General features: G+C 37.2%; 5 protein-coding genes, 1 long non-coding RNA gene and 1 other non-coding gene across 14 annotated transcripts; 3 read left to right on the top strand and 4 right to left on the bottom strand.

Moving 5' to 3' along the window:
• Positions 1-6,720: 6,720 nt before the first annotated feature.
• On the bottom strand, positions 6,721-51,565 carry L2HGDH (L-2-hydroxyglutarate dehydrogenase). 2 transcript variants are annotated; one of them, XM_045567540.1, is made up of 10 exons: positions 51,056-51,565; positions 45,257-45,372; positions 44,400-44,551; positions 38,889-39,020; positions 27,957-28,119; positions 26,290-26,324; positions 17,712-17,879; positions 16,592-16,749; positions 14,849-14,980; positions 6,721-7,156 (listed from the first exon to the last, which is right to left on the bottom strand). In XM_045567540.1, exons 1-10 carry the CDS (start codon positions 51,181-51,183, stop codon positions 6,961-6,963), a joined length of 1,380 nt encoding a protein of 459 aa, XP_045423496.1. In that variant the 5' UTR covers positions 51,184-51,565; the 3' UTR covers positions 6,721-6,960. The 2 variants fall into 2 exon arrangements, with proteins under 2 accessions (XP_045423496.1, XP_045423505.1); XM_045567549.1 differs by lacking the exons at positions 26,290-26,324; positions 27,957-28,119.
• LOC123631252 lies at positions 16,016-16,077 on the top strand. The gene has a single exon (XR_006733096.1). It is a non-coding gene; the product is annotated as a U7 small nuclear RNA (small nuclear RNA).
• LOC123649440 (developmental pluripotency-associated protein 4-like) lies at positions 21,069-22,104 on the bottom strand. Its single transcript, XM_045567578.1, is given in 2 exon segments — positions 21,069-21,839; positions 21,919-22,104. Coding segments are annotated over 2 exon segments (957 nt in total).
• On the top strand, positions 51,319-64,213 carry DMAC2L (distal membrane arm assembly component 2 like). Of its 4 annotated transcripts, XM_045567589.1 has the most exons (6): positions 51,319-51,412; positions 53,080-53,115; positions 59,389-59,500; positions 60,766-60,974; positions 61,917-62,088; positions 63,276-64,213. In XM_045567589.1, the coding sequence occupies exons 3-6, from the start codon at positions 59,397-59,399 to the stop codon at positions 63,388-63,390; spliced, it is 600 nt and encodes a 199-aa protein (XP_045423545.1). In that variant the 5' UTR covers positions 51,319-51,412; positions 53,080-53,115; positions 59,389-59,396; the 3' UTR covers positions 63,391-64,213. The 4 variants fall into 4 exon arrangements, with proteins under 4 accessions (XP_045423545.1, XP_045423564.1, XP_045423556.1 ...); XM_045567608.1 differs by lacking the exon at positions 61,917-62,088 and having other exon boundaries at positions 63,276-63,392; XM_045567600.1 differs by lacking the exon at positions 53,080-53,115 and having other exon boundaries at positions 51,320-51,412.
• Positions 64,214-67,224: 3,011 nt separating this feature from the next.
• Positions 67,225-125,144, bottom strand: CDKL1 (cyclin dependent kinase like 1). Of its 2 annotated transcripts, none has more exons than XM_045567571.1 (9): positions 124,723-125,144; positions 93,762-93,883; positions 80,798-80,870; positions 78,244-78,334; positions 76,993-77,193; positions 73,921-74,003; positions 71,107-71,163; positions 69,258-69,449; positions 67,225-67,611 (listed from the first exon to the last, which is right to left on the bottom strand). In XM_045567571.1, exons 1-9 carry the CDS (start codon positions 124,888-124,890, stop codon positions 67,504-67,506), a joined length of 1,095 nt encoding a protein of 364 aa, XP_045423527.1. In that variant the 5' UTR covers positions 124,891-125,144; the 3' UTR covers positions 67,225-67,503. The 2 variants fall into 2 exon arrangements, with proteins under 2 accessions (XP_045423527.1, XP_045423518.1); XM_045567562.1 differs by having other exon boundaries at positions 69,294-69,449.
• Positions 125,145-125,711: 567 nt separating this feature from the next.
• On the top strand, positions 125,712-147,022 carry LOC123649464. Of its 2 annotated transcripts, XR_006739013.1 has the most exons (5): positions 125,712-126,289; positions 126,620-126,751; positions 129,590-129,713; positions 130,631-130,745; positions 146,843-147,022. It is a non-coding gene; the product is annotated as an uncharacterized LOC123649464 (long non-coding RNA). The 2 variants fall into 2 exon arrangements; XR_006739012.1 differs by having other exon boundaries at positions 125,712-126,751.
• MAP4K5 (mitogen-activated protein kinase kinase kinase kinase 5) lies at positions 144,367-238,978 on the bottom strand. 2 transcript variants are annotated; one of them, XM_045567527.1, is made up of 33 exons: positions 238,808-238,978; positions 238,355-238,570; positions 218,375-218,432; positions 202,206-202,296; positions 201,692-201,756; positions 200,341-200,396; positions 196,668-196,715; positions 196,537-196,579; positions 195,680-195,752; positions 191,886-192,017; positions 189,932-189,994; positions 188,005-188,086; positions 186,948-187,064; positions 181,209-181,287; positions 172,931-172,989; positions 171,408-171,475; positions 169,963-170,005; positions 169,186-169,339; positions 168,182-168,279; positions 167,968-168,009; positions 167,024-167,108; positions 164,094-164,173; positions 163,386-163,446; positions 161,334-161,336; positions 161,138-161,252; positions 160,709-160,767; positions 158,693-158,796; positions 158,128-158,305; positions 154,647-154,715; positions 152,687-152,779; positions 150,611-150,681; positions 147,956-148,011; positions 144,367-145,967 (listed from the first exon to the last, which is right to left on the bottom strand). In XM_045567527.1, exons 2-33 carry the CDS (start codon positions 238,460-238,462, stop codon positions 145,880-145,882), a joined length of 2,541 nt encoding a protein of 846 aa, XP_045423483.1. In that variant the 5' UTR covers positions 238,463-238,570; positions 238,808-238,978; the 3' UTR covers positions 144,367-145,879. The 2 variants fall into 2 exon arrangements, 1 of the variants encoding a protein (XP_045423483.1); XR_006739006.1 differs by lacking the exons at positions 144,367-145,967; positions 147,956-148,011; positions 150,611-150,681 and having other exon boundaries at positions 152,747-152,779; positions 154,647-154,711; positions 238,808-238,909.
• Between the last annotated feature and the right edge of the window lie 4,634 nt (positions 238,979-243,612).

Below are 243,612 nucleotides of genomic sequence, written 5' to 3'. Positions count from 1 at the left end.
TATTGATGGTAGTATAAATTGTTTCAACTTTTGTCAGGGCAACTAGATGATATCTATACCAGTTTCAAAGGTACATACCCTTTGACCTAGAAAATTCTAGGAATATTTCCTGTAGGTATACTTGCTCATATGTAGAATTACTTAAAGACAAGGTTATTCTTTGCAGTGTTGTTTGTTATAGCAAAAACAAAACAAAAAACCCTCTAGAAGTAAACAATTTAAATAATCATCAGTTGGAATTGGGGACTGGTTCAATAAAAAATAGTAAATCCATACAGTGGAACCTATAAAGTTATTTAAGAATAACCAGGCCTTTCTGAATGTCCTCTAATATATAATGCAAATTGAAAAGAGCAGGATATATAATATAGTATGTAGAATGTGGTACTGCTTGCATATAAAAAAGGCAATATTTTATTATATAAGTATATAGTATTTTGTTACATAAGTATTTTATTAAATAAATACAATTTCTCTGCAAGGCTACAGAGATTTTTGTTGCCACAAAGATCAAAAACTAGGTGGCTGGGTAAGAGAGGGAGACTTTTCACCATGTGCCTTTCTGTGACTTTTGAATTTTCAGTCATATGAATATGGTACTTATTAAAAACATCAATTAATTAAGAAGGGCACCATTGTTTGTTGTTTGCTTGTTTGTTCTGAGACAGGATCTCACTCTGTCACCCAGGCTAAAGTGGTGCAGTGGCACAATCATAGCTTACTGCAACCTCAAACTCCTGGGCTGAAGGGATCCTCCTGGCTCAGCCTCCCCAGTAGCTAGGATTACAGGTGCACACCACCATACCTGGCTCATTTTATTTTTTGTAGAGATGGGGTCTTGCTATATTGCCCAGGTTGGTCTTGAACTCCTGGCCTCCAATGATCCTCCCATCTCGGCCTCCCAAAGTGCTAGGATTACAGGCATAAGCCTAAAAGATATTTTTTTAAAGGAAAAATTTCCAGCCTGATTATAAACATTTGCTTCAAATGTTAAAAAATGAAAATGTTAAACACACTGATACTATAAGAAGGAGGGCCTATGTACACATAACAAAAAGCTCAATCATAAACTTGAACTGAAATTAACATGCTAATTATCATAATAATTTGATAGTAATTTTGCTTGTTGCTTTTGAATTTAGAAAGGCTTTTGGGAGATAATTTTAATAACCCAAGCACATTTTAAGTTTTAAAAGGCAGTTAAAATTTTACCACTAATATTCTCCCACTGAAAAACATTTTGAAGAAGGACTTACTCAACATTTCTCCCATTTACTCTCTCATACTTCCTCAATTTATTTAAAGCTACAAGTGCTGCCAATCAGTAACAAACCAAAGCAATGCCACAGCTAGCTCTGGTCCTCTTACAGTCCACCTGCTTGAAAGAAGTTGGAGCAGGCACTCAAACAGACATCCTTTTATGAGTGGCTCATGACCAGAAGCCCAACCCTCTGCAAGAGACAGCATACCAAAAATGTCATCCCAAGATAAACTATAATTTTGTATGAAATTCCAAAAGATTGATTTATTGTGCCCCCACAAAAAAAGCAGCTCTGTGTGTTTATATGCTACATAAAATCTGCTATTGAACAAACATAATATTTCCTGGTGCTCTAGGGTATGACGATGACACTGAGGTCATCCAGATACTGCCACCACTACCCAATGGAAAATCATTTTTTGTGAGGAAGTAGCTATTCCAGACACCAACTCTTATAATAAAGGTGAAAGGAAAAGGCATCATTCAAGTTCTTGTTATTTATGGGATAGCAATAAAATCCTTCCATGTTCTGACAGTCATAAAGTTGACCTGTCAACAATGAATGTATTCATAATCTGTTCAGTACAGCTCCCAGCTAGGGGTGTGTTTGTCGGCAATCATCTGTGTGTATTGATCCTGATCACAGAATAGGGAACTTGGTAAGGAGAAAAGAAATAAGACAGAAATCGACCTGTTTGCCCCAAAGTGTTAACAATTATAGTAATTTGCCTAAGGTGTTTACTATTTGTGCCTAATTACTAGGTGTGATGGATATAGTATATGGCCAGCAACATATATTCTACTCTCCTACTAACCCAGAGATTGGAAAGCTAAAACCCATATTTCCTAGATTCCCTTGCAGCCAGGGTTCTGAATATGATTTAGGTTGGGCCTATCAGATGCACAGGATTGAGATCTAGAAGGTAGACGTGAGTTAGAAGCTGCAATTCTGATATTTCTACTGGCAAGCATCATTCAGTCATTAGTTTTGTACAACAGCAGCAATTGCTAGACTCACTGTGTGGCAGTTCCCTGTTTGTGGAATAGTTGTTTTGAAACTGCTCTCTTGGTGGCTTGGTTCTGTGGTGTGGCTTTGGAACTTGTTCCTGAAAGCTCAACCTAGAGGCTACTACATCAGCCTTCCAATGATTTTGTACGCTTTAGGATAAATTTGTTCTTTTTTAACTAGCTAGAAGGGATTCTATTCTCTGCAACTGAACCCAAAATACTATACCAAACAGTACAAACCTCCTCCCTCAGGAGTAGGAAATGTGGCATATGCTAGTTTATACCACTAAACCACAACAAAATGTTTTTATGATTACAATACTATATTCACTGATAATCAAACTTTAATTTGTTGATGAAATTCACATTTACTTTCTACTTAGGAAAAAATAGTGTGATCCTTTGGTGTGATCCATTGATGTGATCCTCTTATAAACTCCTGTTGCTACTCCTGTAAGCTATTTAAATAGCCTAGAATGACTTTCCAGATTCCCTTCAACCCTGTGGTTCTCACCTAGCATATCCATTCTTAGAATAAATGCCATCACTGTATGCTCTTTCTATAGGAAAGTACTATCCTCTCAATTGGAAATGCTGGTAGAACCTTGAAATCCTTAAATCATGTCAACCTTTCTAAAATAACATTAAATACTAGGCTTTTTCTTTCTTTAACTCCAGAAAACTTACCAAGTAATTTTTGAGAGAAGTCTAAACTAAAATTGTGTTCAGGCTGGGCGCAGTGGCTCACACCTGTAATTCTAGCACTCTGGGAAGCCGAAGCAGGTAGATTGCTTGAGCTCAGGAGTTCAAGACCACGCTGAGCAAGAGCAAGACCCCGTCTCTACTGAAAATAGAAAAATTAGCTGGGTGTCATGGCATGTGCCTATAGTCCCAGCTACTCAGGAAGCTGACGCAGGAGGATCACTTGAGCCCAAGAGGTTGCAGTGAGCTACAATGACTCCACTGTACTCTACCTGTGGCCACAGAGCAAGAATCTGACTAAAAAAAAAAATAAAACTACGTTAAAAAATTCATTAAAAGTACTGTAATGTAAAAATTCATTATAGGAGTGGGAGTTCACTCCTATAATCTCAGCACTTTGGGAGGTCAAGGCAGGAGGATTGCTGGAGACCAGGGATTCAAGATCAGCCTGGGCAACATAGTGAGAACTTGTGCCTACCAAAAAAAAAAAAAAAAAATTCACTACCAACCACAAAATTTTAACAAAGTAAAAGCAAAAAGCATCTTTATATCCCCCAATTCCAAAGCACAAAGTTGGACAACTTTTCCTTTTGGCCTATAATCAACATGCTTGGTTCTGAATGTTAGAAGAATCCACGCAATCAGAACTTTGTACATGTCCCAGCTGGAATGATTTATCAAGAATCTAAGAAAAAAGCAATCAAAGGCATCCTGGGAAAAAGCAATTGATATGTGGCCAGTGTGGTTTGGGAAGCCTGCCCCAATCCTACTCAGATATCCAAAAACTGCCCTAGTTCATAAACTGATATCCCTATAAGATACCTCTTATATTCCCAGTGGACAAATTTAAGTAAATTAAATCTGAAAGGCATAAAAGAAACCACCACTACTGTAGCCCTTTCATTCTACTCCTCACTCTTTCAGAACAACAAAGTTAAAAGAGTTTATTCTTATGATACAGTTTTAAGCAGAACTTAGCTGAAAGTCAAGGTTCTCTAGTGGGAGAAGTCCCTCTGTTAACACTGTCCCTCAGGTCTTTCCCTAAATTAAAAGTTGGGCTCCCTGGGCAATCCAAGGCATACCATCACACACCTCTCTTGCCACATCTAAAAGGTAAAATTCCTCATTTTATCCAAAGAACAAAAGAAATAAGGTAACTCTGATGTGAAACCCTTTTCTTAGCAGAAAATAATAGCACTTAACAAAAAGAACACAATCATTTCTAGGATTTGAGGCCAGAAAAGTACAGTTGGTTGGTGTCAACATTGTTCTTCCTTTCAGGGCTTCAAGGTTTTATTTTCATTCTTAAACTCTTTAATGGGTATAAACTATTTGAAAACATCTCTAAGCATCTTTTGCTCTATCACCCACCTCACCCTGTCCTTGCACCCACCCTTCCACCTTAAATACTGATGAAGAATTTCAAAAACTCTCTATGTGTATTAGAAAAACTTAGTGACTGACTTCACAATTGCTCCTCAAAATGTTTACAAGATCTTTAGATAATAAATAGTGTATGCTCAGAAAGATGAGGAAACATGGACCAAGAAGTCTAGACACAGGTCAAGGGCCCCAGAGGACAGAGCCAGCCCTTAAGCAGTATAGACACCATGTCTCCCATGTTCACAAGGATAGCTCACAGGCACAGCCATCAGGGTTGGGCAGCCTCCAAAAGCAGGCCGGACAAACTCCCATATGTCAGGGCCTGGCAGTATACACCACTCTCACCAGCATTCTTTGAAGAAAGTTCTAAGAGTTAAAGTTATTCCACAGGCTAGTAGGCAGATTTCCAAGTGGCCTCAAGGGAAATGGAACTCTGCCAACAGTAAAGACAACTCCCCAAACAGTGCAAACTCTGAAAGGATCAAGGGAAGGACTTTGATATATGTATGTATGGGTGGATAAAAGTGTTAAGTGATGAAACACCAAAAATGTAAATGCTCCACTTTTTACTTAAAATATAAACTACTCTACCTCATTGTTATATATGCACAAATACAGAAATGTTTTCATTTTTTTAAAGATTGGTTGTGATCTAAAGAAAACAGTTTATGTTTTACACACAGAAAATTTATTTGAGTAAAAGTTTTTACAGAACTAAAAAATACGTTCTCCACAACATCAAAGCTCATTAAAATATTTTAATATTAATATACATTTTCTTCTCTCAAAAATACACAAAGCCTTTAAATATTATATCAGTATTAAACAATAAAATCCTATGGAAATAAATATAAAATGTTTTACAACCTACATATTCAGAACACTTTCAACAAATTTTTCACTTGTATTTTTGGGGGGTACAGCACAGACTTGAATGGAATGAAGATTGCTTCAGTTAGGACAGTTATTTTTGAAATTTCAGTTTTTCACAGCTTAGTATGCATGTAATCTTACTGTTGATGAAATAAAGAATTATAAAACTTTCCATCTCTTAGTAGTCTTGTAATGGAACAGAAAAATATCCTGTGTGTTGCATTTCTTCCAGGAATCAGCTGTTATGAAAAACCATTAGGCTTGTTTCTTCTGTGAATGATTTCTGAATCCTTTCAATACAATCATCCCAAGTGTTAAATAACTGCCTACTCTATTTACCTAGGATGTGTACTTCTTGGACATGAGCTGATGATACGTAGACCTTCAAATTAATGGATGAGGTAGCTCAATCAATGTAATCACCAAAACTTGAAGTGAAAGGAAAAGGAAGAAAACAAAATTTTTCCCATCAAGAAAATCCCACATCTTTGTGTGATCACTAATCACACAGCTTTGGAGAGATAATAGGAAAGAAAAAAATGAAGAGTAGAAGATGAATACTGAAAGGTGAAAATGCCTCATCTAAATGTGGTTCTGTAACCAAAGCTCCCCAGTCAGGTCACCACAATTTCATTCACATTGCTATTTTTCAACTTTCTAAATTATAAGAATCAATTCAACAGATATCACACACATACAGTATGGCACTGGGAACCAACTTAAAATTTTTATGAATTACACATAAATATAAGGCACTTTCGCGGTTTATAAAAGTGAATGCCTCAAAGTTAGATATTTACCAAAAATGGAGAAATATCCATATAAAAACTTACAGGAACCCTGAAAAACCAAGTAGGTATGAATCATTAGTGATCTTAGCCAACATTTTGAGAATCTTAGTGTGACTACAGAATGGAGATACAACAGATAAATAACTTTTTAAAATTACAGACTTCTATATATCCATGTCAGGATTCTAAAACTGCTCTCATAAAAACCTATCAGTTCTAAGTTCTTTTAGTTTCTCAACTACTGAAGACCAACGAGTAGGCAACAACCACTTATAGTATATTGCTGTCTAGATTTAATGATTCACCATACCACATCAGTTATAAAGAGACTGAGAATAATAGAGGCTTCGAGTTTGTTTTACAAAGTTATTTCTTACAAATGTTATAGCTATGACAGAATCTTACTCAAACCACTTAAAAATGTGAAATTTCATGTGTTTTCTTGAAATCAAGAATTTTTAATTTCCAAAGACAAATATTATTGCTCTAAATAATGCAAGCTTTTCTATGAATCTTCAAAATTAAAAGAACAAAACTTACACTACATTTTCTTGTCTAGGAGAGACAAAGAGTTTAGATTTTATAAATCCAAAAGCTGATTTAAGGGAATAACGAATATTTTATGCCATCTTTCCCCAAATTCTAAAAAAGTCAAATGTTCTCTAGATCATGGTTGGTAAGGACAGGTCATTAACAAAGTGAGGGAGTCAGGACAGATACAACTGTATCTTGCCTCTTTATTCACACACACAAAAAAAGAGTATGGACTTTTATTTTTAAAAAATTATTACCTCTATGTTATATCATTTTAACAACTCAGTGATTATCTTTGACCTAAAAATGAGATTTTTAAAAATTATTTTCTTAAAAGTAAAGAACACAATTAGTACATTCTTGTTGCTGACATGAAGATTACAATGCATACCTAGCTCCTTTCATTATTTACAATTCAAATCTTTGTTGTACTTCATCCACAATCATTTCAGAAATTGCAATGGAAGAAGTGGCAGCAGGGGAAGGTGCATTTCTCACATGAAGAATGCGATTTCTGATATCCCCAACTCCTCCATCAAATACAAAATCTTCTACCAGATTTCCATCTCTGTCCAGAGCTTGGGCTCTTACTCCTGCTGGACCTCTGCAAAAGCAAGAGTGACAGTCAACTGACCCAAAGACATAGGACACTTTACAAGTCAGTGGTTTTCAAAGTGTTCTTAAAGCAAGGAAGTCTTTATTCTTCTAAATGTACAAGTATGTGGAAACACAATAGGTTTGTGTTTAGCCAGACTTTCAGTTGTAGCCTGTCAAACCTATACCATTAGCCTAGAACATAATGCTTATTATATAACACTATAACAAATGCTTATCAAATAAATACACAAATACGTAAGTTATTTATAAAAGTCTGTTCTTTCCAAAAGTAAATAAATCCACACTTAATTAGAACAGATGCATTTTTTAAAATTTATATTAATAGAATGAATTTATTATAAAAATCAGTCAATGACAACAGAAGCTTCTTCTGATTAATACAAAGCAATGAAGGCAGGGGTTGTACATTTCAGTTGCATTCCTATATCTATTTATTTTTATATTTTGCTTTGATTATACACTATTAAAATCTATGGAGAAAATATTTGCAAATGGTAACAAGCTCTTGTTTTGTAGTTTGTTTTTATTTTTAAATAGTTTACACTTTAATATCAGGATCATCTTCAACTAATTAAAGAGAGATGATAGGAAAAGTATAAAAATGATAAATTTTGCGGCATGTTACTATAATAAACCTTTATTATTTAAAGTTCTATTTTATAACATTTGAGTTCACATATTAGATTTTGGGGGTTTCTTTTTAATAGTTAAAATTTACAGATGAAAGTTGAATCAAATGCTTTTGGAATCCAAAGCATCTCTTTGAAACTGTTCAAGGAAGCCTAGAGTAAAAAAGTCTATCTTATATATACCACCAAGACTCAAGAAATCAGGCAACAATATTAAACATTTTTTATTGATTCTGGTAAGTACTTGCAGAAGATACAAAGAACGATGTAAGGGTACTGCCCTCTAAGACCTTAGCCAGGCTAAAGAGAGATGATAATAATAATAATAGCTCTTATTTACCAAGTGCTTACTCTGTGTTAAGAATTATCTCACTTAATCCTCAGGACAACTCTAAGAGGCTGATGCAGTTAATATTTAACAGCAAAAAAAAAAAAGAAAAAGAGAGAGAGAGATTAAGTAACTTGCCTGAAGAATCATACAGCCATATTGTTCATTTATAGAGAGGTAAGTAAGAATTATAAAAACAACTGTGAAAGGTTGTATGATAAAGGTTAGTAATCTTCCCTATAGAATCCTTCAGGGAATTTGCACAGGAGATTTTTGAGCTGTAAGAATTTCCAAATAAGAATCAGATATATCACTTAGAATACAAAAAGACAGAACAAAGGGAACTGAAGTCTAAAATTTCTTAGGGTAAGGATATATCAGTTTATCAGCCCGTGTGTGGTCCATTTTGTGCATTCTTTATTTATAGCTTATCTCAACTCATCAAAGCAGCATTTCTCCCCTCTTTTGTTAGAAAATGCTGATGTTGCTATTAAGAGTGTCTCCATGTTTGAGCTTTGCTGTCCCTCTCTTTGTATCTGGCAGAAAACCAACATGTTGGGGATACACAGTGGCATGACCAGCCACTGATGTTCAGTGTTCAATGTAAAACTTGCCACTGTACTGAGGTTCTGTCAGCACATTCCCCTGGCTCCTTCTAAGCATACAGAAATTAATACTGATTAACCATAATTAAAAATGTCTACACTTATTTCCTTTTTTTTTTTTTGAGACAGAGTCTTACTCTGTTGCCCTGGCTAGAGTGCCGTGGAGTCGGCTACACTTATTTCTCTTACAAACACAAATTATGTTCTCAATGCCCCCTAAACTTTTGTCCAAGTGTTCAAAACCCTATAATCCAAACTAAAAAATACTCATAAAATGTTTTTTTTAGGATCTCACTTTAGTTTAAACCAAAATGGTTAGTAACATAAAATGTTTAAATTATCAAATTTTTCATATTTCCTTTTCACTACTTAAGGGAACTTCAGGGTTTTTCTTCTCAGGACTAGATATAGGTTTTCCCCTCAGAACAGCTCAAGGTAAGAATTCTCATTTGAAATCTCATGCATGCCTGTAGTCCCAGCTACTCAGGAGGCTGCGGCAGGAGGATCCCTTGAGCCCAGCAGTTTAAAGTTATAGGGAGCTATGAGCATGCCACTGTACTCCAGCCTGTATGACTGAGCAAGACTCCATCTCTTAAAAAGAAAAAAAAAAAAAAAAAGTCGAAATCTTAGGTAAGACAAACCATTAACTATCTTGAGGGCAAAGACAGTATCGACACCACTACCTCCACCCCCATGTCTAGATTTGTGTCTTCAACTCAGTACGTATTCAGTAAGGCTAGAAACTTTTAGCTTTAACTTTTAAATTTTTTAACTTCTAAATTTTTCTTTTAATAGACAGGGTCTCACTCTGTTACCCAGGCTGGCCTTGGACTTCTTAGCTTAAGTGATCTTCCACCTCATCCTCCTGAGGAGCTGGGACTATAGGTGCTTGCCATCACACCTGGCTAACTTCTAATTCTTTTAACTTTTTTTTTTTTTTTTTGAGACAGAGTCTCACTCTGTTGCCCGGGCTAGAGTGCCGTGGCGTCAGCCTAGCTCACAGCAACCTCAAACTCCTGGGCTCAAGCAATCCTCCTGCCTCAGCCTCCCGGGTAGCTGGGACTACAGGCGCTTGCCACCATCCCTGGTGAATTTTTTCTATATATTTTTAGTTGTCCAGCTAATTTCTTTCTATTTTTAGTAGAGACGGGGTCTCACTCTTGCTCAGGCTGGTCTCAAACTCCCGAGCTCAAATGATCCACCCGCCTCGGCCTCCCAGAGTGCTAGGATTACAGGCATGAGCCACTGCGCCTGGCCATCTTTTAACTTTTAATTCTATTTTAACAATGGAAAGAACAACTGACTCAGCAAATTAATATCTGCAAATTCAGCTACATTTAATTTAGTCTAATATATAGAGATCTGTAGCCATATATTTTGCTACATTTGTAGCTAAATTTAATGGGAATTTACATCCTAGATGCTTACGTATATGCAGAAACAACAGGTGAATGTGTAACTAATTACATTGATGCATATCGGAGAAGTCCTGTATTGCATTATTGTCATATGGCAGGCATATGGCAGGCGTACACCATAGGCTAGGGAAACAGCTATGAAAAGTTACAACTAACACCTTTGGTCAGTCCCAAATAGGACAATCTAGTATTCATAAAACTCTACTGCTAATCTAAAAATACAAGTCCACATGAGCACATTTAAATTGGAAGTGGTGGTAGAGAGAAAGTAAATAATTCCAACTTAATTTCCAAATACCAAAAAGGGGTATTCTTCTTAAATTTTTTATTATTATGGATACACAACAGTATCCCTCTCCCAAGAGAGGGATATTTTTGTTACTAATCTTCAACTTAACTGGATTATGAAAAGAGAATGTGGTTTTGATATAGCCAATTTTTGAATTTTATTGAGAACCTGGTTTAGAGTTTAGGACAATTTGAGGTTTTGTAAATATTCTGTGAGGGCTTAAATAATACCAGTATTCTATAATAGGGGTGGAGGGATTTGATCTACAGTGTTTTCATTGTGTTATTCTAACATTTTATCTGGTTAATCCATCTTTTATTGACAGACATATCTTAAAATCATCCACCACAACTGACGATTTGTTTATTTCTGCTTGCAATTATATCCTATGGGAGGGGCTGGGTTGAAGGTGTCTCCCTCCACAGAGGTTTTATATTTGCTTCTATTACCACCCTGAGAGTACTTTCATTTACTTGTTCAATGGAAAATTTTAAACATGTATAAAAGTAAAAAGAACAGTATAGTGAACTCTCATGTATATATTACCCAGTTTCAACAACTATCCATACACAGCCAATCTTACTTCATCTATATATCCCCACCCAACATCCACCTCTCTCCATTAGATTATTTTATTTTTTAAGAGAGTCTCACTATGTTGCCAAGGCTGGACTCAAACTCCGGGGCTCAACTGATCTTCCCACCTCAGCATCTGAAGTAGCTGGGACTACAGGCATGCACCACTGTGCCCCACTGGATTATTTTACAGCAGACTCCAGATGGCATACCATTTCACTTCAGTGTCTATTTATTTTAAAAGGATTCTTAAATAATAATAGTAAACTAATGATTGCTTAGTATCAACAATATTCAGTCCATGGTCAAATTGCCCTGATTTTCACTCTGTCTCTATTAGAAGAATTTACTTAAAGTAAGAAAAGGAGGAAAAGGAAAGGGGTGAGGTGGGGGAGCGGAGAGAGAGAGAAACAGTTGGTTTGAAGCAAGATTTGAACAAGTCTGGGTCCACTTTTTAAGTTAATTTCTCAGTTTATGGTTCCTAAACCAAACTGGTAGTATAAATTCAAACTCTAAGCACTTGTGAAAGAGTCTAGATTTTTAGGAAAATTCCTTCCATTCCTCACCCTCAAGACCAAGTCAGACAAAATTCCTTGACACTTTCTGGTGCCACAGGGACTTTTTTCTAGACTTCCTTTTCACAGAGGGTATAGCCTTTTAAGAGTCCCTGGCTGTATGCTGGGGTCTTGGTTCCAACTTTTTACCTTGTATAGACCCAAGGCCTCTTTTCCAGCACTTGAGTGGCAATTAAAAACAAGTCCCTAATATTCTATATCTTGTTTTGTGTGATGGAGATGAGTTTATACAATTGTCAAAATTTATTGAGCACTTAAGGTCTGCATATTTTATTTTAGGTGAATCACACATCAATTACAAATATAACTTGGGCCTCTCAATTATTAAAATCTGCTAGCAGATCATCTCTACCTCCAGGCCAGCATCAGCACCGCCTCCTCTTAGTACGTGAGTTTTCAATTTGCTCTTTGTTTTTTGCTCCTGAGATGCCCCTTACATTCCTGCAGTCTCAGCTATATGTATTTCAAGGATGTTTATTGTATTTCTCCAGACTCTTAGTATTTTGTAGTGCGAGAGTTACCAAATTCTCTATGGTGGTTCTCACACAAGAGAGATTTTGCCCCCTAGAGGACATTTGACAATGTCTGGAGACATTTTGGGTTGGCACAACTAGGAGAATGGGTAGCGGCCAGGGATAATGTTAAACATCCTCCAATGAACTGGACAGTCCCCCACAACAAAGAACTATTTGGCCCAAAATGTCAATAGCACCAAGGCTGAGAAACTCTAATATAGATCCTCCTAAGCCATTACAACTTTGTTGGAGAAATGTTTTGCTTTTGCCTTTGCATTTCACATTGATATAGCCTAGTTATCACTAGTTATGAAAACATCTTGCCTGAAAGTTTACTCTAGAATTCCCCAAAGAAGATATTTTCCAAAATGAAGTTTGCGAAAAAGGGAGGATTGTGACCTCCATGTCTTCATCTTTTACATCCTTACATGCTAACAGATACAAACTGCAGTTAGATTAACACATCAAAATTAATCACAGAATACATTAAAGGAGTATAGAGCTAAAATTAAAAGCCTTAGAGACCATAATTTAACAGTAAGAAGTTTGTATACTAATGCATATATTTGATAGATTTTAACTTTACATTACAATCTAATGTTCACCAGCAAATTATTGCCTAAAATGCTTTGGCTAAGCTACGAGAAGTCAGGCTAGATGTCCTATAGTGGTTAATGAAACTTAAGGACACCATCCTGAGCAACACATCCCACTGAAAGGATTGCTTCAATTATCTTTTACTATCTAGAACTGCTTAATATGTTTCTGCTGCAATACTGATAAAACGGTTTTAATACACTGGTTGCAAGGCAAATGAGACAAGACAGGACTTGGGCGTCAAGCTGTGGAAAAGTCTATTAATTTTATTATTATTGAATATTAACATTTCAGGCATATAATAAATTATAGAGAATAACATACTGACCACTCATTTTCTTACCAACCAGCTTAAGAAATAAAGCATTACCCATCAGACAGAAGCCCCTGTGGAACTCTCGGGATCCTGTTCCCTTCCCTCCTCAGAGGTAACCACTCTCCTGAATTAGGTGTTTATCACTCCCATGCTTGTTTTTATTTTCACATTAGATGTACAATCCATAAACAATATTTGGTATTATTATGGCTATTTTTAAACTTATATAAATGGTATCAAACATATATTCTGCATCTTCCTTTCTGTTATCAGTAATTTCCTGCATTTAATAGCCACAGGAATCAAGAGAAGGAACAAATGGAATTGCTGAATGTATTCAGGTTCTCTGTCTCTAAAGAAAAAATCATCTGTGATTAGGTTGAATTTGTCCCCAAATGCACCTGCCTACTGTGCTGTACCATTTTCTGCTATATGCCAGTGAAACTGGTAACTGAAATTCATACCCTTATACCCAGAGAGAGTGGTCACTAATACCCACAAGCCCGAAGTCCAGTTCTACCATATGAAATCCAGTGGTCTAAAAGTTTTCCTTAGGCTTCTGTGAAAGGGTGCTAATGGAATACAGGCAGTGAATTCATTGCAACTGTTTCTACACAGATTCACTATGCCCACCTAGTGTGTCTTCCAAGAAATATTAATAGCAGTAATAGAGACCAGATTTGACCAATCTATTTTTAGATATACAACATCACAAGTCTGTTAAAGTAGACCACTGAAAACATAAAAGCCTTTATAAGAAAGGAAATAATGTCTAGATATTTTTATCCCTTTCATTTTGGAAGGTGAGTAGAGGGGTAAAGGAGATAACAGTAAAAGCATTAGCTGGCTTTTCATAGTTCTTCTAAGGATTCAAAGAGGCTGCTCTTACTATGATACATTAGAGTAAGATTTAAACCAGGACACTCCCCTAAGGGAGACAGCTGACGTTATTGCTCTCTTCCCAAATACACAGTCAAGCCTGCTGACATTTTATACCAGGCTAGTTCAGCAGCTGTTACAGAGAAGGCAGATATTTAGTGCTCTGGGGATTCATGGGAGGATGGATTGTAAATGCCTCAAAGTATACTACTGACTAGTCCTAACAAATGGCTTGTTCATGGAAAAAGGTGAACACTAAAAAAGAGAGAAAAAATAGGCTTGGGTAGTATTTAGGATAATCTACAGATCAAGTCCAGGAAATCTTTTATCTCTAAGAAAAAAAGATGTAAGTTTACCCTTACATAGCCCTGTACCCTGTAGCAAGGACTTAGATCGATTGTTACCACTGTTTCCTACCTCTGTCCTGCAAGTAGAGTCCCTGAGGGGAGGAGGGCCTGAGAAAGAACAAAAGAAGTAGAGAGAAAGCAAGGAAACATGCCACATCTAGGAGTGTATTTCGAAAAGGTTTTAAGAATCAATCAAAATATAATGTTTTAATGTGTTTATTCCCTAATTAGTTAACACAGTGATCAATGATCTTATAAAGAATTAAAGCCAAAATCACAAAAATGGTGAGGGATATTTTTAAAACTTCAGGCAAAATGTTTTTATCATGAGTGACAGCTAGATACAAAGGTTACGGTGGCATCACAATCAAGCTGCAATGGTTATTTCAGTTTAGAGCCGCAAGGTGGTCTAGATAATTACAAATGGGCCAGCACTAAAGGCCATGGTACAGCAACGGCCTTCTTTTGGGAAAGAGGGAGCAAACCAAGATTCAGGACACACTGATTGACTATGAAACTGTGTTTACTAATCACCAAGTCAGACTCACCACTCAAGTTCACCTAGGTCAGGACTGTATTTACAATCCTTATCATTATTCCTTACCTAAGTATATCACCGATAGTGATTTCAGGGATGAATTTTTGAAGGTACTTCACTGTTGCACCAAGAAAACAGGCTTTATATATTTCATTAACTCCATAGGAGAAATTCTGGGATGCCAGTTTAATTAAGCCACTGAAAATAGAGACAAAAATCTTTATCAGAGAAAGGAATTCTTTATTACTATAAAACACCTTTACAACTGTTGGATTTTTTTTTTTTTGGTGGCATCAGAGAAATATAGGCAAAGTCAGAAAAAGTACAGATTAAAAGCAAATCAACTTTTGACCAATATCAAAAGCAAATGTCATCAACTCAAGAGGTAAACATCTTCCAAACTCAAATTCCCAAGGAATGCTTGTTTCAAACTGGGATTCTATAAAGCCTGCCAACATCAAGGTTTTCTAATGCAAACATTACATGCTTTCAACACACATAAAAGGCATTAACAGACCTTTTCTTTTTGCGGGGGACAGGGTCTCACACTGTCTCCCAGGCTAAAGTGCAGTGGGTATAATCACAGCTCACAGTGGCCTCAACTTCCTGGGCTCAAGGGATCCTCCTGCCTTAGCCTCCTGAGTTGCTGGGGGCATTAATAGATATTTCAATCAGGGCATGAAACAAGTCTACCATACTTTTCCTTAGTCAACCAGAGGTAAGATATTTTAGTTGTGATTCTAAGTGAGACTCTGCAGAGCCTATGAATGTATGTAATTTTACGTGTACACACATGCTGGGAAGCCCCATCCCAAACTTTCTGTTTCAGAATCTGTGGAAGATGAAACCCAAGTATAGCTTAAAAAGCATTCTGATGATTTTGACACGAAACCCTCTGGAGATGAACATTGCCAAAACTACCAAATAAAATACATCATTATTTTTTTTTTTACAATAGTAAAGAATGTGCATCCTAGGTCAACAAAATCGTACTGTTAGTTTACAAAAAAAAAAAACCACAAAAAACTTTGGTCATCAGTCATTTCTCCAGTGACTTACAAGATGTTTGTGTTCAAACTGTTAGGTTAACAATATAAGATTTGGATTGCAAGATGTGTGAATGGCTCTTGGCCTTACTTTATTTTTAACCAAGACATCACCCTGGCTCATCGGAATTTTCTTAAAGTAGTTAAAACATTATGCTTATTCCACAAAGCTCTTAATTTGAATTAATAGTGTTTCAGCTCTTTTAGAATTTGTCTAGTGGGTTTTCTGGTTTTCACTGGAAGACCCAAAAATAACAAATAAAAATAAATAAATTTGGATTAATAAAAACTCAATATAACAATCATAAATATGAGGATTCACTCAGTAAGTAGAATACCAAGAAAGACAAAATTTCCCACATTAAAATTATAAGCAAGGCCAGGTGTGGTGGCTCACGCCTATAGTCCTAGCACTTTGGTAGGCCAAAACAGGAGGTTTGCTTGAAGCCAGGAGTTCAAGACCAGCCTGAGCAAGAGCAAGACCCGTCTCTACAAAAAACAGAAAAAATTAGCCATGCATGGTGGCACACACCTGTAGTTTCAGCTACTCAGGAGGCTGAGGCAGGGGGGGAACACTTGAGCCCAGGAGTTTGAGGTTGCAGTGAGCTATGATGACACCATTGCACTCTAGCCTCAGCGACAGAGTAAGACTCTGTCTCAAAAAGAAAAAGCACATCCTGTAGGAGCTGGATTTTGTGGGGCAAATAAATAAATAAAAATGTAAGCACATAAAATCATTTTTTAAAGTAAATAAAGTTGTTACCTATTTATAATTATATCCATAACATCTCTGGCATTGAAGTCAAAGGGTCTGTAACCTTCCCGCTTAAAGGCAAGAACTGCATTAGGCCCTAGCCAAATATTGCCATCCATCCTTGGTGTGAAGTGAACTCCTAGGAAAGGAAACCGGCTATCTGGGACCTATGGATGTAACACAGCAAAGAACTATTAGCCCCATTTCTCATTTCATTTTATTATAGATGCAAACATTTAATTGGTAATACAAAACACTTTCTTCTCATGCATATAATTTACACTGTGAGTTATACACAGATATACTTTTCTATTAACAAGTTTGTACTTAGAAATGCCACACAAGAAACACTGATGCTGTGGATGCTTGGACACTAATATATACTGTCCCAACTATCCATCTTTCTGGGTAAAGAAAAAAAAGGACAAACTGTCCTATTTCAGGTTATTCTCTCTCTCTCTCCTACAACAAGGGATGTCTGTGACTGGCAAGTAACATGAGAACTGCCACAAAAAAACACCCATTCATAGCACAGGCTTTTGCAAAATGGGCAAGTATGAGGTTCAAACACATGAAATTCATGTTTTAGCAAGGTAAAAAGATCGAACAGCTGAATATTGACTATTTCACTGGTTTAACCTCATATATTTTAAGAGATTTCATTCATTCCAGGGTAGTTCCAGACAGAAGAATGAACTCTTCATTTAGACACTTCTGCCTTGTACTCCCTGAAACTACAGAATGGCCACATCCCTTTTCTGCACCCATAGACAGTGAACTGAGAAAGAGGGTTGGGTATCTGGGAATTTCATCTGGGAAAGTTTTCTTATGAGTGCTCCCTCCCACGGAGAGGAGGAAGAATCTGGTTAAGAAACCTTAATATACTTCCCACGGTGCGCTCATGCTTTCTGGAGACATGTACATGTGGGCAATTAATTATAATTTAATAACTATGATATCAAGATAAAGATTTAGGGATTTAAACATACGAGAAACAGATGAAATGCTTACACAAACAGCCCTTCAAAATGTCTCTTACTTTTGACCCAGGTAAAAGTTTTTGTTTTCATTCCCTTTATGCCCATAACCAGCTTGAGAAGAGTGAGAAGGCAGAAGTCTCACTACCTACCGGATAAATATTTCCTTTTACAAGATAGCATTTTTCTGGCTTCAAGAGCAGGTAATCTCCCCGGAATGGTACAATCTGAGGATCAGGACTGCAGCCACTCAACTCTGAAATTCGGTCTGAGTAAAGTCCCGCACATGTCACAACATACTGACATCGAATTTCCTCTCCCTAGCGCAAAATAAAAGAACAGTGATTTGTACAAAGGAATAGAATAGGTCAAGAGCGGGAAAAACAGATGATAGAAAAGAGAAAAAAAGTACAGAAATGGACTTTTTTTTTTTTAAGAGACAGGTTCTCACTCTGTTGCCCAGTGACAAGATCATGGCTCACTGTAACTTTGAACTCCTGGGCTCAAGTGATCTGCCTGCCTCACTCAGCCTCCCAAGTAGCTGGGACTACAGGTGTACGCCACCACACCTGGCTAAGTTTTTTTTTTTTCCTCTTTTTGAAACAGGGTCTCATTATGTTGCCCAGTCTGGTCTCAAACTCCTGGGCTCAGGCAATCCTTCCACCTCAGCCTCCCAAAGTGCTGGGATTACAGGTGTGAGTCATCTCACCTGGCCAGAAATGGACTTTGTTCTAAAAGAGGAAATCCAATGCAGGTATTAACAAAATAAATTCTTCAGCATTTAGGTGGCAGCTAGAGACTTAGGGTAGTGGCATGCAGGAAGATGTCACCTTAAATTTTTATACTTTAAATTAGAGATAATAATTAGACCTAGCAAGGATATTTAATAAGCTATGCACACATACAGACCAACCTATTTTATTAGGACCTAGCAGGGAGCTTCTTAACTATTTGTTGTAGGAAGAAGCAAATTTCGTTTAGATGGCCTCCACCAATTTGGCCGCCTCTGTATTGCAGACAGCTTCTCCTGTTTTATCTGAGTAGTTACCCTATTATTCTTTTGTTGCTTTATACGCAATAGCCCTGCTCAATCCAACTCTAACCTACCTACCAACCAATTTCTCCTTCTCCTGATCAACATCTACTTTGCAACTAAGGCTACTTTAAAAATCTCACTCATTCAATTCACGTTTACTGAGAGCACACACTGCAGTGAAGGCTTGCTCTGGTGACTGGGAGACTGCTAATGTTAGGCTGTTGTGATTTGCCACAAATATTTTGTGATTATCATCTGCATGTTTTTTAGCTTCACCCTGCCAAGTTTAGCAAATTTGCCACCCTATTCCTAAACCATCTAACCCCACTGACCACCGTACTCTACTTACCATCTCCTTATTCTTACAGAGTAAACAACTAGCAACTCCTTGTTCTTATTTAGATTTTCTTCCCAGCCTCGGAGTTCTCATCTGTCTTAACATTTTCTTTCTTTCTACTTCTCACTGATTCAGCCTTACTCTATTGAACTATATTTTCATCTCTATATGCGTCCTATTTTTGCCCTTACTGGACAGTTAAGCCTCTTTTCAAGAATTATACATGTCACATTTTTGACAAAAATGAGATCAAACTTCTCCATAGTGAAGTCAAATTAGTTAGACTAAACCATGATAGTTTCAAGACCTTTGAAATCAAAAGGGCTATATCAGCAACAACAGAAAATGCCTTCGTCTAAACAGTTAATATCATTCCTTGTTTATCTAGAGTTATATACCAGAAGTATAAGAAAGATTTTTATGTGATATAAATTTACTAGTTCCTACTTAAAAGGTCAGTAGTTCTTTTGTTCTTGGAACATAAAATGCAATTAGGCTTTATGATAAATGTAAAGATAACAACGGAATTTGTAGAATGGTACCAGCATGCAATAAGCTAATAGTTCTCTTTAAAAAAACTCAAGCAACAGTTCCAAAGAAAGAAATTACTAAAAACTATCACAGGTCTCTGAAATCCTTTTATGCTATACATGAAAAACTAATTAAATTCAGTAACACATTAATTTTACTTCCAAACTGAAATTTAAGTAAACAATTGAATGATAGATTTGTTCAAACATAAACTTCTTTTAAAACAAAAACAAAAGCCATGTATCTCTATTGCTCTTTCATAAGTGAAACATTTTCTCCCCCATAGCCAATGTATAAATCTTTATTGAGCAAATCCTCTCCCCAAAAGTTTGTTTTAAAAATCCCTTTTCTGACAGGCATGGTGGCTGATGCCTATAATCCTAGCACTCTGGAAGGCCAAGGCAGGAGGATTGCTTGAGCCCAATAGTTCAAGAACAGCATGGGCAATATAGCAAGACCCCATCTCCACAAAAAACTAAAACAATTAGCCAGGTGTGGTGACATGCCCTGTAGTCCTAGCTGGATGGGAGGATAACTTGAGCCCAGGTGTTCAATGCTACAGTGAGCTATGATTGCACCACTGTACTCCAGCCTGGGAAACAGAGCAAGACTGTTTCTTAGGGAAAAAAAATTCCTTTTCTTTTATTAATATACCTCTCATAAAACCATTTCAATATAAGCAGACCTAAAAATTTTAATTTGTACCCCAAAACTATACTAAATGAAAATGTTGAACTAAAAAGCAACAGTTATAGTAACTATGGGGAAAATATATATCCATTAGTATGCGATGGGCCACTGCATATCTTCCATCACATGACACCACACTCTAGTTCCTTAGATAAGGGTGAGCACAGAAACAGATTTTTCTCCTTCTTTGCATGGAAACCCTGGTTGCTCTGCCACTTGGACCACATACTCAGCAGATCTGATGGTAACTGAAGTATCTGGCAGACAGTGACGTTTTATAGAAACTTTGGCAGGCCCCTAAGGGAAATCATAGCACAAAACTTTAGGATTTTGGAGGAAAGTTATACTACCCCCTGCAGATCACTATCCTCCTTTTGAGAAAGTGCTTCTAGCTTTGAGTGAACACCACAGGTCACTAAGTTACCATATGAACTACCCATTATTTTGTGTGTGTGTGTGTGTGTGTGTGTTTAGCCTTTATTCGAAGAAGTCCCAGGTTATTAAGAAAACTTTGAAAAATGTTTTGTAAATGAAGGACAGAAGTAACAGTCTGTCTTTGCTTTCAAATACTTACTACTACTTCTTCGCTCACCTCCTTCACAATGCTCGGTTGAATAAGTTAAGAGCTACTGAAGTCACTTCTATTTTAGAAGACCAAACATCTTGTAACGTGAATGACTTCTCTTCTGGCTAACTGGAATTAAAAGCAGTTTGTGAAGTGTCTCTGTAGTCCAACTCACGGAGCAGCAGGCATCACTAGGGGTCTGAGGATAACATCTCACCCCGCCAGTCCGCATGGCCTGTGAGCAGGTGTGCAGAGGACCAAAGTTCAGCTGTGGGTGGCACCGTGGAATCCACTGTCAAGCTTTTCTGCCATTAATTTACAATCATAGATGTGTCCTTTTTTCTGGTATTCTACTCCCATTGTGGACTTTTTATTAAGACCTTGTTCCTGTGAACACATGTGGAACACAACATGTTGTCTTCAAGATGTGGGGGTGGAAAATTGCAGGCAGGAAGCAAGAAGAGTGCACTCACTCTCCCTCCCTGCTTTTTGGGCACCCAAGCTTGTCCGGTATGGACTTGTAGGTGAACCCAACCATCTGTGTCTGCAGGGAGACTTCTCCCATGGACCACACACCACCTGACATCACAGTTCTCCTGTGGAGATTCCACTGCCTCTGAGGATGACCTGGCCCTTGCTGTAGTTCTGGCCCAGGAGGCCGACAAAGCCTCCGGGGCAGAAGTCGTCACCACAACTGCATTAACTCCCTCCAGAAGAGAGGCAGACTCTAGCGCAGGCAACCCCTCCTCAAGGGGAGGACCTACTGCAGGAAGGTCAGTCCCTTCACGACACACCCTTTGCTCTGAACTTTTCTGGGATGCTTCCTTCTTGTGCACATGTGATTTTCTTTGTGACGATACCCGGATCTTGGCCTCCTTCACTGTGCAAGGAATACCCTTTTGATTTGGATATGCATGCTCACACAATCGCCTATACGCGTCCAATTTCTGGCCTTTACTGCTTAGCTTTAATTGTTGGCACCAGGTCCGTACAATGTCCCGGTGCAGCAGATTAACTGGTGGCAGCTGAGAAGGTAAGGGAGGAATTGGTATCTTCTTTCGGGGTTTGGAATCGTCATTGTGTTCTGCTGCCTTCTTTCGGCAGGACTCTCCACTGTGTTTCTGTTCTTCCTGCTGCCTACACCTCTCACACACATTATCTCCATTCACTGAAGCCTTCCAGAACACACCTTCCTTATACTTGCCAGACATTTTTTTTTCGTTTGGTCCCCTTCTTCGTTGAGGTTCCCGGTAACACTGTGCTTTGTTGATTGGCAGCCTGCTGATCCTCTCTAGTTTCTGCTGGCTCTTGTTCAGAGTTAGAATGTCCACATTCCTCCCTGGACTTCTCTGTGGAGTTCTACTCTTTGCCTCTTGGATTTTCCATACTCAGAGAGACGTGGAGGTTGAATTAATTCATATGAACTACCCATTATTAACTGGATGTTGTCTGACTCATCAAGCCACAAAATTGGGTGTATACAGCAGCACTCCGTTATCAAGAGGAAGTACAATATATAAGATCAGGGTTGTACAGGTCCTGCAGGCACACATTAGTTGCAGAGGAAAGTGGCTCAAATTCCCACAACCCCTAGTCTTGCTAAACTGTCTCCTTCCTCTCAAACTGCCCCTAATGGCCCCCACAGGGAGTTCTCTATGATCAGCTGACCAAGGAAGAAAAAAATACAGGCCTTGTTTACAAATCTTCCACACAACAGTCTGGCACCACTCAAAAGTGAACAGCCAGAGACCCACTCAGAAGTGGTCCTAAAGGACTGTGGTGAAGGGAAATCCTTCCAGTGGGCAGATCTTTAAACATCACATCTGATGGTTTATCTTACCTAGAAGGAGAAATGGCCAGAGGTATGGCTCTACACTGCTTCATGTTCAATAACTAACGGTTTGGGCTGGGCGCGGTGGCTCACGCCTGTAATCCTAGCATTCTGGGAGGCCGAGGCAGGTGGATTGTTTGAGCTCAGGAGTTCGAGACCAGCCTGAGCAAGAGTGAGACCCCCATTTCTACTAAAAAAATAGAAAGAAATTATATGGACAGCTAAAAATATATATAGAAAAATTAGCCGGGCATGGTGGTACATGCCTGTAGTCCCAGCTACTCGGGAGGCTGAGGCAGGAGGATTGCTTGAGCCCAGGAGTTTGAGGTTGCTATGAGCTAGGCTGACGCTATGGCACTCTAGCCCGGGAAACAGAGTGAGACTCTGTCTCAAAATAAATAAATAAATAAATAAATAATAAAATAAAAATAACTAATGGTTTGGCTGGATGGTTGGGAAAAGGAGCTCTGGGAAAAAGGTATGTGAATGGACCATTCCAAACAGGCTCACAGTGTAAAAATATTTGAGTTCCATATAAATGCTCACAGAAGAGTAATCTTGGCCAAGGAAGATTTTAATAATCAGTAGAAAAAGATGACTTGCTCTGTGGATGTTAGTTAGCCTCTTTTCCTAGCACCCTGTTTTTACCTGATACTATCATGAACTAAACAGTTAGGGGAAAGGATAATCTCTTCAATAAATGGCACTGGGAAAACTGGATATGCAAATTAAATGTGCATAACTTTGCTTGTCAATTATACCTGAATAAAGCTGAAAAAAAATACGGTGGCAAGGATGGAGGTGATGCATGGCCTCAGCAACAAGGTCTTACTCACCAAAGCTGATCTGTCTACAGCCACAGCTGAGGGCTCAATCTGCCAACAGTAGAGACCAACATAGCAACTTATATGGTCCCTGGACTCCTTCCATCATAGAAAAGGCAGCACTTAGTTCTTATTGGAATGGACACTTGCTCTGGATATAAATTTGTCTTCCCTGCCCACAATGCTTCTGCCGAAACCACCGTCTACGAACTTTTATGATGCCATATTCACCCTCGTAGTATTTTATACAGAAGGATTACTTCTGATCAGTGAACTTATTTTGCAGCAAATGAAATGTAGCAATTGGCTCATGCTCATGTAATTCACGGATTTTACCATTTTCCCCATTATCCTGAAGCCACTGGGTGAAAGAAACTGGAATGGACCTTAGGAGATTCAGTAACAGCACTAGCCAGCAGGCAACACTTTGCAGGGCCGAGGCACTGTCCCCTAGGATACTCTATGTGCTCTAAATCAATGACTAATATTGTAATTTTTTTCTCCTAGAGCCAGGATTCACAGGTGTAGAAATCAAGAGGCAGAAATGGGAGTAGCCCCTTACTATTACCCTATTGATCCACTAAGTGAAATTTTTGTTTTCTATCCCTATAATTTTGGTCTCTGATGATCTAGAGGTCTCAGTTCCCAAGACAGAAATACTTCCATTAGAGAATAAGCAACTTGAAGTTGATATTGCCATGCCTGGCCACTTTGGGTTCCCCATGCCAATGAATCAGTGGGCAAAGAGGGGACTACAGTACTGAATGGGGAACTGATGCTGACTCTCAATGAAATAGAGTTGCTCCCACACAGGACTTGGGGATGACAAAGAGAATGTCTGGAATACACATTCCCTGGGGCACCTCTTAATATTACCATGTATTGTTATAAAATTTATTGGAAACTACCACAACCCAAAATAGACAGGGCTGCTAATGACACAGATACTTCAGGAACAAAGTTTGGGCTACCCCACCAAACTAGGAACCATGACCAGCTGACATACTTGCCAAAGGCAAAAGAATATGGAATGGATAGTAGAGGAACACAATTATAAATATCAGCTATGACCACATATGACTACTTACAGGAATGAGGGATGTTACAGTTATAAGTATTTCTTCCTTACTTTGAAATAAATATATTTATCTATGTATTATCCAATTCTTTCTTTATCCCCATTGTTAAAGACTGAATTGTATCCCCCTAAAATTCTTATGTTGAGGCCCTAACCCACAATGTGACTGTTTTTAGATACAGGGCCTTTAGGGAGGTGATTAGGGTTAAATGAGGTCATGTGGGTGGGGCCTAAATCAATAGGACTGGTGTCCTTATAAGAGGAAGAGACACTGAATTCACTCTCTTTCTGGGCACACACACTGAAGGGGCCATGTGAGGACACAGTGAGAAGGTGGCCACTTAGAAGCCAGACCGAGATCTCACCAGAAACCAACCCTACCAGCACCTTGATCTTGGACTTCTAGCCTCCAGAACTGTGAGAAAATAAATTTCTAATGTTTAGGTTGCCCACTTTGTGGTATTTTGTTACAGCAGCCTGAGAAGACTAATACACTTATCTCTACCATTCCCCCATTATCTAACACAGAGTTTCTGAACCTCAGTACTATTGACATTTGGAGCTGGACACTCTTTGTTTTGGGGGCCTGTTCCCCACATTAAAGAATATTTAGCAGCATCCCTGGCCTCTACCCACTAAATGCCAGTAGCACCGCCCCTCCCCTTCTCCCAGCTGTGACAAACAAAAATGTCTCCAGACATTGCTGAATGTCCCCTGCAAACAAAATCACTTCCAGCTGAGAACAATTAATCTAATATAAGACGCTTAAAGAGTGATTAACCTTATCTCAGTATTTGAGTTACACGATCTCAAAGGGAGAGTGTGACTAGCTAGAAAGCATGAATATCACTCAAAGATGGATAATGTAGACTCTGCATCTTTTTTGAACAGAGTTAGCATGTCTTCGGTTTTATGAGGGATAGTTATATCTTATTAAGTGGAAGCACAATTTTACTACTGTCTTTATTTGTAAGCTAAATATGGTTATAAGGGGTGTGTGTGGATGTCAAGTTGACAAGGGGGTTCTACAGGGGATTGTACTGTGTCAATTTGGTTAAGCTGGGAACTGTGCTTGACAGGATCCTTCTCTGCGTGGTTTCAACTTAAAGTTGACCAGAACAGGAACTGCATATGACTTGCAGGCAGAAGTAAAACGGCAGCCACTATTCTCTGAAGGGCATCCCAGTTCAGTGTTGTGACAGACAGACACCCACTGCCTGGTGAATTCCAGCTCCATATCCAGCTGTTTCCTAACTACTGATCCACCAACTCCCTTCTGAACCTCTGCTTCCTCAGATCCTTTCACAGTTGTGTAAAGCCTAATTCCTAAAATAAATCCTGTAGCATTCATTAATGACCCTGCTCCCCTGCATAAACCCTGATGATGCAGTAGATATATGGGGAATCCAATGCTTCCGTGCCATTCAATGTTTCTTGCTTTTGGACTACGTGAAGATGAAGGAGAGCAGTCCATCTCCCCCTGCACAACCTTCATACCCCCTCACCACAAAGTCTTCTAATTAGTAGAGTCAATAAGTCAATGGAAATCAGTAGGCAGAGGGATAAAATATCTATCAGTTTTACTTTAAAATTAAACACTCCAAGTACTTATAATCCTATTCTTTGCCAGCACAGTCACTTTATATAGACATTCCCAACTTGAAACCCTTCTTAGAATGAAAGCTGTTAAATTGCTCTAAAAGGATTTCTCTCAGAATTACTTTTACATTAGATATATTTCATTCAATGACTTAAAATACAGCACTGTGAGTTAACTCAACTGTTTAGGAAGGGGGAGGGGATGAAAGTAAACAACAGTTTTGCTTAAGAATCTTTACCTTTGTATTCTTTATAACAATCGGATATTTCATTCCTGAAAAAAAAAGAATTAGTAAAAGATTTATTGTTAGCAAAAGAAGGCCAACATTATCTGAACTATTATACTAGTAACAAACTTAAATTACCTTCTCTGCCATAACCATCATTGCACCCTACTTTTCATTCTGAAGCTTTTTACCGAGTAAAAAGATTAAACTACTTCATACTTGACAATATATAAAACTCTAGCATGTTTCTAGCTTGTTTTATTTTAACTCATCTAATCTATGCTTATAAACCATTTCCCACCTCAGCTCCAACATAGACAGTCCCAGTTTTTCTCTGAACTATAATCCTAAAAATCATGCTGAACAATGGATTATCATAAATCAGCATATATTTTCCCATAGGACTAAAGCTATGACATGAGAAACTTATGTCCAAGTGTTGGTTACCTGATTCCTTATAGGTTCTAGGTTGTTTAGAGAAGTAAGAGTTATCACAACACAAAAACTTATAATAAACTGACCATTTATAAAATTAGTTCCCACTCAGATACGTGGGATTTCAAAGTCTTATAGAGCAATATGTATAGCAAATGAAGAATATAATCTACCTGTAACGTACATTTGATTTATTATGCTACCTACCTATAACAAACTTGATTATTTAAAAATTTTGCTTATTATCTTAAAATTCAGAAGGACACTGGGAATGATTCAGATGGCCTAGATGTCCTTAAAAACTTATCAAGGAAGAAAGAACAGAGCACTACTTCTTTTCTCCTTCAAATTTCCCAATAGCAAATAGAAGGCTTACAAATCTTTCATTCAGTTAAAAAAAAATTGATGTCTTCAGAGCAAAACAAAACAAACTCTAAGTGTAGTCTTAAATGTGGAGGGGAAGGTAGTTCAGAATGGCTGAGCCATTTTATGACCTTGGGCTATCATTCTGAAATTCAGTGTATATAAGAATCATTAAAGACTTATTTCAAGACAATTTGATTCAGTAAATCTGGGTGATGCTACAATCTGCATTTTTAACAAGCATTGCCAAGGGATTCTGATTCTAACCTACAGGGTAGGAAAGTGTTTGGGGGCTAATTTTCCATAAACAGCCTTGCTAGATTTTAGTACCAGTCAGAAGTGTCTGATCAGTGCCTAGTTCTACTGCACAAGACCTTCTAGAGTCCCGGTTCTCCCACGTTCAGTCTCACCCTTGTCCCTTCTGTACCTACCTCTGGTTCTGTACCCTACTCTAGCCTCTCTCCCAGTGGCCCTCCCACCAACACTACCCCAGACAAAAACAATCCCAAGTTTTTTTTAACAAGTCAATACAAGTACAGTCATCCCTCAGTATCCATGGAGGATTGGTTCTAAGAACTCCAAGGATACCCAAATCCACAGATGCTCAAGTCCCTTATATAAAATGGCATAGTGTTTGCATATAATCTATGCACATTCTCCATATACTTTAAATCATCTCTAGATTACTTATAATGTAAATGCTATGTAAACAGCTGTTATACTGTATTTCTTAAATTTGTATTATTTATTGTTGTACTATTATTTTTATTGTGATTTTTTCTGAATATTTTCAATGCTGGGATGGTTGCATCCACAGATGTGGAACCAATAGATACAGAGAGGGCTGACTGTATTCAATAGAGAAAACAACGATGGCTTACCATCTTTACTGCTAGAAGGGCTTTCTTTAGCCATTTCAATATCTTTTACTTCAAAACTGGTCAAGACAGAGCCACCTGCTTCTTGGAAATCCTGGGCAAATGACAAAGCCACCTGCCGATAGTCCACAATGCCAGTGTATGGACAATCAATAGCCATTAGACCCTGGGACAGAATTATGAAAAAATATACAACATACATATATAATGTGTCTAACAGATAAAAAACATTAAAAAACAGATAAATAAGAAAATCTCTATAATCAGGAAACAATTTTCTCCCTTAGAGGAGTTAGTTTGCCAGGTTCTCCTAGCTGCTACTCCATTTATTTATCCCTCAACATATCTCATTCATATCTGACTCTGAGTCAGATTCTATATCAAACAAGTATGTTTTAAATATGCTCTACTGAGATTTTCCCAGTAGTATATCACATGTCACGCACATTCAGTGAGAACTCAGAGTTGTTCTAGCTATTCACAATGTTTGCAGAGCATTGTTTTGATTTGCTGCAGACCTTATACCTTATATTCAAGACTACAAATATGGAATGGAGATTTCAATGTGGTTAACTCAAACTTTTTCTTCAGATAATACAAGAAATTAACAGCCTAGTTTGTTTTTGTTTGTTTATTTGTTTGTTTCTATTTTTGTCCTTCAAGACAAGTCCAAACTCTGTAGATGAATGAACCATAACCTAAGCTTATTTTATTTTTTGGAATGAATGTTGAAAATGCCATTGGCCTTTTCTAATTCTGAAGAAAAGGATAAGAGTAGAATTTCACACACTAAATATGGACTACATTTTGGTGATCCTTGTCAATAGCACCACTTTCTGTTTCCTTATTGTATATATGAGTATATCAGTTCTCCCAATCAACTTCCCCTAAGAGGGTAGCCTGGTTTCTAGGATAACTAATATCCAGAAGCTGAATGCAACTAGTAAATCCTGCCGTCCTATTGTTTGGCCAGCACAGCAGTGTTGTTGTAGTTTTAAAATATTATCTGATATAATATCATTTTAAATATCTCACTCTTGTATTCACCATCCCACCCTCACCCCAACACATTTACCTCCTTGGCCCTTAAAAGCTTTTGACTTTGCCATCCAACCCTGGCCAATGCTTTCAAAGGGCCAGATCATGTTAAGGGTAAAGACTCACAAAATATCCAACGATCTCTTTTCACAAACTGAAAGCAACATTTGGAACCCTTCAATGTTTTCCTGTCAGTCTTGTTTCCAGAATATGAGAGTATTTACCAAGTATAGGAAATTATTCCATTTTGATACAATTGATGCACATAAGACTTTACATTAGACCTAGTCACTGCCCAACAATCCCTAAATTTACAGGTTAATAACTATAACTCAGCTTCAACCTATAAATAGTATTCTGGGCACAATAACTTTGACAGCTAATTTAGGATAATACCAAGAGTTTAGTCCACAAAATTTTCCTTACCTAGCATAAAACTATGTGACAAGTATGATAGATAACAAGAGGGTAAAAATGTGCTGTAAAAGTGCTTCGTTCTGGATCAATAGTTTTTTGGTATACCAAATATCTTCCTTATTCATATTTTACTATTACGCAGCACAATGCATGACACATACAAGGCACTCAAATATTTAAGCAAAGGAATGAAATTTTCAGGGCTGCCTTTAAACATACACTATTTCTCCCACTCCGGACCTTCTCTAAAGGGTTTCCGTTTTCTTTCTCTTTCTAGTCTTGGCTTTGCCCCTCCCCATGAGATGCTGGTGTGGCCCACATGTATGTGTGTACTGGGGAAAGGTGGAGAGAGTCACCACTGCCCAGCAATCCAATGCCCTGGCCCAGGACTAGCTGCAGCGCCAGGGCAGAGGCGGCCCAGTCAGGATGGCACTGGTAGACAGACTGGCTGTGTCTGTTAACCAGGAGGCTGGTTATACACTGTCCAGGCCAGCAGGTCAGAGAGCTTGAAATCTGAAGCCATGGCAGGTCAGGTGGCTAGAAAAGAACCAGGCAAGCAGGACAGGAAAAGCTGGGAGTAGAACTCAGTCAGGAGACAGAGGAACAGATGAACATGTGGTTGGCCAATTGTGTTAAAGGCAAGGCAGAAAGATCAGCAGCTGGAGAGGGAGCTACCAGAGTTACTCTCCAAAGTCAAAGTTTACAGAGGCAGTTTAAAATTTTCCAAGAGCCTCTGCCTGGTGATGCTTAGTTTTCTTCTTAAAGGGACCTGCTCCAAAAAGCCCTTTAGAGTTGCCCTGATAAACAACTTATTTCCAGAGGGCCTGGCAGAAACAGAAGAGATCTCGTACCATGGAAATTTTCCCCACTATTTCTGGCAGTGGTGGTGAAGTTGGGGGATAAGGGAGGAATTTACTCAAGCAACTTTTATTAAATAATCAGACTATATTTTCCACTACATATTGTCACCCCTAAATACATGTAAACACTAATGATTACATTTTGGCATTACATAAAGCATATCATTTCTATGGAGGCCTCAAAGAGAAGTAGGATACGCACCTTTTTTTTTTTTTTTTTTGAGACAGAGTCTCACTTTTGTTGCCCGGGCTAGAGTGAGTGCCGTGGCGTCAGCCTAGCTCACAGCAACCTCAAACTCCTGGGCTTAAGCGATCCTCCCGCCTCGCCTCCCAGAGTGCTAGGATTACAGGCGTGAGCCACCGCGCCCGGCCGATACGCACCTTTTGTAAGTTATTCAACTCATTCATCTTTCAAGGTGGGAGGTCATCTCTGAGAAGGTTTTCTTAAACCCTTGGACTAAGCTAAAAGCATGCCCTTACACTGGTACAAGACAGAGAACCTACCAGCTCTATCAGAATACTTATCACTATATTAAAATGATATTTTCTTCTACACTATATATAACTCCTTTCAAGATGACAGCCATGTTTTTTTTTTTGTTTGTTTGTTTGTTTGTTTTGAGACAGAGTCTCACTCTGTTGCCCGGGCTAGAGTGCCGTGGCATCAGCCTAGCTCACAGCAACCTCAAACTCCTGAGCTCAAGCAATCCTCCTGCCTCAGCCTCCCGAGTAGCTGGGACTACAGGCACGCACCACCATGCCCAGCTAATTTTTTCTATATATTTTTAGTTGTCCGGTTAATTTCTTTATATTTTTAGTAGAGATGGGGGTCTCGCTCTTGCTCAGGCTGGTCTCGAACTCCTGACCTTGAGCGATCCTCCCTCCTCGGCCTCCCAGAGTGCTAGGATTACAGGCGTGAGCCACTGCGCCTGGCCGACAGCCATGTCTTATTCATCTTCACATCAGCAGTGCCTATCATAGTGTTTGGCACATGACAAACAAGAAAATTTTGGTTTAACCAAATAGAAAAAAATACCAGTTCCAAGTCAGATCTTGGGCTGGGGAACTCTTCAGGAGCTCTGTGACCCCAGAAAAGTAGCAACCAGTTTCTCTGTTTATAAGACACAAAAATACACATATATAATTTTATTACCTATGCACACATATCTACCTCATTCCAAGGTGCAGAGAACAGTATCCACACTCATCCTTAAACTTTGTAACATGTAAAAAATTTTGTTTTGCTTTTTCAATAAAGTGTGATATAAAGAATCATGGGTTCCTGTTGCTATTTTTTCTGTCTTTAAATCCTTCACAAGGATACACAACAGATAACAATCAGATGAAATCTCCCAAATTCCCCAAATTTCAGTACCACCGGGAAACCAGAATTCTGTTTTTCAAACTCTACAATCAAATCATTTTTACCTCATGACCAAATCTACAGAGGGGTCAGCAGCTCAGGTATAATTTTTTTTGTTTCTTCTTAATACCAATCTTAAAGTTTGAAAGAGCTTTTTATTAGCAAATAAAAATAGCAACATGTTAAAAGTTGGCATGCCGGCTGGGCGAGGTGGCTCATGCAGGTAATCCTAGCACTGTGGGAGGCTGAGGCGGGTGGTTCGTTTGAGCTCAGGAGTTCGAGACCAGCCTGAGCAAGAGCGAGACCCCGTCTCTACTAAAAATAGAAAGAAATTAGCCAAACAACTAAAATATATACAAAAAATTAGCCCGGCATGGTGGTGCATGCCTGTAGTCCCAGCTACTTGGGAGGCTGAGGCAGAAGGATCACCTGAACCCAGGAGTTTGAGGTTGCTGTGAGCTAGGCTGACACCATGGCACTCTAGCCCGGGCAACAGAGTGAGACTCTGTCTCAAGAAAAAAAAAAAAAAAAAAAAAAGGTGGCATGCCTTTTTGAAAGAAATTATCAAATATTTCATTCTCAAAGGTCATATTTGCTAAAAACATGTCAGTGAGATTCTTTTTATAAATTCAAATTTGAAAAAAATTTTCCTTTTTATTATTATTTTTTAAATCTTTAGAACGTATGAACCTTTTATTTTTAGTTGACATGTAATAACTGTATGTATTTATGGAATACAGAGTGATTTTTTAATGCATATATACAATGTGTAATGATCAAATCAGGGTAGGCCAGGCCCGGTGGCTCACGCCTGTAATCCTAGCATTCTGGGAGGCGAGGCGGGAGGATCGCTCAAGGTCAGGAGTTCAAGACCAGCGTGAGTAAGAGTGAAATCCCGTCTCCACTAAAAATAGAAAGAAATTATATGGACAACTAAAAAAAAAATATATATATATATATATATATAAAAAATTATCCGGGCATGGTGGCACATGCCTGTAGTCCCAGCTACTCGGGAGGCTGAGGCAGGAGGATTGCTTTAACCCAGGAGTTTGAGGTTGCTGTGAGCTAGGCTGACGCCACGGCACTCTAGCCCGGGCTACAGAGCCAGACTCTGTCTCAAAAAAAAAAAAAAAAAACTAAATCAGGGCAACTAGCATATCCATCACCTCAAACATTTATCATGTTTTGTGCCATGAAAATTCAAAATCCTGTCTTCTAATTTTGTAAAACTATATGTCAGTGAGATTCTGACATCTTAGTCTCACAGCCATATTCCATCAAAATCACATAAAGCTATGAAACAGCAATTGGTTTAGTATACTTTCAGGAAGCACATGTCAAATAAAGTTTATAGGAGGACACTGTTTTGGACTGAGCTCCTGCACTAGGCCCAACAGACCAAACCAAAATGGAGTCACTCAGGCTAAAAATTCCCTATCACCAGACCAAAACCAAGCTGCTTATCTGACATTCCAAGAAATCAGGAAAGAGAGATAGCCAAATCCCCAAATAGGTCAGTTTTAGCCAGCATGATAAGGAAGTCCTCTCTGTTTTAACCCTATAAGGAAATTAACTTTGAAACAACCAATCATCCTCTTTTTGTTCCCTGGTTCTGCTTTCTTCAGTTCTTTTCTGCAAAGCCAAACTCTTCTGCTCAGCTCACTCCCAATAGGGAGTGCCTTTTCTAAATCTTGGGATGAGATGCTCCCTTGGCTCATGAATCACTAATAAAAAGCCAATTAGATCTTTCATCTAAATTTGTTATAATTTTGTCTTTTAACACATTCAATAGTTTTGTAAAGCATTGTATAGATAAGGAATAGGAAGTGAGTTTAATCTCATTTTTAATAGACTATTTTTTAGAGCAGTTTTAAGTTCACAGCAAAATTGAGCACAAGGTATAGAGATTTCCTGTATACTCCCTGCCCCAACATACATATAATCCCCTAATCTCTTAATTTTAATATTAGTATTTTTTTTCCTTGAAGCATGACATCAGTCTAAATAGTAAACTCTTATATGAGTTATTCACAATCCTGGATTTACAATATGCTAGGATCTCTCTCCATTGTTAGACCAGGCAGTGTGGCTCATGCCTGTAATCCTAGCATTCTGGGAGGCTGAGGCAGAAGGATGGTTTGAGGTCAGGAGTTCAAGACCAGCCTGAGCAAGAGCAAGACCCCATCTCTACTAAAAACAGAAAAAATTAGCTGGGGTTGGTAGTATGTGCGCCTTAGTCCCAGCTGCTCAGAATGAGGCAGGAGGGTCACTTGAGCCCAGGAGTTTGAGGCTGCAGTGAGCTATGATGACACCACTGCACTCTAGCCTGCGTGACAAAGCAAAATCCTGCCTCAAAAAGAAAAGAAAAGAAAAGAAAAGAAAAGAAAAGAAAAGAAAAGAAAAGAAAAGAAAAGAAAAGAAAAGAAAAGAAAAGAAAAGAAAAGAAGTAAAGCATCAGGAAAGGGGCAAATATAAACCTGAGAGAAAGAACACACATAAGTAAATTTCTTTGATTATCTTAACAGATATCTTTGAAAAAGTCCAAATGTTTCAAACAAAACCAATTTAATTTACTAGAATTGTTTAAATAAACATATAATAACATCTACCATTTCTTGAGAGATTAACATATGCTGAATACCTTACACATATTATTTCATTAAATTCTCAGAACCTCCATTTTACAAAAGAGAAGTTAAAGGCTTAGAAAAATTATAACCCATCAAGTCTACAGCCATTAAAGCAGATGTGAGAGTTGAATTTATGTCTGCATGACTTCTCAGCAGCTGCATGATATTGCTCATCTTATGTTAGATCCAAGTTAATAAAAAAATAGAGAGGATATAGTAAGATAAAATAAAGGATAATATGGCAAAACTCCCTGAAGTCTGAGAATTACTGACCTATGATGTACAAGAGATATCAGTTAGAAATCAGATAATCCAAAAATAACTATAAATGGCTTTGGCTCTCCTCTCCCCTAGTCCAGTTCCATCCTATGAACCAGAACTTGATTAACTTTCCTAAATTAGGATATTTCATACATCACTGTTCTGCTCAAATCCTTCAGTGGTTTCCTACTATTTAGATCGGGTAGGTAAACTTTTCTATAAAGGCCAGACAATAAATATTTTTGACTATGTGGGCTTATGATCTCTGTTGCAACTACTTGACTAGGCTGTCTGGCACAAAAGCAGCCACAGATAATACATAAATGAACATATGTGGCTGCATTCCAATAAAACTTTATTTATGGACACTAAAATTTCAATTTCATAAAATTTTCATCTGCCACAAATTATTATTCTTCTTTTAATTTTTTTTAGCCATTTAACAATGTAAAAACCATTCTTATAGTTCACAGGCTATATAAAAACAGGTGGCAGGCTGGATTTGGTCCACAGTCTATAGTTTGCTCCTTGACTTAGACCATTTAGTATTTGCTCAGAGCTTGAAAGAAGTAGGCAGCCGACAGAAGAAAGCAGCCAAAATGAGAAAGTCAACGAAATGTGTCCTTTTTTAAAAAAAATTAGTCATTAATTCACCATCTCAGGGACATAAGAAATATGTGGGGAGAGGAAATGGGAGTAAGAGGAGCCAGTGTATCACACAAGCAAAACACTGATTATCCTGACTGAGTCTCAGGGAAGGAATAGGTGGTTTGCTGGAGCTAAAGATACTAAGTAAGACCTTCTTTGAATGAAAAACTTATTCAACCCTATTTAAATTCCTAAGTACTACCAGCCTCTTAGGAGCTTTACACAAATTAAGAAAATCTTACATATTTTGACCCAATTTGAACTTTACAACTAGAGATAACTTAAAGAAAAAAAATATATTGCTATCTTATCCTTTTGCAGAAAGGATTTGAAGTATTAACAGCTTATAAAAATAAACAAACAGGCTAGTTATCTCAATTGACTGTTCATAGTCATTTATAGATCAAACTCCTTGTTCTACTCTTTCCCCCCTTTTCACTACTACACTTGAGTAGTCTTAAAAACAAACAAAAACACATACAAAACCATATAAACTAACATCAAACATCGAGTCAGCCAAATATACGAATTAGAAAGGAAGAAATAAAATAATTATTATTTGCAGACAACATGACTATGCATATAGAAAATCCAAAAGAAATTTATTAATATAAACGAACTATCAGAATCAGTAAGTGAGTTTAACTAGAAAGCTGGACACAAGGTCAAAAGTCAATTATATTTCCATATACCTGCAACAAACAAATAGAAAATGAACTTTAGATAACAATACTATCTACGAGAGTATCAGAAAACATCAAATACCTAGAAATAAATCTAAGAGACATGCAAGACCTCTAAATTGAAAATTATCATACCTTATGTAATAAATTAAAGAAAATCCAGATAAAAGAAAGGATATATCATGTTTATAGATTGGAAGACTTAATATTATAAAGATATAAATTGTCTCCAAACAGACCTTCAGATCCAGTGCAATCTCAGTCAAAATCACAACAGGTTATCTTGTGAAGTTTAGCAAATTAATTCTAAAATTTATATGGAAATACAAAGATCCAAGAATAGCCAGGACAATGTTGAAGAACAAAACTGGAGGATTTACTCTACCAGATGTCTAGACCTACTAAAAAGCTACTGCAATTAAGACGTTATGGTAGTAGCATAAAAAGAGACAAAGAAACAGAACAGAGTCCACACTCTAGACACACCCATATATAGTCACCTGATATCACAAAGGTAATACTGCAGCCCAATGGGAAAATAATGGTTCTTTTGATAAGTGGTGCTGGGTCAGTTGGATATCCATATGGGAGAAAAAAATGTACCTTGACCCCTACCTCATACCATAAACAAAAATCAATTCCAAATGAATTGCAGAGCTAACTGTGAAAGGTAAAACAATAAAACTTTTAGGAAAACACATAGAATGTCTTCTAGACTTTGGGATAGGCAAAGACTTCTCAACACAGAAAGCACTAAGCACAATGCATAAACTGATAAATTGATTACATTAAGAACCTCCGTTCATCTAAAGATGATATTAAGAAAGTGAAATATTAGGAACATTAGAGTGATAGAAGATACTTATGATATATATATATAATGTATATATGTATGCATATATAAACACAAAAGACTCATATATAAAAGACACAGATTATAATAAACTTTTAAAATTAATAAGAATTGATAATTATAAGACAGTGAACCCAGTAGTAAAATGGGAAAAAGAAAATATATAAATGGCCAATAAACATATAAAATGAAAACAACAAATAATATCAAGTGTTGGTGAGGATATAGAGCAACTGGAACTCTCATACACCGCTAATGAGAGTATAAATTGCAACACTTTGGAAAACTCTTTGGCGATAACTGCCAAAGCTAAACATTTGTATAAATTGCAACCTAGCAACTTCCCTCCTAAGTATACACTCAGTAGAAATGTGTACATGTGTTCATCAAAATATATGTGCTAAAATGTTCATAGCAGCACTGTTTGGAATAGTCCCAAATTGGAAACTATCCAAATGCCCATCAACAGTAGAATAAATCATGCTATATTCATATAAGGGAATATCATACACAACAAAAAACAAACTACAACTATAGGCAACAATTTAAATCAATTTCATAAACAATACTGAACATAACAGTACTGTAGAAGCCCATATGCAAAAGAGTACATACCACCTGATTCCACTTATAGAAAATTCAATAACCCATAACGTAAGAAGTCAGGATAGTGGTTAACCTTCAGGAAAAGGTACTAATAGAGGGCATGAAGGAAGTACTGGGAGGCTAGTAATGTTCTGTTTGTTGACCTGGGTGCTGGTCACTTTGTAAAAATTTATTAGGTTATGTATCTATGATTTCTGCTGTACATTATGGTTCCAAGAAATCAGGAAAGATAGAAAATAAGTGTGGAAAGATAGATAAAGAAGGAAGTTAGTATACAAAAATAAAAATTTATGTTTAAGATATCTGGCAAGAGTGGGGTACAAATGTGTCCTTGAGTTTCCTTGCAGCCAAGGCAAACATTTAACGGCAATCTGTTAAATGATTCAGTGTCCATTAGATAAAAACAAGCTAATTGTGCTTAGGAAGAACAAAATTATTCTCAGAACTAAGATCTGAGAGAAATTTCTCCTGAGGGTTCTCAGAACAAGATGTTGTGTAACACAGTGACACAACATATGTTCTCAACCACATCCTTGCAAGTAGAGGCCACAGTGATTGATACAATGACCTTCTCCATAGGCTGATGTCATAAAACCAAAGCACAATTCAAAGAGAGTAATTGGAGTCAAGGAGTAGAATGGGGAAGACAAAACACTGTAGTGTAGTTGTGCCACTGTGAATATTTGGAGAGATGTAGAGGAACAACTGGTCTACATATCTTTCAGGCTATTTCCCATAGTGCTTCTCTAAACCAAGATTTTGATAGGCATTGCCTGGTAGTGAGTTCAAAGTCATACTCTCTAAGACAGTCTAGCTATTGTATATTGTCAATAAACCAGTGGAGGAGAGCAAACAGGAGATACAGCCATTCACTGGAACAGTCAGTGGAACTGGGGGGTTGGGCTGACAGTCTCTGAAAAGGCTATCAGTAAAAGTTATTTCATGTACCTACTTCTTCCTTTCTTCATGACTTTATTTTCGTCCTCCACCAAGAGGAATAATATGCAGAATAACTATTATATTACTATTCATGTCTCTTTCATGAATAAAGATCTGTTTTTTCCCTATAGCATGTTTTAAGCAAGATACTCTACAACCCACCCTTCATACTCATGCCAGGCTTATCTTCCTAAAATATAGATCAGACACTGCAGCTACCCTCCTCGACAATTTTCAGTGGCTCTCCATAGCCTATTGGCTAAACTTCAAAATTATTAGCATGAATGCCTAACCTTGCCTTTCCAGTCTCATCTCTCACTACACACCACATGTTCCCAACCACCCCTCACTGCTCAGTGTTTTCTAAACATGCCATATGGTCTCAGACCTTCTCTTGCCTTTATTTATGTTGGTCAGACCTGGTATTTTCTCACAGGGAAAGAAGAAATCAGGTGTTCAGAGTTTTCAGCAGTGCCCCCTGTGTCTGTCACTTCACTACTGTGGCAGGATCATCTAACCGATTATATATGATTCCTGCCTCCTATGAATCCACCCTCAGCCTCCACGCCATAGGACTGAGCCCTAAATGAAAACATCCCTTTGAACATGTGCATGAAACTGGTGAATCACTTACCCGACAATATGGCTCTTTCTTTTTTATATCTTCCTGCTGGATCAGCTTCAGGCCCTGGACACCATTCTGTAGGCCTCTCTCATATAAGGCCTGAAGTCTGGGAATTTCTTCTTGATCAACAGCTACTATAAGCTTCAGAAAATAAAAATGATAAAGCACATGGATAGTTACACATATCATCAGCTATGAAAGATAAGTCAATGGAAAAGCATAAATTATCGTATAACTCAAACAGGGTTGATTTAGAAACAGATTTTTTTCTTCATGTATCATCTACTTCTCCCTTTCTTCATAACTTTATTTTCTTCCTCCACCAAGAAAAGTCGTCTTTAGAAAATGGCATTAAAACAAATTTTCCCTGAAGGTGAAACATAGCCTCAATTGCTACTTGTTATTACAGTCTCTGCATGTACCTTGGCCAAATACAACTCTTATCACTAACACTCCTTCAATTCCAGAGGGAAGAGAAGCACAGGTTGCTCAGTCTTTACATTTCTTTTTTCCAAAAGAGAATGGCCTTATTTCTATGAGAAAATATGAAGTATCAGTACATCAAAATGACACCTGGTATTCAGTGTAATGGAATATTACTGACAAAACTATCCCTTTTATTTCCTGGAATAAATTTCAGACTATTTACTAATGCATTCTATTGCAGAGAGAAAGAAACCACTAAATTCATCAACTTCACTCATGATTCTTTTTCTGTTATTTCTGGGCAAAGTATCTGTTTGAAGCAGAGTTTCTTCCTTACTTAATAGTCACCAGCAAAGGAAAACAGGTGCATTAGAATTCACAAATCATTATTTTAGACCAAGGAGTCAACAGAATTTCATGAGGTAATACTTTTAATCAAGGTGCAAAGGCTATTTAAATTAATAAATAATTAATCTTAAAAACAAATGAAATCAAAGGACACATTCAAGAAAATAAAAAGACAACCCACAGAATGGGAAAAATATTTGTAAATCATACAGCTGGTAAAGGTCTAGTATCCAGAATATATCAATAACTCTTACAATTCAAAAATAAAATCTATAAATATAGTTTTATATTTTGCTTCTTCTACTTAACATTATGTCAGGACCATTTTACTATACTACCAAAAAATTTTTCTCATAGCATCTTCGATGGTGACCATGAGCTTTTATTCTTAAAAATAACATGAAGAAGGTTAGCCATGTGCAGTGACAGACATCTCTAGTCTTAGCTACTTAGGAGGCTGAGGCAGGAGGATTGCTTGAGCCCAGAAGTCTGAGGCTGCAGTAAGCTATAATAATGCCACTGCACTCCAGCCTTGGCAATAGAGAGAGACTCTGTCTCTAAAGAAAAAACTATATATATATATATGCAAAGAAGGACATCACTACCAACTTTATAGAAGTAAAAAGGCCTATAAAGAAATACTATGAACAACTATGTGCCAACAAATTAGAAAATCTGGATGAGATAGATAAATTCTTAGAAAGATACAAACTTCTGAAACTGATTCAAGAAGAAAGAGAAAATGTGAATAGATCTATGACATGTAAAGAGATTGAAAACTCCACAAAGAAAAGCTCAGGCCCAAGGGTTTTACTCATGAATGCTACCAAATGTTTTTTTAAAAAATTAATACCAATTCTTCATAAACTTTTCCAAAAAAACAAGACAAAGAAACACTTCCAAACTAATTCTGTGAGACCAATATTAGCTTGATACCAAAACCAGACATCACAAGAAATTACAGATCAATATCCCTTATAAATATTGATGCAAAAACCCTGAACAAAATACTAATAAACTGAATGCGGCAACATAAAAAAAGATTATGTACCATGACCAAGTGGGATTTATCCTAGGAATGCAAGATCAATTTAACATCGAAGTCAATTAATATAATAGACTATAGTAATAGAATAAAGGACAAAAACCACATGATACCTCAATAGAGGCAGAAAAAGTATCTGAGAAAATCCAACACTTTCATAATAAAAACACTCTACAAACTAGTAATAGAAAGGAACTTTCTCGGCCGGGCGCGGTGGCTCACGCCTGTAATCCTAGCTCTGGGAGGCCGAGGCGGGTGGATCGCTCAAGGTCAGGAGTTCGAGACCAGCCTGAGCAAGAGTGAGACCCCGTCTCTACTAAAAATAGAAAGAAATTATCTGGCCAACTAAAAATATATATACAAAAAAATTAGCCGGGCATGGTGGCTCATGCCTGTAGTCCCAGCTACTCGGGAGGCTGAGGCAGTAGGATCGCTTAAGCCCAGGAGTCTGAGGTTGCTGTGAGCTAGGCTGACGCCACGGCACTCACTCTAGCCCGGGCAACAAAGTGAGACTCTGTCTCAAAAAAAAAAAAAAAAAAAGGAACTTTCTCAACCTGATAAAGGGAATCTACAAAAAACCCACATCTAATATCATACTTAAGGGTAAAAGATTGAATGCTTTCTCCATTAGATCAAGAACAACATAAGAATGTCCACTTTTACTACTTCTATTCAACACTGTATTGGAAGTTCCACCTACAGAAATTAGGCAAGCAAAATGAATAAATAAAAGGCATCCAAATTGGAAAAGAAGTAAAACTAATTTATTTGCAGATGACATGATCCTGCATATAGAAAAGCCTAAGGAATTCACACACATAGAACTAATAGATGAGTTCAGCAAGGTTGCAGGATAAAAAAGTCAGTATACAAAAATCAATCATATTCTATACATTAGCAATGAATAATTAAAAACAAAATTAAGAAAACAATTCCTCTCATAAAAGCATCACAAAAAATAAAATACTGAGAAATAAATCTAACAAAAGAAGTACAAGACTAACCAGGCATGGTGGCTCATGCCTGTCATTCCAGCTACTAGGGAGGCTGAGATGGGAGCATCACTTGAGGCCAGGAGTTCGAGACTAGCCTGGGCTAAATAGAGAAGACCTCATCTCTAAAAACAAACAAAAAAAAAGTAACTGAAAGCTACAAAACATTGTTGAAAGAAATGAAAGAAAATCTAAATAAATGAAAATAAATCCTATCTTCCTGGACTGCAAAATTTAATATTGTTAAGATATCAACAGTCCCCAAATTGATCTATAGATTCAACATAATTGCTATTAAAAACTCCAGCTGCCTTTTTGGAGAAATTAGCGAGTTGCCCCCAAAATTCATTTGGAAATGGTAGGGTCCCAGAATAATCAAAAAAATCTTGAGAAAGAAGAACAAAGTTTAATCTGTCATGGGATTAGGGGGGAAAAAAAGCTAAGAGAAAAACAAAATTAGAGGACTCACACTTTCTGTATTGGCATAAGGATAGACATATACATCAATGGAACAGAATTGAGAATTCATAAATATTTATGCTTACCTGATTTTTTATAAGAGTTCCAAAACAATTAATGTAGAAAGAATAGTCTTTCCAACAAATGATGCTGAGACAACTAGATATCCACATGCAAAAGAATGAAGATGGACCCCTTCCTTACAATATACATCAAAATTAATTAAAAAGTGATCATAGATCTAAATGTATTATAAGAAGTAAGGCTATAAAACTTTTAGAAGAAAACATAGGAGAAAATTCTTGCAATCCAGTGTCAGGCAATGGTTTCTTAGATATGATACTAAAAGCACAAGCAACAAAAGACAAAAGATACATTGGATTTCATCAAAATTAAAAACTTTAGTGCTTCAAAGGACTCCATCAAGAAAGTAAAAAAGAAAACCTACAGAATGGCATAAAATATTTTAAATCACATACCTGTTATACGGTATCCAGAATATATAAAGAACACACACAACTTAACAATAAGACAAATAACCCAATATTAAAATCGGTAAAAGATTTGAATAGCCAGTTTCCCAAAGAAACTACATGAATGGCCAGCCAATAAACACATGAAAAGATGCTCAACATAGATCCAGCAATCCCACTACTGGGTATATATCCAAAGAAAATATAATCAGTATGTTAAGGAGATATGTGAATCCCATGTTTACTGCAGCATTATTTACAATAGCCAAGTGTCCACCAATGGATGAATGGATAAAGAAAATACGGCAAATATACACAATAGAATACTATTAAGCCTTTAAAAAGAAGAAAATCCTGTCATTTGCAACAACATGGATGAACCTGGAGTACATTATATTAAAGGAAATAAGCCAGGTACAGAAAGATAAATACCACACGATCTCATTTACGTGTGGAATCTAAAACAGTTGAACACATAGAAGTAGAATACAACAGTGGTTACCAGGAGCTGGGGGTAGGGGTAGCAGTGAGGAGACAGTCAAAGGATACAAAATTTCAGTTAAATAGGAAGGATAAGTTCAGGAATCTATTGCACAAAATGGTGACTATAGTTAATAACAATGTATTGTATTCTTGAAGATTGCTAAGAGAGTAAATTTTAAGTGTTCTTATCATTAAAATAAAGTTAAGTACATGAGGTAATGCATGCTGGTTAGCTAGATTTTTAATCACTAGGGAAATGTAAATCAAAACTGCAACGAGGTATCACTTCATATGGATACACTAAGACAGCTAAAATAAAAAAGACAATAATAGGTATTAGCAAGGCTATGCAGAAATCAGAATCCTCATAATTACTATTATTAAATAGTGCAGAACTCTGGAAAACAGTTTGGTAGTTCCTCAAAACATTAAACATGGAGTTACCGTACAACCCACACCCAGGTATACACCCAAGAGAGATGAAAACATATGTTCACACAAAAACTTGTATACAAATGTCCATAGCAGCATTATTAGTAATAGCCAAAAAGTGGAAACAATTCAAATGCCTATCAGCTGATGAACAGATAAACCAAATGTGGTATATCCATACAATGGAAAATTGTTCAGCCATAAAAAGAATGAAATACTGACTCATGCTACAACATAGATGAACTCTGAAAACATTGTGCTAAGTGAAAGAAACTAGTGACCATAAAATACATGATTCTATTTATATGAAAAGTCCAGAATAGGCAAATCCATAGAGGCAGAAAGTATATTAGTGGTTATTAGGGCCTGGGGGGAGGTGGGAATGGGGAGTGACTACTAATCGGTGTGAGGTTTTTTTTGTGGGGGGGAAGTGATCATAATAGTCTAAAATTAGACTTTGTAAATATACTAAAAACTGAATTGTGTACTTTAAAAGGGTGAACATGGCCAGGCACAGTGGTTCATGCCTATAATCCCAGCACTTTGGGAGGTGAGAGGACTACTTCAGGCTAGGAGTTTGACACCATCCTGGGCAACATACCAAGACCCTGTCCTTACAAAAAACTTTCAAAAAAGGGTGAATGGTATGGTATATAAATTATTTGTCAATAAAACTGTTATTTAGAAAATTACATGGAATAAGTCACAACATCATTTTTTTTAGTTATTCCCTAACATTAGATTTCACAGATTACATAGATAAAAAGGAAGATGACAGCAAGTATTTTTACAATTTCAATATTGAACATCACTAAGAAAATGCTAGTTATAAATAAGTTAAGAACCTAGTAAAAGGCCATACCTTCCCACATTGCTTGTAGGAAATTCCCTTTTGGTTACAGTACTCATAGATGAGGGCTGCACCTTGTACACATAATTTAGCTTTCAGAGATTCAGGTTTATAATAAATTCCACTATGTATGACACCACTGTTATGTCCAGTCTGGTGAATAGCTATAGAACAAGAGAAACAGGGTAAAAGAAAGTACATGACTCATACAAAACGTAAGAGGTGAGAGAATAAACTTATAATTGAAGCTATTAGAGACCACATCATTTAAAATTCTGCCCTAATTTGTTCAGATGACTGGTAACTTCCTCTAGCAGCCACCCGTGGTATCCATGTTTCATCTCTCCAGCCCATCTCTGATTTCAGCTACAACTTTGGCGTACAAACTCACCTCTCAGTACCAGCAAACCACTTTAGGGGCCCACTAGGGCTCTTTGCATTCTGCTCCAGGACCTTTGGTAACTTGTTTTATTTTGGGGGGGAGGGGCACAGGGGTGCTCAACATCACTAGTGGCAATACTCAACCAATAGAGACAGGAGCTGATGGATAAATGAGCACAATCCTGGAAGACATTGTTCCTCAGGGATCTCAGTGAAATCAAGCTCACAGCAACAACCTTGATAATGCACCCTCATGTGGCTTTTCCTCTTTCCCTGTCTTATTCTCCCTATCCCCTCACTCCTGCCTCCTCAGATAACCTCTCAAATAGATCACCTACATCCAAGTCCTTGTCCTATGCTTTGCTTTCAGGAGAACCCAAACTAAGATACTATTAACATCAACATTCAGCAAGCATGCAAGATTCCAAACTGACAAAATGAGCAGCTGCCCAAATAAGCCCAAAGGGCAACAATGATAACATACATACCTAAATCTTTCTCCTTTTCCAGAACACTGATCGAAAGTGCTGGATGTCGCAGGATAAGTGCTCTGGCAGAGGCAAGCCCCACAATTCCGCCACCAACAATGACTATGTCAAACGAGCTTCAAGAGAAAGACACCTTTAAAGTAATGCATGTTTACAGTAGACCTCACCAAATTCACACACATAATTTTCATCACCAATGGACAATTAAACTATTCATCTGTAATCACTAAAATCAAATATGTATTGGGTTTTGTGCTATTTGGCGTCACACTCATGAAAAAGCCAAAAGTTATATGTGTTGTTGGTCAATAGTATAAGCATCACATTCATGAAAAAACCTTTAAAAGTTACAAATATTGCTGGTCTGTAGTACAATCAGATACAACCTATTAGCAAGCAAGATGGCTTGTTGCCCAAGCTGCTCTATGTCTCCATAGTATCTGTCCTAGGCTGGTTACATTAAGTGATTACAGTCATGCATCACTTAACAATAGGAATACATTCTAAGAAATGCTTTCTTAGGCAATTTTGTTGTGCAAACATCATAGAGGGTACTTACACAAACCTAGATGGTACAGCCTACAACACACCTAGGCTATATGGCATGGCCTATTGCTCCTAGGTTGCAAACCTGTACAGCCTATTACTGTACGTGAATATTGTAGGCACTTATAACACAATGGTATTTGTGTATCTAAACATATCTAAACATAGAAAAGGTGCAGTAAAAATACGGCACTATAATCTTATGGGACCATCATTGTACATGCAGTCTGTGGTTGACCAAAATGTTGTTATGCAGTGCAAGACTGTACTTTGTGTTAAGTATCATACTTTTCTACCACTTGGCTTTTAGGAATTCCATAAGAATAACTATTATTAAGACAGGCTTCACATTTTCCAAAACCTCCATAATCTTCCACTAAGGTAGGTTTTAAAACATTTACAAATACTTATCTGTACATGTATGACTTAATCATATTTTACATACAGTCACCTCTCAGTATCCACAGATTGGTTATAGGAACCTCAGGGATACCAAAGTCCATGGATGCTCAAGTCCCTTATCTGAAATGGCACAGTATTTGCATATTGCCTATGCACATCCTCCTACATACTACATACTTTAAATCATCTCTGGATTACTAATACCTATAGCCATGTAAATGCTATGTAAATAGTTGTTACCCTGTATTATTTTTTATTTGTATTATTTTTATTGTTGTATTATTTTTTTCAAATATTTTTGATCTGCAGTTGGTTTTTTTCCTATATCAAGGTGATATCTATACCAACTGGTGACTATCAATATCCTACAAGAACAAATAAGTCCACAAAAGGAAAGCGTGTGTGAGGGTGTGTATGTAAGAGAGGGTGATATCTTTCTTACTGTTTTTCTTTCTTACTTTCAAGTTCAGCTATGATGCTATGCTTTGCCTTTAAGTCTCAATTTTCTGTAAAAAGTAGCATAACCCTGGCACTTTGCGGGGGTAGTCTTGATTTCTGTAACAGTGTTTTCCCATCTTTTTGATAAATATAACATAAAATTGCCTTTTAATAAATATAACATAAAACCTTTGGTGAAGTAGATCTTCCACTGAGAGTCACTACTTTGGTACAGATTCCCAGCCAAGAAATTTTACCAGGCTCTTGTTTTTGCAGATGATATTATAATAAAACTATCAATAAACTCTTTATTTTCAAACATAAAACTACCATACTGAATAGGCTTTTTTCCAACTACATGTGCCACTCTTCACTCCCTCTCCTCGAACCTGAAAAATCCCTATACGATGACATAAAATCATTCAAATATGCTTCACAAACTAAACCACAAACCTCCAGGCACCCACTATGGGGAAAGGTACCAAGAATAACAGTAATAGATGAACAATGAAGGATATCTGCAGGCCAAGCTAACCATGGAGGCCAAAGGGGACATCTTTCTCCACAACTCACTTTATCTCAAGTCAACACCAATGAGCAGTTTAACAGATAACTTTTTTAAAGCGTTTTACTATGAAACAGTTCAAACCTACACAAAGGTAGACAGAATAGTACCATGAAGCTCTACATACATATCACCCAGGTTCAATAATTATCAACTCATGATGTATCTAGCTTCTTCTATACCCAACCTATTTTATCCCCTCCTGTACTATATTATTTTGACGCAAACCCTAAACATAACATTATTTCATCTATAAATATTTCAATAAGACCTTTTTCTAGTCTCAAAGATCTCTTTCTAAAAGACCTTTTTATTTCTAAAAGAACTCTTTAAAAACACACATGCTACCGTTATTGTAACTAAAAAAATTAACAATCATGTTTTATATCATCATATATTCACTATAAAACTTTTAGGCCAGACGTGGTGGCTCATGCCGGTAATCCTAGCACTCTGGGAGGCTAAAGGTGGAGGATCACTTTGAGGTCAGGAGTTCCAGACCAGCCTGCACAAGAGCAAGGCCACCATCTCTACTAAAAACAGAAAAAATTAGCTGGGCATGTTCTACCTACTGGGGAGGCTGAAGCAGGAGAATCACTTGAGCCCAGGAGTTTGAGGTTGCTGTGAGCTAGGCTGATGCCACAACACTCTAGCCTGGGCCACAGAGTGAGACTCTGTCTCAGGTGAGAAAAAAAAAAAACCTTTTAGAAAAAAAATAGGACAAAATCTTTGGGACCTAGATTTGACACCAAAAGCATGATCTCTAAAAGAAAAAAAAAGTGGTAAGATGGACTTCATAAAAATTGAAAACTTTTGCTCTGCAAAAGACCTGTTAAGAGGATGAAAGATGGCCAGGCGCAGTGGCTCACGCCTGTAATCCTAACACTCTGGGAGGCAGAGGCGGGCAGACAGTTTGAGCTCGGCAGTTCCACACCAGCCTGAGCAAGAGTGAGACCCCATCTCTACTAAAAAATAGAAATTAACTGGACAACTAAAAATATACAGAAAAAGTTAGCCAGGCATGGTGGTGCATGCCTGTAGTCCCAGCTACTTGGGAGGCTGAGGCAGTAGGATTGCTTGAGCCCAGGAGTTTGAGGTTGCTGTGAGCTAGGCTGACACCACGGCACTCTAGCCCGGCAACAGAGTGACACTCTGTCTCAACAACAACAACACCAACAAAAAAGACCAGCCTGATCAAGAGTGAGACCCCATCTCTACTAAAAATAGAAATTAGCTGGACAACTAAAAATATATAGAAAAAATTAGCCCAGGCATTGTGAATGCCTGTAGTCCCAGCTACTCGGGAGGCTGAGTCAGAAGGATTGCTTGATCCCAGGAGTTTGAGGTTGCTGTGAGCTAGGCCGATGCCACAGCACTCTAGCCAAAAAAAAAAAAAAAAAAAAGATGAAAGACGATCAAAAGATTGGGAGAAAATACTTGCAACCATATTTAACAAAGGACTCATAGCTAGAATATATAAAGAACTCTCAAAACAAACAAGCCATTTGGAAAATGGGCAAAAGATATGAACAAACATTTCATCAAAGAGGACATATATACAAATGGCAAATAAGCACATGAAAAGATGTTCAACACCATTAGTCACTGCACTGTTGAAACACCATTGCATCAGAGAAATGTAAATTAAACCACAATGAACTATCACTACACTTCTATCAAAATAGCTAAAATTAAAAAAGTGATAACACCAAATGCTGGTGAGAATGCAGAGAAATTGGATCACTCACACATAGCTGGTGGGAATATAAAATAGTATAGCCACTCTGGAAAACAGTGTGGTAGTTTCTTAAAAAACTATACTGCATTTTCGGGCATTTATCCCAGACATAATTTATGTTCATACAGAAATCTGTATATGAATGTTGATAGCAGCTTTATTCATAACAGCCAAAAACTAGAAACAGCTCAGATGTTCTTCAACTGGTGGTAAATGTTTAAACAAACTGTGATGCACCCATACTATGGAATGCTACTCAACAATTTTTTTAAAACCCACTATCAATATAGGCAACACCTTGGATAGATAGATCTCAAGGACATTATGCTGTGTGAAAAAAGCCAATCTCAAAAGGTGACATACTATACGATTTCACTTATATAACATTCTCAAAATCACAAAATTATAATGATGGAGACCAGATTAGTGGTTGTAAAGGGTTAGGAAGGGTGGAGAGGTAGGGTGTGAACATAAAGGGTTAGATAACATAAGGGATATCTTTGTAGCTATGGGACATTTCTATATCTTAATTGAAGTAGTGTTCACATAAATTAACATAAATGATTAAATTGCATGGAATTACACACATACGCACACACAAATGAGTGCATGTAAAACTGATGAATTCAGAACAAGATTTGTGGATTGTGCCAATATCAACTTTCTGGTTTTGATGTTATACTATAGTTATGTAAGATACCATTTGGGTAAATGGGGAGAAGAGTACACGGGACCTCTCTGTACAATTTTTGCAACTTCCCATGTACAGATTTACAATTATTTAAAAATAAAAAGTATAAACAAAACTTTCACTAACCCCAATTTTCTTAAGAAAATGTTCCCAAAAGATTTTCAACATACCCCGCAACAAATCACAAATGCTATTACTAGTATCTCACTCTAATCCCCTCAATCCACTAACACACAGCAGCCAGAGTCAACTTTTTTGTTTGTTTGTTTGTTTGTTTGTTTGAGACAGAGTCTCACCCTGTTGCCCAGGCTAGAGTGCTGTGGCATCAGCCTAGCTGACAGCAACCTCAAACTCCAGGGCTCAAGCAATCCTACTGCCTCAGCCTCCCAAGTAGCTGGGACTACAGGCATATGCCACCATGCCCAGCTAATTTTTTCTATATATGTTTTTAGTTGTCCATATAATTCCTTTCTATTTTTTTTAGTAGAGACGGGGTCTCGCTCTTGCTCAGGCTGGTCTCGAACTCCTGAGCTCAAACGATCCTCCCGCCTCTGCCTCCCAGAGTGCCAGGATTACAGGCGTGAGCCACCGCGCCCGGCCCAGAGTCAACTTTTGAAATATCAACATTTAATCACACCTCCCTTCTTTAGAATCTTTTAAGTAGCTACCTATAACTCTTAGAAAAAAAAATTTAAGGTGTGGTTAAAATAACCTTGCCATGATGCAGCCCTTCTCTGGTGTCATTCCACACCATCTGCCTTCCACTAAGCTCCACTCACACTCACATTGCCCACCTTCTAGTCCTTGAAATAGCCATCAGCTTTTCAGCCTTAGAGCCTTCGCACAAACCATTCCTTCTACAGAGAGCAAAGACAGTGGTTTCCAATGTGACTTCCAAACTTCAAATCACAGGGCACTGAATTCTGCAGGCTTGATTAGCAACCGAGCTGCTTCTCACAGGGGAAACCCTCTGCAGTATGTGCCAGGTACTGATTGATTTAAGACCCATTTCAGACCTTCCAAGCAACACCAGGGATGCCAGCTACAACACATTTGATTGCTTACAGTGTACTAGATCCTTTTATCCTCAAAAACGACGACCTACAGGAGAGACAAAGATTCTATTCACAAGTGAGCCCTTAAGGAGGTTAGGTAACCCACCCACAATTGAATAGTAAAAGGGTTGTATTCAAAGCCAGAACTGCTCTTGACCTCTAATCAACACTGCCGTTCCTCCGGCCCATAAATGCAACAAATGAACCCTGCAGGTTGGTAGCTCCTGGGATCCAAGGCTGGAGCTTCACGGCATCCCAAGCTCCTCTCACGCCTGGGGCAGGGAAGCACGAGCAGGGGCATTGGTCCAACTCGAGGCACCTCTGACAGAAGCAGCAGAGCAGGCGGCGGGGGCCGGCCACTCACCTGGTGCTGGTGCTGCGGCCACCCCCACACTGCGACCAAGGCCTCCCCGACGCCGGCCTGGACGCCCCGGGGAACCCCCCGCGCGCCCGTCCGCAGGCACTACCCAGGTAACGCAGCGCCGCCACCATTGCCTGCGCCTCTTCCCAGCCCACAGAGGTAACCGCTTGAGCCCAACACTCTGCCGGGCACCCGGCGTTCTCTGGCCCCGCCCCCACTCAGGGGCCAATGAGGCGCGCGCCTTCGCCCCACGTGGGAGCGGCCGCGGTGGCCAATGGGCGCGCGCGGCGGAGGGCGAAGAGCAGGCCGACGCCGTAGACGCTGGGAACGCGGGCTCGCTCGCTCGCTCCCTCCGACGCTGTGAGTAGAGCAGCTAGGCCCCGAGCGGGGCGGGACTAAGGTGGTGGTTACGCTCTGCCCTCGCCCTTCTTCCAACGCTGGGCTGGCTGAAAACCTGGTCTTCCGGGTTGGGCGTCTTCCACCTTCACCGCCGAGCGGACTTGGGGCCGCGGGAGAAAGTCTGGGCATGTTTACGGGGAAAATAGCAGGGGCGGGCCCTGGGGCCTCCCTTCTCCCGGCCAGCCCCGCCCCCCGCGATCGCCCGCCCCGCCCCCAGCGGTCTCCAGCCCCGCCCCCAGCGAGCCGCGTGGCCGCAGAAGGGCGCTCCCTGTCTCGCCCTGGCCATCGCTCCTAGCGGAGGCTGTTTGTCACGACAAAGCCTGACAGCCTGCAGTCTTCTGGACTTTCTTTAAATGTCCAGCGCCTACTCTGTACGGGACCGGGCGCTGGGCACGGGATAAACCAAACAGTTCTGTTTCTGCCATCATTTAGCAACGTGTCCTTTTTTAAAATACTACACCGAGATACAGTTCCTTTTCTTTGCCTGTAAAAGGAGGGCGATGGGCTCTGTAATCTCTAAAAGACCTTCTAAACTCTGTAAAATTCTGTGATTCACTATCACTGTGCCAGTTTAACACCCCTTCTCAGTGCTTGATGGCAGTTTTAAATGTTCAGGGTTAGGACAGCTGAATAGAGCAAAAATAGAACGATATAACATTATTGCTGAAAGGACTTTATTTGCCTGTTTGAATCGGTTCCAGTCATTGGTCGGTGGCTCAGGGAAGTAATTTCACCTCTTTGACTCAGACCTTCCTCTGTGACAGGAATAGTATTAATAGCAGCGTCTCCCTCATAGGGCTGTTGAGTGGGTTACATGCGATGAGGCTCATCAGGTGTTGAGCACAGCTAACCATTCGGTAAATGACGGCTTATATTATGTTTAAATGGCTTTACCGCGAACAGTAGTACGTATTTTGCTTTATTTGTGAAAACAAAGTATTGTCTGCTTGTCCCATCACAAATGAAAAAAAAAATGAAATAGTTATTCAGCTTTTTATTTTGAGGTAATTGTAGATTCCCCAGCAGTTGTAGGAAATAATAGAGATCCTGTGTACCCAATACCCAGTCTCCCCATTGATAACATTTTGCAAAACTGTAGTACAATATTGCAACCACATAATTGACATTGACACAATTCATTGATCTCATTCAGGTTTTCCCAGTTTTATATTTCTCTGTATTTCTATATAATTATTGTCGCATGTGTAGACTCTTGTATCCACCACCACAGTCAAGGGACAGCACAGTTCCATCACCAGGAAGATCCCCCAATTTGCCCTTTTATAATCACAACTTCCCCTTGCAGTCCCACCCAATCTTTTCTCCCTTTCTAAAATTTTGTCATTTCAAGAATGTTATATAAATGTAATTATACAGCATGTAAGATTTTGGGATTGGCTTTTTTCACTCAGCACAATCCCTTGAGATCCATCAATACTGTTGTATGTATGAATTCCTTTGCATTACTGAGTAGCATTTTATAATATGGATATGCTACCTACAGTATGTTCAACCGTTCACCCATCAAAGGACATCTGAGTTGTTTACTGTTTTTAGCTTTTATGAATAAAGCTGTTAAGAACATTAGTGTACAGCTTTTTGTGTGAACCTGTTTTTTGTTTCTCTAGGATAAGTGCCCAGGAGTTCAATTGCTGGATCATATGGTAAGCACGTGTTTAATTTTATAAGAAAAGTGGCTGTACCATTTTACATTCCTACCAGAATTGTATGAGTGATCCAGTTTCTCCTCATTGTCACCAGCATTTGGTGTTGTCACTATTTTTTTATTTTAACCATTCTGATAGGTATGTGGTAGAGATGGTTATTTTTTAGTTTGAACAGGATATAGTTGATTTGTTACTAGCTTAAATATAGAATTATATGCTTTGAGGGGCTGTGATCAGACTTTTGTGGGCTCTGGGCCCATAGTCATGATTGCTGTACTACTACATGATTTTGAGCATGTGCTTCTTAGTTTAGCCAGGGTGAAAGAACTCAAAATACACGTTATTTTATTTTATTGAGACAGGGTCTCTGTCGCAGGGGCCTGAGTGCAGTGGCATGATCATAGCTTACTGCAACTTAAAACCTCTGGGCTCAAGCAATCCACCTGCCTAAATAGCTAGGACTATAGGCCGGTGCTACCACACCTGGCTAATTATTATTATTTTATTATTTTGTAGAGCTGAGGTCTCATTGTGTTGCTCAGGTTGGTCTCGACCTTTGGAGCTCAAACTGTCCTCCCACCTCAGCCTCCCAAAATGCTAGGATTACAGGCATGAGCCACTGCGCCCAGCCACACATGCTCATTTTATAAAATTTTCTCTGCTTACTTTCCCCCCAAGATTTGACTGTATAGTAGTTTGTTTCAATTAAGTAATTTCAAATTAAGGGCTTACCTTGCATTCATATACTCTATAATGTTTGTATTCCTGACACTAGGCTTCTCCGTTGAGAATTCATATTCTTCTTCCTCCATGTAGGTGAGAACCTATAAGAAGTTAGTTCAATGAGTGCTATGTGATGTTGGCCTAAGGATGGCTTTTGGGACCTATGCTTCTAATACCTAATGAATTTCCTTGTTGATTTGTTTCACTAGATTCTACACACCTCAGGAGTAAGAACTAGAATCAATAATGGGTGATTTACAGTGGATGGGATTGTAATTTGGGAGAAAAATACCCCATTCTGATGCCATCCCATCCCTCCCTGTCACCACTTTACCATCTTCAACAAGTAGTTCATTAATTCAGTATTTTTGACCACCAAGTTAGCCTTCACTTTGAATACCCCACTGAGTAATTGCATTTAATATATAACATCAGAACTTCCACTTTTAAAGAAACTGTTTTTATACAAACAGAGAAACTATCAAACTGTGAACTAAAATAAAATGTTTTTTTTTTTTTTTTTTTTGAGACAGAGTGTCACTTTGGTGCCCAGGCTAGAGTGAGTGCCGTGGCGTCAGCCTCACTCACAGCAACCTCGAACTCCTGGGCTTAAGCAATCCTACTGCCTCAGCCTCCCGAGTAGCTGGGACTACAGGCATGTGCCACCATGCCCGGCTAATTTTTTCTATATATATTTTTAGTTGTCCAGATAGTTTATTTCTATTTTTAGTAGAGACGGAGTCTCGCTCAGGCTGGTCTCGAACTCCTGACCTCGAGCGATCCACCCGCCTCGGCCTCCCAGAGGGCTAGGATTACAGGCGTGAGCCACCGCGCCCGGCCTAAAATAAAATGTTAAGGCTCAACCCACCGCTGCCTAAATGGACCCCCTCATGGCCAAAAGGAATATCCTAAATTAAATTGGCTGCCAGGAAGAAGGAGGTCAGACATGTCTTATCATGCCCCCTCCCTTCTTGGGAACATCCTTTGTAACCCATTAACAGGCCTAAGGGTATGGGACAAACTTGTAGGTCTTCAATTTGCACAACAAATATATATGTGGTGGCTTATCTCTGATAAACAGCAACTATGTTAAAACATTCCAAGCCTTTAGACAAAGCTTCATGTCTTTAGCCAATTACAAGCCAAAGAATCTTTAAGCCACCTATAACCTATCAGCCCCCCCCCTTCCAGATGGCCCACCTTTTTGGGCCAAACGAACGAACGTATGCCTCCCATGTATTGATTTATGACTTTACCTATAACCCCTGTCTCCCTGAAATATATAAAACCAAACTGTAACACAGCCACAGAGAGTCCACTTGCTCAAGGCCTCTTGGCTGTGGGCTCCGGGTCATGATCCTCAAATTTGGCTCAGAATAAATTTCTTAAAAATTATTTTACAGAGGCCAGGTGTAGTAGCTCACTCCTGTAATCCTAGCACTCTGGGAGGCCAAGGTGGACGGATCGTTTGAGCTCAGGAGTTCAAGAGCAGCCTGAGCAAGAGCAGGACCCCGTCTCTACTAAAAATAGAAAGAAATTAGCTGGACAACTAAAAATATATAAGGAAAAAAAATTAGCTGGGCATGGTGGCGCATGCCTGTGATCCCAGCTACCCGGGAGGCTGAGGCAGAAGGATCGCTTGAGCCCAGGAGTTTGAGGTTGCTGTGAGCTAGGCTGATGCCACGGCACTCTTGCCTGGGCAACAGAGTGAGACTCTGTCTCAAAAAAAAAAAAAAAAAAAGTAAAAAAAAATAAAAAATAAATTATTTTACAGAGTTTGGCTTTTTTTCCGTTGACAACGCCTACTCAGAAAACACTTTGTATATATCCTGTTTTGAGTAACACTTTATAGATCTGATTTCTAAGTTACAAACATAATTGCAACTTTTAGAAACATTGTTACAAACTTATAGTTCTAAGTCATGTTCTTTTTTTTTTTTGAGTCAGAGTCTCACTGTGTTCCCCGGGCTAGAGTGCTGTGGCATCAGCCTAGCTCACAGCAACCTCAAACTCCTGGGCTCAAGCGATCCTACTGCCTCAAGCCTCCCTAGTAGCTGGGAATACAGGCATGTGCCACCATGCCCGGCTAATTTTCTCTCTCTCTCTCTCTGTCTCTCTCTCTCTATATATATATATGTACATATATATATACTTTTTTTTTTAGCTGTCCAAATCATTTCTTTCAATTTTTTTAGTAGAGACGGGGTCTCGCTCTTGTTCAGGCTCGTCTCGAACTCCTGACCTCGAGCAATCCTCCCACCTCAGCCTCCCAGAGTGCTAGGATTACAGGTGTGAGCCACCTCACCTGACCTGTTTTTATTTTTATTTTTGTTTTTATAGTTTGAATTTCTGGATTATTTATGGCAGTGACAATTTAGTAGAGGCTATTTTCTAACTTTTAACTGGATTATTTTAATTTATTAGAGCTAAATTCACCAATTTACCACTAGAGGTCTCCTCTTTCCTTGTAGAAAGCATTCCCAAAGGTAGCTGCTTGCACTCAAGTAGGAATAATTCCCAAAACCAATTAGCAAAGTTGCAGTTGAGAAAGTAAAAACCTATCAATTTTTTAAACCTTTATTGCCAAATATGAATCTAATTTTCATGTTCAAGTTATTTTAAATATATCTAGTGTTTTTAGAGTTCACAGCTAAAGTAAATTTTTCCTTCCCCTTAAACTGAATTATAAGATGGGCCAAATGAATCAAGGAAAGTATTCAAAGACCACTGTAATTCACCTGCTTAATAACAGTTTATTTGGTTTTGTCTTTCTCCATGGAAATTTATGTCAACCATTGAAGACTATTAATTAACACCGTGTTGGATATTATTTGTTTACATGTCATCTGTCTTCTTCATTAGACTATACATTCTGTGAGGATGGGAACCATGTCTTTCTCTGTGCCTCTCTCTCTCCTTTGTTGTTTTGGGTTTTTGTCTTACCATTGTTTCTTTTGCACTAAATATAGCAGACATTCAATAGACATTTATTAAGTGAATGAATGAGCAGATGGACATGGCATTTAAATGAGGTCTGCAGGCTGGATGAGATTTCTGCAGATAGGATTGGTGGGGGGCGGGAGGGGGGTGGAATAGAGGGAACAGCCTGAGCAGAAGTTGGGAAGCTGAGACTTATAAATGAGGTTGGCAACCAGTGGAGTTATTAGAGGTGGTCACAGGTAGAAAGAACTTTAACAAAAAGCTGTAAAGGGTTGAGAAGGTGAGAAGAGGTAGCAGGGGGAGAGGTTTGCAGTAATGAAGACAGAGTGATGGTGGAAAAGGGATGAAGAGGGTATTAGGTGATTCCAGGCCACATCTCTCATTGTTCAACAGCTTCAACATCATCAGTCACTTCCTCAGCTCTAAGGTGGTTCCCACTCAGGCATCTATCTAGTCCTCTTCTTTCCCTTAAATTCTAGAAATTTGAATGATTAAGGAAAGGGACCTGGATTGGTAGGCGAGAGAACTGGGTTCAAGTTTCAGCACTGCCACCAATTAGCCATGAAACATTGAGTAAGTCCCCTTAAACACATGCATTTATTTTACTCCGCCTTGTTCCAGAAAGAATTTAGGGTGTCAGCAAGTTACTTAATATCAGGGCTTCAGTTTCCTCATCTCTAAATGAGAGGTTTGGTCTAGGTGATCTAAGTTCCTTCCAACTGTAGCATTTTGTGACTCTGATTCCAATAATTTATTTGTCATCTCCACTTAGAAGTCCTGCCAAAATTTCATATTTAGAATGTGAAAAACTGGAAGAAAAAAAGTGGAACTCACAACCCTGTCCTCCTGATGTTGATTTCTGTTAATGACATCACCATCCTACCAGTGACCCAGGACTAAAACTTGGTGTCATCTTCAATTTTAGCCTTTGCCCCCCTAAATTTCACTGAGTCATATGGAATCTAATGACTATGTAATGTCATTTCCATCTTTCCCGACTGGGCCCTTTCCTAAGGCTACATACAGTTGAAGCCCTTGTTGGCTGGCTGTCTCATTCTGTTGACTCTCAATCTTTATGCCCCTGTTTGAGTAAATCCCTGAGGCACAGCTGTTAACAATGCCAATGCTTTGTTCTAAAACCTCAGCAACTCCCAACTGCCTGCAGAATACAGTCCAAACTCCCTGGCTGAGCATGAGAGACCTTTCATGGCCTGATTATGCAAATTGCCTGCCTCTTCTCATGACTCCCATGTGCTAACGAAACTGAACTACAACATACCTTAAATGTTTCTGCCTCATCTAACAACCTAGTTAACTTTTCTTGACACCCTTGTTGAAATTCTCTTTATCCCTTTTTTTAAAAAAACTCTTTTGAGGCATTTATCAGCATCTGTCACTTATTTTAACTACTTGGTAACTTGTCTTAGTCCATTCCAGCCTGCATTAAATTGTCAGTTCCTCAAAGCAGAGACTATGTTTCATTTATCTTTTTCTCCTCACCTTCCCCACCCCACCACCATACATACCCGGCACATTACTAGAGAAACTTGAATTGAGATAAATCAGATTGAGACCTAGTCCAAAAATCACTTTCTCGACTCATGATTATAGATTTTTACAGCTGGAGGTCATCTAAGCAAAGCATCTCATTTTACAAATGAGAAAACCAAGGGGCAGGGAGGTGAAGTTACTTGCCCAGTCTTTCCCAGCTGCGTTTGCACAGTTGTTTGCACTGCTCTGGTGACACGACTTGCAGCTTTGTAATAGGTAGGTCTGTTTTCATGTTTTCTCTTCCATCCTGGATGTAATGCATCTTAACCTCAACACATTGTTTTTTGGGTGACTTTAGTGTGTCGGTTTGATATTGAAAATGTAGACTGGGAGGGGAGCTAGCTGGTTTGGGTACATTTGTAGTACACTGCCTGAACAGACACTAGGTGGCATCACTGCAGACAGACTGCAATTGAGGTTTGAAAATGGGTCTTAATATTAAAGCTAGAAGGAACATTAGACAACACCATTCAGTCCGACCCTTCCTTTTTGTTTTGTTTTGTTTTGTTTTGTTTTTTTGAGACAGAGTCTCACTCTGTTGCCTGGGCTAGAGTGCCGTGGTGTCAGCCTTGCTCACAGCAACCTCAAACTCCTGGGCTCAAGCAATCCTTCTGCCTCAGCCTCCCAAGTAGCTGGGACTACAGGCATGTGCCACCATGCCTGGCTAATTTTTCTACATATATTTTAGCTGTCCATATAATTTCTTTCTATTTTTAGTAGAGACGGGGTCTCACTCTTGCTCAGGCTGGTCTCAAACTCCTGAGCTCAAACAATCCGCCCGCCTCGGCCTCCCCATGTGCTAGGATTATAGGCGTGAGCCACCTCGCCCGGCGCCGACCCGTCCTTTTTGAAGCAAAAAAAAACAACAAAACAAAAAACCCAAGTACCAGAGACAGGAGTGACTTGCTCAATAATTGCCAATAACTGCTGAGTGGGAAGTGAGTCATCAGCTTTATTGACACAAGAGAACTGACTCTGAAGTTGTGAAGTTACTACATGTATGGGACTCTGATTGCCAGCTGATGATCTAATGTGAGCACTGTTTTGTGTGTCTAGATTAAAGGATGCTGTTTGGAAAAGTTTCCTGGCAGTTGTGTGGCCTAAAGAAACTCCCATGGTCATGTGATTCCAGATACTTCTGGGGCTGGTTGAATGCAGTGTTTAATAAGTAAGTTCCTCTAACTAAAGTGAAGAAAGGTGGGATTGTTATAGCTAGATGAGTTCCCAATAGCTCGTTTCATTATTTCTTGTATTTCAAGTGTTTTTTGAACATTTTGTGCAGTATGATCTAATTTTGTTTACAAACAAATAAGACATACACACAAACATGGAAAAAAGACGAGAAAAGTAGATTATGGAATATTAACTGTGGCTATCTGGGTTGCAGGAGTTCAGTGATTTTTCTTCTTTGTCCTTTTGATGCCTTTCAAGTTTTCTAAACTTTTTATACAGAAAAACTTAGTAAATGTAATTTTAAAATATTTTATGGCTTTTTAAGGGATGTAGTTAGCCTTTTGAGTACTATCAAGGGAACCCAAGTTTTTTAAAAATTAGTGGGTGGCATGCTTAGAAATATCATTTTGAAACTGATGAAACTAACCTCTTTGCTTAATGTGGCATTGTGATTACTAACTAGAGAAAAAGGCATATGTAGAAGTTAATAAATATCACTTAATGAGATTAACTTGAACATAGGTTCAAAATTATTTCTTCTTTAATATTTTATCAATAATGCTAATCAAGTGTAGTCATTCATTTAATACATAGATACTGAGTATCTATGGTGTCAAGCACTGTGCTACATATGAATCAATAAAGACTCATGTTTGCCTGCTAAACTCATATAAAAATAATATGCATTGACAGAGTTTATTTGGAAACAAAAACAGAAGCAAAAAATTTAGCAGGTAGAACTATAGCTTTTTTTTTTTTTTTTCTTTTTTTGAGACAGAGTCTCACTTTTGTTGCCCGGGCTAGAGTGAGTGCCGTGGCGTCAGCCTAGCTCACAGCAACCTCAAACTCCTGGGCTTAAGCGATCCTACTGCCTCAGCCTCCCGAGAAGCTGGGACTACAAGCATGCACCACCATGCCCGGCTAATTTTTTTTTCTATATATATTTTAGTTGGCCAGATAATTTCTTTCTATTTTTAGTAGAGACGGGGTCTCACTCTTGCTCAGGCTGGTCTCGAACTCCTGACCTCAAGCGATCCATCCACCTGCCTCGGCCTCCCAGAGTGCTAGGATTACAGGCGTGAGCCACCGCGCCCGGCCAGAACTATAGCATTTTTTAAAGTGGATCTCACTAATACATTTATCTCTCTCCTCAGTTATTCAAAATGAAAATTTTTGCTGTTCTGTATTTCTGTTAGTGAATATAGTTAAGAAGTTAGTGATTATTGTAAAATAGAGCTGTTTTTTATCTCTGGCCAACAGAGTGGATTATGAACGCATCAGGGATGTTGGCCCCAACAGGGCGGCGTCTGAGTGGCTGCTGCGATGTGGGGCCATGGTACGCTACCATGGCCAGGAGAGGTGGCAGAAGGACTACAACAACCTCCCAACAGGCCCTCTGGACAAATATAAGATTCAAGCCATCGACGCCACGGACTCTTGTATTATGAGCATTGGATTTGATCACATGGGTAACTACCCTATCATTTTGCTTATAGGAAATGCAGGTGATTTGCATTGATCATTTTGTTGCAGTTGTCTCACTATCATAGTCATAGGTGTGTTCTTTTTTGCCCATTTCAGTACAATCACGTTTGTTTCTTCCTGTGTTTGATATCTATTTTCAAATTAAACAGAAGTTACAAACACCTTCTTCTCCTTCCTCCTATCACTAAGCTTGTTTCTAATATTAATACATGCCTTTATTCTGTGGTTTATTGACTTAAAATTCAAGGCCTTTTTTGTCAAACTTCTAGCATTGAGAAACTCTCAATAATGTAGGAACAATCACATCTACACAGCTTCTGCTTGCATGGGCATTTCTTTCTTCTAGTGCATGGGCATTTGATGCAGAGTGGCCCTGTTCGTCAGCACGACCTGTATAGTGAATAACTTCTGTGGTTAATAGGGTAAGCAATTGTTCCAGTTTTCATGAGACTAAGGTATCCCAGACCATAGGGAACTTTCAGTCCTAAAACCAGGTCCTTCCTGGGCATACCAGGGGAGTTGGTCATCTTAATGATAAAGCAGATTTTTATTTAGTTATTTATTTATTTTTTTTTTGAGACAGAGTCTCACTCTGTTGCCCAGGCTAGAGTGCTGTGGCGTCATCCTAGCTCACAGCAACCTCAAACTCCTGGGCTCAAGTGATCCTCCTGCCTCAACCTCTTAAGTAGCTGGGACTACAGGCATGCGCCACCATGCCCAGCTAATTTTTTCTATATATTTTTAGTTGTCCATATAATTTCTCTCTATTTTTAGTAGAGACATGGTCTCACTCTTGCTCAGGCTGGTCTCGAACTCTGGAGCTCAAATAATCCTCCCGCCTCGGCCTCCCAGAGTGCTAGGATTACAGGCATGAGCCACTGTGCCCAGCCTAAAGCAGATTTTTAAACTGTACTTTTTTTCCCCAGAGGGCCTAGAGTATGTTGAAAAAATAAGACTATGCAAGTGTCATTACATCGAGGATGACGGTTTGAAGAAACTTAGTCAATTTGAAAAATTACAAAAAAGCATATTGGAAATGGAAATAATTTCCTGTGGGAATATCACAGACAAAGGCATCATTGCTTTGAGTAATTTAAGGTAGGTGGTCAAAACCAAAGTGGAAACGTGATAATGATGTTAAGGTGAATATTAATAAAAGACACAGTTGGGGGGTGGTGTCTTTTTTTAGTTTTAAAACATATAATTTAAGAAAATGACCTCATTTTCATCTATAATTCTTTTTAAAAGTTAAAATGATCAACCTGAATTAAGGTTTTATTGTATTTTTTAGGGGGCATGTTTAATTAAATCTACATAAAGTACCTAGCATGGTACCTGCAACAGTAAGCCCTCAATAAGCATTAGCTATTATGCTTTCCTTCTTTTAAAGAAATTTTCCCCAGGTTTTTGGTATTCTCATGACATTAGTTGTATACCTGTTAGCATTTCACTCTGTAATTAAGTTGCTTGAGGGGAAAAAACCTTGAAATATTCTCCTATCTCTGGAGCCTAGAACACTGCCTGCCACTATAATGAATTTCAAAAACATGCATCCATTGGTTAGGAAAGCTGTTCTGCCACCAACGAGACCCATGCCATGGCCTGGAGTAAGTCACCCAATCCCAAACAAAAACAGATACTACTAGCAAAAAATGTTTAATTCAGAAATTGTAGGATTCTGAGTCTTATCAGAGTGATGGAGAAAGAATATGTTTGTTTAATCAAATCTCTATTTAGAGATCCCATCATTCACATTCTGAATCTAATTAATGTAGTTCTGCTTTAACATGTAACAGATCTGCCTGTAACCTTAGTATCACGGGAAGTTTGAGGAATTTTAAACATTAAGACCCAAAGCACTAGATTTTTCATCTCCTACATTAGCTGAGGCTTCAAAACTTCATCTTCTAATACAAATCTGAGTACCTTTAAGAACTTTCCCAATTTTTTTCCTTTTGGGGGTTAAAATTCATATTTTATATTTCACATACAAAGGAGATCTATGTCATATATATATGAGATATTGATACATATATAGTATTTAGAAAGATTCAGCTAGATATATTGATGTAATTAAGAACAACTATAATTTCCAAAGTCTGGCTTAGTTCCTAGCATGAATTTCATTTAAAATAGTATTCAAAAACTACTGCTTTAAGACATTTTGAAGGTGTAGGTTGATATAAACACATTCTTTATGTAATTTTTTTAAATGTCGATAAACTGATTTACTTTTAATGCTAAAGGCCAAATTGAAGTGACTCTTTTCTGTCTCTTATTTGCAGAAACCTCAAGTATTTGTTGTTAAAGGATCTTCCCGGAGTTAGAGAAAAAGAAAATCTTGTCCAAGCCTTTAAGACAGCACTGCCTTCTCTGGAACTAAAATTACACTTGAAGTAAAATAATAAGTGTATTATTTGAGTATAAAAGATCATTTGAAATTGTTGATCCTAAACAGCAACAAATATGGAATCACCAATAGAATTATAAGGATGTCATATCATGACATCGTAGAAGTAGAGAGTCCATCATATGTAGAAAATAAATATTCAGATGTACTCACTAAAGTTCCTGAGAATTTATGTACATTAATTCATTTTAGGAAAAATGCAAACAAGGCAGCATTTTAAATCTAATATATTCCTCATTTAATATACAGATATATACAGATATCTCTGGTAGATACTGATTTAGTGTTCTTTAAAGTGATTTAACTGTGTAACACAGATATTCTTTATTGTATTATAACAGTAATTTGTATTACATTTTACTTTAAAGTTACTGAAGCATGTTACTATAAATGCCCAATTATGAAAAACTGGAAGCTAAATTGCAGATTCATTGATGGAGTCAATTATGTAAAGTAGTCAGTGGTTGCTGAGGCTTGCATTTCATACTGATTCCCAGGATTTGCATGCATTTCCTATGATCCTGCATTCCTGTGTTCTTGATAGCATACACCCTTTCTCAAAATGCATAGTTGCTGGTTAATTTGTCTATTTTGTAAGCTTAGGCTAGTGTTTTATTAAAACTGGACTTAGATACTTGGCTGAATTCAAATAGAATAAAGGAAACAATTATAAAGACCAGCAGGCTATGTTTAGGTTTTTCTTAAATTAAAAAATTGCCTAAAACAAAATTTTAATGTGTCAATCAGACACTAATTTTTCTTCTTTCATATATCTTGGATACAACGTCTTATAAGCTCAAGGGACATCAAAAAGAAGTGAAGTATAAACACAAAAGTCAATTTCTATCTAGAAAGCAGTAATAATGTCACAAGTGGATAAAACAGGTCTTTAATTTTACCTACTTGAAATAGCCTTGATTCTATTGTTATTAGTTATATGCCAGCTTGTTTGTGGATTTCTGTATGTTTGGTTTGAACATTCAGTTGTTGAATATCAACTTGATTAAAAATAATTTTTAAATAAACACTTTCTATGATGCAGCTTTCAGGTAGAAAATGAATTTTAGTAGTGTTTAGAAACTCGCTCGTGTAAATAGTACATAGCATAAATGAGACACTATTTATAAATATAATCAACACTGTCATTTAAAAAATCAGAAAATGGAAAATAAAAAAGACAAGGATGTAGAATAATCTCATGTGATACAATGGTGATTTCATGCTGAAGAAGAAGAATACAGATATGGTTAAACTGAACATAAGCATAGATTTACTAGAACTCATTAGAAAAAAATGAGTCCTTTTTCTCAAGTGTGTTTCATTATCGTGTGGTACAACAACTGATTTACCACAATTTAGTCAGAGCTACTTTTCTATTCTGAATGGTTTTCTGTAATAAAACTATTGGATGAATTAGGCAGTTATAGTTATCTGCCAGCATCAAGTGCATTTCCTTGGATTAAAGAAAAAAAAAATTTTAACTATTCACAGAAGTGTGCATCCTTCCTTGCCATTTGAACCAAAGCTGCCTAAGGGGAATTGAATAATATTGGGACTATTCTTTAACACACTGTCAGGTCTCTGTAGGAAGCTACATACTTTGGGAAGCCTTAGGATATCATTAAATTGCCTGGGGTATCCAAAATTATTGAACAGATGCCAGAATTCAATGGATTACTTAGTAGTAAGTGAATGGGGTCAAACACTGTAATGAAGAAAATTAACACAGGAAGAAAATGAGAGTGCTAGGCCGGGCGTGGTGGCTCACACCTGTAATCCTAGCCCTCTGGGAGGCCAAGGCGGGTGGATCGCTCGAGGTCAGGAGTTCGAGACCAGCCTGAGCCAGACCCCGTCTCTACTAAAAATAGAAATAAAAATTATCTGGGCAACTAAAAATATATATAGAAAAAATTAGCCAGGCATGGTGGCGCATGCCTGTAGTCCCAGCTACTCAGGAGGCTGAGGCAGGAGGATCGCTTAAGCCCAGGAGTTTGAGGCTGCTGTGAGCTAGGTTGATGCCACGGCACTCACTCTAGCCCGGGCAACAGAGTGAGACTCTGTCTCAAAAAAAAAAAAAGAAAATGAGAGTGCAGAAGATATGTTTTAAAGATACAGTAAAATATAACTTTGAAAACCATGGTTGAGAACTGCTAGGAAATAGTGGCAGCACATCAACCAGAAATGGTGCTGAGCTGTAAGAAACAGATATGAGGCTTCACACTGCCATTCTGTCTAGGGGACAAGGATGAAAAAGCTTTTTAATAAGGAGCAGTAGGCCAAATCAAAGCTAATTAATTAATTAATATTATTATATGTCATCATTTTAAGACTCTACAAAGCCAGGAATCCTTGATAACAATAATATCATTTTGGACTTTCTTTTTTTCTTTCCTCCCTTCCTTCCTCCCTCCCTCCCTCTCTTTCTTTCCCTTCCTTCCTTTCTTCCTTCCTTTTTCTTTCTTTCTCTCTCTCTCTTTCCTTCCTTCCTTCCTTCCTTTTTCTTCCTTCCTTCCTTTCTTTCTTCTCTTTCTTTCTTTTTCTTTTTTTAAGAGATGGGTCTTACTTTGTTGCCCAGGCTGGAATGCAGTAGCATGATCATAGTTTACTGCAGCCTCGAACTCCTGGGCTCCCATGTAGCTGGGACTACAGGCATGCACCGTCACACCCAGCTTGGACTACTTTCTAATTAGTTGTAAAGATAGTATATACACACACATACATGTGTGTAAGTATATATGCATGTGCACATGCACACATATATACCTATAGTGTAAATGTTTCTGGAAAACACCAGTTTACAACCTAAAGTCTTTCATGAGTCAAGTGAAAGCTCACAGTTTCTTCTAAAACCCAGATCACTATATACAGTTTCTACCCTATAGATCTGTCTCCAAGTCTGAGGCTGAGCTAGAGGGAATGAAGTACTAATTATTTTCAATCTAACAGGTTCAGTTCCTGCAAAGATTGTAGGTCTTGTTCTACCCCTTGACCACTTTGGTCAGCTGCCAAGCTTCAGGCCATTGTTTGCAAGGGGAATTGAGTGAACAAATGTTGACAGATTACAGTAAATACATCTTGCCTGCAAAAGTGACTAAGATACATCCTTTACTGAAGGTAAAGACATGTATATGTAAAACAATGTATAAACATATCATTAAATATATAAGCATATAAATTACAAAGTATGATAATTCATATGATTTTAAATATTCGAAAAAAATTGTTTTAAAATATAAAAAGAGATAGAGTAAGCAGGAAATGGAATTTTAAACATTTTGAGTACAAGAATTAAAACTGTTCTTAAATATGATGTTGAAATAATCAGAAAGGTGGGAGATAGGACTCAAGGTAACAGAGATCCAAGGAAATACATATGGGCATTTTGTAAGCCATTTTTCACATGTAGCATATGGTACAACTGAAACGTAAATCTTTTTTGGTTTTTTGGGTTTTTTTTTATTTTTTTTAGACAGAGTCTCCCTCTGTTGCCCGGGCTAGAGTGCCGTGGCATCAGCTTAGCTCACAGCAACCTCCAACTCCTGGGCTCAAGGAATCCTTCTGCCTCAGCCTCAGGAGTAGCTGGGACTACAGGCATGCACCACCATGCCCGGCTAATTTTTTTCTCTATATATTTTTAGCTGTCCGGATCATTTCTTTTCTATTTTTAGTAGAGACTGGGTCTTGCTCTTGCTCAGGCTGGTCTCAAACTCCTGACCTCGAGCGATCCTCCCACCTTGGCCTCCCAGAGTGCTAGGATTACAGGCGTGAGCCACCACGCCCGACCACGTAAATCTTTTTGAAATCATCTAATTTTGCCAGAGATATGAGGAGTAGATAGAGTTTATTTTCTGTCCCTAAGCTCAGCTGCTTATATAAACAAAAATACAAGTGAAACTCCAAACAGGTTTTTCCTTTCTTTTCTGGACACCATCATCAAGCATGGAAGACTGGATCTGGAATGTCCCTTCATATCATGCCAAGTGGCCTGACTTGCTTATGTTTTCTCCTGTTGTGTTTTCAACATTGTAATTGTTTTCAGTGAAGTGTATAAGTTTTATTTTCTTCAAATTATTGATCAATTCCTTTTTTTATCATCAATCTCCTTAAATGTTTGGAAAACGGTAGTTAAGTTTCTTGGTATTAGAGTAGTGCTTCTTATTATTCAACGCTGGAATGGTGCTGCTACTAGTTAGCTGAGGGAGGTACTGCAACTGAAAATACAAAACTCAGAATTAGGTTCAAAACCATGCCATGCATTTTTTTTTCATTATTTAGAATGCATCAAAAAAGAGGTAATTACATAACTTTTTCAGCACAGAAATACTTTTTTTGCACAGAATCCAGGAACTAAGAGAGGACAAAATGTTTCCATTTGGTCTCTGCTTTTCCTTATAAAGGTTTATTTTATATTGAAAAGCAAAAGCAGGCACATTAAAGAAGATTCATAAAATATGAAAAAGAAAAGAAAATCTACATGTTAACATTATTGGAAAAAAGCATAGGTTTACAAGGGTTGGGAGCTTGCTGGGACCTGAGGGATCATTTAAACCAATGCTTTGTCTTATAGCAGAGAAAACTAGGTCTGGAGCACCTAGGCAATTTGCCCACTTACTCCCTTAGTTAAAAAGGCAAGCCAGCCAGGCATGGTGGCACATGCCTATAGTCCCAGCTACTTGGGACACTGAGGCAGGAGGATCACTTGAGCCCAGGAGTTTGAGATCAGCCTGGGCAACATATCAAGATCCTACCTCTAAAAAAGGGCAAAACTACTTCCTTCAAGCTTCTGGACAGTGTTTGAATTTATTGTCAGTGTCAAATGAAAGTAAGGAGAACACACCTACAGTTTTTTTTATTTTACTATATGGCCTTAGGTATCTGAAAAGAGGATATTTTTTAGTACTTTTAATCAAACCGTTGAATCCTTCAGGACTTAAAAAGCAATACACCAAATAGTGGGGTTCCCCTATTCAAGTAGAAATATTTCCATCAAGACCCTTTGTTCTTAAATACAAAGTAACAGTAAGAAAACGAGTAACTATGGGGTGGGAGTGGGGAGTCTATTTCTGGTCTGTTTTGCTCCATGGATCATATATGATAGAGAATAAATAAAAACAGTTTTGTAACTGTGGTCTACCTTAGGGCCTGGAGTTCATGCTGTACCTGTTCTTAATGGACTCTTCACCCTTTTCCCTCCTCTGAAACTCACACACACCACCCAAGTACTGTTCAGGGTGCTAGGCAGTGGAGGCTGCAAAGGGAAAGGCTATGGCAAGATAATTTATAACAAAAAACTTAATGTAAGGCCATTTTACCACTTTACACCAATCAAGATTCTTCACAGGCTCCCAGTGTGCATTTCGGATGCTATTCTCTGGTTAAACATGCTCTTCTGCTGATATCACTGAAAGCACTCATCAACATATTTGCCCTAGCCAACTCTGACAATAAAGGATCAGGGAAGAAAACAGTTCCTTTTCTGGATAAACATGGAATGTTAATACTGAAGGTGAACATGATGACAGAGAACTGCCTGGGATAAATCTGATTCCATCTTCCAAAGCAGAGTATGTTCAGCCGAACCCACACTCATGCACATGGCTGAGACCTGAGCTCATGCATGCCAGAACCCCTGGCCCGTGCGGCAGCAGGAAACAGCAGGTCAAGGACACCTTTAGGATTCAGAGAGAAGGGGCCTCAGGTGACAGATCTCTCTGGGGCCCTGGTTGATATATCATGTGACCTGTCTCCAGGTACTGGAATGAGAGTACTGGAACTGCAAGCCACAATTACCACTCTCAAGTCTAGATTCTGACTCTCTGTACTAGGTGGCAGGTATGAGATCATTTGTAACTATAACCTTGGATGTTTCTGTAAGGCAGTACACCATTTTTACCCCAGGCAGGTGCTTTTGGCTCTGTTGTAGGGTCTTCCTTGCTGGTTTTTCATGTTCTTTTGCCAAATCCTCTGTTTCTCTGATGCTGTCAAAATATGGGTGCTGCAACAGCTGTTCACATGTCAGTCTCTCAACAGGGTCCATGTGGAGGCAGCCCTAAAAGAACATAAAATTCCCTCTGCTTACTTCTTTAAAATTGTATTAACTTATTAATGTCATTTTTTTTCTTCTTTGAAAGATTAAACTCTTCATTTGGGAAAAAAGTGGGAAAACCACCAGTTATGATTTTAGCTCTTTCTACAGTCATTCCTAAATGGGTACCCACATAATAAATAGTTTCTAGAAGTAGTAACAGATACCTTATTTTGTTTTTTAGACAGTTGGTGTTCTGTCTTGGGAGAGTAGGATACAATTTTGGAGTTTACCACGTTGGCCAAGTAGGATAATCCATTTAGCCAATTTGGTCTCTTGCATGTACTTTGTAAAAACTAGTGTGTTTATTTAAAAAATAATATTTACACATGATACAAATAAAATTAATACAGTATACAGCAAAATCTCCAGCATTCTAGGTCTTCTGTTCCTCCTTCTGAAGTCAGCTACTCTTTTTTTTGAGGGGATAATATATTCTACCAGAAATATTCTCTGTATTACAAACATATATGAGTATGTATGTAAGGAGAGGCATAATCTATATACCTTTATATTAATAATTTTTAACTATTTTATTTGGCATTAAGTAGGCCATGGGGCTCATACTTGGATAGATTAAATCTCACAACTGCATACCCCAAGGAACTGTCTCAATTTTTTTTTGTTACAAATGCATCAGTAAATGTATTAAACAATTTTTACACTATGTGGAACATTGACTATAACTTCCAAATATTTTCATTGGTACTATACCTCATTTTACTTAAGAGCTTAAGCGATCCTACTACCTCAGCCTCCCGAGTAGCTGGGACTACAGGCATGCGCCACCATGCCCGGCTAATTTTTTCTATACATATTTTAGTTGGCCAGATAATTTCTTTCTATTTTTTTTTTTTAGTAGAGACAGGGTCTTGCTCTTGCTCAGTCTGGTCTCGAACTCCTGACCTCGAGCGATCCACCCGCCTCAGCCTCCCAAGAGTGCTAGAATTACAGGTGTGAGCCACCGCACCCGGCCTAGATAAGTACTTTTTGATTCTTTTTTTTTTGAGACAGAGTCTCATTCTGTTGCCCAGAATAGAGTGCTGTGGCATCAGCCTAGCTCACAACAACCTCAAACTCCTGGGCTCAAGCAATCCTCCTGCCCCAGCCTCCCGAGTAGCTGGGACTACAGGCATGTGCCACCATGCCCAGCTAATTTTTTCTTTATATTTTTAGTTGTCCAGTTAATTTCTTTCTATTTTTTAGTAGAGATGGGGTCTCCCTCTTGCTCAGGCTAGTCTCGAACTCCTGACCTCGAGTGATCCTCCTGCTTCAGCCTCCTAGAGTGCTGGGATTACAGGCGTTAGCCACTCGTGCCTGGCCGCTAAGTACTTTTTGAAGAAAAGGATCTCTTTGTAAAACAAACACCACCCCCTGAAATTTCTATTTTGTGTAAATTTAGATTTTAAATATAATGTTAGGTTTATTTATAGTGAAATACTTATGTTTTCACTGTAATATAATGTGATCCATTTTAAAAACTGAAAATATTTACACTTTTTAAAGGAGAAGAATTCTAAAAGGAACAATTTTCATTTCATGGATTGACATAAGTAATTAAGATTCCACACTGATGACAATCCTTGTGTATTTCCCAGTAGGCTGGAAGCTAGAATTTTACCTTTAAGAGTCCCAGGGCAGGATAAGAGATGTTTGGGAATTTTAATTCAAGTGGCTCCTGTTGGAAAGAAAAGGGGCTTTTAATTTACAGCACGTATTCAAATTAAGGCTACCTCAAATTGGATTTCTTCTGAGCAGAAGCCTCTTCCTGGCACCTTCTCCTCCTCCACCCTCTGTCCACTGCACCTCCCACGTGCAACAACCTCCCTAGGCTTGTTTCATAAGCTCCTTCTCTCCCCACTTCTAAATTGCTTTTCCAAATGTACTTCCTAATCATTCCCTTCACTTCCCAAAGAACCGATGCAGATTGCAAATTATAAGTAAATACTAATGAAAGAAAAAAAATTCACGCTGAGCAAAAAAAAAATTGAAATAAGAACTGCTCAGTGTGAATTTTTTTTCTTTCACTAGTATTTACTTATAATTTGCAACCTGGCATTCACATTGGCATTGTAAAAAGGCAGTCCTAATTATTGCATTTATTGACATTTTATATAAAGGAAGCTTTGAGATCGATTTTTTTCCCTACCCAGGTGAACAGATGCTTCTTGGTTTTCTGGAATAAACACTGTTGTCTCCTCCCACAAGAGCCTGCAGTTTCCCTGATCAGTCTACTGTTCAAAGAATCTCCCTTTGGCCATATGAGGCTATTTTGCTCCAGTCATCTGCTGGAGACAATTGGGAATAACACTATAAATGGGAGGAATGCCGAAGGTCAGGCAGACTGGCCAGTTAAAGAGATAGACCACTGGCAATGGCTGAGGAGGGAAGCTGAGAAAATAAGAATAGGCTGCCAAGCTGAGCAAAATAAATGACCACAGTGCGCTGTGTGTATAAAGATGGCAGTGTGTGAGCCAGAGGCTGGAGTGACTGGCCAGGCTCACCTAATGAGATGCAGTCTGGTGCTGTGGTTAAGCTTCAGAGCACAGTGCTATTGCGGACAGGGAGCCAGCCCCCAACAGCCAATTCTGGATTGTACACATACTAATCACTGATAACAGAGAGAAAAGCCTCAGTTTTGGAATTCCCTACATTCAACAGGAGGAAAAAAACCCCTAAAGCAGATTTGCATCAGCCGTTGAAAGTAGCCTTCCCCTCAGCCTCCATAGCTTAAATATTTCTCTTGCTCGTTCTGTGTGATGAATCTGAGCACCGCTGGCGATGACTGTGACATTGCTGACATCAGGCTCTGCTGCCTCAGCAACAAAGCCAGCGTGAGGCCAGCTGGTCGGCTGTGTTATGCAAAGGTCCATCCTGCCTGCTGAGCCGGTTTCCCAGCCCCCAAAGCAAGCAGGTCTCCTCTGTCAGGGTTACCGAGCAGCAGAGGGACTGGAGCACAGATGTTCCACCAGCACAGCCACAGCACTGCTTCTTCCTGTGTTTCTGTCAACAGGAAATCTCCTGCAGGACAGCCTCTGGGAAACTATGCGAAGCTTTTTACATTCACAAAACCTGGGTTGTTCCTGAGGCTTCTCCGGTAAACAAGCGAACAGGAAATCACTAAGGGATATTTAGTGCGGAACTAGGAATGTCCAGGTCACAAGGGAGCCAGATGGGTCACCTCCCATATGCCAGGTGTCATTCCTGTCTCTGTCCCAGCATGACCCACTTTTCCGAATGCTGGTGCTGCAGGAGAGGGAGGCAGTGGGGAAGCGCCAGGCTTCGCTGTGGGACAAGCCAAGAGGTTGCGGGAAGAGGCAGAAGGCAAGTGGTAGGGACAGACAGAACTTCCGTCTGGAAACTGAACAACCCGAGGGTTAGCTTCAATTTGAAAGCACCTTCCTTAGACAGTGGAAACTCAGGATTTCACAAACCTTAATTAAGCTCTGAAATGTTTTTGATTATAATACAAGATCATTAGAAGATACTCAAAAATATAAAAAAATCATAAAGAAAAAAATTACCCCAAAATTCCACCACAAAGAGATACCCACTGTTAATGTTTGGGTATATATCCTTGGAGCCATTTATTTCACAAATGTAAAAAGTTTTGCATGACTTCCCAGAGTTTGTCATATTATTTTGTATTTATATATGTAAACATGTGTGTATATACATGTGTTGTATATTTATTAAAGTCTTACAATTATGTCAAATTATGTGTATTGCTTGATAACCATTTTTTTCATTTAACAATATGTTGTGGACTTTTTGTTCAGGGGGATACATAAAAATCTAATTATTTTTACTACATGGTATTTCTATTGTAAGGATGCAGCGTATTAATCCCCTACTGATGGAACACTAAAGGAAATTATTTCTATTAAATAATGCTACATCTTTATGCTCTTACCTAATGGTTCCATTGGGTTAAGGGTATGAACATTTTTAATTTTTCAGTTTTTTATAAAATGGGTGCTTTCCCCACATTGGCCATAGAGGGCAGGCACCAGAGTGAGGCTGGCCAAGTAAGTTAATTATTGTTTTCCCCCATGGGCTGGGGAGTGAGAGCACAGTGGAGCAGGGAGTTTGGACAATGCTGGGAGAAAAGTAGAATCCTTTTCCTGGATTGGTCAATGTCTAAAAGTTGATTGGCTCTACACTACCTCGGTTCAACTACCGAAAATGATAAAGGACAGGTGTGGCTCAGGCAGGCAGCTCTGCATTCCTGTCCAACAGGCTGGCTAGGCTCTTATCAACAGCCTCTAAATTAGCACCAAAGGCCATGGTCTTGCTAACCAATTTGTTCCAATTTTCTTTTTCACTCTTGGACTAACATTCAATTCAGGGAGAGCCATGGGGCTCAGGCAGGTGAGTAACCACCAAAATTTAGCTAGCCTGGCCTGCAGACTTCTCTCCAAAATGGGTCACTTACCATATCTTCAGGATCTGGAATTTTCACCCCACTGAAGTACTGATTCGTGCTAAATACTTGCTGGTGCCTAGGGATGAGATCCCCTTTGGACAAGAAGAAAGAAGGAGGCAAGTGAGAATGCTTGACAAACACTGATCTATGGTTTCCCTCTATCAGTGCTGTGTCCATCTGTGCCTACAACTATGAAGGACGCAGTTTCTTTTGCAATCAGAGGGAGAGGAGGCATTCCAGCAACCAACAGCAGCCTGTACTGATCGCTACAGTGGACAAAGCACTGTGTTAAGCATGTAGAGGGCAAGCAACAGAAACTGAAGGCTGCAGGTTTCTTGCCCGCAGGGCTTACATTGTATTAATATTTGAGGAATCCGGCTGGGCGCAGTGGCTCACGCCTGTAATCCTAGCACTTTGGGAGGCCGAGGTGGGCGGATTGTTTGAGCTCAGGAGTTCGAGACCAGCCTGAGCAAGAGCAAGACCCCGTTTCCACTAAACATAGAAAGAAATTATATAGACAGCTAAAAATATATATACAAAAATTAGCCAGGCATGGTGGCACATGCCTGTAGTCCCAGCTACTCGGGAGGCTGAGGCAGGAGGATTGCCTGAGCCCAGGAGTCTGAGGTTGCTGTGAGCAAGGCTGACGCCATGGCACTCTAGCCCGGGCAACAGAGTAAGACTCTGTCTCAAAAAAAAAAAAAAAAACTATTTGAGGAATCCAAACCAAACAACTCAGAAGCACATACACACACAAAATATGTCTTTAAAAAAAAAAATAGCAAAAGTGCAACAACCACAAATCAATATCGTATTAACTGAATCCTGATGGGACAGAATTGTATGGGTCTAGTATTTACAACAGTGCCTGACACATAGCAAGCACTCAATAAATGTTTGAGGGAGGCAGGGAGGGAACAGAGTGAAAGAGGAAGGGAACAAATCACGAAAGATATTCTAGCTAGAAGGAATAAGTTTCCAGTGTGGAACCACCTTTTCTTGTTTCACCAGTTAGTGATCACTTGGAAATGTCATTTCATCTACTGCTTAGAAGCACTTATGAAGTAAAGCAGAAAAACAAAAGAAGCATTTTTATATTCCAGGGGATTATATGAAGCTCATCCTGCCCATATTTCAGCCAAATCACCTAAAATCACTCTCATGTAAAATTCTAGAGATATTATGCTTGAGAAATTTTGTCTAGAGAATAGAAGGAAATATTCAGAAGGGTTCCCTTGGGGCACATCCAGGCCCACTTCTCAGGGCAGAGTGGAAAACAAAAATGTCCCAACCAGAGGTCTAGACATGTTGCAATTGGACTGGGCTAGAGTTCCTACCCCAAGGTATCAAATTGTCTAAATTTACTGCTTTGTTTTAGAAGTTTACCTCTCACTCAAATCCAAAAACTGCTACTTCACCCTATTTTGCACAAGCAACGAAAACATACCCCTTTGCCCCAGACTTCAGTGAGCTGCATCATGAGCACAATTCCCTTGTACCTTAAGACTGACTCTCCCATTGGTGCTAGAGGGGTGACGTGGGGAGGGTGCCCTGAAATCGCTGGAGAAAACACAGTGAAGGAAGGCTGAATGCCTCTGGAAGGGCTACAATTCACTTTATTATGTCACTTGACAAAGTCAAGCTATCAGCAAATAATGTGCAGATGCTGGTGGAGGATAAGAAGAAAGATAAGACATGATATCACTGTCATGTAGCTTACAGTGTTTTGGGGAAGATAAGAGTACAAGGCAAGATGTGGTGATGGTAGGTGCTTTAAGCGTTTAGAGGAGGAGGCTGGCATGGTGGCTCATGCCTGTAAATCCTAGCACTCTGGGAGGCCGAGGTGTGTGGATTGCTCGAGGTCGGGAGTTGGAGACCAGCCTGAGCAAGAGCGAGACCCCATCTCTACTACAAATAGAAAGAAATTATATGGACAACTAAAAATATATACAGAAAAAATTAGCCAGGCACGGTGGCGCATGCCTGTAGTCCCAGCTACTCGGGAGGCTGAGGCAGTAGGATCGCTTGAGCCCAGGAGTTTGAGGATGCTGTGAACTAGGCTGACGCCATGGCACTCACTCTAGCCCAGGCAACACAGTGAGACTCTGTCTCAAAAAAAAAAAAAAAAGTTTAGAGGAGGAGAAGTGTGCTTTAAACTGGAACACTCAGGAGAGCAGAGTCTGAACTCCCTGACTTTGGAAGAGGGCACTCACTCCTTGCAGATCTTTTCATCTGTCTCCCACCTTCCCCTCTCCCCTTCTCTCCTGCTCCTGGCCTCCTCTCCAAGGGTAGAGAGAAAGGAATAGGCATCAGGGTGGGAAAGCAAGACAAGAAGACTGGCGTGAGAAGAACCAGCCTTTCTTCCTGACACTTAGAAGGGTGAGAATCTTCCTTTACAGAGTCTGAATAATCCAAACTAGTCAGGCAGGCTGCAGTTAAGGACATCCAAATGAATTACTACACCATGATAAATGAAATAAACCACGAAAGCATTCTGTAAACTGCTAAACCCTTATAGAAACGTCAGTTTTTATTGTTGCTATGATCATTATTCAGGGTTTAACTTGATCCAAACTATGTTCAAGTTATTAGTACTCAATAACTGTCAATTATTTTTATTAAGCCAAACATGGACCTCTTTTTTTTCTGAGACAGAGTCTCACTCTGTTGCCCAGGCTAGAGTGCCGTGGCGTCAGCCTAGCTCACAGCAACCTCAAACTCCTGGGCTCAAGCGATCCTCCTGCCTCAGCCTCCCGAGTAGCTGGGACTACAGGCATGCGCCACCATGCCTGGCTAATTTTTTTTTAGTAGAGACAGGGTCTCACTCTTGCTCAGGCTGGTCTCAAACTTCTGAGCTCAAACGATCCACCCACCTCGGCCTTCCAGAGTGCTAGGATTACAGGTGTGAGCCACCACGCCTGGCCTGGACCTCTTTAACTGAGTCATTTAAATGAGGCTTTGACAGTTTCCCTCTTTCCTAACTAAAGGCCATTAGATGAGACCAGGAACTTGGCTCTGCCCTGGACCAACGTGGGTGAAACTATCCAGTTTCCCAAAAGGTAGGACAAAAACACCACTTACCCAAGGTTTTCCTAATCAGATAGATCTGATCCACATCTGATTTTCCTGGCCACAGAGGCACTCCTGATAGCAGCTCAGCGAAGACACAGCCAATTGCCCAAACATCTACTGGGGCGCCATACTGCGTGTCACCCACCAACAGCTCTGGAGAGCGGTACCACCTGGTAGCCACATAGTCTGTGTAGTAGTCACTCGGTCCAGCTGGCAGGGGTGGAACATGGAAAACAGAAAGAGCACTGAAACCCCAGAATCAAAACTGGCAGAGGAAGACCTCAGAAATCAAGCTCGTACCTAATCTTGTGGCTTTTCTAAATCATTGGTCTCAATGCTGATTGCATATTAAAATCACTTGGAGTATAATATTTTCAAAATTGCTGGTACTTGGGCCACACATGAGTCCAATTAAATCAGAATCCCAGGGGAGGGCCTGTAGCAATCAATATCATTTTTAAAGTTCCCCAGATGATTCTAATCTGCTGCCAAGGTTGAAAACCACTCTTCTAAAGAAGCACTTCTGACAAGTATTATTTTAACAAGAAATGGTGGAAACCAGGAGAGTAATATACTTTTTAATAACCACTTTACTGTAGTATAATTTATATATAGCTTACATATTTAAACCACTATATGTGCCTATACATTTTTAGTAATTACAAAATTATAATTTATAGCAAACGTATGCCCTAAATATTGTAAGGCTGGTGGCAGGCACCCCTCCCCTCCCTAATGAAAAAAAGAAGAAGCCCATGAGACCTGCCGAAAACAATGCCTGCAGGGCCCAGCTAAGTTAAAGAATAGCCACACCTGGATGGTTACCCCGATAAGGGTCTTGGTTCCTGGAATCTATACATACCACCAGCCCCTCCTAGTTCTCAATGCCCACCCTAAAACTGTAAGGGAAAATTCCTAACTTTTTGCGCCGGAAACCCCCATCCCCCAGCCCTAAAAACATATATAAGCCCACTCAAAACTTCTGGGCAGCGTGACTTCTCAGGCCCCTCTCCCAGGATCTGTGAACCTCACCCAGGCCCCTCTCTTGGGACCTGTTACCCTCCCCCGGGAGTGTTCAAATAAAGCCTCGTTGCTTACCCCTTTCTACTCAGCTCGTCTTTCTTTTTCTGGCACCGACCATCCAAAAACCTTACAAATATATAGGAACTAGTTTATATATTTCTAAAGCATTTAGATCCTTTATTGTATCAAGAACTTCTCCATCTTTTACACTTAACTAAAGAAAATGTCAATACTCACTCAAAAGCCGAGCAAATCCAAAGTCACAAAGCTTAATCACTGAATGTTTTGTGATGAGAATATTTTCTGGCTTCACATCTCTATGTATGCACTAATTACAAAAATCAAAACAAAAACAGATTCTTAAGGATCAACTCTATATATCTGGATAAATAAAACACATGAATATTTAACAAATATTGGAGGAATCATTTAAATATCTCATTGGCCTGTTGAATAACAGCAAAAGACCAGCCTAAAATAAATCTAGTTCTAGTATCATACCTATCGCAGCCTGAATCATCCCAAATTTCTAAAAGACCCAAAAGGATCAAGAACAGTGAAAGGAAAAATGAAAGTGGGGTAGCCAGTCTTAGCAAATGAAAATACAGGATACCAGTTTAAATTTGAATCGCAGATAAACAACAAATAATTTTTTAGTATAAGTATGTCTCATGCAGTATTTGGGATGTACTTATACTGAAAATTTATACTTATTTATCTGAAATTCAAATGTAACTGGGAGCCCTGCATTTAATCTAACAACTCTAGGTGAAAGGGAAAATGCTAAAATGCGTGGGTGAGGCCTGCATCATGTCTGCAGGAGCTGCAAGTTGGTGCATAAGCAGAACTCACGATTCAGTTGTTTAACTGAGAACAGAACACAGTTGGCCTGTAAACAGGACAAGCCTCCTGAGATAAGCTGGGGAAGAGAAGGGCGGTAACCACAAGCTTGCCAAGAGATCTCCCTTCCAGCTCTGACATTCGTCCTGACAAGATAAACAAGAGTAGGCAGCAGCCCTCACCCTCTGGGGACAGTCGCTAGATGTCAGCTGTGTCCCACACACATCAAGTGCTCTTAGAGCTGCTGCCACCCCTCAGGATGTGGCCCCCGCTCCATAATTTAGACTCAAATCACCTGTGGTTTCCAGACCACAGCCAACATTCTTTAACAGGGTGATATTAGAGGGAAAAATGTTTGAGAATCTTCACATGATTTTCTTATTAAATGACAATTTCCTTGGCAAAGAAAAAAATCAACAACCTAATTAACAATTACATAAAAAAAAAAAAACAAAAACAGTTGGGTCAAAATACAGCTCAGGGTTCCTAATAATCTTCCTTTCTCCCAAGTTGTTTCCTCTCAGAGGGGGAATGTTTACTCCTTCTGCACCCTGAGAGACCCTCCTCAGTCTGCAGCCTGACTTTCTATTAATAGAATCTAGAGAGAAGACAGGGCTTCTTCTTGGGCCTCACCAGTTCTCTCTCCAAGGGACCTTCTGGGTGAGAGATCAGTATCAGTGTCTCCCCATGGTTATTTATTATTCTGGAAAATTGGGGGGCAGGTAATTTTTTAATTAGTTTATTACAATCTATTTGGTTCTCAGCAATTAATAGATCTGATATCTCTATTCTTTTACCACTAGCTTCACATATTGCTATAAATGGGTACACTCATGAATATCACGATGACATGTGGTCAGAAGTACTTGGAAACAAGAATATACTCCCATTCGTTCTGGGAATTCTTTACAAGTTTCTGCACCCTCCCCCATCAGCACATGGAGCCAGAGCATCTCCAGGGAGCTGTGGCATGCAGTGCATTTGTCTTTAGCATCTCAGATCTTCCCCACAGGGACCTTCATACAGTCTCGCCTGCTCCATCATTCTAAAGCCTGCTCTTAGGAAAGTGCTCACTGTCACTCACAGTAACTAGCAATAGGGGTGCCCATTCTCCCTGTTGTACATTTTGACAAGAATGGTAGGCTTCAGCTAAGTAGAGGCTCAGTAGGGAGAAGTACTGGCTACTCTTATATTTTCTCCCTCTGGGAATGCAGATTCAGGAAAAATCATTTGGAACAGCAGAAGGAAGGAGATTTAGCCCTAGCACCTAAATGGACCTTGGCAATTGGAAGGATAACATATTGCCATCAAACTGCACTCGTGGCCAGAATAAAGCTCCAACATTGGAATCTGGTTTCTATGTGCAGGGAGTGGGTGAGTGGGCAGTGTTGTACTGAAGGGAGCAGTAGGCTTCCCAGCATCTGTGAAGTCACATCACCAGAGCAATAGTCCACTGGGCCTCCCGCCAGCCCAGCTGTGGCCAAGAGTGTCAGAGGCTTCCACCAGGCTGCTTGGGTCCAGACTCAGCTCTCACATCTCACCAAAGCAGACACCAGCACTTGTGCATTGGGCTTGGGACTCCCCCTACTGCAACTGGCATACTGCAGCTAAACAGGCACGAGTCACCTGGGGTTTCCCTTCCCAATTTCAAAGCATTTTGAGGGTACCAGAGCAATAAGACTCCAAGTGAGTTGGATTCTACCTTAAATCTCAGTATTTCTAATCAGTATAAATATGACTGGTTTCTTCAAATCATAAAATGCATGTTTTATATAACCTGAGCAAGAAGGAATAGTTAGGTTGGCATTTTTTGCCTCTGCTAACCCCAACCAGGTTTATGAAGATTTGGGTAAAAATTATACCCACAAAAGTATGATACAAACTTTGTACAAGGCTCCACCTCAGCTTAAGGGCAGCCTTCTGATTTCTCAAGGGAGATCATGAGACTTACATTGTGTTTGTGGCAAAAATTTACAGCTTGCAGTGTCTGCCAAGTTATGCTCTTCACAAGATGTTCTGGTACCCTAATAAAAATAAAGAAGCAGCACAAACACATTCTTTAGTGTAGCCATGGAATTCAGCTCAAGAAAAGAAAAAGTAAACCAAGACAGGCTTCAGTGGTGAAAAATCCTAGGTGACACATAGAATCATCTAACTCCTTCAGCAGTCATTCGATGAGTCCCACGTAGAAAGAACATGTGACCAGCACACCACTGAATCCAAGGAATAGCAGGTTAACAAAAAAATGCAGACTTTTATAGGGAGGAACATAAAAATCCACCTGGATCTCGATAGGTATTTATAACAACCGATCTCAAACATCTGTGACACCACTGGGAAACTGCCTGGTAACCTGAGCTCCATTTCTACTTTTTTTTTTTTTTGAGACAGAGTCTCACTCTGTTTCCCAGGCTAGAGTGCCGTGGCGTCAGCCCAGCTCACAGCAACCTCAAACTCCTGGGCTCAAGCAATCCTGTCTCAGCCTCCCGAGTAGCTGAGACTACAGGCATGTGCCACCATGCCCAGCTAATTTTTTCTATATATATTTTTAGCTGTCCAAATCATTTCTTTCTATTTTTTAGTAGAGACAGGGGTCTCGCTCTTGCTCAGGCTGGTCTCAAACTCCTGATCTCGAGCGATCCTCCCGCCTTGGCCTCCCAGAGTGCTAGGTTGAGCTCCATTTCTATAAAGAACTTTTTGTTGATGTAAAGTTAGTTAATAATATTCAGCACAAAGGATGCTGTTTATTTTTGCAAGTTGCTCCAAATTGATGGCCTGAAGAGGGACTCCTCTTCCATGTGTGGGCACACGGTTTCTCCAGACTCCTAGGCAGCATTGCTTTTTTGGGTTTCTTTCTTTCTTTCTTTCTTTCTTTTTTTTAGGTAATGAAGATTTTACTGATGATACGGAAGAGGTTTTCATTGCAAACTATGTAATAAAAGTTAATTATCAAAGCCAGAGGCATCCTGGTTCTCTCCCGGCACTGCTCCTCTCTGGCAGCAAGCTGCACCGGCTCACGGCTTTCTGCCCTCCCCTCCATCATGGCAACTAAACTCTGTGCCACTGTCCCCAGCACCTCTTCCCTGACTTGAAGCTTCTTATATAATCAGATAGCCAGGGCAACCAGTAGCACCGGCAGGTCCTTTGTGCAAATTAGAAAAAGGTACCTCATCTGGAAGCATTTTTTAAAAAATATAAGCCAATCAGTAAATTGAACTATAGAGACAGTGCATTTATTTTCTGGGTGCCCCCAACCCCAAGCCGGACTTACTGTTTTTATGAATCACACAATGTTGTTGTGGTCCTCAGACAAAACTAAGTAAACCAGGGAGAAAACTCTTGAGTAGTTGTCATTAGGTGACCACAAAAAGTCACTTCTAGCCTCTGAGAGAGGCTACAAGGCCACTGTTGTCACAGACCAGACCTTCAGGAAATCGGAAATCCTTTCAAGCAGATCAGAGGATGTTTGAACAGAGTCGGATAATGTGGGGGAAACAAAGAGGCCACTTCCAGGAAGAACAGCCGGGACACTGCTGGACCAGGACTATGTCGCTGGACTTGAAATAGCTTCTCTCCAAATTCTCTTCCTTGTTCTAGTGGCATATAAACACACATGCTGGAAAAACTCAGCTGCCGAGAAAGAAGGCCTAGGAAAATGCAGCTAAGATGGGGACACTTGGGGGAACTCGTTCCCCCAGCCTCCACTTTTTGTCCAGAAAAAGTGGAACATATTGATTATTTGATAAATTAAATATTAATATAGTTATGAGTGCCAGACAACTTTAGTCTCTCTAAAAACATTTCCCAAAAGAAATATACAAAAGGAGCATTTAAAAGTAAATTATATCATCATTGCTCCTCTAATGCCAAGCACATTATTACACAATTCTCAAATGTAAAACCTCTGTACAAACTACCTAGTGTCATCGGCAGTTGGCTACTCACTTCACTTCTTTATTGCTCAGTTTCTTCTCTGGAATGTGGGGGCCTCAGACTCTAAGATCCCTTTTAGCTGCAACATTCTGAGATGATAATAAGAGCCAGGTTTCCATGGTTGGAGAAGGGAGTTACAGATATAGAAAGGGAGAAAAATAGAATATATTCCGTGATGTTGAATTGAAACTGGGTATATGTGTGTATGTATATGTATACATGTGTATGTATGTATGTGTGTACATATATATATATATATACATATATATATATATAGAGAGAGAGAGAGAGAGAGAGAGAGAGGGAGAGAGAATAGAAAATGCTGTGCTGGAAGGCGTGCTATCTTATATAAGGTGGTCCAGAAAGCTTCTCTGGTTAAAGGAAAATCTGAAATAGTGGTTAATGTGGTGAGAAGTGGCCAGATTGGGGCTCTATTTTAAAACTCCAGGATGTTCTGAGAGATCAAATGTGAGAGCCTCCAGGATGTTCTGAGAGATCAAATGTGAGAGAAAGAGAAGAGTCAAGGAACAATGTCAAGGTTTTTAGCTTGAGTAACTGGTACATGGTGGGGTCTTTCACTGAGGAGAGCTCCGGAGGCGGAATTGGTTTGGGGCGGGGGAGGGTGGATAATTTGCAATCCTTCTTGGACACCCAAAGGAAGATTCTGAGTAGGCAGTTCTGAATTCAGAAGGAAGGTCAGCAATGTGTACTATCTGGGTGACGGCTACAATAAAATCCCTGACTTTACCACTATACAATTCACCCATGTATCAAAAAGCCACTTGTACTCCCTAAACCTATTAAACAACAACAAAAAAAAAAAAAAAATGAAGAAGAAGGAGGAGGAGGAGGAGGACGAGGAGGAGGACGAGGAGGAGGAGGAGGAGGGAGGTCAGGCTAGAAATATAAATTTGAGAAGCATAAGCATATTGATGGTATCTAGAGCCTAGGCCTGGATGAAGCCAAGTAGGCAGTGAATACAGATAAAAGAGAAGAGTTCGGGGTGAGTTCTGAGGCCCTTCGGCATGTAGAGGTCCCAAAGGGAGCGGCACCCAGCCAGGCGGCCTGGGCTGAGCAAGTGAGCAAAGGCAGCACTCAGGAGAATACAGTGTCTCAGAAGCCAACTGAAGAAAGTGTTTCAAAGGGCTTCTGAGTTAAGATGACGGATTTCTAAGTTTGTTCCCTCCCCAAACCTGACTAGAACTACACTGAAGACATTTTTTTTTTTTTTAAGACAAAACCCCACAAGGTCAGAGAGGGCAGGAGAAGAGAGAACAGCAACACATTTTGGAATCCGGAAAGCAGTTGAATGAATGATAATTGACTAAACAGATCCCAGAAAGCTGAAATCTAAGCCAGAAGAGGGAAAGTGGAAGACCAACCAATTTACCCCCAAAGAATCACCAAAGGGCTCTGTGGAACCAGAAGCTAAGGAGGAGTGTGGAAAATCTGTTTAGGAAACAATTAAAACCCTAGATCCCCTCCTCCATCCTATGCCACCAGGGAAAATTCTTTCTGCTAACTGGTGGAAGGCTGAAGTTTTATTTTTTGGAGACGATAAAACAGAGGACATTTGGCATAGTTGAGATTGTGGATACTGTTCTGAAAGCAGGGGATTAAGTGGCTGCATATATACCAAACGTTGAATGCTGGAATTTCCCAGTCCTCTTCCCTCACAAGGCTCTGAGAAAGCTGGCAGGCAGACTTCACTTTCTGGGTAAAATATTGAAAGACTTTTTGGGGAAAAGTGTGGGAGGAAAGATCTGAGGGTTCTAACATTGGAGTTTCCCCAGCAAATGGCCCAGCCAGAATACCCCACAGTGAAGCTTATAGCTTCCAATAGTTCCCTACTCTTAACCATAAGCATATAATCAGAGGTTATATAATGCCCCAAAAAAAGCCTTTAATAAGAAAGTTAGAGACCAGAAAAAAGCAACTTGAAAGAAACAGAAATTATGGAGGGTGAAGGTAACATTTTTACAAGCATTATTATCCTCAGAGAGAAAAGGAACAATGTTTGCATCCATGACATAAGAACAGGATACTAGGCCAGACATGGTGGCCCATGCCTATAGCTCCAGCACTTTGGGAAGCTGAGGCAGGAGGGTCATTTGAGGCCAGGAGTTCAAGACCAGCCTGAGCAAGAGTGAGATCCTGTCTCTACAAAAAATAAAAAAATCAGCCAGGTGTGGTGGTGCACACCTGTAGTCCCAGCTACTTGGGAGGCTAAGGTAGGAGGATCGCTTGAGCCCAGGATTTTGAAGTTGCAGTGAGCTATGATGATGCCACTGCACTCACCCTGTCTCAAAAAAAAAAAAACCAAAAAAACAAAAAACACGAGAGGACCAGTCCAAGAGTCCAACACCCAGATAATAGAAGGTCCAGAAAAAGAAAATGGAGAAAAAAATGGATAGGAAATCAATAACGAAACAATTCAAAAAATCTTTTCTCGTGTTGGTGGCATAGTGGTGAGCATAGCTGCCTTCCAAAACCCTTTTCTCAGACAGAAAGCACCCACCAAATGCCAGCTTAATGGCTAAAAATCAAGGCCCACTCCTGATTTTCATAATCCAAAATGCTGAGAACAAAGAGAAGATTCTACAAACTTCTGGAAATAAAAAAGGAATAGGACTTTAGAAAGGAAGAGAAAATAGAATGGCATCAGATTTCTTAGCACTAGAAGATAGAAGGCACTAAGACAATGCCTTCAAAATTTTGAAGGAATATTACTTTCAACCTAAACCAAATATATACTCAAACAAAATATTAATCAAATGTGAGGAGGGAATAAAGACTTTTTACGTGCAAGAGCAAGGTCTCAACCTCTTTTTTTCCCTTGTATCTCTCATACACTCTTTCTCAGGAAGCCCCTGGAGGATGCACTCCACCAAAACTGAGTAGTAAACTATAAAAGAAGATTATATGAGGTAGAGAAAATGGAATACCGAACACAAGAGGGAAGCACCAGGAATCTCTGGGAGGATGGTGAAGGGGGATGACAGGACAACTGCATTCCAGGCGTAAAAAGCAACCAGTCCAGACTGGAACAGTGTGATTCAAGAGCAGGCATGGCTGGGTTGTCATCACCATGCCCTTGGCCTTATACCATCTTAAATAAGTGTGAAAATATTCATCAAACCAACTTAAAAGCTTTGGAAGAGTCTGGATGACTAGCCGGAACCTTCAAGCTAGGACAGATGTTCACAAGGCTGCAGCCTACACTGGCAAGGCTAAGGATAACATTCCACTTTATTTTTCTTTTATTTTATTTATTTAATTTTTTTGGAGACAGGGTGTTACTGTGTGGCCCAGGCTAGAATGCAGTGGTGCAATCATAGCTCACGATAGCCTCAAACTCCTGGGCTCAAGAAATCCTCCTGCCTCGACCTCCCGAGTAGCTGGGACTACAGGTGTACGCCACCACACCCAGCTAATTTTTAAACTTTTTTTGTAAAGACAGGGTCTTGCTATGTTGCACAGGCTAGTCTTGAACTCTTGGCCTCAAGTGATCCTCCCACCTTAGCCTCCGAAAGTGCTGGGATTACAGGCATGAGCCACTGTATCCAGCCTCACTCCACTTTAAAGTGTTTGTTTCCATATTGGTAGTAAATGGTGGTCATGGCTGAGCTCTCGGGCAGAATAGGAAAGGAGTGGAACAGGTGTGAAGGGAAGGGGCCCAATTCTCTCTCATTCTTTACTGCCTTTAACAGCCCTCTAGGGCCAGGCACGGTGGCTCACACCTGTAATCCTATCACTCTGAGAGGCCTAGGCAGGAGGATTTCTTGAGTTCAGGAGTTCGAGATAAGCCTGAGCAAGAGCAAGACTCCGTTTCTACTAAAAATAGAAAAATTAGCTGGGAGTGGTAGCATGCACCTGTAGTCCCAGGTGTCTGCTACTCGGGAGGTTGAGACAGGAGGATCACTCAAGCCCAGGAGTTTGAGGTTGCAGTGAGCTATGATGACACCACTGCACTCTACTCGGGGTGACAGAACGTGACTCTGTCTCAAAAAAAAAAGAGCATTTCTACTTCAAAGGCAAACCCTCCCTTCAGAGGAATCACTAAGCTCAACCTTAACCTATGAGGGAGGAAGGGGTTTGAACTTTTCTCCTGGGCCTGGTTGTTCTTCCCTACCACAGGATTAGGCAACTGAACTTTAGACAAGCCATATCCCCAGTTCCTCTTCCTAGTAAACAATGCCCAGAAGGAGCTGGATGGGATTTGGCCTGGGCCTCTTGGACTCCCAGCCAGCTGGGCCTGGTCATGGGATTTGTACTCCTGAAGATGTCAGCTCCCCAGACCTAGAAATGGGGGTCTAGGAATGGGAGGAGAAAGTCAGGCAAGGATACTCCCTTTACTTTCGGTCTCAAACCAAGATGGAAGCGGCTCAAGGAGGCATGCCTTCATTCCATAGGTGTCAGGTGATCTCCCTTGAGGTCTTCAGTGCACTTGCCTTATTGAGAGCCACAGCGGTCCCTCTGGAGCCCCACTGAGCTGCTGCAGAGGCAATCCTTCTGGGCAAGGTGGAATGGAATCCATCTTCTGCTAGTCCTCTACCAGTGTGACCTCACGGTATTCTTCCTGCTTGCTTTGGGAATTGTGTTTCACCCCAGGAACATAAAGGGCTCTGAACTACTTGACTCTGAGAAGGGGTAAGGGTGGGGGGGTGTCATTTGAAATGACAATAATCTAGATTTGTGTGTTATTATATCATCTTTTGAACCAATTAGAGATGGATGTATTTGGCCAAAAGTAAGAACAACCCAGAAAGAGAAAGAAAGAAAATCCAGGAAGCAATGACTCCAACCATAGAGAAATGCAGAGGGAATTCCAAGGATGATAGCAAGGAAAGTCCCAGGAAGACGTCTGGGCCGCAGGCCTGGAGTGCAACAAGCCAGAGAGAGGAGAAGAAGGCCTAAAGTCAGGATGTTGCCAAGAAAAAAAATGGAACTAATGGATTACTTCATGTAATTATCCTGTGGAAAACTATATTGAATGGCTATTAGAAAGAGTGGGAAAAATTAGCAATAGGGTTAAAGAATATTAAGCAAATTTAAAAAGCAAAGCGAGTATTAATTTGAGGAAAAACTTCAAGGAAGCCATACTATGGTACAATGCTCAGCTGTAAGTAATATTTACATAGGCACAATAATGGGAATGGTGAATATTGAATTAATAAAGTTTTAATGTAACTATTTTGAGGGATTAGGTACCAGAAGCAGAGAGGATAATGATTTAAGAGAGCTAAATCCTCATCTATCATCATAGAAAGCCTATAGATGTTTAAAAATTGATATATCAAGAAATAGCAATACACCACTCTTTTTACATTACATTATATTGCTGGATTTGATTTGCTAATAATTTACTAAGGATTTTTCACCTAAGTTCATGAAGGATATTCACCTGTCATTTTCTTGAAATGTCTTTGTCTGGTTATAGTATCAGGGTATAGTGGCCTTCTAAAATGACTTGGGAAATGTACCTTCTTCCTATGTTTTTTGAAAGAGTTTGCATAAGATTGCTACTGTTTCTTCCTTATATGTTTGATAAAACTCATATACAAAATATTTTAATAATAAAATTCAAGGTAGCGTAACTATAAGGAAAAATATGTAACAATCCACATCATTGGTGGTAAGGTAAATCGGTTCAGTTCAGCAAAACTTAGGACCCAAGAGTCCCATTTTGAGAAATTCTAAAGGAAAAATAAAAACAAGAAAATCCATTTATATGAAATTTTTTTATAGCAGAATCATTTATCAGACCAAACACTGAAAATAACCTAAATAGTCAAGAATAGAGGAATGGTAAGATGTAAATGTAACTTAATGTAATATAGTCATTAATAGCAGATCTAAAGATTATATTGCAACATATATCAAAAATACATTCAAAAGAATTTTAAGTGAAGGATAGAAGTGAGGGGAAAAACAGTCATCTCATCACAGAACACACAGAATGCAGTGCTTCATTTGGAAAAGCAGCTAGCAGGTTGGCTGCTTTTACCATGGTCTTCAGGCTTGCAGACACAGATAATTTTGTCAGCACACCAGGACAGTATCCATTTTAAAGGGGCAGGTGAACATGAAACAAATTAACTAGCCTGACATAAAAAACCAGAATGCCTTCTCACTCATGTTCAAATTCTGAGTACCAGCTCATGCTTTTTCTGTAGGCAGTTCCACAAAGAAAGTCAAGTTAGAGTGGTGAGCAAAGAATTGGGATGAGTGAACATAGGCAGTTTGACTGGTTATTGTTATTAAGCTGAGATAGCTTAATTGTATCCATATCCACATGAGGAGGGATCTACCATTAGATAAAACATATGCAATCAGTCAAATCCATCAAGCCCTGCAGCCATTCTATCTCTTTCAGATTGCTTTGCTTATCTCTGCCCTGATGCATATGTGTTGGTTTCACAAAATAACTCTCGGAAAGCAATCTCTGTCTCTCCTTCCAAGTTTTGGGAGGCTATATTGTGCCCCTAATGTCCTAATAACAAAATTGAAATGAACAGAGAGAAACATAATGACTGCTATATGAAATTGAAGAAGTCTCCCTGATTTTTAAAAATTTCTTCAGAAATATGAGATGGGAGAGATGATGAAGAAATACCATGTATGTCTTTCTGGCATTCTCAATTACAAAAGCCATTCTTTCCACTGTGGCTTATCTAGCATTTGTGACATTGATCAGCAAACAATCAACATTCATTAAGACTTTATTTCTACAAAAGGCTACAACAAAGATGGGGAACAGGTAGGGGGCTGGAAAGCGTCTATAAAAATAGGAATTTATCCTAAAAGAAATATTTACAGCAATGGTTGTTCATTGTAGCATTGTTAATAAGAGAGAAAAACTAGAAATAATCTAAATATTTATTAATAGGCATTGAATAAAGAAATCATAGTATATCCATAAAATGGAATTCTTTACAGCCATTTAAAAATATAAAAGTAGATATGTATACATAGGGAGATAGCTCCAGAGTACATTTAAAAAATGTAGCTGGGTGCAGTGGCTTGCGCCTGTAGTTCCACCTACTTAGGACACTGAGGTAGGAGGATCGATTGAGACCAGGAGTTTGAGGCCAGCTTGGGCAACATAGTGAGACCCCATCTCTAAAATAAATAAAATTTAATTTAATTTAATTTAATTTAAAAAATGCAGAACAGTATGTAGAGCATAATCCATTTAAATATATATGCATAGAAAAACAATTTCTCAAGCTGTTGATTTTATTTCTATATGTTTCTGTGTTGCTTGAAAAATTTTTACAACAACCAACATATCACTTTTAATATAAAAGTTCTGGAATTTCATTGTCAGAAACTGAAAACTTGTATAATACTCTTAACCAAGAGATGTCCTTTGAACAAACTATATTAGAGTCAGAGAAGGAAATAGTGGTAATGCAGTCTGTGCAGGAATGAAGTATTATGTCTGGCTACACTTACAGGTAGGCAGAAGAATGAGGAGAGAACATCTAAACTAGTCATTTATGAAACTGTGAGGTGGTGGAGACCAATAGTTTATAGAATAACAGGTACAAAGCTTATTAAGTCCTACAGAAGACAAGGAATGGTAATACATTTGTTTGAGGGCAAATATTAACAACATGAACACAGCACTGGGAATTATAATTGATAACATATTCATGTCACTGCAGCAGAATACATATCTTGTGACACAAACTTGCTTGTTAGTAGAAACATGAAGTTAGTAGTAACATGAAATTGGATCTTGGGAAAGCTTTCCAAGGGAGTACCAGAAGTTACAAACATATAAATAAGGAGATGAATTAGTATCCATTCAGGTTCAAGGTAGAGATAAGTCTTTGAGTCTGATTTGGCAAGAATTATTTTTAATAATTAAGTAGGTGTCACCCTTGAGGATGTTATAATTTACTGGGCAAAGGGAGTATGTAGCATAAATAATCCCAGAAGATGTTAGAGGCACCAGAGGAAGGGACTCCTGACTCCCCTCAGTGTGCTGACAGGCATCATAAAGGGGATCATATCTAAGCTGTGTCTGAAGGACAGCAAGAGTTTTCTAGGCATAGTAGAGAAAGGAGGGCAACCCACGCTGAGAAATCAGCAAGTCCTGAACTCTAGAATACAAATAATTTGACAGGGCGGGTCATGTTTTAATGGGCCAAACTGGTGGGAAATGGAGCAGTAAAGTGAGTGAGATCTTACATTCTATGCTAGGGGTTTTCACCAAGCCAGTAAGCTTTGGGGAGCTTTTAAAGGATTTTAAGTAGGAGATGACATGATCAACATTGTATTTCAGAAATCTGTACTTGGAAATAAAGACGTGATTGCAGGATATTCTTAGGGCAAGTGCATTAACCTAAGGAGGGCCAAACCTGGCACCAAGCAGGGGAAACACCAGCATCAGCCCCTTATCCCTTGTTGATACTGTCTAACATATCAAATAGGAAACTAAAGGATAATTGAAGTCTTCTGATCCCTAGGGTACTAGATCATCAATTTATAGTATTATAGAGCTGAAAGTTCCCCTAAACTTTACTGAGTCCTAAGCGCTCATTTTTATAGCTGAGGACACCTGTAAACAACTTGCCCAAGGTCACACAGATGGTGCTGACTCACCTTTCCTGGGCATGGACTTACAACATTTTACAGTAGGAGATTTCTAAATTAAAAACAAAAAGCGTTCCTACAAATTTAAAAACCTTTGGTTGACACACTTTAACAATATATACTCCTTAATGATGACAAGCAAAAATTTGAAATTGGATTTAAAATAGATTAGAGAATTAACAAATATTTAGTATAATGGAAAGTGACTTTTTAAACAAGCAAAAAAAAAAAATCCTTAAGCTTCAAAATAAATGGATATGACCTGGTTAAGAATATATTAATATCTTATTTTTCACACTTGCTCTTTAATAGTGTCCCTTAAGTACATCTTATATTTGATAAACCATTTCATTTTGCCCTTTGGAAATGAGGTTGCTTGTAATTAACCACACTTATCTAATGGTCTTTCCCTTCTCTAACCCACCCCCATGAAGCATTTTATGTTTCCTGGAATATATATAACATATTTTAGCCAGTGGAGTTGAAACAATCTGCTTTCAAAACTCTAACCACTCCTTTTCTTCTGCTCAAACTATATGCCAAAAAAAGAACTGACTCCCGATTACTATTAACCCCCACAAATCAGTGTTCCCAAGCCACTCAAACCTAACATGATTAATCAAACTCCCAGCTCCATCTCTCTAGTCCCACATGGCCATGAGTAACTTATACTAGTAAGTTTAACTGAAGTGTCACTTGTAACTGTCAAAGATCAAATATCAACATATGAAATGTTTTCTCCTTTGACACATAATTTCTCTGTATCAATGACTTTCTGGAGGGAGGTGTCTGTCCTCTTGGCTCTCTCTGGTTGTGTAAATTAACATTCTGAAACATGAAAATCCTGTGCCATGGTCACTAACACAGCATGAGCCACTTTCATCCCATTTGCCTGGAGGTCATGGCAGAGCATATATAAACATCACCACATGGCAGAGCAAGCCTGTGGCAAAGATTGAAAAGGTTGTTGGAAAAGCCTCAGCCTCCAGCCACTGAAGTGCAAATGTGAGCCGGGATGGGATACCATTCCACGGCTCTGATTTACAATGCACTCTCTATATTGTCCCCAGCCAAAGTTGGTTCTCAGGAACAGAGCAAAGAAAGGAAAGGATAGGATATCTGTCTCCCCTGCTCAATTTTTCTAAATTCTCCTCCCCTTTCAACTCAAAGGCCACCTCTACCATGAAGCCTTCTTGGATTGACCCACTTTCAATAATATCTCCCAGGGCCTGTTAATCATTCTACCCTCTCCCTCTAGCCACAGTGATTGGTCCAGGTGATTGCATCACCTGAGGTGAGCCAATCAGAGTTCTACTAGATTTAATATGTAGATACTATTCTAGAAGTTCTTCTATAGTAGATCTTCCATTCTTCTAGAACATCTATGTTGTTTGATATGAGCCTGTGGCCATGCTTTCTATTTTGTGTTTTTCCCTTCCAAACTCCTTCCATCCCATGCCACACATATACCCTCCAAAATCTGCCATATAAGGGAAGCTTATTTGCAAGACAGAGAAAAACCAAAACTTAGAAGAATTGAGTAGGGAGGTGGGAAAGAGAGAAAGAGAACAAGAGAGAACAGCCATCAGCTATGGTGCTCTGCCTAAAAACACCCAGCTGAGGAGGGGATGGAAGCTGAAATCCAGTTGGCATCCTGTTCACCCTGGCAAGGGGCTCCCCTCAACTGGAGGAAGAGATCCTCCTCTCCTTTTTCTTTTTCAGACAAAGGCTCTGTCTGCTCACCAAGCCTTCTTCTAATATATACAAAGGTGCTGCATGTGGAGGGCAAGAGAGGGAGAGAGACAGAGATGTGATAAGATCAGCGGATGCCCTAGAGTCACTCTATCTTTCCCAGTTACAGCCACCAACACATTCCTCTTTCACCTACACTTGCTTTAGTTGGGTTTTTGTCACTTGTAACCAAAGAAGTCCTGACGAACACAGCAGATTAGAGCCCAGATTGCTTCAGGTGAAATTCCATGTTTGTTTTAGCCTTAAACATCCCATTAGCCATTGCCTTTGGACTCTTCCTTTCAATCTCCAAGCCTATATGCTTCCCTAGTCAGGCACAGAATAAGTACTATCCTTCCTTTTTTTTGAGTCTGAGATAGCTTCCACACAGAGATAACATACCAAAGAAATCAAGTTCAATCTAATAATGCCGTTGCTGGTTTCTTCATGAAAATGACTATTTATGATCTCTTTCATAACCCTTTTTGGTAATTTTTCTGCTGTCAACCCCAGCGGCAGAGTATGTTGTACAAACACTGGCTGTTCTTGCCTAGTCTTAAAAAGAGTCATCACTACCTTTTCCTCACAAATCCTGGTGTGGTTTTTTTGTTGTTGTTGTTGTTGTTTGTAAGGGTCGGATCACTCACCCTCTTTGGTATCTGTCCAACTCATGGAGAACTGTGTGGTCACAATATTCAAACACCAGGTGAAGCCTCCGCTTCCTCCTGAAGACTTCCAGGAGGTTGACAAGGTTGGGGTGCTTGAGTTGCTGAAAACACAAAAAGCAAGGTGCTTACATGAGAGCTGTGAAAGACAGCTTTCTCTAATTTGACCCAATAAAAAAAAGCTGCTTGTCCTTTAGGAGTTTCATTTCTTGGCTTGAAGGAGGCTGTAAACAATATTATCTTAGCTCTCTTCATGAGTTATTAATATTTGTCAGTAGCCTGTAAGTGAAAAATGGTTATAACCCAGGTGGTTGGTGAAGGCAAAGAGAGGTATGAGAAGGCTGGAAAAGAAAGGAGAATGAAAAGGGAGGGGAGATGCTAAGTTAATACAAACTCAGCTTTCAAGGCTCAGATCCATGTCCCTTCCTGAGGAGGTCTCCCTCCATCTCCCCAGACTGCTTCAGTGCCTTGTATGTCTAAAAGCCCCCCGAAGTACAACTTAGAATTACTAAGTAATTAATAAGTAATCTTTACTTAGTAACTATGGTTCAATTAATTGTCTAATGGTATCAATAGATACACATGGATAGCATAAATTAATTCAATAGAATATAAGAACCATGGCATCAGAGTCTCTGTTCTCCTGTTCGCTCAAAATTATGTCGTCGTACTTCCAGATGTTATCCATATCTTACGTATAACAGACATTCAATAATTATTTGTAAATGTATGAGTAAGCCATGTTTCCTAGGCCGATGAAACATTTTAAAACAGAAAAACAAAGAAGGCTTTCCAATCTGATGTGCCTGAAAATGTGTGTCTAGAAAACAAAGCACAGGAGTGAATGTCAGCTTTGCAGAGATAAATCTTGTACTTAGCTTCCTGGCCCCTCCTGGACATAATCCTATCAGAAACACTACGACTAGGCACTGATATCTTTTATTTGCTGAATAAAGCAACAGACTTACACTAAGGAAGACAAAAAATTCACAGGAAACACCTCGGTCAGGGATCCCCTTTCTGCAGTGCCCATCCTTGTCCCACTGATTTAACAGATCACCACTGGTGTCTGTCTTATTTATTGTTGTATGATTTTAACAGTTGGTACACTGCTCCTCTTTTTCCAAATATTCTTTGACAGTGTTATCAGATAAGTTTCCATAAGAGTTTTGCAATCAAATATTGCTTTACCATATTAACTCCCCCTGCCCAATATTTAAAATTGTGGTAAAATACACATAACATAAAATTTACCATCTTAATCATTTTTAAGTGTACAGTTCAGTGGTATTAAGTACATTCATATTGTTGTACAACCATCACCACCATCTATCTCCAGAACTCTTTTCACTTGCAAAACCGAAACTCTGTCCCCATTACATAATAACTCTCCATTTTCTCCTGCCCCCTAGTCCCTGGCAATGACCACCCTGCTCTCTTTCACTGTAATTTTGACTAGGTACCTCTTACAGGTGGAATGATAACAGTATTTGTCTTTCTATGACTGGCTTATTTCACTTAACATAATGTCCTCAAGTTTCATCCAGGTTGTAGGATATGTCAGAATTTCCTTACTTTTTAAGGCTAAATAATATTCCATTGCACGTATGTACCACATTTTGTTTATCCATTCATCTGTTGATCTGTGAATACTTGTGTTGCTTCTACCTTTCGGCTATTGTAAACAATGCTGCTATGAACATGGGTGTCCAAATATGCCTTTAAGACCCTGCTTTCAATTATTTTGGTTGTAGGAAGGGTCCAGGCATCTGTTTTGTTTTTTTCCCAAAATTCTCCAGGTGATTCAGTGTGTAGCCAGGAGTATTAATCACCAACAAGCAGGTACTCCATAAGTGATAAAAGGTAGACAAAAAATTGAATCTCTTGAACTGCATGCTGTAACACATTTTTATGAATAGTGAGAATAAAGGCAGCCCTCAAAGGAGATACTAAAGAAGACAGTTATTTTCTCATTTTCTTTGTAAAATCCCTCCGTATTTTCAACATACTAAATTCCTGCTCCAGATATTATGCTTGATGAACCAGGATAAAACATCTAAGATACTCTAAAACCCATGGCTTAGTCCATTTGTGCTGCTATAATGAAATACCTTAGACTGGATAATTTATAAAGAACAGAAATTTATTTCTTACAGCTCTGCAGCCTGGGAAGTCCAAGGTCAAGGAGGCAGCACTGGTGTCTGGTGAGAGCTGCTGTTTCCAAGATGGTGCCTTGTTGCTGTGTCCTCACACGCGGAAAGGCAGAAGGGCAAGAGAGTGCTCCCTTTAACTTCAAACCCTTTTATAAGGGTGTTAATCCCATTCATGAGGGTGGTGCTCTCATGACTTAATCACCTCCCAAAGGCCATATCTCTAAATACTCTTGCACTGGAGGTTAAGTTTCAACATGAATTTTGGAAAGGTCATCATCATTCAAACAATAGCAGCCCATTAGTCACCTGTAGTTCTTAGACCAGAGAGCATTCCAAGCTATAGAATGCCACATTTCTGTTACCATACCTGGAAACTCAGCCTGAACAAACATTTTCCAGACATAGTAGGATAGAACTGACAACTGTCTTAAACCTATGAATTGCATTGGCTCAGACCAGAAAGCAAACAACCAAATTAAAAGGGCATAAATAGTACCTTAATGACAGAATTAGCAGAAAGCAGAGGTTTTCTTTCAGACTCTGAAAAATGATTGCCCTTAGGCTCTACTTTCATTTTCAAACTATTTGGACTTTTGATAGGAAGTGATATTCAGGCCAAGACTTCAAATCTTAGAATCTTTCAATTTTCCATGTTCTATATCTAGTCTTCACATTTCCAGCCAACCTTTTTTTTTTTTTTTTTTTTTTTTTTTTTTTTTTTAGCAAAAGTGGAAATACATTAAGTCTATCCAAAAAAATCCCCTGACCTCTGGATGCTAAGACTGGTGCCTCCAACTTGCTATGTCCAAATCTGCAATGATCACTGTAGGGCACTGCTGCCCCAGGATAAGACCTGAAGAGCCTCTCCATTTGGCCTCTGCTTACCTCTCCAGCCTCATTGCTTATAACTTTCTCCCAGACACACTGAATTTCTCTCACTTCCTTGAAGTCTTTTTTCAGGCCTTGTTTGCTGTTTCCTGTCTCTGAACTCCTCACCTCCAGATGTCACTTTCTCTGTCCAGCCTTCTCTGCCCCATCCTGACACAGCTGATATGCACTAAAAGAGCTATGACCTTGGAACCTAGGCAAGGGTTAGCACAGTGGCAGGTGAAGGGCATTGTCACACAGTATCCATGGGTCTGAATGGGAACAGTAAATATTATATCCACCTTGCTATATTACTAGACACTTTTTTAACCTAGATTTTAAGAACTACACAATATTCTATTCAAATGACATGCAAGTCCTTTCTAGTTTTTGGCTATTATAAATAAGGTTTTGATGAACAATTTATTAGCTGGCTAACCTTAACTTTGAATAAGTTAGTTAACTTCTCTAGGCCTCAGTTTTCCATCTATAAGAACAGGAAGCTCAAAGCCTACAATGAGAATTACACATAAAGCACACACAATAGTTTCAGGTAAATATTAACCTGTCTATAAAGGTTAACTATTGATATTACTACCTTTGGGTTAAATCTATTTGTATTTAGGTTGGCTTTTCTCTATTCATTTTATTCAACAATTATTTCTATATCTTAAGGTATATAGGACACTGTCCTAACCCTAAGGATACAGAGACAAATAAAGCAAGTATTGCCACTACCCTCATGGTGCTTAGAATCTAGGAGGGTAGACAGACACAGGACAAATAATTGCAGATATGATAAATGTTAGAAAAATCAAGGTCAAGGGTACCTGGTTTGAGGGTTAGGGGTGGTCCAGGGAAATATCCTTGAGGAAGTGGCCATTAAATTATTGGTTCATTAACTGAGAATGAACTGAAGTTAACTGGGTACCATCTAGATACCCAGAAATATAGCCTTATGGCTCTCAATAGTTATGGTCAAATTGCTTTCCAAAAGGATTATGCATATATTTACCCCTCTGCCAGGAGTATGAGAGTACTTTTTACCATATCATGGCCAGCTTTGAGGAGCATATAGACAATTTAAGGCTAGTAATGTATATTGCTAAATTGCTTCCTTTGAAGCTTTACAATGCCTTCTGCAACACAGGAAGTTGTTACATGATTTTTAAAACCACTTGTCTCTCCTATCTTCCTCCATAAGATAACCGTCAAATAATTGCAAATAACTGATAAACTATCTCTCAACCTATTTTCAGAATAATTTTAATTTAGAAAGATCAACCACTAAGATTAAATCCTAGTTAGTGGTTAGAAATATTAAATTAAAAATATTTTAAAATAAATTATTAACTCTCTCTAGGTTGGCAGAATTCCAGGTGACCTGAAAATACCCCAGCACAGCAGACATCTGGCCTGGCACAGCACCCTTATGAAGCCAGGCCCTGCCTAGCTGCATTCTTTTTTTTTTTTTTTTTTTTGAGACAGAGTCTCGCTCTGTTGCCCGGCTAGAGTGAGTGCCATGGCATCAGCCTAGCTCACAGCAACCTCAAACTCCTGGGCTTAAGCGATCCTCCTGCCTCAGCCTCCCTTAGCTGCATTCTTATATTCAACAAACATCTATAGAGCACCTACTCTGCATCAGGCACTGTTCTGGGCACTAGAAACACACTGGTGAGTGACACGGAGGACTCAGGCATTAACCTAAAAAGTGCCATGGGTAAGCCCTCTGTATACAAGAGATAAGGCTGCCTCAGAGAAACTGGCCCTAAGGAAGTGACCTTGAGCTGAGTCATGGAGGGTGAGTAAGGTCTGACCAGACCAAGGGCAGGGATAATGGTGGAGGGACAGATGGCAGCTTTCCAAGCAGAGTGACTGGCCTTGAGCCAGGAGGGAACTTGGGCCACTTAAGGAACTGAAAGACAGTGTGGCTTTGAGTCAAGCTCATGGAACTACAGCCAGCCAGACAGCCTGAAGGCAGGTCTTACAGGGCCTTGTGGGCCATGCTAAGCAATTCACACTTTTTCTTAAGTGCAGTCTTAAGTGCAGTGGGAAGCCACTGGAAGGAATTTTAGTAATATGTGCTATCATACCATTTGAGTTTTAAAAGCTCACTGTGGTGGCAGGATATAGAATACCTTGGAGACAAAAAGTGGATGAGAGGGGACCAGTGGAGCACCCATTGATAGCTGAGAGATAACAGTGGCTGGGACCAGAGCAAAGGCAGGGGAGATGGTGAGAAAAGCCCTGTCTTGAGATATATTTTGTTATTAGAATGGTCAGGATGTGATAATGGATGGGGGTAAGGGATGAGGGAGAGGAGGTGTTGAGAATGACATAAAGGTCTACACAAGGGTGCAGATGGTGGTGCCGTCACTAAAAGGAGGGGCAAGTTTTGAGGGGAAGAAGTTACTGGTTTGGGCTTGTTGAATTGGTGGGGATCTGAGATACCAAAGTGCAGTTGTTATGTTGGCTGCATTTTGAGCTGAAGATAAAAGCCAGGGAGTCCGCCCATGTGTAAGTGGAGCCATAGAAAGATAGAAGAGATTGCCCAGGAAGAGCGAGAGTGAGATGGGAGGAGGTCCAAAGAGCCTGAACACCAAGATGTGTGGTGGAGGAGGAGGAAGCAGAGAAGAAGAAAGGGAGCCAAGATAAGAGAGAAGACAGCCGAGCATGATGCCATGGGCTATCATGGAAGAAGGAAGTGGTCAAATGCAGCCGATAGGTCAAGTGGAGAGAGAACTGAGAGCACCCAGCAGGCTTCCCCGGGCTGGGGTCATGTGAAGTGGAAGCAGTGTCAGTGCAGTGATAAGAGTAGGAGCAGCATCTCAAACCACCATACTCCTTTCTCTCTATTGACTGTCATACCAAAGGGACATCTCTGCTCCTGAAACCTGTTTGCAACCAGTAGCCTGGAGGTTTCAATCATAGCTCCATATTGTGAATGTTTGCATTCACAAGGGTTTGGATGTTTCTACTTCAGTACTGGATGGACTTCTTTAGGGACATACATACAAAGGAATTAGATGAGAAGAACCAAGCAACATGATGGATGAACTATTTACAGGCTCACCCTACATGTTTATGACACATACGAGTAATTTTAATAGACAGAACAGACTAAATTACTATATACACTACAAAGATGCCATTCAGAGCTCATGTAATTACAATTCCTTCTTATTTATGAGTATGTGAAGGCAAAGCCTCAGGCCTGACTTTATTTCTCAGCATGTTGTTTTGCACTGGCCCAGTTTTGAAGGTCTCAGTGGTCCTCACCAGGCCATTACGCTGTCCTTCAGTTATATTCTATCTAGAAGCATGGGCCCGGGCAGACTCAGATTTAGTTTCTCATGTACAAAGTTTCCACCTTTGCTGCTGCTATTTTATTTTGATCTCCCTTTTATGTTCTCTCTGTGTTCTGAATATGGATGTTTCACATTATACTGCTAAGTATTTTCTCTGACATTAAAAAAGAACTCCACTTTTTTTTTTTTTGGTTGAATTTAACCTGAGCTGTACTTGGTTTCCCCTGCAGAGCTGAGAATGCCACATACTCATTTGTGCAGCTTCCTCTATATGTCATTGGCTCTATGTCTTCACTGGGCACCAATTCATTGTGAGAAGCTCGGGCTCTACATCCTCTAAGGTCAATTGCTTGGCCTGTTTAGCCCAACTTGTTGCCAATTCTTTTTTTTTTTTTTTTGAGACAGAGTCTTGCTCTGTTGCCCAGGCTAGAGTGCCATGGTGTCACCTAGCTCACAGCAACCTCAAACTCCTGGACTCAAGCAATCCTCCTGCCTCAGCCTCCCGAGTAGCTGGGACTATAAGCACATGCCACCACGCCCAGCTAATTTTTTCTATTTTTAGTAGAGATGGGGTCTCGCTGTTGCTCAGGCTGGTCTCAGACTCCTGAGTGCAAGCCATCCTACCATCTTGGCCTCCCAGAGTGCTAGGATTACAGGAGTGAGCCACCGCACCCGGCCTTGCCAACTCTTAATGATCAGGAAATGTTACTTTCAAATCCTGGTTCCAGGACTCACTTGAGCATGCTGGAGATCTAGCAACTCTAGTCTCTGTGGCATTAATAAGCTAGGGCTGAGAGCAGCTCTTCACTTTAGACAAGGCCTATGTGCTTTAGTTCACCACCGTCCCCGCCACTTCCCATTGCTGCCTGGTACTGAAACCAAATAACAATTGCCCTTTTCATCACTCTTGTATTATTGATTTTCTTATATTAGAGGTAAAAGTGAAATATTTAATGTGCTCAAATTTTATCAAAAGTGGGAAAATGGGCTGGACATGGTGGCTCACGCCTGTAATCCTAGCACTTTCAGAGGCGGAGGCAGGAGAATTGCTTGAGGCCAGAGTTGGAGAGCAGCCTGAGCACCATAGCAAGATTCCGTCTCTACAAACAATAGAAAAATTAGCTGGGTGTGATGGCATGTGCCTGTAGTCCTGGCTACTCAGAAGGCTGAGGCAAGAGAATCACTTGGCCCAGAACTTTGAGGTTGCTGTGAGCTAGGCTGATCCCATGACACTCTAGCCTGGATGACAGAGCGAGACCCTGTCTCAAAAAAAAAAAAAAAAGAAAAAAGTGGGAAAAGTTGTCTCTATAAGCAATAGAGACAACTATACAACCACCTATTTCATTTTTTGTGGTTATTTTAAAATCTTATTGTAAATTAGCAATTTATAAGTATATATATTTATGGGATACAAAGTGATGTTATAACTTATGAATATATATAGAATAATTAAATCAAGCTACTTAACATATCCATCACCTAAAATACTTACCTTTTTTTGTGGTGAGAACATTTGAAATTTTAGCAATTTTGAAATATATAACACTGTTAACTATATTCACTATGCTGTACAATAGATCTCAGAAATAAAACTTATTCCTCCTGTCTGAGATTTTGCACCCTTTGACCATCATCACCCCACTTTCCCCACCTCCCAGCTTCTATAATCACCACGCCACTTTCTGCTTCTTTGATTTTGATTCTTTTAGTTTCCACATATAAGTGCAAACATGCAGTATTTGTCTTTCTGTGCCTGGCTTATTTCACTTAGCATAGTGTTCTCCAATTCCATCTATGTTATTGAAAATGACAGAATTTTCTCCTTTATAAGGCTGAATAGTATTCTATTGTGTATACTGTCCACATTTTCTTTACCCATTTATCCGTTGACAGACACTTAGGTTGATTCCGAATCTTGGCCATCATGAACAGTGCTAAAATGAACATGGAAGTGCAGACATCTTTTCGACAATCTGATTTCAAATCTTTGGGTAAATACCCAGAAGTGGGATTGATGCATCATATGGTAATTCTATTTTTAGTTTTTTGAAGAACCTCCATAGTTTTCCACAATTTACATTCCTACCAACAATGTACAAGGGTTCTCTTTTCTTCACATACTCACCAACATTTCTTACCTTACATCTGTTTGGTACTAGCCACTCTGACAGGTATGAGATAATATCTCACTGTGGTTTTATTTGCATTTCCCTAATAATTAGCAATGTAGAACATTTTTCATATATCCATTCACCATTTGTATGACTTCTTTTGAGAAATGTCTATTCAAGTCCCATGCCCATTTTTTAATTGGGCTTTTTGTTTTGTTGCTTTTGCGGGGTTTGGGTTCCTTATATATTTTGGATATAAACTCCTTATTGGGTTTATGGCTTGCAAATATCTTCTGCCAATCTGTAGATTGTCTCTTCACACTGTTAATTGTTTTCCTTGCTGTGCAATTACATGATTAGTTTCATGTAATCGCATCTGTCTATTTTTGCTTTTGTTGCCTGCATTTTGGGGGTCAAATCCAAAATAAGCCCAACCATGTCATGTAGTTTTTACCCTTATGTTTTCTTCTAGAAATTCTACAGTTTCTGGTCTTATGTTTAAGTCTTTAATCCATTTTGAGTTGGTTTTGTATATTGTGTGAGATAAGGGTCCAATTTTATTCATCTGCATATGAATATCCAGTTTTCCCAACGCTATTGAAGAGAACATCCTTTTCCAATTGTGTGTTCATGGCACCTTTGTTGAAGATGAATTGACTGTATGTGTGTGGGTTAATTTCTAGGCTCTCCATTCTGTTCCATTGGTTGATGTATCTTTTTTTTTTTTTTTTGCCAGTACCATGTTGTTTTAATTACTATAACTTTGTAGAGTAGTTTGAAATCAGGTAGTGTGATGATGCCTCAACTACTTGGAGTTTTGTGATTCTATATGAATTTTAGGATTCTTTTTTCTATTTATATGAAAAATGGCATTGGATTTGTGATAAGGATTGCATTGAATCTGTAGATCACTTTGGGTAGTGACATTTTGAATCCATGAATACAGAATATGCTTCATTTGTGTCTTCTTTAATTTCTTTCATCAACATTTTATAATTTTTAGTGTATAGGTCTTTCACCTTCTTGGTTAAATTTATTCCTAAGTATTTTTTTGTAGCCATTATAAATGGGATTATTCTCTTGATTTTTTTGATAATTCATAGTTAGTGTATACAGTTGACACTTGAATAGCACAGGGATTGGGGTGCCAATGCTTCACGCAGTTAAAAATCTGTGCATGTCTTTTGACTCCTCCAAAACTTAACTACTAATAGCCTCCTGTTGAACGGAAGCCTTATCTATAACATAACCAACTGCTTAACACATATTTTGTATGTTATATGTATTATGTACTGTATTCTTATAATAAAGAAGGCTAGAGAAAAGAAAATATAAAGAAAATCATAAGGAAAAAATATATCTACTATACATTAAGTGGATCATAATAAGGTCTTCATTCTCATCATCTTTACATTGGGTAGGCTGAGGTGGAGGAAGGGGAGAGGTTGGTTTTGCCGTCTCAGAGGTGGCAGAGGTGGGAGAAAATCTGCATATACGTGGACCTACACAGTCCAAACTTGTGTTGTTCAAGGGCCAACTGTAGAAATACTACTGATTTTTGTGTGTTGATTTTTTATCCTGCTATTTTACTGTATTTGTTTATTAGTCCTAACAATTTCTTGTTGGCTACTCAGGGTTTTCTATATATAAGATCATGTCATTAGCAAAAAGGGACAATTTCACTTCTTCCTTTCTTATTTGAATGACTTTTATTTTTTATTTTTATCTATCTATCTATCTACCTATTTATTTATTTATTTTTGCCTAATTACTCTGGCGAGAACTTCCAATACTATGTTGAATAGAAGTGGTGGGAGTGGGCACCGTTGTTCCAGATCTTGGAGAAAAGGCTTTCAGTTTTTCAGCATTGAGTATAATGTTAGCTGTGAGCCTAACATTAGGCCTTATTGTGCTGAGTTAACATTTCTTCTATACCTAATTTGGTGAGGGTTTTTTTCATGAAAGAATGTTGAATTTTGTCACATGCTTTTTCTGCACCTAATGAGATGATCATATTACTTTTGTCCTTCATTCTGTTAATGTGATATATCACATTTATTGATTTGCATATATTGAACCATCCTTGCATCCCAGGGATAAATCCCATGGGGTCATGGTGTATGATTCTTTTAATGCATCATTGAATTCAGTTTGCTAGTATTTTGTTGATAATTTTTGCATCTGTGTTCATCAAGGACATTGGCCTGTAATTTTCTTTTGTTGTAATATACTTGTCTGGCTTTGGTATCAAGGTAATGCTGGTGCCTCCTAAAAACTGTCCCCTACTTTTGTTGTACTGCAATCTATCTCTCCCTTCAGATCCTTTAATATTTGTTTCATAAATTTAGGTGCTCCAATGTTGGGTACATATTTGTTTACAATTGTTATATTCTCTTGATGAATTGACTTCTTTATCATTATATATTGTTCTTCTTTATGTCTTTAGAGTTTTTGACTTAAAGTCTATTTTGTCCAATATAAGTATAGCTATCTCGTCTCTCTTTGGTTTCCATTTGTGTGGAATATCCTTTTCTATCCCTTCACTTTCAGTCTATGTGTGTCCTCAGATGTGAGGTGAATCTCTTGTAGGCAACTGTATATTTCAAGACAAATAAGAAAAAGTGTATTTATTCGTGGAAGTGAATCATTTCCTGACACCTACCTGGCCCCTGAAGGTATTGGGTTTGTGCCTTCTACTCTTAAGGGGTCCTCAGTGGTTACAGGTTTCTACACTGACCAGTATATAGACCACTACATTTGTGGTCTCTCATATCCCTCAGGTGTCAAGGATTCTCTGGTCTATGTTCTTTGTGGGGGGAGTAGGGAGATATTTACCCTATGTCTGTGATTTACAGAAAAAGAACAGGCCATTTCCTCAGTGGTTATTTCCTGTTTTCCTTTTAAAAACATTCTTCTCCCACAGTTGTGGCAAATAGCAAGAGGACAGAAATTAAAGTTTAGAAAGTTGGAGTTGTCCCAGTAAAATGCTTTTTATAAGCCTTTAAAATTTTTGAAGTTGACTCAAGGTCTTAGTTACATAGACACTTTTGCAAGAATCCTTAATCTTAGCATTCACCTAGAATGGAGAACAATGATACTCTCTGCCTCTCTCCACTTTAGAATAATTAATCCTGGGTATTTCTCAAGGATTCTCAGACAAGCATATTATAACACTCTCAAGGGCTTGAGACTGAGCAAGATTTAAAGCTTGTTCAGACAAAGAAGAAAATAAAGAATAAAGCTTCTTCATATTTCTAGACCTTCTTCCTTCTCACCAGGATAAATGCTCTCAACTAAATCATGCAACTCAATATAGGAGTTAATGTCAGCAGTATCCAATTTTGCTTTTGACTCAGAAAGCAAGCTCTAAAGTTCACCTGTACCCCATTTAAGGGCTTTAGAAGTACAGGTATGATCCTGATAAAATGAAACCACTAAAGAATTCATACAATAAAAGGTCAATTCTTCTAATAATAATATGTAGATGTAATGCAGTTTCAGTTAGAATCCAAAAGGGATTTTTCTGGGAACTATATAAATATATATATTAAAAATTTCAATATAAAATACAGAACAATGTAAATATTTGAAAAAATTTAGAACAACATTTGTATGACATTAGGATGAGAGAGAACATCTTAAAAAACAATTCAGGAGATTCAGAAGAAAAAAGACAAGATACGTAAGTTCGGCTACACAAAAATAAAATAGTGTTGGGAAGATGCAAAAAGTTCTGGAGATAGTTGGTAGTGATGGTTGCACAACAATGTGGATGTGCTTAATGCTACTGAACAATACACTTAAAATGGTTAAAGTGGAAAATTTTATGTTATGTATATTTTATCACAATAAAAAATAAGATATTGTTGGTTTGATAAAAAACACTACAAACAATGTCAAAAGACAACTAATTGGTAGGGAAATATTTGTTAAAGTTATAACAAAAATGGATTATATTCTTTTATTACAAAGAAGCCTTATTTATGTACTGTTCAAAAAAAAGACAATTCAGTGGGAAAATGGGCAAAAGATATAAATAGGCAATACACAAGAGAGGAAATACAAATGACTGAGAGTCACATGCAAAGATACTCAATCTCAGTGGTAGTAAAAGAAAGTCAAATTAGAGCAATAAAGTGATGACCCCTTTTCCTTAACAGGTAGGCAAACATTGAAAAGACTGGTAGCATCCAGAGCTGACAGGGCCATAGGAAAATGGGTCTTCTCACATGTGGCTGTTTACAGTACAAACTGCTATAACCATTTGGGAAAGTTACTAGCAATATTTACTAAATTAAAACTACATGGCCGGGCACGGTGGCTCATGCCTGTAATCCTAGCACACTGGGAAGCCGAGGCGAGTGGATCGCTCGAGGTCAGGAGTTCGAGACCAGCCTGAGCAAGAGCGAGACCCCGTCTCTACTAAAAATAGAAAGAAATTATCTGGCCAACTAAAAATATATAGAGAAAAAATTAGCTGGGCATGGTGGCGCATGCCTGTAGTCCCAGCTACTTGGGAGGCTGAGGCAGTAGGATTGCTTAAGCCCAGGAGTTTGAGGTTGCTGTGAGCTAGGCTGACGCCACAGCACTCACTCTAGCCGGGCAACAGAGCGAGATCCTCTCTCTCAAAAACAAAAAAAACTACACACACCAAAAAGATGGGCCAATGATTCTTCGAGAAATAGCTGACTCTAGGACTAGGGCAAGAAATATACAAGATGAGACTGGAGCAACTTGTAGTGCCAGAAAGTAAGAAAGTACTAAAAGAAAAACAAACCCTACACTGATGAGGGTGGTTTTGAATGGGGTGCAGTTTGGCTTATGCAATGTAGTGGCACATGAGTTGTATGGGGCAATGGTAACTATGGAGATTATTGAATAAGCTGACTCTTGTTAGCACCTTTAAATCATTGAAAAGAGGGAAGAGAAAACGACAGGTTCAAGTGAGCCCCAGGTCAACTGTGGGAGTCAGAAGCCCTCCCTGGCAACATTTAAAAACATTTTTCTCCCCTTGGGGGGGGGTGGGGGGAGAGGATAGGGGTACAACTACATGATGAGTGCGATGCGCACTGTCTGGGGAATGGACACGCTTGAAGCTCTGACTTGGGGGGATGGGCGGGACATGGGCAATATATATAACCTGAACTTTTGTACCCCCATAATAAGCTGAAATAAAAAAAAATTAAAAACAAACAAACAAAAAACATTTTTCTCCTGCAAACACAGGAGAGACTGTGCTGAAAGCCAGTCTCAGGACTTAACTTGAAAAGTAGCAGAGCTACAAAGACAACATACAGCTTCAGCAGGCTTCTGTGTCAAAATCAGGGCAATGGTGAGAAAAGAGAAGAATCCTGAGACCTAGGACAGGGACATCTGGCAGGAAGAGCCTGAGAATCTTAAGCTCTCAAATTTCCCTGAACCCTCTGGGCTAGGAGAAGCAGCTCTGTCCTGTTGCCATAGGCGAACTGCTTCCTCTAATACAGAGACCCTAAAAACCCCTCACTTGATTCAGGTGCCTCCTTAGGAAGATGCTGCCTGTCCTTAGTTTCCATCCCCATATCCCTCCCAGGCCCACAGGCCTCTAACTAGGATAAGGTTGTAGCAGTGCCTGAGTAGGGCAATAAGGTTCTTGCTCTGGGAGGAAATAACTATATTCAAAGAATTACAAGACCGAGCTCTTATGCACCAGCAAGAATCCTGAGTGTGCTGGACTGTGGCATTAGTGAACTATAAGGCTGGATAAGGGAAAATTCATTGATATGGGAGCACTCTCCCGTGACCTGGGAATTAAGTCCTGACAAAGACACCTGGACACAGTCTTAAATGTGTTGCTGGTATAGCTCTTTGAAGGTTGGACTGTTAGTAGATAAGGCAGACATGCTGAAACTGCCTTGGCAGAGTACAGAGGAAGGGGTCCGGGCACTCGAGGAGGTGTGAATGTTAGAATGGATGTATTACGTGGGACTGCAGAACCCACCACCTGAATACGCTTCTTTGGGAGGCCCAGAGGATACTCTGTCCAATAAAGCAGTAAGGAGGTCCGTGGCATCTTTGAGCTCACTGATGGCTGTCCTCGGTAGGCTGGGTACACATCCTCAGCAGGCTGGGGATGGTACCATGGAACTATGCTCTCTGGTTCCAATGAAAGTGGTAAGATCCAGAGTGCCAGAAACCAGGTGCTGACAGTGGCAAGGTGCACAAAATTACCATAATGGGAAGCAAGGCTAGATACCTTATTTCACAGAAATCTGTGCTAATGCACAGATAAGATTTCACCATAGAGTTCCTATAGGTGAGAGGGAAGGGCAGCTGGCTAGTGTGTTACTTGATGTGTATTACCAGAAGAAATTGAGAGAGAGCAAGCAGAAGGTTGCTGTCCACTGCTAGAAGGGAAAATTGTAGTTCCTCACCCAGTTGCTAGATCCAAGTCAGTTCATAGATCGAAGTGTCAACTGAGTCACCTTGAGGAAGGATCCTGCCACCACAAGTCTTCCTCAAACGTTTCCCAAAGGGATCTGTGATCATTTACCAGAGTAACTGGAGGATGAGAAATATTCAGAACTCTCAAGGATTGTGGCTACAAGGTCTGAGCTGGCACTGATATCTGGGGACCCAAAATGCTATCCCAGCCCCAGGTTAGAGTCCTGCCTCACAGTGGGCTTAACTGGTCTATGGATCCACCCTTGAGATTATTTCTTCCACTCCCAAATGCAAAATTGGGATAAATACACTTAGCAGTTGGCAAATTCTCACATTGGTTCTAAGACCTATGGTATGAGAGCCAATGTGGCAGAAATGGCTAAATAGAAGCCCCCCCCAGCTCCCCCTGACAACAATCCTGCTCAAAATAGTAAATCAGAAGTAAAACCACACCACAGCAGAAATTGCAGAGATTAGTACCACAATAAAAGACTTAAAAGATACAGGGGTAGTGGTCCCCATCACATCCCTGCTCCATTCACCTGGTAGACTACTATAAACTCAATAGTTCCAATTGCAGCTGCTGGGCCAGATGTGGTATCTTTCCTGGAACAGATATACACAGTCCCTGGCACTTGACATACAACTATTGATCTGGTGAACATGTTCCTTCCAACCTCAATCAGTAAGTAGGATCAAAAGCAGTTCACCTTTTGTGGGATGGACAGAAGTTCACGTCCACTGTCTTGCCTGAAGCCTAGGTTAACTCTCTTGCTGTCTGTCACAATGTAGCCCACAGGGACCTTGGATCTCTTGATATTCCACAGAATATCATGCTGCTCCACTGTATTGATGACATCATGCTAATTGGACCTGGTGAGCAGCAATGGCAAGTACTCTGGATGTCCAATTAAGACAGGTGTGTACCAGAAATGGAGAAAACCCTCTGAGGAACAGGTGTGTGGGTGATGCTCTAGGAGTCCAATGGCCTGGGGCATGCTGAGACATTCTCTTTAAGTAAAGGACAAATTGTTGCACCTTATATCCCCTACCACTAAAAAAGTGGCATTTATCTTGGTGGGTCTCTTTGGATTTTAGAGGCAGCATGTACAGCTTTTGGGAATAGTGCTCTTCTTAATTTACCAAGTGATTTGGAAGGCTGCCGACACTGAGTAGGACTCAGAGCAAGAGAGAACTTTGCAGCAGGTCAAAGCTGCCCTACTACTCAGGCCATATGACTCGGCATACCCAATCGTGCTAGAGGTGTCCAGCTCTTGGCATGTCACTGGGCCTCAGAGGAGTGAGCACCTGACCATGGGACATCAAGTGATGAGGTAATCTGGAGCTGCCCATTGTGAGCTGGATGATAGAGATCCACTGTCCACTGTATTATGAAAACTACATTCGGGATCAGGCTCAAGGAGGTCTGGAGGGAACAAGCAAGCTACAAAAAGAGGTGGCCCATACAGGTCAACAATATAGGTCACCTATATTGTTGCACTGTTGCCTCTCCTTCATCTTACATGTATGGCTCAATGGAAGTTCCCAGGTAATGGAGGAACAAAACCTCAAGCCTGGCTCGTGGATAGACCCACTTGTTACATTGGCACTAGTTGAAAATGGACTGTCACTGTACTATTAATATATTCCTACTCTGCAGAAGAATTGAGGGGTAATGGTGAAAGGAATTCTCCCGTTGAGCAGAGCTTCAAGCAGAGCACTTGATAGTTCACTTTGTATGGAGAAACAAAAGACCTGAGATATGCATGGGTCTATGCGCAGTGGCAAATAACCTATCTAGCTGGTTAAGAATCTGGAAGGAACAAGATTAAAAAATCTTCTGGGAAAGAGGCATAAATTGCATTTGTGGCAGTGGGCACAGAGCTTGAGGGTCTTTGGGCCTCATATTAATGCCCACCAGAGAGCATCTACTGCAGAGGAAGCACTGAGCACCCAGGGAGAGAGGATGTCTTTTCTGGTGGATGTACAGCTGCTCTGTCCTTGGCCACCCCAGTGCTTGTGTAATTGACCCATGAACACAGTGGCCAGGCTGCAGGGATGATGGTTGTGTGTGGCCCAACAGCACTGGTTCCCTCTCTGCAAGGCTGATCACCCAATGTGCCAGCAGCAGAACCTGATGCTGAGCCCCTGATTGTGTTGTCCTTTAAGGAGAGCAGCCACTATGTGGATGGGGTAGCAAATTGTTCTTATTGTCATAGATACTAATTCTAGAGATGAGTTTTGCCTTTCCTGTGTGCACCACAATCCAAGGGCTCAGAGATGCCTGCTCTACTGGCATGGAGTCCAGACAACATCAGACCAAGGGGCCCATCTTACAGCAAAGGAAGCGTGATAATTAGCATATGGCCATGGAATCCATTGGTTCTATTATACTATATACCTCACCACCTACAACCAGCCAGTCTAACAGGAGGATGAAATTTGTATTCATTGCAGCCCTTTGCGGGTATATGTCTTGAACCAGCAGCCATCGCACAGTGCTGTTTTCAGTGGCTAGAATCCATGGGCCTTGGAACCAGGAGTGGAAGTAGGATTAGTTCCTTATCATGCTTCCTAGCGCCAACATTCTCTCAAATGCACAAAGCTTTATGTGTACATGGTTAGCCACCTGAATGTCCATTAGTAGATAATTAGTTAAATAAACCATAGGACTTTATAGTACACTCAAATTATGAAATATGCAGCTGTTAGGAAGAATAAGGCATATCTCTACGTGTTGACTTAGAAAGATACACAAGATATATTGTTAAGTGTAAAAAGGTCATTACTGAACACTATATGCAGTATGATATAATTATATTTGTTTCTAAAGGTAATATATATCCTTGTACAAGCACAGAGCTCTTCTGGAATGATACATGAGCAACTGTGGTTGTTTGGCAGAAATGAGAATGAAGAGTGAAGTGGCAAGGTAGACTTTCTTTTCACTTTGCATTATTCTGTGCCTTCAGGATTTTTGGTTGATTGTTTTTGTTTTACATAAGTATATATTACTTTATCATATGCATGGTTTAAAATGATTTGCATAATTCCCTTCACTATATTATAAAACAAAGATAAATATTTTGAAGTTAGTTCAGAGAGTTAATAGTTCATCTTTGGGGATAAAAAAGGTATTTTCATTATGAAAAAAAGCTATTTTGATTACTAACACTATCTTCAGCCTAGAGGAAAATGCCCCTATGGCCCTCCAGGTATTGTGGAGGAAACTTTCTGTAACACTCCTTTGGTGAAGGGAAGCTGCCTTGATACCATGTTTCCTCCAAATGCCGAGAACCTCAAGGCAGTCGCTTGGCTAAGGTCTTGTTTTGGGAATGGCTAGAGAAGGAAAAGGTGTGACAATACAGACTGGAGGAGTGTTGAAAAAGCAGGAATCACTGGGTGGAGAGGTTGGGGTCCTGAAGTTTGTTTTACATTTGCTGGAGACCACCTGGAGGGAACAGAATATGCCAGGCTGGTCCTCTGGCCAGAGACCTGGGCTAAGATTTCATCTGGATTCCTCTCAAGAGCCAGTACAGGCCAGTGATGCAGACAGTGGATGCCTGATCTGTTTTATTGACTAATAAAATTATGCAAAAAGTACTATGAAAGAAGGAATAGTACAATTGTGACCAAAATGAAAAATAACACTGACACAGCCAAAAATTAATGCACTAACATACTGATATTGACAAAGCAAATTATTTGTTTGGTTTTTATGGGTAGTTGATAGCATCAATTGTTTAGAAACTCTTACCTTTCATTATTACAACAGAAAGGTAGATTGAGTTCAAAGATTTTCAACTAGGCAATTTTACCCAACAGTATTTTTACTAGAGGGCTTTTAAAGTTAATAAGCCATAAAGAAAGTTAATAATTAGCAAGCCAATATGCTTGTTGAAAAGAAATTTGTGGCCTAAACCATCAATCCTGCCAAATAAAAGAGTGAATTGAGACATTTGAAAAATTTAAAGTGCAAGAAATAAGCCTGGCCCATAAAAAATTTTCCATTTATTCCATATAAAAATTACTACCTTCGGGCCGGGCGCAGTGGCTCATGCCTGTAATCCTAGCACTCTGGGAGGCCGAAGTGGGTGGATTGTTTGAGCTCAGGAGTTCGAGACCAGCCTGAGCAAGAGCGAGACCCCGTCTCTACTAAAAATAGAAAGAAATCATCTGGACAGCCAAAAATATATATAGAAAAAAAAAATTAGCCGGGCATGGTGGCGCATGCCTGTAGTCCCAGCTACTCAGGAGGCTGAGGCAGGAGGATCGCTTGAGCCCAGGAGTTTGAGGTTGCTGTGAGCTAGGCTGACGCCACGGCACTCTAGCCTGGGCAACAGAGCCAGACTCTGTCTCAAAAAAAAAAAGAAAATTACTACCTTCTAGTGTGGTTTGAATGTTTTATAATAACTACATGTAATATAGGCTGTCACCCAGAAATTTTACTGGTTGGAAATAAAAATAAATTAAGTGGCAAAAAAACGAATGGCATAATTATATTTTTATCAATGTGAATTATAAAATCCCTTATTCTGCCTCTTCCTGCTCTGTGATATTTTATTTTCTAGAGTCTAAGGTGTGTAGCAGGATGTGTGCAGGAGCATTAGGACACTGGCAGATGTTAGTATGTGCTTCCTCTCCTTACAAGCTGGGTGTCTTTAAGAAGGTAACCAGCCAGCATGTTGATTTCTGCTTCTTTTATTCTGAAAGTATTTGTGTGGCAGCTTTATCACTTAGGAGTTCACTACACAGTAGGAATACAATCTTTCTAGATAAACATATCATGAGCTAAGCCAAAAAATCTTCTCATAAACAAACAAAACAGCTTGTTACTATTTGCAGTTAGTATATTGTCTTGTAAAAAATAAAATTAAACAGGTCTCCACTTGTTGAACAAATAGGGAGACTTTGTTTGGTTTCTATCACTGCAGGCAAGGGAATGCTTTGTTTTGTCTTCCACGCTATTGACGACCAGTTTACATAAACTCCCAACATCTATCTTTATGTTAGTAATGAACATCAATGGGCCAGATCTCTGTTGGTCTGTAATGAGAACATCTGCATATAATGAAAGCTGTCTGATCCAAAGGCCCAAAACTGGCAGCCGGTAGGCCAAACATTATCTGCAGATGTGTTTTATTTGGTCTGGAGAGTGTTTAAAATTTTTTAAAATTACTTGTCGACATTGTAAAGTCAAGAGATTTCATTCTCACTAAAAGGTCCCTAGAGAAATGGCTAATTCCAGGGCTGGTGCAGGATGAGCCTGGGACATTTTGTTGTGCCACACATTAAGTAAGTGTTCTCAAGATGATGGACATCTGTTAGGACACAAGAGCTGTATCAAAGGAGCCCAAATGGCCAAATGCACGACAACTTCAAAATCAAAAAGAATAATGACAGTGATGGTGTGTAACATGTTGACTTTTTAAAAAAAAACATGAACCCACAGTGATACTAAAAAGTGTGTGTAGGTGGTTGGGGGATAAAGGAAAAATCTTTTTTACAGAAAAATGAAGGTGCAAGTATTGTCCATGGACATTAAAACCAGTGGGTAAGGTGCACACCTGTAGTTTCAGCTACTCGGGAGGCTGAGGTGGGAGGATCAGTTGAGACCAAGAGTTTAAGGCCACCAGCCTGAGCCACATAACAAGACCCTGTTTCTAAAAAAGACAACAAAACCATCCGGTGAAAGTTGTTGGGGAACAAGGTAGTAACACAGTTTCAAAATGTCACCCCACAAATAACTTATTAATTATAAAGGGCAAAATGTTTCATACAACTGTGAAATTTGGCAGACTCATCTCAACCAAAAGATTAAAACTGACAGCACCGGCCGGGCGCGGTGGCTCACGCCTATAATCCTAACACTCTGGCAGGCCAAGGTGGGAGAATCGCTCGAGGTCAGGAGTTCAAGACCAGCCTGAGCAAGGGCAAGACCCCATCTCTACTAAAAATAGAAAGAAATGATCTGGACAGCTAAAAATATATATAGAAAAAAAAAATTAGCCGGGCATGGTGGCACTTGCCTGTAGTCCCAGCTACTCGGGAGGCTGAGGAAGAAGGATCACTTGAGCCCAGGAGTTTGAGGTTGCTATGAGCTAGGCTGACACCACGGCACTCTAGCCTGGGCAACAGAGCGAGACTCTGTCTCAAAAAAAACAAAAAACAAACAAACAAAAAATAACTGACAGCCCCAATTACAGGACAAAATAACATCAAGTACTTCCTGATGGAAACTAATATGATGGACACAGCCTTACTCATGTAGTGTTCTTACTGAAAACATCTAACCTGTATCAAATCATTTGGAAACAGCCAGACAGTCTAAATGGAGGCACATTCTGCAAAACAATTGGCCTGGATGTTTCAAAAATGCCAATATCATGAAAGACCAAAACAAGAATAAAGAAGGTAGAAAACTTTCAGATTAAAGGAAACTAAAGAGTCATGGCAACTACATGCAATGCACAGTCACTGTTTAGGTCTTGGATTTAAAGAAGTGACTATATATATTATTATATCATTGGCTTTATATATATGGTTATATTTAATATATAGTTCCTATGATAACTATATATTCTTATATTATTATTTTATCATATTATTGGGACAATATGAGAAATTGGAGCATAGGCCATATATTAGATAACAGTATTGAGTTGATAAATTTCTTGAGTGTGGAAATCATAATGTGATTATATGGTTACATAGAAGAATGCCTTTGTTCCAGGAGATTCATGCTAAATATTTAGGGAGATGGCTCAGCCAAAAAGTGTGTGCATGTGCATAAGGGAGAGACAGAGATACAAAAGAAGTACAGAAAAATTCTAACAGCTGATGAATGGATCAAGTTAGGAGTATGCAGGTATTCATTGTATTATTCTTTCCAAGTCTATATAATTTGAATTTTTTTCAAAATAAAAAGTTGTAGGAGGCTGGGCGCGGTGGCTCACGCCTGTAATCCTAGCACTCTGGGAGGCCGAGGCAGGTGGATCGCTCGAGGTCAGGCGTTGGAGACCAGCCTGAGCAAGAGCAAGACCCCATCTCTACTAAAAAATAGAAAGAAATGATCTGGACAGCTAAAAATATATAGAAAAAATTAGCTGGGCATGGTGGCACATACCTGTAGTCCCAGCTACTCGGGAGGCTGAGGCAGTAGGATCGCTTAAGCCCAGGAGTCTGAGGTTGCTGTGAGCTAGGCTGACGCCACGGCACTCACTCTGGCCCAGGCAACAAAGCGAGACTCTGTTTCAAAAAAAAAAAAAAAAAAAAAAAAGTTGTAGGGAAAACACCAGGAGATTTTACACAGAATTCTGATTTCTGGCTTTTTAAAAAAAGATCCTGAAAACCTAGCCCCCTGGGCTTGCTGTCCATGGATCTGAGAAGTGGCCTCCACGTGCGATGAGACTGAGGCTCCAGCCTCCACCTCTCCATCTCGTTCTGCCTCAGCCCACTTCATTCGTGTATGTCAACAGTGTGATCCCCACAGACACACGAGTTCAGTTTCTAATCTCTTATAATCCGTAACAGAGAATGCTGAACATGGCAAAAACAATTTATAGACATATGTTACTAGTGCACCTCAATAAGCCAATTAAACAATTTGAAGAGAAGGGACCCAGAAATGGCCCTTACTAGCAATGGCAGGACTAAATTCTGAAAGATGTCACAGGATGTCCCACTGAGGTTTTTACTGAGTTGGGAAACATTCCTTCAATGAATATATGGGGAATAGAAGGCTTTAAAAATTAAGAAAGCTCTAATTAGATTCTAATGCTAGGGAGTGTTTACATGGTGCTGTGTTAGCATTTAGTGGAATGTGGGCCTGGCACAGAGCACATTCAGTTAAGCACTTAATGAATGCTTTGGATAACAGGGGACCTGACAGTCCTATTTCCTACTGCATGTGCCCATCACCAGGATAGCAAATGGCCCAGCAGGATTTCTGGTCTGCTGTTCAAAGGCCCTGAGCCCCTTAGGGGAGGCTGTGTGAAGCACGGCCTCCAGCGCCTCTTTGGTCCTGGCGCTGTGTTTAAATTCCGCCCTCGCCTCCTTCCCACTGTGCTTTCCTCTCTCCTGAGCTGCTGCCCCTTCTCACCCTCCACTCTCCTGCCCTTGCACCTCTGAGGCTGCTCCACCGCTGTTAGATGTTTAGCCCAAGAGCTCTGCTCTCCTCAGCAAAAAGTCAGCGAAGCAGTGCCAAACAGGGACATAAATCATGGAGATAAGGTGGGCGAGCTTCCAGGAGGCAGTAGAGCTTGCCCAAGGTCACCCGACAGCTTTGAGCAGGATCAGAAACTGGAATCCCCACCTGCGGCTCCCGAACCCATGCAGGCAGCAGGGAGGAGGGGTGCTCTGGATATTCTACAGGTTCTTACTCTTCGTGACCAACTAAAGTCAAAGGAGAGCATATTTCTGGCACACAGCACACACTCTACAGTCTCACTTGCCCACACCCCTTGTACCTTTTTGCATTTCGTCCCCCTGAAGAGTCTTTTTGCACATTTTTTCCTAATGACTTAATGATGAAATTTTAACACCACAAGTATACTGTATATGTTCTCTGTGTGTATCTATATATATATCTGTGCTTTGTACAATAAAAAAGTTAGACCTCTTTGCCCTCCAACACAAGAACCAATTTCTATCCTCTTAGGAGTGATATTGTTTTCATTAAGAATGTCTGTACTATATTGTAATAATAAAGTTTCAGATGGACATTTCCTCCCATGCTTTTTCTCTTTTTCGTCTTCTTCTTTTTTTTTTTTTTTGGCTGAGCAGTACCACAGTATCTTCCCATGCTTATTCTCATCTTTGTTGGTGGCAAACTGTAACTTTTTGCCTTCTTAAATAATCTATATGGTTATGGAATGAGAGGCAGAAAGAACTGCTATTCCAGCGAGAATCTGCATTTAGACTTTCACGGAAGCCACAAGTCTCACAGCTAAGGCCCTACTGAAGAAAGGGCAGAATAAATTCTGAGGACCAGTCGTTGGGAGACTTCAGAGTATGGTGTTTGGTGTACTGTGATGGTTCTGATGTGGGCAAGCAGCAGGGCCTGGACTTGGGGACAGAGAGAACTGTGTCTGCATTCCAGCTTACTGACCAGGAGGCCTTGGCAAATCATTAACCACCCTGAATCCATTTGTAAAATGGAGTAACAACATCCACATTCTAAGCTGTTATTAGTGTAGTCTGTGCATCCTAGGTAATGATACTTGACAGTCTACCCAGATCTACTGGGTCAACAGACCCTACCTGCCAAATGGTAGTATATGATTCCTTCTCCTAGTCTCTCTTGTTTTTCTTGTCTTCTAGAGGAAGAGTTGTCACAGACAATGTCCTAGCTGTTGCTTTTAGCCCTTGACTGGAGCTGGGCTGATCTATTCTAATGCGCCCATACCATCTTCCACAGGTGGAAGGTCTGCCGAGGCATCCCAGAGTGGCATTGTCCTCTGGTGGCATCTACTCTTTCTGTTGCTGGTGGCTGAAATTCTTTCCTTTCTCTTCCAACAGTGCTACTGCACAGTGAAAAGGTTCAGCAGCATAGAGGCTTGAGACCTTAGTAATGCAATTACTCTGGGTTGGTTGGCTTGTATTTGTTTTGAACTACACAGCCCTTTCCTTACTGGATACATAGACATTTCCTAGGATGCTGGGTTGGGTTCAAGTACATCCATTTGCTTTATGCGGAAATCTATCCACTTCCCACCACATGGCCTGTGATACTCCAGCCTGTCATGCCTGACTTCTTGATTGAAGGTGACTTTCTTCCAGAGACCTTGACCTTCTCTGTTATCTGGCTTCTGTTATGACCACCCTACCTCTCATCCAATATATCTTTAATATGTTTAAACCTGAGTTATGGAAAAGGGTTGAATTCTTTCCTGTAGGGTTCACGTGTCATATGCAAATCAGAAGATGTCACATATCCTGGTGGAAGAAGTTCTACACCCACAGCTTGGAGCCAGCTATGGGTCCTGTTACATAAAGATTAAAGATAGTGTATGTAAAGAACCTAGCAACATTCCAAATAAAATAAGAGGTCACCTAATCTCCCAGATGGTCCATGAATTGGTTTTTTATTATGCTATTATATATATGCTTGGTCATGGCTCAGGTCTGTAACTCAGGGTTATGGCTCCAGCCATTCTCTCCCTCCTATAATATCAAGTTTTCTCTCTGCTGGATTAACACCATTAGCATACAAATATACTTATTTCTTCCATATTAAATACAACAACTACCACAAAAAACAAAAAACCCTCTCTTCATACCACATTTCTCTGAGCACCTACTGCCCCATTTCTTGCCTTACTTTTTTTTTTTTTTTTAGACAGGGTCTCACTGTGTCACCCAGGCTAGAGTACAGTGGCATCATCATAGCTCACTGCAATCTCAACGATCCTCCTGCCTCAGGCCCCCGAGTATCTGGGACTATAGATGTGTGCCACCATGCCTGGCGAAGTTTTCTTTTTTCTTTTTATTTTCTGTAGAGCCAGGGGTCTCACTATTGCCCAGGCTGGTCTTGAACTCCTGGCTCCAAGCAATCCTCCTACCTCAGCCTCCCAAAGTGCTGGGATTATAAGCATGCACCACCACGCCTACCCCTGCCTTACTTTTATAACAAATCTCCTCAAAACTGTTGTCTGTCTCACTGTCTCCACTTTGCTCCTCTCATCTCTCTTGAACCCTCGCTAATGAAGCTTTCATTCTTACCATGCCACCTAAGCATCTCTTGTCAAGATCTCAACTGACCCTCATATTTTCAAAGCCAATGGCTAATCCTAAATCTGTACTAATGGAGATCTTCGACACCACTGACTATCCCCTCATTCTTGAACCATTTCTTCACTTAACTTTTAAGAACATTGTTCTCAGGATTTTCCTACCTTGCAGTTGCCCCTTCTTGCCTCCCTTGCTAGTTCCTCCTCATCTTTCTGACCCCCAAATGCTGGGGTGCACCAGGGTTCTTTCCTCAGTATCTGTCCTTCCATCCCCCATGGTGATCTCACCCAGTATTATGGCTCATGGCTTCAAATACATTGATATGCTTATGTCTCCAAACTTTCTATCTCCACCCTGGACTTTCCTTGAATGTCAGACTTGTGTCTCCTTGGATTACAAGTCTCCTTGGATTCACATCTCAAACTTAACCCGTCCAAAACAGAACTCTTGATTTTCTTTTCCCTAAATCTGCACCTGGGTTCTCTATCACAGTGAATAATCTCTTCAGTCTTCCTGTTATTCAGGTCAAAAACCTTGAAGTCATTCTTGATTCCTCATCCGATCATCAGACTCTTCTGTGCTCTCCTCGCAGAATAAATAGAGGATCTGACTACCTCTCACCACCTTCACTGCTACCACTCTGAGCCAAAGCCCATCACCTCACACCTGGATTATTCTAACAGTCTCCTAACTATGAAGCTAGAACAACCAGCAGCTAGAGGAATCCTTCTAGAACGTAAGTTACACCAAGATTCCCATCTGCTCAAAATCCTCTAATGGCTCCTATCTCATTCAGAGTAAAATCCACAGACCCTACCATGGCCCACGAGGCCCTCATGCCTGCCCCACTTAGCTGTCTAATTCCCTCTTCTGTGATCCTCACCCTCGCTGACTCTGTCTGCTCCAAACACACTGACCTCTTTGTTCCTCCTGGAACACAGCAGAACATGCCAGGACCAGATCAGTTGATTCTGCCATGGGGCCTTTGTACTCATTGTGCCCTCTGTCTGGAATGCTCTTGTCTTAGATAGCTGCCTCAGTCATCCCATGTTTCTTTCTGGTCTCTTTTCAAATGCCACTCATCAGAACCACCCTATATAAAAAAGCAAGCCCCCCCCCATCTCCTTTATCACCTCATCCTGCTTTATTTTTCACCACTTGACATATAATTATATTTTTTACTGCCAGTATCTCTTTAGTAAGATGCAAGTTCATGAGGGCAGGAGCCAGTAACAGCGCCTGGTACACACAGTTCTGTAAACACCTGCCAAATGAACACATGTCAACTATCTTATGCACAAGTGTTTCATCAAAAACGCTGACTGAAAATATTGAATTCTTTTCTTTTTTTCCCAATGGAAATTGGTTTGCAAAAGGGTAAGATAGTTGCTCTGAGCTAAGGTTTTGCTATAAAATTTTATTAGTGACTAGAATGGTATTTAATTTGTCCTTAGAGTATGCATTGACTAATTTTAACTGGAGCAATTGTTTATTTTTTAAAAAGCTTAATTATATAATTTGAAATTTATGATTCAAAATTAAAACACTAAAGATTGACTGTAGTGGGACCTGTTGGTGAACAGTGAATCCTGTCAGTTTAGGAAGCAGTTTATTAGCACAAATTCTGAATTTGTCTCATAAAAAAGGGTCACTTTTGTTTTCAAATGGCATGAAATAATGGTATTTTGAAAAGTGTTTCAGAAAAAAATCTTTTCTAAAAATCTTAGCAAAATAGTTTTTTTGATGATAATTATCATCTTCCTCAAAAGCATTTACCAATGGACAGCTACATCTTCATATATGCTTTCACACCAAGTATATGAAGCACTGTAGATGTGCCACCTTGAAAATTGCCCGACTGATTTCTGGACAATTCACTCCCAGATCATATCTGCTTAAGAGGAAACAACTATAGTTTTTAAAAGAGTTTGATGGCAACTATTGGGCGTTGCTTTAAATTGTTAAGTAAACAGTTTAAAAAACATACGAGGAATTCTCTGAGGTTAGATACAGGCCAAATTCTACTATAATATAAAACCCACGGAACTATTCCCTTGTAGGGAACTGATATTATAATACTCATATTTCATTGTGCCAGATATAGATTCTATAATAGGACATCACTTGATTGTCTGGGAAATCTTTTTGTCCCCAGACATAGTGTTTACTGTCATGAGATTTAGGATGCACAAAACAAATGATGTCACTATTTTCATTAATGGGTAGTGAAATGAGAAAAATAAAGACAATGATACACACACACACACACACACACACACACACAATTACACCCATGCACTCACACACACCAAATAAATATATGTAGATAAAACTAGATGTTAGTTATAGTTGTCAATGGCTCTCTCTGGAAGGACAGTGATTTTTTCCTAAAACTGTGTCTTTCCCAGTTTTTTATTTTAACATTAAAATGTCCTTTCTTTTAGGAAGTGATAGTAGTTGGTAGTTAGTTGGTTTTTTAAAATGCTGACAACTTTATCCCAATTTGTAAAAAGAAAAACATTTTTTTGAAATTATATTTGTCCATGAAATCCAAAAGTCTGCAAATTACAGATTTCTAATAAAAAAAAAATCTTAGCTAGCTTCCCTTCTTTACAGAAGAAAGTCCAGCTCCTTAGCTTGGCATACAAGGCCTCTCACATCTGGCCTCAACCTACCTTTCTTTCCCTCCTTGCTGTAATGGGGGTGGTGTGGGGGTCAGCCTCTCCCAGTCCTGACCTGCCTTGGCTAAGATCATTGAGACACCTTCAGCCTCAGTCCTCCTAGTTCCCGAGTTTGTTCTCATAAAGCCCCAGCTCTGTGAGTGGTGTGCCAAGGAAAACCCTAGAAACTCACTAAGCCACTGAGCTACATCCTTTTCCTGGACCCACCTAACTGTGCTGCTCTCACAGTTTAGAATTCCTCCACCCCATAGGCACTGAATTCCAGCTCATAGAAACCTTAAATTCCAGCTCATAGAAACCTTGCCTAGACCTCACTGGTTTCCTGTTCTCAGGGACTACAACATGACCCCTGGAGTCAGGCTCCAAACCCCATAGGCCACCCAGAACCGTGGTGCAGCCATGTGCTAACCATCCCTAGACCTGTATTCTAGGAAACTCTTCACTCCCCCTCCCACCCCGTGAATACAGGATTCTGGCTGCCTTCCTCCTTCTCTGCCTGGCCTGTTAGCAGCCACCAAGCATCTTGGCCAAGACTTTGGGGTTATGACACGTGTTCTCTCAATATACTGTGCTTTCTACTTATGCACCTTTTCCCAGGATAGACCGTCTGCCCTGAATACCTTATCTCTCATTCCAGGCCTCCCTAAACATTTCAATGTCTGGCTCAAACATGCTTCCAAACCCTTTATTTTCATCATTCAGCAAGCACTTAGAGAGTCCTTGCCAAGCATGGGTACACAGGTAAATGACACTGGCCCTGCCGATTAGGAAGCCAGTATATCAGGACTGAGAGCTGAGGGGAAATTCGCTTACCTCTCTTCCAAGAGTTGAGCTTCTGAAAGACAAGGTACAATTTTGTGTAAACATTGTTTTAGGTACAATGGGGCTCTGTAAGTATTAACCAAATAAATAAATGGAGAAAATATGACTTCATTTCATAGACCCTCAATTCACTTATTCAACTAATATTTACTAAGTACTTATTATGTGTTAGAAATATCATAAAATTCTGAAAAGTTGGGGCTTGAAAGGACAGACTCTACCAATAATCAAGTCCCACCATCTCATATAGATCTAGGGTATTGACATCTGTGCACTTGATTTGGAGAGTAAGGTGCTGTGTGCTTTGAAATCAGGCTCCTGTGCACACAACCCTAACCTTGAAAGTACATCAATATTCAATTAAGAGAACACATCTGACTTCAGAATTTATTGGCAACACCCACCTTTCCAAAGGGCTTATTTTGTTAACTTTTTTTTTTTTCAATCCAACAATAACATTTTTTGGAAGTCTAATGCTAACTAGTATGCTTTGGGGCTACAGAGATACAGAGGCAAGGTCCCCATCCTGGAGAAACTCAATTCAGGGAGCTATACCTGCAAACATAGTATTGATAAAGTGTGGTGAGAGGTTTTAGAGGGGCAGTCACAGGTGACCTTCAGAATCAGAAAAAGAGCATCCCTGCTAGAAATAAATAGATTTTCTTTGGAGTAAATGAACACTATGAAATGCAATTACCACCTTCTCCCCAGGGAAAGCCTGAGAAAGTGAAACTGCCTATCAGCCCAAGAGAAACGGTGAAAACTCCCTGTGTATAGAAGAGGGCTAGGGCAGTGGGGTGGTCAGACACTGCTAGTCTCACCCTCCCCAGCACTTCACCTGGGAGGCTGTGGAAGTGTCTTCTCACAATAGATAACATCCTCCTAATAAAGAACACTCCAAGCCCAAATAGAGATGTTTTCCCAATATCCACCCATTTTAATTTATCCAAAGCCTGCTACTTCCCATTCAGGTTCCTTATCTAGAAGTGACCCCACACACTTAATCAAGGGGAAAAGATTTTTAGGGAGGCCTGGAGAAAATGGAGAAGCAAGGATAAGAGTAAATCCCCTGGAAATTTCATTTCTCTCTCACTAAGTTGCTCTTCCCTTGTCACATAGTGTGTTATATAGGTCAGCACACAGAGGCTGTAACTGAAGCAAAGTTAGCACCTGTTGTATTCATTGCATGTTTCATTCTACATTGCGATTTGGATTTCATCTTCATGGAAGTTCAGAAAAGGAGTCTTTCCATGTGAGGAAAAAACCACTTTCAGCTTGTGATAAGCAACTCCCCCCGCCCCCATATCATGGTACCTAGAAAACACTTAAAATGTGATCATTTCACTTCAAGAAGAAACCTTTTAGAGACAGGACATTATGATGCTCAGTAGATACATATGAGGTGTAGTGAAAACCTGTCAGCTTCCTAGCAGGTGAATGATTAAGTATCTTAATGGGCTGAGAATGTCAATAGAAAAAAAGTGGAGAAGTTTAAAAATCAACAACGCCAGCAAAACTGAGTTGTTCTAAGTTCCTGCACTATCAAAGTGTGATGGCTCTTGAAAATCTAGCTCTACAGGTGGTACGGGAGAGAAGCTGTTGGGAAGAAAAATAAAATATCCCACAGCATCTCTAAAAGTGAATACCACCTTACCCTGCATTTATGTTTCTGCTTCCTGGATCATTACACAGTGACTTGCACACAGACATCCCATTTGCGTCACTGAAGTCAAAAGTCCATGAAGGAAGGAGATGTAACTGTGTCCCAAGGTGTTCATTTAAGTTAACACCGCTCACTTTACTTTTTTAATCCCTGAAAATTCACTTTAAAGAAAAGGTGAGTTAATTACCTTGAGCATGCGGATTTCCCGACGGGCGATTTTCTTTATGACAGGGTCATCTTCTGACTCCAGAAACCTCTTGATGGCCACAATCTGACCCGTGTCCCTGTTTCTACATTTGAAAACATGTCCATAGGATCCTTCTCCAATTTTCCTAATTTTCTCATACTTCTCCATCACAGAGGAATAAATCTTAAAATGGATCTTCACATAGCTTGAAAATGTCGCTTGTTAAATAGTGGTACGAAGGGACTGAACTAGAGCCCCACCCATCGACGAGTCTTCGTCAAGGACCTAGAAGAGAACAGCACTTGGTGAAGAATTAGGAAATGCACCCAGGTCTTTAGAGACTCGTCCCCTCAGCAGTGGCAACGGGTTAGGGATAACAGCCTAGATTTAGCTGCCTTGGGTAACCTCATTTTAATCGCCTGTGAAATACCTTGCAAGTTAAAATGTAACCCGTCATCCTAAAGCGAGCAGAGTTGTAAGATAATCTCTCTTTTTAACGTTAGAGCGCATCCGACCTAAGACACATGAGCTGGCTGAAGGACGGGGAAGGCTGAGGGCTTCCCCGGTTCTAATTTCGGGTGTCATTTCCCTCAGCAAGAAGACACCTCCGGCTTCCCGCGGGGGCGGCGGCGAGGCCCGGGCCGCAGGAGACCCCCGGGCTGTGAGGCGCCCGCCCCGCGCCCCTGCCGCGTACCCCGGACGCGGGCCCCGAGCTGGGGGAGCGCGGCCGCGAGGAGACGCAGCCCGCACCTCCCGCCTGCGCCCGGGTCCGAGCCGCGCAGCCTCGAGCGGCGCCACGTGGCGGCCCGGCCCCCGCCTCCTTCCCTGCCCCGACTCACGGCGCCGCGGCTGCCCGGGCCGGGCCGCGCTCGCGCCTCGCCGTCTGTCGCCCGGCTCGGCGCGCCTGGCGATCCCTGAGGGCGCGGCCCGCGATCCCTATGGGAACCGGCCCCCGCCCCGGGCCGGCCTGGGCGGGGCCGCCGCGCCTCAGCTTCCCGCCCGGCCCGGCCGCGTCCTGGCTGCGGGGAAGGGCCCCGGGAGGAGCCGTCCTGACGGCGGGCCCGGGCCCAGCAGGTCCTTCTGCCAGGAGAGCAGACCTGCAAGATTCGCAAACTCCCGCGGGTCGTGGAAAATGCAGCTTATGACAGTGTCTTCTGGGAAGACGCTTGTGCTAGGAGCCTCTCCTATGTGGTCTGCGCTTCTCTGGGGATGCGCATCCGCATCTTGTAATACCTGTGGTTATTCCTTTATATTCCCGACTAGCCTGTAAACGCTCGTGGGCAGCTCTGTGTCTGTCCTGATCAGTGCTGTACCATCAGGGAAGGAATGAGAGGGAGAAGGGAGAAAAAGAAGAGGAAGGTACGATGGCCGCAATTGGTTACAGTCAGCACTGACCCATCAGCAGGAAGGTTCCTCCGCACTGGGCTCTCCGATGTGGGAGGTGGAGTTTACAGAGCCTGCCTCAAATATTCTAGGCTCCTTTCCCCCCATCCTTCTACCCATTGATTCCTACTGCTCAGGTCTGAGCACAATGGCGGGAAGTTGACGGACCTGGGGAAATCCTGAGGTAAGGTAAACTGTCGCGGGGCAGACGGCCTCAACACTTTGTCGTCCATCCCATTCCAGACGCCTGGTACCCACGTGGGTGCTTGCCCTGGAAGCAATACCTGAGGAGAGAAAATTAACGCCCCGTGTGGTGGCAAGTCTGGTGGCAGGCAGCGTGGGCTACAAGGAGATCTGGGTGGGGTTCGGGGAGGAGAGAGGGCCGGTGGCTGCCTTGGACGTAGAGTAGCAGCATAGAGATGGGTGGGGTCTAGGCACGACCTAGAAGTGGTCTGCCAACCTCTCAGAAATCCTTTGCAAATGACAACCACATACCTGTTTCCTGCCTCTGTAGTTCTGCCTTTTCCAGAATGTCGTATAAACGCAATCATACAATATGCAGTCTTTTGAGGATGATGGACCCCCCACCACCACCACTTCCGCTCCAGGGAGTTTCAGATGAGACTGCAGCCGCAGCTGACAAGGTGTAAGTTCAACCTTGTGAGACGTCTTGAGCCAGAGGCACCCAGCTAACTCATACCTTGATTCCTGACCTCTAGAAACTGTCAGATAACAAATGTTTGATATTATGTTATATAACAATATATAAATAACACAGAAACCTTTTATCAGGTAGAGTTATCTTTACCTCCTAGTTTGCTTAGATGTATTTTTGTTTTTTAAAAAATCATGAGTGGATGTTGAATTTTGTCAAATGCTTTTCTTCATCTGTTGAGATGATCATATGATTTTTCTTATGTAGTTTGTTGATATAGTGAATTGCATTAATTTTAAAATGCTGAACCAATCTTTCATTCTTGGGATAAATCCAGCTTATTTATGATGTTCTATCATTTTAATATATTGCTGGATTTGACTAGTAATTTTTTTTTTTTTTAAGAGACAGGGTCTAGCTCTGTTACCCAGGCTGAAGTGCAGTGGTGTGATCATAGCTCACTGTAGCCTTGAACTCCCAGGCTCAAGTCATCCTCTTGCCTCAGCCTCTTTAGTACCTGGGACTATACTCATGTGCCACCATACCTGGCTAATTTATTAGTATTATCATTATGTTTTGTAGAAACAGAGTCTCACTGCATTGCCTAGGCTGGTCTTGAACTCCTGGCCTCAATCAGTCCTACTGCCTTGGCCTCCCAAAGTTGATTAGTAATATTTTCTTGAGGATTTTCACATTCATGTTTTTGAGAGATATTGATCTATAGTTTTCTTGTAATGTCTTTGCCCAGTTTTGGTATCAGGGTAATGCGATCTCATAAGATGAGTTGAGAAATTTTTTTTTTCTATTTTCTAGAATAATTTACATTAAATTGGTATTATTTGTTCCTTAAATATTTGGTAGAATTTGCCAGTAAAGCCACCTAGGCCTGCGGTTTTCTTTGTTGAAATGATTTTAACTACAAATTCTACATTTTTAAATAAAATATAGGACATTTATCTTCTCAAGAAAGCTTTGTTAGTTTGTGTCTGTCAAGGAATTTGTCTCTTTCATCTAAATAATTAAATTTATTGGCATTAAGTTGTTCAATATAATAATATTACAATATTATCCTTTTAATGTCTATAGGACCTATACTGGTGTTCCCTATTTCATTCTTGATATTGGTGTTTTTCTCCTTTTTTCTTGTCAGTTGGCTGAGGCTTATCAATTTTGTTGATCTTTTAAAAGAACAAGCTTTTGATTTAATTGATTTCCTCTATTGTTTTTCTGTTTTTCAATTTCATTGATTTTATCTCATTATTTTCTTCTTTCTGCTTGCTTTGCTTTTGGCTGCTTTTTCTAGTTTTTTAAGATGGAAGCCTAGATCATTAATTTTAGGTCTTTCTTCTTTTCTAATATAAGCCTTTAATGCCATAATTTTTCCTCTAAGCACCACTTTAAATATATCATAGAAATCTTGGTATGTTGTATTTTCATTTTAATTTAGTTCAAAATATTTTCTAATTTCCTTTGTGACTTCCTGTTTGACTCATGGATTATTTTGAAGTGTGTTATTAATATTTAATTTCCAACTATTTGAGAATTTTCCAGATGTCTTTCTATTTGAGAATTTTCCAGATATCTTTCTGTTATTGATTTCTAGTTTAATTCCATTGTTTTCAGAGAGTTCACAGTGTATGATTTAAATTCCTTGAAAAGTTTTGTTTTGTTTTATGGCCCAGAATATGGTCCATGTTGGTGAATTTTTTTTTTTTTTTTGGACAATTAAAACAAATATTTTGAAATGAAGTGAAAAAGTCAGTGTGAATTTCCTCAGAACTGCCATGTCTAAAGTTCATACCAGGTTAAATGAAGTTAGTCTGGAAAATCAACTTTATGGACTCTACAAGGTTCAGCACCCAAGGACCCTGGAATTGTGCCAAGCCTAGTGGTAGTTAAAGTAGGAGTCAGTGCACTAGTCATTTATGCCCAAGTAGCAGTGAACCAGAAAGGTAGCGTGATTTGCAGCTGCAAGTTGTTTTGTTTGGAGGAAGCTGAAGCAAAATATTAGAGAACGACTTTGAAAGGGAGACAAACAGTTGATGCCACCATTTAGCAAAAAAGAGAGAAGATACCATGGCCTCTATATTGTCAAATTGACAATCCTTTTAGTCTGTAGGTCTGAAACTGGTTTTGATACTAAAGAAGTGTAACTCCTTGGTATTAATAGCATAGCTCTTGGAAAGCTGAAAAATGGTCTGATATGTGGGGCCTTTGTCTTAAACAAGTGCAAAGGACAGTGAAATAAAATTATTTTCCATTATAGTGATCTTTTCTTTGCAGCTCTGTATAATTAGTGAGAATACTTCAGTGTCTCTAGAATAGCACAAACAGTACTGTAATATTTTAATTATTTAAGGAAATAATAAACATTCAGTAGAGTAATACATGGTAACAGAATGAGCCTGGAGTCTAGAGTCAGAGGACCGGGATTTCTACCTTCTTACTGGTGTTTGATCCTGTATGAGATAATTACTATTGCCTATACAATAACAAACAACAACATTATTTAATGAGTGCTTACTTCATAGCAGGCATTATGCTAAGAATGTTTTATACATAAGCCTCACAATAACTGTAAGAGATAGGCATTAATGTTATTCTGAGGTTTCAGATGAGAAAATAAGTCAGAAAGTAACTTGCCTAAGGACCCAAAGCTAGTGAGGTGAAGTCAAATTGGAATGCACCTTTGCTCCTACCCATTTTGATAACACTACCTAATGCATTTGGGTGGTTGTCACGATTTTTGAGTTAATGTACAGGACACTGGGAGTTGGCCCAAAGTACTTATTATGTACAGTGTAACACCCTCCTTTTTTTTTTTTTAAGCTGCCAGGAAGATGAGTCACATTGTGCTTCCTTCTCATGGTGGTTCAGCAACTTCATCTGTGTGCAGCTCCAATACGCAGGAGAATGAACCTCCATGAGGTTGGGCAGACCACTGATGCCTCATGTGAGTGCTGAACCTCAGGGCAATGCTTAAAGCTTTGTTTTGTTTTGTTTTGTTTCCCCTCCAAGTGTGTTTCCTGCAAGGAAAAGAGAGTTGAGTCACTGTCAGCTTAAAATGATACTATACAGTAGCTTGAGGAAATACTTGAATTTACTTTCTCTGCCTTTAAGTGGATTTGGAAAGGAAATTGTTTCCAGCGCACATACAGACAATAGTTTATAACTACCATTTAGGGATACTTATGTTTCAGGCTCGGTGTCCACATTATCTCTAATCTTTACAACAGTCTTACACAGATTTATTAACAGGCTAGAATTATTAACTGGCTCATTTATACATCTAGAAGCTCTGAGAGATTGATTGGTCATTGTAGGCAAAACCATCCTGCTATCAAGGCTAAAGACAGGTTTCAAACCCAGCGCCGCCTATTTCCAAAGCCTATGCTCTGGCAGTGGTGAATGGAGTTAGAACTAAGAATGGCTTGAGAAAGGGCTCTGTCCTAGGATGCCCCAGAGAGCTCACAGTGGGACTGACCTACTGGTCCAATACTGATACACAACAACCTAAAGAGAAGCCAGAAGTCAGCCACGTTCTTCTTGACCAGTCACTGGTAAAACGTTATAAAACCAGGCATAGATATAACTTTCTCCCTTATCTGGAGATAGGGTAGACTGTGAATAAGTGTAAATACTGGAAAATCAATTTAAATTTTAAAAAAGCCTATCATTCTCGACTTTATATGTGGGGCTAGCCAACAATAAAATAAAGCGTTTTGATCCCCTAATTAACATAAACTTAGTTATTTTGTGTGTATTTATTGTACCTTATATATGGCAAGCCAATCCTTTTGAAGTACCTTTTCTTCTGAAAGCTTTCTTTGTTTCTGTCTTAACAACCTCTATACTTTTTTGCATTTCCAGGTTTTAAAAGATCTACCCAATACTTTGATCAACAAACTCAAATGCCATGAGAGCTCACCAATGTTAACACTAAAAGCCTGGAAGGTCTATGTGGCCAGCCCTGGGCTACCAGTGGGTGAGTCAATGAATACAATCCTTCTTCAGGAAATAAGTCTCAAAGCCTCAAAGTACAGATCTATTTGCCACTTTGGACAGTTGGTTGCTAACCATACTTAATCATAAACCAATCTGGGGACATTTTTGAGCTATTAATGACTTTGGAGTCATATTCTAGGGAAAAGTCTTTTAAAAGGCAAATTTATGAGACTGAATAAATACAAGAGAGCATTCATTACTTTCTGAATTTCAGCTTAAACTTGTGACACAGAAAGAGCAGCTTGGAAAGCACACTTTTACCAAGTGCTGACATGTGCCAGATACCCTGCTGGGCAGTGGAGACTAAGAGGTGACCTTCTCAAGATTGAACACTGTGTCAACACGCAGACTGAGTTCTCCTGCCTCCTCACTCGGGCTGTCCTCCATGGAGAAAACAAGACAGGAGAAGTTGGAGGGCTGGTGTTTACATTGTACTGTTGGTTTCTGAAAACATTTCACAAGGGTCTGTGAAGAAAGACGGCACATCTGGCATTTGGGGAAACATACAGAAAATTTAAATGACTTGTTCAGAGTCAAGAAGCAAATTTGTGGCAACAAACAGGCCTAGAACCTGGGTCTCAATTTTGAGTTGTACTCTTTTCATCCTGCTGTAGTGTACCGTGGCTTCAAATTAGATAGCTCTAATTATGTGGTTAAAGAAATATAAATCTGCCTTAAGAAAACCCAATATTAAAATAGACCCTGTCTCTGCCAAAAATATAAAATTTAGCCGGGCACGGTGGTCCACGCCTATAGTCTCAGCTACTCTGGAGGCTGAGGCAGAAGAATCGCTTGAGGCCAGGAGTTTGAGGTTGCTGTGAGCTATGATGATGCCACTGTACTCTAGCCAGGCAACACAGTGAGACCCTGCCTCAAAAAAAAAAAAAAAAAAAAAAAAAAATTCCTCACTTTACATAAAATGAGATGTCTTTTTGTACAGATTACTTTTTGCTTGTTATTGTTTTTTGTTTTTATTGATGCATAATAGAAGCACATAGTTTCAGGGTACATGTGATACTTTCATACATTCATATAACTTGTTAAGATCAAATCGGTGTACTTGGGATATCCATCACCTTAAATATTTGTATTTTCTTTATGCTAGGATCATTCAGTTTCTTTTAGCTATTTTGAAATATATAGTAGATTATTGTAAACTATAGTCCCCTACTGATCTATCTAATACTAGGTCTTATTTTTTCTATTAAACTATATATTTGTGCCCATTAATCAACAACTCTTCATCCCCACCCCCACCCTTCCTGGCCTTTGGTAACCTCCTACTCTCTATCTTCATAAGATCCACTTCCTTAGCTCTTACATATGAATGAGAACATGTGATATTTGTCTTTCTGTGCTTGGCTTATTTCACTTAACATAAGGACCTCCAGTTCCATCCATGTTGCTGGAAATGATAGGATTTAATTCCCTTTTTATGGCTGAATAATATTCCATTGTGGTATTTACTACATTTTCTTTATCCATTCATCTGTTGATAGACACTTAGCTTGGTTCCAAATCTTGCCTATTGTGAATAGTGTTGCAATAAACATGGAAGTACAGATAGCTTTTCAATATATTGATTTCCTTTCTTTTGGATACATACCTCGTAGTGGGATTGCTGGATCATATGGTAGTTCTATTTTTAGTTTTTTGAGGAACCATACTGTCCTCCATAGTGGCTGTACTAATTTACATTCCCACCAACAGTGGACAAGGGTTCCCCTTTCTCTGCATCCTTGCCAGAATCTGTTATTGCCTGTCTCTTTTTTTTTTTTATTTATTATTTATTTTGAGACAGAGTCTCGCTTTGTTGCCCGGGCTAGATTGAGTGCCGTGGCGTCAGCCTAGCTCACAGCAACTTCAAACTCCTGGGCTTAAGTGATCTTACTGCCTCAGCCTCCCGAGTAGCTGGGACTATAGGCATGCGCCACCATGCCCGGCTTATTTTTTCTATATATATTTTTAGTTGTCCGGATAATTTCTTTTCTATTTTTAGTAGAGACGAGTTCTCACTCTTGCTCAGGCTGGTCTCGAACTCCTGACCTTGAGCGATCCACCCGCCTCGGCCTCCCAGAGTGCTAGGATTACAGGCGTGAGCCACCGCGCCCGGCCATGCCTGTCTTTTTGATAAAAGCCATTTTAACTGGGGTAACATGATATCTCATTGTTTTGATTTGTGTTTCTCTGATGGTTTAGCAGAGAAAATGTTGAGCATTTTTTCATAAACCTATTTGCCATTTGCTTGTCTTCTTTTGAGAAATGTCTATTTAGATCCTTTTCCCCATTTTAATCGGATTATTAATATTATTATTTTTGCTAAATTTTGTTTGAGTTAATTATATATTCTGGTTTTTATTCCCTTGTCACATGGGTAGTTTGCAAGTATTTTCTCCCATTCTGTGGGTTGTCTCTTTGTTGATTGTTTCCTTTGCTGTGCAGAAGGTATTTAGCTTGATGTGATCCCATTTATCTATTTTTTGCTTTCGTTGTCTGTGCTTTTGGGGTCTTACACAAAAAATCCTTGCCCAGAACAATGTCCAGGACCATTTTCCCAATGTTTTCTTCCAGTAGTTTCATAGTTTCAGGTCTTAGATTTAAGACTTTAACCCATTTTGATTTGATTTTTGTGCATGGTGAGAGATAGGGGTCTAGTTCCATTCTTCTGCATATGGATATACAGTTTTCCCAGTACCATTTATTGAAGAGACTGTCCTTTCCCCATTGTATGTTCTTAGAATCTTTGTTGAAGATGAGTTGGTTGTAAATGCATGGACCTATGTCTAGAATGTCTATTCTGTTCTATTGGTCTACGTGTCTGTTTTTATGACAGAACCATGCTGATTTGGTCAGCATAGCTTTGTAGTACATTTTGAAGTCAGATAGTGTGATGCCTCCAGCTTTGTTCTTTTTGCTTAGGATTGCTTTGACTATTCAGGGTCTCTTGTGGTTCCATATAAATTTTAGGATTTTTTTTCTGTTTCTTGAAGAATGTCATTGGTATTTTGATAGGCATTGCATTGAATCTGTAAATTGTTTGGGTAGCACTGTCATTTTAACAATATTAATTCTTACAATCCATGAGCATGGAATATCATACCATTTTTTGTGTCCTCTTCAATTTTTGTCATCAATATTTTATAGTTTTCCTTGTACAGATTATTTTAGAAACACATTTATTTCTTTTATTTTTTTGCTTTGAAATGGCTTCATTTTTTACTGAGGTAAAAAACACATATATTAATTATTTTTAAGTGTACAGTTCCATAGGTTTCAGGGTATTCACATTATTGCACAACATATCTTTAGAACTTTTCACCTTGTAAAAGTGAAACTCTATACTGCCTAAACACTAATTCCCTCCACCCCCAGCTCTTGGTAACCACCTTTCTACTTTCTGTTTCTATGATTTTGATTTCTTTAGATACTTCATATGAGTGGAATCATATAGTATTTATCCTTTTGTGACTAGCTAATTTTACTTAGCATAATGTCCTCAGGGTGCATCCATGTTGTAACACATGTCAGGATTTCTTTCTTTTTTTAAAGATGCATAATATTCCATGGTGTGTCTATATTAATACTACATTTTCTTCATCCATTTATCTTATGGATGGTCATTTGGGTTGCTTCCACTTCTTGGCTATTATAAATAATGATGCTTTGGCTGGACACCATGGCTCATGCCTGTAATCCTAGCACTCTGGGAGGCCGAGGTGGGAGGAGTGCTTGAGCTTTGGAGTTCAAGACCAGCCTGAGCAAGAGTGAGACCCCATCTCTACTAAAAATAGAAAAACTTAGCTGGGCGTGGTATTGAGCACCTGTAGTCCCAGCTACTCGGGAGGCTGAGGCAGGATAATCGCTTGAGCCCAGGAGTTTGAGGTTGCTGTGAGCTAGGCTGATGCCATGGCACTCTAGTCCAGGTGACAGAGTGAGACTCTATCTCAAAAAAGAAACAAATAAGTAAATAATGATGCTTTGAACATGGGTATGCAAATATCTCTTTAAGATCTGGCTTTGAATTCTTCTGCGTATATACCCAGAAGTGGAATTGCTGGATTATGTGGTAAACCAATGTTTAATTTTTTAGGAACCATCATACTGTTTTTCATAGCAGCTGTACCATTTTGCATTCCCACCAATAGTGCACAAGGATTCTAACTTTGTATCCTTGCCACCACTTGTTATTTTCTTTTCTTTTGATAGTGGCCATCCTTATGGATGTGAGATGATATTTCATTTTGGTTTTGATTTGTATTTCTCTAATGATTAGTGATATTGAGCATATGCTTTTTGGCCATTTGTATATCTTCTTTAGAGAAATGTCTGTTCAAGTCCATTGCATTTATTTTAATTGGGTTATTTAGTTTTGTTGCTGTTGTTATTGAGTTGCATAAGTTTCTTATATAGTCTGCATATTAATCCCTTATCAGAAATATGATACAAATACTTTCCCTTGTTCTGCAGGTTGCCTTTTCACTCTGTTGATTGGTTACTTTGACTCACAGACTTTTTAAAGTTTGATGTAGTCCCATTTGTCTATTTTTTCTTTCTTTTTTTTTTCTGCTGGCTCCTTCACGAACCAAAACCTATTTTTTCTTTTGTTACCTGCGCCTTTGATGTCATATCCAAGAAATCATTGCCAAATCTAATATCTCAAAGCTTTTCTCCCTCCCTCCCTCCCTCCCTTCCTTTCTTTTTTCCTTCCTTCCTTCCTTCAACAGGGTCTCACTTTGTTGCCTGAGCTAGAGTGCAGGGGCATCATGACAGTTCACTGCAACCTCAAACTCCTAGGCTCAAGCGATCCTTCTACCTCACCCTCCCCACTAGCCAGTACTATAGGTGCACACCATCATGCCAAACTGACTTTTGTAATTTTTGTAGAGACAGGGTCTCACTCTTGCTCACGCTTATCTCAAACTCCTGACCTCAAGCAATCCTCCTGCCTTGGCCTCCCAAAGTGCTAGGATTACAGACATGAACCATCACGCCCAGCCATTTTGAGTTATTTTTCATATATGGGACAAGGTAAGTGTCCAGCTTCATTCTTTTGCATGTGGGTATCCAGTTCTCTCAACACTGTTTGTTGAAGAGATTGTTCTTCTCCGACTTTGTAGTCTTGGCTCTATTGTTGAAAATCATTTGGCCATATATGCAAGGGTTTATTTCTGGGCTCTCTGTTCTGTTCCATTGGTCTATATGGTCTTTATGCCAGTATCATACCTTCTTAATTATTATTGCTTTGTAGCATATTATGAAATCAGGAAGCATGAGGCCTCCAACTTTGTTCTTTCTTTTCAATATTGTTTTGGCTATTGAGGGCCCCTTGAGATTCCATGTGAATTTTAGGATGATTGCTTTTTTCCTAAGAAGTACACTTAGTTCTTAAGTCTTATCAACCCTTGCTCCCCAAGAAACTCTTTCATTGCTTATTCATTGGCGTCTAAATAATCGGTTGTGCAAACAGAAACCTCTGGCATCTAAGATACCATGGAAAATGTATCTATGTCCACCATTGAATTTTTAGGCATCTATTGATGTGAAAAGATATAAATGTTTTCCCAAGATCATCTTTAAGCTGCATGCATGCCAAGGATTGAGTGAAGATCATAGGGACAGCCACATGCAGAAGTCCTGTTATTGTAAATAGCTTTCCAGGAATGGCTCATTGTCAAATATTAGAAGTAAGATATTTATTGTGAGACATCTAAAATGAATCTACATGTAGGTCCCCGTAAAAAATGCATTTAAACAATATTCTTCCAAAATAATAAAAAAATACTTAAAACAACATACTTATTTTTCTACAGTATCATCTGACCTGATTTTCCCAGTAAAAGCATGAACTCTGGAGCCAGCCAGTCTGGGATCAAATCCAGCTCTGCTACTGTCTGTGAGAACTTGGGCAAGTTACTAAACCTTATGTTTCATTTGTGTCGCCTGTAACATAAAAGTGAGTTACTTTTAAAGTTATTGTGAGGATTGTGTGCTATTTCCATGTTGGCTTTTATTGTTATTATCATCATAACAGTAATAATCCCTGCATATTATTTTCTGTTCAGGTGGGAATTTTATTTACTACTGAAATGTATTCCATACTTTACTGAAAACGTATGTAAATTTATGGATTCACTTAACGCTTACCAGAGTCCTAATCAACACTCCCAGGCTTTTTATATGAGGAACCCAGTGCTTCCTACTGCCAGAGCAGCACCGTTTCCACCACATCGTGCTGCTGTTCCTGGGACAATCTCTAAAGAGGAGGCAGCACGTGATGGAGGACAAGCAAAGGCCCGAGAGCCCACCAGACCTGGGCTCATAGCTGGGTTCTACCCTTTCTTGGCTGTGTGAAACCAGGAAAAGAAGAGCTTTTGTTTCTTCTTCCTTTCTTGCAAGTTCTCTGTAGCTAGCTGCAGCTTCTTGCTGCCCTTCCAGAACCAGCCTTATGACACACCTTCAGAGCCATCAGTCCAGGCAGCTCCCTCTCCCCAAGGGCTGAGCCCCACCTTCATGAGGCCCTTCCTCTGAGCCCCTGGAAGCCAGTGGCAGGAAGGCAGTAGCCCTCCTCAGAGCTCAGAGCACTCACATTGTGGGTGTCTCCTCTGAGCCCCCAGGTTCTAGTAATCCCTCCAACCCTATTGGTGGAAATGGCTCTTTACCACCGAGTTATCTCAGTGTGCTATTCTTGCTCTTTCAATCCTCCAATTGTGTAACAATTCCCTATATTAACTCCCTTCTATTAAAATAGTGTGGTGTCTGTTTTGTTTTCTAGACCTTGACTGATATCCCCACGCTCAATATATTTAATTTACTCCCATTATTGTCCTCATTTTCAGAAAACTGGCAGGTATTTGCAACTTATCTGCATCTTACAGAAAATAGACTCTTAGAGTCAAAGAAAAATTTTCTTAAGAGTTATACCCATGAATGAGTTACTCCGTTACTGACCATGATATTCATTTTATTGTAGTTTGATACAACAAACATTTACTAAACACACAATTCTTTTTTTTTAATAGGTTTTCAGATTTATTTAATCTTTTTTAAAATTTAATTTTTTTTAAAATTCCAGAATATCACAGGAGTAGAAACGCTTTGGTTCCTTATATTGCCTTCGCATCACCCAAGACAGAGTTGTAAGCATGCCCAACCCGTAATATCGTGCACAGAACACACAATTCTTGATACTATGTGTCAGGAACTGTTAGGTGCTGGGGATGGAAATATAAGTATCATTGCTCCTTATCCTTAAGATAGAAAATAAATAACTACCTATTATATAGGTAATAGGAGCTTTATTAAAGAACGCATAAGAGGTTGTGAAATCCTGGAGGTGGTGATTTTGGAATTGGGCTTTAAGGAATTTAAACGGACATTGTTATCCACTGTGGGCTTTCAGAAACCCCAAACTGAGAAATAATTATAGACTTGAAAGCTTGACACAGAGCCAGTGCTTTATATAGAGCATTTACATGTGAAATGGCTGGGATGTCCTGGCAGGTGCTCAATGAGTAACATAAATCTCTAGATTCTCTTGTGTCCTTTATTTGTCACAAGATAATCACAGTGAAGTAACTAGTCCAGGAAGACTTAGCTTTGAGAAACATGACCAGGATGAAGTCATAGACCCAAAATTAAATGCCATATTTATAGTGTGCGAAATCTTACACTTACCAAAATTACTGAGGAAAGAACATGTGGTTAAATATCATGATTAAATGAACCATTTCCCTCACGTAGTAAGTGGTTTTGTTTTTTTAAGCTTCATAAGTGGTGGTTGATAGCTACACAGGACATCTGTTGCCTTTACCAGCCCAGCATCCATTTGAAGGGAGCATTTCTTTGATAACCAATTAAGTTAAATATATTATCACATGTTTATTAACTACTTGGACATTTCCTTTTGTGGACAGTCTATTCAAAATCTTTTGCCCATTTTTCTATTGGGTTGTCTGCCTTTTTTTCCCTGTATTTCTTATTTCAATAGATTTAGAGGATACAAGTGTTTTTTTTTACATGGATGACTTGTACAATGCTGAATCAGGGCTTTTCACATACCCATTATCAGAACAGTGTACATTGTAGCCAACAGGTAATTTCTTAGGTTCTTTGTATCTTTTGGGTAGGTCTTTTGTGGATATATATAATGTTTCTTTTTCCATTCTGTGGCTTACCTTTTCATTCTTGTAAAGATGTCTTAGAGGGATAGAGAATCTTAATTTTAATGAAGTCCATTGTACCAACTTTTTCTTTATAGTCAAAGATTAATGTTCTCTGCTTAAGAAATCTTTGCATATCTTAAGTTCATGAAGATATTACGTTTTCTTTTTAAAATGCTATAGTTTTATATTTGAGATTATATACAATCCATCTGGCATTTATTTTTGTGTAGTGTGTGAGATAGCAGTCAAGATTCATTTGATTTTTCCATTATTGTTTCCAATAAATTTTCAATATAACTTTAAAAAAAGGCTATCTTTTCCTTCACTCCACTGCAGTGTACCCTACTCATACATGAGGTAAGCGTGGGTCTGTTTCCAGGCTCTTATGATTGTATTTCATTGACTTGTCTATCTTTGTGCTAATGTCATACTATCCTAACTGCTATATTAGCTTTTTATAACTCTTGGAAATTTGGTAGCCTACAACTCCCAGGTTTGTTTTTCTTCTTCATGATTGCCTTGACTACCCCTGGCCATTTGCATTTTATGTGATTTTAGAATCTACTTGTCAATCCACAAGATATCTACTGGGACCACACAGATTGACATTTTCATAATACCGAGAACCTTGTAATTCATTAAAATATGGCATAATCTGCTATTTATTTTGGTCTAATTTCTTTCAGTATTGTTTTGCAGTTTTCAGCGTAGAGATCTAACATTTTTTATTTTATTCATTCATAGGTATTTGATAGGTTTCTGTATTGTAAATGGTATCCTTTAAAAAGTTCATTCTCGGCCGGGCGCGGTGGCTCACGCCTGTAATCCTAGCACTCTGGGAGGCCGAGGCGGGTGGATCGCTCGAGGTCAGGAGTTCGAGACCAGCCTGAGCAAGAGCGAGACCCTGTCTCTACTAAAAATAGAAACAAATTAGCTGGCCAACTAAAATATATATATAGAAAAAATCAGCCGGGCACGGTGGCGCATGCCTGTAGTCCTAGCTACTCCGGAGGCTGAGGCAGTAGGATAGCTTAAGCCCAGGAGTTTGAGGTTGCTGTGAGCTAGGCTGACGTCACGGCACTCACTCTAGCCAGGGCAACAAAGTGACACTCTGTCTCAAAAAATAAAAAAATAAAAAGTTCATTCTCTTTATTGCAGGTGTGTATATATATATATATATATATATATATATATACACACACACACACACATATATATATATATTTGACAGTGTGTCCAGCTGCTTTTATAAATTCACTCAATTGTGAACAATTGTAAATGACATTTTTATTCCTTTCCAAATCCTTTAACTTTTTAATTTCTTTTTCTTAAGTATTTTTATTTATTGAACTTCTAGTATGATGACTAACAAGTGGTGAGAATGAGAATATTTGATTTGTTCCCCATGTCAACATAGTAAATTTCTTAACCAATATTTCTTGCTCTTGTCCTAAATAAGATCCACCTGGAACAGTCTGAAATAAAACCTAGAATGATCCCTTCTGCTACGGTTGGTATGGGAAAGTTTTTTGGACATCTGATACAGATATTGGTTATTTCTATAATGAAAAGCCACATAAAGAATTAGAAAAAAAATTAAAAGCCCCATGTAAAGTCTACCAATATGACGTACTGAAAGGATCTAAAGAATGAAAATGTACCTTTTATGCCCATAATGAATTTCCTGGTGAAAAATAAAGGAGCCAATTTTTTTTTTAAATGAGTCACTATATAAGAAAGTAATGCTCATTATATCATTTAATCCTCCTAACACCCATATGAAGTGGCCATTATTTCCAATCAACAGATAGGGAAATGGAGGCCCAAAGAGGTTGAGTAAGTTGTCTAAGGTGAGTAGTAAGTGGTTCAGCTGGTAAGTGGCAATTGACTGTTACATACAAATGTACAATCCATATGTACTGTAGAAATTCTGAGAAACAGAAAATTATCTGGATTAGGCAGAGTTGTCACAGAAACTTATGGATTGAACTGAATGCCTTGAATGAAGTAAAGGATTTAAATTTTTGGTTAAAAAATGAGAATTCCAGGAAGAGCCATCATGAGTCAAGCAATGAAGCTGGACTGATCATGGTCTCTACATGCCAGTGTGCCAGGTGCTTGGCAGAACAGTGGGAGCAAAGGCTGGAAAGGAGGCTTAGCCAAAAAAAGTAGTTTGATGAAAATGCTTTCTCTCACAAGACCTTCTGGATTTACTTTATCCAGCTTTTTTTCTCTAATTACTTTTGCCTCTTTCCACATTATAATGCCTATGTTAGCTGTAACCAATATTTATTGAATGCCTACTATGTGTAAGGGACAGTATTAAGAATCTGGACTTGTTACATATTTGTTCATACTGTTTCTGTCAGGTAGGGGTTCATGCTCTTATTTAAAATTTCCTTTAACATTAAAAAATCATGTATACATGCACATAAAGAATCTAATAGTCTTGTAAAAGTTCAATACCAAAAAAAAGCATAACTTTCCCCCATCCTTCCTTCCTCAGAAAAAACTTTTCCATCTTTTATCAGATTATTTTATTTCCATGTCACTAAATAATCTTTAAAAAAAAAATCCTAACTGAAATTTTGTATCCTTCGACCAACATCTCCCCAATCCTGCACTGTGGTCCCCATAATCACCATTCTACTCTCGATGAATTCTACTTTTTTAGATTCCACGTAAAAGTGAGATCATGCAGTTATTTTTCTTTTTGTGCCTGACTTATTGCACTTAACATAATGTCCTCCAGGTTCATCTGTGTTGACACTTAGGATGATTCCATGTCTTGGCAATTGTGAATAGACATGGGAATGCAGATATCTCTTTGACATACTGATTTTGTTTCCTTTGGATGTATATTCAGTAGTGGTACTGCTGGATCATATGTTAGTTCCATTTTTAATATTTTGAGGAACCTCCATATTGGTTTCCTTAATGGCTGTATTAACTTACATTCCCACCAACACTGTGCAATGGTTCCCTTTGCCAGCGCTTATCTTTCATCTTTTTTATAACAGCCATTGTAACAAGGTCAGGTGTCATTTCATTTGCATTTCCCTGATTACTGATGTTAAGCATTTTTTTTCATATATGGTATGGCCATTTGTAGGTCTTCCTTTCAGAAATGTCTATTCAAGTCCTTCACTCATTTTTAAATTGGGATGTCTTCCTGTTATTGAGCTGAGTTCATTATATATTTTGGATATTAACCAGATGTATGGTTTGCAAATATTTTCTCTCATTCTGTATGTAGTCTCTTCCCTCTGTTGTTGCCTTTGCCGTGCAGGTTTTTAGTTTGATGTAATCCCTCGATTTTTAATTTTTAGATATTATCCATTGATTTCCCACTGTGGAAGATAAGATTAACTTTTCTACCTTACAACACTGTCTTCTCCCAATCTAATTATGTTGTGATTTGATTAGAGTAATATTTACTATTAATATTCTTGTGACATTCAGCCACTGATCATAGTTTACCTTTTCTTTTCTGCATAACACTTTGCTTTCCTGGAGTTAATAATTGCTAGTTTTTTGCTTCATTTCAATCTTAGAGAAGTTTTTGCTTAGAGTAAGTATCATCACTCATTGAACTCTGGGGCCTTGAAAAATATCTCCTCCACCCACCTTTGATTTCAGCCAGAGGCAGTAGACAGTTCCATGGGAACTAAGACTCATTTCACTCTTTCAGCTTTCTGCCTCAGGGCTTTCTTGGATGCTTAAGGAGCCTAGCTGACCCATGTACAAGCTGCCCCATATGTAAGGAGATAATGCTCTTGGCAGCAATTTAACCAGTGAAGAATGACAGTCTACAGATAAATGCTCCAGCCACTTGGATTTCAGGAGACATTTCTGGGCGATATCACATAGCTTTTATGTGGACCTGGTGTCTACACAGCTATGATCTCAATAGTGTGCCCTTTTATTGACTTTTCCTCCTTCTCCACCTCAGTATCACAAGTCCTTCACTCCTATTTTCTGGGATCTCTAAAATAAACTAACCCATGTTCTTGACGCAGGCTTTATTAGAGGAGGAAGCTCTTACTCTGCTGGTTGTCTAACTCTTAAGATACTGAGATGCATCAGATATTTTATTAGTTTAATCTTTCTGAAAAAGTATCATCAGGATCTTCTGATATGCTTCAATATATTCTCTATGCCTGGCACAGTGTTCATCCTCAGATACTCCATCACCTTCGTCTGGGGATTTCCTTCATCTCTCTCCTGTGCCGAATCCCATTTTCTGCATCCTGTCTTCATTTTGCTTGGTTTATACCCTTATTTTTATGAAGCACTTCCTCTATTAGCTTCTTGAGAAGGGGTATATGGGAGGTAAATCTGTTGAGACCTTGTATGACTAAAAGTATCTTCATTTTACCTTTATGTAACATTTAGTTGGATACTGAATTTCAGGTTGGAAATTTCTTTCAGAGTTTGAAGGCATTGTTTTTACTGAAATTTGAAGCTATTCTGATTCTCATGCCTTGTTGTCTGACCTGCACTTTTTCTCTGGAAACATCTGGATCTTCTCTTTGACTGCAGTGTCCTTGAAATTTCATAATGCTATGCTTTGGTCTAGATCTTTGTCATCCACTATGTGTTTTTAATCTAGAATCTGATATTCTTCAATACTAGAAAAACTTATTTAAATACTCTATTGATTTCTTCTCTATTTTCTCTGTTCTTTTTGGAACTCTGGGAGATTGGATATTGGGCTTACTGGGCTGTTTTTTTCCTTCAGTATTTCCATTTGTTTGTCTTTTTGCTTTATTTTTTGACAAATTTCCTCAACTTTATATTCTAAAACTTCTAATTGAGTTATTCAGCTATACTATCGTATTATTTTCCAAGAGCTCTTTTTGTTTTTTGAAAGCTCTTTTTAAAAGTATTCTGCTCTTAATTCATGGTGGCAACAACTTTCTGAAGATATTTTTTCTTTTGACATTTTCCTTACCCCACATAGTCTGTTTCCTTTAAGTGCTTTTTTCCCTGATTGTTTTCTCTTTTTCATGCAGAGGCTTTGCTCAGACTTCTTATAATTCTTGGTTGCTTGCTGATTTTGTTTTGTTTTGTCTGCTCATTTTTAATAGCATAAGACTAAATGACTGCAAGTTCTGAACGTGACATGTGGGGTGATGAGGCAGGCCTACCGTGATTTTAACTGTAGTGATATTTAGCTGGGAAGTTTAACCAAGACACCTCTGACATTAGGATCTTAATGAGGTCTTTTTATGTGCACTGGCCAGATTTCAGTGAGCAAGGAGGATGTTGGTCTTCGTATCTATCACGTAAATGTTCCCCGAGGATAGACCCTTGCCATCTATCGTATTAGTGTTCCTTGGTCTAGAGGCACCATTTAACATATCTAAAATAAACAGGTACACACTTACTGAAATCATATCACATATGCATTTTTAAAGAACAAATAACTTTATATTTCATTTGTATAATATTTTATTGTTTGCATTTGCATAGTGAAAAGAACAGAGTCAGAAGACTCATGGTCTGGCTCAACCACTAAATTGCTATGTGAACTGGGTAGATCTCTTAACCCTGCTAAACCCTTTTTCCTCATCTGAAAAATGGAGATGAGAATAATAATTATTTTACAGAACTGCTATATATTGAATGAGATAGTTATACTGTTTTCCTCTCAAGTAACTGGTCAGAATAATTCTATAGTTTGCTATTGCCAACCACTTGTTCATCAATCATCTCAATGCTAACTGTTCTCAATAACTGCGTTAAGACAACAGGTACCGATGTAACAGTTTAATTTTGAATACTAACAATAGCAAGAGAAAACTGAACTAAAAAATGACCCATCCTTTCTTATTTTTAGAATACTGGCTTTTACAATACTTATTTATACTATCCCATCAGGAATTCAATTCATTTAAAGATCTTTTTCTTCTTAAACCTACTCAAAATGAACACCTACATATATGAAAAGCCCAAGATTACATGTGTAATTACTTTACAGTTTCCCCTCTGGCATAGTATAAGTAGAATACATATTGTGGGTAGTTAAATACTCGCACCCCCCCACATTAGGGATGATAATATAAATGAAGATTAATTTCTTATGTATTATCCCTAATGTAAAAAAAATCACAGGTATATTATACTGCTTGTCAAGAATACATACACATGGTAGTCACATGAAGACGTACACACCCCTTTCTAAGGATATTTCAACTATCATCAATATCTTCTGTAAGGGTACAACTATTTGTATTAATAGCTGAAAACACAAAATTCCCTTTAAAGGTAATTCTGCATGAAATTGTATTACAAAATACTTTTGTTAAACAAAATTGAATGTATGTGTTGAACCTCCAAACAAAGTACTACTTTTAAAAGGTAAACAAAATTTTTATACATTATAAAACAATTTAAGCTGCTCTGCAACCCTCCTTTGCTAAAAGTTAGATACATTACACCACTCCAGCAAGAGATTAATAAATAAAGATTAAATATTCTATTTTACAAAAACATACAGAATGGCCAATATAAAAGTGAAAGCCTTATTTGATAATTTCTTTATCAAATTATGTTCATTAAAAAGGAGTAAGACATGGTATAAAATGATAAAACAGTAACTAAATTTATCTCTCAAGATAATCACGAGTTATCTAAAAATACCATGGCACCCTTGTTACAAACATTATTTTTTTAAAAAAAGACTGTGTTTCCTGGAACTAGAGTACTATTTGTCTCATAGCTTTTATTAAGCAAACTTGATATAACCACCACACAGTGGCAAGAGATAGACTAGCTGTTTCCAGCTGTAGAAAATATTGAATTCTACCCTAAAGTACAGATCATTTGAGATATAACCCATAAAAGTTAAAGCAAGTCATAGTGCAGTTTGTATTAAATTTCCTTAAAATGTTTTTGCTTCCAATAGAGTATATTCATTTTCCTGTCATTTGAGATCAGTTTCTGTTGCTTAGTAACTATTTTCGTGTCCAGCCAAGATGTAGAGATTGCTGTGTGCAGTAGGATTTTCTGTTGGCCTACTTTCCAAAACGACAACCCTGTAATTAAACCAAAACAAAAGGTTCATAAAATACATAAAGATTACAGATACATTATCAAATTCAGCATTACATTTTAAAGCTTAAAAACACAACTTGAAATAATATTGAAATATTGAAAATATTTTAGTCTATATTATTCCAACTAAAACCAAACTTACTTAGTCATATATGTTAACAAAAGGTATAATAATGCTTTAGGAATATACACTAACAGGAAGAGGATGGAAGAAAGGCTGAGAGAATAAAATAGGACTCTAAGAGACACTCATCCAAACTGTTCTTCAAGGTATCAGAAAATAAATGATTAAAAAAAAGTATGAAATGAGACTCCTCTCCCTTGTCACTGGAAAAGGTAAGGAAAGCAGTCCAATCAAAAGACTGATGGAAAGAAAGAAAGAAAAAAAAAATCAATCGAGTGTCATACCATAGCATTTTAATTGTGGGGAAGAAGAGTTTGAGAACAAACTAAAAAATAATGTATCTATGCAGAGAAAAAAGTCTAGAGGGGGAGTAGGAGGAAAGACTGTACATATACTTTATTTTTTCTAGTATGTAAATTTTCTACAACTAGCTTATTACTTTTGTAATAAACAATAAAAAGTAATATATACTTTATATTATACATTACAGAAAAGTAGAAGAGTAAAATAAAATGACCTATAATACAACTGCCCAGTTAAACACTATTAATATTTTGACATACTTAGGTTTTTTTTCTTTTTGCTAAATACAAACATCTGTATTTAAACAACAAAATAAATTTTCAATCAAAACTTTGGTTAAGATATCTATCTTAAAATCAAGGAGATGCTCAAGTAAAAAGATAAGTAGAACAAGGCAGTGGTCTGAAAAAGTTTTTTTTTTTTTTAAAGCACATAGTGAAAGAAGGTGGAGAGAATATGGACAAAGAAGGGAATAGTGAAGAAGAAAACTCTGAGAGGAAGAGGCGGAAGGAAACAAGCAACTAAGAAAAACGGCTTCTGATACCAACCCCCTATCAAGTAGAATTCTCTGACACTATGTCTCATTAAAATGTGTTATTTGCACCAGGATCATTGGCTCATCCATAATTCAGAAGTAGAGAGACTCCCAGTCTAGTTCTACAGTCATTTACTAGGTGATCCTCAAATTCTTTTTTTCTTACTTTCTTTTTTTTGCTGGACTAGTAACTAAGTTGCCATGCTTTGTGGGCTTACCTTTTCTATTCACTAAGGTAGTCATCATTTTTCAAAAAATAATCCCTTTTCTCCTTATAAAACTCTCTTCAAAATTTTTATGGAGTTGTAACTCCAGACCCTCCCTTCCACAAGTGTCCAATATTTAAACAATAAATGTGTGGACTTGAAATCTGGAGGTTCTTAATCCTTGTCTCAGAACTGATACATACTACTATGGCTAGTTTTGCTGCATTAACAACTTCTAGTGGGAAAACAGGAAGGAATGGGTATTTTATTAGTTATAGAGGTAGACAATAGACTTTGGAGAACAAAAGCTATTAAATTTTTTTCATTAAGATGGCACAGTTTTGGAACTTGTCATTCATTTTGATCACAAAGAGGCCTCATAATTCCTTCTAACTTAGATCGACCTCAGAAACTGAGTTGAACATCTTCTGATATAAAAGCAAATATCAAGAGGTACATATTTGTAATAGTTAATAGAAGGTAACACACCAGGAAGAAATGATGAAAACAAAGGGGTCTGAAATATATGTCATGGTATTAGGGACATACACACCTACATTAACACATTTTGTCTTGGTTGAGTATAACTTTCTCTAGAATCATGATCCTCATACTGACAAAAGATTGCCTAATCAACTTATTAAAATATCCACTCTCTCAATAAAGATAACAGAGAAATTTCTCTAAGTCAATGAGTGCTCTAAGAGTTCTGTTTGAAACACATTTAAAGGCTGAGAGTATAATTAAGAGGACAACCTTTGAACTCCTTTGGTAATTAAATTAATATAACCAAACTATTACCTGTCTGATCCTAATAGGCGGAAAACTCTTGTTTCATCTGAAATCTCCTGGGTAACCTATGAAAGAAAATATTTATTAGTTACACTTTAGTCTCCATAGTGCTTAAATAATAATTTAAAAATAATTTAGAGCAATTATTAAACAGAATGAATAATTTTTGATAGACTCACTTCCTCAAATAAAATAAATTTCATTAAGTTTTCTTTTGGCTGCCTATTAGTAGAAATGAACCAATATTTATGGAATATTTGGCATGGGTCAGCACTCTCCTAAGAAGAACTCTTTGGGATATGCATTATAATTCTCATATTATTGAGGACGAAACTAAGATTCAGAGAGGTTAAGTAACTTGTTCAAGGTCATATAACTGGTAGAATCAAGATATGAATACAGGTTTGCAAGACTATGGAGCCCCTGCTCTTTCCTTTATATCACAGTGCAGATGCTTGAGGTGGCACCCTGTGGCCCACCTGATTTCAGCATAGCTGTGGTGGACAGTCTCACATACAGTGTCTTGTGGTAGTGCATACTATGTTATACTCTGCTTTCTCCAAAGCTGAAGAAGGTGTTCAGCCATGTGCAGGTACTATCCCAAAGTGTGGGGAGTTTTTACCCATGGGGGCAACTCTTAACCAACATGAGATAAGAGCTGGCACATAAATGCTCCAGCTTCCCCACATACAAATGAGTCAGTTCTGAGGTGTACTGTACCCCATTCTGTAATGGTCTACTGGATTAAGCCCCAGTTGTCCACAGTGAGAACCAGCTTATTAATGTGCTCTTTATTGGCTTTTTGCCCCTCTCCATTTTACATTCTTCATTCCACACTTGTTTTCTGGAATCCTCCCAAATAAACTACCTGCACTTGAGTTCTTGTCTGCTTTTAGAGGAATCCAAACTAAGGGAATATGGACATAGGATAAAAATAGCCTGGTATCAAGGAGTTTGCAGTCTAGCTGGGAAGACAGAATTAATAAACTTGAATCAGAAAATAAATTAAGTGCTATGCTAGGTAGAGCTGATTTTTAGAGTATTAAGTTCAGAGATATTCCAATCATGGACTGGAGTGGCTGAATATTACCTCACAAAAGAGGTTAAGATTTCACCTAGGCCCAACTCGAAGGATGAGAACATAAGCAGAAAGAAAGAGCTAAGCAAGATGAGTTATTATTAATATAGTGGAGACTTAGGAAATAGAGTTAGCGCTTGATATGGTGAGAAACAGGTATCTTCCATAGAATTCTAATCACAGCAGTGACACAATGAAAACAGCATTTAAGAACAATTAATCTACAGTAGTAAGTATGACTGTAAGTTTCATCAAGTACAGGGACCTGGTGACATTTAGTGACATGGGTCAATAACTAGATAAACTGAAATATTCAAAGCTGATTGATGTCATTTTCTCCTGAAAGCATTCTAATTCTACATTCATATAAGAGGTGGGAATATTTATTAATATATGAATGAGAGTGTGAATAAAACTAAAGGTAAATTCAAATAGAAGATGATTTTCAGCAGGGCGTGGTGGCTCACGCCTGTAATCCTAGCACTCTGGGAGGCTGAGGCGGGAGGATCACTTGAGGTCAGGAGTTCGAGACCAGCCTGAGCAAGAGTGAGACCCCATCTCTATTAAAAATACAAAGAAATTATTTGGCCAACTAAAAAAATATATATAGAAAAAATTAGCCGGGCATGGTAGCTCACGCCTCTAGTCCCAGCTACTCGGGAGGCTGAGGCAGCAGGATTGCTTAAGCCCAGGAGTTTGAGGTTGCTGTGAGCTAGGCTGATGCCAGGGCACTCTAGCGTGGGCAACAGAGTAAGACTCTGTCTCAAAAAAAAAAAAGAAGATGATTTTGAGCTTTAAGGTAAGTTCACAAATTTGTGAGGCCATGGTGTAGAAGAATCACACAAGTAATCACATAAATGGGAAATGTCTCTGTTAGTACTATCTTCACTGTTAGGATTCATCCCTCAATTTGGAAGTCCAAATTTCATCTCCTGTATCAAATGTATCCTGATTATCTCAGCTAGAAGTGATTTATGGAAACCCTTCAAATCCAGGCTCTGCCACTCCAGGCAAGTTACTTAAACACTCTGTGCCTATCAATATGGGAATATGAATGGTATCTATCGTTTCTGGATTATTTTGAGCCTTAAATAAGCTAATATTTGGAATGTGCCTGGAACATAATAAGTGTTAACATATGCATTTGATATCATTTACATAGTTGGTACTCTACTAAATGAGTTAATTTTCTTAGATTTTCCTTAGTTTTGTGATCCACTACATATTAATTTGGAATTTTAAATATAACATTAAAAAAGAAGCTACATATTTATAGATTATGGAAAATGCTTATTAAATTTGAGAAAGTTTAGCAAATTTAGCAACCATATCTATAAATTACTTTAGAGGAATGAAATTGTGTAAACTTACATTTTGCAATTCCTTATGGCCACTGAGAATTTCAAAGTACAATACAACAGAGAACATATTTGAAGGGAAAATACTGCCTCTTTGTTCTATCAGTTCATAGCATTAAAGGCACTAAACATAGTAATGTGGGCTCAGAAAGGAAATGCATAAAATGAATATTTCAACATTTCAAATCATTAGTGAGAGTCAGTAAAGGTTAATTTGAGAAATCTTACCTCATCTGACTTGAAGCTTTTACCCTGCATCCCATGTTTCCAGAAAGCCAACACGCTGTCTTGAAGGCATACTAAAAAAGATAAGGGAGAACTGAAACTAAAATAAAGCACAGTATTTCACTATAAATTTCCCTTAACTGTTTTTAATAAATGATAATGTAAAGCTACTCAAGGGGCTAGTGCAAAATTCCACTTTATTTCTCAACATTTCTGTGACTAAGACACGCCTAAGCTCAAGTAATTTACTGAGGCAAGGTTATGCAAATTTTCAAAGATATATACATACATATTAATATAATAGGCATTTATTTAAACATGGGCTAACCTCTGATAAGTTGGATATTGGCATATTAATTTGTCTTTCAAATGCTGTATCTTTGGTTTTTTAAATGAATAAAATCATAAAAACATATATAATTGGGTTTTTGGATAAAAAACATTGTCATTTAAATACTGTTATACATTCAGAATTAACTATTAAGCAAACATCTTTCATTTATGTTTACACTTTCCTTATTGCAAAATTAAGTTTTAAAAACAAACCCCCACAACCCAAAATTTAGCCACATATTGAATATTTAGGATCTGTGAGTCAATTCTTACATAAAATTCTTAGTATTTAACCAATTCTTATAATGTGGGTATTAGAGATAATTAAATAGAATTAGAAAAACATAAGTAAAGGTGATGAGGAAAGTGATGGAAAATTATTTATATTTCTTATTAGAATGTTGGCTGTGTAAAAAGTTAATGCAAGAATATTCTGGGAACGTAATTTAGCTCAATAAAAATAAAAGTATTTGACAATGACAAATCACATGTGTTTCACTAACTGTGACAAATAAAAAACCCAGTTACTGGTTTTAAGAAGTAATTTAAAGGTACTCTTTTATCCAGGAGGATTTTTGTAATTATTCCAAGATTTACTGGCAAGAAAAGATGGTAACCTAGGATGAACAAACTTTTATGTAACAATTACAATTCCCTAAATAATTTGGCACATCTGAAAAAGTTAAGGGACCAGTGTGTTTCCATGAAAAAGAAAAAGAACTAAGGATCTACATATGTTAGAATCTCTCTTGAAAATATTAAATCTTAACGACTGGCATATAATATCCAGTACACAAAACAGTAAAGAAAAAACTAGTTTCCAAAATTCCTTTTGTCCTGGCATCTACAGAAAATTTAGGTTTTCTGCTTTAATAAATTAAATTTCCCAATCATAAGCAAAATATTTTTATGTAAGATGTTACACAGAGGTATGAACGTATTTTGTGATAGGGCAAATCTCCAGTTGAGAAACTCATATTAAAACGCTGTAATGCTTTTCTTTGATTTATGGTAGAATTATATCATGAATTGTTTAAAATGTTTCCAGCCATGATAGATTTTTCCCAAGTTCTATTATTAATACTTCTAGGGAAAATACTAATATATAATCAATGGGAAGACAACAATGATAAACTATTAATATAATTTTTATCATAAAACCAATGAGTATTACAAGAGTAAAACACTCATTGACAAGTCCTATGGGAAACTAGCTATTTATATATAAATAGAATTAAAAGCAATAACATCAACACAAACCAACCAGAATCTTACATGGTAAAGAATTATAACATATCTAACACCATTATCACATCACACAAATACCTTCATGATTTGGAAAGAATTGGGAGAAGTATAATTCACTTGATGCAGCAAAGGGAATAATGAACAGAAATTTTAAAAATGATTATAAGTTTTAAATATTCAGGAAACAACAATAAAAGATTTAATATGATCTGGACCTGCACTGCCCATTATGGTAGCAACTAGCCAGACGTGGCTATTTACATTAAACTTTAAATTAATTAAAATTTAAAAAATTAAAATGTAGCACTAGCCATGCTTCAGGTACTTAACAGCCACATGTGTTTAATGGCTACTTGTCTTTAAGAGTACAGATAGAGAACATATCTATCTTCATAGAAAGTTCTATGAGACAACAAGTATTTTAATGAACTAATAATAGAATGAACAACAACAAAAAACTAAGTATCCCAAATTCATTAATAAAAGATGGAGACTTACCTACAGATTCAATGCGAAAATCAAAACTTAGCTCAGAGGCCAGTTTCTTACTTGATTTTAGTTTTCCTTGTAGATTTACAATTTTTACAAATTCTTAAAAAAATAAAAAACAAGTCAAGACTGGAAATGCAAATCTGCTAGAATAAATGTAACATGATAAATATGGATTTTACATGAATATCAAATAATAGTCTTAATAAAGTTCAACTATTTATCTTGATTTAAGCATGCCGAAAGGTGAAAAATCACCAATATGTTTTAAAAGATGTACTGTAAGAGTGCCTCCTTTGGTAAATGGCAGTTCTGCTGCTACTGTTTTCTTTTTTATACAGTATACTGAATATTTACATTCTATTTTTTTTTAAAAGTACATTTCTTCTTTAAAAGTGCCTACCCTGTGTCCAAATATTTAGCCATAGAGTTCATTTTTTCCCTCAGAAATTATACTACATATGATAAATAATATTTGCAGTAATTAATAACTTTACTATATGAGTTCTATTCTGCAAAGATAAACAGGGGCAAGAAAGAGTACCCTCAAGAATAAAAACTCTGGCATAGGGAGCATACATAAATAATTCTATTTCTCTTTTGTGCATTTGTTTTTTAATTTCACCATCTTAGCTCTGTGTTGGAAGATACCTTTTCTCTGCGTTGGTTTCTCATCTGTCTACTACCATGATTTGAGATTACAAGATTATCTCCATTGCTGCCTACTCACACCAGCTTATAAATTGTATAGGTCATGAAAAATTTTCGAAGTCTTCTGCCTCCTTAAAACACAGAAATCTCAAGGTTGACTTATCTATTTACCTTGATTAATTGGGAAACGGAGGGCTTAGTTAATCAGTGGTTTTTAAAAAATTATGATACAATATATAAATCACCAAAATGAAAACTAAGCACAATTTATTTTCCTTTGATGACTCAGAAGGTATTTAGGGATTTAATGTTAAACGCTCAGCTTTATTAAATTCTGATTATTTAATTATTTGGCTAATTAATTAGTACTGATTTTCTATTTGTTTGGATAAAAAAGGAATTTATCTAATTAACTTAAGGGTAACTGAATAACATTTTACTCTTATCAGTATTCAGAGAATCAAAAGTTCCTAAGGAAGTGATGATGGTGAATGAAACACTGTGGGTTTTAGTTTGCTCATGTATAATATTAGATAATCTTTATGACTCTGTAAGGTAAATCTACTAGGGAACCATTCAGAGGATAGAAATTAGGACAGAAAAACAGGTAAAACCAGTAGAACAATCTTTAAAATAACCCTGAACTCATGTGGGTAGCAATTTAAAAAAATTAGAATGGACTTATTATATGAAATATTGCCAAGTTTCAAATATAATCCCAAGCCTGGGGAAATTCTACCTTGTAGGATTCACTGCATAAAAATAAGGTTGGTTTTAAGAACCAGAGTGCTTTGGTTGGAAAATCAAAATACCTGTTGCTAAAGTTTTTTTCTCTTTCTCTATTGCTCACAGTACAATACACTTCTATCAATAATATCTCTCCCTGCATCAAAAGAATCAGAATTAGCAAGTGGAGGCGTTGAATCCATAAGTACATTAGAATTACACTCTGAAATGACTCCAAAAGTTCACATAATATGACTGTAAATGACCATATCAGTATAACCTATTTTTCATTAATTATAATGAGATAGGAGATAGAATAGTTTTATGTAGAATTTTACCCCAAGGTTATAGCAAACAGTTCTAATATAATGTTTCCAAGCAGGCCAAATATAAAATAAAAAATTAACAGAGGATATACTAACAGATCAATTAATTATGTATTTGTAGCCAGTTTAGGTTTTTCTTCAAGAAAAGCAAGCCACTTAAGGTAGAAAAGTGAAAATACTGAATATAGTTTAAATAGAATAAATTCCATTGAAAGAATTATTTTATCAAGCAGTATACTCAAAATAAACTTCAAAATAGTACTTACTGTCTAAACACACTAAAACGGTGTCTCTCTCCAACTGTGTTACATGAATGGAATCTAACTGCTGGCTACCTTAGGGGAGAAAAAACAAGGTTACAGTTATACCATGTGCTTTTAAAAACTAGAGCTAGAAAATAAACACAAATTCTGACTTTTGCTGTGATTTAAAATTAGTCTGAAATTTAACAGAGAAATTATATTTTGTAATATGTTATCTTTCAAAAAATGTAAGGAATTTAGGAGAATAAATATAAATCTGAACATGGCTGAGGTGAGGAAAACTGAATATTACACTTAATATGTTGACTAGATCTAAAAAGGTAAGTTACAAAAATAAAACGAAACAAAGGGGAAATATGGGGAGGAAAGTAAGATGCATGTTATATAGAATGGCTAGATTTTGCTTTGTATTCATTTTACATAGCCAATGGGAAATGGAAATAAGATCAGTTAGGTGAATCATAGCATCCTTGAAATAAAAATAAGCTTGTGATTCTAAAAAAAGCATAAGAATTAACGAAACTATAATCAGAGAGTAATTTTCCTGGTATTGGTGTATGTTTCTAGCTGGGTGGGAGTTCTTTTATAAAGAGGACACCGAGTACAATAATGAACAACAATGTCAACATCTTGGCAGTATGCAACTCTAATCACTTTTGCTGATATATAATAGGGCTGCTGCTTTTTTAAAAAATTATTTATTTATTTATTTATTTATTTATTTTTTGAGACAGAGTCTCACTCTGTTGCCCGGGCTAGAGTGCCGTGGCATCAGCCTAGCTCACAGCAACCTCAAACTCCTGGGCTTAAGCAATCCTACTGCCTCAGCCTCCCGAGTAGCTGGGACTACAGGCATGTACCATCATGCCCAGCTAATTTTTTCTATACATATATATGTTTTTAGCTGTCCATATAACTTCTTTTCTATTTTTAGTAGAGACGGGGTCTTGCTCTTGCTCAGGCTGGAGGGCTACTGCTTTTAATATCGGCTAATAGATGTGATAACACTTGTAAAACATTTTTTGTAAATCAGTTCACTTTAAGCACTCAGACTGCTTGAATGGTCTGGCTGAATGAATCTAAGAAAAGATGTTAGATTATTTAGAGTAGTCATTCTTAATTACACCTCTTTGGGAAGCCCATGGACCTTCTCCCTTGAAAATGACATATTCAAACATAAATACAACTTTATGTAATATTTTGGGGTGTTTGTGAACCTTCCAAAGCCCATACATGGTGAAGAATGGAAATCTACAGAATCCGTAAACTGTCCCTCAGGCAACACTCCAAAAAATAGTCCTTCTCAGCTAATCTATGTTCATGCACTCATTCAACAAATATTTATTGAGTATTGACCACATGCTAAGCACCATCCATGGAGATAAGGATACTGCAATAATAAATCAGACTAAGACTAAAGAGTCTTGGAATAGAAGCTCATTTTAATGTTACAGTTGTGACCAGTTCAAGGCATATCTTCTTGGTTCAACAATGAACACTGCTGGGAGCTGGATTAACAAATCACTTGTGAAAATGGAGAAACCTAATGAGGACAAAGTGCTGGACTTGAAAGGCTGCCTCACTTCTGCTTGAGGGTAATTTGATTTACCCTTAGCAGAGTCCTGGCCCTCCTCAGGAAGTTAATTTTGCGTCTGCTTTAATTTTAGCCAAGACAAATGTTGTTTTTTTAAGAGACAAGGTCTCGCTGCATCACCCAGGCTAGGGTGCAGTGGCACAACCATAATTCACTGCAGCCTTGAACTCCTGGGCTCAAGTGATTGTCCCGCCTCAGCCTCCCAAGTAGCTGGGACTACAGGTGTGTACTAGCAAGCCTGGCTAATTTTTAAATTTTTTGTTAGAGACGGGATTTTGCAATGTTGCCCAGGCTGGTTTCAAACTCCTGGCCAAAAGTGATCCTCCCACCTTGGCCTCCCAAAGTGCTGAGATTACAGGTGTGAGCTACTGTGCCCAGCCAAGACAATGTTAAAAGTAGAGAGAAGAGTACATCTCAGGCATTAAAAAAACAAACAAAACAAACAGTAACAACAAAACCCTCAAAAAACTCCAAAACTTAAACCCTAAAACTTAGAGGACTCACTGAATGTCTAACCTTGAACAATGTAATATTCTAATATATCACCCAGAAGAAAGTGGTTGCAAAGTACACTAGATAACTGTATGGAATTATCTGCTCTATACTATACTAACCAATAAAAAAAAGCTGTGTTGCCAGCCAAAGATCATTTTTAAATAAATTGATCTATAACCCCTTTTAAGCAGTAACTACATAACAGGAATATATCTGGGTAGCTTATATCTCATGATAACAAAGCAATGCCATTTGTACCTTTCTGTTAGCTATAGCAGAAGGGCATGCATTCAACTCAACCAAAAGCATTAAATAATCAATTAAAAAAGAAAGGCAGGGTGTGGGGTGGGGTGGAAGGTACAGAATATAACTTGGTCCATAAAGTGAGTGTTCATAGTCCAGTACATGATGGCATTAGCATGTACTGGGCTGTTAAATTTTCAGGAGTTTTCTGAGCTGCATGGTATCAGGTTGGTAGCTTGAAACTGGTCATGGTTGGAGTATTTATATCACAGAAATAGGCAACTGCAACAAATGGTTACACCCCAAGAGCTTGTTGTTAAACATTTACTAGGGATACCACTCGTTCATACTGATTCTTATTCTGAAAGTGACATCAGTGTAATGATTTGTTACAATTCATTCTATAAATGATAAAAAGACAAAGTTTATTTAATCAGAATCATCAAACTTATGTAACAGACTTCTTCACCAGGTGGTAAAGAATAAAACAGTGGCCAGTAATAAAATAGCCATAACTAAAGCCAATTGTTTGACTTCGTATGTAAAAATCACCTAATAAACCTGGATTATGAATGACAAGCACAACAAACAAAAAACTGGCAAAACGAAGATACGCCCCATTTGAAAAATGAATTCTTGATTGATTTGTCCTAAATTTAAAGTTTGAGCATAAACTTCACAATCTTTTCAGAGCCTTTATTGAGACATGTTTGGTTTAGATGGAAAAGCTTGAAGGCCACACCAAGAAGCTTCTATTCAAGTTTGTAAAGCTCACTCAATGATGCTAAGAAATGAGGGGGAAAAGATAGGATAAAACAGGATAGGGAAAAAAGGTAACTCTGCTTGAGAAGCTGATAAAATTTTAAAAGAATCTTAGAAAAACAGAATTATTTGGCAAGTCCAAAGACTAGTAGCAACTAAGACCTTTAAATGTCAGGTATCATTAAAATTTTCCTTAGTAAAATAATTTGTGTCAAACTACCTCTGGTAAAATAGATATCATAAATATTTGTACATGATTTTCTGGGCTTACTTTGGAAACTATGTTCTAAATTTTTATTTAAGAAGAGCCCACACTGGTTAAACTTAGGTGTTCTGCTTCTTTTATATGCAAAAGCATCAATATTCTAACATAAGGTAAAAAATACTTACCTGCACCAATTTCTGTAAACCATGAAGATGCAGAGTTCAAATTGATTGTCTCAAACTGAACTACCTGATTTGATTCAGTGCCTTTGCTAATAGCTACACAGACCATTGGATATTCCTGTTCTGGTATCACCAGCATTTCAAAAACATTCAAAGGACTTGGCAAAGGAAAATCAAAGTGCTGCAAAAAATAAACAACAGAACTATAATTTAGAATCAACTTTCCCATTCATCCTGTTATTGAATTAAGTCAAAGGAAAGACTTCCATATTCTTGATTTATCAAATTCTAAAAGTGACCTAAGATGATAATAGCATGAATGTTTTTAAAAAAACAAGTTTTACAGACTTGGTCATATTAATCTTTATGAATGATGGCTTTAGAAGTTAAGTAACATGAGTTAAAGAGGAAATCTTAACAAGAACACAAAATTCCAAATCACATAAACAATTATAAATATCTATAAATGTTCTGACTCTGGATGGTAGTAATAGGATCTTATAATTTTAGCTTTAGTTACACAGTAGTGTTTTCGAAAGAAAAGAAATATAAACAAAGTAATACATACCTTAATCAACATGAATTTCTGCATTGGCTCATACCACTGAAGTAAAACAATTCCAGACTGTAAAGCTCCACAGAGGTATTTATGTCCTGTATAAGGGTTTCTGACTGGAAACAGACAAAAAAACCCAGACACATCCAAAACATTGAATACTTTTATATGAGAACAGTTTAGCTAAAAGCAACAACTGATCTATACTCACCTAAAAGATAACTTAGTTTTCTTTACAAAAGGGAAGAACAATGAAATGTGACCTGACAATAATACCAAAATATAGATGGAAGAAACTACTTGAAGTGATTATTTAGCTGATAAAGAAAAATTATTGGGTCTGTTAACTAGGATGACAAGAGTGAGCAGAAAGCAAAGGCAGATGATGTCTTTTTCTTTTGGCTTTGTTACCCTTTCCTTTTTACTTTTTTATCTCAACTTGAAATTATATTTAAATATACAAACCAAAAAGCTACTTCTTAAGTAAATTAAAATGAGTCCTCACAAGGTCCAGGAAGCAATTAAAATGCAAGATCGCATTTTTGGAATAGTAGTTTACAGATGTCTGCTTAAGACAGATGAAAATAATTATTAATAATTCATCTTGATATAAAACTTCCTTGACTCACATCACAAAAACTCACATTGGCCTTTCCTTCTCCCTAGTTTGACTCCCAATGCCAATAATATATATTGATTATAAAAGTAGTTATTTACATTAAGCTCTAATGTATTATCTTAATGTTTATATCTTGGATTATAAGCTTCTATATCTTTTTTGAGTCATATACTTTGGGAATCTGATAACAGATATGGACACGATTCTCCCTAGAAAAATGATCATGAAATGTGCTTATATTTGGAGCATATTTGTGGTTAACATTTTTGTTCTAGAATATGGACTACGCTGTGAAACTATTATGTAGCATGAAGATCAATGTGTAAGCTCATTGATCAAACAAAAGAGTAAACAGAAAGTTAAAAGCCCAAGATCTGAAGTCATTGGACTTGGATTTGATTCCATGTTCTGTTACTTACTAGTGACGTAATCAGTATTATGAAGTTGTTTAAGGGTTAAATGAAATAATTATACAGTAAAGAATGTAATCTTGCCCAAAAAGAGGTCCAGTCTCTGTTGTCCCACTTCTGGGAGGTAATCTACAAGCCTTTGGAATTTCATGCTTGATAGGAGTGTGTTTGGGGGCCTCAGATCACTGAATAGTATAATAATATGATTTAGGGTGGGAGCTTTGGGTCATGCAGTATCAGTTCACCTCCAGAGGGGCTGGACACTGAGATCAGCAATGTGGGCAATCAATCATGCCTTCACGATGGAGCACCAATAAAAATTCTGGACAGTTAGGCTCAAATAAGCTTCCCTGGTTGGCAATGCTTTTAAAGTAATACCATTCATTATTCCATAGGGAGAGGACAACAGAAGCTCCAACACTTGGCACTTTTTGTGGACTCTGCCCTGTGTGCTTCTTCCCTTGGCTGGTTTTAATCTGTATCCTTTCCCTGTAATAAACTGTAATCGTAACCATGAGTATAACTGCTTTCAGTGAGTTCTGTCATACCTTCTAGAGAATTTTTCAATCTGTGGGTATTTTTCGGAATCCCCAACTTGCAACTAGTATCAGAAGTGTGGGTGGTCTTGTGTGGACTGTTCCCTTTAACTTCATAGTTAACTAAATTCCTATAATGATGTTCACAAAGCACTAGTAGTAACTGGTAGATGGTAAATGTTAAATTAATGAAAGCTAGGATATTAGCAGAGATACAACCTCAGGGAATATGGTTATAAAACTCTAGAAGTATTATGCCCTGAGTAAACACGAAGTCTATTATCCCCAAGCATTTCTATGCCATGTTTCTCTATAGATTCTTGTGCTTTAATGGAACCTTAACTCCTTACTAAAAACAAGTAAAAAACCTACCCTCTTTCCTATTTGCTTCTGTAAGACCCCAGATAATTTTAAAGATGTTAAACATTCTAACAATCTAGTTTAAGAAATAGCATTTACTCACCTATGCAACATTTGTGGCAGCCTTTTGTATCAGGAATCTTTGTTGTTAGAGCAAACTTTCTGAAAACATAAGACAATATCAATGTACTCCATGGCAGCCATACAGCGATTTGTGAATCAGCTGCATCAGAATCAGACAGGAAGGAGCTTTAAAAAAATTGTCTTGGACACTGACTCTACACTATCTAATTTTATAGGACTGAGGTAGGACCTGAGAATCTGTGTTATAAAACTTCCATAGGTGATTTTCATAGACAGTCAAACTTAAAAAACACTGAGCTTTTACATTCTAGATGATACACACTTTAGTGTAAACTACCTTTGAAAATTAAGACAAAGATAGTTTTTTTACTGGGCAAGGAATATTGGCGTCTTAAAAATAAACACTACTTCCCCTTACTCTCAGTAGAATCAAAATGATATTTCGTACCTTGGTAGTATGCGGTCTGGAAACCTATGAGTTTGAATATGAGCAGCTAATCCTGGTTTTTTGGCTTGTTCAAACAAAGCTATAAGATTATGGGAGTAGAGTTGAAAGGTTTTTCCTATTAAAAAAAAGGTTACTTTTATTAGAATCATTTACGGTGGAGAAATAACAATTTTCAAGTAAAAGAAAACATAATTACCTTCTAAAATGAGGAGCCCAGTGATGTTCAAAAAGCCAAGCAAAATAGAAAACACATGCAAAAAAGTTCAGTTAATACTATTTTGAAAGAATAATAGGTAAACTGATTTTTAAGCAAGGAATTGTTTCATAATATATAAAATTAGGTATATTATGACTAATAAATTATCTGGGCAAAGTAAACCCTAATGATGCCAGCACAGAAAAAGAAATTGTTAAACATTGTTGTGCAAAACTTTATGTTACAGACTGAATTACAAAGAGGCACATGTGATTATTTTAATATAACAGGGAAGATTCTATAAAATTATATTATCAATATTTCTCTGGGATAGACCTCTTTATCAAATTACCTTGGCTTGGATTAAAACTGATTGTTTTAAATATAACAGATTGTTATCCTAAGAAAAGTAAAGCAAACCAATATTATAAGCCACAGTACAAGGACAACAGGCCTACAATTTCACACAATCAAAAACATAGCCATGTTAAGTGGGGGGGGTGGGGTGGGGAGTGAGGTGGAGAAGATATGGTAAACAACTTCTTCTGATTCTTCATTATATATGGTATGGTAATATAACAACATAAAACAATATTTATATTTTTATTATTAGAAAACATAAATATATGGAGTCTTACCCTCAACAAAATTCTCTGCATTTTCTCAGAATGGAAACATTCTGCCTAACACTATACTGTCCTTCCTGTCTTCATTGCTCCTATAGATAGAGTTGGCTACCTAGCTAGCTAGGCAGTTAAACACACATGTGAATGTTTTCTCCTATTGAGTTCTGCTACCTACATTCTTTCAGTTTTATGGGTCATTTTAACTACAGTAAAAAAAACCTAATTTATAGGCTAATGTTTCCCTGCTTTCTCACAGTTATGTTATAAATATATAAGATATACCCTGTGTAATTTTAAAGCTTATTTCCAAAGACGAGTATGAGTAGGGATAAAAACAGCAAGAGTTACAGAAAAATAATCTTATATGTAAACAACTCAGAATTGTTAACTCAAACAGAATTGGCTTGATTTTCATAACAGTAATATATTAATATTTTGCTAAACAAAAGATTTGTGGGAAGCCTAATTAAAATTAAAGATTAAAGTACTCTTTTGAGGATCCTGCTTTTCAGAAACCATTTATGCAGAATCAAATAATATGCTCTTCATAAACATTGCCTTTAGCTCAAATATACATATACCTAAGGAACCTCTACTAGAGAGAAATAATAATTAACTATCTTGTATTCTACTATCAGAATTAAATCAACCAGCAAACTTCTAGGTAGCCATTTAAATCTAAAATGTAAGAAAATATTTTTTCTTAGGTAAGAAATTTTTTGGTAGGTAAGAATTCTTAAAAAGGCAAAAATACCCCCCTACCCACTCACCCCTAACAATAACCAAAAAAGAAAAACACACAAAAAATTAGAGGTTACTCTGGAATTAACTTGTTTAGCAGACTGTAAAGCATCAGTCCAAGATAGCTAATATTTAATCCAGAACATGAATTCCACCAGCAAACACTTGAATAAGACTGCACAGTTTACTAAGCACTTTGGATGTTATCTCATTTAATCCTAAGAACCTTGTGAGGCTGTTAGTGTGACCTCATCACCCTCGTTTTATAAATAAGACAACTGAGGCTGAGAGAGTGTAAGTGACTTATTCAAGACCACAGAAAAAGGAAGCAGCTTGATCTTTTGCTTCTTTCCTTTCAAGTGTTAATTCCCAATGGAAGGCAGGAGTGGTGAGAGTGATGGTGGAGGAGGCTGAGTGGAAGCGACTGGCCTCAGGTGACAATCACTGTGCTATCTCTCAGGTGTTTAGATGCTGGGTGGGTTTGGGAAGTGCTATCCTAACTGAAGACAGGATCCTTCTCAAAAGTTTCTTCCCATTTTATGTGGGTAGAAAACATCCATAAGTCCTAAAATTACTATACTACATTATAGTTACCCAGAATTACAAATAACATTTTAAAATAGTGTGTATTAAAATTACGTTTCTCTGCTTGCTTATGATTTATTTTTCATTATCACATACATACCTGATAATGACATTAAAGTATTATTGATAACATACAGCCAAGTACACTTTCGTGGGAATAACTAAAGAAAAAGAAGATAATTAAAATATTTTGTCAATTCTTTGAACCCCTCAATCCTCCATATTGCAACATTCTTAAATAGTATAAAAATAACTACTTTTTATCTTTCAATAAATTACCAAAACCTTAAGGGAAAAATAAAAACCTTTCAACATGAACATGTGAATGGTACAATTTCACCCCTTTAAATATTTAAGTCATAAAAATTAAAATTGGGAGGCCGGGCACGGTGGCTCACGCCTGTAATCCTAGCACTCTGGGAGGCCGAGGTGGGTGGATCGTTTGAGCTCAGGAGTTCCAGACCAGCCTGAGCAATGAGCCGGACCCCGTCTCTACTAAAAATAGAAAGAAATTATATGGACAACTAAAAATATATACAGAAAAAATTAGCCGGGCATGGTAGCACATGGCTGCAGTCCCAGCTACTCGGGAGGCTGAGGCAAGAGGATTGCTTGAGCCCAGGAGTTTGAGGTTGCTGTGATCGAGGCTGACGCTACGGCACTCTAGCCTGGGCAACAGAGTGAGACTCTGTCTCAAAAACAAAAAAAAAAAATTAAAATTGGGGCCCATATGAATTGATTTAAAATTACCATACTTCTTTTATTTAATTTGTCCAAACTAATTTCTTGAGTTAAAACTCCTAATTACCTGTTCCATTGTTGCCTCATGTAGCTCATTGAGATTCAGTGTGTAAATACCATCTTCAGTTCCAAAAATAATGTACTGATCTAAAACAGTTCAGATGTAAATTACCAGAATTTACTATCATTTTCTGAAATCATTCACTAAAATAATGGCTTTATGTTGCAATGGCATTAAGAGTCAGACAACTGCCTACCCAGCCAAAGTAAAATTATTTTCTAAAATTCATGCCACCTTCTTTATCTTTTCCCCCAATTCCTTTCTTATTTTTAAAAGTAAATATATTCTATGTTAAGACTAACTCATTCTGACTTTATCTTATTATATAATCCTCCCTTTCAACATAATTTTCATATTTAAAAATACTTTATTAGAATATAAATTTTTTCAAGATACCTCAAATATTCTTTTGAACAATGAAACTATAAATTAAATATAAATTATAAATCATGGCACACCAGAAACAATGAGTACACCTGGTATCCAGATCTTGGTTTCTAAATACTATTTTCCACTAACAAGAACCAGGGCTTCTTAGAGAAAAGACAGATTCCAATTCTGGGACAAGGAAAATAGAAGATGAGCCTAGAAATCTTGCTGTCCCCAACAGTAAGGAAGTGCTAAAAGAATGATGAGGACATTTCAAACAAAATAACACAGGAGCTCCCACTGCTCAAAAATTCTGGAACAATTTAAGTGTAAAAATAAATAATAGTGATAGATCATATTTCACTAAGAATTCATGAGTACATACTAATTAAATATATAAATAAATAAATGGGAAAGAAAGGAAATTGTCTATGAATGTTAATGGACCATCAATGGATGCTAAATCTAGTGGGTGAAAGTCTAATGATCAAGAAGAAATTTATAAACATAGTTTCAATATATTTCCATATTAATTACTTATTAATTAGAAAGGGAAAAATAGTAACTTGACAGTGGAGAAAGCTAATGAATGCCACCTTAACCAACAGGTCAATGTTAACATTGCTAGTATTTGGACAAGCTGATATCATGTGCCTCCTGAACTGATGCACTGAGAAGAGCAAAATAACATTTCTGTGTTTTTCCCACCAAACGTGAATAACCTGCTCTAAACACGAAGACTTATCAGACAAACTCAAATTAAGGGACATTCTACAAAATAAGTGGGCTCAAAAATGTCAAGATCAGGAGAGGTTGAAATATTGTCCTAGACTAAAGGAGACTAAAGAGACATGGCAACATGTGATCTTCAACTGGATGTTGGACTGGGAAAATAAAAATTGGATGGAAACTATAAAGAACATTATTGGGACAATTAATAAAATTTAAATATGGACTTTGGATTAAAAATAATAGTATATGAAGGATAAATTTCCTAATCTTTTTAACTATGCTATAGTTATATGAGAGATAATTCTTTTTCCTAAGAAATACACACTGAAGTACTTGGGGTAGAGGAGAGGATGATGACGTCTCCAACTTATGTGTTCAGAACAAAAAAGGATATATAGATAGAAATTGGTAAAACAAATGGGGCAAAACAAAAACAATTAATGATTTTGAGTATATAGGAATTTCTTGAGCATATAACTCTTATGTAAGTTTGAAATTGTATCAAATAAAAACTTATAAACAAATAAAAACATTACTGTTAAAAATATCTTTTTCTTGGTTATACTTTCTAATAGTGGCATTTAAAGCAGATCATTATATGACCTGTTGTTACTGTGTTGATGCAGAAACAAACATTTCCTGAAACCCAATACTGACTAACTTCTGTTTGCTAATTGACACTCAGGTAGGATCCTTCCTTGCAACAAGGTATGAGGAGCATTCACGTTACAAATGATCACACTGAAAATCAAAGGTGTTAAGTTTGTTTTCCAAGTCACATGGTAATGACAGAGGGGTAATTCAAACCCAGACTTATTTGATTCCAAATTTTTGTCTCTAGATATTATGCTTCCTCATCTTAAAAATACAGTCTAAATTTTTAAAAAATAAATTATGGCCGGGCGCGGTGGCTCACGCCTGTAATCCTAGCACTCTGGGAAGCCGAGGCAGGTGGATCGCTCGAGGTCAGGAGTTCGAGACCAGCCTGAGCAAGAGTGAGACCCCGTCTCTAGTAAAAATAGAAAGAAATTATCTGGACAACTAAAATATATATAGAAAAAAAAATTAGCCGGGCATGGTGGCGCATGCCTGTAGTCCCAGCTACTCGGGAGGCTGAGGCAGAAGGATCGCTTGAGCCCAGGAGTTTGAGGTTGCTGTGAGCTAGGCTGACGCCACGGCACTCACTCTAGCCCGGGCAACAGAGCAAGACTCTGTCTCAAAAAAAAAAATAAATAAATAAAATAAATAAATAAATAAATTATTATTTTGACCTCATTTCAGACTTGCAGAAAAGCTGTAACAGTAAAAATAATTCCTGAATACCCTTAACATAAATTCCACAAATGTTGAACATTTACTACTTTATTGATCCTTCTTTCTCTTTCCATTCATACATTTTTTTGTTTTCTGAACTGTTTAAGTTACGAGCATGATGCCACTTTAGTCCTAAATATTTCAGTTTGCATTTCTTAAAAAAAGTCTTATATAACCGTAAGACAGTAATACTGAAATAATACTATTATCTAATCTATAAACCTTACTAAGATTATAAATTGTCCCACTAATGTCCTTTTATAGTAAAAGAAAATTCCAAATTAAGGATGCAATCAGTTGTAATGTCTGTTTAGATTTTTTAATCAAGAATAGCTCCTAGGCACTATTAAATTTTAATGCCTTTAAATCAAAACCCCATTTACCTATTTAGGTTGCTGCAGTTCCTATCCAATTTAGTCCCTAAAGTCAGATTTTTAAACAACTTCAGTTCACTGATCATAAAGATTCTTTCTCACAACAAATATTTTATTGGAGATGTATATAAAATTCAAACATTTTACCTTTTGTATCAGGATGTATCCAGGATGTTGCACAATTAATTTTCAAAGGGCAGCCATCAAAAACTTTTGAAAAACATGCTCCCATCTTATTTATAAAGAAAGAAATTTGACTTATTTGATTAGAAAATTTTATATATTCTTAGAAAATAGCTAAGATTATGAAATGCCAAGCTTACTGTTATTTGCATATACTTGTGGCTTCATTCCCCCCCCAAATTCGTATTTTGACATAATTTATTCTTTCCTTTTGTAATCCACTACTTTAGGGCAAAAATATCAAACTTTTACCATAACATACATATATGTCAATGATATAGTCTAGGAATTTTAAGTTACTACTTTTTTTTTTCATGACTAACAATTATTAATGTGAAACAATGGATGATTTTATTCAGCAACATTATAGTAATTATAACTGCAGTATGACTCCATAATAGTCATAACAGACAAAAAGACCAATATTTTATACTATATATTAGACTTTTGCTGAATAAAAAAGTATAATTTATAAAGCATCCATTCATATGATTCGCTGAAGCACCTTACAGATTAGTTCCATTGAAGGGCCAGAAAAAAGGCATTAACATAAGCTTCCGTGTATCTAGTTCAATGTGAAATGGTTTCAGGGGTAGAAAGATAATTAACCCACACAATGAAGAGGACACAGTACTAGTCATGTCATCACATTAACATTAAATTGGCCTTTGTAAACTAATCTGAGGACTCAACTCCCAGTATTTATAAAAAGTGGAACACTGCAAATTCTAACACATTCACTCAAATTAGGATACATGATTTAATCCATGGTATATCTAAATCCATTTTATACCTTTCTATTTTTTGATATCCTTACTTTCAATGGCTCAAGATACTTGATAGCCAATACACTGCTTCTTCTAAAGAGATAAAAAATGACAAATAGTTCACATAAAAATATTACTTACCAGCACTTTTGGGGTGGGTGGAAGGCCATTGATGGCTGGTTTCTGTAGGAAAAATAATGTTTAATACTGTAAGACCTCCTAAGCCTTAAAAAACAAAAAATTTTAGTCATATAGAAATTCAGTTATTTGAATTCTTGAATTAGACAGACTATGTTCCTTACATGATAAATATAGTATTAGTTACAACTCATCACTAAATGCCTATTATACCTACAGGGAAGTCTCGCTTCTCCTTTTTTCGTGGTAACTGTGGTGCTTGTGCCGATCCTTCTGTATTTTCACTAATCAGTTTTGAAATACCATCACCATTTCCTAAAGAGAATCATGGTTAAAAGGTGAATGACCGTTCAAATAAGTACTTTCTTTGAAAAATAATTTTCCCTTTACCCCACTACTTGTCTCCCCTTTGGGTGATCCTTTACTGAGGAACATTCTCTACTGTCAGATGAATTATTAATAATTTACCTTTGGTACCTTTCTCTACATTCTGTAGAGGCAGCACTGCATCTTTAGCAGTGGCCTTGATCCACGAAAAGAACAAATGTTTTTCCACATTGTGAGGAAAAATGAAATCAGACCTACTGACACTGATATTCAAGGCCTTTTATAATTGACCTTTTTAGTTCTATCTTCCAGTATATACCCCTTAAGAGCTCACACTTCTACCATAATAGACTGTACTTCAAACACAATTCAGATTTTCCTGCTTCAGTGATTTGCTCATTCTTACTTTCTAAGAATGCTCCACCTATTGAAGGTTCACCAAGCCCTTTAATACCCTGTACGAGCCACTTCCTCTATTTCCTATCCTTATCTCCCTCAGAAATCTCTGGTCTTCTATTACATACAGGTAATTATTTTAGAAGACACTTACACAAGCTATCTTTCTTAATGTTATGTGTGTACGGGTATAACATCTGCTTATAGACCCTGAACTTCTCGACAAGAACATGCATTCATCCTTTTAGATCCTATAATAAATATTTAACAAGAGATAAAATTAGGGTTGAAGTAGACTGAATCTATTATAGCTCATCGATGGGGAATTAAAGAACCTTTCACAAAGCTTTAAACTGTAATAGGACTGACTAAAGAAAAAAGATATTCTTTAAAATAGGAATAAAATGGCTTTCTTTCCAGTCTTCACTTTGATTTATTTACCCAGACCACACTATCTAGCCATATGCACTCCCCAGTGGCTGACACTGCTAGTCATACCAATAGAGGAAATCTCTGCTACAGGACCACAACTTGGGCTACTCTGTCTTCTGAGAATTTGAGGAGCTCTGTTCTCTGAATCAGGACAACGTTTTATGGTTGATGCCTTTTCTTCATCTGGGAAGTTGTCTTCAGCATAACTGTTTATCCTTGGCTAGTGGTACAAAGACAAAAAAGTACTTTTAAAAAGGCTGGAAAAAAAGGAGTAATGCTTAATTATCATTAGGCATCAAAGACTTTAGGGAGAGGGGTACACCTATTTTCTTTCTTGTATATGGTTCAATTTACTGGGTTATTTAAGAAAAGTAAGTAAGAGTTGAGTTACTGTCCCAACATAAGTATGAATTAGCCATGTGATTTTTAATCAGCCCTAACCCAAAACTGAAAAAATTTTTATACCTAATAAAATTATACAAACAATTCACAAATAACCAGAAACAAACAAGGAAAATGACTTAATGAAGCATTACTCTACAAATGTCAAACTGTAGTAATAAAGTGATGACAAACAATGAACTCTCTATCCTCCATTTAGTCAAGTATTTTCTCAAATGAGCAATAACTTTTGTCTTTTTTTAATAGCTATTAAAAATATTATAATTGTCATTAAATCTTTTTTTACCATATATTTTACATCTTTATACCCCCTCCTGAAGAAAACTGTATTCAACTAAAATATATTAAGGAGAATTTTGAAAAAACCTCAAAATTATTTTAAAATTTAATTATTTATTATTTAAACAAAGACTGATTATTCAAAATTCTTAAGTAGCTCACCTTAGGAGGTAGGGGAGGTGGTATTGCACGTTTTGAGGTTGATCTAATACAAAGAAAAATGTAATTTAGATGGTGATAAATGGTCATATCCTAAAACACAAAGATACTGTTAAATGTGTATTAAAATTTGTTTATATACAGAGGATATAAAAGACAACTACATTGTGAACATAGAGTATAAAACATTTAGGAAGACCTAAGATCTCATATTGTCAAATTATATGATCATAAAATAGAGATTTTATAAAGTTGACACAGTCTTTGGTACTGTACGGTCATGCTTTGCTATATTTAACATGTAATAAAAACTAATTAAAACTTACTTTGTAAAAAAAATAGACTCAATTTCAGAGTTGGAACCCATAGATTCAAATGGCTATGTCATCAAACTCTTTGCTATTCAAGTGTGGTCCTCAAACCAGCAACACTGGCATCATCTGGGAACTTTTATAAATGCACCCTTTTGACCTACTGAATCAAAACCTGCATTTTAAGATCTCCAGGTTATTAACAGGCATATCAAAGTCTGAGAAGCACTGATCTAGCCCACTGGATCCACACAATTATCTATGGTCACTGCAATCAATCAGGAAACTTTCAGGATTCTTAGGTTCCAGTCCCAAAGACTGTATTCTATAGAAGGGCTTGGCAAACGTTTTCTATAAAGGGCCAGGCAGTAAATATTGGCTCTGCCAGGCATATAGTGGTCATTACTATGGAACTCTGCTATTGCAGTATAAAAGCAGCCATATATATACATAAACTAATGAGCATAGTTGTGTTCTAACAAACCTTTATTGATGAACACTGAAATTTTAATTTTCTGTAATTTTCATGTGTAATAAAATATTATTCTTTTGACTTTTTTCCAACCACTAAAAAATGCAAATACCATTCTAAGTTTGTAGGCTATACAAAATGATTAGGTAATGGGTCACATTTGGCCCACTAGTCACAGTTTGCTAACCCCAAATCTTTAGGCCTAGTATGGGGACCCAGGAATCTGTATTTCCAAAGAGCTCTTTAGTCAACTGCAGTGCACAAATATGTTAAGAACAACTTATTTAGGCCAGTCCCCTCAGTTAATTGTTCAGGGAAGGCAGGTCTAGAATATGAAGTAACTACACTGGAGAGATGAAACGGAGTTTTTTGACTTCTGCTACAGTATTTTTTTCCTATGATAACACGACTCATCTTTCAGTATATTATCAGCACACACAATATACTCTGATTTAAAAAAAAAACAAACCCAAAACCTTAATGATCAGTACATGTTGCTTTTTGGTAATAAAAAAAAAAAAGCCAGAAGCTTTACACTGACAAAAGGCATAGCACAACTTTTTTAAGAATGAAAATTAAGGTTTATTAGAATAAATCACTTTGCCTCTAATGTTTTTCTTATGTAATTAAGTAAAATATAGTTATTAAATTAGAAAACAACTTACTTGCCAGTATTTGCACCATCAACAAAAGGATTCCACTGTAATAAAAAGTTTGGGTCTGATGATAATCCCTGTGAAGACACAAAATACAGTTTAAAATGTTACTTTATAACAGATATTAAGGATTTTATTTGATTCAAGAAACTACTCCAGGGTCATGAATATTAATCATTTTGGCATTTAATCACTTTTTTAATCTCCAGCTAGATTAGCTTTGTCATTTGACATATTTAGGTCAATGACTCATTATCAGTTGACTTGAACTTAGGAAATTCCATGAACATACTAAATATAGCTTCAAATGTGACAAGGTCTCTTTACCAATATGCTAGTATATTGTGAAGCAAAAGAGAAAAAAAAAAAACCAACCTTGAATTATCTGCATCACTACTCCATTAGCATGGACACCTAAATATCATATTATCATCATTAATTTGTTGGTACTACTACTTTTCCCTATTAGCATGGAAACTGAGGATTTATTACACAGCAACACATAGAGTAAAAAGAACACTACTTCCAAATGTTAAGGATAAGGAGGTCCATTAACAGAAGACAACTACTCTAAAAGGTAAAGCTTAAAAATAAAATAGATATTAAGGTAATTTCTAGGCTAACTTTAATAATATCTTGACCTATTACTTCTTTTAGATAAGCAAAGGATTAATAACTAAATAGTAATCTCAAAATAAGAGTAATGGTTAAGAAAACCAGCTATGTTAACAAATAGCAACGTGGTGCAAGGCAATAGTCTTAGCTACTTGGGAGGTTGTGGTAAGAGGAGGATCACTTGAGCCCAGGAGTTTGAGGCCAGCCTGGGCAACAAAGCAAGACCCATCTCAGAAAAAAAAAAAAAAAAAAAGGGAAGGAATTAAACAATGTAGAATTTACCATAAATCTAACAGATTCAATAAGAAAAAAGGTCCTGAGAGCTTAAAGCTGAGCATCAAATTCCATGTATTTAATAATATCATGTAAATCCTTCAAAAGACTCAGGAAGGTCAAAGTGAATTGTTGAAATAGTGTATTACCTTGAACCCTAGTCAAAATACACCTAACTATAAACTTATTCAAACTTTAATATGTGAAAAAATTATCAAAATTGATGCTTAAAACAGTGTATTACTTTGTTCCCTAATCAAAGCATACCTAAGTTTTCTTGAGGGAAAAAAAAAAAAAAAAGTTTTTTTTTTGAGACAGTCTCACTTTGTTGCCCAGGCTGGAGTGCAGTGGCCCATTCAAAGTGTAGTGTAACTTCCAACTCCTGGGCTCAAGCAATCTTCCCACCTCAGTGTACAGAGTAGCTAGGACTACAGGTATATGCCACCATACCTGGCTAATTTTTTTATTTTTTGTTGAGACAGGATCTCACTATGTTGCCCAGGATGGGCTTGAACTCCTGGCCTCAAATGATTCTCCTGCTGCGGCCTCACAAAGTGCTGGGGTTATAGGAGTGAGCCACCACACCCAGCCTAGTGTTCTCAAATATTAACGTGAAAAAGTTTTTTAAAAGTCACAGTTCTTACCATTTCATCCCGTGCTTCTGTTTCTTTTCTCAGAGGAGGTTCAAACTGTAATTTGTCAACTGCAAAATATATAACAGATATTTACAAACTCAGCAGCTTAAAGGGCTAATCTTGGAAAATCAATGAGAAGCTTGCATTTTGTTGGGGGAAGAGAAGAGGGGAAAGATGAAAAAACAAAAATCTCTTGTTTATTTATTTATTTTTACTATAACATAATTTAGGTTTACCAATAGAAAGTAACAATCTGGGATCTTCCTAACATTTCTACTTAATTCTTGGTTGGAATCAGGAAATTAAATAGTACTTTTTGCATAAAAGAGATTTTTAAAAATTCATGAAAAGTAGATAACTAAAGGAAAAGTTTAAGGATTTTCTCTATACTGTAGACTCCGTTTTGAGACTACTTTAAGCTCCAGCTTCATGGCAGAGATGAACTAAGAAAAATAACCTATAAATTATTTAAAAAGAACAAATGACTTCTGCTAAATTAAATGTTACAATGGTGTTCAAGGAATCTAATATCATATTTTGCTAAACATTTATTTTATTTGGCCTGGTCAGATTGATTTCAGAATTATTCCAAATATTCAAAGAGTAACCACTTTTATATGAAATATTCCAAAACAGAGAAAAGGATAGTTTATTACTCATTATAAAGTATGTAGAATTTTAAAATTCTAAAATCTAATGTGACTAAAAGGCCAAAAAAATTTTTTTAAACACTCATACCTGCATCATAGAAACGCAAGATTCCAAAATACGATCACAGTAAACAAAATACATTTAGAAAGCACTTTTAAATAGGATCCAGTTGTCCTTATCCCTAAAAACAAGATTTGTAAAAAGCAATACAAAGTACTGACATAATTCATCACATTAAATAAAAACAGTGAGTCATAAAATTTTCAATAAAAGATTGAAAGACATTCCATAAAGTATAGAACCTACTTTTAAAAACAATGTAAAATAAAAAGCTCTCGTCATTAATGACTTATTTAACATAATTTTAAAAACATTTTAATTCAAGAACCACTACTATAATTCATGAAGAACTACTTTACTCTTTTGAGACACAGACGAGCTAAAGTTTGTGTAACAACTAGAAATACTGGCAAGCAGGTCTAGAGATGCATTATAAAAGGCATAAATATGGAAATACCACTTTAATGGTAAGGATTATATATCTAGCGAATTTTAAAACTTAAAATAATTCCTAGAGAAAATGAGTCTCATAAATTTGGATTAAAGATACAATGAAGACTGGCCTCGCACTTTGGGAAGCTAAGGCCCAGGAATTTGAGGTTGCAGTGAGCTATGATGACGCCACTACACACTCTAGCCCATGTAATAGAATGAAACCCTGTCTCAAAAAAGAAAAGAAAGAAAAAGAAAACAGACAGTGAAATGTCAACAACATCCCAATATACCAGTATCAGTAATTAAAAATAAAATGAGAAATTTTATGTATAATTGGATAAAAAATTTTTCTTTTTTTTTTTTTTAAGAGACAGGGTCTTACTCTGTCGCCCAGTGCACTGTAACTCCAACTCCTGGGCTCAAGCGGTCCTCCCACTTCAGCCTCTAGAGTAGCTGGTACTACAGGTGTGCACCACCATGCCCCACTAGTTGTTTTTGTAAATACAGGGTCTTGTTTGTTACCTAGGCTGATGTTTTGTTTTAACATGTAGGGAAAGGTATCCTTAAAAAAAAAGCAAATTCTTTATGACTCCCCTAAAATCACTGTAGCTATGATTTACAGCACAGAATTCTGAAGCCTCTAATTTTTGTTCTGTGTGATAGACTGGACCCTCAAATTTTTTTTTTTTTTTTTAAGAAATCCCTGATAGTGCCTTTGGATACATTCTTGGCCCATGAAAATAAAATAGTGGGGAGGCCTTCTATTATATATCCTCATTAATCTCCAAAAGATGATATGGTTCTGGCCATATTGAAGTAACAGGAATTGAACTTACCCTTCTGCTATAAACAACTACATACATGTAACACACACACACAGGTGTGTGTACACACAAACTAAAGCAACTGTTTTAAGGCAATGGATGACATCATAGGGCTGTGATCCTTGAGAGAAGGGAAATACATGGTGGTAATATCCACATTCACCCTGGCTTTCCACCTGGGGACACTTTCCAAACTAGGGCACAAGAAAGTAGAGCCCAAAGAGAGAGTAGCAGTCTCACTGGGCAGGGGAAACAAAGATTGAAATTTGGGGCTACTTAGGTTGTGGGAATTTCAAGAGTAGAGTACCAGAAATAAGAAAGCTGTACAAAGAATGCACTGCAGAAATATGCAAAAGAGTCTCTTTAAATCTTTGACTGAATACTAAGAGCCAAGCAAACTCTGCAAGGTATCTCAGAAAACAGCTGACAGAGTACTGTGAGCTTCTGGAGATCCCACAGTACCAGGAAAAATATCTGAGTTTCTACAAAAGGAAAGATCTTGCTGAATACTCTAGTAAAACCTGACATAAGCCTCAAAAGAATCCAGTTGACATACTAGGTAATTAACTCTTCAGAGAAAGAGAACAACACTCTTTAAAGAAAGAGGACAAAGTCCAGACATTCAACATTGTATTACATCATCCAAGAGATAAGACATATGAGGAAGCTGGAAAACAGAAATCATAACTAGGTAAAAAAAAATAATAGAAATAGACTCAGAGATGACACAGATGTTGAAATCAGCAGACAAGAATTTTAAAACAGCTATTATAAATGTGTGCAAGGATTTAACAGAAAAGAAGGATACAACTGGTGATCAGATGGAATATTTCAGTAGAGAAATATAAATTATATATCTATATAGATAGATAGATATAGATACATGATTGAAAGTTTAGATCCAAAAAATACTGTATCTGAAATAAAGTCTACTGGATGGGCTTAATAGCAGACTGAACATTATAGAAAAAAAGATCCATGAACTGGAAGGCAGGGCAATAGAAATGAAACTGAAGTACAGAGAACAATGAAGTACATGTGGATATGGGGAACAGGGAGGGAGAACAAAGCCTGACCTGTGAAACAACATAGGGTGGTGTAACATATAACTGGAGTCCCAAAAGCAGAGGAGAGAGAGTGGGGCAGAAATTTTGAAGAAATAGTGACTAAACATTTTCCAAATTTGAAAAAAGTACATGTGGATATGGGGGACAGGGAGGGAGAACAAAGCCTGACCTGTGAAACAACACAGGGTGGTCTAACATATTAACTGGAGTCCCCGAAGCAGAGGAGAGAGAGTGGGGCAGAAATTTTGAGGAAATAGTGATTAAACATTTTCCAAATTTGATGAAATATATCAACCCATAGATCTAAGCTCAATAAACCCAGGATGGAACAAACACAAGAAAACTGCACCTAGACACATCACAAACTGCTAAAAAATAAAAGCCACAAAAGTTTCACACTGCATCACCTCATATCTTTTTTTAAAAAAATCTGAATTGATGTTATGAATTGGGCTGTAATCCGCAGCTTAAAAAATACTGATGTAGAGAAACATATGGGTATGTTATACTTCAGATGATATTTCATAAATAGTTTTTCTGTCAACAAAGGCTTTTGTTTGGTAATTATATATCTATTTCTACATAGATAAAGCTTGTCAAAAAGCCTGAACTATAATAATAGCAAAAAAAAAAATTGCTTGAATATGTGCTTCCTAGCTGGGAAATCTCTACCTCTCTAGAGATGGAAAAACTCACTTCCCTAGAATTGTTACTAAGGAGATTTGTTAGGACAATACAGACAATCCTTGACTTAAGATGGCTCAACTTGCAATTTTTCGACTGTATGATGGTGCAAAAGTGATATACCTTTAGTAGAAACTGTACTGTGAATTTTGATCTTTTCCCAGGCTAGTAATAATATATGGTACGATACTCTCTTGTGATATTGGGCAGTGGCAACAAGCTGCAGCTCCCAGTCAGCCATGCTGATGTTCAGTGTTCTGAGCATGTTTACGGTAGGCTAGGCTAAGTATGATGTTCAGTGATTAGGTGTGTTAAATGCATTTTGGACTTATATTTTCAACTTATGATGAGTTTATTGGGACATAATCCTATTGTAAGTAGAGGAACATTTGTATGTATTACATTGCTTTTAGCACCCTTAGTTTTCAGGTGAGATAAAAAGGACAAATGGAATTTTCAAACTTAAGTTGGGTAAACTTTCAGAAATACTTAAGACTTCTTCAGCCTAAAGTATTTTGTTTTGTTTTTTTCTTTGCCTGAATGATGGTGAGGTCAATTCCCCTGGAGCCCACTGACTCTCTCTCAATGAAACAAAAACTGAGCATTCCATACATTGGGGAATACTGCCCCCAACTCTGAAACTCATATGGTGCATACAGTTTTATATTCAAACAGGTCCAAAGCAGGTCCAAAGCACTTCCTCTGAAACAACTTTTACATGATTTAAAATTCAGAGACTGTCTTCTGGAACACTGCCCTCCTATCTCAATAAATAGAATCTTGCCAGGTAATGTTAATAACTAATACAACGGTAAAACAAGAATGCATTCATGTCTCTCAATGTCATACACCATTGCTAAATCACTGGAAGACTGTCCTAGCAAGACACCTTAAACTGGAGATGACAAAGAATCCTTCAGAAGCAGATGACTACAAAAAGAAGACAGCTTCTACTCAAGTCTGTTGGACAAGCTGATAATTACATCAAGTGGAACATCTGCCCAGACCCATGGAACAAGATGACTGGAGCCACTGGTTATCTTACTTTAATCTGCATACTACAGTACTTTATTTTCTTAACCACATTTTTTTTCCTCTTTGCCAGTTGAAGGTTTTGGCTTCTCGATAGATACTTGTTATCTTTTCATTATGATACCTGTAGAGTATCCAGTCTTAATATTGCTCTTTGCAGCCTTAGTCAGTCTAGGGTATGAGTCTAACAATCCGGCTAAAATTCACTCATGAGTCAGCTAAAGTCATACAACTAAACCTGACTGTTTGGCTTGTACTTTTTTTGTGAATACCTCCCATTTTTCTTTGGTGTCAATTCTTTGTAATTAGTTGGTTTCCTAGGTAATTGGACTCATCCACTAATTGACTTTTCAGATGACAAATACATTTTTAAAATTAGGTAATTTAGTTAATACACTGATACCTGAATCAGACTGAGAAAGTAAAGAAATCTGCCTTGTTATTTAGCAGGCTGGGAGGAAAGACCAAAAAAATCAAAATGCAAAATTAACAAGAAACAATGTTTCTCCTTAATGTTCTGCATATGCATTAAGTTTCATATAAAGACTCTCTCTCTAAGTTATATTACTTCTCACTGAGAAATCTCACTCTCTAAAATCATAGACTACCAGAAACTTTGCTGTATGAAATCATATTCATTAGAACTAATCATCCTATTCTTGCCTGCAAGATATAAGTCGCTGACACAGAGAAGTGGACTCAGTTTCCAACCCAGATGAATAAAGGTGTTTCTGAACACAACACTTCACGTTTCCTAAGAAATATACTCCCAGGTCTATTTTACAGCATACACCCGATGTTTACCCTTCCATACACAACCCTACTTTGCTTTAAGCCATCACTTAAATTTCACATGAACTCCACTCTTTCCAAAATCCTATACTTCTTTTCCTTTGTTTGATGAGATGTTCTGGTATGTATTCTCCCTCATTGCAAAGAGTTAATAAACCTGACTTTGCTGGACTATACATTTGTCCCTCGTGGTCTTAGACTGATTGGGCCAGGTTCATAATTATTTATGTCTGATAAAAACACATAGTAAGAATGTTTACAGTAGTCATACTAGCCAAGAACTGAAAACAAATCAAATGCTCATCAATGTATAATCACACAATGGAATATTACACTACAGTGAAAAGAGTCAACTGTTATTACACATGACATGAATGACTCTCAGAGACATGATGTTGAGCAACAGAAACCAGGCACTAAAAGATGTGTATTGTATGATACCATTTGCCTGAAGGTCAAGATCAGATTTAAAAAACCAGTCTATGTGAAAGAGATAAGAATAGTGATTATCCTGGGCAGAGGGAGGGCAGGGGAGTATAGGATGGAAAGGGTACTAATTGTGATGGAGCATGAGGGAGCTTTCTGAGATTCAGATAATGCTCTATGTTTTCAGCTGGGTGCTAGTTATTTGAGTGTATACATATTTAAAAATTCATTCTGCTACTGCAGGATACTTAAGATTTGAGTATTTTACTATACGTAAGTTACCAGCTCAATTTTAAAAAATGGAAACAAAAAACAGAATAGAACTGACTAGGTCTGTATAAAATCTATTTAACGAACAAAAGCAAAGCTGTAAAATACTTCTAATAGACATAAAAGAAACTGGTAAAAATTTAAAGCAAATCATCAATAACCTCTACTCTACTCCACTACTTTCTATCTGGTACTTGAAGTACACAGAGCTCACTCCATGAGGATGTTAGTACTCTGGGTGCTTATGAAAGAACTAAATCTTGAACTTATCTCTGAAAAAGCCTATTTTGGTTAAGAAGATTGAATATCATAAAGACATCAACTCTCCCAAAGATAACATATAAATTTAATGAGATCTCAGTAAAAATACTGAGAAATTTTAACTAGATAAGCTGATTCTTAAGTTTATTTAGGGAAAATGCAATAGCCAAATATAATAGTAAAAAAGAACAGCAACAAGGTATATATGTATATGTGTTGGGGAGGGGTAGGGAGTAGGAGAATTAGTCCAAAAGATTTTTAATGATATTATAAAGATATAATAATTAAAAGTATGCTACTAGCACATGAATTACTATTATTGCAATAGAATAGAATTTCCAGAGAGAGCCCTAAAATATGTATGGGAATTTAATATAAAGATAGCATATCAAATCCATGCATTGAGACAAATGGGTAGTCATCTAGAAAGAAACTAAAGTTGAATCCATACCTCATACCTTCCACCAAATACTTTAATACCAAACATTTAAAAGGATTTAAATATTTAAAAAGTGAAACCGCAAAAGTACAAGAAAAAATAGGAAAATTCTTTCGTAACTTTGGAATCAAGAAAGCCTTCCTAAATATGACACAAAATGCAAAAACTATATAAGAAAGGATACATTCGACTACATTAATGGAATACTACACAGCTGCATACAACAAAGAATATAGCTTTATAATGAAATATCAACTTTGCTACTTTTCTGTCTGGTATTTGAGGCCCATAGAGTTCACTTCAGATTGCACAAGTCGATAACAGCATAAGAAGATATTGTCATTCTGGAACTAACAAAGACACTAAATTTTTAATTATTGCCTTACTTATGAAAAGGCCTGACAAACAACTGATATGGGAAAGACATTCCTATTCTCCAGTGACTTAGATTTCTAAAGCTAGAGATATTTGAGCTCAAGAAAACTCAGACTTAAACAAAATGCTCATCTGTAATAATTCTAGTCAGCCCAAATAGTTAATGAATTATTTTCTCCTATTATGGTTTACAATTTTATTTGTATTTCGTTAGTCCTATATCTTATTTTACTGTAATGTAATTTAAATCTCTTGGAACAAGTATGCACTTAAGTCAATAAACCCAAACCTAAAACTTCTTTACAAACTTGTTCTAAATTAATACAACTAAAGTGACAAATATTGATAAAAATTTTCATCTGTCAATGATTAATTTATTACATTAAAAAAATCAATGTCATCTCTTAAATATTTGTTTTAGAAAAGATTCATCTTAGTGTTAATCTGACTAAAAAAACTGAAACTAATCCAAACTGTTCAATAAGATGAAACTGGCTAATTATAATATATCAACAAATGCAAGAGAATGTAACCATTAAACAATAGTTATAAAGTCTACACTAATATATGGAAAATACTTCTATTATTAAGTGAAATTTTATGTATAGCAAAAATTCAGCCACATAAAAATACGCATAGAAAAACATAAAAGAAATTCAGCAAAATATTAACTATGGTTGGCTCTGGGTGATGTGATTACATGCAATGTTAATACTCTATATTTTTTTCTTGCAAATTTTCAGCAATGGGCATGATTATTTCCATAATTAGAAAATAGAAACTACTCAAAAATTACAAATCAAGGGAATTTCATCAAAACCAGAAGAGCAACCCCTATTTTAGAAGCATTCTGATATGCTAAGTATGTAGCCTTAATTAATCTGAGATTTTATTATTCCATAAAAAAAATACAAGAACACCCAGATCAACCCTCCAAAACCACCAATGGAAAATGTATACCAGACACATACAATTTATTTCTGAAGCTGTCCGTTCAGCTCTGGCATTCCTGTTTGTAGATCTAATGGTGTGACGGATGATTGCATGGGGCTGTGGATATAAGCATAATATACATATAATTTTAAAAATTTCAACAATAAAGTTAAAACTAAAAGATCAAACTTTCTCTTTTTAATTAAATGGTCATTTATTGATAAATATTATCTACTAATAAATTATAGGATAAACATAAAACAAATACAAGGAACACTAAAATACTTTAAAAGTTTATTCACTTGTTCCATATTTACACTGTGTAAAATACTGAAGGGATTCAGAGAAAGAGACAAATGTCCTCATAGAGCATATAGTCTAGGAAGACACAAATACTTAAAAGATTAGAAAATGATAAGTGTCATTCATTAGGAAGGTAAGTAGATTACTATTAAAGCTTAGAGGAGGGTGAAATGACTTTGACTTGAAGAAATATAGAAGTTCTTCATAAAAGCTGTAATCTCATTTGAAGATTGAAGTGCCAGTAGGCATTATTAGACATGCAGCAATGTGTGAAAAGAATTCTGGACAGCAGAAAGAATATAAACAAAGTGATGAAAGAAAGAACAGGAAATTGTGGAGTGTTCATAAGAGGTGGGGACTGGTTATTATTTGGCTACAGTGAAGATTAGGTGACAAGATGAGAAAGCCAGAAAGGCAGACACGGGGTGAGCCAGATCATCAAAGGCTCTAAGAGTCAAGCTAGGGCTCTCAACTCAATTTTCTTGGCAAAAGGAGTTTTTTTGGAGATTTTACACCAAGGGAGTGGCATCACCAGAGTCAGCTTTAAGGGTAATCTGATGCTGTTTTACTTCATGTGTTTAAAAAAAAAATCTGATAAGTACATAAGAGAGTATGGAGGGGAGAAATATTGGATACAGGGAAATTGAGTAAGAATACTGTAGTAATAAGCTACATGAGAAGCATACTACTTCCACTCTCCTGTATGAGCTTCTGTTCCTTTGAAGTTATTAGGCCTTCGGTTCAACCCCCATCTACCAAATTTCTGATGATCCACTGTCATTCACTGATGGCTCTCAAAGTGGCTCATATGTTTTTTTCTCCACTTCTAGACCCATCATCATACCAAGGGACTTCAAAAGCCCATGAGGATCCATTGTTCTGGACTTCAGTTTTCTGACTTCACCGCTAAAGGCATTCTTACATACTTCAATGTATTCTCCACTGCTAAGAGCACACCTTGGACCTGTCATCAGCTCTGATAAACGAATTCACACTATACTCAAAATCTCTGATCCTTTGGGCTTACTCTCTCACTTTCTCCCATTACACTTGTTTAATCTTCCTACTGGAGTACCAAGTCCAGTGATCCATTAATTTCTCACTTTCCATCAGCATCTCTCATATCTTCACTTTTCTCTCTATCCAGTTTGTATCTAGTGGTCCATAATTTCAAGCAATCTCTTGCCAATATCCTAAATTCCCTTTGCTTCATTGTTTTTTTTTTTTTTTTTTTTTTTTGAGACAGGGTCTTGCTCTGTCACCCGGGCTGGAGTGCAGTGGCACAGTGTTAGCTTACTGCAATCTGCAACTCCTGGACTCAAGTGACCCCCCCCACCCCACTGCCGCCTAGCTAGAACTATAGGTGTGTGCCACCACATCCGGCTAATTTTTAAAATTTTTTGTATAGAGACAGGTTCTCACTATGTTGCTCAGGCTGATGTTGAACTCTTGGCCTCAAGTCATTCTCCTGCCTCACCCTCCCAAAGTGCTGGGATTACAGGTATGAAGTACTGTGCTCAACCCCCCAATGTCTTTCATGGCAAAATGCCAACCCCAGATAAACTCAACTAGTTACCTATATGTTTACATCCGGAGTATCAATCACTGCTAGAGTAAATTACAAAGCAGAACACACCGGCAATTCATCTCATCTGAGCCCTCAACTTTGCTTTAGTCATTTAACTCATCCATTCTCCTCAATTACTATTTCACACCTTCTCTGTGCTCTTCGAATCTATCCATTTTCCTTCACACTTTTAGATGACCTTGCTACTCACTTCACAGAGAAAATAGAAATTATTAGCTACACTATCAACCATCCTCCTCTCTAATACAAGAAAAGTGTTACTTTACCTAAAATCACATCCCTCATATTCTAGATCCCAGCTTCTCCCTTCCTTCTCATGGACTCTGCCTATCCACTTTGCTTCTCTTGAATCTTCTATCTCTATTTATTGGATTGTTTTCATAAGCATTTAATCCTGTTCAACACCCCCCACAATTAAAAACCAGTAAATAAATAAATAAATCCCTCTCCAACTCATTCTCCTCCAGCTACTGCTTTATCTTAACCCCTCCTTTCACAACTAAATTTCATACATGGAATACTTATCTTTCCAACTACTCAATCTAGCTCCTCCTCCACTACTTGAAAATTATCCTTGCTGAAGTCCTCAAACACTACCTCCTAAAGCCAAAGACTAACTTAACTTTTAGGCAGTATTCTCATTGAAACTCTCCTTGCTTCCTTTCAATGTCCTTATCAATCTTCTTTGTTAGTTCCTCTTTGCCTACTTGATCCTTAAATTTTGGGGAGAAATCTCAGTTCTGTCCTGGGCTCTCTTCTCATTCTACATGCCTCCCTTGGATGATCACATTTACTCCTTTTTTTTTTTTCTTTCTTTGAGACAGAGTGTCGCTTTGTTCCCCGGGCTAGAGTGAGTGCCATGGCGTCAGCCTAGCTCACAGCAACCTCAAACTCCTGGGCTTAAGCAATCCTACTGCCTCAGCCTCCCGAGTAGCTGGGACTACAGGCATGCGCTATCATGCCCGGCTAATTTTTTCTATATATATTTTAGTTGGCCAGATAATTTGTTTCTATTTTTAGTAGAGACAGGGTCTCGCTCTTGCTCAGGCTGGTCTCAAACTCCTGACCTCGAGCGATCCACCTGCCTCAGCCTCCCAGAGTGCTAGGATTACAGCCGTGAGCCACCGTGCCCGGCACACATGTACTCCTTAAGGCATCAACTACATCTATATCCAATGACTCTCAAATCTGTATTTCTAGTCCAGACTTTTTTCTCCATGCTATTAATACAACCACGTATCTAGCTCCTTACTACACCTCCATTTATAAGTCTTGTGCAACATCTTGCTCAGTATAAAACTGAACTCACCTTTCTTCCCAAACCTGATTTTATCCTAGTGTTCCCATCTCAGTAAATGGTGATATGCACCCAGCTGCTCAAGTAAAAATCTGGTAGTAATTATTTTCTTATCACTCACCTTTATGTCTTTAACCAATCATGAACTTCCTCATATAATTTTTGAATTAATCTACTTTTCTGCATCCTTGCACTACCACCCTAGTTTAAATTACCATTATTTCTATCCTGGATAACACAGTAATCTTTTAACAGGTTTTCATTAATGGAATCACCATTCTGAAGTCATTTGAGATGTTTTAAAAATACATACCTGATTACGTCACTGCCTTACCCTTTAATGGTTACCTATTGCCCTTAGGCAAAAGCCAAAAATTTTAACATGGTTTGAGAGAGCCAATGTCTAGCTTTGTAACCTCATCTTCCACCACTTCCTTTGTTTTCTGCTCTAGCCAGACTGACTTTTCTTTAGTTCCTTACATACTTTGCCTTCTTTCTCATCACCAGGCTTTCAAACATGCTATTATTTCCTCTGCTCAGACCACTTAATGTTTCCTCTCTCCTTATACCAATTTATCCTTAGGTTTTCAGCTTAAATATCACTTCTATAGTGAGTCTCTCCTGTCCCTATAATATGCCTCTATTGTACCCTATATTTCTCATTCCATAACAGCTATCACACTTGTAAATTATTTGTTGGTGTTTCTGAATTTCCTTTGAGACCGTACCATGAGGTCTATGACAGCAAGGACAGTGTTAGTCTCATACACCACTTGCCCTCAACTGCCTGGACAAGGTTTTACATTTCATGGACTAAAAGTTTGGTGATATCATGAAACAGAAATAGAGAATTCAGAAAGAGTGGATTTGGGAAGCCCAGCAAAATAGTGTGAGAAATAAAAGAAGGGTTTGGTTATCTATATAACCAATGAAAGACTAATTGGGGAACCAAGTAATAGCCAATTCTACATTTATGCTACAATAATTTTAATAATTTTTAATCTTTAAGGGATTAAATAGGTCTTCTTTACTAGTCCCAAATCTGCAAATAATGGTTCAAATAGAAAAAAATCTATGTGCAGTACGTTTATTTAATATTTTCAGTTAAAGTTCAGTTAACATTCAATAAAACATTCATTGGGTACTTACTATATAATTGGATTATGCAATATACTAGGCAATGGGGAAACAAAGATTAGTGTTTAAAGTTTGTCCAATGACTATTTCTATTAAGTACATACATAGAAATGATGGTGCATTAACTAAGAAAGTAGGCTTTTGAGTTTGCCTGGATCTAAATCCTGATTCCACTACTTATTAGCCATATAATCTTGGGTAAATTACTTCCATTTTTTTTGTCTCTCATTTCCTCATTTGTAAAACAGGGATATTAATAGTACCTACTACAAAAGACTCTTTTGCTTATTAGATGAGTTAACATGGAAATTATCTGGCTTAATACTTGGCACACAATGAGTATCCAGTAAGTGTTAGAAGTATGATGCTTATAAGGGAAAATTTAAAGCTCAAGAACATGAAATAGAAAATTCCCTTTAATAAATAATAACCAACAACACATAAATGTTACTTCTATAGTCTTGCCAGTAGTGAAGGTAGAGATATAAAAGGAAATAAAGGCCAGAGAGAAATGAAGAGACAAGTTCAGAAAAACACAGACGTGATCATAATAGGAGAGGAAGAGACACAAGGAGAAAAAGAGACATTTGTGAAAAAATACAGCTGTGTTTTATATGTAGGCATAAATAGGTACCTGCTGATGAGTAGGAAGTCCCTTATTTCCAATTTCCTGATAACAAGTTGTGTTGTTATATAGATAATACATTCAAAATAATTCTATAATATATTTAGAGAAGGCAAGCAAAGTTATGGTAGCTCTTTTTGTAATTATATAAGAAATAATAGTATTGAAGAAGTACTAGAAAGCACAAAATTTTCCAAAGGGAACTTCAACTTAATTCTTTAAAATTATTTGTGTTGATGATCTGCATAAGAGAGAAACTATAAACATAACCAATTGGATTCCTAAAGAGTCTCTTCTAAAAAAATAATATGCATGTGTGCTGTGGCTAAACTTTTGTTCTTTTAGTTTAAAGCAATGTTTTTAAAACCTTTCTTTCCTTGGAAAAATATGTCCTTTATATATGTCCTGTAGAAAGATCAAACTCTCATTACAGAAGCTGAAGTCTAAGGAGAAGAGAAATCACCAAAAGAGAAAGCACTTATGGATTTCGGGATGGGGGCACCTGATTTTAATCTCAGCTACATCTTAAAAACTTCAGGCAAACCAAACTAAGAAAATAAAAAGAGACAGTGTTAAGAAGAACTAATCCTAGTTCTGGAGAAAACTAGGATTAAGAAAAGTATCAACTGGTTATATTATGTATATTATACCACAATAAAAAAAAGTATCAACTGGTAATTATATGCAAGGTAAGTGTGCTTTACACTGTTAATTAATCTCTGCAGCTAAACCTGTTTTAACTAAATTTAAAGAGTGAATCAGAAAACAAACTCTAAAGCCATACAGACCATTTGTTTTCAAATATAAGACTGCAAACACTTCCTGACCTCAAAGTCATCGTCGTCTCCTTCAGTGTAATGTGCATGGTTGTCTGGATTGTTCACTTTGTCCAACAGTTCAACAGCTAGGGCCCGAGAGAGACCTGGCTGCCCAACAAAAGTATGCTACGTAAAAAGAAAACAAAATGAAAGTTGATGAATATATCTCTACATCTATGGCTTATAGCAAATGTTATTTCTACCTTTTCATTCAGTAACTAGTAGAGACAAGCATATGGGAGCCTATTAATATAAATAAATTGAGCAAGTATTAGTAAAAATATTAATCAGAGAATCTATAATTATGTATTATAAAACTAAAGAGCTTTTGTGGGGTAAATTTAGAACGTGAACAATTTTTCTATCTAAAGTCATCTAATCTATATTAAATTTAAAATTACAACTTAGGCTATACCAATGACATTCATTACTATTGTCATACTGATATGCAAATGAATACTGTGGTATGGTTCATAAACACAGTAAGAAAAAAGAATGTATATTCTACATTTGCACACATTTAATAAAGTAAATTTATGTTAATATGCAAAAAAACATATAATTAAATATTGGCATTTAAATAAAGCTTTCCTAGGTTGTTGTAATCACTGACTTTTTCTAATATAAAAGTATTTTATATACAAACATACACACAGAGCATTCTGTAAATTTACATAAGCCAAGAAAAGCAATTAATTTTAGATGACAGCAACATTTTTGAGAGTCTTCTCTAAGGCAGGGGTCAGCAAACTATAACTCATGGGCAAAATCTGATGCATTGCTTCTTTTTGTAAATAAAGTTTTATTGGGTATTGAAACCCTACTCATGTGTGTATTGTCTATGACTGCTTTTGGCTACAATGGTAGAACTTAGTAGTTGTAGACAAAGACTATATAACCTGCAGAGTCTAAAATATTCACTATCTGATCCCTTACAAAAAGTTTACTGACCCCTGCTATAAGAGATCACTAATTTTTATATTAAAAACTTAATTACTTTTGTTTTAGTGACATATCTAATTACTGTATGATTATAGGAAATCGTTCTGTAATTTCAGTGACTTACAGTCAGAAGTCTTTCAGCAGTTGGTCTTTTTTTTGGGTTTTTGGTTAGGGCTATTTTGACAAAATTATGGAATGTTGATGACCTTCAAACAAAAAGAGACGTACAAAAATATTTCACTAATGTAAGTTTTTGGTGTTACTAAATAAAATTAATTTACCAGCAGTAGGAAAGTCTGAAACACATCACTTTTTCTTAGGTATTTAGAGTTCTATATAAACCAAACAATGAAAACCAATGTACAGTGTATTCCTTGGAAACATCTGTGTCAGTTGTTTCTCTTAAGTAAAATGCAATTTGGTAATAATGTAGTAATATATAACCTCTAAAAATTACAACAAAAACTAGACATGGATAGGCTGTCATTTATACCATTTATGATTTTCTTTTCTAAGTACTACTTAGGAGTCTCATTGCATAATTTACATAGTATGTAAATGTTGCACTATACCAAGAGTTGGATGGCATGAAGTAGGTGGATAATATGAGAGACTATTTAAATCTTAAAAAGACTACTGAATTTCCTAGGGAAAGAGGGCAAAGAAGAGAGAGAAATTTTAGCAAACAGAAGGGTTTTCTTACTACCTGCATTGATGAAACTGGGAAAGGGAGAAGACATAAATTAAAGGTATCATGCTTTGATTATTAATGACAAAAAGGGGTATTTCCACCACAATGTTTCACTATAGGAGAGACTGGACAAGAACTAAACAGACAGAATAACCTTGGTAATCAGCAATGACAACAACCACGCATCAGCTCTCTACAGAGAAATCAAACCAATGCATCATATTTGATGGCTGGTGACAGAGATAACACAGAGTCAGATAGTATGTGAAGACTAGCAAAGGTTCTCCAATGGTAATGGCTGCTCTGGCATCTGACTGTCAATTTAGCCCTTATAGCTAACAGTTATTCATTCCTGAATGGAATATTCAGGCATTCCTGCCATAAAGCCCTTCAGTTCCAGATACCTATGAACTTAGGGCAACAGGGAATAGGAAGAAACCAGTGTTAATACATAAGAATACACCTAGCAGTAGGCTATAAATTCCTTTATTTCCACAGTGTGATTTGCCTTTTATTCCTGGTATCATTCCCAGAATGGCCTGGCTTCTAAATAAAACTATACACAAACAGGCTACTGAAACATCAAGCAGTGGTTTAGAACTTGTTTGGGAAGGGGCCTCTTAGAATCTGAAATAAGCTATGGACTGTCTCCCCAGAAAAATGGACAAGCATACAGAATTTCAGGGGTTCATGGACCTTCAAAAGATCCATGTAATCTAGATGAAGAATTCCAGAATTTAATAACTTGGAAATCTTTATTTGCATCATTTCTTCTATTAAATGTATGGGGAAGGTATTACAAGAAAAATAATTTTTAATTATCATCCAACCAATGATATCTTTATGGACTATAAGGATAGGTAAGCTGCTTTACTTTCTAAGAGAAAGAAGAGATTAGGATGAAAATAAGTAATAAACTTTTTGAGGATTACGGAGGGAAGATAGAGGCAAAACTAAGAGATTGATTTTAAGTGCCACAGTAACTAGGAAACCTTTTCATATCACCTTCCATGAAAGTCAATATGTAATGAATGGCAATAAAATAATACAGGGCAAAAACAAACGATTCTTCAAAACCTTAATGTATTAATTTCAATTTTTTTCCTCACTCCACCTCTTACCCAAAAGTGCCAAAAACCTAAGAACATGATTGAGTTTTATGAGAACATTGGATTATTAAGAAATACCAGAAAATAAGCCAAGGTCCTTGCCGTAGCTTTGCTAGTAAATTAGCTTTATAACTTGGGGCAAACTGCTTAATGTCTCTGGGCTTTACTTTCATCATCTTTAAAATAAAAGAACTCAACCTGTGCACCTTTTGATTATAAAATTCCACAAAACCATATATCCTTTAACTCACCATTTTGTTTTGTCCTTTAGTTTTGGAGGCTGAAAATTACTTTTTGACATTAAGAAGAGAGCCCTGAAATAAAAATTTCAGTTAAAGAGCAATGCCAAAATATTTTTATTACTACATCTAACAATCAAAATGAATATTCTGTAATGAATTGATACAATGATACTAAATTATCACATATGTAGGTACTGATGAAAACTGCTTTGGGATGTGGAAATGAAATTATTTATATTTTAGATAGCCTATAAAAAATTTCTCCTGACTACAAAGAAGAACTTTAAATTTCTAACAAGTCTTTATTCACAAAGCAAAGCTACTAAATGTTAAAGAAGAGTTTTATTATCATACTGTTACATATATAACCAGTATTATATCTTAAGCACATGTCTATATAATTGTATATCATTCTGTAACACACAGAAATAATATGTTACTTTAACATTAGGTTGTATGTTTAACCAAAGACTGGTCTCCACAATTATTCTGGATATATAGGCAAATTATATGTACTTCCTGACCAATTTTCTTTTTTGGACAATAATTTCCAACATTCTCTTGTTACACATAAGTCAATCTATAAGATGATTTTGTCCATGAATTCATCTTTGACCCATTTTCCTAAGGGGGTAGAAGGAAAGAGGATGGAGGGAGGAGGTTCTAAAATCTATATTCCCAACATTTTAAGATATTTTAAATATTCTGCTTTATCTTTATCTATATTATCTAAATGCTTACCAATTGTTACACTATTAAAATTACATTAGATAATACTGCATTCTTTTTTCAGTAATAATCAATTTTCTATGTTGCTTTGGTTCATACATATATAACAGCTGCCCTCAACTGTTAAATAATTTGCTTAGCAATTCATCAACTATTGGATATTTAGATTTTTTTCACTGCTATCTGGAATGGAGAATTCTTAGCATTTTCTTTTCTTGGATCGTTTCCTAAGTAGTGGAATCATTGGAACATTTGTTTTATACTTAACAAATAACATCAAATTACTTTCCTAAAGGTCTATACTTATCAGCATTCCAGCTACAAGCAGATATCTTTTAACCTGTATATTTTTAGTTGTTCATGAGGACAAATAATTTTCCATGTTTCTTTAGTATCTAGTACTTGCTCATAAACATTAATCTATCTTTGGCCTGTGGTCTTGGAATGAGTTCCTTATGCCATCATGCCCAGCTAATTCTCCTATATTTTGTGGAGATAGGGTCTCGATATGTGGCTCAAGCTGGTCTTAAACTCCTGGTCTCAAATGATCCTCCTGCCTTGGTCTCCCAAAATGCTAGGATTACAGGCATGAGCCACCATGACCAGCCCTTATATAGTATCTATTAATCTGTCGTCAATTATATGTTAAGAAAACATTTTTCTCATACTGTAGATTTTCCTTTTAACTTTACATCATTTACTTTAAAAGTTTAAATTTTAGCCCAATTTATCTTCTCCTTCAAAATGTCAAAAAACTTTTCAAAAGCCCTCAAATTTTTTCCTGAAAGAGGATATATTCTAAAATGTAAATAACTATACTCAACATAGACACTTCTTCATTATCCCTAGACAAAGGAGAAACAAAATCAAATGTAATTATAAAAATCTCATCTGCATTCTATCATTTACTTATAACTCCACATAGGAGAAAAAATGAAATAAGATAAATTGATGGAAGAATGAATGTAAAGGCTCAAAAAGACTTTTTTAACAATGATAACTATCATCTCCTAGTATGATTATTTGTTTTATGGCAGAGCTTCAAACAGTATAGACAACTCATTTTGTGTTAAGAGTAGCAATACAGGACAGGTTTTAGATGAGATTACTCCTGAATCCTTCCCAATACCTTTACTATTTTTCATTCTTAAAAATGAGCATGTAATACCTGAATTATCAGTATTTATTTATGAGACTTTATTAATAACTGTATAATTGTAAATAATGAGAACACCTCATTGGATGAAGATCAAACATAGGTGGCTGAAGTTCTCCAAGTTCAATTGCTGTTATTCCTACTGCCCAGATATCACAGAGTTGGTTGTAGCCACCATTTTTCTCCACTGCTGCAACTTCTGGGGCCATCCTAGAAGGAATCAATGAATATAACATTTTTATTTTTTTAAAAATGATATGAAATCTGCTACTTCTTGTTATAATCACTAGACTTGTTGGAGGGAAGGAGGCTGAGGGGTGTTTACCAGGAAAGAAGAAAATTACTAGTAAACACTTAAATATTACACACATATCCTTTTAAAATTCATTGTTTAAGAACCTTAAATCCCTCATCTGAACACTAGTGCTCTAAGGAAAAATCTTACCTTACTCTAGTTTCTGTTTTGTGAATCTTGTTATATAATATCGGAAAAGAAAAAGAACACTTAAAACCCTGTGAATGTTAAAGCAAAGTTCTCAAAGGAGGTGAGATGTAATGAATCAGTAGGGAGCAAAGAAGGGTGGGGAGCCTGAACATTTCAGTCAGAGAAAACAAGTACAAATTCAGGAGACAGGAAGAGCACATGAAACACCTGGAGAGGTGAAAGGACAGTGCTTGCTACTCAATGTGTGATCATCTATAGACTGATATGGGCCATACACTGCAGGTTACCAGTCTGTGGTAAGTCCTGCAATGATGAATAAGCATTTATTCTTGTCAAAATGTATGATCATTCATTTTTATCTTATTTTACAAAAGTCTAAGTCTGTAATGGACAGGAAATGAAAAAAAATTGTCCTTCTCAACAGATGGTTTGAGAGGGTTTAAAAAGTGTTTGGAAAATAAACCTCAGAAGTAGAGGCTAGATCATAAATGACCTACTAATTATAAAAGGAAGTTTAGACTTTACAGTGACAATGACAGGGACTCACTGAAAGATTTAATCACCAAGGACAAACTTAATCTAAAACTCATGGCAACATGATGGATAGTGTGAGAGGAGGTGAACTCAGATGAGTTAGAAGAGTATTTCAAAAATAAAGGGAAAAATTATAAAGGATTTCTCAAAGGCAGTGGCAGAAGGAATAGAACAAAAAGGGTTGTTAAAGATATTGAGCTGAGTATAAAGTGCTTGTGGAAACTGAAGTAGAGCTTCTGTTGAACAACTGTTGAATATATAGAAAACTGAAGGTAAATCGAGCAGCTGAGTTGGAGTTATATCTCTGGGAGTCACTAGTGTATAATAATGATGGCATCAGAAGTTATAAAGTGTCGATTATACTGCTCTGGGGAAATGCTTTTTTTAATGTTTACTAATTTAAAATGAATTTATATTTATTAATATATTAAATATCCACAGAGTACAAGTTGCTCTTATATACACTTGGGTTTCAAAAAATTATATTACCATATTGTCTCTCAATGTAAGTGTGGTTAAGGATATAAGATATGTATACTAAAAATGCTAACATGTAGATGTATCCTATTTGCAATGTTACATACATAATAATAGGGAGAGGAGTAAAGAGAAGAAAATGATCACCATGGAGCAAGATGACTGAAGGTAAGTTTCACAAAAGGAAGAGGCTGAGCTAGAGCCCAGAGAAGGCAAATTGGTTTCATATCCTCTGCCCACTGGAATCAGTGGTAGCTAAACGGAATGTCCAGTTGACCAACATTATTGCACTTCCTGCTTAGTGGGAAACGGATCAATCAGTCTGCCACAGGTGAAGAAAGGCAGAATGTGAGCCACTCTTAAGAATGGGCAGGATTTAAAATAAACACAGGAAAGGGGTATTCTGGGAAGGTAATAAACAAACCTAAAGTAGTAGTATTTCATCTGGTATAGTAAGGGTACAAAAAATAAGACAATTTTGACAAAAGAAGAGCGTTCACAAGGAGGACAGTCACAGACAGAGACTGAGGGAGGGAAACAGTTATGTGATGAAGGAAATTCTACAGTAATCTAACTCATTTATATTTTCATTTAACTTTTATTTGAAATGGTATTTAGTGAGGCACTTTTCTGTTATAAAAAGTGGTATGTGCTGAATGAAGAGAATTTGGAATATATAAAAAAAAATGTGGGCCAGGCACAGTGGCTCAGGCCTGTAATCCCACACTCTGGAAGGCTGAGGCAGGAGGATCACTTGATCCCAGGAGTTCAAGATCAGCCTGGGCAACACAGTGAGACCCCATCTCTAAAAAAAAATAAAAAATTAGCCTGGCATGATAGTTCCTGCCTGTAGTCCCAGCTATTCAGAAGGCTGAAGCAGAAAGATTACTTGAGCCCAAGAGTTTGAGGCTGCAGTGAGCTATGATCTTGCCACTGCATTCTAGCCTGGGCAACATAGTGAGATGAAAGAAAAGAAAAAGAAAATAGAAGAAGGAAAAGAAAAAAAAAGAGAAAGAAAAGAAAAGAAAAAGAAAGAAAGAAAGAAGGAAAGAAAGAAAGGGAAGGAAGGAAGGAAGGTAGGTTGGTTAAGCATGATTCCACCTGAAGAGAGCCACTATTTCACATATTTTCACCCATAATTTTTACTTACACAAACACACACACCCTTTACAAAATGGGATTATATTGCATATGCTACTTTTAATCTTGCTTTTATGATTAACAGTGTATCATGAGCCTATCTGCTTACAATCATCTTTAACAAGATAAATTTTAGTAGCCACATATGATTCCAATGAAGTGAATAAATGTACATAATTTCCTTAACTAATTTTTATGGCATATTATTTTCCCTCAATTTTTCATTATTAAAATATGACAAAGCTCTTCATATATAAATCTCTATGCCTCTCTAATAAATTTTTACTTATAAATAAAATAATTCCACTAAGTGGAATTATTAAGACTAAAGAACATAAACATTGCTTAAGATTTCTGAAAAATGTTACTATCAAATTATCCTTCAAAATTGTTCTACCAATTTCCACTTTCACTGTCAAATATTTTGCAATAGTGGGTATTACTCATGCTTCCAAATATTTTCCAACTGGATAGAATAGAATGTCACTATTTAATTTGCATTTTTGTTCATCAAGGAAAATATTGTTCATATTTTATGACATCTTATATGTATTATTTTAATAACTCCTTGCTTCTAACGAGATATTCTTTTTATTGACATATAATAACTTACATATTAAAGATATTAAGCCTAGTTTGGCATTTTTTAGCCAATAGTTCCTGGTCTTTTTACTTGCCTTTTAATTTTGTTTAAGCTGATGGACATATATATGTTTTAAATTTTCATGTAGTTGAATCTATCAGCCTTTCCCTTTAGAGTTTTATGCTTTCATGCCCAGAAAGGCTTCCTCAACTCTTAAAGCAGATATTTATTAATGGTTTCAATTTTATATTTAATTACTTCCTATCATATACAATTTATTTTGTCACTAGGTATGAGATACGGAGTTACTTTAAATTTCTATCCAAATAATAAATTATCCAACATTGCATATTAAAGGAGCTAACCTTTAGTCCTAGACTAAAATAGAAGCAATACCAGAAGAAAGGGTAAGAAAATTACAAGAGGCAACACAGTCTTTTGAAAATTTCATACCTATGAGTCCTCTCCTTATAAGATCCCAAGGACAGCAAAAATTGTTAGCACTTCAACAGAGGGAAAGCTGGATGATGAAAATGAGTACTGAAGTTCTCTAACCCAATCAGAAGTAAGATAGTATCAAGGACATGAAAGTATGCTAACTTTCAATTATCGCTTGTATTATCAAGTATCAAGGTTGATTGCTAACCATGAAGAAATGAAAATGCACCAAATTCAATGATGGTAATGTCTTACCAATAAGGGGTGCCAATGAAAGATTTCCTTTTTGCAATGGTAGCTGTTATTTTTGCAGCCACACCAAAGTCAGCTGGTGAGGAAAAAAAAAGAAAATTTTAGTTCTTTTCAGTACAACAACCAGTATTTATCAGTTTCACCCTTAGGAATGGCATTGTTAATAATTCAGATATTAATGTTAGGAAAATGTACATAAACTGAATACCTAAATCTCTTCTTGCTTGGTTCATAACAATCATTAAAACAAAAGAATTTATTGAAACTTTAATGGCATGAAAATGTACTTTAGTAAGAAAAAAGTTAATAAAAATATTTTTATTTCAAGCACAATGAAGTTAATTTGGAAAAAAGACTGCAAAAAATAAAACACATGGGAAACCACACATCTAGATTTCTTTTATCTTAACACAACAATGTTAGCATTTGGATGTAATTTTTTGGAAAAGTCTTTTTTCCATGTATAAATTTTTTAATTGTTGTTATACATGGTTGTAAAAAACTCTATATATAGTTCATTTTTGTCACTTAAGACTTCAGGGGATTTTACTCTTACATATTCATAAATATTAATGATTGAATAACATGCTATAAGTAGATTTATCATAGCATTTTAAATTGCTAGACTTATGTTTGCATTTTTTCTACTATAAATAATATGATTAATACTTCTGTGACTATGGATTTTCCATCTTTAGGATTAATTTCCTTAAACTGAGTTTTGGGAGTAAAATTACTGGGTCAAAAGATAAAAACTATGGTGACTCTTCATATGAATATTAAAATTGTATAATGTTAATTCTCATTTAAAATTTTATTAAAAATTTTTTGGAAAAAATTAAGAACCTGAAATAACATACCTAATTTTACATCACCATGGTCTGTCAATAAAATATTTGCACCCTAAAACAAAAATACAAATACTATTAAATTAGCAGCATAAGATTTCTTCCAGCAGAATTGGCAATTTAAATATAATAAATGAACTTACTTTGATATCTCTATGCATTTTGCCTTTAGTATGCAAATAGGCAAGACCCTGAAGTTTAAAAAAAAGGTATGTATTAGCAAAACTGCAAACTTGACTCCTGAACTTTTTACTTAAATTCTTATTATTAATAAATAAGAAAACCTTTTTGGAGGGGAATCTAGATCAGTGTCTTTTTACTAATCAATGTTTACTATATCTTAAAGACTTATAATTCATTTTCTGGTAAAAATCCAAAATATTTCACTAAAACATTGTCATCACAATCAAGCTAAGGAACATATCCATCATCCCAAAAGTTGCCTTATGCTGTGCCTCTTTATAATTCTCTCATCCTTTCCCCTCCTGCCCTTGGCAAACACTGGTCTGCTATCACTAAAGATCAGATTTTCAAAGTTGTTTGCCTATTCTATGTGTTCTGCATTTCTACAGAAATTTTAGAATCAGCTTGTCAATTTCTTTTTTTTTTTTAAAAGCCCTCCTTAAATTTTGATTGGGATTACACTGGATCTATAAGTTAATTTGGGGAGAATTAACATTTTTACACTATTGAGTCTTCTGATTCATGAACATGGTATATTAATAGTTCTCAATTTATTTAGGTCTTCAATTTCTCTCAGCAGTTTTGTAGTTCTCAGTATGCTGGTGTTTATGCATCTTTTGTCATATTTATCCTTAAGAATGTTATATTTTTGATGTTTTTATAAGTAGTATTCTTTTAATTTCTGATTGTCTGCTGCTAGTATATAGAAATCTAATTAATTTTTGTATATTGATCTTGAATCTTGCAATCTTTGTAGCCTCATTTGTTAATTCTAGTAGCTACTTTGTAGATTCTATTCCATTTTCTGTATAGGTGATTATGTGGTCTATGAATAAAGAGAGTTTTACTTCCTACTTTCCAATCTAGATGCCTTCTATTTCATTGTTTTCTCTTTTTGTATTGACCAAAACCTCCAGTACAATGTTGAAAATAAATAGTAAAAGCAGATCCTTGCCTTATTTGACTGATACTGGGGGAAAAGATCCAGTCTTTTACCATGAAGTATGATTTAGTTGCAGGGTTTCCATAGGTGCTCTTTATCAGGTTGACCAAGTTCCTTTCTATTCTTAGTATGTTCTGAATTTTTATCAGGAATGCATGTTGGATTTTGCTAAATGGTCTTTCTGTGTCTACTCAAATGATCATATGGGTTTCCTTTTTTAGTTTGCTAATATGGCCAATTACTTGAAATAATTTTTGGATGTTAAACCAACAAACCAACATTGCATTCTAGGATAAACTCCACTTGTTTATGATGTATTGCCTTTTATCATATATTATCATTATCATATCCCATTATGATTTGGGAGGTATTCCCTGCTCTTCAATTTTCTAAAAGAATGTGTGTAGAACTGGCATTATTTCTTCCATAGCTGTTTGGCTGAATTTGCCCTATGATATCATCTGGCTGGAAGTTTTCTTTGTCAGAACAGATATAAGATTATTTAGGTTATTTCTAAGTGAATGAGCTTTGGTAGTTTGTATCTCTCAAGGAAATTGTCTATTTCATCTCAATTTCACACTTTATTGGCATATAGCTGTTCATAATATTCTGTTATCCTTCTAATATCTGTACATTCTGTCATGATATCCCATCATTCATTTCTAATATTGGTCATGTGTTTCTTTTCCTTTCTTGTAGATAGGTCTGCTGGTGATTACTTCTTTCAGGTTTTTAAGTCTGAAAAACTATTTTGCCTTTGTTTTTGTAAGATATTTTCTTTAGATATAGCATTCTAGGAAGACAATTTATTTTTAGTACTTTAAAGATTTTCCACTATCTTTTCACTTGATTGTTTCTAACAATAAATCTGCCATCACCTTTTTCCTTATTCTTTTGAACATAATGCATCTTTTTGTTCTGAGTGCTACTAGATTTTCTCATTATTAAATGAGCAATTTGATTATCATGTGCCTTAGTGTAATTTTTTTTCATGTTTCTTGTGCTTGGGGTTTGTTGAGCACTTTGGATTTATAAGTTAATATTTTTATCAAATTTGGAAATTTTCAGCTATTATTTTTTTAAATATTGTTTTCTGCCTCCCCTTCTCTCTCTGCTCCTTCAGGGACACCAATTATATCTGGCCACTTGAAATTGTCCTACAGCTTAATGATATTCTTTTCATTAAAAAAAATTCATTTTTCTCTGTTTCATTTGAGATATTTTCCATTGCTATGCCCTCAAATTCACACAAATTTTTTTTTTTTGCAACATGTAATCTACCATTAATTCCATCCTTTGTTAACTCCATCAGACACTGTGGTCCTCACTGTCCTTTATTATCTGACGTCTAGTTTCTTGAAAACCATTGTTTCATATATTTTGCCTACTTTCTTTGTTTCAGATAGCATAATAAACTCACTTCTTGTTACTCCATCTTGACGAGATGTGGAAGTTTGTCAGCATGATAGAATTTTAAAATTGGAACTAATCTTGGAGGTAATCCCTTGCAAGCCTCATTTTATATAGTCATGTGTCACTTAATGACAGGGATACATTCTGAAAATGCATTGTTAGGCAATTTTGTCATTATGTAAACATCAGAGTGTACTTACACAAACCTAGATGACACAGCCTACTACATACCTAGGCTACATGGTATAGCTTATTGCTTCTAGGCTACAAAAATGTACAGTATGAATACTGTAGGCAATTGTAACACAATGGTGGGTATTTATACACCTAAACATAGAAAAGGTACAGAAAAAATATAGTGTTATAATCTTAGGGGACCACGATCATATATGTAGTCTGTTATTGACTAAAATGCCATTATGCACTGCATGTCCATACTTGGGGAACTAGAACTACATAAGAAGTTAAAGTCATATACAAGGGCCAGAGTGCAAACGTAAATTTGGTTTTTTGCCTTTTTTTTTCCACTTCCACTCAGTACTCTGTCTATTACTTAAGGAAACAATGAACCCTGGAAATTAAAATGTAAATAAAATGAATTTGTTAATAATTCTCTACTATGACTGTATGATTAGGTTTGTATTTTATGTATGTACAGTAAAATAGATTTCTATGATATATGAATATTACAGAAATATATACACACACATATATATAAATATTGGAGAATTTACTTTCATTTATTTCACAGTAAGATTTGGCAGTGGTATGTCTTTTCTTTTCCTTCCCAAATTCATGGCTCTAGGTCATGGAATGTCTTTTAAAGCATGTGGGAACCAACTCTTTTCAAATTGACTAGAGCTTTGTCTTAGATCAAGTCAATCTCCCAGTTTGTAAAATATGGAAGAACAACATATAGAACATCAATTTCATTTCTAAACAATTTACACAATCTAGAAAATGTAGGAACAGAAGCATCAACTAACAATTATTTGTTATAAGTTACCAAAATATAAAATACATTCATTACTACTTCCCTCCTCCTAATTTAAACGTAGAACACCACATATGATTATTGTGCGTATCAGCATCAGCTTAAATGAATACTTTTGACTCATTCATAAAAGAAATAACTAGTTTTACAGAGTTATAACAAAAGAGATTAATGGAAAAATCATTTTGGTTGACCCTTTTTCTTTTGGGAAGACCACCATTTTATAGTTATAAACTGTGAAACTATTAATAGAATTGTCAATCTATATAAGCAAATATAGTACCTGTAAAGTTTCTCTGCAGACATAGGCTATTTGCAATTCTGATAATGGTCCAGTAACTAAAAAAAAAAGAGACCACTTCGTTATACAATTCAAATATAATAGATTAAAAACAATCTACTTAAAAAATGACGAACTATTATGAAACAATTTTTGCATATATCATTAGATGACTTCTGAACACAGCATGTATTATTTTTGTAACCAAGAAACAAAAAAAATTAACACAGAGAATTTTAAAATGTACTTTAAAAATAAAAGATTTAATTCTGTAATTAATTTGTTCAGTGAAAATATTAAGCATTCATTTTGTACAAAGCATAGTAGTAGGCATCACAGGAAGGTATATAGAAAGCAATGAGGTTCTCAATCCCGAACAATTTTCTAAAAATAAAGAAACTAGACAAACATATATAACTAATTACAGTTATATAGAGAAATAGAGAACCACAAAGAGATTGTTGAAATATACCAAAAGGCATCACATATATTTTTTAAAGGTCAAGATACCATTTCTTTAGTACAATTTTTTACCACACCTAGCAAAACAGAGAAGTATGATCAGTGACCAGCTCACTTTTGGCAGAGATATTAGAGATCTCTCTCTAACATCCTAATAAACTCCTTCTTATGCAAGTACCCAACCAAAGGCTTTGGAACTATGCCTTTTAAACCATGAGAGAGAAAATCTGAGGTGCCGTCTGCTGCCAGTAAAACCAAATCAGGTACTCAGGTGTATTCTTTAGTTTATAAGGATCCAAGGATAGTGTCATAAATTCTAGAAATTCAAGAAATTGTCAGCAATAAAACAAATTGGAAGCTAAACTGTAGAGCTAAAAATAAAACTATTTCTAAATAGAATTATGAAGCAAAATCAAATTCAACTCAGAAAGCTAAGGTGAAAACTAAATTAACAGAAGGCTAAATAAAAAACTCCAAATTTTCTAAAATACATTTTAAATACAAAATTATAGTAACAAGTAAATTGTATTTCTAATTGGCAGGTTAAGTTACTAAGACAGACACATACATAATTTCCTTTTTATGAGTTACTCTTTGTATTCCCATTTACGAGGAAGTTTAGGCAGTTTCATTTGTAGATAAAACACTTCCCTAGAGACTATATCTAAAAAGTAAAATTTGGATTGTACAAATACTTTTGGATTTCTCAGTTCAGGCTCAGGCAAATTTAACTGAATAACCAACAAAAATAAAATTTAAATTCTTTTATGCAGTACTCTGGGAACAGAAAAAAAGAATATAAAACAGTAAATCTACCTGGTTAACTGGAAATGTCAAACAACAATCATTAAAGTCAAAGTTGTTTTAAAATGTAAAGTCAAATTAACAGTACCATGGTAAATATCTTGAAGTGATCCGCCACCACAGTATTCCATACAAATCCACAGTTTTTCCCGACTAATATGAAAGACAAAGAAAATTATATTAGTGATTCTCAATCACTGAAATACTCTAAGGTTCTCAATTTTCCAGCACACCAAAGTGTAGGATGATTGCAGAATACAACAGGAAACTGCCATGCAATCTTTCCTCAATATACAGAGCACATCACTTTCAGCTTTGTTTCACCTTAAATGGTTTAGAGTGTGACCAGTTCTATAAGTTAAAACACTTAACTAGTAATCATTCATAATGTTTCATTAATGTTGCCAGATAAGATATAAATGGAGATGTCATTATTAATGTAACAGGGAAGATAGTAAGAAAATCCTAGAAATTTTAGAACTTTAGACAACATAACGTTAAAAAAATATATATATAACAGCACTTACATGAAAGGGAGGGAAAGTGCCAGCAAGGAGTATATAAAATATAAAGAAAGAGCAGATACTTTTTTTTTTTTTTACCTGAGATAACTCCCAAAGTAGGCAACGATGTTGCAATGTTTACATTCTTTAACCATAAATATTTCTTGTTGAATCAAAGAAAAATCATCTCCTAAAAAACAAAGTAAGTTGGTCACCATGTGATTCAAAATCTCTATATGGAAGAAGGAGAAAAATTTTATAATAAATATTAGAGGATTTAAGCATTCTCAATACTTCAGTGGAAATGTAAACTGGTAGATTCTTTCCATCAAGGCTTAAGTCTTAAAAATGTACAAAATCTTTGAACCCACAATTTCACTTTAAAATTTTTTTCTTAAGGAGATATGCACAGAAATAGATGGGTGTTCACTACGGCATGGTTTAGTAATGAAAGAATGGTTAAATACATTATGGTACAGTTACAAATACTATATTATAGTTAAAAACATGTTTTTATATTAAAATACATTCATGATATATTAAAAGAAAAATTTATATCTATTATTATATTTAATTACATATGTATATAGAAAAAGTATTTCAAGAAACACATGTAATGGTTATATTCGGTTGGTAAAACTAAAGGTAATTATGCTTCCTTCCTTTTTGATCTGTATTTTCCAATTTGTCTATCACAAACCGATTTGAGTTAGCTAAAAAAAGTTATATTAAAATAAAATATTGGTTATTTATGGGAATTGTATAGTTATTATGGGAATACTGCTTAGAATGTGTACTGTCACCATCAAACTCCATTTTACATGAAAATAATGTTTCTTTTAGTAAAAGGAGTTTATTATGTATATTGCATAAACACAGTATAATGTAGAAATTAAGAGCATGAGCCTTGGATTAGGCATTCCTGTATTCAAATCCTGACTCTGACATTCACTTGATCTGGGACAATATAACCCTGCTGAGCCTCGGTTTCATATGTTAAGTAAGTAGCATTTAGATTCATTCTATCTACTTAGCTTCTTCATCTACCACTTTCCCAAACATTCCCTACATTTTAGCAATATCAAGTTGCTGGCCATTTTTGTAACAGATTCTTATGCCCCCATGTTTCTGATTATGCAGTTGTATTTATTCTGTGTCAAATGTGGGTAATGTGAGAAAGAGGTAATGCACATAGTGCACTGACACAGAATAAATACAACAGCAATATTATATTGGAGACTGAGAAAGATGCAAAAGACAGTGTTCCTTGCTAGGACATCATTATAAAATATTTCTCATTAGATATTGTTTTACAATGGTCTTTGAAAAGCAACTTCAAGTTTAAAATCAGTGGTGTCCACATAGACTCTGGCTCTAAGTTAAAGTCATCTTAGAAAAACATACAAGGCCAAGAAAGAAAAATTCAGAAATTAGGACTCAAATAAAATCTTTACAAAAGCCAGAGATACTTTCCCCTTTATATTTCCAACTCTTTGAATTCATAGCCAAATAAAAGCCATAAGTATTTTTGCCATGCCATTAATAGCTTTTATTTTTATTTTTAGAGATAGAGTCTCACTCTGTCACCTGGGCTACAGTGCTGTGGCATCAGCCTAGGTCACAGCAACCTCAAACTCCTGGGCTTAAGCGATCCTCCTGCCTCAGCCTCCCAAGTAGCTGGGACTATAGGATGGTGTCTTGCTCTTGATCAGGCTGGTCTTGAACTCCTGACCTCAAATGATCCTTCAGCCTCAGCCTCCCAGAGCTGCTAGGATTACAGGCGTGAGCCACCGTGTCTGGCCCCATTAATACCTTTTAAAGAACCAATCACTACTGATATGGTTTAAGCATATATTTAGTTTAAATATTAATACATCAAATTTATTTATAATCATTAGAATGTTTTTCAGCAGTCACTTCATATAAACGTTAACTGATAATCCAGTTATAGGATTTAGTGTTAACACTTTTAAAGGATTAGGTAGGCCAAATGAGGGTACAATCTTCTAACTAAATAAAAGTCTAAGTAAAAATCTTCTAAAATAATATAGATTTTACTTATAAACTGGGAAAACATGTATTATATGAATGGTTACATATACCTTAAATATAAGAGTACAATGGTAACTTTTTATAATTGAAAATTTGTTTCTTAATGGTCTGCCAATGAAAGAGGATCCAAAACAAGATGATCTCATGTTCCTCATTATCAAGTTAGGCAGAAGCAGTTAGAAAGCCCTGAGGGTTAGAGCAGAAAGTTTGCCCACCCAGGAGTAGAGGGAAGGCCCGCCCACCCAGGAGTAGAGGGGAGGTGGGCACCAGAATACCATTTCTCTTTTTAGGTTACTCCTCCACCTGACCCTTTTCCATTACAGCATTAAAATTTATTCTTTACACATGCTAATTTCCATCAAACTGGCTAAATTCTAGCCCATCCTTCTTTTGTCAAGAAGTCCTGAATTACAAAGGAAATAAGAGTAAAGAAGCACCTAACTTTGTTGATATATGCTATTCTTTGAATTCCCACCTACTCACTTTTAAATGTGCACAGAAGTCTTATATCTGAGCTGTGCTGAAAAATTCTTCAGTTAAGTCTGGGATTTAGAACACATTTTCTCACAGGAGTAACTTCACATATGGTGCCTAACTTCTTCTCAATGGTGTCTAAATTCTTAAACTGACCTGTAAAGTCAATAATATAGCTCAATTAATACTACTAGTTACAAACCACTACTCCTTCAGGGGAAAATTAGCTCTGAGTTCCACCCCGAAACTATGCTCCCAGCAGTAGCTACATGAGGTCCCTACCAGGGAAGGTTGGGTCTTGGTAACAGTGAGCAACAGCTTTTTACAGCTGTGGCTGGAAGCAAGCATTCACAAGCACAGGTCATTAATAATTAAAATGTTTGGGGACTGTGCCTTCTTTAATATACACAATTTAGTGAGTAAACTCCAATTCTGGGTATACTCTTTACATAACTGTTTCATTATTGTTTTAAACTTTAATGCGAAGGGGGTAGAATCTTCTGTGAACTGCAATTGTACCATGGAACAGACTTACATAAGTATTTTTGTAATCTGTCCTGAGAAGTAGACAAGCTAAATACAGTTACCTGTCACAGATGTAGCTATTCTTTGATGGCCTACATCAGCCGCATCAAAATGATCTGAAATCCAACCTATTTTACTCTTCTCATTCAGTGATATGCCAGACTAATGCTACTTTCCACTGAGATATGGCATAAAATCCACTAGGTTCAGGAGGCCTTAGGCCTGTAGGTTCCAGTTCTGTTGCTCATGTATAAATGGGTTTTAAGAAGTATTTGTTCAAAGGAAAGAAGTTACATTCTTCATACTCTGGCAATATAAGGATGAGATTAGTTGAGAACCACAGAGCCCCATATCTTCAGTTTTGACCATGTACCTATGGTTTCCATTTAAATATCTCGCTAGCAACCTTGAATTTTATATGCCCTAAGGGATCAATACCTTCTCTTAAAAACCAATTTCTCCTCCTGACTTCTCTGTTTGTGTTAATAACACTTTTTGTTTCTTTCTTTCCTTTTTTTTTTTTTTTTTTTTTGAGGCAGAATCTCAACCTTGTCTCCCAGGCTGGAGTGCAGTGGCATCATCATAGCTCATTGCAACCTCAAACTCCTGGGCTCAAGTGATTGTCCTGCCTCAGCCTCCAGGGTAGCTGGGACTACAAATGTGTGCCACCACACCTGGATATTTTTTCTATTTTTGGTAGAGATGGGGTCTGGTCAGGCTGCTCAGGCTGGTCTCGAACTCCTGACCTTAAGTGATCCTCCCACCTCAGCCTACCAGAGTGCCAGAGTTATAGGCATGAGCCACCACGCCCCACCAATAACACTTTATTCTAAAGGACTAACCACTGCCAGCCTGTCTGTAGCCCTCTTAAAATAATCCACCTCCATCCAGCAGAAGCTACTGTTTGTGCCATGTGACCTTTTACTTGCTAAAGGCACCACAGTGGAAACTGACCTGAAAAGAACTAATCCATAGCCTGGCAAGAGATTAATCACATTTGATCTCTTGAAAATGTGAACCATGGAGACTGAGTCAGCTGCTAGTTCCCAGCAGAATCACATTAAAACTAGAATATTAGAATAAGAGTTCATGAATGACTATGGTTAAGGTTCCTAGAGATGGCCTACTGAAAACCTGACTTTTTGTCCTTATACAGGAAAGGGAGAAATCCACCAGAGATTGAATGTATGGGTATGTTTTCTCCTCCTCTCTGATGAGGGCAGTTGCTAGTTGCAACAAAACATAGTCAGAGATAGCTGGGAATCACTGAGGCTGGATGCTTATTACCTCAAGCTCTTTAAGGGATTGGAGGGAGTGGAGTATGTGTGTGAGAGAGAGAGAGAAAGAGAGAGTGTTAGGGAACTCAGCCTGATACTCCTAGGAAGACAAAGTGACCCCCTTCACCCAGAAAAGGGAACCATAGGGAGCCAAGAGGGATAGCAGCTCTGTGTCTGAGATTGTAGACAGTGGAATCAGTCCAATTAAAATGATGATTAAATGCTTTAAAAGCTCCTAAAACTGGCTTGGGCCCTGGAAGGTAGTTGTAAAAATGAACTGAGAAGTGCAGACATTAGCTGTAGCATTCTAAGTTCTAGATGGTATTAATACCGGGGATTTGTGTTTCAAGTTTTTTTGAAAAACCATTGTATTATTGTTCGAGTTTAGCATGTTCAGTAACACTAGAGCAATGATCACAGCCTCCACCAGTTTTCAAGGCTGACACTGAGAGACAGATTTGCTAAATAAGGGAAGCAAACACTGCAAAATCCCGAAGGCCAAGTTTTCTGATGGACAAACTCTAGTACTGTCCCTGTTCCTAAGTCACTTCCTGCCTAGCAGTATACTGCAACCCTAAACTACAATTTTTAATTGGAGTGGGCAGCCCACCCCTCAAAACAAGCTATCCTATAAAAATATAGGCCTAGAATCTGTGGTCACTATAGAGGCTGGTCTTTGCTCCCACTTTCTTAGCTTTGAATACTTAGCCAACGCTAGTGTTTACTCAGCTATCAGCTGCTTCTGCTACAATCAGTCCATTTAAATAGGTTCAAGTTAGATTCTATTAATGCCAAACTCAAAACACTTGTAAAAACATAATAAGAAAAGATAAGACAACTTAGAAGGAAACAGACTAGAACTTTAGGGCCTCCTGATACTATGGGCATGTTGACAAAAAGAACTCAAGCCTTGACACTTGGGATGTGAACTGGAGTTGCACCCCTCATGTTTAAGGGTCCTCTGGATTATATTTGGATTCAACACCCTCTTAAAAATTTCTTGTATTCAAATGAGTACTAAAAAATAGTACTTGGAAAATGATTAAAAAACAATATACCCTCAGATTAAAAAAAAGTACTAGGCATTAAATTTGGTTGTGGCAAGATGAAAGGCAGTAAGTTTCATCACACTCTTCCCTCCAATAAAACAGTAGTAGATCATGGATTTAATACTCAGGTAATTAATAGAACCAGTATCTATAATTACATGAATGGCTGTCTCCCCAGAGCACAAAGTCTACTAGGTCTTGAACCCCTAAAATTCTGTTCTCTTCATGTGACGAGGTTTTGGGAAAAGCTATAAACTTGACTAATACCAAAAAATATCACCTAATATTATATACTGAACTTTCAAAAAGTTCTACTATTTCCACAAAAAGTATATTACTGAGCATTTTTCATTTACTTCATCAAATATTAACTGGTTTATGATTTTATATTTACTATAAGCATTTCTACATCATTGTTCATACATTAAAATTATTAACATATGCTTCTGAATTGTATTTCCTATTTTAATCCCCTATTATAAATAAACTTTAACAAAACTATCAGAAACATGTTCATCCTATATGGGCATCAATAGTGGAAACTACCATTTTTTAAGCTAAAAATAACTTCTGTGTTTTATTCTGTATTATTATATCCACATTAATATACCTATCTTAGAAAAGTTAGCCAATGTAGAAAAACATAAAGAATAAAATAAAAATCACCCATAAATCCACCATCCAGAGACACCTACCATTAGCATTTCAATGTTTTTTTTCACTCCTAAGTATGTAATTATGAGGTTCTCCCCCTCATACAAACAAACTGGACTCAGACTCTACAGTTTCACAGACTATTTTCACTAATCAATATTTTGTAAGCATTGCCTGTGTCATTAAAAATCACTGAAAAGGCACCCAAATTGGAAAGAAACAAGTATCTCTGTTCACAGATGACATGATCTTGTATGTAGAAACCTAAAGTCCACAAAAAAATCTGTCAGAACTATTAATAAACAAATTCAGCAAAATTGCAAGATACAAAATCAACACAGAAAAATCACTTGCGTTTCTATACATTAACAATGAACAATCACAAAAGGAAATTAAGAAAACAATTTCATTTACAATACCATCAAAAAGAATAAAATACTTAGGAACAAACTGAACCAAGGAAGTGAAAGACTTGCACACTGAAAACTACAAAACATTACTGAAAGAAGTTAAAGAAGAAACAAATAAATGGAAAGATATCCCATGCTCATAGATTGGAAGATTTAATATTGTGAAGACGTAAATACTACCTAAAATGATACACAGATCAACCAATCCCTATGAAAATCCTGGTAACATTTTTTGCAGAAATAGAAAAGAATCATCCTAAAATTTGTATTGAATTTTAAGGGATTCTGAATAGCCAAAACAATTTTGAAAAAAAAGAACAAAGTTTTAGGGACTCACACTCTCTGATTTCAAAACATATTAAAAGCTACAACAATCAAAATAGTACTGGCAAAGATAAACATATTATAGATCAACAGAACAAAATAGAGAGCCCAGAAATATACCCTCACGTGTATGGTCAAATGATCTTTGACAAGGGTATCAGGACCATTCAATGGGGAAAGGACAATTTCTTCAAAAAATGGTATTGGGAAAACTGGGTCTCCACATGCAAAAGTATGAAGCTGAACCCTTACATTAAACTCTATACAGAAAGTGACTCAAAATGATTTAAAGACCTAAATATAAGATCCCAAACCATTAAACTCCTAGAAGAAATCACAGAGGAAAACCTTCATGACATTGGATTTGGCACCGATTTCTTGGATATGACACCAAAAGTACAGGTAACAAAAGCAAAACTAGACAAATGAGACTACATTAAATTTTAAAAGTTTTATTCATCAAACGGCACAATCAACAGAGGAAAAGGCAACCTATGGAATAGAAAATATTTATAAATCCTATATATAAGAGGTTAATATCCAGAATATACAAAGAACTACAACAACAAAAAAATCAAGTAACCTGATTAAAAAACAGGCAAAGGACTTGAATAGACATTCTTCCTAAGATGACATACAAATGGCCAATAAGCACATGAAAACATGCTCAACATCACTATTCAGAGAAATATAAATCAAAACCACAGTGAGATATTATCTCATATGCATTAGGATGGCTACTATTAAAAAACCCAGAAAATAACAACTGTTGGTGGGGATGTGGAGAAGTTGGAACTCTTGTACACTGTTGATGAGATTGTAAAATGTTGGAACTGCCATGGAAAATGGTATGGTAGTTTCTCAAAAAATTAAAGGCAGAAGTATCATATGATCCAATAATCATACTTCTAGGTATACATCCAAAAGAATTGAAAGCCGGATTTTAAAGAGATATTTGCATACTTTGCATACCCATGTTCATATCAGTACTATTCACCATAGCCAAGAGGTAGAAGCAACCCAATTTGATATAATGTTCATAAGTGAATGAATAAAGAGAATGTGGTATCTGCATACAAAGAAAACTATGCAGACTTAAAAAGGAAGAAAATCCTATCATATGTTACAGCATGGATGAACCTTGAGGATATCACACTAAGTGAAATAAGCTAGTCAGAAAAGGACAAATACTGTATGGTTCCACTATATGAACTATCTAAAGTAGTCAAATTCATAGATACCAAAAGTAGAATGGTGGTTATTAGTGGTTGTGGGGAGAGGGCAAAGAGAAGTTGTGTAACAAACAACATTAAGAGTTTTAGTTCTGCAAGATAAAAAAAGTTCTATATATCTATTTCACAAAAATGTGAATATACTTAAAACTACTACACTATACACTTAAAAATGGTTAAAATAGAAAGTCTGTGATATGCACTTTTTAGTAAAATAAAAAATAATTTAAAATGATGTGAATATAGCCCAATTTATTCCTTTCATTACAGTTGGATATTCAAGTTTAAAAATATGCTGTTTAAATATGTATTTTAAAAATAAATATCCAGTACCCTAAAAAGTTGTTTATCATTTACAGCAAAATTACAATACAAAAATTAGATCTTTTAATTAATATTTGTAATATTAAGGAATGGTAAAAGCTTTCTGCACTAGTACTAAATACCTTTCTGAAATTTATGAAATGAATCAATATAGATAGATACCAAAGGAAAAACTGGTTTTAGTGGTAGCTCACTGTACAGTGAATAAATTAGCAGCACTATTTTTGGCAAATCAGTTAATCCAATGACAAATATTCTCTAGGCTAACTTTCACACATCCATGAAAAATATAGTAACACAATAGTGACAATCTTGTGAATTTGATTGTTTTAGTTGATAGTAAGGAAATATATTTTTTTCCATTTAGTAACATAATGTAGAACATCAAATAGAATAGTCATTTCTAACAACACATTTTCTTTGGGATACCCATCTTAGATTCTTAAAACTCACATAGAGAAAAAAATCTCGATTAGTTTTAAATTTACTAATTCAGAATCTGAGATTGAACACCAATTTAGTATCTGACATTAAAGGTATCTTCATTTCAATTTTATGTGTGGTTCAAAATCAAATTGGTAAACAGAGCACACATGACTGTTACCTATTAAATGGCACAAAATTTCTATTAAACCTTTATTAGTTTTCTGTAGCTATTGTTTAAGACCAACAAAAGAACATTTTTGGCATGCATTTGTGCCCCCGAATTAACATTTTCCAGCAATTCAGACTTGAACTGCCCAAAAAGAAAGATAGGGTACAAATACTTTACAGAATATTTTTTAAATCGAGATTGTTAGATTTTTAAATACAAATTCTGGAAAGCAAGAACATACTACTTAACCAGAATAGCTGACACTTGTCCTATTTGGCCAAAACACCTGCCTTGGGATTTCTTTCAAGAACATTCACAAGGCAAACTAATGGCTGTTTAAATCTTTGTATACTTTTTGACTTTTTAAAATTTACTCTACTTTCTCTGCTTATACTTCCAAGAAACAGGATAAAGTATTTCCTGGAAGTATAAGAAAAGTTTTAAACGTCTATTCAAAGATATTTAAAGATACCGATTTATTTTGAAAACTAAGGAGATATATTTATTTTATTAAAAATATGGAACTATTTTATGAATATTTCCAACTTAGTATTTCAAAGAACAAGCAAGCAAACAAAGTGTATTGTATTACTCATCCTGGGTAGTGATTTTATTAAATTCCATCCCTGTAATCAAGGCTTACAGTATTTAACAAACTGTAATTTTTATAAGTTTAAAATACTATTGTGTATTTTCACCACAAAAGAGGGATAATGGAAGGAGAAGAGAGAGGGGAAAGGAAAGTTGGATTCTGATGGTAAGCTTTCCCAGGAATTTTGTTCCTGCTGCCCCTGGCTGTCAGCCAGCACTAGCTACAGACTTGTTAAGCAAAGTGAGCATCTGTAAAATGAGTTAGATGGCAGGCTGAAATTCAGACAAGAGAGAAAAACATGGTGGCATGCATTATCATAATATCTGCCAGCTTTTTTAGGGCATTCCTGACCTAACCAAAGAAATGAAAAATGCAACTAAAAATCACAATGGTATCATTGGTATTATTTTCAACGCTAATCACTGTTAAGTCGAACTCTGTCAACTATAAAAATGAGATAGAAATAGTTAAATCATTCCGGAAAATAATCATTTGCCTGTGTATACAAAGGACAACAAGAACATAGGAAGTAATGCTAACTTCATTTTCTTTTATAATTATTTTTGTGGCTAATTAAAAAAACAATTCTCTGTGATAATCTATTTTCATTCTTAAATCTAAGGCTTATTTTAGCATTTTTATTACTATTAGGAAGATCCTCAAAAGCAATCTGTTTAAGTAAATTTTGAATATAATATAAAATTAAATTGCCAGGGGCAAGTCAGTAAATCTGAAATAAAATTTAGGACTCTAAAATTACTATAAACTTTAATATCCTATTTTTAACTGTAGGGGAAAAGTACTATTAAGTTTACAGCTGTGATTTCATTCACTTAAAAAAACAAGTCTTAAGGTTTTTCCTAGGTCATACTGGCAAATAATTATCTTGTCATGTCTAAATACAATTCTAAACCAGCTCATCTGTTAAATCAATACAAGAAAGCACTTTTGTATTATACTGGCTTTAGTGCAATTATTTTTAAGTTGCCAAATACAGATGTGAATTCATTTTTGAAATACAGAATTATCTGAACTGAATGTTGGGAAAATCCATTAGCATATCATCATATTTTGACCTAAACATTCCCTTTAAGTCTGTTCCAAAAATGTGAAAAACACCATGTACTTTGTCTTTACTGACAATGCTAAAAAAACCATTGATCCCCCACAAAAATTCTATAGCAAGAAAAGAGGAAGTAAATAAACATAAGATGCACAAGATATGAACAATTCATTTTCTTTACACAACAGTGTTTCAAAATCTCATGGGACACAGGAACATAGGAAGTAACGTTTACTTCATTTTCTTTTATAATTATTTTCGTGACTAATTAAAAAACCAATTCTCTGTGATAATCTATTTTCATTCTTAAATCTAAGGCTATTTTAGCATTTTTATGACTATTAAGAAGACCCTCAAAAGCAATCTGGAATATGAAAGGAAAAAAGAAAAAGGTAAGTCAAGGTGATAAAATGAAATAAAAAGAATGCTGGTAAAGTTAAAGGGGAAAAACTGAGGAAAAATAATACCCATATAGAACTAACAAAAACATTAGAAACAATTCAGTAGTAGAAGCAGTATTGGAGACAAGTAATTCACCAAAGTGATGGCAGATTTTTTAAAAAGAATCACAGAAAATACAGACAAAAGATACATAAAAATAAACATAACTGGAGAAAAAACAGACAAGAAGTGTAGATAATTGAGAGCTAACATGATCAATTGTTATTCCTAAGATATATATTCTGTCAAAATTACTAATTTCAAAGACAAAGAAAGAAACCAGTTTCTGCTACAAACAATCAGGCAGAAGTATTATAGCAAGTCACCTAAAGGGAAAAAATATCAGGCAGACCTTACTGTTCTCTCCAACAATATTCAAGGGAAAAAATGTCTATAGATTTTTTTTTTGAGGGTAGGAAGCGAAGAATATGCCATGCAATCATTGTATACCTAATCAAATTGTCATTCTTATTAAAAGATGAAAGACATCTGTAATACTCTTCTGTAGAAAGAATATTTACTGAACTGTCTAGTATGTACCTATACTGTCCCAGGTGCTGAAATACAGCAATGAAGACAGTCGATCACCATTCACAAGGATCTTATTTTCAAGAAGACAGATATAGACAAATAAAATATATATAAATAAACAAGAAAAGTATCAGGTAGTCAAATGTCCATGCAGAAAACTAAAATAACAAGGGTCTGGTGGTTACTTTAAATTGGCCTCTCTGAGGACATGACAGTTAAGCTATCTGAATAACCAGGAACATTCTGAGCAAAGATCCTGAAAACCAGTACTTCAGCCAGAACAGAAGGGCTGCTTTAATCTTGGCCTGTTTAAATAAAAAGAAAACGGAGGCAGAGTAAGCAAGGGAGAAGTGTACGTGATGAGCTCAGAGAAGTAGGCAGAGTAGATAATGGAGAGTTTTATAAGCAAGGTTAAAAGTTTGAATAGATTATAAGTGGATATGGAAGCTTCAGAGAGGTTTTAAGCAGAAGAGTGCTCTGATCTATGTTTTTAAAAGTTCTCTACAGTGGCTTTATGGAAACTAGATGGTGGGAGAAGGGAGGTGTGGGAAAGGAAACAGGGAGACCAGGAGGGTGGAGGTGGCAATAAAAACTAGATGGATTCAGGATGTGTTTAGAAGGTAGAGTTGAAGGAACTTGCTGACAGACTGACTCTGGAGTGCAAATAAAAGAGAGAAATCAAGGATAATACCTTGATTTTGGACTTGGTTAACTGCTTAGCAAAATGGGGAAGACTGAGGGAAGAACAGGTTTGGGAAGAACAATCAATTTGTGGATTCAAATTATATTATTCCTGCTGGGCATGGTAGTGTAAGCCAGTAGTCTCAGCTACTGAGGAAGCTGAGGAGGGAGGATTGCTTGAGCCCAGGAGTTTGAGGCCAGCATGGGCAACATAATGAAACACCATCTCTTAAGAAAAAAACAATTTTTTTAAAAGTTACTATGTTATTCCTAATACTTATAGGAAAATCTTTTTGATAATATGACTATCAATAGTTGATACAAAATAAATAAGTCAGAATGGCAAGGACATGGCATGAAAAGACTAATGGTGGGTACTGAATCTATTTAAATATTAAACTAAGTCTAAATAATTGGTCATTACATTTATAAGTAGATCGTAAATAATTATTAAAAGAAAGATACACAGACTAATGCATACTCATAACCCAGTATAATTAGAAAGTTCCTGGGCTAAAATTTCAAAAGAAACTAACAAGCTGACAATTGGGAGATAAAGAAGCAGGAAGTATATAAATATGTAAATTTCAACGTCTAGGGAGTCAATAGCTGACCGCTTCATTTAAGTTGTAGACTTAAAAAACCATAAATTTAAGTATATTATTCAAAGTCATATAAGCCATCCTCTGATAAAAATATAGAATTGTACCTTCAAATTATCAGCAGTAAAAATAAAAGAAATCCCCAGCCATAATTAAAAAAAAACTTCAAGGAAATATTAAAAACAAAAACCACAACAAAGACGTAAAATCAAACATCTCTTTAAACAATAATACAGTGATAAACTTATCTGTTAAAAAAAGAAATATTTAGATTGGGTTATAAAATAAAAGCAAATACAATTTTTTCACAAGAAAAACACCAATGACCCAGAAAGGATTAAAGTATAAAGATAGGGCCCAGGTATATATACCAGGTCTATCCATTTGTTATATGCAACAAAAATATAAATAAAAAGGAGGGTTGGTAATATCAATGTTTGACAAAGTTATATTCAAGATTAAAAAGGGCATCAAAAAGCACTAAGGGAATGAATGTTTAAGAATGAAGGATGCAAGCCAAAACAGTAAGGGAAAAACTAAAGCCACTGACCAATATGAGTGACCAATGGATTAGACATTTATTTCTTTATTCTATCTCCCCAACTAGAATTCAACTCCCAGGAGAACAAGGTCTTTGCCTTTTTGTTTTCCTCTACATTCCTACTCTTTAGAACAGAGCTTCACATATATTAGGTACTCAATAAATGTGTTAACGAATAAATGAAGATATAATATAATCATCAATTTCACGAGTCAACTGACACAACGTAAAATACCTTAAGCACAAAGTGCCACAAATGGAAGGAGAAATGGATGGAACCATTATAGAAGATGATCCACACTTTTGTCAGTCCTTAATGCTTAATGCATAAACATTGGAAGCATAATCCCAATACCTGAAAGTCTGGAGCTAAAATTGTCTTTCTATATGATATGATTGTACAGTTGTAAGAACAATGTAAAAGATTTGAAAACTATCAGAAAAAAATATGAATTCTATAAGACTGTCAGAGATAAAATATATCTGATAAAATCAACAATTTACATAAATATCAAAATTAACTAATTAGAAAGTGTAAGAAGGAAAAAAGATTCCATTCACAACAGTAAGAAATACTATAAATATGAAGATTTATATGGTAAAAACTATAATATTTTCTCAAAGACCTGAATAAGAAAAAAATCCTTACTATTGTCAAAATGCCAAATCTTCTAAATTAATCTCATAAGTGCTTTTTTTCCTCCTTGATAAAAATGATTTTAAAGTTCTGAAAAAAATTATAAAAACAGAAAGGAAACATCTGAAAAATAAAAGTAATGAAGTTATAATATTATAATATGCAAGAAAAACTTATGGTAATCAAAACCAGGATAGTATTGAACTACGAATAGGGAAAAAAATGTCACTGGACCGGAACACAAAATTCATGTTTACATGGAAATTTAGTTTAAATTTAGTTTATCAAACCTGTAGATAAAAGAATCTGTAGTAATAGCTTTGGGAAAGTGTCCAGCCATTTGAAAAAGAATAGACATAGAGTTCTCTTTCACCTCTTAGAACAAAATTGTTCCTGATGAAGCAAACATTGGTATTTTGGAAGGAAAACACTAGAAGAAATTACAGTTAAAATTTTTTATAATTATCTAGTAGAAAGGCCTGAGTATGGGGAAATGGGGAATAAGAAAGGAGGAATGACAAATTTGTCTAAGAGAAAAAAAATACACCCACTCAGAAAAGAAAAATATCATAAGCAGAGTACAAAGATAGAAGACAAATTGGAAGAAATTTAAAACATATGATGAAGAGTCAACTATTCTTAAAGTGCAAACAGCATCTAAAAAATCAATAATAAAAGACAAATAACCTGATAGAATTGGGGCAAAGCATGAGGATAGGTAATTAAAAGAATATAACAATAGCCAAATACTAAGATCATATCATTAACATTTACTGAACTTCTATTTTATTTTGGGGGGAGGGGAAGAGTTTAAACATTACTCAATTTTTATATATGAGTAACCTCTAACATATTAATATAGTCAGTAGCTTTTACAAAACAATGCAGTGAGAAATTCCAGCCTTTCAAAGGGTCTTAATTTATGATTCCAGCATTTAATCCTAAGTAATAACATCAAACATATGACATATGTTTCTTTTTTTACTAAACTGCCTTCCTATGTTGGTTTCAATATATGGCTTACTGAGAATTCAGAATTGTAGGATTTTAAAAATATACTCATTAATGCATTATATGAATTATAATCATAAATAAGCCATACCCTCAAGTCAAATAAGTGAAACTGTGTTGTAACAAGCTCAGTGTACTCACTGAAGGCAGAAAGAGATAAACATCTTTGTTTCCTCTGAGAGCCCAGCCCAGTATCTGGACCATGAACATAACTTGAATATTTGCTCAAGTGATTCCTCCAGAAGAGACAAATGCTTGCATAGTTCTGTTATATTCCCTTTTATTTGTGTTAATGACATTTTGGAGATCATGCTATACTTATTAGGTGGAACTTAATGAGAGGATTCTGAAATAGTATTATAACAATTTCTATCTACCTGGAAAAAAGGATACTGTGTCATATCTGAAAGCTAATTTTAAAGTTTCAGTATATACTACCTCAGTAATATCATCCCTCCAATGAATCACACACATAATGATCCAAATACAGTATTGGAAATGCAAAACCATTTTCACTGCTCAAATTAAGAAACTAGCTTAATTATGATCACACACTTACTCTACATGTCTAAGTTGATGAACTAGCAAATGAACAGACTACCAAATATTCACTTACCTGGTCAAAAACCACTACTGCTCTCATTAAAAACTTTACAAACTTTTACAGTATCAAAATTGTAAAATTGTTTCAGGTTTTATACAGTGTTGTTTTCAAAGCAAAGTACTCATGTGTTTTAAAACAAGCAGTCTTCTGACATACAGAGGTGTTGATAAAATAAGCATGAAGCTAAGACCAGAATTATCAAATCTAAATTAATCATAGGGAACAGCGACATACAAAATATCATTATCCCACATATTACCTGTATATCCCCCCAAATCACAGAATACTTTCCTAATTAAATTCTCATAAAAGCTAAAACTAAAGTTAAGATATTTCACTATAATCTTAAAAGAAAATTAACATTATCAGTCAAGGCATCTTCTAATTTTTGAACCTGCATATTTCAAATTTTATTTAGCAACAAAACTGTCACATCAGACTCGCCTTTAACTAACCATCTCCAACAGAATTTAATATAACCATACTGGAGATACTCTTTCTACTGACCTGATAGAACACATGAAGAAGACTTCTTTTCAGAGGAAGGACAAGTAAAGAAATGTGGAATATGCTTTCAGGTCTTATACTTATGAACTGCACAAGATAACTGTTTAAAAATTATCTTGTTAAAAATTGTTTTCATACATACCAGGTTCCAATTTAATAATTTTTACTGCCGCCAGCTCTCCTGTATGTACATTTCTGGCCTAAAATGAAAATAAAAAGTTTTAGAAGTTTGTTAATTACTTGGTACTATGTTAATTAATTGCTTATCAACCATGCTTTTATCAATGCTAAAAAGCAAAATCTTTATTTCCAATAAAATAAGTATATTCATTTTCCCATTAAAGAAAAATGTTATATGTTTTTCTACATACTAAAGAAAAATATAGAGAAGATACAAAAATATAAATAAAACTACCATTAGTCCCACTACTCTAAAACAGGTACTGTTTAAAATTGTGGTATATACTTCCTCCAAGCCTTTTCTTCATACTTAGGTTAATTAAAAAAAAATAAACTCACAGTTTTTATTTATATTATAAACATAATCATAGCTCATTAAAGAAAAATAAAACCTCAAATCATTTGTACCTAACCACCTAGAGAAAAACATATACATTTTAGTGTATATGTTTTCCTGTGTGCGCATGTGTGTGTGTGTGTGTGTGTGTGTGTGTGTGTGCATTGTGGAAGATGGTTCTCATCACAGTCTTCTACAACATGATTTGCAATGCTGCCAAACTTTCCATTGACAGGATATATAATTATTTAACTAACCCTCTACCATTGGACATTTAGGATTTTAATATTATTTTGCAATTATAAGTAGAGGGATAAATATATGTTAGTTTTATATCTAGCCATAGCCTTGATTATTTTCTTCAGTTAAATATCTAGAAACTATTTAACAAAAATCACAAACTTACTATAATTAGCACTGTAATGAATATCACTGCTAATATTTTAGCACATATCAGTTTATCAGTAAGGCAACCTAGACATATAATTGTTAAATCAAAGGGTACGTAGATTTATAATGGATATGTTGCCATATTGCTCTAAAAACTGTATGAATTTATACTCTCATCAACCTTGGTTGTTAAATCCATGTCTGTCAAGATATACTGTAGGTACAAATTTTTATTCTGTTTTAAAAATCATGTATTAATACCTTCTCTATACAATACACAATTTTAAATGGCTCTATAATAGTCCATATAATCATCCCCCTTTAATGCTAGACATGAAGGATGTTACATATAATATTTTTATTACTTAAGACTATTTCTTTCAAATGGATTCTAAGACATGAAATTACTAGGTCAAAGGAATGAACATGAACACTTAAGGCAATCCACACATACTGTCAAATAGTCTCAAAACACTGTAGCATTCGTTATATTCTTATTATTAATATGAGTGCTCATTTTCACTATACCAAGTGGCACACCATATGTGGAAATGCAATTTAATAATTTGTGACATTTTTCACTTAAACTACATTAGATTTGAGTGTCAACTTTCATACTTAGCATAAAAAATAAGGAAAAGAAAAGACATCATAAAACAGGAAAGTATGGTTATACTAATTCACCAAATTAAATAAGTCACATTACCGGTGGAAAGAAGAGAAAAGATATGTGCATATATGTGTATATAGATTTAGGTTCTCCACTTGCTCAACAATTCACATGCCAGACTCAGGTATAAAACACATGGCCAGAGATTATAGAATAAATGATGATAACTGACCACCTGGGAGTCCTATTCAGTACATTATAAAATGTGTGTCGGAAGACAAATTTCATAATAATGATGGCAATTTTGTTTTTAATGCTTTATAGTTTGCAGGAACTTTCATATACATTATTTAATTCTATTTATTTAAACACAAAAAGACTTAGCTCAGTAAAGTTAAATGACTTGCCCACAGTCATCCTGCTGGCAGGGGTAAGACTTAAAAGTTAGAACCCAAGAACTGCATTGTGATGACAATGTTTCCCTGCTCTTTTCAAAATATGAGAATTCTCTTTTCCTTTTTTAAATGCAAAAGGTATTAGAGAAAAGTATTGATTCTGTAATATTTAACAGATCTCAGTAGTGACTTTTGTTGCAAATAGATTAACAACGTAATATACTAATCATCTTTCACATTATTTCCTATAATGCTTTCAGTATAAAAGAATGTGAACCATTTCTTACACATTTAAAGTCTTAAAAGAAATAATCTTAGAGCTGAATTTGATCCCAGGAACAATATTATTATTTTAAATATTCTGAAAAAAGTCTTCTGAAATAAAAGCCAGCAGCTTTCCCATATGTTTAAAATCTACCTTAAAGGGTTAGGATAAAAAAATCAAATAACAAGACTCAACTGATTCTTCTATTAACATTCCTATATCATAATCTAGGCAAACACAGCCACTTCTCTAAGCACATTCCTGGTTTTCCTTCTTTCGTCATCCCTCTAAGTGATAATTTAAAATTTTTCACTGAAATCCTATAGAAAACAGAAAACCATCTATAGACATAGAGTAGAAGTTTACATATTGGGAAGAAAGATTTAAGTATAAGGGCCACAGATGGCACAAGAAAGTAACACATGTACACTCACAAATGGGGACAGTTGAACTATTCAAGATTCTAAATTTCAGATAACAAATACAATGTTTAACTCATATGACAGTGACTGATGCTAACATATCTCCAACAACAAAATATCTTTAGGCTATATTCATTATTCCAGTTTTCCAAGCAAAATGGACATTAGGGTAAATGCATTCTGCCTGCCATTCACTGAAAACCAAAAGAAAGTATGAGTCCATACTTCCCAATTATAGATCATCAAACAAGTGCCAACAACATGAAAAGATGTAGTGTACTTCTCTGAGAGTCTAGAATAATTAATTATGGTTTTAGTCAGATTAATCAAAAGCAAATGACTCTGTCTCTAGTTTGAAAACACTGTCCTTATTCTGGTACATTCTCCTTCCCCTGACCTCCTCCCCTCCCCCCTTTAGCCCAGTTAACTCAGACTTGTCCTTCAGGAATCAGTTTACTTATCGCCTCCTCCAGGAAGCCTTGCCTGATATCTCAAGGCTGGATTAAGTGTGCTGTCTTCTTAATTCTGAGTATGTATGATCTTTTGAAAGACTATGCCACATGGTAGATGCTCTACAAATTTGTTGAATGAACAATTACAATTGTAGGGGGGTTATTAACTCTTTTTACTTAAAAAAATAAAATATTGAAATCGTCTACAACTAGGAAATGCTATGAAACTGACAATATACTGTTTTAAATGGTCTTACTTCTTTTCACTTACATTGATTCAATTTTATTTTTTATTACTATGAATTAAAGCATTTTGAAAAAAATTACTTGTAAAAAATTACAAAATAAGATTTTGTTGTAAAAATATTAAAACAATGTAAAATAAATCAGTAAAAGATGACAGTCCCTTTTCCTCCCAAGCTCATCTCCCAGAAGTAACTACTATTAATAGTCTAGAGTATATCCTTCCAGACTTTCAATTAGGTTGATTCCTAAGAATACATATGCACAAAACACAGAAGCCTGATAGTCTGGCAGTTTCTTACATAGCTAAGCATAGGCTTACCACATGATCCAGCAATCCCCACTTCCTGGTATGTACCATATTGAGCTAAAAACTTAGGTCCACATAAAAACCTGTACACAAATGTTTATAGCAGTCTTTACTCATAATTGTCAAAACTGGAAGCGATCAAGATGCCCTTTATAAGTGAACAGATAAACACATTGCGGTACATCCATACAGTGGAATATTATCTAGAGATAAAAATAAATGAGCCATCGAGCCACAAAAACAAACAAACAAGCAAACAAACAAACAAAAAAAAACAGATACAGAGAAACCTTAAATGCATATTGCTAAGTGAAAGAAGCCTGTCTTGAAAAGGCTACATGCTGTCTGATTCCAACTATATGATATTCTGGAAAAGGCAAAACTATAGAAATAGTAAAAAGAGCAATGGTTGCCAGAGGTTTAGGGGGAGGAAGGAAAGGGATGAATAAGTGAAGTGCTGGGGATTCTTAGGGCAGTGAGACTATCCTGTATGAAACTGTAACAGTGGATACATTTCATTACGTATTTGTCAAAACCCAAAGAAGTACACAAGAGTGAACCTTAACATAAACTATGGACTATTGTTAGTAATAATACATCAATATTGGTTCAATAATTGTAACAAATGTACCACACTAATGCAAGATGTTAATAAAAAAGGAAACTGTGCAAGTGTTGGGGGGATGGTGGATAAATGTAACTCCATGTACTATCTGCTCAATTATTTTGTAAACCTGAAATTGTACTAAAAAATTAAGCCCATTCATTTTTTAAAAATACATATAAAATTATTTTTGAAAGAATATATATTCTCAGATACATTTATGAGTCAATTTTTATAGTTAGAATCAACCCAAATGTATTGTTTTTCAATTTAATAGAACCAAAGTGAAGATGCAAGAACATCTTGACTTTTTTTTAGAGATTCTGAGGGGCTAAGGAAAAAACAGATCACTGGAGAATTTGAACAACATCACAGAACCATATAAAATAAAGATGGTATTTTAAAATTCAGTTACACCATGCAGAAGCCAAAATGCATGTAGCTACAGAAGTAAAAAGTAAAAAATATAAACTGTAACTCCCACTGATAGGAATAAATACTTAAATGCCAGTCTCCGTTTTGAAGACATATTTCTGTTCTCTCCAAATGAAGAACCGATGGGCAAATGTTTGTACTCTGTAATTTTCCAGCTGGATTTTTAAAACAGAAAGCAGTACCAGGCTCTTTTATAATGAAAGGCAAAGAGGCTTTCAGAAAAAGAGATCTTCTAAACAGAGACTTTACAGATTCAGTTTACTAAAGAGATCTTTCAGAAATTTAACTATATAATTTCACACTATAATCTAAAGGAATTTTGGTTTTGTACTACCAGTTTTTAAAATTCACCATTTTTCTCCAACAAGTTAAATGTGACATTCTATCTTTTTGTTTTTGGCTATAACACACAAGAATTTGAAGATCACGTATTATGTTTACAAAAGGAACTAATCAAAGTGCCACAGCACCTGTACAAAAAGGATATAACTATGTTTCTGATTCCTATTCATTTTAGTAGATAGAGTATTGGTATACACGAATAATCAGACTTAAGAGTATACTAAACACCTAGAAATCTAAATACATGTATTAGTACAGTTACATATCTTATTTAACTCTGATTAATCAGGAATTGAAATTAAGTGGAAGAAAGATAAACTCAAAATAAATGAGATAAATGTCACTATAAAATCCATAAAAGAAACTTTCTAGTTAAATTACATTTCTATTGTCATTGCTAATGCATTTCCCTTTCATTTCCAAGTCAATTTATTAATACTACCAGAAGTATTTTAACTCAAACTCTCCTGTCTTCAATATTTTATTAATAGTAAAAAGTTACCTGTAGATTTCTACTTGTACCAAGAAAAATATTGAAAGATGTTGATCTTTCTAGTTAAGCCATTTCCATTTCAATGATATTATGCAGCTGCCAATTTTGTAAACTGTAAACTCTCCCATATGCTATACAATTTTTTAATGTAAAAAATAATAAGGAAAAGTTTAAACATTTTACCTATAAGTTTTCAACAGAATTGGAAGATATGACTCAATGCCTAATACATTCGTAGTAATCATGAAGTTGGAAGAGAATGTTTTAAAACTGGGGCAAAAAATTGAAACTGGCAAGTAGAAACAGCTCTCTAAAAGCTATGGTAACCAAGACGGTCACCATGAAGATAAATGAAAAACTTCTTCTATTTCACTTTACTGTTCTTCACATTAGGCTCCTTACCTTACCCCCATATAATTTCTTCCAGCATATTTTTAGGGTCACAAAACTGTTCCATTAAGCTAACTGGGGGCTTCAGTTTTAAATGTGCCCCTTGGCCGGGCGTGGTGGCTCACGCCTGTAGTCCTAGCACTCTGGGAGGCCGAGGCTGGCGGATCGTTTGAGCTCAGGAGTTCAAGACCAGCCTGAGCTAGAGCGAGACCTCGTCTCTACTAAAAATAGAAAGAAATTAGCTGGACAACCAAAAATATATAGAAAAAATTAGCCGGGCATGGTGGAGCATGCCTGTAGTCCTAGCTGCTCAGGAGGCTGAGGCAGTAGGATTGCTTGAGCCCAGGAGGTTGCTGTGAGCTAGGCTGCCACGGCACTCTAGCCAGGGTGACAGAGCAGGCAGGACTCTGCCAAACAAACAAACAAATAAATATGCCCCCTTCCTCCAAAAATATTCTTTAATATAACAGAAAATTCAGCCCCCTTACTCCAAAAATATTCTTTAACATAACAGAAAATTCAGACATCTCAAGATTTAACAAGCTATCTCTCGTGGCCAGTGACTGCTTCTCAGAGTCATAATTATGCACTCCAGATTTAAGAACATGAAGTGCAATACAAAAGTAGCAACCCAGCATCTGCAAAGTTTGAAAAATGCAAAGTAGTTGGTTCATCCCCCAAAATGTAAATAGTCAATTATGTCAGAGACTGTAAAACCTCTATACTGGATACTTTATGGAACATTATTTTTAACTGGCTCATTCATTCAAAATTCAAAGATTCCTTTGAAGCTCAGGACAGAATGTATCTAATCACCCCCTATCTTCTTGCAGCTATTACATACTAACCTCTTGGTTGCCTCTCCTTGTTCTTTTAAGACTTCATAACCGCTGGCTCACTGTTTCCTCTCTATGTCTCTTGTCACCATTCTTGATGACTTCAACATCTAGATCCATTCTCTGACTTTCCACTCTCTTACCTATCTGTATCTTGATTTCAGACATTTTACTTCCTTCCTGATCATTACCTCCTTCTTTTCGACTGATTTACTCTAATCCTCCCATGCCAGTGATTCTTCAACCTCAATAACCTGCCAGTGCATTCCTCCATGACCACCCACTACTTCTCTCAATTCCACACATCCTCCCTTAACTGTCAGGGTTCCATGGTCCATCACTGCCTTGCAAATATCCTTAACTTCCTTTCTCCTCTTTCTCTCTATCATACTAGCCTGGCTAAATCCTAATCTCAAGTAAACCCAATTATCCACTAATTCTACACTGGTACTGAATAGCTAAATGTTATTGGGAAAAAATTACAAAATCATGCTCACTGGTCTTATTTTCAAATTATAACATAAATCTTAAACTACAACTTCTCCTATAGGTTTTACTTTCCACTCTTCAGGACAACTTAACTTCTCTCTTCAAACCTTCAATAATACCTCAGCACCTTTGTTACTTCCTCCTTTTACCTATTCTAACTGATGATGGAACCATACCTTTTCTTTACCTAACACTCTTGCATAGAGTCCATAGCTTCAATAATCTCTAGGATACATCTCTCCTCACCCAGCTCCAGACTCCTAAATTCATGGAAACTTACAGGCATTTCAATTTTATCATGTCTAACACAGAACGCTCGATTATCCCTGCTCCACAAACCCATTCACCCAACATCTTCACAATCTAAATTAAATTACTATATCCACCCACTTGCTTAAGCTCCAAACCCACCATTATTCTTCATTTCTTTCCTTCACATTCTTCGTATCTGATATATCAGCAAATCCTGATGGCTTAAACATACAAGCCAAATCCACTCACTTTCCTCTGTCTCCACTGCTATACTTAGACCAAGCCTGTCTCTATTAGGAAGTGGTAAACCATTTGTGAGATGTAAAGAAACAGCAAATCAAGGCTAATCCCTGGTTTCTGGATTGTGCAATGGGGAGAACAGTGGTCTCATTCACTGAAATGAAAAACCTAGGAGGAAGGACATATTTAAATTTTAGGTTCCTATGGAAAACCAGTATCTGGTGATATCCTGCAAATTGATTAATAGTTCCTGAAATTCAAGAGCTAACCTGGATCAGAGACAGGATTTGGGCATCAGCATTACCAAATGCAGGCAGGTAGATGAGATTACTTAAAAAGAGTATGTAGAGTTAGAAAAAAAGAGGTCAAGAACAGAATCCTTAAAAATTACCCACATTTAAGGGATAGTGAAAATAGACAAAATAAAAATAAAACGATTCTAAAGAAACTATTCTGCTAGAATCCCAGTTTGGTGGAACTTCTAGAAATCATCCAATCCAATCTTCCTTTTAAAAAAGAACAAATCTCTTCTACTTAGTCTATGGTGGCCATTTGGTCAACCTAATTCATTTTTAGGATAACTTAGTCGTATAAAGGCTTTTCTATGATAAGTAAAATTACTTTTCTATAATTTCTCCTCAGTGGTCCCAGTTTTGGTTTGTGAGATAACACTGACTTATTCTATTCCTCCTACTGTATGACAAACTTCAGACATCTAAATTCATTAATTTATTCAATACGTATTGAGTACTTGTGGAAGTCAGGAGGCCTAAGTTCTAATTTTAACCCAGCTCAGATAAATATAAAAGCTTCTTTCCACCTATGGATAAAACACCCTCATTTCTTCAACATGCCTGTCATATAGATTCCAGACTCTTCCCACCATTCTAGTTACTATCTTAACTATGTGCTCAAAGCCTGATGTCCAACTAAAATGACAGTTGCTATAATATTAGATTCATAAAATTACAAGTGAAATTTTTTAAAGTTTCTATAAAGTTATATTTTCAAAATTTAAAAATAAATGTTGAAAGTGTTCTATCCAAAACAGAATGCAATACTTTATCCTTTGACAAGAGCAAAGTAAAGTGCTTCATTTTACTTTTACTATAAATGCTTTGGGAAAAAGAGAGGCTATAAACACTACACGTTTTATACACTAAATAAGTTGTTACCTAAATTTCAAGGAAAGCACTTCCAATAAGATTATAAAATTTATGTAAACAAAATATAGTAAAAGAGAGAGCAACTTATAATATATCTTCCATATGAAAATTAAACTAAGGATTAGTTATCTATTCATTTAACATTTATTCACTGAGTACCTCTTTAGCTTCAGGTACTTTCAGTAGTATTGGTGGGGTGATACCAAGGAACTACAAAAATTAATAAAATATCTGAATCTGCCCTGAGTTTCAATGGGACAGATTTTAGACCCATATAGGAAAGTTTTCTACAGCAATTAAAACTCCAAAAAGTAATCAACTGCTTCTAAACACAGCATGTCCTTACTATTTAAATAAGAAGTTAAATGATCATTTGTCAAAGACAGAGTAGGGGATATACGCACTATGTACCATCCACAGGTTCCCTGCCAGCTTTCAAGTTCCTCAATTTTTGTGGAACACATTATTTCCAAGCTGACTTCCACATAGTTATACAGGTCTAGCCAGGTGTCCCCTCTCCTATGGAAAGAGGCTGTACTATATGGTTTCCCCCACTACCAAGCAAATTCAGACCTGAAGTCTTTCTCTCAGGAAATCTGTCCAGATGACTTCTATCTCTTAGGTCACACTAAAGCCTTCTGCCCAGTCTGTTAGGATACTCATTTCTCTCTGAAAAGACTTTTCCTAACCCTTTCCTAATACAGACTAATTATAATAAAAGGAGAATTCCTTCCAGAGGATTAAATTGAATTAACTATCTGGAGGTCTTAATGGCAAAGGACAGGTAGGAAAGGGCTTGAGTTTTAGGGTAGGGAAGATGTAAATTCTCAATCACTGTTGATGGGTGCAACTTTTTTGGAGAATAACTGGTCAAAATTCACTAAGCCCTTAAAACAACTTGGAAAATGTAATTTTAAAAATTTACCTAAAGGAATAATTAAGGCTGTAAGAAAAGAATTCGTTCAAGGATATTGATCACTGCATTGTTTATAATAAGGAAAGACTGAAGATAATCTGCTTGTATGTTTGTATATAATAGATTAAAAATTGTACAACTATACCAGGAAATAATATACAAAAATTAAATACATACATATTAAGATGAAAACTTGTTATATATTGCTAAATACCAAAATATATTATCGAATATATATCTATATAATATATGGTATATATGATTGTATGTGGTTATACATAATAACTATACTATGATTTATGTAGGTGTCCATAATATCAATTTTTTAAAGTCTAGAAAGATATATACCACAATGTTTATCTCTTGGTAAAGGAGATACAAGTAATTTTTCATTTATCCCTATATTATAATTTTCTGACACGAACACATATTACTTAAAATATATTTTAAAAATAAAAAAGTAGGAAAAAGAAGGCCACATATGATGAAGCAAGGAAGGGAGAGGCAAAGGTAGAAAGGTGAGTCCTACGCATGGATATATGCTATACATGCTACTACAGAAAGAAAACAGGAAATTATTCCTGGGGAAGAAAATTGGTTATACAGTTTATATGGTTACATAATTTAATATGTTACCACATATTACAATTAACACATTAAATGCCATGACAGTTGTATTTAACTCATTCTAGTTGTGACCCTGGGGCCACGTGACACATACATAAAATCTTACTTGTTGATGTTCTTATTGTTACAATTAACATTGACAATTTAATTCTAAAAATGTAGATTAAATGAATAGAAGTCAATAAATTTCATTTTTCTATTTATGTTTACCTTTAAGTTACACTCAAAGTTTTTATTCTATTTTTGTAATAAAACACTGTGGCCCCAAGGAAAAGTTTCTGGGTTTTTTTGTGTGGCAGTCAGTGTATTAAGAACTAAAAAGCTTAAAATGCAAAAAGTTAATGCTTTATTAAATGTTATGTTTTCTAAAATATATTAAGTTGTGTTCACACTAGATTCTTTCTGAGTTCAATAAGAGGAAGAGTTAATAAGTGGGGCGTAAGAAGGCATAGGGCACCTAAAAAGGGGGTGTGTGTAGGTTAAAAGTAACAAACTGGTTCATAAGACAAAGCTGGAAGCCAGGATCCTTCTCAGGCAGTCCTGTTTACCTTAAATTAAACAGAGACAAACAAAAGAAACTAGCTAGTGCTACAGAAGGTGGGTTATTCTGTCTGCTTGAAAAAAATCAGCATTTTGTTTATTTTAATTTATAATAGCATTACAGAACCTAGTCTATAGGACTCAGTTAATCTGAGTAACAATAACCATAAATCTAAAGTTCTGACAAAATGAGAACAAGAGAAGGCACAGCAGGAAGGATGTCCAAGAAAAAGGAGAGTTTCCACTTTTAGTTATTTGCATTATAGGGTGGCTATCAGCAAAATCATCTCGATAGTAAAGGCAAATCGAATTTGGGCTCTGACTGGAAAAGATGAGGGTGAAAGTAATGACCAGAGGGCAACCAGGAAGAAGTGCCTAGTGCTTTTTTCTATTAGAATGCAATAGCCTTCTAATAACACCGGTTACTCTAATAGAAAACTGGGACCTGACGGTTACATGCATATTGAAGTAAGTCCATAAAATCCCTCATCTCTCAGCGGAGGGGTAAAGCCCATATGACCATAATTTGCATAGAGTTCACAATGTGTTAGACAATGTGTTAAGGGCTATGTGTACAGTAGCAAATTTAAAGATGCAGTATTTATGCAGTTTGAAATAACAGAAAGAGCAGAGTTTGCAGAGTCAGAAGATCTGGATTCAAGTCCTCATAGTGCTACCTACTAACAGTAAGATCTAGGGCAATAACAAGTTTCCTCTTGGATAAAACAGAGATGATAATTCATCTGTCCCACCTACCTCATAGGATTATTGTGAGAAACAAATAATATACTGATCATAAGAAGGTTATGCAAACATTAGTCATTCTTAGTCATATTAATCTGATTTCATTTTCATAAAATGTTGGAAGGTGGGAGCCAGTATGACTCATGGGCCCAAACACCTCCAAGGGTAGACCTGACCATCAGCTGGGCTTCCCACATCACCTTCTCAAAATCCCAGTGGAAGATTATGATACTTAACAGAAAAAGAGTTATATTAGGCCTAAATTCGTCTTGCCCTTTTCAGAGAGTCACGTACACTTTCTAAGTTGACTACTACTTCACATAACTGGAAAGCAATAGCCTTCTAACATAACACTATAACATGCACAAATTCTCAAAATAGTCCAATAGTGCCAAGTGAAAGTGCCTGCTCTAATCTACCTGATATTGGACTAAGTTCTCAAACTGACAACAATGCCCTAAAAACACAAGTATCACTTGTTAGTTAGTAGGCATCATGTTTCTCTTCCTGTGTTCTTGGTGTGAAACCACGATTTAAAGTTTAGAAGTGAAACCTTTTTAAATTTTGAAAGCAAAACTAAAAAAAGAAATCTAAGTCAATCTCTATTCTATCCCATTTGTCTTCACCAAAAACACTGGAAATGATGGTCAGAGTGCAAACGCTGAAAAGCACTAGAATACTAGATTTGTTATAAGCCCATGCTTGCGGCTATATCCCCAAGTTAATTTTGGAACTAAAATTTATGTACCTGTGCTAGTGGTGGCACTATTTTATGTCTATCGTCACCAAGTTGAAAATACTTTAAAGACTTCTATAGTGTTCACAACATTTCTATGGAAATAGAAAGGAGTTTTAAAATAATTTGCTCCCAGCTATGGTCCAGAGTTTTACATCCACAATCAGAACCATGTTCTTTTTTTAGGCAGTCACAAAATAACACTACTTCTAAACAGTAAGAAAAATAAATATTAAATAATATTTTAACCAAGTAACTTTTAAAATAGTAAATATCCATAACAGTAACACTTCATCCTAATGAAACATTTTATTTTCACAGTAACCTTATACAATATTTAACATAACATCTATTTAAATAACTTTCAGTAAGATAGCCACTAACTTAACAAAAAAAGGAATTTAAAGTAAGATTTTTGAAGGACAATCTTTCATCTCATATTTTCTACTGCTAACCTATTTTTCCAAGTTATTCATTCTCTCCCACCCTAATATGAAAACCAACAGTCTCTCACAATGTAAAACTACTAGGACACAGAATGGATAGTAAATCCATGCAGTTCAACTGTGTTACTGTCAAAAAACAAGAAAATGGGTGATGTTTTGATGTTAAATGTCAGGGGAATAACAAGCAGCATTATACATCCATTCTCTATCACCTTCAGATTTTGGGCTAGACTTTATTAGCATTTAAAGATTAAAGAACACTGGTGGAAAGTAACATAGTAGAAACAACTACATATCCTTTGCTTATAAAATCATGCTTTGAAAAAATGACATAAAACTTGGTAACCTACACCTAACTCCTGAACTTAATTAATTAAAAATCACAATGACCTGTGGTCCTACACCATTCAAGAAGATGTGATGATAGCACACATCTTTGTGCATGTGTTTGTGTCTTAGTTCTAATGCCAGCCCCTATGCTTACAATTTAGCTGTAGACACAGGTTCAGGTGGCTTAGTAAGATAGAGAGAGATACTTAAGACTTCCTCTGATTATCCAGATATCCACATGGCTAACTTCATCTTTCAAGTCTCTGCTCAAATCTAACCTTCTCAATGAGGCCTACCCTGACCATCCTTACATAATGCCCCCACCTGACTCCCTCATCCTACCCAGGCATTCCTGATCCCCCTTAACCTGTTCAACTTTTTCTTCTTTCCATATCTTTAATCTCTGTCTAATATATTATACAACTTTTTACAATTATGTTTATTGTCTCTTTCCCCTGACTAGAATGTAAGTTCCATCAGGGCAGGAATTTTTTTTTTTTTTCTTTTTTGCCCTGCCCAGAGGTTTATTATTATTTTTTTGTGTCTAAATTTTTTTTTATTTCAGCATATTATGGGGGTACAAAAGTTTAGGTTATGTATATTGCCCTTGCCCCCCCCCAATCAGAGCTTCAAGCGAGTCCATCCCCTAGACGGTGGGCATCGCACTCATTATGTATGTATACACCCATACCCTCCGACATCTGCCCGACACTGATTAATGTTATTCCTAAATGTGCTCTTAGGTGATGATCAGTGAAACCAATTTGATGGTGAGTACATGTGGTACTTATTTTTCCATTCTTGGGATACTTCACTTAGTAGAATAGGTTCCAGCTCTACCCAGGAAAATACAAGAGGTACTATATCACCATTGTTTCTTATAGCTGAGTAGTACTCCATGATATACATATACCACATTTTATTAATCCACTCATGTATTGATGGACACTTGGGTTGTTTCCACATCTTTGCAATTGTGAATTGTGTTGCTATAAACATTTGAGTGCAGATGTCTTTTTTATAGAATGTCTTTTGTTCTTTTGGGTAGATGCCCAATAATGAGATTGCTGGATCAAATGGTAGGTCTACTTGTATCTGTTTAAGGTATCTCCATATTGCTTTCCACAGAGGTTGCACTAGTTTGAAGTCCCACCAGCAGTGTATGAGTGTTCCTATCTCTCTGCATCCACGCCAACATTTATTGTTTTGGGACTTTTTGATAAAGGCCATTCTCACTGGAGATAAGTGATATCTCATTGTGGTTTTGATTTGCATTTCCCAGATGATTAGAGGTGTTGAGCATTTTTTCAAATGTTTTTTGGCCATACTTCAGGGCAGGAATCTTTGTTCACTTTGTTCACTCAATATATCCCAAGGCCCCCAAACAGTGTCTATCCCAAAAGAGGCCCTCTATAAATATTTGTTGAGTGTTAAATACTTCTTTGCACCCTGTCATCCCAGTTCTCCATCCCATCTTCCCTTTCATTAATGTGCCTCACCCTAACATGCTCATAGAGGAACAACTGGTACTAAGAACCAATGAACAAGACTTTACTTCAAAGAGCCAGGGGTAGTCCCTAACAATCCCATTCTATGTTTCTGCTTTCTATCTCCTTTCTAAATTCTCTATTCCTCCCAAACTCTTTGTCCTGGTTTCCTTCTCTGTGGAATTCCTTCTCTAACCATTTGGATGATAAGATAAATTTAAAGAATGAAAACTGAATGCTGTAATCACTCATTCTCAATGAAAGGAAAAAAACAGAAACAGAGGAAGAAACATTTGTATGCCTCATTTCTTTTTCTCTTCACAGCTAAGCTGCTTCCAGAAGCAATCTACATTCCCTCTACTTCCTCATGTACCATTTATACCTCAACTCTTCTGCTCTTAATAAACCCTTTAGATTTCTTACTTATATGACTGCTATGATGCGCACTCCTTCAAGGCATATTTATTGAGCACATACTATGTGCCAGGCACTATGCTAGGTTAGCTGATTCAGTGGTAAATATAAGGTCCCTATTCTCACCCAGTTTAAGGCCAGCAGAAAGACGGACAAGCAAAAATGATGAATGATGAATGATAAGTATCATGATAATAAATGTACAAACAGCTATAAAAACATATAGCAGATAGATATTACCTATTCTAAGGGACAGAAAAGTTCACAAAGAACTGGTAGATAGATATTGCCAGAAAAAAAACCATGTTCTACATTTTTGGTATCTCTGCCAGGCTTGGTCACACCAAACCTAGAATGCAGGTATAGATCCCTCAAAACTCATCATGGTTTCTCAAGCCTTCAGATGTTTGCACATACTATTCCCACAGTCTGGAATATCTTTTCCCAACTTCTCCACTTAGAAACCACCCTGCATTCTTTAAAAAATCTAGCTAACGCCCTTTTCTCTATTAATCTTCCCTGGTTCACTCTTCTTTTTCTTTCTTCTTTCATCCCCAATAAAGACAGAGTTGAGCACTTCTTCCACTTCCTTTCTATGGCACTTACCAAATTATGACAGTTTACATATCTATTCTGCTGATTAAGTTATACATTCCTTGTTGATAGTGTACTTTCTCTTTCTTATGCTTGCATTTCCATACCCTAATACACAGTAAGCACTCAATAAATATTTCTTGAATGAATGAATGCTTACAAAAGTGTTGTGATGTATAAAGTTTTGTCTCTATACAATGGGATCCTGGGATATGTTTCAAAGTGCCTAAAGCCATTCCAGTATTGTGACTCTTGGCTTGAAGGAGAGATAATGGAGGGCACGTATAAAGGAAGGACACACTACAGCACACCAGTTGGTCTAGCATCCAGAGGAACCTAAGGAACCGATAAGATTACACAACAAAGATTTCTGTACAAATAACATATCATTTAAAATTACAAAAAATGTTTTAAAATTGGAAATAACAAATATGAAACTTAAAATGATTAAATGAAGTTTCATTCAACAGATCCTTTAAAAATCATATTTTGAAGAATATTTAATGACTAGGGAAAATGCTGGTCATTCCAATCAAGTAGAAAAAAATAGCTACATCATGATCCCTGTCATAAATTAAATATAAACGCCATTTTCGGCTGGGCACAGTGGCTCACGCCTGTAATCCCAGCACTTTGGGAGGCCAAGGTAAGAGGATCACTTGAGTCCAGGAATTCGAGGCTACAGTGAGCTATATTCAAGCCACTGCACTCCAGCCTGGGCCATAGAGACTGTGTCTCTAAAAAAAAAAAAACCATTCTAGAAACATATTGGCTTAAAAATATTCAGAAAAAGGCCTAAAACAAACTACATTAGATTATTAACAGTGTTTACCTCTGGGTAATTTTCTACAACCAATGTCATTTAATAAATATTTATTGAGCATCTATCTGTTTGTTGTAACACAGTAATGTTCAAGAGATATCTGTTCCTGTCCTCCTGGAACTAAACATGTCATAGCTAAATAATCAGAAAAAGCAACAAAAATACATGGGACTGCCCATTCTAAATTTATATCCCACAAATGGTTTAAAAAAAAAGGTTCCTAGAATTTTTCTGGAATCTAAGCTGGAAACAGTTTGATCCAAATATTTGGAGAAATAGCTTATACTGTTGATTGTGAACTGTATCATGACACCACAATTGTTCTAGATCACTGTGGACAGAAGGTAGTACAGATACTAAATCTCCAGATTTCCCCTTCCTGTTAGCAGATTTAAAATTTGACAGTAATTACAAATAAAATTTTGCTCAGTTGAAATTTAATCCTTCATCCATCATCCACCACATTCCTGTTCTCTTCTGTGTTTCTTTCCCCTCCACCATTTCCTGCTCTCACCCTCAGTGATTCACCCCATTCATCTCAAAGAGTCTTTATATTCCTCCTCTTCTTTCAACCAGGGAACAGCCAGTTTAAGATTGAGCTCCCCCTCTTGGGGATTCTCAGGAAAGAAGCTTGGGGGGGGGGGGGATCTGTGGTTTTGAAGAACATAAAAGTAGTTCACAAAGAATCTCAAAGCTACAGTCCTTTTAAAGCTTCCACTTCAAAAGATACCCCAGGTGTTAAAAAAAAAAGTGGGGATGATATCTGAGAACAGTGACTAATTTACTTATTCTTTGCCGTAATTATTTCACTAATTTATATCATAGATTGCAAATACTTCTTAAACTTCCTAGGATTTTCAACACAGTGGTAAATAGTAAACTTACTCTAATTGCCCAGACCTTAAAAAATTCAGCACTACAGTATGACTGTTACATGTTTTTAGGCATATTAAGGAGTAAACACAAACTGACAAAATTCTACAGGATTTAGACCACTTATAATGGATATGCTATGAAATAGCTTTTCAGAAATATCTTCTCAGAGAACTCAAATAATTGAAATTTGTAATAAAAATACATATGAGGGTATCATAAAAGGCATTACAGAAATATATAAAGTATTAAATAGTCAGTGTTTTAATGTCCAAGGCATATGCTCAGAGAACTGTGTGACAGAATCACTGATATTCATTCATCAAATTTTTAGAGAGCAACTCACTTTGTGCCAGGCACATAGGTGCTATTAGAGATGGAGCAGTGATGAACAAAACAGATAAAAATTCCTGCCCTTATGGAGTATTTTAGTGGATCTAGATAGATAATAAACAAGAAAAAATAAGTAAAACTATGTTAGATGGTAATAACTACAAAGAAAAAAAAATAAAATAGAAACCAAAGGATGCAGAGGGTGTAAAAGAAAGGAGGAAAGAAACAAGCCATGTAGTTGTCTGAAAAAAGACATTCTGAGAGAAAATAGCAAGAACGAAGATCCAAAGGTGGGAAGATGCTTATAATGTTTAAGGAACAGCAAGTAGGCCAGTGTGGCTAGAGCAGAATGAGGGAAGGGAGAACAGTAACAGATGGGGTTGGAGAGATAAGGGGGAGGGGCTGGGGCTTGCTGAAGGAGCAACTGAGTAAGGCTTTTATGGACAGGTCTTACAGCAACAGGTACAAATTGAGGGTGCTTCCAGGTAATTAGAACAAAGGCAAAGGAAAGACAAGGAGCCATGAATGTCTTCAGAGTGTTCAGGAATCAGAGGCTGTCCTAGTATGCAATGAGATACATGAGTGAGCACGACTGTGAGGGGAGGGAACCATGTGTTGTAGGGTGAAGATGGGGTGTGATAAATATGCAGTCTTTGATCCTCTGTGTAGGAGCTACAGAAGACAGACTAGGGTAGGGAAGAACCAGGGTAAAAGACAGGCATTAGCTGTCCCTTTAATATAATCTTTGCTTTCCCTGGCAAGAATAAAATCTTGTTCCAGACAGTTGCTTTAGATGCTTGATCTATAAAGAAAAATGGTGGAGGTCTTGGAATCTTTGTAGGGAAAATACTCTTAAAATTTTCTTGTAGTGGGGAGAAGAGAAAACATACAAGAACTGGAATTTAGACTACCGTATAATTAACATGAACTGAATTGAACTGATCTAATACACAGTGAATCATAAGACAAAGATGACTAAAAAATGGCACTGAGAAGGCAAACAGGAATTTCAATTTTTAAAAGAACATTCCACAAAATGGCTAATCCATGGATAAACAAGTTAGAGTTAAGAACCTCTAATTTTGCAAAAAGAAGGGGATTCTGTTATAATTATCCACTTTGAATTCAAAGGTATTCACAAGGGAAGAGCTAGGACCTTGTTAACAATTCAACACCTCAGTGCCTAGTACAGATGACTGACTCAAATGCTTGTTTAACGAACAAAAAGCCTATCCACTACAGTTTATCTCAGTAGAACTGAACAATGCTAGAGTTATCATAACATCACCTTGAAATGCTAGCACAAATAAGGGAGAAATTAAACAAAAGCAAATAAGTGGAAGAAGGATGTTTTCCTTCCATGTTGCCACCTGTGCAAAACAGCAACATACCCCAGAGGTGACACAAGACCATTTCAGCTATATGCAGGATTGTTGTTGGAATAATGGGATATATATGTGTATATAACAAAGTCAATAAACAAAGCCGTTGCAAAAAACAAAGGAACGTTCCTTTAATACCCATATGAGTTGCATTAATGCTCCCCCTTTGATACAGAGAACAAAAAGCACAGGTAATATCAAACAATCTCTTTCCTCTGGACCCTCCAAGAACTCAGCGGATTTAGGGAATTTGTGTTTGCTTTTCTACAATGTTTTCTTTAAATCCTAAATTAAGAGTAACTCACACTCATTGTTTGTCTTAATACACAAGAGAACAATACAAAGACAGAAGCTCTTATCCACGAATGTTAATGGGATGTTTTAAATCCCAAAGAGAGGAACTGCTAAAATAGGAAAAACCCCAGGAAGTTAGTATCACATTTTGATCATCAACTAGAGGCAAATGATCAAACTTCCGCCAGGAAAAGCATATTTCTACATGGGATAATGTTTGTACACATGTCACTTTGACCCAATATTAGATTAGTTACAGTTAGTTTAGAGACAGGGTTTTACACGGCTATTTTTTAGTCAGGCTCATCCATTAAAACAAGTTTGTTTTTTAAAAAATGCAAATATCTGAATGTCAATATTCTTTCCTGTCCACTGTCTTCTGAAGTATTTTTCCATGCCCACACTAGAACATCCTTCAGTGTATTTCCATAAGCAGACTCAAACTCCCTTCAATACCATAAATAAGCCTTAAAAAGCCTGTATTAGCACTCCCACCCCATCCCCCCAAAAAGTACAACAGTGGTTTGCAACGCTGTGGTTAGCTCTGCTTGCTGGTAGCGATTAGAACAAGCTGTGAATCGAGGGTACTCTGAACGGAGTAACAGGGACCCAGAAGCTTCCTCCCCAGGATGCAACCATAAAAGCATCCTCCCCTATGCCCATACTTCACCAGAAAGTGGCCCTACTCCCAGGACCCAGTCGACCGCAGGATAAGGGCCCACCCTGCCTCACCTTATAGACGTCCCCGTAGGTGCCGCTGCCGACCCTCTGAACTAGCTCGTAGTCCTGCTGCGGGTTCCGCCTCAGGATGTCCGCGGCAGGCCGCAGCGGGGCCTCCATCTTCGCTCAGGGCCGGGCCCCGCCGGCGCTGCCCGCGGCTCCCCGATTCCCGCTAACGAGGGGGAGCAGCGCTGCTCCTCAACATGGAGCCTCCGCCCGCAGCAACTCCTGCACGACGGACGAACACAGGCGGGTCGGCATCGCGGGCTACTGCCCCGAGCGCCCCGCACCCCCGCGGCCCAGCCCCTTCCTCTCTGTCCCGCCTGCGGCCGTGGAGAAGCGGCCTGGAAGGGTCCCGGGCTCCCCGCCGCCCCGTTCCGGCCGCGGCCCTTCCCCCTCTCCGGCCGCCCGCGAGCTGCCCGGCCCGGCCTCCTCGCCCGCCGGGGCCCAGCGCCGGCTCGGTACCTGAGGGGGGCGGCCCCGCTCTTTGTTGAGCGCAGAGCCCGGGACCTGCTTCCTCGACGGCGCCCGCGTCCTCCTCCCCCCTAGCGGGCGACAGCCCTGGGTCTCGCGCCGCCGCCGCCGCCGCCCGCCCGCCGCACCGCGCGTCCTCTCGCAGGCGGCAGAGGCGCGTACGGTCGCCGCCGCCGCACCACGTTCCCCACCCGGGGCTGCGTCACTGGGAGACACGTTCCCGGCCAGCGTGGGTCGGCGCCCAGCGGCCCGCCCGAGCGCGCCGGCCGTGGGACCAGAGTGCCGCCCTGAGGCCTGGTGAGGACACGACACCCTCCTGACCTCGCCACCGCGGCCCCTTTGCCGGGTGCGTCCTTTCAGGGCCTAGAGCGCTCTCCTACCCACTCTCAGAGATAAGGGACAGCCCTGGGTATTCGTGGCCTGACAGGCCTTGGATAAACCGTCCCTAGATTTGTCAGGTAAACTTGGAGGGTGACAAGTACAGGAAAAAGGGTGGGCACGAGGGTGATGGGAATGCAGCCCTCCAAGTTCAAGACGGAAAAGGTACGTTGAGGGCACTGGGCCAGAAGTAACCTGGCAGTGGGGAGCCGGGTAAGGAAGTGGGGGAGTGCCAGGTTAACTTAAGTCGTGGCACACCCTACTGCACCTTCCTGTTTTGCAAACCATTCCCAGTGGTTCCAGTTTGAGGCTGCCCTGCGCACTTGCACAACCTGTCTTCTACTTAGTTTTTCTGAGACATTTCTGAAAGCCTGAATTCCTAGGATAATTCAATGGCCTTTATCCTTGTTGGGCACACACAGTATCTCACTGCGGGTATTGCACCTTTAATGGGATCGGGGTACTGCAGAAGCTAAAATACAGTCAGGGGCTACAGCCTGGTTCTGGCTCTACTACTTCCTTAGTATGTGATCTGGGCCGGGATATCAGATTTGGCAATATCTCGGTGTCCTTATCTGCAGCTTGAAGAGCATAAGGTTTTGCATCTGACACTCTAGAAAGTGTTTGTAAAGCATTTTACAGGGTTGTAAAGAGAGTTGTCAAATATAAGAGGTTTTAAAATATATAACAATGCACAGGCTATGGAACAGGAGTTCAGGGAAGTAATTTCACAAGCTGTTTTACAGTTTCAGTTCCTGTCTTGTTCTGAAGGTAGAAATTAAGTTGCCTGCATTATGTATACTGGCAAAGTTATTTCTAGAGTCTAGTATAGGTTTTGAACAGTAAAGCCAGATATCACTTAGCTACTGCATTTAGTGACTGAAAAATTACAAAAGAGCAAGTTGCAGATGTAGGCATGTGGCTTTGAACATCCAATTCAATTCTGTTCTTGGGAAATATGCTTCTTGTTGATAATTATAATCAATTGTATAATGTAGAAATTAAATTCACACCTTAACAGGACAGGGAACATATATAATTTCTTGTGCTCCATGCACAAAGGGCACTTATTTAGAGACCATAAGTAAGCCCAGACTTACATGCTCCATGGACAAAGCCTGTGTGTTTACTGCATTGAAAAAATTGTTGAAGAACAGTTTCTTCTTTCAAAGCTTCTTGGCACTTGTTTTGGTGGGCACATAACTTTTGGCTTCAATGACTCAAAATCTCTTCAAATGTTCTGTTGGTATCTTAGTACTTGCTTACTGTCATAGATTCATTTGTTTTTTGTTTTTTTTTCCCCCTCTGACCCTATAAGCATTGATCCTTTCTCTAATCTGAAATTCATTTATTCTTATTTATACCTGTATTATTCCATAGAGAATTTGAGGTAGCATATAGAAAATACAGGCTGGGTGCAGTGAGTCACGCCTGTAATCCTAGCACTCTGGGAGGCCGAGGCAGGCAGGTGGTTTGAGCTCAGGAGTTAGAGACCAGTCTGAGCAAGAGCAAGACCCCGTTTCTACTAAAAATAGAAAGAAAGTATATGGACAGCTAAAAATATATATAGAAAAATTAGCCAGGCATGGTGGCACATACCTGTAGTCCCAGCTACTCGAGAGGCTGAGGCAGTTGGATTGCTTGAGCCCAGGAGTTTGAGGTTGCTGTGAGCTAGGCTGACGCCACGGCACTCTAGCCCTGGCAACAGAGTGAGACTCTGTCTCAAAAAAAAAGAAAAAAGAAAAGAAAATACATACTGTAACATAAGATAAAAATAAGCAAGTGAAGTAACTAGTATGAAGTTAGAGAGAAGAAAAATAGGAAACCAGAACAATGGACTAAATTGGCCAAAGAAGGGATTTCATAGTGTTTTTGAGATCTAGGTGAACCGATTGATCAAGAAAGAGGTGCATGTTTTCCTGATGCTAACACTACAGAAAATTTTATCTCATGAGCCTTCATAAAGTAGAAATTGAATGCCCAGTTTGAGACAAGGATAAATATCCTGACAATCCTTTAAGCATGTTATTCTTGAAACACAACATTTAAAATGAATTAGGCAGTAAGAAGTTTGAGGTCATAGTCTTCAGCAAGACCCTGGAGAGCAGATATTTTTATGTTGCCAGTCATAGCAGTTCCATATGCTTTGTCCATCAACCCAGAAGCAGATAGCATGGAAAAAGTTGAAATTTTATGTGGTGGTTAAAAAATGTGTCTGTTATAATCATTATTTTACTTGTACCACAGTTGATGCCAAGAGGAAAACATTTGCTTTATGTTAACGCCAAAAGAATCTTAAGGATTTTAAAATACTGGTTGAGTTAATTTTAACAAAATCAATGAAGTAGATTGGTTAGTAAAGAAATTCAGATTTAATTTCCTTAAGATAAACATATAGTGAATAAATTTAATTTTATCATAAACAATTAAGCACATAATTTCAAGGTTGAAGTTTATATAGTAATAAATCATTGTAGCTAACAGGAGAGTTTCTTACAAACCACCCAACATTATAATGACAAGATGTAGAATAAGTATAGCTTGATATAGGTCCTTCGTCACAACTTAATTATCGTATATGCTTAGTGTCTTCATGATATCTGACATGTAAATATTTTTCAGCTTTTATTCTTATCTATATAACAAACTATAAGGGTTTTTTTCTCTGTTTTGTAGTGTTTTTCCCCTATTTCAAAGTTCTTAAGTAAAATGCTAATTGTGATCTGTGGCCAATAGTTTCAACTCTAATTTTAGCCAAGGGTGAATTTTAAAAAATTTGATACATAAATGTCTTTATCTTTTACATAGCTAATTTTCATAATTTATTATCCAAGAAAAAATGGGTAATCAAAACCTTAAAATATGATAGGACAGAGCATAAGGACAATAGTTTTTGTCTATGGCACATATAGGTTTAAACAATACAGTTATCTGATGAATCTTCCAACTTAAAGTAGTTGCAAAATGTAACTGTGTGATTGAGTTGACTGAAGAGCGTAAGGTTTATATTGGTTAAATATAAATCAATTAAATGTTGGAAGACATTGCCACAATTGTGATTTGGATTTTCAAATAGTTATTAAATTATTCTTTCTATTACTAATTAGGGCCATTTGTCTGCTGAGGCAAAACCGTATTTTTCAAGTAGAGGGAAATGCTTGTATTTTGTTCTGGGTAGCAATAGAACATGTTTGATATTCAGAATCACTACCAGGTCATTATGATAAGAGTTTTAAAAAGAAGAAGTAAAGAAGACAGTACACAGCCCTCTTTTATTCAGCTTGAATTGATCATAGGATATGTTAAGAAGTTGTTTCTATTAATCTATATCCTCAGAGTGGTTTTAAGGTTTATATGAGAATTGGTATAAGGATTTCTATATTCAACTCACAAATTGGTTCTGTTTGCAAATTCAATAGCTAAAAAAAGATAACGGTTACAAATAATCTTATGCTTTTCCTTATCACTTTCCTCACATATGATAGGTATAATGTTCAGAAGAGTGCCTAAAGTTTGCCTGTACCTCATACAGACTAGTGTTTTGAGCAGAAGAGGCCACAATGCTTGACAGTGACCCTATCCGACAGCTATGTAGCTCTTGCAGGATTCCAATAAGCTCTCCTTTTCTTTGTCACTTCAGGGCAAGGATGATATATATGGCTTCCCACTGTTGGTAATCCCAGGATGCTTTGCTATCCCTTGTTGGTTACCTTAACCCTATCCTCATTTTTACATTTTATTTTATTTTATTTTATTTTATTTATTAAATAGAGACAAGGTCTTACTATGCTGCCCAGGCTGGAGTACAGTGACTATTCTCAGGCACAATCATACTGCACTGCAACTTTGAACTCCTGGCCTCAAATGATTCACTCACCTCAGTCTCCCGAGTAGGTAGGACTACTGGCATGCACCACCATGCCTGACTCTCATTTTTATAAATAATCCTTTCATTAGAATATCTGTCTGTGCTATCTCTTTCTTCCCAGAATCCTGATTGATATAGGGATTAGAAGTAGTCTCAGAAAAGAGACCCTTGAAATGGCTTTCTGGGATGGCATTACTCACATATCTAATGGTTACCTGTATAAACTACCTATCAAGAAAAGTGAAACAATGGTATTCTATAGTATCGGGTGGCATCACAACTACACATATACCCATCAGTAGTTGGCATGAGATGGAGTGTCAGTATCCATCTGATACTGATGGAGGGTCCAGCACTAGAAGATAAATCTCTAGCACCTACCTGCTATGATAGTGATGATTAATAAAATTGGCTGCTCTGACTGATTCCATGAGAATATATGAGGAAAAAGAAAAATAGAGACCCTTGAGTTCCAAACTTAAGGCACGACAAGAAAATCAGAAAGCTTCTTTGACAACTTTGAAGATAAGACTGAGGGCAAAGCCCAGGG

This window comes from Lemur catta, chromosome 1 (genome assembly GCF_020740605.2).
Source record: "Lemur catta isolate mLemCat1 chromosome 1, mLemCat1.pri, whole genome shotgun sequence".
Lineage (NCBI taxonomy): Eukaryota > Metazoa > Chordata > Mammalia > Primates > Lemuridae > Lemur > Lemur catta.
The sequence above is the reverse complement of the archived record's forward strand: the minus strand, read 5'-3'. Positions and strand labels throughout refer to the sequence as shown.

Coding starts and splice junctions, on each gene's coding strand:
- MAP4K5 (XM_045567527.1), bottom strand. CDS start 238,462: ATGGAGGCCCCGCTGCGGCCTGCCGCGGACATCCTGAGGCGGAACCCG. Junction 196,716..200,340: donor TCTGCAGAGAAACTTTACAG/GTACTATATTTG, acceptor TTTAAACTTCAG/GGTCTTGCCTATTTGCATAC. Junction 145,968..147,955: donor CGCCTATTAGGATCAGACAG/GTAATAGTTTGG, acceptor GTTTAATTACAG/GGTTGTCGTTTTGGAAAGTA.
- CDKL1 (XM_045567571.1), bottom strand. CDS start 124,890: ATGGAGAAGTATGAGAAAATTAGGAAAATTGGAGAAGGATCCTATGGA. Junction 93,884..124,722: donor GGGAAATCCGCATGCTCAAG/GTAATTAACTCA, acceptor TTGTGTTTTCAG/CAACTCAAGCACCCCAACCT. Junction 71,164..73,920: donor TTCCAGATCCTGAAGATATG/GTAAGTGACCCA, acceptor TCTTTCCAACAG/GAGCCACTTGAATTAAAATT.
- DMAC2L (XM_045567589.1), top strand. CDS start 59,397: ATGCTGTTTGGAAAAGTTTCCTGGCAGTTGTGTGGCCTAAAGAAACTC. Junction 59,501..60,765: donor TTGAATGCAGTGTTTAATAA/GTAAGTTCCTCT, acceptor TCTGGCCAACAG/AGTGGATTATGAACGCATCA. Junction 60,975..61,916: donor CATTGGATTTGATCACATGG/GTAACTACCCTA, acceptor TTTTTTCCCCAG/AGGGCCTAGAGTATGTTGAA.
- L2HGDH (XM_045567540.1), bottom strand. CDS start 51,183: ATGGTGGCGGCGCTGCGTTACCTGGGTAGTGCCTGCGGACGGGCGCGC. Junction 28,120..38,888: donor AGAAAGAGCCATATTGTCGG/GTAAGTGATTCA, acceptor ATTCTGTCCCAG/GGTCTAATGGCTATTGATTG. Junction 16,750..17,711: donor TAAAAGGAAATATTTATCCG/GTAGGTAGTGAG, acceptor TTACATCCATAG/GTCCCAGATAGCCGGTTTCC.